Source organism: Delphinus delphis, chromosome 1 (genome assembly GCF_949987515.2).
Source record: "Delphinus delphis chromosome 1, mDelDel1.2, whole genome shotgun sequence".
NCBI lineage: Eukaryota > Metazoa > Chordata > Mammalia > Artiodactyla > Delphinidae > Delphinus > Delphinus delphis.
In genome coordinates, this window is record NC_082683.1 from 143,796,945 (window position 1) to 144,068,263 (window position 271,319).

The 271,319-nt window shown below is 37.1% G+C and overlaps 2 protein-coding genes and 1 pseudogene across 4 annotated transcripts; 2 read left to right on the forward strand and 1 right to left on the reverse strand.

Annotated features, from left to right (window-relative positions):
- Positions 1 to 10,783: 10,783 nt before the first annotated feature.
- RPS6KC1 (ribosomal protein S6 kinase C1) lies at positions 10,784 to 229,813 on the reverse strand. The gene is made up of 15 exons (XM_059994920.1): positions 229,611 to 229,813; positions 203,689 to 203,724; positions 197,202 to 197,322; positions 165,091 to 165,206; positions 152,847 to 152,940; positions 139,690 to 140,052; positions 102,877 to 102,992; positions 93,385 to 93,477; positions 60,305 to 60,352; positions 58,947 to 59,079; positions 47,715 to 49,310; positions 47,354 to 47,443; positions 29,663 to 29,745; positions 28,476 to 28,571; positions 10,784 to 13,010 (listed from the first exon to the last, which is right to left on the reverse strand). The coding sequence occupies exons 1-15, from the start codon at positions 229,713 to 229,715 to the stop codon at positions 12,900 to 12,902; spliced, it is 3,201 nt and encodes a 1,066-aa protein (XP_059850903.1). The 5' UTR covers positions 229,716 to 229,813; the 3' UTR covers positions 10,784 to 12,899.
- LOC132413148 (NADH dehydrogenase [ubiquinone] flavoprotein 2, mitochondrial-like) lies at positions 196,230 to 197,001 on the forward strand (annotated as a pseudogene).
- A 20,042-nt stretch (positions 229,814 to 249,855) lies between the features above and the next one.
- On the forward strand, positions 249,856 to 268,339 carry ANGEL2 (angel homolog 2). 3 transcript variants are annotated; one of them, XM_059994941.1, is made up of 9 exons: positions 249,856 to 250,080; positions 252,241 to 252,566; positions 257,092 to 257,348; positions 258,578 to 258,647; positions 259,851 to 260,272; positions 261,156 to 261,282; positions 261,699 to 261,756; positions 263,831 to 263,994; positions 265,615 to 268,339. In XM_059994941.1, the coding sequence occupies exons 1-9, from the start codon at positions 250,022 to 250,024 to the stop codon at positions 265,764 to 265,766; spliced, it is 1,635 nt and encodes a 544-aa protein (XP_059850924.1). In that variant the 5' UTR covers positions 249,856 to 250,021; the 3' UTR covers positions 265,767 to 268,339. The 3 variants fall into 3 exon arrangements, with proteins under 3 accessions (XP_059850924.1, XP_059850942.1, XP_059850932.1); XM_059994959.1 differs by lacking the exon at positions 249,856 to 250,080 and adding an exon at positions 250,191 to 250,246; XM_059994949.1 differs by lacking the exon at positions 249,856 to 250,080 and adding an exon at positions 250,198 to 250,347.
- The last annotated feature ends 2,980 nt before the right edge of the window (positions 268,340 to 271,319 follow it).

Here is a 271,319-nt window from a genome sequence, read left to right on the forward strand (position 1 = left end):
GAGCAATTAAGCCCATGCGCCACTACTGAGCCTGCATGTTAGAGCCCACGAGCCACAACTACTGAGCCCGTGTGCCACAACTACTGAAGCCCGCGCACCTAGAGCCCGTGCTCTGCAACAGGAGAAGCCACCGCAATGAGAAGCCTGTGCACCACAACTAAGAGTAGCCCCTGCTCACCGCAACTAGAGAAAGTCTGCATGCAGCAACGAAGACCCAATGCAGCTAAGAATTTAAAAAATAAACATAAGATAAAATAAAATTAAATTAAAATTTTTTAAATGAGCTGGGACTTCCCTGGTGGCGCAGTGGTTAAAAATCTGCCTGCCAATGCAGGGGATATGGATTCGAGCCCTGGTCCGGGAAGATCCCACATGCCATGGAGCAACTAAGCCTATGTGCCACAACTATTGAGCCTGTGCTCTAGAGCCCACAAGCCACAACTACTGAGCCCATGTGCCACAAATACTGAAGCCCAAGCGCCTAGAGCCCATGCTCCGCAACAAGAGAAGCCATCGCAATGAGAAGCCCGTGCACCGCAAGGAAGAGTAGCCCCCGCTCACCGCAACTAGAGAAAGCCTGCACGCAGCAACGAAGACCCAACACAGCCAAAAATAAATAAATAAATTTACTAAAGAAAAAAAAGAGCTATCAAACCATGAAGACATGGAGGAGCCTTAAATGCATATTACTAAGTGAAATATGCCAATCTGAAAGGCTGCATCACATATGGATTCCATCTATGACATTCTAGGAAAAGCAATGGAGACAGTAAAATGTTCAGTGGTTTCCAGATGTCAGGGGTGGGAGGAGGTAGGGAGGGATATTTACAGGCAGTTGCAGAGTATTTTGAGGGCGGTGAAAATACTCTTTACACCATAATGATGGATACGTGTCATTATACATTTGTAATGAAAGTGTGACACCAAGAGTGTGACACCCAGAGTGAACCATGAACTTGGACTTTGGGTGGTAATGATGTGTCAATGTAGGCACATCAGTTGTAATGAACGTACCGCTCTGGTGGGGGATGTTGATAATGGGGGAGGTTACATATGTGTGGGGCAAAGGGCCTTTGGGAATTCTCTGTAACTTCCCCTCAATTTTGCTGTGAACCCGAAACTGCACTAAAAGTCTGAATTAAGAAAAATTTTTTTTAATTTTCATTTTATATTTCTCTTAAGGCATTATCTGTTGTGTTTATTCACTCTTTTGGTACTCCCAGTTTAATCTTCATTTCTGAAATAACTGTTTAAGTTTTATCTCTAAGTCTTTCCTGAGATGTCACATCATTTCTGAGTTTTCTACTTATGATTTATGCTGTTCTTTCCTGTCTTGTATAATTTTCTTAATGTCTTGCAGTGCATTTTGAAATTGTAAGCTAATTTTTATCTGTTTTGTGAGAACATCTTTCCAGAATGTTTTCATTATCTGTAAGGATATTATTCTACTCCTAATTCTCTTTCGTTTCTTACAATAACTTTGTATGGGACTTGATTCTTTTCTGTTGTGTATTTTTATGTGAAATTAGTTTTCCTAAACTATGAGAATGAAGGTTAAATTTTAAAAGGCTCCAACTTCACAGAGCTCCCTCTTCTGTTGTTTTTGTGAAGTGTTTAAAAAAAAAAAAAGAAGTATGACGTCTTGGTTTCTGAAATTTCCTGGCCGCCCTTCCCTTCCTTTGAACTGGACCTTTCTCTTGTCCCTACCCTGCTCCGTTCTGATTCCATTCCCAGCAATTTCTCCTCAGTGTAGGGCCCTGTACTAGAAAGCTGTTCTGGCAGGTCAATTTTGAGAGTTCAAGGAGCCCACCCCTTTATTCTCTTGTATTGCAAGCTCTTTGCACTTTACCAGGTGTTTGAGCAGGCAAAACGCCTTCACCTTCAGCTGCTGTCCTCAACTTGGCCCACTGCGTTTCCTAATGAGTACCAGTTGGCTAGCTAGCATTCTCCTGTTCTCCAGTCCAGTCAAAAGCTACACCGTGGGCTTCCCTGGTGGCGCAGTGGTTAAGAGTCTGCCTGCCAATGCAGGGGATGTGGGTTCGTGCCCTGGTCCGGTCCGGGAAGATCCCACATGCCGTGGAGCGGCTGGGCCCGTGAGCCATGGCCACTGAGCCTGCGCAAACGGAGCCTGTGCTCCGCAATGGGAGAGGCCACAATAGTAAGAGGCCCACATACTGCAAAAAAAAAAAAAAAAAAAGCTGCACTGTTTCTTCCTTTTGTTTCCCACACGGACGTGCTTATCATACGAGTCTTGTGGTTCTTTGTATTTTGTCCCCAACTGCTCACATTCTGGGATTCCTGGTATCTTGTTACCTAGTTTTGTTGTAAATGTCCTCTATGAAAGTTTGACTTTGCTTATCTAATTGCTCTGTACATTCATACATGGGATTATGTGAGTAGTATGCTACTGCCATCATTACCACCAACCTCCCAGGATCATCACCATCTTTTAATTCAAGCTATTTTTTTGCTTTATCCTTCCTCTTGATTCCTTCCTTTAGCCTGTCACAGGAAGAACTTGGCCTCAGTTTGTAGAGTCCCAGTATTAGTGTGTGTGTGTGTGTGTGTGTGTGTGTGTGTGTGTGTGCACGCACACACGCATGAGTGTGTTGAAGTGAGATGTACGGGGACAGGGTCATGAGTGAGTAGAGGTTGCTAATTGGGGGCAGATGTGCAAAATGTTAAAGACATAGTCCCTGCCCTTAGGCGTTTATAACCTAAGAATCCAACACATATCTGCTTAGTGAAGCAGAAGTACAGCTACCCAGTTTTCAATCACAGCTCTTACTAGCTTGCCATGCCAACTGGGGTAAGGCAACTTCTCGGGACTTTAGTTCCTCCCTTTGTAAAACACAGAGCATATCACTGCCCTGTCCTGGAAGCATATGTAATCTGGGCACCAGTGGCCTGCATTCTGGGTTGGGGGAGGGCAGCAACTCTGTGATGTTCTTCATCTTTGTCTCTGCTCCTCAATGCCTCAATGTCAATGCTTGACACATTCTGAGTACTCAGTATTTGCACCTTGAAAAAAAGTACTAACAGCCCTATTATGTGATAATTAATTTAAAGAGCTCCTTGGCCACATCAATGATGACAAGAGTTAACCAACCCCTGTTTAGGGCTGGAGAGGCTAGCCTCAAAAAAGACCCTTCACATGGAAGAAATGGCCTTCACTCCAAAAGTCACCCGTCAGAAGACAGGGAAGAGCTGAGTTTTTAAAATGCATGTTTTATTATTCAGCCTTCAGCAGAAATGTCACCTTTCTAAAGCAAGCTGTTATCATGCGCTCACCGTGCCAAACAGGCGCCTCTGAGGAGCAGGATTTTATCTCAACATTTTTCGTGATTTGTGTTTCTCTTTCAAGGAGCTCCATGCCTTAAGGCACCTGAAACACTAACAGCACAAGAAGGTAAGGTTACAGGAGGAGCAGACTCCAACAACATGAAACAGGGATTTTTGCAAAACAGGTCCAGGATCAGCATCAAAGCTCTAGTCTGCAGTCACCCTGCCCAATAATTCATGTCCTCTCAGTGCAGTTCATTGTTTTCTGGTGGGCTCCTTGGTTGAAACCATATTCTCAAAGAAACCCCGTTTTGTGACAGGGCCCCCATTAGCGGGCTCAGCCACATGACAGGCCTAGAAGCAGCCAGCACAACTGCCGGCAATGCTTGCCAAGAAGCCAGATGCTGCCACACATTGGCATCTGGGTCCTGGAATCGCAACCATGCTCTCAGTCTGGCTAGGGATTCTGACCCCAGCTACGGAAGGAGACAAAGGAAGGGAAGAAAGAGACGGAGCAAGGGGAGGGAGGGCAGGCTGTGGAAGAGTCTCTTGGTAATTTCCCTACCATGGGTTTAGAGCTTCCACAACAAAAGACTCGTTGGAAAGCTGCTACCAACGCTGCCATGGGCGGGAGAGGTAGAGACGGGGAGCATTCTAAACCCAGCGAGCTATTTTGGCACCTGGGGAATGGGGGTGGCTGATTCTAAAGGAGACAGCTGCAGCGGGCAGCCACCGCTCTCCCCTCAGCTCCCTCACACCACGACAGCCCACAGAGGAAATAAGCTGCCGGACGGGGCTTCAATCTGCAGCAGAGGGATAGAGAGCGGCAACGTCAGGATGGCTGTCGCTTTCTGCTTCCTGAGTGCCAAGACTGATGAGCGTCACAAAGGCCAAAGAAATGGCCAGGGCGAGATCCAGATCGGCAATCTTCAGGGGATCCTTACAATCAAGAAATGTGTGATAGGTGGGGTGTTTTGACCACAGGAACAAGGTGCAGGCAAAAAGAAGCCCTTTGCCTTGAAGTGGCCTTTGATGCTAAGGTAATAATGAGCCTGAGTGAACTTTCAGGTCCTGCTGGAGTCAGGTTAGGTGGAGGTATGACCCAGAGGGGCGAGTTGAATGAGGAAAGTTTAGGGTTTGAAGTGAGAGGTGAGAGAATAAAAAGCAGGCAGCAGTTCTTCTTTCTCAAACTACCAAATTCTATCCAGCACCCCCTTTACCCACATCACGCTTGTCGGGAGCTGCTCAGGGCCTTACACTTGAAACACAGGTTAGAGGAGCAAGCAAATGAGAGAGTGACGACACGGTGGGAAGAGTCCGGCCTCTGCGGCCAGAGGACTGGGGGAAACAGCCCCAGAGGATGCTTACCAGCAGGAGGGTCGCTTCTCTTAGGGGCACAGGGGCTTTTTTCTGTTCACCAGATACTGTATTCCCTAACCAGAATTGCGTGGTGCGCCTCTTGCTCATAATCAGCGGGGACAAGCAGGTGTTGGGGGAACCTCTGTCTACCAGTAAAAAGAATTGTGCAAAGCATGTCCTATCAATGGCGGCTTAAGAAATAGTGTCATTTTGGGGGATAGAGAGGGTGGGAAGGAGACGCAAGAGGGAGGAGATATGGGGATGTATGTATATGTAGAGCTGATTCCCTTTGTTATACAGCAGAAACTAACACACCACTGTAAAGCAATTATACTCCAATAAAGATGATAAAATGAAATAAAATATATAACAACAAAAAAAGAGAAGGAAATAGTGTCATTTTTAAGGATAGCACATTACTATTGAGGCTGAGTCTAGGCACAGCAAGAACACAGAGACACGTGAAGCCAGTGGCAACACTGAAACCCCACCTACTGAAAACATGAAATTACCTAAACATCTTGCAGATGCTCATGAGAGGTTAATATAGATTTGGTCAAAACAGACTTTATTAATCATCTAATCTAATAAACTTGGTACCTTATAAACAAAAGAGCCTTAATTTAAAGTGAAAAATAGGAAAATAGTGGGTCACCCACATTCCCCTCACCACCCCGCCCCCTCACACACACACACAAAGCCTTCAGGGAAAATTTCATACATTTTACTTTACTCCTGTGAAGCTTGGTGCCCATTTTCAACAGGCAAAACCAAGTCTACCGAGAAAGCATCCCAAGCTAAGTCCCTCAGTTCTAGAGAGAACACTGAGCTGCTCTGCTACCCTTCAGAATGAGATGAGAACATTCTGGCATCTTTCTCAAACTTGGTTTAGATTCTTTACATTCAGATTTTGAACAACGCAGGGACTAAACACTAAATTTCCACTGTGGCTCTGCTTAAGAATGAGCAAACAACCCAGCAGTATACAACAAGTAACCAAAAGAATTATGATTATAATGCTTATCCTACTTCTAAATGGATGAGTCATTTGAATCTAGTAACTATGACGGAAGTGGCTGTGTCTCTTTGCGGGGACAGAATCACTCCCCACCATGTATGCCTCCTTTTGCCCCCTCCTCTGATGTTTCCTTTATCCAACTGGCTATTCCCCTTGCCTTTCCCCTTCCTCCTTATTGTCCTCATTATCTGTCTTCTCTGGTCATCTGTTCCCATTGAGGCAAAAACTGCTTGGGCCAGCCTTCTGGGAAATATGCTAAGTGTTGGGAAGTGTCTTCAAACTCAAAACACACACCACGGGGAAGGATGTTTATGTTCATACAAAGCAGGGGCAATAAACTGACGTTAAACTAAGGCAGTGGTTCTCAAACTTGATCATGCATCAGAATCAACTGGAAGGGCTTGCTAAATCAAACAGACTGCTGTGCCAGCCCCCAGAATTCTGATTCAGTAGATTTGGAACAGAGTTCAAGAATATGCTTTTCTAACAAGTTCCCAGGTGATGCTACTGCTGATGGTTTGGGAACCCCTTTTTTTCATTTCCCTAAAACTTTTTTGGGGGGGAGTAATTTCAAACTTAAAGCCACAAGAAAAGTGAAAATCGCTGTATTTCCTTGACCCAGATGGGAATTGTTTTTTTTTGAGGACCACTAAGCTAAGCTAAAGGTAGGTCAGAGCAGACAGCAATCACCTGACAGGACACCATCTAAGAGCAAGAGCAGAACACCATCCAAATAGAAAGCAAGACCAACTATTTAAAAGGTGGGAAGAAGTATCACAAAATGATGAAAGAAGGTGAGATGGGACCCAGGGGTTTTAAGCTCAGAATAGTAAACACCATTATCAACCAATGCGGGAGAAGTGTAGAAGCTCTCCTGGTTTGTCTCTCTGGTGATTCCTTGGGGGTGATTTTACAAACAACAAATCGGTATCTCCTAGTATAAACTGGCTTCATAAAAAAAGGAAAGCAATTATTTGATAGGGAAACTCTACACCTGAGAGACATGGATGAGAGGACAGTCATGTACCCCTCTTTTGTATTCTATCTCCTGAACTTAGGACTTTATCTCTTGCCTGAATTTCTGCAGTGACTCCTAACTGATCTCTCTGTCTCTTATCATTTTCTCTCCAATATTATTCTCCATTCTAACCCTAAAGTTACCTTTTTAACAGCAGCCTGCAATAATGTCATCTCTCTAAAGTCCCCTGCAACTTAGAGAACGAAGTCCAAATGTCCACGTGGCATTTAATCTGGCCCCAACCCACCCTTCAAATTCATATGCCTACACACCAGCCCAAACACAACACGCACAGCTTTACGTTTTTCCAGCTCCATGCCTTTGTATACAACTATTTTTTGTTCCACTGGAAACTTTCCTTCTTCCCAAACAAAATCTGGAAAAAAGAAAAGTCCTTATGTTTAAAAATACCATTCAAAGGTCAAAGTTTTGTTCCAATACAGGAAGCCTTCCTGCAGTTCCTCGGATCTCTCCTCTGTATGCTCACCATACTCTATTTGTACCCTGTAACACAACATTCTGCCCTACTTATTATTTATGCTTTATTTCCCCTGAGTTTTATAAGATCCTTGAAGACAGCACCATGTCTTTTGTTCAGTGACCAGAGAAACCCATAGGAGGCAGGGTGGGTAGATGAAGAGGCGATGAAGAGAGGAAGATGGAGAAGAATGAAAAAAGAGTAGGAGAGCATAGGGAGGGGATGTGTTCAGTTTTATAGTTTTCTTAGGCATTTAGAATGTTTTTCCTGAAGACAGATCCTTCAAATATCTAACACATTTTCTTTCCAGAACAACCCAGACTGAATAGTTGTATAGATTTTTTGTTTTGCCAACACTACACCTCCTTTTCTTCTTATTTTCTATCTATGTCACAACTGAGTCAATTTCATGTCTGTCTCCCATATGGTAAGGGCAACATCACACTGCAGTCATTATTTGGGCACTGAAACAGACTCAGATCTCTTTACATTTGTCAAATCCCCTTTGACGTTTGCCTCTTTGGGTGGGGTTGGTCAAACTCCTGCCTTGTGGATTAGCTTTAGGAGGAATTTGATCAACATTCCCAGAAGAGTCACCTTTTTGATATGAAAATTTTTTGAGACTTACAAAAGCAGGATGCCAACATCTGTAAGTGTGACTAAAAGCTGGTTCATTTGCCATTCTTCCTTACCCCATTCAATAAGAGGTTTTCCTGCCCAAAGAAATGAAAGCAGCTCTTCGTAGACACTCACCAGCTGTCTTCTGCAAGAAAGCAGAGTTAGAACCAACTCTGGATAAGCATGTCACTTAATCCTTTCCAAAAAGTTAGTTCAGCACCTTTTTTCCTGGGATAGGAGGAACAATTTCAGTTTCTGCCTAACTCTTGCTGGGGGAAGAACAAAGAATAGCACTTTAAATCTAGCTCAAAAAAACACGCTCTCTATTGCTCCAGATACCTGGGCCAACATGCCTGACGAGTACCTTGCTTCACTTTCCTAGAGTAACACTCAAGTCACTTTCTCTCTTACACCTCCACACACTTTCTCTGCCGCTGTTTCTCCCTGAGATAGATCCCTGGATCAAGGGAAGAAGTCATGTGATAGGGACAAAAAATGCAACGCTATGCCATCTGACTACATATCACCACTATTGTAAATCTTCCTAAAAAAGGAAACTTGTTCTCCGGTTTCCTATTTACTGTCCTTGAGAGAATAAGTGATGCCAAGTCACAAAAACCTGTAGTACTTTGCTTCCCATTTCCCTACGGCTACTATGTTTACAACTTTACTTAGAAAGAGCTGAATTCACAGCTTTTGCCATTTAGTAACCCTTCAACATGAGGACTTAATATGAAATCCTTAAAATGAGCTGAGTAGACATCAAATACTCAAAAGTCCAAATTACCTAGACTGGTAGAGGTTAATGTTCTACATTAAATAGGAACAGAAAGTATCAATTTTGTACTCTGATTATGCCTGCCCAAGAATTGAGTCAAATAAACACATAAAATATGATAGATGAGGGCAATGGGGGTAGGAAAACCACCACAGTTGTTGAGAAAGGTCTAAGAAGTGAATAAATGTAGGTGTGTCCTACCCTCCTTTCACCTCTGTGTACTTCTATTTGGACTTTCAACTCTCCTTTTCCAGCGTAGAGCTGACTGAGAAATAGCCTTTTAATATTTCAATCTATTTTTAATTTTTATAGCCACATAACCACTAAGGGCTATGCTACTGAGTGGGTAAATGGCAGTAACCCAAGTATCTGGGATTACTAAAAAAAAATTATAAGAAAACAGTTAAGTATCAATTTAAGATTTTCATTAACCTTCTATTTTTACAATGTTGGTTTATCAAATTAGTTCACTCTGAAAAAGAGAAAGGCCGCCGTATACTTGGGAAGCTTAGAACTCAACTACCTTTTCATTCTATAGGTGAGGGAACAGGTCTAGAATATTGTTATTTGATTAAAGTTAAAAGAAAAGGCTAGTTAGTTACAGAGACAAGACCAGATACTACTCTAAGACTTTCTATTATATTCCACAATCCTCGAAGAAAGAACTTGAAATATGAGGCTTCATTCATTACCCAGAGCATTTAGAAATACCAAACGTTAAATCAACTACTCTAAGAAGAAAAATGATGCATCTTATGCCTTGGCCTTTGCTATAAAGTAATCCCTAAGTGAGTCCAATAAAGATGCTAGAAAGGGCCCCCTGAGAGGCAAAGAACCTTTCAGTGCTATAGTCAGATTTCTCTCTATCATAAATTATGAACAAGTGAATCCAACTAAGGCATACTATGTGTAGGGCCCTAACATAATGTTACTGGTCATAGCATGAATATTATTTATAGATTTTAAATTCTTCATTAAATGCACTATATAAAAGCCAAACTCAATCTTGGTTCACAGTGACTCTGAAATAGGATAGCGTAGGAAAAGCCTGAGGGTCAAAACACAACAGGAAATACAGCTGTTTAAAAAGGTTTAAAAGGCAGGTTTAAATATGTTAACAAGAGGTCAGTTATCACAACAAGTAAGTTGAAAAGATATATGTTCCAAAAAAGTATTAACTCATATCATAGTTAAAACAAACTGCTAGAATCACGGCATTCTTTTTTACTCTTAGGAAGCTTATCTTACCCTTCTGTGAAACGGAAATGGTAGATTTTCATGCCTTGTCTGAAGATAGGTGGCATTACACCAAGTTATTGGCAACCCACTGGTAAAGCTCTCCTATAAAGAACATAGTAACATAACAGTCAAGGACACCAGTACTTTCATATAAAAGTATAAAATCAAAAGAGAGCAAGGACTCATACAGATGTTTGAACATCAGCGTTCTTAAGGACACTGTTTATGACAGTCAAAAGGTAGAAATGCCCAAATGTCCATTGACAGATGAATGGCTAAACAAAATGTGATATACACATACAATGGAATATTATTCAGCCTTAAAAAGGAATGAAATTCTGATATAGGCTACAGTATGGATGAACCTTGAAAACCTTATACCAAGTAAAATAAGCCAGACATAAAAGAACAGATATTATATGATTCCACTTCTGTGAGAGACCAAGAAGAGTCAAATTCATACAGAAAGTAGAAGAGTGGTTACTAGGGGCTGTGGGGAGGAAGAATGGGAAGTTATTGTTTAATGGGTAAAGAGTTTCAGTTTAGGATGATTAAAAAGTTCTGAAATGCATAGTGGTAATGGTTGGGAAAAAATGTGAATATACTTAATGCCACTGAATTGTATACTTAAAAGTGGTTAAAATGGTAAATTTTATGTTATGTAAAATTTACTACAATTAAAAAAAGTCAGATGAGAAAAAAATAAAAACAAGTGTAAAAAATCAAATGAGAAATACTAAGTGGTAAGTTCTTCTCTGATTTTGATATTTCTAATATACATCATCAAGTAATAATAGACGAGGGGCCTCCCTGGTGGCGTAGTGGTTGAGAGTCCACCTGCCAATGCAGAAGACATGGGTTCGAGCCCTGGTCCAGGAAGATCCCACATGCCGTGGAGCAACTGGGCCCGTGCGCCACAACTACTGAGCCTGTGCTCTCAACTAGAGAAAGCCCACGTGCAGCAATGAAAACTGCCCAGTGCAGCCAAAAATTAATTAATTAATTGTAAAAAAGGAAAAGCTTTTTTTTAAAAAAAAAAAAAAAAGTAAAAACAGACTTGGGTCCATCACCCCAAAGCTATTTATCCTGTGTGTTTATTACTAATATAATTCATGTCTACCATGATTATGAATGATGTATTTACATTAAGCATAATTCCAAACACAGAGAGAGAGAGAGAGAGAGAGAGAGAGAGGGAGAGAGAGAGAGAGAGAAACTGAAGCAGTGGAATTCTGTCAACACACTAACACAGCAACCATCTGTTAACACTGTCCTTTGAATCCAAGGGACCCAAATCATGTGGTAGGGCTGGGAGCTTCACCTTAGCTGTGAAGTCCTACTTTCATGTCATAGGGCAGTTCTGGAAGGAAGCTCTGTAATGGCCAGTTCTAACTACTTACAGATTTCCTACTAGTCCTACACAGGAAGTCATTCTTGTGTCTCACCTGCATGAGTTCCTGTTATGAGGCCAGGGGGCTGGTGAGTTGAAATCCAGTTCCAGGGAGTGATGTCATCTTGACTGAGCTATGATCCTGCTGACCTGCTCCCCATCCCAGTGTTGTTGCAGCACTTCAGCTGGGTTTCAGGTTATAAGGGGACCAAAAAGGAAAATGGGGGAGTAGGATAATAGAAAAAGCAAAAATGCTTGCACATTTCCTTTGTGTCACTAAAGCATTTTCTGCTTCCATTTAATTTGATGGGCAGACCTGGCCAATGGCAGCTGGAAGCTGTACAGATGCTCTTGGAGTAGGGATAGGCTCTCACACAGATCTCAAAAATACAAAGAATTAAAACATACAGAAAACTTTCATTATGTTGTGGTTCCTAACTTGAAAATGGTGACTTATTCTTTCTTCTTTGGATAAAATTTAAAGAACAGACATTAACTTAAAATTCTGTAAATTGTTGTAAACAATGCATGACTACAGGAGCTATCTTAGCGACAGAAGGAAATCGAATACAAATGTTTGGAGATGTATAAATACTCATGTTCTTTCTACACAACGTCAAGTAGATTTGGAGGTCAAATCTGGAAATCCTGTCAATACGTTATAAAATAGGATTGCCATTCAATCCCATTTAGAGGAGATCCTTTGGTTCTTAGGATACTAAGGCATAAAACTAAAATGAAGTCAAGCATAATAAGAAGCAGAAATTGTTAACATTCCAAAATGAAAGGAAGAGAGGCCTTTGGAAAAAAAGAAAAAAAACTTAAACAATTAAATGAAAGAGAGATTTAAATTTTTACTACGTTTATTTCACATGATTCTTTAGTTCTTATTAAGTTGATACAATTTGAGGAAATAAATACTCCCTTCCCTTTTTTGTTGCATATGTATTAATAGGGGTAGGAAGAACAGAACATGAGAGAATAGACAAAGGGTGCAGAAAGTGAAAAAATAAAGATGAAGAGAGAGAGAGCGAAAGAGAGAGTGTTCATATGAACCCTTCTGTTAGCAGTATCAACCAACAAAGTACACAGTTGACAACATGAAGTGTTTTCTTCTCACGTGGACTTCAGAAAGAATGACTATGGGACCATATTCGACATACATTAATTATATAGCATTGTGGTTCAGTTTTCCTATCAGACATGACGTGTATTTTCTTTTTTTCTCACTTTTTAAGCTCCACAGATGACATTATTCATGAAGCACTTTTAGTATATTATTCAGCAAATATTAATTTGATCATATTAAACCAATCCTGGTTAGCAGAAAGCACTGTCAGCTGCCATGTAAAGGTCCTCCTTTCAAGTAACACTTCATTCTACACTTGGAGCTTCATATCAGAGGAAGGTCTTGAAGGGCATTCCTCTTTTAGTTGGGTTTACAACTCACCTGCAACACTAAGTGCAGATAAAATAAAGATCACACCTCAATTAAAGGTTTGTACATAACAGCCCCTTGCAAATGTAGCCAATATCTTGTCCAGACAGTAACTGTAAAGGAATTGTTCTCTCTCAGGCTTTTTCTTTCTCCATTTCCTCTAAAGATCTTCATCCCAATGCTTGGTGCCCCATAACTGAGTATAAGGCAGAGCTACCTCTGTGCTGGAGACGCTTGTCATAGAGAAGATCAGAACGTGTGCAGAGAACCCTGCATTATGTTCATCTCATTAGTTCTGCCCAATCCACAGGGGTAAAAAATGGATGAGATTTGATATCTTCAACACCAGCAACTCCAGCACCAAGACGCTCCACAGGGTTGAACTGTAAGAGCTAAAAAAGAAGGATTTAGTGAATAGTGGGAATCCAACTAAAGAATCAAAGGAAAAGAAAAATATATGAAAGGAAAGAACTTCTAAATTCAACCCCAGTAACAAATGGACTTGACTGACAGCCAACTGGCTATATTTCCTTGAAAGGGAATTATGTCTATGATACCACTCTAGCTGTGTGGTGGTGGGGACTTTTCAACTGATTTGAAATATGACCTTGAGTAACTCACTTTGTTCCTCATCCTCATATAGTACAATAGGATAGTTACACCTATCAATTTCCTACTCCAAAAGTATAATTATGACATTAATTAGATATTGCACCAAATTCTGAGAGATGCAGTTACTCCTTTCATGATGAGAAAGTTTGGGAGGCGCAATAAGTCTTTCAACCCCTAGTGAATTATATATGCACCAGGTCTAAACTTTACCTAAGGTCTGAATAAGCCAATTCATATTCCAGAATTGCTTTCTTTGAAATAGCTGACTCACATGGGACAATTTGATACAATGAGTGAAATGTGTTTCTACTTCTTCACTAATAGGAATCAGGTATAAAATAAGTTAATAAATGTTACACACAATAGGATTGTTAAGTGTGGGAAAATAAAAGTGGTCATATACAATTATAGAGGACCCTGGGCATACTGAAAGAATGTGTTAAGACATTCATGTATCCCCAAATTTTTGTTTTAACAGCTTTACTGAAGGATAATTTATATAGCATAAAATTTATCTGCTGTAAGTATACAACTTAATGATTCTTAGTAAATTTAAAGAGTTGTGCAACTTTCACCACAATCCAGTTTTAGAACATTTTGATCATCCTAAAAAGTTTCCTCATCCTGTTTGCAGTTAATCCACATTTCCATCTCCAGCCCTAGGCAACCACTGATTTGTTTTATATCTCTATAAACTTGCCCTTTCTGAATAAATGAAATCATAAAAATATGTTGTCTTTTGCAGCTGCCTTCTTTCACTTAGCATAATGTTTTTGAGATTCATCCGTGTTGTAGCACGTATCAACAGTCTGTTCCTTTTTACTTCTGAACAGCATTCCACTATTTGGATATAACACATCTTGTTAATATATTCACCAGTTAATGGACATATGGACTTTCCAGGTTGCGGCTATAATTAATAGTATATATGACTTCCTGCAGACACATATTTTCATTTCTCTTAAGGACATTCCTAGGAGTGGGACTGGTGGGTCTTGTGTTAAGTATTTCTCTTAAGGACATTCCTAGGAGTGGGACTGGTGGGTCTTGTGTTAAGTTTATGTTTAGCTTTTTAAGAAACTACCAAACTTTTCTAAAGTATCTGTACCATTTTACGTTCCTGCCAGCAACGTATGAGAATTCCAGTTTCTCTACACCCTCGTCGATAATTGATACTGTCTTTTTTATTACAGCCCTTCTAGTGGGTATTAGTGGTATCTTATTATGGTTTTAATTTATATTCCCTAATGACTAGTGATGGTGAGCATCTTTTCATGTACTTCTTAGCCATTTATAAAGCCTCCTTGGTGAACCTTTGCCCATTTTTATACTGAGCTGTTTGCTTACTGAGTTAAAAGGTTCTTTACACATTCTGAAAACAAATCTTTTATCAGTTGCATGATGTGCATATATTTTGTCCCAGTCTGTGGCTTGTCTTTTCATTCTTTTACTGGTATCTTTTGAAGTGCAAAAGTTTTTAATTTTAATGAAGCCCACTTTATCATTTTTTTTCTTTTATGGATCATGTTTTGGTGTCATACCTAATAATTCTTTTCCTAACCCAAGGTCATGAAGATTTTCTCCAATATTTTTCCTACGATTTTACAGTTTTAGCTCCCACATATAGGTTTATGAGCTATTTTGAGTTAATTTTTGCATATGATATGAATTAAGGGTCTTAGTTTATTTTGGTTTTAGCATGTGAATATTTGATTTTCCCAGCACCATTTTTTTTTTAACATCCTTATTGGAGTAAAATTGCTTTACAATGGTGTGCTAGTTTCTCTTTTATAACAAAGTGAATCAGCCATACATACACATATGCTCCCATATCTCCTCCCTCCCCAGCACCATTTGTTGAAAAGATTATTTTTTCATCATCGAATTATCTTGGCACCTTTATGGAAAATCCATTGACCATAAATGTAGGAGTTTATTTCTGAACTCTCAATTCCATTCCATTGATCTATATTGCTTATCTTTGCTCTAATACCACAGTAATTAAGTAGTTACTGTAGCTTTATACTGACTGGAAATTGGGAGTGTAAGTACTCCTTCTTTGTTCTCTTTCAAAATTGTTTTGGATACTCTAGGTCCCTTGCCTTTTCATATTCTTTTTTCTTTTTTTTTTGCGGTACACGAGCCTCACACTGTTGTGGCCTTTCCCATTGCAGAGCACAGGCTCTGGACGCACAGGCTCAGCGGCCATGGCTCACGGGCCCAGCCGCTCCGCGGCATGTGGGATCTTCCCAGACCGGGGCACAAACCCATGTCCCCTGCATCGGCAGGTGGACTCTCAACCACTGCGCCACCAGGGAAGCCCTCATATTCATTTTGAAGTCACTAAAGTTTTCCCGATTTTGCTGATCTTTTCAAAGAACCAACTTGTGATTTAATTTTTCTCTTATTTTTCTCTTCTATCCAATGAAGATTTTCTCTTTCATTGATTTCTGCTTGCTTTCTTTCTTCTGCTTGCTTTGGATTTATTTTGCTTTTTACAGTTTCTTTTTCTAACTTCCTCAGTTACAAGGTGAGATTTTTATTTGAGACCATTCTTTTCCTATACAGATGTCTAAAGCCATAAATTTTCCCCAAGAACTGATGTAGCTGCATCCTATAAATTTTGATATATCATGTGTTTGTTTTCATTCCATTAAAAACAATTTCTGGTTTCTCTTGGCATTTCTTCTTTGACTCAGGTTATTTAGAAGTATGTTGTTTAATTTCCATATATCTGGTACGGATTCACCAGATCTCTTTCTGTTGATGATTTCTAATAAGAAGTTGTTATGGCCAGAGTATGCTGTATAATTTCAATCCTTTTAAATACTGAAAGTTGTTTTATGGCATAGCAAATGATCTATCATGGGGAATGTTCCATGTGCATGTGATAAGACTGTATTCTGCAATCATTTTTCTATATATGTCAGAGTTGTTTGATAATGTTGTTCAAGTCTTCTCTATATCCTTGCTGATTTTCTATTAATTATCAAGAATGGGGTATTGAAGCCTCCATTTATTATTATTGTATTATCTATTATTTCAATTCAATCAGACTTGCTTCATATGTTTTGAAGCTGTTATTAGAGCATATACATTTATAATTATTATCTCTTTCTATGTATTGATCCTCTCATCATTATACAACATCTTAGTCCCTGGTAATTCTCTTGTCTCCACATCTATTTTGTCTGATATTTAATAAAACCACTTCACCTCTCTTATGGTCACTGTTTGCATGATTTATCTTTTCCCACCCTTTTTCTTTTAACCTATTTGTGTTTTTAATTTAAGTGTGTCTCTTGCACACAGATAGTTGGATCTCTTTCTTATCCAGTTAACAATCTTTGCCTTTTGTTTGGCATGTTTAGACATTCACACTGAATGTAATTATTGACACAGTAGGTTTACGTTTGCTAATTTGCTACTTGTTTTCTACCTCTACTGTCTTTTTTCATTCCCCTTTACTGCCTTCTTCTGTGTCAAATACTTCTTACTGTACTATTTCAGTTCCTCTATTAATTTTCCTTTACTATTTTTTTTTAGTGGTTGCTGTCAAGATTATAATATGCTTCTTAATTTATCACAATCTACTTCAGATTAATTCCAGTGAAATGCAGAAATTTTGCTCCACTATAGTTCCATTCCTTCTGTCCTCCTTTGTCTTTTACTGTCATTAAATACTATATGTTACATCCATATAGGTTATAAACCTACCAGCACAGTGTTACAAGTATTGCTTCGTACAACCTTATGTCTTTTGAAAGAAGTTGAGCGGAGAAATGAGAAAAAACATATTAAGTCTTTTCTATTAACTCATATTTATCATTCCAGAACTTTTCATTTCCTCCTATGAATCTGAGTCACTATCTGGTAACTTGCAGCTGAAGGACTTCTTGTATTATTTCTTGTAAGACAACTCTGCTAAAAATGAATTCTCTGTCTTTACTTGGAAATTTCTTAATTTCATTTTCATTTTTGAAAGATAATTTTGCTGGATATAGAAATCTTGGCTGACAGTTACTTCCTTTCAACACTTTAAATATGTCACTCCACTGTCCTCTGTCTTCCTTTTTTTTTTTTTAACATCTTTATTGGAGTATAATTGCTTTACAATGGTGTGTCAGTTTCTGCTTTATAACAAAGTAAATCAGTTATACATATACAAATGTTCCCATATCTCTTCCCTTTTACGTCTCCCTCCCTCCCACCCTCCCTATCCCACCCATCTACGTGGTCACAAACCACCGAGCTGTTCTCCCTGTGCTATGTGGCTGCTTCCCACTAGCTATCTATTTTACGTTTGGTAGTATATATATGTCCACGCCACTCTCTCACTTTGTCACAGCTTACCCTTCCCCCTACCCATATCCTCAAGTCCATTCTCTAATAGGTCTGTGTCTTTATTCCTATCTTACCCCTAGGAGCTTCATGACCTTTTTTTTTTTCCCTTAGATTCCATATATATGTGTTAGCATACGGTATTTGTCTTTCTCTTTCTGACTTACTTCACTCTGTATGACAGACTCTAGGTCCATCCACCTCACTACAAATAACTCAATTTCATTTCTTTTTATGGCTGAGTAATATTCCATTGTATATATGTGCCACGTCTTCTTTATCCATTCATCTGTTGATGGACACTTAGGTTGCTTCTATGTCCTGTCTATTGTAAATAGAGCTGCAGTGAACATTTTGGTACATGATCTTTTTGAATTATGGATTTCTCAGCATATATGCCCAGTAGTGGGATTGCTGGGTCATATGGTAATTCTACTTTTAGTTTTCAAGGAACCTCCATACTGTTCTCCACAGTGGCTGTATCAATTTACATTCCCACCAACAGTGCAAGAGGGTTCCCTTTCCTCCGCACCCTCTCCAGGATTTATTGTTTGTAGATTTTTTGATGATGGCCATTCTGACCGTTGTGAGATGATATCTCATTGTAGTTTTGATTTGCATTTCTCTAATGATTAATGATGTTGAGCATTTTTTCATGTGTTTGTTGGCAATCTGTATATCTTCTTTGGAGAAATGTCTGTTTAGGTCTTCTGCCCATTTTTGGATTGGGCTGTTTGTTTTTTTGTTATGGAGCTGCTTGTAAATTTTGGAGATTAATCCTTTGTCAGTTTCTTCATGTGCAAATATTTTCTCCCATTCTGAGGGTTGTCTTTTGGTCTTGTTTATGGTTTCCTTTGCTGTGCAAAAGCTTTGAAGTTTCATTAGGTCTCATTTGTTTATTTTTGTTTTTATTTCCATTTCTCTAGGAGGTGGGTCAAAAAGGATCCTGCTGTGATTTATGTCATAGAGTGTTCCGCCTATGTTTTCCTCTAAGAGTTTGACAGTGTCTGGCCTTACATTTAGGTCTTTAATCCATTTTGAGTTTATTCTTGTGTATGGTGTTAGGGAGTGTTCTAATTTCATACTTTTCCATGTAGCTGTCCAGTTTTCCCAGCACCACTTATTGAAGAGGCTGTCTTTTCTCCATTGTATATTCTTCCCTCCTTTATCAAAGATAAGGTGACCATATGTGCATGGGTTTACCTCTGGGCTTTCTATCCTGTTCCATTGATCTATATTTCTGTTTTTGTGCCAGTACCATACTGTCTTGATTACTGTAGCTTTGTAGTATAGTCTGAAGGCCAGGAGCCTGATTCCTCCAGCTCCATTTTTCATTCTCAAGATTGCTTTGGCTATTCAGGGTCTTTTGTGTTTCCATACAAATTGTGAAATTTTTTGTTCTAGTTCTGTGAAAAATGGCAGTGGTAGTTTGAAATGGATTGCACTGAATCTGTAGATTGCTTTGGGTAGTAGAGTCATTTTCACAATGTTGATTCTTCCAATCCAAGAACAAGGTATATCTCTATATCTCTATTTCTGCAGTGTCAGTTGTTACTTCTCCTTTTTCATTTCTAATTCTATTGATTTGAGTCTTCTTCCTTTTTTTCTTGATGAGTCTGGCTAATGGTTTATCAATTTTATTTATCTTCTCAAAGAACAGCTTTTAGTTTTTTTGATCTTTGCTATCATTTCCTTCATTTCTTTTTCATTTATTTCTGATCTGATCTTGATGACTTCTTTCTTTCTGCTAACTTTGGGGGTTTTTTGTTCTTCTTTCTCTAACTGCTTTAGGTGCAAGGTTAGGTTGTTTATTCGAGATGTTTCCTGTTTCTTAAGGTAGGATTGTATTGCTATAAACTTCCCTCTTAGAACTGCTTTTGCTGCATCCCATAGGTTCTGGGTCATCGTGTTTTCATTGTCATTTGTTTCTAGGTATTTTTTGATTTCCTCTTTGATTTCTTCAGTGATCTCTTGATTATTAAGTAGTGTATTGTTTAGCCTCCATGTGTTTGTATTTTTTACAGATCTTTTCCGGTAATTGATATCTAGCCTCATAGCACTGTGGTCAGAAAAGATACATGATATGATTTCAATTTTCTTAAATTTACCAAGGCTTGACTTGTGATCCAAGATATCTATCCTGGAGAATGTTCCATGAGCACTTGAGAAAAATGTGTATTCTGTTGTTTTTGGATGGAATGTCCTATAAATATCAGTAAGTCCATCTTGTTTAATGTATCATTTAAAGCTTGTGTTCCCTTATTTATTTTCATTTTGGATGATGAGTCCATTGGTGAAGGTGGGGTGTTAAAGTCCCCTTCTATGATTGTGTTACTGTCGATTTCCCCTGTTACGGTTGTTAGTATTTGCCTTATGTATTGAGGTGCTCCTATGTTGGGTGCATAAATATTTACAACTGTTATATCTTCTTCTTGGATCAATCCCTTGATCATTATGTAGTGTCCTTCTTTGTCTCTTGTAATAGTCTTTATTTTAAAGTCTAGTTTGTCTGATATGAGAACTGCTACTCCAGCTTTCTCTTCATTTCCATTTGCATGTAATAACTTTTTCTATCCCCTCACTTTCAGTTTGTATGTGTCCCTAGGTCTCAAGTGGGTCTCCTGTAGACAGCATATACACGGGTCTTGTTTTGTATCTATTCAGCCAGTCTGTGTCTTTTGGTGGAAGCATTTAATCCATTTACATTTAAGGTAATTATCGATATGTATGTTCCTATTCCCATTTTCTTAATTATCTTGGGTTTGTTATTGTAGGTCTTTTCCTTCTCTTGTGTTTCTTGCCTAGAGAAGTTCCTTTAGCATTTGTTGTAAAGCTGGTTTGGTGGTGCTGAACTCTCTCAGCTTTTGCTTGTCTGTAAAGGTTTTAATTTCTCCATCAAATCTGAATGAGATCCTTGCTGGGAAGAGTAATCTTCGTTGTAGGTTTTTCTCCTTCATCACTTTAAACATGTCCTGCCACTCCCTTCTGGCTTGCAGTTTCTACTGAAAGATCAGCTGTTAACCTTATGGGGATTCCCTTGTGCGTTATTTGTTGTTTTCCCTTCCTGCATTTAATATGCTTTCTTTGTATTTAATTTTTGATAGTTCGATTAATATGTGTCTTGGCATGTTTCTCCTTGGATTTATCCTGTATGGGACTCTCTGTGCTTCCTGGACTTGATTAACTATTTCCTTTCCCATATTAGGGAAGTTTTCAACTATAATCTCTTCAACTATTTTCTCAGTCCCTTTCTTTTTCTCTTCTTCTTCTGGGACCCCTATAATTCAAATGTTGGTGCGTTTAATGTTGTCTCAGAGGTCTCTGAGACTGTCCTCAGTTCTTTTCATTCTTTTATCTTTGTTCTGCTCTGCAGTAGTTATTTCCACTATTTTATCTTCCAGGTCACTTATCCATTCTTCTGCCTCAGTTATTCTGCTACTGATCCCTTCTAGAGTATTTTTAATTTCATTTATTGTGTTGTTCATCATTGCTTGTTCCCTCTTTAGTTCTTCTATGTCCTTGTTAAATGTGTCTTGCATTTTCTCTATTCTATTTCCAAGATTTTGGGTCATCTTTACTATCATTATTCTGAATTCTTTTTCAGGTAGACTGCCTGTTTCCTCTTCATTTGTTAGGTCCGGTGGGTTTTTACCTCGCTCCTTCATCTGCTGTGTGTTCTCTCTTTTCATTTTGCTTATCTTACTGTGTTTGGGGTCTCCTTTTCACAAGCTGCAGGTTCGTAGTTCCCGTTGTTTTTGGTGTCTATCCCCAGTGGCTAAGGTTGGTTCAGTGGGTTGTGTAGGCTTCCTGGTGGAGGGGACTAGTGTCTGTGTTCTGGTGGGTAAGGCTGGATCTTGTCTTTCTCATGGGCAGGTCCACGTCTGGTGATGTGTTTTGGGGTGTCTGTGGCCTTATTATGATTTTATGCAGCCTGTCTGCTAATGGATGGGGCTGTGTTCCTGTCTTCGTAGTTGTTTGGCATAGGGTGTCCAGCACTGTAGCTTGCTGGTCGTTGACTGAAGCTAGGTCTTGGTGTTGAGGTGGAGATCTCTGGGAAATTTTCACCGTTTGATATTACGTGGAGCTGGGAGGTCTCTTGTGGACCAGTGTCCTGAAGTTTCCTGTCCCACCTCAGAGGCACAGCACTGACTCCTGGCTGGAGCACCAAGAGCCTTTCATCCACAGAGCTTGGAAGAAAAGAAAGAAGAAAGAAAAGAAAGAAAAGAAAGGAAAGAAAGAAAGGAAGGAAGGAAGGAAGAAAGGAAGGAAGGAAGGAAGGAAAGAAGAAAGAAAGAAAGAAAGAGGATAAAATCAAATCAAATAAAGATAAAATAAAGTTATTAAAATAAAAATAATTATTATGAAAAAAATTTTTTAAAGAAAAAAGAACGGACGGACAGAATCCTAGGACAAATGGTGAAAGCAAAGCTATACACACAAAATCTCACACAGAAGCATACACATACACACTCACAAAAAGAGGAAAAGGGGAAAAAATAATATATCTTGCTCCCAAAGTCCACCTCCTCAATTTGGGATGATTTGTTGTCTATTCAGGATTCCACAGATGCAGGGTACATCAAGTTGATTGTGGGCCTTTCATCCTCTGCTTCTGAGGCTGCTGGGAGAGATTTCCCTTTCTCTTCTTTGTTCACACAGCTCCTGGGGTTCGGATTTGGATTTGGCCCCGCCTCTGCGTATAGGTCGCCTGAGGGCGTCTGTTCTTTGCTCAGACAGGACAGGGTTAAAGGAGCAGCTGATTCAGGGGCTCTGGCTCACTCGGGCCAAGGAGGGACGGGTATGGATGCGGGGCGAGCCTGCGGCAGCAGAGGCCAGCATGACATTGCACCAGACTGAGGCACGCCGTGCATTTTCCCAGGGAAGTTGTCCCTGGATCACGGGACCCTGGCAGTGGCGGGCTGCACAGGTTCCCGGGAGGGGAGGTGTGGAGAGTGACCTGTGCGCGCACACAGGCTTCATGGTGGCGGCAGTAGCAGCCTTAGCATCCCAGGCCTGTCTCTGGGGTCCGCGTTGATAGCCACGGCTCGCGCCTGCCTCTGGAGCTCCTTTAAGCAGCGCTCTTAATCCCCCCTCCTCTCGCACCAGGAAATAAAGAGGGAAGAAAAACTCTCCGGCCTCTCCGGCAGCTTCAGACTTTTTCCCGGACTCCATCCCGGCCAGCTGTGGTGCACTAGCCCCCTTCAGGCTGTGTTCACGCAGCCAACCCTAGTCCTCTCCCTGGGCTCTGACCTCCGAAGCCCAAGCCTCAGCTCCCAGCTCCGCCCACCCCGGTGGGTGAGCAGACAAGCCTCTCGGGCTGGTGAGTGCTGGTGGCACCGATTCTCTGTGCGGGAATCTCGCCGCTCTGCCCTCCGCACCCCTGTTGATGCACTCTCCTCCGTGGCTCCGAAGCTTCCCCGCTCTGCCACCCGCAGTCTCCGCCAGCAAAGGGCCTTCCTAGTGTGTGGAAACCTTTCCTCCTTCACGGCTCCCTCCCAGAGGTGCAGGTCCCATCCCTATTCTTTTGTCTCTGTTTTTTCTTTTTTCTTTTGCCCTACCCAGGTACGTGGGGAGTTTCTTGCCTTTTGGGAGGTCTGAGGTCTTATGCCAGCGTTCAGTAGGTGTTCTATAGGAGCAGTTCCATGTGTAGATGTACTTCTGATGTACTTGTGGGGAGGAAGGTGATCTCCGCGTCTTACTCTTCCGCCATCTTCTCCTACCTCTCTTCCATTGTTTTTGATGAGAAGCCAGACATCACAATGTTCCCTTGGATACAATGAGTTGTTTTTCTTTGGCTCCTTTTCCTCTTTGTTTTTGTCTTTCAACAACTGGACTACAATATCTCTATGTGGATCTCTTTGTATTCGTCCACATAAGGTCCACTAAGCTTCTTGGATGCATCTCAATGTTCTTCATCAAATTTAGGATTTTCAGCCATTGTTTCTTAAACATTTTTTGCCGCCCCTTTCCCTATGTCCTCTTTTTGGAACTCCCATTATATGTATATTGGTATACTTAATATCATTTTACAGGTCTCTTTATCCCTGTTCATTTTTCTTCAAATTTTTAAATCTGTTTTTCAGATTGGATAATTTACTATCATGTTGAGATGCTCCAGTGAATTTTTTTTCCCCTACTTACTTCTTCACTTCAATTATTGTACTTTTCAACTTGAGAATTTCTATTTGGTTCTTTTTTTCCTTTTAATATAATTTCTATCTCCTTATTGAGAATCTCTATTTGTTGATTCATTATTGTTTTATTTTCCTTTAATTCTTTATACATGATTTCCTTTAATTCTTTGAACATATTTATAATAACTGCTTTGACGTCTTCATTAAACCCCAAATTCTGGGGACACTCAGAGTAATTTCTATTGACTGTTTTTTTCCCTGCCTATGGATCATACTATCTTGTTTCTGTGGATATCTTACAATATTTTGCTGAAAATGAGACATTTTAGATAATATATTTTAGTGACTCTGGAGTCTTATTTTTTTCTCAAGAAGGCTGTTATCAATTGCTGTTGGTTGGTTTATTCTTTGATAACTTGTTCAGCTAGATCTGTAAATCTGCTTCCCCCACCCCACTGTAACAAGCAGAAGTTGATATCTTTTCTCATTTTTTTTTCTTTTTTAAGAAAAAAGTTTTAAGTTTTCCTTTCTTAAGCTTGGTTTCCTAAGGGTCACCACTGTGTCTGCACAGCTTAGTGGTCAACCAGTGACTGAAAAGGGGTTGCATTCAAATACCTTAGCTACTAAAGCTTCCATCCTATGCCAGTGGGCAGGAGAACACATTCAAAATTTAGGCCACTTTCAAGTCTGTCCTTGTTTTTACTTTCCACTGAGATCTTTCCCTGCACATGCATACAGCCTCAGTGCTGGTCTTCATGGCCTACCTCAACCTGGGAGAACCTTCACACCTGGCCAAGCAGGGAAGAGAGAATGCAAGTAGCCCCAGGCAAGAATGCCACAGAGTCCCACAATTCTTTCCCAAAGTTCAGCTATTTTTCAAGCATAAGTACTTTCCAGATTGTTGCATCCCTCTGATCAATTTCCAGAGCACAAAGATGGTTATTTTTGCCAATTCTGTCCAACTTTATAATTTCCTTTTTTGAAGAGAATTTTCCAACTTTCTCATATGGCTACAGCCATTCAAATTTGAGAATATTCCTATAGCATACAATTTTTTCCACAGAATTTAGTCAACTGCAACTGAAATATGTGGATGATTACATTAATGGTTCTATACCTATAGGAAATCCCACTATTCAAATCAAACCTAAACTTTTATTTCTCCTTTTTCCTTTATTTCTAAATTTCTATTATTCACTAATAATTAATCATTTATATAAAAGCATCAGTTGATTTCCTATTACGTGCCAATCCACTACTTTTTAGACCTTTTCAACCTGTATCACCAGCAGTTGTGTCACTCTCATGTTAGCAGCCCTATACTATAATTCAACTATATGCTTCATCAAATTATAAATTACTACATGTTGTGAGCTTTCAATGCTGCCCTATCAACCATAATAATACAAAACATTTATGTGACGCTTACTGTGTGCCAGGCATTATTCTAATTGCTTAACACAGGTTAATTCACTGAACTCACAACAACTCTATGAATAGTTACTATAAATATCTCTGTTTTATAGATGAGAAAACAGAGACTCAGAGAAATTAAATAACTTGTTTAAGATCATATAGGTAGTAGGTAGCAAGGAGATGATCTGAATTCAGGTACTCAGTCTCCAGAATCCCTGTTGTTAATCACAACATTACACTGCTTTAAGAGTGCGTGATCTGCAAATGCCAAGAATCTATTACTTCACTTTGCTATCACCAAATCCACAAGGGGAGTGAAGCATATACTTCAAAAGACTGTACTCACAGTCTTTTCACTTGAAATTACTGTATCTAGCATTCAAAATGACTACTTTTTATTAAAGTGAACTGCTCAAAGAATTTTTATATTAGAAGTTGCTAAACTGTCTTAAGAGAAAAGCTGCTATTATAAAACAAACAGCATAAGCATATCCTAAACGTATCAAATCCATTTTCAAAATCAGACAAGTCATGTCCACTGATTGAAATGTGGAAGGCATTAAACATCTGAATATAAATCTAAAATATCAAACATTAGTAAGAATTAACTATAACTATAGCATGTTTTTTAATATTTCAGGAAACATATAAACACGTAAGTTCTTCCTTTCTTGTTAAAATTGGCTTTCCTGTCCCCATTCTTTCCAAAACATGACCTCATTATGAAATTCCAATAAAAGTTCATATTTTGACTTTTACTAAAGTCAATTTACCTTAGTTCATGGACTCTTCTATAATTTTGCAAGTGTAAATCTACAGGCAAAAGTATAATTGTTTACCCATGACTGTCTTGCTTATTCTGCCATTTTAAATACTCTCCCAGGCCTTCTGACAGATCACACAAAGATTCTATTGCTAAAAGAATGTGTCAGTCAGTGGCAAAACCAAGACAGTCACTGCCAACCTCCTTTCTCCTAAAGAATAGGCAATAAAGCTGAGCACTGGAGGCACAGAAATTTGTTTTGAAGGTCTTTTTCCTCATATAATATCTTTCAACTGACAAAGCAATTGTGTCATAAAGAACTAAAAGTACACTGGGAAGTACCAACATCCATGCTGAGGATCTGTAAATATCTTTTTTTAAAACCGCATTTAAAATGTAACTATGTTTACTTTAGCACAATTCACTTGGACTGAGATGACTAAACCATGGGTACAGGGAATTATGAAATCTAGGAAGAAAGCAAGGAGCTGAAAAGACCAAAGGGGAAAATCTCCTCAAAGTGGAATAATTCTTTCCACATAAATCATTTTGTGATTTTTTAAAGTAACCTTTATGAACCATGAGGTAGTGGAAGAGGAAAGTCAAAATGACAAATTGCTAATCATGCCAAGAGACCCCTTTTCCCTTTCCTGATGATGTTTCCTCAACATGAGTGGTAGTTTCCTTAGGCAGGCCAATGACAGAATGCTGCTTTAACTATATAAGCTATACATATCTGTATTTGGGAACTTAACATATCTTAAGCTCAGACCCCTTTACAACATAAATTCTGATAGACAGGAGTAACAGACCTTTATTAATTAATGTGGGGAATTCTATTCTCAATATTATATAATAATGACTACTTCTTTAAGAAAGAGAAACAAAAAATAGCAGTTGCTAGCCTTCCTTAAATTAATAGCCAAAAAAATACTTTGAATTTACCTTGCTGTGCCACAACAAAGGATATGAAATCAAATGAGGAGCTGTCCTTTTTGCCCATTAGAATGAAATGTTTTATGTATCTTTGCACTACCTCTTAATCCTTTTACAAAGTGCTCAGGGTACTCTCATCTCACTATTTCCAACCTGATTATGTTTCTTCAGATTTTACAGAGTCTGGGCAAATTAATCTTCCTGAAGCACGACTCTGATCCTTTCACTCTTGTGCACAAAAACTCCAAATCTCAATTTTTTACTGAATTAAATACTATCATTCTCCCCTGGTGTTCATGATAAGAGAGCCCCAACTTCTCTTTCCATTCTCATCTACTTACTATTACTCATCCCTATATTCATCCTTGTACTCTAGATAAACCAAACTTTTGATTTCCCAAATTGAGTCTTTCTGACTCCTTCCTTGCCTTTGTTCAAGCTTTTCATTCCACCCAGTTATTCTCCCACATCCAAGCTTGCAAGCCAAAATTCTGGCTAAGCCTCCGCAAAAATAACACTCACTACACAAAAACTTTCCTAATACCACCACTGCAACAATTATTACCTCTTTATCCTGATTCGCCAAAGTATTTTTTTAAACCTCTCTCATAGCCTTTATTAAATCCATCTGTGATATAATTATTTGTGAATCTCAAGTTTGTAGCTTATGACACTATGCCATACATATATTCGTTGAATGGAACAAAAATCACTGCTCAAGAGAATACTAGGTAATACTCTTCTTAATATTTTCTCCCCTCCCCTTTTCTCTTTCTTTTTTTTTTTACAAATTTTGTTTTCCCTGATTTAAAAAATAATTCATGTTTCATTAAACAAAAATTTTAGTTCTTCATCTTTTTCAAATAACTTTTCCCTTGATATTTTCCCAAAAGCATAGGAGATCACAGTCCTGACAATTCTTGCTGATTTGCTGTGAGCCTATCACACCTCAATGCTAACAACCCTCAGTGTACTCATCAAAACTTGCTCTTCAAAACCAGGTGAGCATTTTACACATGGCGAATCAATTTAAGGAGCTCACTAGAGTTCCAAGCCTACCTCTGGGATACTGAACTTTAATTATCAATAGTCTCTTTCTTCAAAGCCACCAGAAATACACCAACTGACACCAATATTCAAGTTTCATGAATGGATCTACAAGTGATCTAACTTGGCAAGATTTTCTACCACTTCTCTCCTAAGTAGCCCATTCCTACGTTTATAAATATAGCCATTCGCCATATACTATCTCGAGACTAGCTCTAAGGAATGAACTCTTTAAAAAGTTTAAAAAAAAAAAAAAGAAAAGAACATAGCCATTCACATATGGTTACAAAATGTAATAGAGCAGCTCCAGACCAGCTGAAAGCAATACTTACATCTCACACCTACACAGACATATGGAATTGACTAAACATTAGCCTGGATTTAAAATAAATAAATAAATAAATAATACCAACAAGCTTTACCTATTCTCTCTGACATCACCAATACTCAGATAATAGTAGAAGCCTAAAGATATACAGTACTAGTTCTGAATTTGTAATTAGTAAAGGGTCCTCCTTGTCTGAAACTAATTTCTTTAAGGTTTTGGAGCTGTGGGCTCTGCTAATTTGCATGGTTGATATACTTGGCCAATAGGTCAATTAAATTACCTGTTGAATGAGTGAGCGAGCCTCTTCAGAGACACATTCTGGCATGTTCAAAGTAGTGTGAGTATTTATTCCTGCTGGATGGCACTCAACCAGAGTCTGAAACAATCAATCAGGTACACTTCTTACCCCAAACAATATCATATTCTGTTCCGTCACAGGGTTTATGGACAGCAAATACAGAAAGCTCAACAACCACCTTAACTGGAGGTGCAGTAATCACCACAGTACCCTCTAAGCAGTTTAGGACAAGGGCTATGAGCCCACAGAACTCTAACTGAAATACAGGCAGTCATCAAAATCGCATCATAAGCTTAGGCCACTCACCCTTTTCCCTTAGTTATAAAGAGAGTGGCTCATAATAGAAAAACTTCCATTATACCCAAAAACTAAAATGGGACTTGATATCTCAAATTTTTTAGTGTTCTTAAAAACCTTCAAAGTTGAAAAGTTGTTAATAATAATGCTTTATATATGTATAGCACTTTATGGTTTAAATGTACGTACAGGTGACTTGTGTATTCCACAACCATGGTAGGCGCTCAGTATTAACTACATATTTAAGGTAGATGACTACTTACAAAAGTATGACTGTTCATTTCCTCTGTTTTCATCCCAGGAGGCAATCTGCACAATACTCAATTAAAATCTATTAACTATTAACCTCAAATATCTTACTTAAAAGTTATTGATCAGAGAGAGTATAAATTCTCTCTGATCAATAACTCTCCGTTAAGCCAGAACGGACAGGAAAAATTACAGTATTGAGAAAAAAGATAATATTACCTTTAATATCTACATGAATTTTCTAAAATGATAATTCCCTCCTGGTTTCAGACAGGTATTTAAAACATACAGAGAATTTAAATCCTTACATGAACCTTACAGATTTAACTCTGTTGAAACTGACTCATAGAAAAAGAAGAGAGAGTGTGTAGTCTTATATCTCGCTATGGACTAACAGTGTGACATAACAGAATTTTACCATCAATTTATTCAATGTAATAAAATTCAACTTTTTAAAAAATCTGGAATCTTGATAAACATGCATTTTTCTACCCCCCCCCCTTTTTGGTATCAAGGTTTTCTTAGTCCCTGACCTAAAAACTAAAGGCAAAGGCTAAATAGTCTCAATTTGAAATCAAGGTAGCATCTGGATAAACTTAATAAACCTCCAGGTCGCTGCTTACCTTGCCAGTGAGAAGCTCAAAGAGGACAGCACCCAAACTCCACCAGTCACAGGCTTCAGTTTCTTCCGTGATTGCTCCAACCTCTAAACACACCAAAAAAGGTTGATATTAACATTCCAAAGGTCAATTAAGCTCTCAAAATTAACATGTATTAGCAAGGTGACCTTTTTAATGCTGAGAGAGCACATACTAAATACTACTGGGTTTTCAAAATTCCTGAAAGTTACTTATCCTTTTGGTCACCTACTGTGGTTGCATTTTTTTATGCAGTCATATATTAAACTGAGACATTTGTTCTTTACTTGATAGAGGGACACCTTCAAGATGCTATACTTAAAAGTTACATGAATCTACTAGATGAACATTTTGATTAATTTTTCAAATTTGAGAATGTACAGCCAACCCTATCTCAGGGGTCATTTTTTGTTTTAGAAATAAAGACTCTAGGTTTCAGAAGGAACTTCAAAAATTATCTAAACCAGTATTAATTATCTTTTGAGTTACAGACTAGAAACCAGAGAGGTGAAATGTCTTGTCCAATGTCATATAGTAAATCAGAAGCAGAACTAGGACTTAGTTTATAGTTTGATCCCTCTCCTACGTAATCAATTGTTTTCAACTAAAGAAGGAGGATGCGAAATGCAAATTTACCCATTTTATTATTCAGAAGTACAGATAGATATGGTGTTTTAAGCCACAACTGAAACTACTGGCTAAGATGAGGGCTTTTAGAATATCTCCAAATTACAGTTTTATCTGTGTTATCCCTATCTCTCACCAGCACAAGTTCCTGAAATGTAATACGAGTTTTCAGGTGTCATCCTTCAGTTTTCTTCACAAATCAGCAATAACTCCTCATTTCACCATTTTTGAGGCTTTTAGCTCTTAAGTCATGTTTGATGTCTTCTTGTCCTTTCCTAATGACATTCAATTAGTCACTAAGCCTGAATATATCTGCCCTTTCATTTCCATTAAACTGACAAAACACACTTACTATTTGTCTGCAGGTAGCCCAAAACTCACAACAATCATGTTGAAAAGGTTTTAAGTAGTTAGGTTGGAACTTGGACAATAATAAGTGGAAGTGGTGCTCAGGCACCCCAGCCTTTTAACCAATACTTAGTGAATCTACTGTGTTGGAGAACCAAAAAAACTCATAACACAGTTCGAGTTTTAAGTCTTGAAGCAAAGGTCATATGGATAAGAAAAAGAAAAAAAGAGCCATTTCTATGCAAAATACTGAAATTACTCCACTTCAGCAACCTCCTTCCTTATCTCTGCACCTACTGTATTCTGGGCTTCACAAGGCCTATGTACAACTATACCCTTCACACCAGCTCCTACCCATCTTTCCTCCCCTTATTGTGCTACATGCCAAATCACAACCTCCATTCTCTAACTTAGCTGCTCTCAGCTAGGTGGTAAAAAGAAAACATAGATATTTAACTGACTCATATTATTGTGTGAATGACCAAAAGGCTTCCTCCGAGAGCCATCTGCATTCATAAAATAGCAGCTTGCTTGAAAAACTGAGAACTGTCTTACTATCTAACAATAGAGGTTTAATTATACATGTTTTGACACATGAATTCAATGAAATATTACTACATAAGCATTTTAAATGATGTATTCACACAAGGTTTAGGTATATAACTAAATGTCTGGATATATTAAATTTTAAAAAAACAAGCTATAAAACAATAGAATCTTAATTTTAAAAGTACATATATTTTTAAAAGACTGGTGGGAAAATGTAACAAAATGTTTTAGTGCTTTGCCTCTGGGATGGTGAGATTTTTATTTTCATTCTTATACTTATTAACCTACACGAATATCTAAGTGGTACAATTTTAAATGTATAGCAAGATGGCATGAAAACATTCAGGCTTGTTGGAGCAGGAAAGATGAAGCTATATAGGCCAGTCCTCCCTAAGAGTCTGTTTGCCTATAGTTTCCTCTACAACTTTACACTTGATCTTAGCCAAGAGGCCGAGAAGCAATCCTCTAAAACTTTAATGTATCATATATTAGAGACAGCAGTGGACTAGGAATCAGAAGTCCTGGGTTAAGAGCCTTAAGGAATTCACTTGATCTCATCCATAACACGAGGGTGAGATCTGAGGACCTCTAGGTTAAATTTAGCTCTATAATCTACGATTCTGATACTTAAGGATTCCCTAAAACAGTGATTTTCTTGAAGGACAATTCCTTGGGGGCTCTCATTCAAAGTACTTATGTTACCCCTCCCAGATTCAAATACACTGCCCCCACCCCCATTCCCAAGCTCCCCATAGAGAGCCACCATCACCTTTGGAAGTGTGCTCCAGAAACTTTAAAAAGGATGTGTGTTCTTAGAAACTTCAGAAAAGGAGAAGAAATTTACCATAGCCCTGTCATCAAATATAACCTTTTGCACATTTCCTTCCAGTCTAAGGCAGGCAATGGATTACATCACTTCCCTGTTCAAAATTCTGAAATGGCTTCTCACTGAACATTAAATAACATTCAAATGTCTTGCTTAACCAGGCATGTATATATATTCAGGTCTCTATAATGAGGTCTCAACCTATCAAGATTCATTCAAACACGTATAAGCAGTACAAACTAGGTCCCCTGCTAGGCACTATTCCTCCACAGAACACTATGTACTCACCACATTGCTAAATAAGGTGAAACTAAAATCAGTTTTCAGAGTTAATGGCTTTATTTTTAAATATCTTGCTCAAAAATTTAAGTTATGCCATTTTCTTTAATCATAAAGCAAGCAGCATATACTCCTTAGTTTTAGAAAGGTGTTACATGTTCACAACTCAAGACCCCAAATTATTGATCAGCCATCTGTTTTGAATATGCAACCTCCAAGTCTCACTTTCCGTGTCTGAGGGTTGCTAGTAGGCACATATTGTAATAATGATAGTTGCAAAAACAAAGCAGTAGCTAACATCGTTGACTGTTTACCATATGTAAGGAACTGTGTTTAACATTGTACGTGAATTATTTAAAATTTCCAAGCATCCTTACGGAGAACTTACTTGGGCAGAATGACTTTGGAGGAGAAAGAATACTATATTTGTGTGTTCAGGGAAAAGAGGAATGACTGACCCAGTCAGTTCAGAGAAAGCTGTGAAGATCAGATGGTTTTATAGGGTCTAAGAACATGCCCTGAGGAGCTGTAGACTAGAACCACACTCCAAGTCTCTGCTCACAAAGGTTTGCTGTCAGAATTGAGCAAAGGGTTATTGTGGTAAATCTATGCAATGTAATCAGTGACTAATATAATTTATAAAGGGAACTTTCAAATTCCCCTAAAGGTGCGCTGGGTGTGAAATGTGTCAGAAAGAGGAGAGGAGAGGGGAGGGGAGGGGAGGGGAGGGGAGGGGGAGGGAGAGGGAGGGGGGAGAGAGAGAGGGAGAGAGGGAGAGAGGGAGGGAGGGAGAGAGAGAGAGAGAGAGAGAGAGAGAGAGAGAGAGAGTGTGTGTGTGTGTGTGCGCGCGCACGTGTGCGCACGCAGGCGGCTGGGGGAGGGGGATCTCTGATGCTACCATAAGCACAGTGCACCCTCCTGAGTATCAAAGATTTTTGTATGTGCGGGAGATGGTAGGATGTTGTTTTATTATTAAAAGAAACACAGACCCATTATGGAACAGAATGTAAACCTTGCATGGATCTGCAAGATAAAAAGACTTCAAAGAAACTTCAGGATCATATTATTATTAGTCTCAGAGGTCCCCATTTCATATCACCTCTACAGACAGAAGTACTTGGGCAGAAAAGTTTGAGAGTCACTTCAGGAGACAGACAAGGTGTTATTCCTTTATTGGTTTCTGTGACATTGTTCAACTAAGGAGTCTAAGAACTAGGTTCACTGGTTTTTATGCTGCTTTGAAATCCCTCACAATTTTCTGCCAGAGTCCTTAACAGGTAGATAATGACCAACATACTGCTTCAAATGTGGATGCTACAGTGTCTGACGAGCACCAGTCTGAACGTCAGGCAACAAAGACAGTAGCAAGAGACCCAAGCAGGCCCTAAAGTTAATTTAATTCCCATTTTCAGTCGGCTCGCTTTCTGGCCCAGGATGCGGGATGCCCCATGTGGCACCTGATAGAACTGCTGGTGACACCCTAGCACCATCAACCTTAGTCTACTTCATTCACTCCCCATTTCTTTTCCCATCTTTCCTCGATCTTCCCCTCTTCTTTCTTCCACTGACAGCCTGCTTCTTTTCCCCTCACCTTATTCTCTTTTTCCTCCCCACTCTTGGCTGTCATTGGTTAAGCTTTCTAATGGCACTTGGGCCTAAAGAAATTACTGATCCCATCTAAGAAAAACTGCTTCTGAAAGTCTGAAGACAACTAGGCTGAATGTCATCTTTAATCTGACTGGGCTAATAAAGAAGGATAGCAACTCTGAAAAGTTAATTTTTTTCTCATGGAAATCTGGAAAAGACACTGAACAAGTTTTAAATCCATCCCCTTAACAGTGCAGCTTGAACCACTTCAAAATGACTTTATATTAAGCATTCATTAATTAATGTGAAACTGACATCATGACCAACTGTCCTTGATTTTAATAGATGACTCTGAACTACAACAAAGAGTTCTATATTTAGATAAGATACAAGGAAGAACTTCCTAACGGCTCAGGAAACTTAAATATTAGAACAACTGGAAGAAGATACTTATATAATTTCTTCTTTAGGGTTTTAAAACAGAATTTCACTTTCTTTTCTTTTCTTTTTTTTTTTTTTTTTTTTTTTTTTTTTGCGGTACGCGGGCCTCTCACTGTTGTGGCCTCTCCCGTTGCAGAGCACAGGCTCCGGACACGCAGGCTCAGTGGCCATGGCTCATGGGCCTAGCCGCTCCACGGTATGTGGGATGTTCCCGGACCGGGGCACAAACCCGTGTCCCCTGCATCGGCAGGCGTACTCTCAACCACTGTGCCACCAGGGAAGCCCTCACTTTCTTTTAATAATCAGAATGAAAGATTTTGATTGTCTTTTCAACATCCCTTATAGATCAATAATTCTTAGATTAAAATTTTAAAGATATACCTTGAAATTGCATTGCCAAAAAGAAGACTGAGGTTGTGTGGCTGTCAAAACCAATACTCTGAAACTGCTTTACTTGCAAAATCTATATAAAATTTTAAGCATAAACCAAGAGTACTGATTCATATATAAAACTACATGATAGCTACTACAAACACCAGGTGAACAGTCAGGTATGTTGTGTCAAAAGCAGAGAATATAAAGAAATATCAAATAAATTTGTGAGGGTTCTTTTAAAGTATAACATAGTAAAGCTGAGAAATCCCTTTAAACTCCCTACCTTGAATTTTTTAAATCTCTGGTGGGAAAAAAAGCAGAAAAAAATTTTAAAGGATAAATTCTGCACTGCTTTATCAATTTTCAAAATATTTTCACTATAAAACCCAATGTCTTCAGTTCCCATGCATGCCCCTTCCCCTGACACTACATTCTATATTTGCAGTTTCCAGGGTGGTAAAGCAGTAGTATCCTTACTCTCCACAAGGACAGCAGGGCTATAAGCATTAAGCAAAGGGATCAGGGGGAAAAATAAACTATTCCCTAAGAAAACAAACAAATCCTCAGATTATTCCCACAAAAACTCAAAAAGAGACAGTGATATCAAAGAATCCTGAATTTTTGTCTTTGAGTCAAAGAAATGTATTAACAGGGCTCTAGTTCTGCTACTGTTTGAGCCTGGCTGGGTATTTTAGCTTTTCTGAAAATGAGGACAGCCAGACCTCTAGCATTCTTTCTACCTGTAATTTTACAATCCTGAAAGTGTTTTCAAAAGCACTCATGAGCCTTTCTCCTAACTTCTTCTCCCTCCATTAACCTAAGATGCCCAAAGAGTGGGATTATGCTAAAATGAGCCAGCATTCCACATTCGTCCTTCTTCTCCTTTCTACACACAGCCACCCTTCCTTTCCCTAAGAGACCTGGTGGGAAGCAAAATGAATCAGTGTCACTAAACCTAACCGTTACCATCTTTTCATGTAATGGAGACACAAAATCAGCTCCAGATTAGATTTCAACTCGTCCAAAATTTTTGGAGGACATCAAATATGTGAGAATAGTTTAGTAAAATTCTAGAAATCCCACTTTAGCACTATCAATCCTCATACTCTAACACAATATAGAATTTTATGGATTCATACTAATGATTCAAACTATCATAATTCACAAGTGAATAAACAAGTTTAAATAAAATAATAAAGATACCACAACGTAAAAATGTGCCTTGCCTACCTTTGTTTTACTCATGTTTAACACCTCATAGAACACTCTTCAACAAGCCAGGACATCTCTCAGAAAAATGATGCTGCCTTAGTAACCCATATTGTCAAAGGGCTTGCTAAAACATAGACTAAGAGAGTTTTATAGTCCTATGATAGAGTTTACTAAGTCTCCCTCTTACAGCCAAAAATAATACTGTTAATCTGACCCCAAAACTGTACTATAATAAGCCTTGCTCCTGAAAAGTAAAAGAGCGAAAAAACAGAAAGCCTGGACTCAGGAAACCGTAAAATGTCTCTATCTGTATAAGAAGTGAAGGGAAAGAAGCAAAGTATACACTCTTAGACTTGAGAAAGTCTGAAAGACACTGGAGAGACCATTCGGTCCCAGAATTACTGAGATCATGACATATACTATCTACTGGCCCAGGCCCTGTCTTTTAGGGCTATATAGTTTAAGCCACATGGATGTGTCAAAGACATGACTCAGAAATAACTGTAGATAATACTAAAACTATGATGGAAATTGTACAGAGAATTTTAAAAGCTGGAAAATGCATCTCAAACTCAAGCTTTATAAATGAACACCAACCTTCCTATAAAACTTTATAAAGATGAATCACCCAGCTCGGTGCTTTGTGACCACCCAGAGGGATGGGATAGGGAGGGTGGCAGAGAGATGCAAGAGGGAGGAGATATGGGGATATATGTATATGAACAGCTGACTCACTCTGTTATAAAGCAGAAACACACCACTGTAAAAAATTATACTCCAATAATGATGTTAAAATAAAAACAAAGAAAAAAAAAAGGTGAATCACCTTGCATTTTAAGTAACTGTGAATTCCCAAATTCAGAATTTACTTTTCTTTAACAGACATTACTGTTATGGTGCTTGATAAATAAGTGAATATGATATTCTACATTTAGCTCTTTGATGGATTTGTTAAGGCACATTTTCAGACTGGTGACATCACTTGATTCTCCACTAAGGGAGACCCACACAGGTCATCACATCCTTCTTCTTACCTCTACTGATCACAACAAATAGCTACCCATCCCCATTCCAAAAATCTTTAGAGACAATTCCATGACCTCCCTCTGGCAGTTATGTTCTACTGTTGCTGTCTTCCTTTCAGGATATGATAGGAAATACAGTAAATTCAGAGTTTTCTTAGAAGAGAATTTCACATATAGAGAATTTCTATTTTAATTTAGAGCAAGTATTTAAATATTTCTCCCAAACTCTTTTCCTTAACTACACTTCTTTAAATAAATAGAATCTTAGATGCCTCATTTCTCTTCACTTTCAAAGTTATAGTAACTGTGGAACTGTTATTAAGAGGTCATATAAAACTCAGTGGAAAAGCAACAATTGTTGCAAATCATGTGTTTATATAATGGTCAAATTAAACCAACATTTAGATGTTGAAAGAAATAGTTACATAAACGATAGAGCACTTTATCCAAATATCAGAATGATGGAACAATTTTAAAGCCACAAACCTATAGAATACATTAAAATGAGAGTCAACAGTAAGTATACTTTCGGAGGGGGGGGGGCAATATAGTTTCTAAATGCACAGGGCTTTTTTTCCAAAACAATATTTTAAATTTTGACGTTAAATACCTGATCTTAAGGATTCCAACTCTCTCTTTTTGGAAAAAGAAAAAAAGTAAGAAAAATACATTAGCTTTTAGAATAAAAGAGAGCTCTTTGGTGAATAAGACAATATAAAAATTAAGCCACATTCTTATAAACCTTAAAATTAAGCACCACATACACTTTTATAGTATCAAAAAAAAATCTGTGGTGTCTAAATTTTCCATAAATTCTGTAAGTGTTCAGTAAGATTTAAAACACTATTACAATTAGTTTGTTAACTTTCTTCCAAGGGAGTCAAGACTTCATTAATGGCCTTAGATCGTTTTTTTTTTTAAGTGTTTTTTTTTAAAAATCTGATCTATCATTAGTGACATACTTGGACCAAGGGTAAAAGAACATCTTTCTTCTGCAATGAGCATTCCATGTTAGCTAGAGCATGCAAACATTAGTCCTGTGTTCCTACACAGTCTTTCCCTGCAGCATCTGTTGCTAATTGAAAGGGACTAGAATTACAAAATTCTAGTCAATTTCTCTCACCAGCTCTTGCTGTGTATAAAGATTTTCTATGCAGGGGCTGAGCATTAGTCTTCCACTACAGCTGATGACTAAAGAGCTAAGAGAAAGAAACACAGAAGAAACCATTTCTTTTTTCTTTATATATCCAACAATACATGGAACTAAACTGTGAGAAGAGGGACAGCTAAGCATATCTTATGTTAGCTTGGTAAATTACAATTCTGTAAACATAACTATTCACCTATAAAGTCTATTAATGTCCTAGTTAACCAATTGTGTATGTCTTCTGCTTGGACAGTCTCTTCTTTTTATACACATCTTCAAAAGTAACTGTCAATATTAAACCAATTATGCCTTATTTCTAGCTCCTAGGCATAGTACCTGGAACATAGAAGGCACTTAATAAATGTTTGTTGAACAACTATCTCCATCTTGTGTTTTGTAGCACAGTGCAATCAAAACACCTCCAAAGGCCTCATCACATGCATTTTAAGTCTACTGAGCACAGAGATCTACCTCAAGTCCTTCTGCACCCTTACATGTGGTAGGCCAGAAAGTTTTCAACATTATCTAAAGCATACTCTGGCTGCTGGCTGAAACGCAAGAATGGAGGTGATGATGGTGGCTTAAAATAGGGTGGTCTAGTGGACACCTTCCAGGGCTCCCCTCTGCAGAGCACAATGACTGCTACAGTTTGTCCTGGCACAGGTGGCATGCGGTAAAGAAAAGAAGCTGGAAAGCCCTGGGAGGAGGAAGACAGGACTGGGAGATAAATCAAGGTTTCCCCTGTCCCTGTTCAATGGAAGGAATCTAGACACACAATTACATGAAATGTGCTCCAATGGGTAAGCTGGTGATAACATCTGAGTAACTCTAGAGCCTGGAATCTGCATTTCCTAGCCCATCCTTTCAAATGGGCATTTTGCTCCTTTTTTCTTATTTTATATTTATATTTATATAGTTCTATTGACATTTCAGAAAATGCTGGCTGCCCAGTTATCTGTTCCACATTCCATAAAGTCCTTCAACAACGTACTCAATCAATGATTCAAATGCCTTATTGGTCGAGTAGAGAATATGAACTGTTTAAAAGTTGCTGGTATCACATTGCTCTAACTCATGAGAGTGTTATCAGGGAAGACCAGCAACAGGGGCGAGCACTTTCCAGAGGGGAGAACCTGCAGCAGCTGGGGCTCAGCGCTCCTGCGCATGCCCCCCACGGTGATGGGAGAGAGGCGGTGCTGCCCCCCTTCCACACACGTGCCTTCCGGGCTCATCCCAGTCTCTAGGCTTGCTTCCTGCTGCCACCACATGACTAATTCAGTTGGTTTTCAGGTAATCAAATTATATGAAAGCCGGGGCCTTGGGTTGTACTGCGGAGACTTGAACGTAAGTACTAATTCAGGCGAGTTTAACCAAATTCTGCTTCTCCCACTACCCAGCTTTTAATTCCTTGTTGTCGTGGTGACCTGGCAACCATGTTCTGAGCTTTCCTGCAATTATCTGCACAACTTGGGTCAAAGATCCTTCATTTAACTAGATTCAGCATTCCATAGCCAAAAATTACTTGTTCGAGGACATTTATAGCTATCGTTACTATACAGTTTTCTTGTGAGATAAACTAAGAAACAGGTAACTACCATATGACTTCTGGCTGACTGATTATAATTCTGAGCTCTATACAATCTCGCTTACTCTCACCCTGCGTTTCTGGTAGGAAAAAAACCAATAGCATGCTCCATTTTCCATTGGTCATATCACAACTCCATTCTGAATAGCCATCGGGTGTCACAGTGTTACCCAACCAAAGCCATTACAGTTGATTGATGAGAAAAAGGCTAACTGAAAATTGTGAAAATGACAGGCGCAGTTTTCTCTCTCTCCCCGCTGCTCTGTTGCTGTGTTAGGCAGGCAGAGCTACATGCACTGCTATTAACGGAGCTTCAGGAATTCTATTTGCTTTATCACCAATTTTTTAAAACCTTAGCAATTTTAAACATTTATTTGAAGGAAGTATTTATGAATAATTGTTTAGAAGGAGTCAGCCCTGGTTACTTCCTGGAGATTCAAACTGACACGATTTTACATGGTATAAAAACTGATGATTTGGTCAAAGTAGCTAGCCAATAGTTCTGGTACATAATGTTGAACTCAGTATTACATCTTCTTTGTTAAATACCACAGGTAAAAGATAGTTCACTTTCTTCTTTATAATAATATGGTGGTGAGACCAATTAACTGAACAGTTGCCAAAAATCCATTTAGACCTTAAAATTAAGAAGCATTACACTGCAGCTATTACTTAAAACATTGTAAGTGTCTAACCTTGAGTTCCTCTTCTAAAAAAAAATTTGTCCAAGATCATAAAGAAAAAGATGTAGAGTAAATAAGAAGTTAAAATTAACTTCCTTTGAATAATCTAAAGCTTGAAGTAAACCCCCTATTCCCCAATATCAGGTAGTACTAGGAAATGTACAGAGATATTGTTTTTATACAGGAGGGGTGAAATACAGTATCAATTCTTTCACCCTTATCAATTCTCTAGTTCTAACAGCTCAAGAATTTCTTCCCATGAGAGGAATTAATGTGTTATTCACTAAGGTGCCGGATAACAAGGACTGAATACTCTGCTATTACTCTGTCTCATTCTCACCACTAGAGACAAATCACATTCTGGCCTGATGAGAAGTATGGTTTCAGAATGGGTCTATTTCAACATGGAGTGACCTTAATGCAGAGGTGAAGGTGACTGGCCCATTTTTAGGGGGTTTGTGAGGACTCCAGGATACACCCTACCTAGGGATGGATCCCAAGGTTTCAGACCCTCAAACATGTATAAAGTAAGCCTTTACTCTTCTTTCCATCAGAAGGGTCTTGCCCTTCTGGACAAGGTTAAGACTTGAACCTCTTTTTGCTTAGCCTAATATACTCATGGCACAAGCTTCATCAGTATACAGGGGTGGAGTGCAGCAGGGAATTTCCGCTATTCTATGTGTAAAATTTCCGCTATTCTATGGCAAAATTGAAAAGATACTGGTTCTCTCAAAGAAGACGTACAGTTAGTTATATAACATTAGGAACTAAAGGCAAAAGATTAAAAGTACTTGCTAATCATTCGAGGAAAACATTAAAACATTTACTATGTACATGGGAGCTACTGTTGAAGTTTTGCTTAAGGGTAAATCAAACAAAACAGTTCCTGTTTGAAACATAACGTTTAAATATTAACCACAAATATTTCATTCTTTTAAAATTATTTCTATAGCTCCCTGTTGCCTTTTTCTTCCTTCTCCTTTGGCGGGGGTGGGCGGGGGGAGACTGGACCAGGGATGTAGCCATATTTCCTGGTTATAACATTATTATTTCAAAATATACATCTATATTCAGTTGCTTTCTCTAGCAACTTCATTCACATGCCTAAAATGAGTTTCCTCACGCATGGTGAAGTTACCCAGGACCCAGAAATTCTCAGATCTAAATGATTCTTTCTTCTTTTAAACAGCTTTGTTTGTTAAAAATCTTGGCATTTAAATTTCACCCTACTCAAAAGTTGTCTTGGCTTTTTTCCTGCAAATGAAAACAGTTTCCATAAATTCCTCATTTCCGTATTATATACTTTATGTGCAAACTATAAATGAGTAAAAGGAGAATACTTAGAAAGTCCTCCAAGTGAAATCATTTTTTTAACCTTACTGATGTTAGACAGGAAATCAGTATTTATTTCTCGGCAGAAAAGTTCTTGCCCTTAATAAGATGGACTTGAATTTTGACATCTGTGATCTTCTTAATATTCAACAAATCTATTTCAGACAGATATATGATAAAGCAAATATTATAGGATGTTAATTGCAGAATCTAGGTGATGGGTAAATATGGGTGTACAATTCTTCCGACTTTTCTGTATGTTTGAAATTTTTCAAAATAAAATGTTAAGAAGAAAGTTCTTAAAAATCTATTTTACTACTGGTAAATTAAGGCCTAAAAAGTCTTAAATAACTTGCCCAATGTCATGCAATGAGTTAATGGCTGATGTTAGAAAAATATTGTTTTGGTAATTCTCAATTTCATCGTAACATTCTAAATCTTAAACCTACGATGCCCTCGTGGTATTTTTAAACCATCCATGGTCTGAGTCCTAGATCTAATTATCAAATACATAACTATCACACAGAGCACCATGCTTAAAAAGCAACTAATCGTGTGTAAAGCATGCGTATGAAGAAAGGCAGGGGAGACTACGCCCCAAAAATATATTCATGGATTATTTGATAAAGTCAGGCTAGAAGAGCAAAGAGTAGTAGTAAATAAATGTTATGCTCTAAAACTGAATTTTGCAGAGAGTTATCAGCATGATTTTTCTATGTTTCACTTTTCACCGTCAGCTGTGAGCTGTTTCCAAGTGTGAAATCGCCTAAGAGAGGAAGCAAAGCTGTCATTTGACATCTGGGAGCGTGGAGATTGGGCTGCGGTAAAAAGCACTTTGGACTTCTTCAATTTACACACATATTCACCTATAAATTCTCAAGTGTGAAAAGTATTCAATGAGAAATATCAATGTAAATTTCAAGCATTTATAAAGGCTCATAATCGGGTGGAAACTAAAGGTGAAGGACACACTCATAGGACACCATATCAACTTGTTAAGACTAGAATGGGAAACTTAAGTGATTATGTTAGCATAATAACTAACATATAAACAATTTTATTCACGTGTCTTAGATTGCATATTAAACTTTCAAATCCAGTCTTTTGTGTTTTATGTGCTTAATAAGTTCTATTTTCTAGCTGCTTTTTTATGATGAGAGACGAGACTGCTAAGAAAAAAATACTGGTAAAAGAAAAAATAAATACTTTCTTGACATTTTATTTTTCCTTTATACTAGAAATACTATAAAAAATTTATTCTATATTATGATAAGTTAATAGTTCCAATGATAAAGCACATTAAATCTTCTAAATACATGTGTGTTCGTGTGTATATACAAATTGAAATAAAATCAGAGTAACTTCAAGGAAGTCCTCTGGAGAAGAATAACCAATTAATTCCAGTTATTCTATAATTCTCCAGATTATTCTATAATCTCTCATAACAAAAAAATAGAAGAATCTGTCTAAACATCTCTCAATAAAATATCTAAAACTCTCCTCATGTGGAAACTAGACAGTGTTATATTTATATCGTCAGGCTATACAATCTATTCCCACTTTGGGGACTATTTCTTTGCTCTTTCTTTCCTGAACTCCGTTCTGTGTTTCTGTGGTATGAAAGGAACCCATTTACCATGAATGATGTTTATTTAAAATAAAACCTTTCGAGAGAATCATCCTAGATAATCTAAGGATACAAAGTGAACCTAAAAGGAACGGCTTCTACTTTGAAAACAGGGCTGGGTTTCATCAGTGAATTCGTATTCTCAAGACCCTCTTGATGGGTCTGCAGCTGCAGCCATTTATTTGCTGGCTTTTTCACAGATGTAGACAGAGAAAAAGCTCCATGGTTTTTGTCTTTTTGTTGTTGGATTTATTTTCCTTAATATAAAAAAGTGGCAACTTTTTTTAAAAAGTTCTTCATTTCACTGTAGAAACTTGTGAACATCGGACATCCCTGGTAGTATACATCGTTGAAATGACTATGACTTTTAAAATCTAAGATCGCAAAGTTGGCAGAAACTACACTTAAATAACAGAAGGTGATCATTTGCATTTCAAAATTTATCTGTCTTGCTTTTCCCCTCAATTAGACCAAAACATGTTGATTCACAGGTTTCTGTGTGTGTGTTTTCTTTTTTAAACTTATTTATAGAGCAGAATAATGGCCCCCCTGCTAGTTTGGCATTTGCTCAAGTTTCTGTCCATGTAAATCGAATCTGTTACTGGAAATTTTTCTCAAAATATAAAGGCACATCATCCACAAGATAAAAAGATACACTGCTGATATTATAAAGTACAGGGCAGGTGGATAATGTTTTTAGGACAAATGTGTGATAAGGATTCCCAGGAGGGAGGCGTGGTAGGGGTAGAGGTTGCATGCTGTTCAAACAGAAGTGAATCGTTCTCATCATAATCTTGTGACAACTTTACTTTCTAACCAAACATCAGCTGCTTAACATGCTTTAGAGCTACTTGGACAAAAATACTAAGGTTAGAGTTGGGAAACAGGAGGGCAAGGGGACGTAGGAGGAGAATTACTTCAACCCTTAGTATTGCAAAGGACAGATCAAAAGATGACTTAGTACTCTATGTCCCCGTGTGTTCATTGATTTGTGATTTTTAAGCATTGAAACATTAGCTTCTTATCATTGCTCCCACCCCTTTGAGAAGAGGAGCAAAGTCTACTTGTATTTCTATCAGTAGCACTGCTATTCAGTTTTAAAACAAACAGTAATTCACAAATTTTTGTTCCAATTCCCCTTGCATTATAAGCAATGGGTAGGAGTACACACACCTAACTGAGTTCTGCAACTCTAGGTTTAAGACCATCTAAATTAGAACACCAGCATCACTTTTCAATTAAGGTCATTACTGATTGAGTTTTATACTGTTGATAAAACAAATTAATAGACCCAAGGAATGGAGAGACTTCCCACATTGTTCAATGCATGCCATAATACTAGACCACTTTTGTAACTCACAAAGCTTGAAAGTACAATTCTTTTATGCAAATAGTTAAAACAAAGCCCTTCTTCAGACTACAGCTTTTTGCAAATGTTAGTGAAGGACAGACAACCTGGACGAAGACAGCAAAAATCCATTAATGGTAGACTGCCACCTGCTGGTAAACTATGAGAATTGTGATTTCTGGGAAAAGGCTTAAAAATTAGAACTTGAAAACTGATCGCTATTAAATTCAGTACACAAAACTGTATTTCAGTACACAAAGTTGAAAGTATGTATTTGCTGATGTATGTAGTATGGTTTTATTCCACATATATTATAATTCTCAGGAGGTCACATGCTATGCAGGTTAAAGTGAACACGCCTACAGTTTGAAGAAAAATAATCTGCTAGAAAGCCGAAGTACAACCTTACAGATAGTTTTCAACAAGAAAGTAAGAAGAAAACTAGGAAAAAAAGAGTCAGTTATAAACATTAAACTGCCCCATAAACATATGGTTTTGACGTGAGGTTTATACTGCACCTGACTTCAGGATTTAACAGGTTTTACTTAAAAGAACTCCCAGATTTAATTTTGATCCTAAAACCCTGAAATTCATTATAATTAACATATATTTATTTATATACATTGGTACCTAAAATGTTACTTATAATCCAATTAGAAAGGGGAAGGGTCTGTTAAAAAATAAACCAGATAACCATAATAAAGTGATTTCATTATGAAATTTTTTTGTTATCCCATTAACTAAATCATACTAATAAGATTTCAAAAGCCAGCATAATATTATCTATTTGAGAAAGAAAAAAATGTAGGCATGCTCTATCACCCCTAGGAAGAAATAAAATCAAACAATCCTAATTTGGGGGACGAAAGAGGAAAGAAAAGAGTATAACAGTAAGAAGAAAATCTAAATCATTGTTTTCAGAAAATAGTTTTAGTATATTTGCTTTGCTGATTGAAAAACTGTGCTATTTCTCAATACAGAAATAATTCTTAACAATGAAAATGGTAACTAAAAACAATATAGCTCTTTGAATCCTAATTATAATCATTTCCCATTATGCAGGGAAACAATGTTAGCATCAATAATAATGCTGGTTTGCTAGTAAGCATTAAATACTGTATTAATCAACAACTAAGCGTATCATGTCAATACAATCAGTTTGAACCTCCTCTGAAAGCCAGAGGGTGACAAGTAAAGCAACTCTGGCCATTCAAAGAGGCTGAATGCTAGGCAAAAGGTGAACAAACTTTGGATTCAAACACAGCCCCATCTGCACTGATGACAGACAGAAACTAACTCAAATCCAATTCATATGCTTAAGAGACCTATAATTATCAGCAAAGGATCTAACACCCCCAGAAATAAATCTCTAATTTAAAAAAACAGACAATACAGTAAAAGTAAGAGAAACCTGTTGTGTCAAATATTTGGTTATTTCAAAACAAGAAGAATATGCTTCCTAAAATTTCTCAAATATGGAAAGAACTCTTTAAAATCTGCTCTAAAATGCCAGGATGGCACATCACTGAAATCACAACATTGCATTTTTTTTATTTCAAATTTTATCCATTTTTAGCCTTAGGAATTTTACTTTTTTAGTCATCTACCTCTCACATCTTAAAAATCATCCATTTACTGGGCTTCCCTAGTGGCACAGTGGTTAAGAATCCGCCTGCCAACACAGGGGACAGGGGTTCCAGCCCTGGTCTGGGAAGATCCCACATGCCGTGGAGCAACTAAGCCTCTGCGCCACAACTACTGAGGCTGTGTGCCACAATTACTGAAGCCCACCTGCCTAGTGCCCGTGCTCTGCAACAAGAGAAGCCACCACAATGAGAAGCCCATGCACCACAACGAAGAGTAGCCCCCACTCGCCGCAACTAGAGAAAGCTTGAGTGTGGCAACAAAGACCCAACTCAGACAAAAATTAAATAAGTAAGTAAGTAAGTAAGTAGACTGTCCTCTGTGACTATGAATGGATAGACAAATGGATAAAGAAGATGTGGTACATACATACAATGGAATATTACTCAGCCATAAAAAGGAACGAAATTGGGTCATTTGTAGAGACGTGGATGGATCTAGAGACTGTCATACAGAGTGAAGTAAGTCAGAAAGAGAAAAACAAATATTGTATATTAACGCATATATGTGGAATCTAGAAAAATGGTACAGATGAACCGGTTTGCAGGGCAGAAATAGAGACACAGATGTAGAGAACAAATGTATGGACACCAAGGGGGGAAAGTGGCGAGGGTGGTGGTGTGATGAATTGGGAGACTGGGATTGACATGTATACACTAATATGTATAAAATGGATAACTAATAAGAACCTGCTGTATAAAAAAATAAATAAAATTCTAAAATTAAAAAAAAAAATCATCCAATTAAAGAGGATACTTAAAGGTCCTTTTAAACACTAAGAAGTTGACATTTCTATGAATTCATGGCCAGTTCTAAGAGAAGTATAAACCCATTTAACATCATATACTAACAAATATACATACACACATATACTATGGATTCTGTAATGATTTTTATCCCCCAAATTATCTTTTGTAAAGGGTTAAAGAGATAACCAAATCCAACATATTGTCAACTGCTAGTGAAAATACAACTTCAATAAAGAAATGAGAGCTGCCAAACTACTTTTCCAAGTGAAACATTTTAGGAGATTGCTCTAACCTGGGGCACAGTACATTCTCTCTACGGCATCGCTGTCACAGGAATCTTCAACCTCACTCCACCTGCTAAAATACGTTAGCTGAATGTGTCCTAAAAACAAAACGACAGGAGAAATCAAAACATTTTTCTCTTCCATTTTCTGCAGAAGTGAACTGTAATTACTCCTTTTGTAGCTAAAAACAGTATCATTAAGAATAATGGCATCATTAAGTACTAGAAGCTATTACTGGGGGTGAATTTGCTGCACTGATAATGAAGCTCTAGACAGGAAATGAAGATACTAATTACAAGATAAAACGCCTACTCAGTTAATTGGAAGCAACAGCGAATAAAAAGAAATGCATTTGCAAAAGTTCCTGACCTCTATCATTCAATAAGATGTTGTTTGGGTTCAAATCGCGGCACACAATTCCCTCTCTATGTAAAGCATCAAGGGCTACCACCATTTCAGCTGCCCATCTTTGAATACAGCCCTCTGGGATGTAAAACCTGGAGTTTAATGCTAATTTTTTATCAAGGTCCTCAAAAATCTGGTGTATTTCCTTGTCTCCTTCTAGTGCTAACCCACTCTCTGCCTTAGTCTCAGAGTCTCTCTGAAATACAGTCGGCTCCTCTTTAGCCAAATCATCAGTTTGATCTGCAAACAGCAATACTTCTTCAGTTTTTAAAGTGTCTATATTTACGTTATATTCATTAGCACCTGAGAGTGGGTCAGAAATATGGAATAAGCTTTCTTTTGCGTTGTTTGCTGTTACTGCCGATGCAACCAAGCTAAGTCCTTGAAACTTAGGATCCGAACTGTGTAACAAAGACATGTCTCCCGCATTACTATGATCATCAGCTGCTACAAATAACATCCCAAGATCTCCCTGTGCGTAGTGTTTCTCTGTGATACTACGGGATTTAGGCCCACAGGGATCACTCAGTTCCTCTGTGCCTTTTTCTTCACGTGCTTGGCACTGTTCAGTACTAAGCCTGAGGCATAAAACATCAGGGGTTTCCAACAGTTTACTTTCTATTATGCCTATATTAGTCTGTGTGAATTTAGTAGGTCCCATTGCTGCACCATCTTTCATTGGCTCCAATTCACCAGGCAGATTTACAAGAAGATCAGGCCTTCCTTCATCAGTACCACTGACATCATCAAAAGCAGCATCTTTAAAAGAAATAACCGGGACTGAGTCATCTGAGCCCCTGCTAATGGTGTCATGAGCTATAAACTCTACCTTGCTTTCACTAGTACTAAAACTTCTGGAAGTGCTGTCTCCATCAGAAAGAGTGAAGAATGGTTTCAAAGGCTCTGACTTTAGACTATACAATTTTTCTCCAAAATCAAGTCCTAAGAGTTCACTAGTGCTATCCTTACTATCTATTCTAAAGAATTCCATGGGGCTGTTTTTAGATCTACTGAGGGAATCTGATGTTCTTGGAGAACTAACTGCTTCCAGGCCATCATCTCCAGGAAAGAACTTCAGCTCATGGGCTGTCAGCTGTGCGCTGGGGCTGTCACTGTCAGCAGCAAGGTGTGCTGGGAAGTTTTCTATAGCTTTGGTATCAACATCATTCCTTTCAGTCTTTATGAAAAGCTCCTCATTCAAAGACCCTGGTTCAATCTTTTCTTGCCCATATTCATTGCATAATGTTAAATAACTAGTAGTACATTCTTCTTCTGAACTTGAGCCAGAATCTGGCCATTTTGGAGAGCTGTCTTGCCCATCATCATCTTGGGTGCTATCATCTTGAGAGCTTGGAGTAAGACTAGTCTTCAAAGGCAGAATTTTAAGCATGGCTCCACCATCACTTTCTCTGGATTCAAAGCTGCTGCTGTCCTGAGGACTAGATGTTGGCTGTTGCAGTTGAACTTTAGCAAGTGAAGATTTTTTCACTGCTTCGATGTCAAAGCTTTCTTCAGGACTTCTGTTTAGAAACTTACTGATATATGACCAGAGTTTGCCACCTGTGAATAAGCATAACCAAAAAAAAAAATTAAGAACACCAAATTAATGGTTACTTACTGAAGCCATTAAAAAAACAAAAAGTATTCTAATAATCAATCAAAAGCAAGTCAATGATACCCATTAATGTCAAGTATGCTGTAAGAAGCAATTTAATAAAGTGCCTTCTTGAAGAATAGTCGAGCTTGGATTTGGGATTCACGACAACAAAGAGTCTAAATAAAATTTTTGCAATGAAAAGAAAACTAAATAACTAACTAAAATGCTTTCTTATTATTGCTGACTGGTGAGTACAGTTTCAAGCATATCTCCTAATATCAATTATTTTTTAAATGACAACCTATTTCTTCCTTTGAAGAGAAATTGGTTATAACAAATACTAATATGAAATTTCACAGCTAAAATTCTACTTTAATGTTAAACATAATTTACTCTAGAAACATCTATGTTCTGCTCTGTTTATTAATAATTTTTTCAAGCATGGCCACCAAAGCTCTATTGACTAGAAACAGTATTACAAAAAAAATAGTTAAATTTGATTCAGAAATCTTAAAAACAGTAATTGTGGGAGCATACTTTGTAAAGATATAACTATTGCTCCCAAAAATAGGAACTAATACATCAAAAATGAAACCCTGTACTAACAAGGAGGAAGCAATTATTTTCAGCACTTTTTTTTTTTTTGCGGTACGCGGGCCTCTCACTGTTGTGGCCCCTCCCATTGCGGAGCACAGGCTCCGGACGCGCAGGCTCAGTGGCCATGGCTCACAGGCCCAGTCGCTCCGCGGTATGTGGGATCTTCCTGGACCGGGGCACGAACCCGCGTCCCCTGCATCGGCAGGCGGATTCTCAACCACTGCACCACCAGGGAAGCCCTCAGCACATTTTTCAATGTCATCATTAAACATCATATACCAAGGGGAACTAAATCTTAGGGGAAATAATCACTGACAGTCAATTATATGTGTAAAAAGGTCAATGGAAGCATCCAAAATATCTTTCTCTCCTTGGCATTTCATTTCATTTCGAGAAACTCAATAAATACATAAAGCGCCCAATACTGTGCCCAGCAAAGAGTAATGCTATAAAGGGGAACTGCCATAATATTAATCCTAGGATACTCAGACATCTTCTTCTACCAGTGATCCAGTTAACAATCTTATCCAATTTTGATAATAATTAGTGGTATAGAACATTGGGGTGTTTAACTTCCCTCTTGCTTCTTCTTAACTAACTTTCTGTCATCACTAGGTTATGCTCGGTGTCTCATATTTCTCCATATTCAAACTAAAGTTTAAAGATTCATATATGGCTTTGAAATTCACTCACTCACACACAAAAGAAGCTATGCATCGATTCCATCTTTTTTGATTCTTTTGACAACAATAACCACATTCCTCTTATCACAAATACCTCCATTGTGGCATACTAACAGTAATGCCTGCCCTGAAGCTGGGGTTCTTGTATGCAGTCCAAATAAAATGATGTATATTGTTCAACGGTCCTACTGTGAGGACAGGACTAAGTCTTTTTCATCTTTATATATCTACTGCCTATACAGTGTGCAGGACATGATAGGCATTCACTCAATGCTTGTTAACTCAAATCATAGCTTATCAGAATGGGATATGCCATCACAAAGGAGACACTATCTATAGCTGTAAAGTTCCAGTGATCAGCAAGGAACAGTACCTAGTAGAGTTCTAAGAAAAGTTGCATTCATTCTTAGGCTAATTCAACCTGGATGAGCTGCTCAAATCTAAAATTGAATGTGCTTAAATTCTTTATTTTTGCTCTCCAAATCACTTCTTCTTTCTGACTTCAGAGCTACTGAGGCACAAAAACTTGGACTATTTTCTCTCCTTTGTTCTTCCTATATCTGACAAGTTTCCAAGTCCTATAAGATCTACCCATGTTTCCCACAGTCTTCCTCTTCTTTTAATTCCTTTGACCACTCTGTGTTTCTTGGAATAATGTTATAGCTACAACTAGACCACTACTTTCAGTCCTTCCTGTATCACTCTATCATACTAACTGCTGCCCAAGTAATCTTCCATTTTAGCACAGATCTTATCATGTCATTTCTCCAAGAACCCAAACCCTACCCCCACCCCGCCCACCTACTGAATGTTGTACCAACTCCATATAGGCATTTGGACCGTTAGTAATACAGTATCAACCCATAATTTGTTCCTCTCCCTCAACTCATCACACATTTCACCTGAATAGAATTTCTCCACATATAACCGATGCTGGGCTTTTGCTCAAACTATACCTACCACTTAGTTTCCCCAATATCTGCTTGTCAAAATCCTACCTATTCTTGAAGGTGCTTCAGAATTTGTCTTCTTTCATCAGTTTTTTTTTACATACCCTCACGTATACAACTCCTATCTTTTCAGAATCCTCTGTATCACTTCATCCCTCTTATGACATTTACAACATTCTATTTCATACTAATATTACTTTTATGCGTTCATTAGCTCTTTTACCATACTGCAGGGTTTTCATAACTGCAAGGAGAGGATTCTGTCTAGCATGTAAAATAACAGGAATTAAATATTTATTAAATTGAGTTATAAAAAGATGACATCTTTACAAATTTTTTGAAAACCTTAGGAAAAGTTTATGCAAATTAAAAATGTCATTATTTTTGGTCATGCTTTCTTCTTATTCTAAAACAGATACATGGTTTTATTATTTTCAAAAAATTTAATATAGAAAAGGACACAGAACAGCAAAGAATTCAGAATATATAAATCACCCATAAACACTATTAACCATTAGTACATTTATCTTTTGACTTTTCACAACTAACATCTTATCATAAACATTTTCTAATTTCATGAGAATATGAACTTGAAAGGCTATATAGCATATCCATGAGATACACAGATATGGTGTGTTTAAATGTTCCTCTATTGTGGAACATCTAAGTTGCTTCTAGTCTTTTACTATTAGAATTAAAATAATGTCTACTTTAGCTTACAAATACTTAACACCTCTGATTATTTCATCAGGACACAACACCAGAAATGAAAGTGCTAGGTCAGGAAGTATGAATATCTTTAATGCTTCTGATATGTGTCACTAAATTGCTTTACAGAAAAGCTGTACCAGAATCCACTCCTACAAACAACGTGTATTAGTGCCATCTTCATAGCATCTTACCTATATTGGATATTAGCAAGTTTACCAATTTGATTAATCAAACATGGCATCTTATTTAATTCCATTCTTTTCATTACTAGATTAAAAATTTTTAATGTAATTGTTGGCATTTTCTTTATGGAAATTTATTACTAGCCTAAAAAAGTACTCTAATGTGAAGTATAAAAACTGTGCATTTTCAAGAGAGAAAAAGAACTGTTTTAGTTCTTTCCATTCCTTTTTGGGGGCCAAGTTAGATTTAATGCTCAATGTGGAGCTATAGAAACAAAAATTTGGTCCTATGACATACTTTTATCAATTACAAAATCATGAAAACCACATAACTTACAAAAATACATAATTCCCATGAAGTTTCTTTCCACAGAAGCTGAGTTCTACTTTCTACAGAGTTAAGATCAGGCCTACTACACAAACTTACACAAATGTCAACATTATTATTGTAACATTAATAATATTAACCTAAAAAAAATCCTGTTATTGCTAAATCACAAAATATAAATAGAAAATATCTAAAATATTTATAGTTTTTAATACTTTAAGAATATAAATGACACTTTTCTAAGCCCTGTTGAAGCACATAAAATTGCATATATTAGCTACTTTAAGCTATGAAAATAGCAACCCATAAGGTTTAATAAAAACTCTTTTTGTCTCTCTTTAGATTTTCATCTATTGGTTTTCTGCAGGATTACAAAGAAAATCTTTTCAATTGACTTGACCCGAAGTGGAATTTAAATTTAATACATATGATAAAATATTGATGGACCCATGATCAAAAATCATCTTTTGACCCAGCAATTCTACTTCAAGAAATTTGTCTCACAAATAATTCTCAAAACAAAACAAAATTTTAAAAAAATGCACATATACAGGGACAAGTACTGGAAACAATTTAAACAACAGTAGACAGAGGACTACTTAAATCAATTATGGTAAATCTGCACAACCAAATACCTTGTATGTATTAAAAATAAACAAACAGCAATATTTGTAAACACTTAGTGTTTACCATGTACTAGGCACTATTATAAGTGCTTTACATATACCAACTATTTAATCCCCACATCTACCCTATGTAATTATTACAGTTAATTACATAATTATTATGTAATTCTTATTATCTCTGTTTTACAAATAAGGAAACAGAGGTATAGAAAGGCTAAATAATTTGCCCAAGGTCACACAACTAGTAAATTGTGAGCCAGCCTTCAAGCTAACATAGTCTGGCTCTAAGATCCTTCTTTTCGGTTTTTTTTCCCCCCTTAATTTTTATTTAATTATTTATTTATTTTGGGCTGTGTTGGGTCTTCGGTGTTGCTGTGCGTGGGCTTTCTCTAGCTGTGGCGAGCGTGGGCTACTCTTCGTTGCGGTGCGCGGGCTTCTCATTGTGGTGGCTTCTCTTGTTGCGGAGCACGGGCTCTAGGCATGCGGGCTTCAGTAGTTGTGGCTCACGGGTTTAGTTACTCTGTGGCATGTGGGATCTTCCCGGACCAGGGCTCGATCCCATATCCCCTGCATTGGCAGGCGGATTCTTAACCACTGTGCTACCAGGGAAGCCCTAAGATCCTTCTTTTTAATCAACGTACTATACCGCCTCTCTCAGTGGACACCTATATGTACTGATAAGTAAAGATGTCCGAAGTACACTGTTAGGGTGGGGGGAAAAGCAAGCTACAGACAATATGTAAAATGCATTTATGTTTTTAAAAAACAGGGACTTTCCTGGTGGCGCAGTGGATAGGACTCTGTGCTCCCAATGCAGGGGGCGCGGGTTCGATCCCTGGTCAGGGAACTATTTCCCACGTGCATGCCGCAGCTGAGGGTTCATGTGCCACAACTAAGGAGTCCACGCAACGCAACTAAGGAGCTCGCAAACTGCAACTAAGGAGCCCTGGAGCTGCTATTAAGGAGCCCGTGTGCTGCAACTAAGACCTCACACAACCAAATAAATATAAATATTTTTTTTAAAAATCAGACAGGTAGGGGGGAGAAGTATATGTTTATATACACAAGAAATTTCTGGAAACGTTCACCCTATTTCTAGAGAATAGAAATGGGCATTAAAATGAAGAATGAGGAAGAATTTTTATTTCTACTTTATATACTTCCATCTGGTATGAATTTCTTTCTATATTAGTTTTATAATGATTTTTTAAAACTAGTTAATAAAAAGAGAATCATTTCATCCCTTTGGTCCCCTCTTAACTTGAGGAGAAACTCTTTCCCATCCCCCACCTATTTGCACAGAAGCTTTTCCAATCACTTTCTTGTAACCTAGTCATTCATCTTTTCTTAGTCAGTATTGAGCAATTATACACTGAGCACCTTCTATGTACAAAGCATTCCTATAAATGCTGGGATACATATATATATATCTGGGATACATATATATATATATATATATATATATATATATAATGAATCATAATCCCTAATCTTAGGAACTTAAAGTTTTAATAACACATATAGCCTTGACTGAATACATTTGTTTCTCCCACATTTTCTTCTTCAAACAGAGTTAAAATAAGAAATCCATTAATAGGAACAATAAACATTTTAAATCTCTCTCCTAAAATCCTGTCTGGCATATCCAACTGCCTACTCAACACCACCTGGAAATTTAATAAGCATCTCAAACTCACATGTCCAACACTGAATCTCTGGTTTTTCCCTCTAAATCTACTCCTCCCACAGCTTTCCTCATCTTAGTAAATGGAAACCATTCTTTCAGTTATTTAAGCCCAAAACCATGGAGTCATACAAGGCAGAGTCACGTCAATTTTACCTTCAGAATGTGTTCAGAATCTAATAAGCATTTCTCACTACCTCCACCACTAATGCTTTGTGGAAGCCAGCGTCGATTGCACCTGGAGTGCTGCAACAACCTCCAAACTGGTCTCCCTGCTTTTTTCTTTTTTTTCTTTTTTTTGCGGTACGCGGGCCTCTCACTGCTGTGGCCTCTCCCGTTGCGGAGCACAGGCTCCGGACGTGCAGGCTCAGCAGCCATGGCTCATGGGCCCAGCTGCTCCGCGGGCATGTGGGATCCTCCCGGACCGGGGCACGAACCCGCGTCCACTGCATCGGCAGGCGGACTCTCAACCACTGCACCACCAGGGAAGCCCTGGTCTCCCCGCTTTTGAGTTTGCCCTCCTAGATTCTATTTTCCACCAAGCAACCAGAGTAATCCCTACCTTGTCACTGCTCTGCTCAATATCCCCCAGGTCTTCCTATCCATTCAGAATAAAAACTATGTTCTTAAAGTGGCCTAGAAGACCACGCCGGATCTGCCCACCTTCCTCCCCTCTTCTCTGATACCATTTCCTTCCACTCTTCCCATTCTGCTCCAGCCACACTTGACCTTGCTGTTTCTTGTACAGCAAATACACTCTTGCCTCCAGGCCTATGTACTTGTTCCCTCTTGCCAAGATACTCTTCCCTCCCATGTCCACATCTGCTCCCTCTCTCATTTCCCTCGGGTCATTGGCCAAATGTCTCCTTCTTAATAAGGTGACCACTCTCTATAAAATAACAACCCCCAACTCACCCTTCTGGCATTCCCTCATATATTTACTTATGTATTTGCTTAGTGTCTGTTCTGCCTCTATACTGCAAGCTCCATGTGGGCAGAGTCTTTATTTTGCTCACTGCCATGTTAGAGCTAAGCCTGTATCCCAGAGAGCACTCCATATATTTCTAAATGAATTAATTTAAAATGTTATGAAAATTAGTCCAAGAGACTCATGTGAATCATGAATAGTTCTGTTAAGCAAAGGGGAGTTAAAGCCCAAATCATAAATGTTCAAGGATTCATATTATGGAGAAAACAATTCTTCAGTGTTTACTTTTTCAGTAATAGCTATTCACGTATATGAAAGTGATGTTTTTATGATATATGCACAACCTCCTAATTCACAGAGGTAACAAAGAAAGTACCACTGACATGTAAAAAGATAACACACTGTCTATCAGCCAGTTCACTTGACTGCTCAATGCCAAATCCAGGAAATTATCCTAGATTCTTCTCTCCCTGACCTCAAATCCATCACAGGTCCCACTGACTACCCTCAGAGCAACTCCACAAGTATCCCAGAAGGCCATGCCATCATCATCTCTTGCCCAGACTACTTTATTACACTTCATTGCTTCTCCTCTTGCCTTTCTATAATCCATTCCACATACAACAGAGTGATTTTCTCAAATGTAGATCAGACATTGTCACTGCTTAAAATGTCCAATGGTCTCCCAATGCACCTGAATGAAAGCCAAAGCCCTTACCATGCTCCTGCCTGCTTCTCCAACAGCTTCATATACCACCACTGCCTTCACCTACCAGACTCCAACTGAATCGTCTCCTTTCTTGTTCATCAAACATTGCAAGTTTCTTTTTGCCTATTTCTTACACTGATCCCTATACCTAAATGGGTTTCCCCCTTACATCCAAACGGTTATTTCTTTTGTCATTCAGAACTCCTCTTAAATGTCACCTTCTTAGAGCGGGCTTCCTTGACTAACTAGTCTAAAGTAGTCCCCCAGTCATTCTCGATTAGAGCTCTCTGTATTAAAGATGAGTATGGTCCCTATTATTAGCCAATATTATCATGCTTTTGTTTTTCTGTTTGACTCTCCACAAGAAGAATGTAAGTTTCAAAAAGTCAGACTCTTTTCCTGCTTTGTTCACCTAAAAGAAAGCTTAATAGATAGTACATGCTCAATAAATTTGCTGAATATTAAATGAATCCAGAGTCCCTATTTACACCACAATCCAATATATTTGTATTATAAAATCTTCTTAAAATTAAACAATAAACACCTGAAATGAGTAGTCAAAAGAGATTCCTGCCCACCCCCCAAGTTTAAATAATCCAAGACAAATTCTATGGTCACGTAACCATTCAAAGTCAGGTACGGTCCACAATAAAGGAAAGAGACTTGGTAAAGATAATCTAAAACAGTGGAAAATTTGAAAGCCACATGTCTATGGCTTTAAAGCGTATTATAAACATTCTCTATAGTAACAAAGTAAAATCAGTTGAAATATCAGCTTTGGGAAGTATAAGAGAAGGTGAGAAGATGGCACGAGAAAAAATGAAGTACTGTATTTGGAGAAGGAAAAGGAAAAACAGGAAGAGGAAGCTGCAAATAGCAGAGGTACACGAGGATTAAAAATCTGCCACAGATAATCTCCAACATGAGTAATCCACACTGGGTAATAGAATATTGACTATAATTACATTCATCCTACTGACCTTGTTCTAAATTATTATGGATTATTACTACGCAAGTTATTTTGTTCCACACCAGAGGTGGCTGTATTTCGCTATCAGATGACATGACCTCTAATTCAATAATGTCTGTAATGCACTGGTATCCTCGGATAAAAGCTGTCTATAATATCTGAACAAAGGTGAATTAGTTATCCAATTCACACACGCAATTAACTCTCTTAATACCTGAGAGACCATGGAGCCCCTTCTGAATTTCCTATCAAATACTACATATGGAGGTCTTCCCTCCATCTGTAGTTATCTTGTGCTGTACTTCATAATAAACAATATTAATAGTTTATTGCCCCCGCCAAAAATCTTACATTCGTTATCATACGAGACCTCATTCCACAAAGCAATGACTCATTTTCCTGGGAAAATGCATTCAATTCAAATGCTATGCCTATTACTAAAGCACAGTAGTTCTTTATTCTCAGTAATGTTAAAATTCAAGAAATATGAAAAATAATTTTAATTCTATTATTTCAAGAACACCTCTCAAAAGCCAAAAGGCAATATTTATTTTGTGGATTAATATTTATATGCTGTGTTCATTCTACATAAAAGACTATTTATTTAAATTTAGGTGTTAAAGGGCAAAAACAAACCAAAATATAGTATTTTTTTGCCACCTTTTCCCTTTACTAAGAGCTGAAATTTCATAGTTTGAAGGCAGAGCATTGTACCTTTGCTTTGTACCCATATGTGATGCCAGTGGCTGTATTCGTAAAAACCCAGATCAGAATAACTAGGTAATGTCAAATGTTAAGCAAATACCCATGCCTTCTAAAAAAGGAGGTAATTAATTAATTCTTCAGGGGATGCTCTTCATTTTGTCATCTAACATTAGTGTATCTTCTCAGCAGAAAACAAGAGAAATCCCTAAAATAAAACTTAGTTCTCTTAGCACACATTCGCATTAAAGTTCTCATCATATTGGACCAATCCTAGGAGTGAGTAAGTAGTTAAGTATATCTAAGAATGTTACTACAGTTCAAATGAAATCTGCCTCTCGCCTGGGCTTTCATTTTCCCTCACAACTCAAACTAGGGAGGGAGAGCAGAGGAATAAGGAAACAATCTCTCACTCGTGTTTCCTATGTTTTATCCGCTCAAGTAATGACAGAAGTAAGAAGGACATTACAGAAACTAAAAAGCTAAGCAGGTTTCTTCACTCCACAAACAATTTAAACTACAAACCAACCTTCCACATGCTGCAGCACAAGAAATACCGACTCCTCAGAAATGATGTACTTGTGCAGACACACCATGTTGGGCACACAGCGGGGGATGATGGTCTTTCTGTTCCTGCTGTATTCACTGCTTTTCCTTAGACCCTGACAGAGAACAAAAAGGTCAGTTGTACCCTCAGTTGCCTTTGGAGCCTGCTGTGCTCTGTGTTTATCAACCAAACTAATCTATCCGAGTTACCCTGGGCTTCAGAGAAACCACTCATCTGCTGCTCTATGCCCCTCAGTCCCTGGAGGCTCTGCTGATGGCATCTGGCGTGAATCCAGAGAACGGAAGATGCCACAAAGCTGCCATTAAAATCAATTACGTGGGTCAGTGTTTTTATTAGAGATGCTCTCAAACTAAGTCATCAGGATGACACACAGTTATTTCTCTATGACCTTTTCTTAAGTTTTATTTTACTTATGTGTATCTTTAAAGCAGTAGACATCGTGAGATCAGTTCAAATTCCTGAGACACAAAAGGCATTCCTAGATTAAACCGGCAGTTTTAAAATTCTATTCCAAAAAAGTACAAAGATCATTTTAAGTTTTCTCCAAAGGAACAAGGTATGTGTAGTTTCTGCTGTCATATCCTGGTTTAAAAATCTGAGAAAATGCCAGTGATAAAGTATACTCATAAAAAGAAATTTATTTCAGTATATGTCATTGTGACCAACTGCCATGTTGATGAGTAAAAGAAAAAATATCAGAAAAATATAAAACTAATCCGAAATTCATTAATTCTGGATGCTGTGGAAATGCTTAAATTAGGATATTTTTAGAATATGTACTACCACAATCCACTTCAAATATGATTTTGAAATTACAAAATTGAGGGGGTTTTCTTCCTTTATTCATTTAATTACAAATTGAGTAATACAGAGAATCAAAATTGAATTTAGAAAAAAGACAGGGCCAGGGGTGTAGATAACACTTTCCCAAATACCTGTAACAAAGACTTTAAGGCAAAATTTCAGCTCTTAAGAACTATAATCATAATCAAAGGTATGACTGCGTGTGGTCTTCACATATTATGCAAAATGTACTAGAGATGTATTTAAATTATACACTATACATTTAAACAGCATAAAATGAGTCTTCAACTTATCCAAATTATTTCCTCCATACTCTATAACCTAAGCCTCTTTTTAAATGTATGCTATAGAGTATTTATCCACTGTGATGGAAGGACACAAAGTAAAATAAATACAGATCACTGCAAACATAAAAGAACATTCAAACACCCAGAAAAAAATTAAATATTTTCTTTCAGAAGTATATAATTTGAAAATAAATTTCTAAATTCATTAAACAGAAAAATTCTACTTACTTTTAGAATGAATGTCTGTTCTGTCCTTGTGTCCATTACAAGTAAAACCTACATAAAAGACATGAGTAATAACCTATTTACAATACAATGAAACATGAACTCATAACTTTTTGAAACTATACTTTAAAGGTTTGGGGGAAGTGTTGAAATTGACTCTGCCAAAATTGTTAATTTCTGAATTGATTTTTTTTTTTAAGTCGCCAAATCACAGGATTAAAACAGTCTTATCTAAAAGTGTGTTTCCTTTCTAAAAATGCCATATTTTAGAAACACTACTACATTTTCCTAGATTTATTTTTAAAATATATTTCGAAAAGGAAGAATTATTTTAGAAAAAGAACTTTTCCTCATGAAACATATATGATTTTAAAAAAGTAAAAAAAATTTTTTTTTTTACAGAAATTGAAGTCTCAGTTTTCTTCCTAAAACCTCTAATGTAGCAACTTGCTACAATGTGATCTCAATAACCCAGGCTCTAACCCAAGGCACCCTTCTGGTGCTACTTCTCCATCCTGGACTCATCCTTAACTCCTCTTTTCTCGTCAGCAAGTCCTGCCAGCTCTATCTTCAAATTGTATCCACAATCTGAACTCACCTCACCACTTCCACAGCTATTACCCTGAATGAAACAAAGATTTACCTGGATTATAACAATGGTGTCCCAACAGATTTCTCTGCTTCCATCTTTGCTGCCCTATGGTCTATTCTCAAAATAGCAGGCAGGGTTTGCTTTTAAAAACATAAGTTATATCATGTCACTTCTCATTCAGAGAAAAAGCACACATTCAAAACAATGACCTCAAAAAAAGAAAAAAAAAAAAAACAATGACCTCAAGACCCCTCGTAATCTCACACATTGCCCCCTCAAACTATCCACTCCCCCTGCACCCATCTTGGTGAAAAAAAGAGTGAACAGAGATAGGGAATTATGCTACCATATTTATAGTTTATATTTTATAAACATTTTAATATTTATATTATATATTTTATATTATGTCAATCTTATCATTTTGGAGAAACACTATAGCAGAGGTTGGCAAACTTTTCCTGTAAAGATGCAGGTAGTAAATATTTAAGGCTTTGCAGGCCCACACGGTCTCTGTTGCAGCTGTTCAACTCTGCTGTTGTAGCACAAAAGCAGCCAGAGTCCGAAATGGGCCATCGCGGGAGAATTTACACCACAGAAATCTGCAAACACTGTAAACAGGGTTTTTTTTCCCCACCCCCTCCAGAGAGTTGGAAGTCAAGGGTAAAAGAAGATATTAAGCTTAGAAAAATAAAAGAATGGTCAGAAAGAGAAAAACAAATACTATATGCTAACACATATATATAGAATCTAAAAAAAAAAAAAAAGTGTTCTGAAGAACCTAGGGTCAGGACAGGAATAAAGACACAGATGTAGAGAATGGACCTGAGGACATGGGGAGGGGGAAAGGGAAGCTGAGACAAAGTGAGAGAGTGGCATGGACATATATACACTACCAAATGTAAAATAGAGAGCTAGTAGGAAGCAGCCACATAGCACAAGGAGATCAGCTCGGTGCTTTGTGACCACCTAGAGGGGTGGGATAGGGAGGGTGCGAGGGAGACACAAGAGGGAGGGGATATGGGCATATATGTATACATATAGCTGATTCACTTCGTTATACAGCAGCAACTAACACAACAATGTAAAGCAACTATACCTCAATAATGATGTCAAATAAATAAATAACATACATACATAAATAAATAAATAAAAGAATGGTGAGAAGAAATGGGAGTTACAAAGAGGAACCCGTTTAAGACCTGATGAATTTTAAGTAATAGTGACAACTTCATCTTTGACCCCTCTTCTGAGTGCTTGACCTATATTCTTTAACTCCATTTAATTTCAATTGAATATTCCCACAGATACCTCCTAAACTCATCTCTTCCTCTTCCCAAAGCCCTGTCCCCACTAAAACTAAAACAAAATCCCGCTTCACCTCTTACCATATTGAATAACACCACCACCCATGGAACACCCCCAAATCAAAAAGCTCCCTAAGTCACCGTGAATTCTCCCCTGCCCCCCACCTTCATAACCAGTGACCAAGTCCAGTCAATTCTACCTCCTAAGTATTTCTCTCCTCCACCTTCTACTCTCTTTCGCCTACCATGTTTTAAGTGTTTAATATGTGCTATGCTTTAGTCATGTGTAATCATTGTTAATTCCTTCAATTACCCAATAAGATAGTTTTACCATTCCTACCACATGTGAAGATACTATAGCTTCATCTGTAGAAGCTATAATGGTAGATAATAATAGTATCTACCATTTGTGAGAATTTCAGTGAGATAATCCTTAAAACTGCTTGGTACAGCCAGTTATTACTATTATTGCTATCACTATTATTGCTTCTTCTCCCTGAAATGTTCACCCAGCCCCTTATCAAACAAGCACTTATCTTTCCATATTCAGCTCAAATGTCACTGACATTTTCTTCCTTTGTTCTCCCACTGCATATGGTACCAGCCTCTTCAATTTGGTTTTATTTGGTCACTTGTCTATATCCCAACCAAATTTCAAGCTTTTTATCAGCATGTTTAAGCAGAATAACAGTTGCCAAAGACACTCATATCTTAATCTCCATAACTTGTGAATATGTTATGTTACTGGCAAAAAGGACTCTGCAGATGTAATTAGGGTACAGACCTTAAAACAGATTACCCTGGATTATCTGACTTGGCTTAATCAAATCACATGACCCCTTAGAGAACTGTCTCTGTCCAGAACTGGAGAGCACAAAAATGATATGGCAGAAGGGGAAATCAGAGGGATTCGAAGTATGAGAGGGACGTGTTGTTGCTGGATACAGAGGTCCACACGTAAGTACTGGAAAGAGCCCTCTAGGAGCTCACAGTAAGCATGAGAAGGAGCAGGCAGCTTCTAGGAACAAAGACCAACCCTTGGCTGAGAGCCAGCAACCACAGTCCTACAGCCACAAAGAAAAGAATTCAGCCAACAACCTGAATGAGCTTGAAAGTGGATTTTCTCCCAGTCTCCAGTAAGGAATGCAGCCCTGCCAGCACCTTGATTTTAGCCCAAAGCAATCCATGTCAGACCTCTGACCCAAAGAACTTTGACATAATAAATTTAGTTGTTTTAAGCTGCAAAGTTTGTGGTAATTTGTAATACAGCGATAGAAAGCTAATACAGGGCAGAAATTGTATTTCCTCCAACACATAACCTATCCATCTCCCACAGTAATTGTTCAATAAACATATGTGAATGAATTTAGGTGTAAAAGTTTGGAAGGTAGACAGCAATTTGGGAATGGAGCTTAGAAAATAAGTCAGGACTAAAGATGTACCGTAACTGAGCAATCTCCATAAAAATAACAGCTAAAGACATGAGGAAGTACCGCAATGGAATGCTCACTTTATAGCAGGCACTGTGATGGGGGTTAAGGAATTAAATCACATAATTCATTTAACAATCCAATGGGGTAGGTATACTCTATTTTCTTCCTTTTTGGCCACACTACACGGCATGTGGGATCTTAGCTGCCCAACCAGGAATCAAACCCGCGCCCCTTGCAGTGGAAGCGCAGTCTTAACCACTGAACAGCCAGGGACGTTCCAAGGTAGGTATACTTTTGTTAACCAATGTTACAGAGGAGAAAACAAACATAAAACTGTTAACCTGCCCATGCTCCCAAAGCTAAGACGTGCTAGAGGTGAAATTTAAACCCAGCAATCTGGCTCCAGGGCTCTTCCTCTTTAACTGCTAAACTATACTATTTATGTCTGTGTATACATAGCTGGAATATTGAGGGTATATAATACGATAACAACCAAAAGTACAGTGAGAAATACACCAAAAACCCCAGAAAATACAGTGGTTCAGACATCAGGAAAAGAGAATGCTTAAAATGAGAGTAATCACCTGTGCCAAACAACAAAGAGAAGCCATGAAGAATGAGGACTAAGAAGGGACTACTGCCTAAGGCAGTTGGGAAGTCGCTCATAACTTTCAATACTACATCATGTAGTCAACTGGTGGGGACAGAAGCCAACTACTCTGAGTTAGTAATGGGTGATAAGAAAATGGAGGCAACATATACATGTCTTTCCAAAGAGAAGTATGTCAGAAGAAGGAAAAACACTAAAATGAAAGAGTTAGTAGGATCATCAGGTTTTGAACTATTTTCAGAGAGGGTAGACCTACTTGCCCATAATTTCCCTCGGAGCTATATTCACCACCAATCTTGAACCTCCTAGGCATGGAAGCACATTCAAAGAACTTGAACCTTGACAGTTAAATTAACATATCATGAGTGCAAAAGGGGGTACACCTCTGTAAAGGAGGGCTCAATAAACATCTACTGAGTCTGTGAAGACATTCAGTATTCCTTAAATCTCATCTGTTTTCACATCAAGTTATGACTCTTTTAAGCTATTCATCAGATTCCAATCCTAATTTAAATAACATACTTCTATGTGAAATAGAAAACGTTTCACTAGGTAAAAGGTAAGGAAGCTGTACAAAGCAAAGAACTTTTTTCTACCAGAAACTTCTTAATCGACTGAACAGAATGTACCTGCATAAATCAGGAGTGATATCTCTTTGCTGGTCTCACTTAGCCATGAAGCATGAAGTGGATCCAATAAAAAGGCCAAATTAAGATCGATCAACATGGCTGAGAAGGGCTGCTTTGTTTACATTTACTTTCTGCTCCAAGTTTGTCTGCAACTAGACAATGTTCACATTGAGGCAATAAACACAAGAACATATGTGATTTTTTTTAAATGTGCCCTTTGACTGTCAATTTCTCCCAAACAGGTGTTGGCTAAATGATTATAAATTGGCCTCTGGATACACCTCTTCAACTGAGCCGTACAGGGCTGGTGATAATATAATTAGACCTAAAAACATCAGGCTGGTGAATGCTTTCCATCTGTTTGGCAATAATGTTTAGTTAACAGTAGTCTTTAAAAGAAGCACCTTCAACTTCAGTTCTTAAAGTTATTTATAGAGCCATTCTTAACACACCAGCACTCCTGCTAACAAGAGCTTTAGCCACTTGGAAATTATTAGCCATGCGGCTGTATACAAAGAGAAACGACTGCATTTAACATCTGTATCTTTCCAAATTTACACGCTTCAACCTCATTTAGAGTCATTTCTTAATGAACAGTGCTATGGCGCTGCATTAATATTATAGTTGCATGCACAGAGATCATAAGGAGCCAAACATTTTTTTAATGCCAACAGCAGGCCAATCTGTAATGAAGCTGTCAGCATAAAGGACAAAATAATAGCTTCTTTAACCCTCAAACAGAATTCGTTCATTTGTGGACTAGAACATATCAATTTAAAAACTGCTTCATGGGTTTGCTCACCTTTATAAAGACAAAAGTCTAATTTGGTACTAAGTGATACAATTGTCTTCCCAATAAAAGACTCCTAAAACCATCTTTTGTTTCATGATAAAACAAGTACTATAACTAAACCTGTCATGAAATAATTATCTTGGATATCATACCTTTTGGAAAGAATACAAGTAATGTATTTTTCCCTTTCATTTTTCACACTTACTTATCAGCACTATATTAGCATATGGTCTAACAGGAGAGATTACTTCATCTTTGCCCGTGGTAATATATAGAATCACTGTTCCTAACTGGGAAAAAAAAAAAAAAAACAGACAACTTATGCCTTTAGGATTAGCCTCATCTGCTCCTCAATTCCACCAGCACAATGAGACTTGCCTACTCTTCTTTCGCAACAGTAGCAGGAAAAGCTCCAATTGATTATAAGTCAATTTTGTTAACTAGAATGGGGAAAGCCCAATATTTAACTAGGTACCATCTCTGGAAAGATAGGAGAGGTTGGGGAATATATCAAAAGTATCAAATGATGAGTTTTTTTTAAGCATATGAAAAATAAATTTGGAGAAAAGAAAAGAGACAAATAGCAATAAAGACACTATGATTGCGGTGAGGAATTATGGACAGTTCCCTTCAGTGAAGATGATGTGCCACCCATTTTTTAATTTTTTTAGATACTTAATTTAAAGGTTGACATTCAAAGTCTGTAAGTCTCTAAAAGTAAATTCAACTCCAATTCCTTTAAAAAGAAAGACTACCTGGGTTATCTGAGGGAATATCTATCTCTGCTTTGGTGCCAGTTACTTCACAGGACTCCAGAACAATTAATAAAAGTGTTTTTTTTAATGTTTAAGAAAAGCTTACAGAGATAGCCATACCAGACAAACAGCGTTTCCCTTAATGGTGTCACAGTACCATTCGTGTTGACAGGATGTCATCTAAATGGACTTCAATTGTGCAAGTTATACTGCTGGGAATTCACACATAAACAAACATACCAGAAAAGAACGGGATAAACATAATAAAGAAGCCAGAGAAAACAGAGAAGCCCAAGTCCACAAGTTAGAGAGTCTTTTTCAACATAGTTCCAGATAAATATGATTATACTTACTGTACTCTCTTTTTAAAAAAAGTCCACACTTAACTTGACCACTATTAGATGAGTTATTAACTAAACTCATCTTGGCAGCTTTATAGGAGCTAATAATGTTATTCTTCTGTAGAAATGGTTTTGAACAACAAACCTAAAGCACTAAACCTTTGCTCTCCCTGTCAATACCACAGGATGATAAGCAAATGTTATTTATATTTATTGCTAAAGCCCATCTCATTTTATATGCTTAGAATATTCAAAATGTATTTCTACTGTTGATTGTTAATTCCATACCTTATGCTCATGAGATAATCTTATAAAAAATTTAACTACCAGAAAACAAAGAGTACTAGGTGAACTTTAATACCAACAATTCTCCCCACTGGGGTCTAACTTTCTCTTTCTTTGACATCAGAAGGATAGCAATGTTCCCTGTACCATTGCCCAGCAACTCCAAAAGCAAAAGATACTCAGCCTGCCACTTCTGTCCATGAGAAGTTGCAGCATCAGGAGCATCAGCATGAACAGACTGTGTAGAGGAACTTCTCACCTGTTATGCCACGAAATCAATCTGTTCTTAATGGTCATGCTCACAAAAGTTGTTTCACTGATAAGAACTGAAGTATGAAAAGTAAAATTTGACACGGATACTTACAACTCTATCCTAAAGGGCATTTTCATTTACTACTCTCAAGAATCTATTTTCAGCAAAGCATAAAAGGTACCCCTGTGATGTAAAGGGAACAGAAAAAAATTATGTGGAGTCTTACCAGTGTTTTATTTGTGCTAGAACTTCCAACATAGCACAATATCATGAACTAAGTGAACAAACAATCAAAAAGCGTACTGCTGGGGCTTTCCTGGTGGCGCAGTGTTTGGGAGTCCGCCTGCCGATGCAGGGGACACAGGTTCGTGCCCCGGTCCGGGAGGATCCCACATGCCGCGGAGCGGCTGGGCCCGTGAGCCATGGCCGCTGGGCCTGTGCGTCCGGAGCCTGTGCTCCGCAACGGGAGAGGCCACAACAGTGAGAGGCCCACGTACCACAAAAAAAAAAAAAAAAAAAAAAAAGGGTACTGCTTTGTGGACTGATAGCAAAGCCAAAACATTACCAACCAACTCAGAGCAAGGAGAAATATCTTTTTGAAGCGGGCTAAGTTCTTTAGGCTTCTATATAAGCTAGAAGTATCTTCAAAGGTAGGAACCACAGAACTAATCTACTAGGATTCTATGGAAGTAGTACGTAAGATCCACATTTCTTTCCAATTATTAAATTCCAAATTACCATAAATCAAAATATACTTTACACACCATTGTAAAGCAATTATACTCCAATAAAGATGTTAAAAATAATAATAAAATAAGGAAATGTAAAATTATATATATATATACACTTTAAATGTTTATCCAAACACATTTAACTCCCAAAAACATCCCAGTTCAGTTTACATAATTCTTTTATCTGCCTTAACTACAAGCATATTGGGGCAGGGGCAGGAACCACAGTAGGACTAGCAAGCAACACAAATCTAAACTGGTAAGTAACGAATTCCTGTATAAGAAAACAACTAATTTTAGATTTCTTTAAATGCCCAGACATTTACAAAGGTTTGAGTATGCTAATTTTTTAATTAAAAGATATTTCAGCAGCGAAAGCTCTTTCATATGCACTACTGATTCTTCATCAAACGTTAACTTTCCAACTTAACACCAGTATAGCCGGTGGCAGCCTGAAGGTTCACCATCTGCTGCTACCCAAAGTCACTCTGGCCACCTTCAGAACATATGCATCAAAGCCTGGAGATAAGAGACTGAAGGAATACTGCGTAAGCCAGCATAAGGGTGATGACAAACCTAGAGGCAGGCAACAGGCAAGCTACCAGAAAATTCAGAACATCACGAACCATCAGTCACCTCTTAGAATACATACCCAAGGTCACAAGGGACTCCAGTGGCTGAACAAAAAGACAAGAGAAATACTACCTCTAATGGAATTTACTTAGGTAAATGTGATGATTTTTTCCTTTAAAAAAAGGGGAGAAGTGGCTAGTTTTTTTAAATCCCCTATAATTTTATACAAAGCAAGCATACAATAAATAAAATGAAATATAAATTGAAGGTGTGTTCAGTCTATGAAATAATAATAAAGGTATATATATATATTTTTAGGTAGTCATTAAATAAGGTACTTTGCTTTGAAAGGTTTGTTTTCTGTGTACCATCATATCCACAATCCAAATGTTACGCAAGGTAAATGCACTTTGAGATGAGGTTTTATAAAATCCACAAAATAGCAATTAAAAATTCTGATTTCTGGCTACTCAAAAATGTCATTTATTTAAGGTAATGATTATATTCACCACAATACCTCATGTAGAAACAAAATACTGTGGTTTCTTTTAAATTACTACAAACAGATAATCTCAAGAACCCAGCTATATATTCATCTTAGAAGAAATGCACTTATATGAAATTTTCTTATACATCATCTTTGATTCCTGGGTTGGTTGTTTTGGTATCTTTAATGTAGTTAGAAGAAAAGCAGTATAGAAAGTATTTTTTAGAATATATAAAGCATCTTTTAATTCTTGATTTTAAAATGGCAGAAGATACATTTAGTTTGCTTTCATTCTAATCTTAACCCTGAGTTTTAAAAATTCTTCCAAGCTTCCACAGCGAATTAGTTATAAATTAATTTAAAACTAGGGCATTATTAAACATTCATGTACCCTAAGAACTGTCATAACAAAGCCCATTTGTCCTGACCTCTATTTAAATTGAACACAACCTGTTGAGCACAACTATCTACAGTTTCTGTAATCAAATACAATACTGTTGTGTGTGTATGCTCCACAGGAACACAATTCATGCCTCTGTATACTTAGTAACTTCAATAATAATCATGATGATTTTTTAGAAGATCACAGTTTGTCACTGTGATAGCTAAAAATAGAGTAAATGTTACCAAAGTAACTTTATCTTCCAAGATGTTATGAATCATAACATTATGATTATAATGTTATGAATCATAACATTAAAAAAAGAAAATAAGCATATTTTGGTGGTGCTAAAGAGATTTGCAAATACAAGTAATTTACTCAAAATTCAAAGGCCAGTCATTCCCACATTGTTTCATTCCTCCAAGGGGCATTGAAATATGGTTGGCAAAGATTGTTTTATCAGGATCAGAAAAGATAAAAAGGATTTTAAAGATGTTCCTCGGGACTTCCCTGGTGGTCCAGTGGTTAAGACTTCACCTTCCAGTGAAGGGGGTGCAGGTTCAATCCCTGGTTGGGGAGCTGAGCTCTCACATGCCTTGTGGCCAAAAAACCAAAACATAAAAACAGAAGCGATATTGTAACAAATTCAATAAAAACTTTAAAAATGGTCCACATCAAAAAAAAAAAAAAATGTTTCTCTAAAAGTCACTTGGCCAACACCTGGATTATTTATCCTTAGGCGAATAGCTAAATCTAGTCCTGCCTTAGGGCAATGCAAAATACATGTGATTCTCCAGAAAATAATCCAGGGAGTAATTATTTCAACCACAAATATGAATTTTAAATCTCATATTCCTGTTACCCAAATGTCAATGAATGTGAGCCATTCCTCAATGATGTTTCATACTAGGATGTGAGGTTAATGATTTAGTGAACAATAAACCTATCACAGAAATGTCTTTTTTACATATATGAAAAAAGTTTTACTTTGTATAATTTTTCAAATCCTAGGCCTACACATCTATTACTTCATAAAACATGCTTCCAAAGGACATGGTGTGTCTTTGTAAGAAAATAGGATATAAATATAGCAGAAGGCAGAATATAAAAAACAGAGAAATCGAGTTTAAAACAGAAATGCTGAAGAGCTAGGAAAAACATCCACTCAGGAGGCTCTTCTCAGATCCAAATGCTTTAAAAGCTAGATCTCTACACCTTTGTCATCCTCATTTTGTTTGTCTGTTTTCTGTTTTTGCAAAGCAACTTGCCCAAGGCCACAAAGAGATTATGCTAAAGAGAGGTAAAAACTCTGAAGTTCTGGGTTTATAGGCCCAAATTCAGTTTATGTCATTCAATACCATAATGAAACCATTTGTTCTCTTTGGTTTGAATTCTGAACTTCACTTGGGATAACGACTTGACACTGTTAAATTTAGATGAAAATTAATTCAATTATAAGTATAGTCTGCTGTATTTAGCTTTAGATCCTTCTTATTTGCATTTGCTAGAAACACCTAATACTCTGGTGCTGATATAAACTATGTCCATTCATACTCTGGTTTAATATTTTCATTCTGCTGCTAAGTGTGTTCCATAAGTATGCTCAAATAAATTTATAGGTCCTGGAAACTGAAATAAGTCCCTAAAGAGCAGCAAATATGTCCACATAGTTTTCATATAGTGTTCAAAATTGGTGCAGTGTGTACTCAGTAAATGCTATCTTATAAGGATAACAGACGGACACAGAGGCTACATCTTCAAGTCAATCAATACATATCCAACTAAGTTGCCAATGTCAGAGATAGCCTGATTCCAATTCGGAAGAAAATGCTTCAAGGGCAAGAAAGCTTTAAATGTTATTATTTTTAAGTGTTTTAAATGAGTTTTGCACTTTTGTAGCAGATGGAGTTGAAATTCTGGTACTGGTCAAAATTTAACAATGTTTTAATATGACCAGAAATTTTATTTAGTAGAAGAATACAATGTGTTAATGTTCTAAAAAATTCCAAAATATTTTAAAGTGTATATGAAACACAAAGACACAACACTCATTCTCAAACTGATAATTTCATCGACTGCAACAATTTCCCTGCCAACAATCTACAGGTGTATTCTGTGAGAGAGGGTGAAAAAGGGAGGAGGATGAATGTTTTGACAGTTTTCAAAACTACTCTTCTTGCTCTGATCCTGAACGTGTAGTATATTTTGAGGTACAGACTCACAGAGTATTTGAAATCTTAAAACACATGTATCTATTTTTGTCCCCTTTATAACTATTCAGCAAGCATTTGTTAAATCCTTACTGCATGGACAGCACTGTATTTAGTTAGGCATTATCAGAGAAAATAAAGAAGGATAAGTTATAGTTTCTGCCCTCTAGGAAAGGTTAACAAGATATTTAAGGCAACTAAAGGCATACAAGCTAAAATAATACACAACTGAATGCTAAGTTGTGTTAATTCAAAGAAAGGAAAGATGAGTATTACAGTTAAGGCAGAGATAAGCTTTCAGCTAAGTCTCGAAGAATGGACTAAACATAGGTGGGCAGGAAGGAAAAAAGGAAGAATTCAAAGAGTTGAAGAAGCTAGAAGGAAAGCATGCGCTGAGTGTCCCACCATTCCTTTAGCCTGAAACTCTATTCTAGGAGCTAAATCCTACTCATTCCTCATGTCTTTGTTTTGCTTCTAAGAAGCCTCTGGAGAGCCCCAAGCTAGGCACCCCTCCTACATGTTCTCACAATGCCCTAGTGTACTTCCTTCACCCAAAGCAGTTTCACACTGTATTGTAACTGCTATTTCCCACTGAATTATAAACTCTGAGAGGGTAGAGATTAGGTGTTTTATTCACCATTGTATCTCCAGTGGCTATTATCACACTTGACATATAGCAGGAGCTCAACAAATATTTGCTGAATGAATGAATGAATAAATGAGAAAATAGAAATGGAAAAGACCTGGAGAGAAATGGTGAGGAGGCAGGCCAATTAGAATAAATGGTCCCTACCTTTTTTAAGATAATGTGAGTAAAGAGGTATCATTCATTCATTCATTCATTTTTTCCGATACATATATATTGAGTATCTGCTGTTTTTAAGTCACTATGCTAAATGTTAAAAATACAAAATTAAATAAGATATAGTCACCAAGCTGGTGTTTGACATGTTATAGAGGCTTATTCTCCAAAGACACATATCTTCTGCACAGGATTTAGACTATCTTTTCTATCTAATAGATGTCTGTGAATACTGTACAAAAATATATAAAAATGTTAATTTTTAGGAAAGAAGGAGGAAAATACTTGGTATTTGAGGCATATGAAGGCTTGTTGGAGGAGGCATAGAAATAATATCAAGAACTACCATACAATATGGATGAATGCTATGACAGATAGGTTCAAGGCATTAAAAGGACACAGCAAAAGATATTTACATTAGACCGTAGAGGTAAGTAAGCAAGGGAGCCTTCCAAAAGAAGACAATAATTAAGAATGAGACAAATTAAGTGAGGAAGGAAAGGTAAAGTCACTCCAGGTACAGGGGTGTAAAACATGACACCTTGTGTATCTTACAAGTTCCACAGGGCTGTAACCAAGACAGCATGTTGAGGTGGTCTGGGAATGGTCTTTGTAGGCTTAGCTAAGAAATGTGAACATTATCCTAAAATTCTATGTGAAGGTATTAAAGACTTTTAAGCAAGAGAGTTATTCGTTTTTGAAAAATCACTTTCCTAAAGTATCAGTTTTATGAATTATTCTGGCAACAGTGTTGATAATGAACCAGAGGAAAATGAGACTAGAGGCAAATAACAGTATGTCTTAAAAGGGGGATAAAGAGAATAGTGTATATCTTTAAACTTACAATAACTTGGGATGCCTAAATTTTGATGTGAAACAGCTGAAGGAAAGATGGCTTAGTTGTAACTAGCAGTACCCAGGAGGTATTGGGTCAACCTGAAATAATTATTCTCTAGCTATATATCATCTGCAGGATTCTTTGTCCTATTTTGTTGAAAAAAATTTGGTAACAACTTGAAAAAGGTCAACAAAGACATGCTGATCAAAATTATGGATGCCATGAAGCTGAGAGGACTGCACAATGTGTTAAATTTAACATTCTCTGAAATACAGATCACTATCCCCTAGAGAAACTGCATTAAATAACAGTAAAGAAATGTTTAAAGTTATACAATAATGACTACAAAGAAAATAAGAGAGGAGATGAGAAAAGATGGAAAAGTTTCAGAAGACAGAAAACAGAATGAATCAGATACTACAGACAGCTAAAGGAGGGATTGAAGAGTGCTACTGAAAACAGAGGCAGTATATGAAAACCTAAATGCCAAATTGATGAGGACATCAGTCCTCCTTCAACCACTGGGCTCCCAGAATGCTGGTTGGTCCAATACGAGATCCCTTGGTAAGAGATTTAAAGGTTCTTTTCTAAGAAAACCAAATAGCCTAAAAGTTAAGGCATACAAATACTGACATTATTAGGTCTCCTAATAAAACATCTGGATTATTACACAAATTGAAGGTCACCAAATGCCCAGCTCAACAAATGAAAAAAAAAAAATCCCACCAAACAAATCATTGTGAAATTTTAGAATAGGGAGAAGAGCCTATAGGCCTCCAGCAAGAGAAAGGGAGGAAGAAAAAAAATGGGTCGGGAATTGGAATGCAATATATTGGGTTGGCCAAAAAGTTTGTTTGGGTTTTTTATGGAAAAACCCAAACGAACTTTTTGGCCAACCCAACAGAAGACTGATGAAGAGAATTCCCACAGTTACAAGAAGTGGAAGTGTGGTGAGGAAAGCTATGGAGAAGGCCAAGAGAACAAACCAATCCATACGTAATCAGAACAAGGAAGGAATCCAAGAGAAAAGACTCTGAGAAAACCACTGATCTAATGTACTATTTCAGGTGTCTGACTGCATTGAGACGTTTTCAAGTTTTATCAGAGAGTTTAGTAATAAATAATGATAGGGACAGAGAAAAAAATAAGCAAATGGGGGAAAATGAGGCAATTTATTAACTCTAAGAGAAAACCAAAAATTTGTACATGGAAAGTCCAAAGATATTTCAACAGATTGAAATTTAGGCCAAATTTAAGCAAACTAAAACTAGAATAAACAAACATAAAACACTACCAATTGGAAAGACAACACACTGTGTTGAAAAAGCTAAAAACTGGTTATTGGAGAAGGGCAGTACTAAGGACTAAAGTATTTGGCTCAAGAGAAAAAAGGACTTTCTAGGAGTTTCAATTGTGTAAAATGGAATGACTGACTTTGAGACATTAAGTAGCTCTGTCTTTATTCACACTTCTTTACAGTCCCTTCCATCCTGTTTTAGAATTTACATACTGACCTATATCTCTCCTGCTAGACTAAAGAGAAGAACCATGTCTTATATAGCACCTAACACAGTGCCTGCTACATGGTGGCATTCAAAACAAGTTTGTTAAATTAATAAATAAAAGGCCCTGAAAAAAATAATAAATTAATTAATTAATTAAAGGCCCTGAAGCTGAAATACCATTCAACGGGGCACTACAGATGGGCCACAAGATCTGTAATTCAGTGGGTCAGATGACCTTAAAGTCCTTTCTAACCCTGAGATTGTATACCCCAAGCCATTAGGAGGTAAAATGAAACTTGTCCCTTTATTTTGAAATTACTTAGGTTCTCCTATTATAAAACTGACCATACAAATATATTATACATTATACAATCATACTTTGAATACAAAAAGAATTTGACTTCTTTGGAACAAAAATACTCTATTAGTCCAATATATTAACATTAATGTCACAGATAAAGGGTTTTACAAGTATAGAATTCATTTTATACTCATAATTAAGATGTGAATTTCAACAATAGAGACAGAATAAGATATTGCAACACTGAACATTATGAAACATAACTAAAACTCATGTGTGTGTGTATCAAACATGTGGTTGTCCCTTGTTTTAAAAAATCAGGTATACTAGATGTGGTTCCTTAAAGATATTATTAATTATAATCACAGCCTATTTTTATTCCTTATATAAAAACTATGGGTAAACTACATTCCCTTAAATTAAGTTTGTGGTTATTAATGTTATCTGCACAATCTAGCTCTATTGTTTACTATTCCTTATCTTCTTGAAGCAGTTTTTGGTTCACAACAAAATTAAGCAGAAAGTACAGAGTTCCCATATACCTCCTGTCCCCAAACACCCACAGCCTCCTCTACTATGATCATCTTGCACCAGTAGTACATTTGTTGAAACTGATGAACCTACACTGACACACCAAAGTCCACAATTTATATTAGAGTTCACTCGTGGTGCTGTACATTCAATGGTTTTTGACAAATGTACAACACGTACCCACCATAATAATATCATGCAAAATAGTTTCACTGCCCCCCAAAATTCTGTCTCTGCCTATTCATCCCTCCTCCCTCCTCCTAATTCCTTGCAATCACTGATCATTTTACTCTCTCCATAATTTTTTGCCTTTTCCAGAATGTCATATAGTTGCAATCACACAGTATGTACCTTTTTCAGATTGGAATCTTTCACTTAGTGACATACATTTAAGTTTCCTCCACATCTTCATGGCTTGATAGCTCATTTCTGTTAAGCGCTGAATAATTTTCCATTGTCTAGATGTACCACAGTTTATTTATCCATTCATCTCCTGAAGGACATCTTGGTTGCTTCCAAGTTTTGGAAATGATGAATAAAGCTGTTATAAATATACACATGTAGATGTTTGTGTAGATATAAGTTTTCAACTCATTTGGGTAAAAAACTAATGAGCATGACTTCTGGATTATATAGTAAAAATATGTTTAGTTTGGTAAGAAACTATCAAACTGTCTTCCAAAGTGGCTGTACCATTTTGTACTCCCAACCAGCAATGAATGAGAGTTCCTATTATTCCACATCCTCCCCAGCATTTGGTGTTGTCAGTGTTCCAGATTTTGGCCAGTCTAATAGATAGGTGGTGGTATCTCATTGTTGTTTTAGTTTGCACTTCCCTGATGACCTATGATGTGGAGCATCTTCTCATATGCTTATTTGCCATATGTATGTGTATCTTCTTTGGTGAGGTTCCTGTTAAGGTCTTTAGCCCATTTTGTAATTGGGTTGTGCATTTTCTTATTGTTAGGTTTTAAGAGCTCTTTGTATATTCCAGGTAACATTCCTTATGATATATGTCTTTTACAAATATTTTTCCCAGTCTACAACTTGTCTTCATTATCTTGACAGTGTCTTTCACAGAGCAGAAGTTTTTAATTTTAATGAAGTCCAGCTTACCAATTATTTCTTTCCTGGATCATGCCTTTGGTTATATCTAAAAAGTCACTGCCATGCCCAAGGTCATCTAGATTTTCTCCTATGTTGTCTTCCAGGAGTTTTATAACTTTGTGTTTTCATTTATGTCTATGATCCATTTTGAGTTAATTTTTTTGAATGATGTAAAGTCTGGGTCTAGGTCCCCTTTGTTCATGTGAATGTCCATTGGATGTGGTGTTCCAGTACCACTTGTTGAAGCAACTATCTTTTCTCCATGGTATTGCCTTTACTCCTTTATCAAAGACCACTAGACTATATTCATGTAGATCTATTTCTGAACTCTCTATTCTGTTCCATTGATCTGTCTGTTCTTTCACCAATCCCACACTGTCTTCATTTCTGTAGCTTTATAGTAAGTCTTGAATTCAGGTAGAATTAGTTCTCTGAGTTTGTTCTTTTCCTTCAATATTGTTAGATTTTCTGGGACTTCTGTTCCTCTGTAAAAAATTTACAGTCATTTTCTCAACATCCACAAAATAACTTGCTGTGATTTTGACTGGGATTGCACTGAAAGTATAAATCAAGCTGGGAAGAACTGACATCTTGACAATAATGAGGCATCCTATCCATGAACATGGAATATCTCTCCATTTATTTAGTTCTTCTTTAATTTTTTCATTAGAGTTTTATAGTTTTCCTCATATAATGTTGTACATATTTTGTTAGATTTCTATCTAAGTATTCCATTTTTTTGGAAGTGCTGATGTAAGTCATATTGTGTTTTTAATTTAAATTCCCCTTATTCACTGCTGGTATATAAGAAAGTGATTGGCTTTTATACGTTAACCATGTATCCTGCAGCGTTCCTATAATCGTTTATTAGTTTCAGTAGATTTTTTGTGCTTTCTTTATATAGACAATCATGTCACCTTAAACAAAGTTTTCTTTCTTCCTTTCCAATTTTCGTATTTTTATTTTCTTTTCTTGTCTTATTGCAGTAGTGAGAACTTCCAGTAGGATGTTGAAAAGGAGAGATGAGAGAGGACATCCTTGCCTTGTTCATGATCTTAGCAGGAAAATTAAAGTTTCTCACTATTAAGGATGATGCAAACTATAGGAGTTTTGTAAATGTTCTTAATCAAGTTGAGGAAGTTTTCCTCTATTCCTAATTTGCTGAGAGTTTTTAATCATGAATGGGTATTGAATTATGTCAAATGCTTTTTCAGAGTCAATTGATATGATGATGTGATTTCTTCTTTAGCCTTCTGATATGCATTAACTGACTTTCAAATGTTAAACCATCCTTACACACATGGGATAAATCTCACTTGGTCATAGTGTATAGCTCTTTCTATACATTATTAGATTCAATTGCCTAGTATTTTGATTAGGATTTTTGTATCTATGGTCATGAGAGATACTGGTCTACAGTTTTCATTTCTAGTAATATCCTTAGTTTTGGTATTAGGATAGCACTGGCCTCCGAGATTGAGTTAGGAAGAATTCCCTCCACTTCTATCTTCTGGAAGAAATTATAGAGAATTGGTACAATGTCTTCCCTAAATGTTTGGTGGAACTCACCAGTGAACCCATTTGGCCTGATGCTTTCTGTTTTAGAAGCTTATTAATTATTGGTTCAATTTCTTTAATAGATATAGGCCTGCTCAGATTGTATATTTCTTGTGTGAGTTTCAGCAGACTATGTCTTCCAAGGAATTGGTCCTTTTCATCTAGATTATCAATTTTGTGTGCACAGAGCTGTTCACAGTATTCCTTTAATACCCTTTTTATGTCCATGTGTGTAGTGATGTCCACTCTTTCATTTCTGATCTTAGAAATTTGTGTCATCTCTCTTTCTTTCTTAGTTAGCCTAGATAAAGGCTTATTGATTTTATTTATCTTTTCAAAGAATCAGCTTTCAGTTTTGTTAATTTTCTCTACTGATTTCCTGTTTTCAACTCCTATGATTTCTGCCCTAATTTTTATTCTTTTCTTCTACTTACTTTGTATTTAATTTACTCTTCTTTTCCTCATTTCCTAGGATGAAAACTTAGATGACTGATTTTAGATCTTTCTTCAATTTTACTATATGCATTCAATGCTATAACTTCCTTCTAAGCACCACTTTCACTGCATCTCACAAAGTTTGATAATTTTTTCCTTTTCATTGAGTTCAAAATATTTTGAAATTTATCTTCAGATTTTTTATTTGGCCTACGTGTTATTTAGAAGTATGTTGTATAATCTCCAAGTATTTGGGAATTTTCTAGTTATCTTTCTTTTACTGATTTCTAATTTAATTCCATGTGGTCTAAGAGCAGATATTGTAAGAATTCTACTCTTTTAAAGTTGTTAACGTGTGTTTTATGATCCAGAATGTGGTCGTGATCTACCTTGGTGAATGTTCCATGTGAGCTTGAGAAGAATATATTTTATGCTATTGTTGCATGAAGAAGTCTGTAAGTGTTGATTATGTCCAATTATGTTGATTGATAGTGCTGCTGAGTTCAACTATGTCCTTAATGATTTTCTGCCTACTGGATCTGTCCATTTCTGATGTTGAAGACTCCAACTATAATAGATTTACCTATTTCTCCTTGTAGTTCTATCAGTTTTTTGCCTCACGTATTTTGATGCTCAATTATTAGGCACGTACACATTAAGGACTGTTATATCTTCTTGGATAACTGATCCTTTTATCATTATGTAATGCTTCTGATAATTTCTAATAATTTACCTTGCTCTGAAGTCAGCACTGTCTGAAATTACTATAGTTATTCCTGCTTTCTTTTGATTTGTGTAAACATGGTAAATCTTTCCCTAACCTTTTACCTTTAATCTAATGTGTCTTTTAAAATGACTCTCTTATAGATAACATATAGTTGGGTCTTGTTTTTTAATCTACTCTGACAAGTTCTGTCTTTTAAATGATACATTTAGACCATTGATCTTTATGATTATTTACTTCTATTAATTGCCCTGCTTATTTTTCCTATTTTTCTCCTCCCACTCTTCTTCTACCATTTGTGGCTTTAATTGATCATTTTATATGATTCCATTTTTTCTCCATTTTAGCAAATAAATTATAAATCTTTTTTTACTTTAGGGCTTGCCCTAGAGTTTGCGATATACATTTACAACTAACCTAACTCCACTTTCAAATAAAATTATACTGCTTCTCAGGTAGTACAAGTACCTTATAATAGCAAAATATTCTTAATCCATCTCTCTCATCCTTGGTATCATTGTCATTCATTTCACTTATACAGAAGTACACATAAGCATATATATACATACATAACTATACATAATTGGATACATTGTTTCTATTAATATTTTGAACAAGCTGTTTTTTTCTCTTTCCAGTATTCCCATTATGCTTATATTATGCCCTTTATAGTTATACCACAGTTCTTGGGTATCCTGTTCTATTTTTTTTTTTTAGTGTTTTTTCCCTTTGCTTTTCAGTTTCAAGTTTCCATTTACATATTCTCAAGTTCAGAGATTCTTTCCTCGGACCTGTCCAGTCTACTAATGAGCCAATCAAAAGCACCCTTCATTTCTGTATAGTATTTTTTACCTCTAGTTCTCTTTCCTATTCTTTCTTAGAATAAAATTCTTTCTCTCTGCAAACATTATCCATCCGTTCTTGCATGTTGTCTACTTTTTCTATTAGAACATACAGTATATTAGTCATAGTTGTTTTTAAATTCATGACCTGATAATGCCAACATTCCTCCATATCTGAGTCTGGTTCTGATTCTTGCTCTGTCTCTTCAAACTATGGGTTTTTGCCATCTAGTATGCCTTGTAATTTTTTGTTGAAATCTGTACATGATATACTGAGTGAAAGCAACTCCAGTTAACACTTTTTTAGTAATGTGGTGGTAAGATGACAGGAGAGGGGAGGAATTCTATAGTCCTATGATTATGTCTTAGTCTTTTAGTGAGCCTGTGGCCCTGGACTATGAATTTCACAAGTGTCTATCAGCTTTTCCTCAGCCCTAGATGGAACCAGATGGCTACAGGGGACTGGAGTTGGGTATTTCCCTTCCCCTACACACAAAGCTAGAGCCAAACTGGAGTTTGGCATTTCCCTCCTGCCAAGTCAGTTAGGCTCTAATAAGAATAGAATGTTCTGGCTTATTTCAAAATGTATACTTTTCCCCTTCCCCTTTCAGGAAGACTGAAGGGATTTTTTTCCAATATTCACTGTGAGAACCTGGTAGAGCTCCAGGAGACAAAACTCACAAAAGTAAGGGTACACCCCATGGAATTTTTAACTCTCAAACTTGTCCCTATTGGATCTCTGCCAATTTGTCAGTTACAGTCCAGTTTTATACCCTGGGACTACTTCCCACAGAGGTTTATGCTGATGGGTTTCTGCTTCAGTAACCTGTGATTCTCTGTATCTGATGTCTGTCTCTCCAATGTGGGGGGCAGCTATTGGCCCTATGACTTTACTTCTCTGGTAGATGTCAGAAGAGTTCTTAGTTTTTCAGTTTGTTTAGCTTTTTACTTGTTGTTAGGATGGAGTGGTGCCTTCCAAGATCCTTTCATGGCAGACCAAAAGCAAAAAAGGACTACAGTGATTTTTAAGTATTTATAAACACAGGTTTCAATAGCGACATTATTAATACTATGCTACACACAAAACCATTGTGATGAATTACTTCATTATAAATATATCTACATCTATATATAGTACTGCTGAATATACTATAATATACTGAAACTATGATTATATTGTATTTGCAGGTTCTAATTTGAGAATTGTTACTCTATTTTTATAATATACTATATATTTGAACTATATACTAAAAATATAGTAGTAAAGTGTATTGTTGTCTTATATATGTGAAAATTACTCTACATTTACTATAAATAATATTCACAGCAGTGATTTCTTAAAGGTTGCAACAGAATAATAATAAATTTGTCAAAAACAATATGAAAGCATATTGGATTATCTCACTTTTGTCGTAATATGAAATCAATAAATTATAGCAATAATTATTAATCCTTATCTAGTTTATTAGTAGTTTTTTAAATGTCTTTATCCTATATTACCTGGATTTGTAAATAAATGAAATATGGGAAATGAATAAAGTAGGAAAAATATAATTTTGTGACTTTAAGAATGATATATAAATGGAATCATAAAACATATATTTGAGATTCATTTTTTTTATATTTGAATTTTATTTTATTTTTTTATACAGCGGGTCCTTATTAGCCATCAATTTTATACACATCAGTGTATACATGTCAATCCCAATCGCCCAATTCACCCCACAACCCCAGCCCCCATGCTTTCTCCCCTTGGTGTCCATACGTTTGTTCTCTACATCTGTGACTCAATTCTGGCCTGCAAACCAGTTCATCTGTACCATTTTTCTAGGATCCACATATATGCGCTAACATACGATATTTGTTTTTCTCTTTCTGACTTAACTTCACTCTGTATGACACTCTCTAGATCCATCCAGGTCTCTACAAATGACACAATTTCTTTCCTTTTTTTTTTTTTTTAATAATTCTTTATTTTATTTATTTCTGGCTGTGTTGGGTCTTCCTTTCTGTGCGAGGGCTTTCTCCAGTTGCGGCAAGCGGGGGTCACTCTTCATTGAGGTGTGCAGGCCTCTACACTATTGTGGCCTCTCCTGTTGCGGAGCAAAGGCTCCAGAGGCACAGGCTCAGTAGTTGTGGATCACGGGCCTAGCTGCTCCATGGCACGTGGGATCTTCCCAGACCAGGGCTCAAACCCGTGTCCCCTGCATTGGCAGGCAGATTCTCAACCACTGCGCCACCAGGGAAGCCCAACTTCTTTCCTTTTTATGGCTGAGTAATACTCCACTGTATATATGTACCACTTCTTCTTTATCCATTCAACTGTCGATGGGCATTTAGGTTGCTTCCATGACCCGGCTATTGTAAATAGTGCTGCAGTGAACATTGGGGTGCATGTGTCTTTTTCAATTACGGTTTTCTCTGGGTATATGCCCAGTAGTGGGATGGCTGGATCATATGGTAATTCTATTTTTAGTTTCTTAAGGAACCTCAATACTGTTCTCCATAGTGGCTGTATCAATTTACATTCCCACCAACAGTACAAGAGGGTTCCCTTTTCTCCACACCCTCTCCAGCATTTGTTGTTTGTAGATTTTCTGATGATGCCCATTCTAACCGGTGTGAGGTGATACCTCATTGTAGTTTTGATCTGCATTTCTCTAATAATTAGTGATGTTGAGCAGCTTTTCATGTGCTTCTTGGCCATCTGTATGTCTTCTTTGAAGAAATGTCTATTTAGGTCTTCTGCCCATTTTTGGATTGGGTTGTTTGTTTTTTTAATATTGAGCTGCATGAGCTGTTTCTATATTTTGGAGATTAATCATTTGTCCGTTGATTCCTTTGCAAATATTTTCTCCCATTCTGAGGGTTGTCTTTTCGTCTTGTTAATGGTTTCCTTTGCTGTGCACAAGCTTTTTAAGTTTCACTAGGTCCCATTTGTTTATTTTTGTTTTTATTTCCATTACTCTAGGACGTGGATCAAAAAATATCTTGCTGTGATTTATGTCAAAGAGTGTTCTTCCTATGTTTTCCTCTAAGAGTTTTATAGTGTCCAGTCTTACATTTAGGTCTTTAATCCATTTTGAGTTTATTTTTGTGTATGGTCTTTGGGAGTGTTCTAATTTCATTCTTTTACATGTAGCTGTCCAGTTTTCCCAGTAACACTTACTGAAGAGACTGTCTTTTCTCCATTGCATATCCTTGCCTCCTTTGTCATAGATTAGTTGACCAGAGGTGGGTGGGTTTATCTCAAGGCTTTCTATCTTGTTCCACTGATTTATGTTTCTGTTTTTGTGCCAATACCATCTTGTCTTGATTACTGTAGCTTTGCAGTATAGTCTGAAGTCAGGGAGTCTCATTCCTCCAGCTCCGTTTTTTTCCCTCAAGACTGCTTTGGCTATTCAAGGTCTTTTGTGCCTCCAAACAAATTTTAAGATTTTTTGTTCTAGTTCTATAAAAAATGCCATTGGTAATTTGATAGGGATTGCAATGAATCTGTAGATTGCTTTTGGGTAGTATAGTCATTTTCACAATATAGTCATTTTCTTCCAATCCAAGAACATGGTATATCTCTCCATCTGTTGGTATCATCTTTAATTTCTTTCATCAGTGTCTTATAGTTTTCTGCATACAGGTCTTTGTCTCTCTAGGTAGGTTTATTCCTAGGTATTGTATTGTTTTTGTTGCAGTGGTAAATGGGAGTGTTTCCTTAATTTCTCTTTCAGATTTTTCATCATTAGTGTATAGGAATGTAAGAGATTTCTGTGCATTAATTTTGTATCCTGCAACTTTACCAAATTCATTGATTAGCTCTAGTAGTTTTCTGGTGGCATCTTTAGGATTCTCTATGTATAGTATCATGTCATCTGCAAACAGTGACAGTTTTACTTTCTCTTTTTCAATTTGTATTCCTTTTATTTCTTTTTCTTCTCTGATTGCCATGGCTAGGACTTCCAAAACTGTGCTGAATAACAGTGGTGAAAGTGGATATCCTTGTCTTGTTCCTGATCTTAGAGGAAATGCTTTCAGTTTTTCACCATTGAGAATGATGTTTGCTGTGGGTTTGTCATATATGGTCTTTATTATGTTGAGGTAGGTTCCCTCTATGCCCACTTTCTGTAGAGTTTTTATCATAAATGGGTGTTGAATTTTGTCAAAAGCTTTTTCTGCATCTATTGAGATGGTCACGTGGTTTTTCTTCTTCAATTTGTTAATATGGTTTACCACATAGACTGATTTACGTATATTGAAGAATCCTTGCATCCCTGGGATAAATCCCACATGATCATGGTGTGTGATCCTTTTAATGTGTTGTTGGATTCTGCTTGCTAGTATTTTGTTGAGGATTTTTGCACCTAAGTTCATCCGTGATATTGGTCTGTAATTTTCTTTTTTGTAGTATCTTTGTCTGGTTTTGGTATCAGGGTGATGGTGGCCTCAAAGAATGAGTTTGGGAGTGTTCCTTCCTCCACAATGTTTTGGAAGACTTTGAGAAGGATGGGTGTTAACTCTTCTCTAAATGTTTGATAGAATTCACCTGCAAAGCCATCTGGTCCTGGACTTTTGTTTGTTGGAAAATTTTTAATCACAGTTTCAATTTCATTACTTGTGATTGGTCTGTTCATATTTTGTATTTCTTCCTGGTTCAGTCTTGGAAGGTTATACCTTTCTAAGAATTTGTCCGTTTCTTCCAGGTTGTCCATTTTATTGGCATAGAGTTGTTTGTAGTAGTCTCAAGATGATTTGTATTTCTGCGGTGTCTGTTGTAACTTCTCCTTTTTCATTTCGAATTTTATTGATTTGAGTCCTCTCCCTCTTTTTCTTGATGAGTTTGGCTAATGGTTTATCAATATTGTTTATCTTCTCAAAGAACCAGCTTTTAGTTTTATTGATCTTTACTACTGTTTTGTTTCTATTTCATTTATTTCTGCTCTGATCTTTGACTTCTTTCCTTCTGCTAACTTTGGGTTTTGTTTGTTCTTCTTTCTCTGCTTCCTCTAGGTGTAAGGTTAGATTGTTTACTTGAGATTTTTCTTGTTTCTTGAGGTAGGCTTTTATAGCTAAAAATTTCCCTCTTAGAACTGCTTTTGCTGTATCCCATAGGTTTTGCATCATCGTGTTTTCATTGTCATTTGTCTGTAGGTATTTTTTTATTTCCTCTTTGATTTCTTCAGTGATCTCTTGGTTATTTAGTAACGTATTGTTTAGCCTCCATGTGTTTGTGTTTCTTACGTTTTTTTCCCTGTAATTCACTTCTAATCTCATAGCATGGTGGTCAGAAAAGATGTTTGATATGATTTCAATTTTCTTAAATTTACTGTGGCTTGATTTGTGACCCAAGACGTGATCTATCCTGGAGAATGTTCTGTGCACACTTGAGAAGAAAGTGTAATCTTTTGTTTCTGGATGGAATGTCCTATAAATATCAATTAAATCTATCTAGTCTATTGTGTCATTTAAAGCTTCTGTTTCCTTATTTATTTTCATTTTGGATGATCTGTCCATTGGTGTAAGTGAGGTGTTGAAGTCCCCCACTATTACTGTGTTACTGTCGATTTCCTCTTTTAGAACTGTTAGCAGTTGCCTTATGTATTGAGGTGCTCCTATGCTGGTGCATACATATTTATAATTGTTATATCTTCTTCTTAGATTGATCCCTTGATCATTATGTAGTGTCCTTCCTTGTCTCTTGTAACATTCTTTATTTTAAAGTGTATTTTACCTGATATGAGTATTGCTACTCCAGCTTTCTTTTGATTTCCATTTGCATGCAATATCTTTTTCCATCCCCTCACTTTCAGTCTGTATGTGTCCCTAGGTCTGAAGTGGGTCGCTTGTAGACAGCATATATATGGGTCTTGTTTTTGTATCCATTCAGCAAGCCTGTGTCTTTTGGTTGGAGCATTTAATCCATTCACGTTTAAGGTAATTACCAATATGTATGTTCCTATGACCATTTTCTTAATTGTTTTCGGTTTGTTTTTGTAGGTCCTTTTCTTCTCTTGTGTTTCTCACTTAGAGAAGCTCCTTTAGCATTTGTTGTAGAGCTGGTTTGGTGGTGCTGAATTCTCTGAGCTTTGCCTTGTCTGTAAAGCTTCTGATTTCTCCATCGATCTGAAGGAGATCCTTGCTGGGTAGAGTAATCTTGGTTGTAGGTTCTTCCCTTTCATCACTTTAAGTATATCATGCCACTCCGTTCTGGCTTGTAGAGTTTCTGCTGAGAAATCAATTGTTAACCTTATGGGAGCTCCCTTGTATGTTATTTGTCACTTTTCCCTTGCTGCTTTCAATAATTTTTCTTTGTCTTTAACTTTTGCCAGTTTGATTACTATGTGTCTTGGCGTGTTTCTCCTTGGGTTTATCCTGTATGGGACTCGCTGCACTTCCTGGACTTGGGTGGCTATTTCCTTTCCCATGTTAGGGACGTTTTCGACTATAATCTCTTCAAGTATTTTCTCGGGTCCTTTCTCTCTCTGTACTCCTTCTGGGACCCCTATAATGCGAATGTTGTTGCATTTAATGTTGTCCCAGAGGTCTCTTAGGCTGTCTTCATTTAGTTTCATTCTTTTTTCTTTATTCTGTTCTGCAGCAGTGAATTCCACCATTCTGTCTTCCAGGTCACTTATCCGTTCTTCTGCCTCAGTTATTCTGCTATTGATTCCTTCTAGTGTAGTTTTCATTTCAGTTATTTTATTGTTCATCTCTGTTTGTTTGTTCTTTAATTCTTCTAGGTCTATGTTAAACATTTCTTGCATCTTCTCGATCTTTGCCTCCATTCTTTTTCCGAGGTCCTGGATCATTTTCACTATCATTATTCTGAATTCTTTTTCTGGAAGGTTGCATATCTCCACTTCATTTAGTTGTTTTCCTGGGGTTTTATCTTGTTCCTTCAGCTGGTACATAGCCCTCTGTGTTTTCATCTTGTCTCTCTTTCTGTGAATGTGGTTTTTGTTCCACAGGCTGCAGGATTGTAGCTCTTCTTGCTTCTGCTGTCTGCTCTCTGGTGGATGAGGCTATCTAAGAGGCTTGTGCAAGTTCCCTGATAGGAGAGACTGGTGGGGTAGACCTGACTCAAGATTGACTTTTTTATTCAGCATAATGCCCTTGAGATCCATCCCAGCTGATGTATCAGTAGTTCATTCCTTTTTATTGCTGAGTAATATTACATGTTATTGATGCACCACAGTTTAACTGTTCACTTATTGTGAGACAGTTTGGTTGTTTCCAGTTTGGGGCTAATACAAATAAAGTTTTCTAATAGGTGTATAGTGATGCCTCATCGTGATCTTATTTTGCATTTTGCTAATCACAGGTGATGTTGAACATCTTTTCATATGCTAATTTGCCGTCGTTTAATCTGGTGAAATGGCTTTTTGTATCTTTTGTTAATTTTCTGGTTGTATTGTTTGAGTTTTTTAACGCTGGCTTTCAAGAATTCTTTATAGATTCTAGATGAGTCCTTTGTCATATATGTGGTTTGCAAATAAGTTCTCCTAGTCTGTAGCTTGTCTTTTCATTCTCTTAATGGGTTTTTCACAGACCAAAAGTTTTTAATCTTGATAAAGTCAACTTATCAATTTTTCCTTTTATGAATCATGCTTTCAGTGTCACGTCTAAAACCTCTATAAACCAAGGCTTAGCTACGGAAGATTTTTTCCTCTGTTTACTTTAAGAAGTTACATAGTTTCACATTTCACATTTACATGTATGATCCATTTGGAGCTAATTTTTGTATAATGTATGAGGTATAAGTTAAGGTTCATTTTTTTGCCAATAGACATCCAACTGTTCCAGCACTATTTATTAAAAAGATGATTCTTCCTACAAGGTCTGCTTTTGTACCTTTGTTAAAAGTCAGCTGGCTGCATTTGTGGGGCTATTACTACATTCTCTATTCTACTCCATTGATTTATGTGTCTCTCCCTACACCAATACTATACTGTCTTGATTACTATATAGCTATATGGTCTTGAAATCAAGTAAATTGTACCCACTTATTCTTTTTTCAAAGCTGGTTTAGCTATTATAGTTCCTATACTTTCCCAAGTAAATTTTAAAGTAAGTTGGCCTATGTCTACAAAAAAAACTAGAATTTGACAGAAACTGTGTTAACATTGTGTATTGATTTGGGGAGAATTTACATCATTTCCATCATTTCTATGTTGAGTCTTCTGAGCCAAAAACAATGCACGTTTCTCCAATTATTTAGACCTTTGATTTTTTTCATCAGTTTTGTACTTTACAGCATAAAAGTCTTGTACATATTTTGTTATATTAACACCTAAGTAGTTCAAGATTTTTGGAGTGATTGTAAATGATATTGTATTTTTACTTCCAGTTTCTATGTGTTCACTGTTACTATATAGAAATATAACATTTTTGTAAGCTGATTTTATATCTTGCAACCTTAATGAATTCACTTATTAGTTCTAGTTTTTTGATAGATTCCATGTTTTTATATGTGTAGAACATCATGTCTCCTTCAAATAGGGTCAACTGTTTGCTTTCTTTCCAATTCATATGCCTTTTATTTCTTGATCTTGCCTAGTAGTACTATCTAGAACTTCCAGTACTATGTTTAATAGATGTGCTAAGAATATGCCTTGTTCCCAACCTTAGGGTAAAGCATTCAGTCATTCATCACTAACTATGGTATTAGCTGTGAAATTTTTATCGATATTCTTAACCAAGTTGAGGAAGTTCCACTCTATTCCTAGTTTTTAGAGAGATTATTTTTTAAATCATGAATCGGTGTTGAATTTTTCGAATGTTTTTTCTGCATCAATTGGTACACTCATACAATTTTTCCTCTTGTTCAGGCGGATGGATTACACTGATTGATTTTCAAACACTGAACCAACCTGGCATCCCTGAAATCAACCCCACTTGGTCATGGGACATAATTCCTTTTACATACTGCTGATTTCTATTTGCTAATATTTTGTTGAGGATTTCTGTATCTGTGAATATTGGCCTATAATTTTCTTTTTTGTACTGTCTTTGATTTTGGTATTAGGACAATATTAGCCTCATAAAATGAACTGGAAACTGATCCACCTTCTTCCATTATCTGAAAAGAATATAAAGAATCAGTGTCAATTTAAAATTTTGGTAGAATTCTCCAGTGAAACCAGTTGAGCCCCAAGATTTCATTTTAGGAATTTTTTTATTGTAAATTCAATTCCCTTAATAGTTATAGGGCTATTCAAATTTTCCATTTCATATTAGGTTATAGTCTACACTTTTCTACAAATTGGTGCATTTCATCTAAGTTAGTAAAATTTTTCCCAATAGCAAGCCAACCCAAGAATTCTACCTAGCAAGCATCAGATAAAGTTGGGAAGCTATCTCAATTACAAAATGCCAAGGCACTTGAAGTAATAGTTTTAGGTTTACACTATGTGGCATCTCTTATAACAGTGACTTATAAAGCATCCCACTGAAGCTGTTTTTCAAGGAGTGGCAATGTATTTGGGCAATCCAACCATACCATCCTCACTGGTTGACCTTGTAAACACCATACACACACCACATGCAGAATGACTCTCCAGCTACACACAAACCAGAAGAGTTAACTGGACATGAAGGGATCACATCTTGGTATTTTTACTCTGATGTTCAAGTCACTGTTCCTCCTAGCCTTTTTTTTTTTTTAAACTCTGTTTAAAACTCACAAGAAGTTGCAAAAATAACAGAGTCCCATGTACCGTTCACCCAGCTTCTCCTGATGGTGACATCTTATATACCTATAGCACAATATCAAAACCAGGAAACTGACATTAGTACATTACTAGATTATGGATTCCTTTATCCTTTTTATAGATAAGCTATATAATAGTGAACTTTCTCAGAAACTCTCCCAGCACTTGGGCATCTATTAGCAATCAAACTACCAATCCAAACTCCTAATTCAACTGCAAACTACCTATATATAAACAATCCTTCTACACACAAACATATACATACTCTATATATTCATACCGCACACACAGAAACTTATATGAAACTTATATGAAACAATATATGTTTGAACTTATATGAAACAAACTTATATGAAAACAATAGCAATCCCATCCTTCTTATCTGAGTACTGTATTTCACTAATTTCTACTTTCCCTAGCCATTACTACATGAAGACTATGTGTAAATGAGTCTGAGGGCTAAAAGAAACCTTTAAAAGTTATCTAACATAAAAATCCATCCAATACTTGATTCCTTGTACAACATCCTCATCAATGATCCTTCAGCCTTTACTTGAGTACTTCTAATGACAAGAAACAAATAAGATATGAAGGAATCCAATCCACCTTTGGTCAATCCTAATTCTTGAAAGGTATCTCTAATCATTAGCCCAAAACTTAAAAATCTGTACTCACTTACTTCTAGTTGTATCCTTTGGGGTATATGAACAAAAAAGGCTTATCCCTCACTGTCTTTCTCCCAGGAAAGACAGATGCCCTATTTTTCCTAAGATGTCCTAGGTTTGCATCTATTGCTCTGGCATACTTAATAACCCCTTTTACCCTCAAGATCTGAACAGAACATTATATATTCACTCTATCCTGTATAGCCCTCAAAAATATGAAGACCACACGTTTTTATTAGGTTAACCTCATTTTTCAGCTCTTCTTTGTATGATACAATTTTGAGGGCCTTCACTAGCCTTATCATTCTTGCTTCTGAATGCACACCAGCTTATTGATATTCCAAGAGCTTAAGTTCCTTGTCCCATATATATACTAATGAAAGATTTTCTAATCCCAATTAAAGAACAGAAAGTCACTTACACCCCTCTGAATTCTAGACCAAGATACAGCATTGCAATTACTGTGCCTCTGGGTAAAGACATCTGAGTGTCTTGAACCATGATACTAGGTAGCAGTCTCACATTACACCAGTAGGTGTCACTCTATATATGATATATTTAAAGTTATCTAAGTCTCAATTTCATTCATTCAACAAATGTTTATTAATCATCCATTATGTGCCAGGCATGATTCTAAGTGCTATGAGATTATACAGCTGAACAAGACACGATCTTATTTTCATGGAGCTTACAGGCTAGATATTAATGAACAAATCTGCTTTATTTACTTTATATATAAAAGTCTATAAAATTCTATTCCTAGGCAAATTTTATTTTCCTGAGCTATTAGATAATAACACTCAAAATAACTCATGAAGAACATATTAATGAAACAGAATCAGAGCGGTACAGGTGAGATTAATGTATCCAGTGTATTTTCTACCTGTTTGAATTGATATAACACTTCTCTTCCAAACTTCAAGTTTCTAAAACCCAAATTTTAGGTATCCCTCATTACAGTGGGGAGGAATTTATCTTTAAAAAAACTCAAAACACAAAATTGTAAAGCAATTATACTCCAATTTAAAAAAAATTCAAACTTTTAAAAAATCTACCTATTCATGTTTTTACAAAGGAGAGACTGGTATACAAATTTTTAAAGATTATTTGTAAAGCTTATTAATTCCCAAGTTCATATTTCCTTGTTTCTACTTAGAAAAGTTAAAATGTCCCCTTCTAAATACCAACATACTCCCCAGGTTAACAGAACAAAGACAGTAATGAATTATGCCTCAGCACAGAATTTAGGAATTCTTCTACTGTCAACATCCTTATTTGGATACATGTGAGACTCATAGCTATTATCAGGACTTAAAGGTGACTACTCATGATTAGAGCAGAGCAATGAAAGGTCATACTTTGTCAAAATAAACAGATCTAAGAGAAGGAGGAGACACTGTACATCAAAAAAGTATATTTTCCTGCACAGAAATCCAAGAACCTTTCATTAATCCAAGAACTATTTAATTGCTATTTTACTTCTCTGTATTCTCAAATAGAATGTTCTCTAAACTGGAAAGGCTAGGAAAAACATGGTTAAGGAAATATTTCAGGCTCAAAAGTCCTACTGCTTAGAATTCTTTAACTTCAAAATTCAGTCAAATAAATCTATTTGAGAAAAATGATGCTTATAAGAATTTAATAAGACCTGACAGCTTCATGTAATATCCAACCTACTGTTTATTTTGAAATACCTCAAACTCTTATTAGCTACTGTTCAAATTACCTGAAATATCCTGCATATTGTTCAATTTTAGTATGGACTCACATTCATACTTTAGAACACAAGAAGTACTCAATGAACATGAAGTTATAAACAAACACTAAGGTGCTTCATAAAACATGGTTAACATAAAAAAGATTAATTTATAACTAATATTAAGATATTTTCTTTCACTTTGAAAGGTAAAGTGGTGGTTGACCAAATATATGTAAAACACGGTTTACTGTATATGATTTTTTAATTACATTTGTAAACTCTCTGACAGGCTCAGTACTGTTAATGTCTGGCATATCTGAGATGTCACCAAATTTGGGGAAACTCAATGGCAGAGACCTCTGTTATCACAGTACTTTTATTCCAAATATAAAAATGTGTGTGTGCAAAAGGGGGTTTAGTGTATTGGAAAAAGCACAGCTTTTGGTGTCACAACGATTTACATTTGAATTTCAGTACCACCCTAAATAGCTATGTGATTTCTGGGCAAGTTACTTAAACTGTTCTAAGCATTGCTTTTACACCAACATGGGAATAACAGGTTGGATAGGATTAATACATTGTTTATGTTATATAAATGCCTAATACATGGTTTGATACATAGCAGGTACTCAAGAAATGGTACTTATTAGGAGAATGTCATTTTATTTGACCATTAGATTGACTATACCAGTTAATGTTGAACAACTACTGACTCACTAGTTTTTATAACTATAACAGGTTTATAAAACCAAACCCCTTACTAGACTGAATGCCAACAAATAAGCACCTTCTCCTTTAACACAAGTATATTTTGCATGACCTTACATGAATTGCTTAGATAAAAGCTTTTTCTCTTCTCTTTTGTTATTTTAAAGTGCAGATGCATTTGAGTCATTTTCTCCTTTTGTTTCATATCCTTAAGATCCAAAGCTTCAAAGACATAATGTCAGCATGCATCGATTTATGACTGAACTCTTGAAGAGACACTGAAGAATTACCTTGTCAATCACCCCAAGGACTCTGAAGGCCTTCAGCTCCTCGGCAGGGCTCCTTAGGTTCCAAGGGGGCCTTGAACTTAGTGATCCTGGAGGCTAATGGAAGATATCAAAGATTATACATCAATCAGGGAGGTGCTTGAAGGAAGACTGCCTGCTGAAGCAAATGTCAGGCCAAAGGAACTAAATTTATCATAAATCAGAGAATGGAAAGATGAAAGGAGGAAGTTTCTATTTGTCTGGAATGTAAAATAAAAAAATAATCATATCAAAAATGAAGAAAATAAAAATCAAGAAAATAGTCGCAAGTAAATAAGTCGTAACATTGAAAACAAAATTTTAAAAAGAAAAATTAATGAGCTGATATAGTTTCTAGAGCAACAATGCAATTCAGAACTGTGCAGCTGTAATGAAACTTTGTAACAAATGGCTAACTGAGCCAACAATCAATCACAGCCTTATATTTACCCCAGAAGGCTCAAGAGTAATTTAGAAGGAGGGGACTAAAACAAATGTAACAACAGAGGGAAGGAACGTAAGTCATTTTCTCTCATCATAAAACTATAGTCCTTTAATGTTACTTTATAAACATATACTAGGTATGTTAAGAGGGATTGGCAAATTCAAGTTCAATCAGAATTGCCAATAATGGTGAAAAATTAAGAAACTCTGTCATATAACCAATAATTATTAGAACTGAGATTGTGTAAGCCTAGAAAAGAGATGATTTACAGAAGAAAGAAAATATTTTTTAATATCTGAACATCTGTGATGTGGAAAACTTAGTCTGTTCGCCACAAAAAAAAAGTCCAAAAAAGATCAGTGAATAAGGAAGGGATATTTCAGTACCACATACAATAAAGAATAATCCTAACTTTCCACCCATTGGTCTTAGTTTTTCCCTATCAGTAAAAGTAAAACATTAGACTAGATAAACTTAAAGACATCTCCATTTGGCATTTACAACCAGAAAGCAACGCTTTATTAATCCTTATATTAAAATGGTGATGCTGCAAAGGATGATAGGACACACAAAGCCTTATTATACCCTCAAAGCAGACCTTTTTGTTGTAAAAAAATCCGTTAGAATATGTAAGAAACATTTATCATCCCCATGAGTAGACAATAAATATCCTGGTTAACCAAATGTCATGATTACCAGAGTTACTGAGTTACATTTTTGATATTTCAAGTCCTAGTGCAGCTCAGCATCACTAGACAAGAAGCTCCTTGAGAACAGGAAATATGCCTTATTCGTCTTTATATTCACAGTGCCTAGCATGTTGGTTGGAAGCAAAGAGAAAGAGCAGAAAAGAGAGAAAGGAGGAAGAGAGCAGGGTAACAAGTGAGGGAGGTTGCATAGACAAATTAGGTGTCTTTTACATGGGGAAAACAGTCACTTTGTGAAATTTCCTAAAAGCAGCAATCCTAATTGCTTTCAAAAATTTTTTTGTTTTTAGGTTTAGTAAGCAAATACTAACTTCAATATGCCTAAAGAGGTGGTATTTAATTTTTTTTTTAAAAGACAACTTTTTATTTTTTAAAGAGACAATTTGAGAACACTGGTGACAGTGGCAACTGGACAGGATGATAATAATCTTTTTTTTAAGTACATTACTCTTTTTTAATGTTTTTTTTAATTTATTTTATTTTATTTATTTATTTTTGGCTGTGTTGGGTCTTTGTTGCTGCGTGCGGGCTCCCTCTAGTTGCGGCGAGCAGGGGCTACTCTTCATTGCGGTGTGCAAGCTTCTCATTGCGGTGGCTTCTCTTGTTGCGGAGCACAGGCTCCAGGCGTGCGGGCTTCAGTAGTTGTGGCATGCGGGCTCAGTAGTTGTGGCTTGCGAGCTCTAGAGCACAGGCTCAGTAGTTGTGGTGCACGGGCTTAGTTGCTCTGCAGCATGTGGAATCTTCCTGGACAAGGACTTGAACCCGTGTCATCTGCATTGGCAGGTGGATTCTTAACCACTATGCCACGAGGGAAGCCCAATAATAATCTTTTTAAATCTATTTAATTTCTACTTCTAGGATATGTTTCCAAAAAATTCCTTTTTAATCTCACTTTATGAGGTGCTGAGCTAGATGACATAAAACACAGATACATCTCTGCCTCCCTAAAATCCAAGGGGAATTTTTAAGGATAGAAAAACATTTAGCAGAGTATTTTAGTAGACATATAACAGAAATAGTCTCTTCTCTCTTAATATATTATTTTATCTTCATACCTCACCCTGGCCTGAGTGTAGTACTTACAAGAAGTTATTATTATAATCCCCATTTTACAGATAAATAAAAGGAAGTTCAGAATGGTTGGGTGTTTACCGTCAGAAAGAGCAGTGAAAGGTCCTAGGCTAGACCCTAACTCCTTACTCTATTGCTTGCAGTCCTTCTGCTACACAACACATTCTGATAATTAAGAATTCATCTCCCCCTACTCTATTACCAAGTAAGAACAAGAAATGCTTGTGATTTTGGTGAAAGGAATGGTTAGGAAAAGTTATAGGAGGAAAAAGAATACTTTAAGTGATAACTTATCCATTACATTCATCTTTGAAAATATGGCCAAACACTTCCAACATCCCTATATCCTACTTATCCCTCTTATTCAGTAATGTCATTGGATCTTTCAGTTTCCAAAGAAACTTATCAGTTCACTTTAGCAATCTAAACAGCAAAGACAGCAAACCACAAAATCTCTACTGTGCCTTTCAATAAATTACTGTGTGCCCACTATGTGCATGATAACTGAAAGGGATATAAATCATCAAAAGACACCATCCCAGGACTTCCCTGGTGGTCCAGCAGTTAAGACTCTGCGCTCTCAATGCAGGGGGCTCGGGTTCAATCCCTGGGCAGGGAACTAGATCCCGCATGCTGCAACTAAGAGCCCACATGCCACAACTAAGAGCCCACATGTCGCAACTAAAGATCCCGTACGCCGCAACTAAAGATCCCATATGCTGCAACTAAGACATGGCACAGCCAAATAAATAAATATTAAAAAAAAAAAGACATGGTCCCTAGCTTCAAGAAGTTTACAACTTACCTGAGGAGATAAGCCAAATACATGAAAAGTTAAGTAACAATAAGACATTTTTTAAAAACATAAGACAATAGAGATAAGTCACTAGTTTATCACATGTATGATAACCTGTGGTCTCAGAAAGAAGTGGAATCAAAGGGGATTTTAAATGTTATGTAGGAATTAGGTTAGGAAAGGATATTATACATAGGATTGGGGAAAAAAGAACTCTCTTGGTGGGGAAAAAAATGTTCAAATTGTAGAACAAAGGAAAATAAAATTGCACTTTTAAGGTTGGTCAGTTTTATTGCCTTTAACAGGCCTTGAATGCCAGGGAAAAAAGTCTGGACTATGTTTTCCAGACTCTAGAAAACAAGTTTTTGTATGAGAAGCAACTCAACGAAAACAGTGATTTAGTAAGGTTACTTTTGCAAAGACAGGAATGGTGAAATTGTAATGGGGAAAGACCAAAGGCAAAGTGATCATTCAAGTTCTCTTTCTACTTTAACCATCTATAAAAGTTTAAGATCAGAGAAATGAACAAAGAAAGATCATGAAATAAAACCATCAATAAAAAATCCTGTATTTCTGATATGCAGTGCTTAAATTGGGTAGAATCCCTATAGATCTATTCCTTTTTTAGATGGCAAAAGGAAACATAAATCCACAGAATTTTAAGAAAAGAAAGAGACCGAGATCAAGTCCAAAATTTTTTTTTTCAGATGAGAAAACTGAAAAGCAGCAAGGTTAAGCAATTTGTCTAAGATGACAAAACTAGGTAATAGATAAGAGGGGATTAAATCTTATTTATAAAATAATATAACGTTGTTTAGGAAAACTTCAGCCAATGCTACTGGGGCAGGGTGGGGTGGAAATATTTCTAGGCAACAAGGCTGATTTCCTTAAAGAAAAAAGTAAAAATTTCACTTATTTGTATTAGCTACTATATCAGAAGATGCCTAGAGAAGCAAGGAGTTCAAAACTTAAATACAGAGGGTGAGGAGAAGGGAAAGGCAAGAATATATGATAATCCAACAACCTTCAAAACCAAAGATGGCAAGTATATATCACTCAACTGCTCAAGCCAATGGCAGACTCTATTAGCCCCACACTCTGTCTTGCAATACAGCCACCACCAGTGGTTAGAGTTAGCACAGTAGTAAAACCTATTTACTATTCCTGTTCAACACTGTCTAAATGGTTAAGTTAACCTTACCTTTGTTTTCATTTTTGGGGTTTTTTTAAAGCTGTTGTTTATCCTGCCCAGAGTCTCTTTCACTCGGTATTATTCCCTTTTCTCAATGAGATCTATCTCAATTCTTACCAATCTGTTAGTGAGGTACTTTTCAAACTTTAACATGCATGCACATCATCTGAGGACCTTGTAAAAATGGAGATTCGGATTCAGCAGTCTTTGGTGGAGCCTAAGATTCTGCATTTCCAAGAAGATACCAGGTGATGCTGTGCTGCTGGTCCACCAACCACATGTGGAGTAAGGTTAGCTACTCATCCTTAAATAACCTGAGAGTAAGTCAGCATTATTTGGGAGGGAACGAGCAATCAAGGACAAAAGGAAAGCTCTACAAAGAACATATCAAGAATTCCGCTCTGAACCACGAGAGCCAACTACACTAGTTTCTGAACTTGGCTTCATCTGTAGATTTTTGGCTTTGCCGAGACTTTCACTGGCAACCTATTAACCCTCAATACTCAGTTTCCTAAAAAAAGTCTCTCTTACATCACATTTCAAGCACAACTCTTAACTGCAGTCCTATTACTGATTTGGAATGCCCCTGATTTCTATCTTTGCTTTGCCCATGTTTCACTAAGGGTGATACAACACTCATTTTAAAATATTTGCTAAAGAAGCATTGAAAAATACCAATAATACCAGTAAACAAAATGCACAACAGAGAAATATTTTCAATATTACAGCAACTATACTCAAAATCCACAAAATATTCAGGAAAGCCATACATTCTACAGTTGTCCCTCAGTATACACAGGGGATTGGTTCCAGGATCCCCACGAATACCAAAATCCTCAGATGCTCAAGTCCCTTATTTAAAATGGTGTAGTATTTACATATAACCTACACACATCCTCCCATATACTTTAAATCATCTCTAAACTACCTATAATACCTAATGCAATGTAAATGCTATGTCAATAGTTGACAACAGGTGCCAAATTCAAGTTTTGTTTCTTAGAACTTTCTAGAATTTTTTTCTCCCCAAATATTTTCGATCTGCAGTTGGTTTAATCCACAAATGTGGAACCCGTGGGTACAGAGGGCCAATTGTATTTTCATTCGTACCTTGTAATTGCAAACAAAAAAAAGTATTCGTGCTTTAAAAACTACACAATCCTTTATGTCCTAAGTTTAGACCATTTACTGTCTTTTTCTAAATTTCACTGATCTTAAGTTTTAAATTCCTAGAGCTAAAAATAGCAAATAAGCTATTTCAAGTCTTTTCCAGAGAAACTCCCTCTAATACCAATTCTTAAATCATTCAAAGTCACCAACAATTAAAAAAAAAAAAAGGAAAAGAAATCCATCTCCTTTAGTTAAAACTGCACCTTTAGTTCAAATAAAGCTCATTTCCTTTTTTTCTCAGACTTGCTCCTTAAGTTTCCTCAGAGCCTTTTAGTAATGAAGTAATGAAGAAAAGAAAGAGTAGGAGAGTGCTTTTGCTCCTTTCTTTCCTTTTTTGAAAAAGATATTATCACCAACGACGGGGAAATTCGGAACTTTTTTATTTACCACATAAGAGTCTCAAATAAACTCAATAAAGCAAAAGCTTGAACTACCACAGAAAACTCAGGTAAAGTGAGTCATGACCTAGACTGCACCAAAGGGAAAAAGAGTAATCAACAAAAAATTTCAAACCCACAAAGGATTCCTTTATTTTCTTATTCAACCAGATGAGAAAGAAATATTTGCACATGTATTCAAGAAAGGAATAATATCTGCTCTACACAGAATTTAAGATTTGCTAAAAATCATTTATATCATTCTCTCATTGTGTTGGTTGAAACTATTGCCCAAAGATGGCTAAAGAAGATAAATAATAAATTCACCAAGCTCATCCAGAACCTCTAGAAGACATTTAAGTTAAATTACAAATAAAAAATAATCAAGCATATCTCTGACCTAAATAAGGGCCAGATTTAAGAGTAAAATACAAAAGTGAAAATAAAAAGAAAATCCTTACCCTAAAAGAAAAACATCTTGCTCTATCAGGAAAAACTCTTCTCTAACCTCCTTGCCTAAGAACTGAAAAAAAATGCTAGCATATCAAATCTGATTCACTAGGTACCCCTTTCTAACCCTTCCTGATACAAGTTTCCATTATTCTACATGGCTCTCACAATCCTCTCTAACTTTTGTTTCCTCAATTACGTACATATTTTGGGTCCTCAATTATGCTTTAGGGTTTGCAAGAGCAGAGACTGTGTCATATCTTTAATATAACTCCAAAGTATATCTAGTTTGATACTGTATACACGCAGAGTCATAACAGAGGCTTAATGAATTTATATAAATCTAATACAATCAGCTTTCCTATACTAGATCTCTTTTTGTTTTATTTTCATTTGAAGCTATGCTTGAAGGAAAATTCTGACTGATATACTTCATGGTTCCTTTCTCCAAGTCAAAAGCTATACAGCAGGCTTTATACATTTATTTGCCTAACAAATTATTGCTCCATAAAATGACTGTGGGGAACTGTAACAGGGGATACATCAATGGAGAGTTTGAATGAGTAAGTATAAGTAGAACATTCAAAGTTAACATTAATAGAAAGAACAGAATACTGCTGATTTTGACTCCCTAAAACTTTTAGAATATGGTTATCCCTTGAATAATACGGGGTTGGGGTGCCAAACCTCCCCACAGTTGAAAATCCTAATATAACTTATAGTAGCCCTCTGTATCCACAATTCCTCCTGTATCCATGGATTCAACCAACTTCAGACTGTGTAGTACTGCAGTATTTACTGCTGAAAGAAATCCACGTGTAAGTGAACCCGCACTGTTCAAACCCATGTTGTTCAAGGATCAATTGTATTTATATACAAGATGGATTTAGTAAAAGTTCATAGAGGCGCATCCTATTTACTACATTTATGAGTATCCCCCAAACTGGATGGAGAATATACGCATCAGGATAGCACACAGGATAGGCTGCCAACTCCACAGAAAATAAGAATCAGATTCAAAGTAATGTTTAGATAAATATTCCATTTAAAAATGATAAAATTCAGGGACGTCCCTGGTGGCGCAGTGGTTAAGAATCCGCCTGCCAATGCAGGGGACATAGGTTCGATCCCTGATCCGGGAAGATCCCACATGCCACAGAGCAACTAAGCCCGTGCGCCACAACTACTGAGCCCGCGTGCCACAACTACTGAAGCCTACGCACCTAGAGCCCGTGCTCCGCAACAAGAGAAGACACCGTGAGGAGAAGCCCGTGCACCACAACGAAAAGTAACGCGCGCTCACCGCAGCTAGAGAAAGCCCATGTGCAGCAACAAAGACCCAACACAGCCAAAAATAAATAAATAAATAATAAATAAATTTATTTTTAAAAAAGATAAAACTCAATCCTGCCATTTGCAAAATGAATGGACCTAGAGGGTATTAGGTATTAGGCCAGGTGTCAGGGAAAAACAAATATTGTATGATTCCACTTACATGGGGAATCTAAAAGACAAAACAAATGAATAAACATAACAAAACAGAAACAAACTCATAAATACAGAGAACAGACTGGTGGTTGCCAGCGCAGGGAGAGGGTGTGAGTGAAACCGGTGTGGGAGATTAAGAGGTACAAACTTCCAGTTACAAAGTAAATAAGTCAGCATAAGGAATATAGTCAATAGTATTGTAATAACTTTATATGGTAACACATGATAACTAGACTTATCATGGTGACCATTTTGTAATGTATAAAAATATTGAATCACTATGTTGTACACCTGAAACTAATATAAGTCAATTATACTTCAATAAAAATAAATAGTTTTTAATTTTAAAAATTAAAAATAAAATTCAATAGTGAAACATTAAAGGAAATAATATAATTGAAACAACGATGAAAGAAAACAGGAAAAGATTAGCAAACAGAATACAGAGAGTCACAGTAATTAACAATCTGAAAATGAGTCAGCAGCTGTCTTACTTAAATACATTCATTATGTTAGAACAAGTAACGAAAGTATATTACTTCAAAGTTGGAATATACGTTTTTGTTCTAAAAAGATTGGCCAAATGCTTAACAACAAAAATTCTTATACTAATAAGTACAGTTCTGATAACTGTATGTTTTAAAAGGGCACACAGAAAATGAAAAGGCCTCAGAAAAGCAGCAAAAAAAGTTTTAGTTGTCCAATGAACCAAGATTAAATAATGGGCTATTTTTAAACTAGAAAATTGAGACATTTTATAATTTTCAGAAAGTATAAAAAGCATTTAAAAATGTGGGAAAAGGTATATAAAACAATATATGAGGGGAGATGAAAAATAGGGCTAATGCTTATTAAGCTAGTCTAAAAGCTTGGCTTATAGGCTGGTCTTTTTATGAGGTAGGCACTTGAATGTTCACATGTGTATGTACGTGTGCATCCACATATGAGTGTTTGAACTCATTTAATCCTAACTACAACCTAGCAAGGAATTACTATTATCCTCATCATTCAGATGTAGAAACTGAAGCTAAGAGGTAGAGTTAAGTATCTTGTCCAATCTTCCATGGCTTCAAGGAACAGAGTTGAGATGTGAACAAGCCTGCCTGCCTCTTAGATCAATTAAGAAAATAAACACTTTCTCCCACCTCTAGAAGGTATAAGTCTTAAATTGCATCAGAAAAAAAAACTTAGTTTCATATAAAGTAAAAAAGAAAAAAACAGAAAAATTTCTTCCAGAAATTTGCCAAATCCAGATGGACATAACATAAAAACAGTAATGATAAACCAAAATGTTTCTAATGTTTTAAACATTCACCTGCTTTCCAGACAAGACTACGGGTAGCCCCAAATAACCTAAATATCCCTGTTAGAATTATACCTTTATAATTCTAGGTAATCTATAGCTGCTACTTGTAGGACTTATGCTTAAATAATCAGTTTTAGCATGAATCAATAAACGGTGCAGGAATAGTATAAGAATCATAACTTAACTTTAAAATTTTCAAATAAAATTCAGTATAAATTACTGTCATTCTACACATGGTGATATTAGGGATGGAGTAAAGAATAAAGGGCCGAGAAAGAGAAGGAGAAAGTGAGTCCCATTTTATTCCATTTTTGGTGGTTTGCTTTAATGCTTTTCTTCTCACCAACACCTGGTAAGAAAATCACTGATAAAATTCCAAAGACCAAAATGCTCAAACATTCTAGTTAGAAATAAAACTGAGAGACAAAACAGCAAAAATGGCTAAAGAAAATATAAAATGAAACATAAGACATACCTGAGATACATCATCAAGTTGAGGTTTCACATAAAGGCTAGAGAGACTCTCTGCTCGCATGAGATATTCTGCGGTTCTTCTCTTCACAGCTTCTCGACGAGTAGGGCTTGACTCTCCTAAAAGGAAAAAACAGAAGTCAGGACATGTGAAAAATAAATAAACTTTCTTTAATCCAAACTGAAGATTAACTTCCTTTTACCCAATTTACCACTTGTTCACATTTCTAACTGAAAAGAAGAGAGAGATCAAAATTGGAACAGACATCAAAGTTATTCATATCAGCAAGGTCTAAAGTTATTCATATCAGCAAGGTCTCTAGATGAGTTTCATTTATCTAAATTCTGAAACACCCCTGTTTAAATATGTATAGAGAACTTGATGTATTTTATAAGAGGAGCCGATATATAAAGAATGTAATGTAAAAAGCTCTGTGGACAAGAGACCAGCCTAGCCCAAACAGTATGCAATTGTCCAACTCAACAAATAGGACTAAGTGCAAGAGACATTTAATAAAAGCTGTGACATGGATGTGATATGCTATAAAAGTACCACCAAACTGGAGAATAAAATTATTTAGGGTAACTCTAAATTCACTCTGATTTTTGTAAGCATCAGGGTTTATTCATTAATAACAAATTGTCACCCACCTTACAACTGAAAACAGTGATTTAAATGTGATTAAATCCTTGTAATATATTATGTGAAAGTGAACAAGGATCATTTACCCTGTCTGGCTCTCAGTTTCCCTAAGGAAAGGGTATTCAAAGTGGCCTCTAAGAACTCAAGATCTCAAAAAGGAGGTGTTATACTCCTGGATCTCTCCTCTCGAGTGGGATGATCCTATGCTTTTACCCATTTTATATATATACTCAACTATAATATAACATTTCATTTGAAGAAAGGATTCCATGGCTGAAAGTCAAAAAGTCTGAAGCCACTGTACTATATGATGTCTAAGGTTCCTAGCATAAATAATATTCAACACTATTCATGACTCATTTTTATCAAAGCACTTAATACACAGTACTGTTTTTATAATTCACCCTATGCATCTTCTGAATGAAGTTAACCAAAATGTAAGTATCACACAGTGGACAGTACCCTGGATTATATTCCAGAAACCCTGGTTATCTGAATTCTGACTCTGTCTCTCGTTAGTCATGTGTCCGATGATAAGTCATCTCAACTCTGTGAACCTCTTCCTCATTCTCTAAAATGGAAATATATACCTCAAATGACTGTAGAGATTAAAGGAGACAACATACATAAAAGGTACTACAACAGAGCCAGTGCTATAGGAAGCAATAAGTTGTAAAGGTTTTCAATCTTGGTTTTTCTCTCAAAACCAAATCCTACATAATAATGTCACCTGGTTTCCTGAATTAGAAGTGAACTGAATTACAATAAAGCAGATATTTTTCCCCAAGAGAAAAATATTTTTCTACAGGTGGAAAAACCTCTTCTTATTTCTGCCTGGAACAACATCTTCTATTTCTTCTGGGAAATGCCCCTTTCTCCTCCCCTTCAAACTCCTCCACCTCTTCCCCCAACCACTACTAACCCTTAACAACATGGTTTGAATGAAAGCTGCTACCTTATTTCACATCTCAGTCCCTCTAGTCACTACTTGTCAGCCAAGGGTGAGCCTCCCTGTCACAGCAGGGCCAACCATAGAACCCCATTCTCTTGGCCACAGTTGGAGAAGGGAGAAATTGGCCCAACACAAACTGGACCAATCAGTCCTTCTGTGTTATTGACGCTGGAAATAAGAGAGTGGGAAGTGCCAGCAGCCATAGTTTCTGCCAAAGCAAAAAAAGAGACACAAATACAAAAGACCAAAAAAGAAAACCTAATGTGACTGGGGTCCCTGATTTCAGTTGAACCTACAATCCTGCCATTTGTTCCCTAAGGTAGTGGATTTTGTCACATGTAAACCAAAGAACCCTGAGTGAATACAGACCTCTAAGAAAAAGTACAGGGACTTCCCTGGTGGTCCAATGGCTAAGACTCTGCACTCCCAATGCAGGGGGCCCAGGTTCGATCCCTGGTCAGGAATCTAGATCCCACATGCCGCAACTAAGAGTTCGCATGCCTCAACTAAAGATCCCGCATACCACAACGAAGATCCTGCGTGCCACAACTAAGACCCAGTGCAGCCTAATAAATAAATAAATATTTTTTAAAAAGAAAAGAAAAATTGTAACAAAGTTGGGATTGCAATTTTGCTTAAATACCTTTCCTTTCACAGCTTTTATCTTACAACTCCATCTCTTCTCTCCTTTATGAGTAGTAATTCATAAATATAACTGGTCTTGTTGAGGGATGGGGATCTCTACTGCCTTTTAACTGTGGAACAATCTATATTTATTAACTCTCCAACTCCTCGAACCTCAAATAAAATGTCAGTATTGCCTCCTGCCTCTGTCCTTAAAATTTACTTAATTTCTAAACCCAAGGTTTTTATTTTTACTCGGTTGAAAAATGGATTCAATCTGTGAAAATCACCTAACTATAACATATTTTGAAGATAAAATGTGCCACATAAATAAGAAACATTCACTACTTCAACACACTGCTCATTCTTAGTTTTGAGCCTATTGCTCATAGACTCCAACTGCTACTCCCATTATCATTAGCTCTTCTCATTGCAGGTTATATACCTTTCAAGCCCTAATTTAAATCCCCATTTAGAATTTTTGGTTCTTCTTAGGCTCAATTCTAATAGAAACTATGGCAATTTAGGGTTTTTTTCTATTTAATTCAGTGTCATTAAGCTTTAATAAAACTTCAAATTTTTCTTTTTTCAAAAAAATCAACTTGAGGGCTTCCCTGGTGGCGCAGTGGTTGAGAGTCCGCCTGCTGATGCAGGGGACACGGGTTCATGCCCCGGTCCGGGAAGATCCCACATGCCACGGAGTGGCTGGGCCCGTGAGCCATGACCGCTGAGCCTGCGCGTCCGGAGCCTGTGCCCCGCAACGGGAGGGGCCACAACAGTGAGAGGCCCGCGTACCGCAAAAAAACAAAAACAAACAAAAAAAATCAACTTGAAATTCAAAAATGTCAATTATAAAACACCTAATTAAAGCTAGAGTTAAAACCATATTTTGTGGGCTTCCCTGGTGGTGCAGTAGTTGAGAGTCCGCCTGCTGATGCAGGGGACACGGGTTCGTGCCCCAGTCCGGCAAGATCCCACATGCCGTGGAGCGGCTGGGCCCATGAGCCATGGCCACTGATCCTGCGTGTCCGGAGCCTGTGCTCCGCAACGGGAGAGGCCGCGACAGTGAGAGGCCCGCGTACCGCAAAACAAAAACAAAAACAAAAAAACAACAAAAAAAACATATTTTGTAATCAAATTGCTGCTTTTTAAACTTTTTGTATTTCTGTTGCTTTCGAGGCAGTCACCATAGTAACAGAGAAACAAGAACCGGAAGCCAGCAGTTGAAATGGACTCCTGCTGATGATAGTGGTTCCGCTTCCATGGAAACAACAACGAAGTGATGTAAATACTGGAAGGCTTTTTAAATGTAACCTTAAATATACATACTATGCCTCCTTCCTTATCAGCCCCTTAAAAGTAGGTCACAAGCACTGCTGATCAATAGCGGCAGCCAAGGATGAAAACCACCTCTTGCAGATTTCTGCTGCAGGATACTTACTGAGGTTTTTGAGTACCAGAAAGAAAAGATTCATCTATCGATTTCCAGAATAACTCCAAGTAATCAACTTATTCATAAATATGACTTTAAACAGATTTTACTTGATCAAAATTTTTGACTCTAACCGTCTTAATTTCTTAATCTTCATTTTAAGACACACACGCAGCATATAATGATTATTTTTCAAGGAAACTAGGTTACCTGGAATTCAACTTTTAATCCCATATTAGGTCATGTGGCTATTATTTCTTCAGTAATATATCTAGGGAGACACTTAATAAATGCTTTTAAAAATGGATACGTATTTAACATTCTACCTAGGGACTTCCCTGGTGGTCCAGTGGTTAAGACTTCACCTTCCAATGCAGGGGGTGTAGGTTCAATCCCTGGTAGGGAAGCTAAGATCCCACATGCCTCGGGGCCAAAAGCCAAAACATAAAACAGAAGCAATATCGTAACAAACTCAATAAAGACTTTAAAAATGGTCCACATCAAAAAATCTTTTAAAAAAATAAAAATTCTACCTGAAGATAAACCAATACCTTCAATAAGTTCTCTACGTTTCTGTTAATCATTCAGACAGAACAAGAATTTCCACTGTGCTTTGGCATTCAAAAGAGAAAAACTGCTTCCATTATTTATTTACTAACCTTTATGTCAAAAAGTTCTGGTGTACCATAAAAGATGTCTTATCTTTATATATCGTGTCAACCCATATTTCTTTACCCCAGATCAAGAGAAAGAATAGAATTAGGGTGATTATAAAGTGTGATTCATGAAAGAAGAGAGTGTAGCTGAATAGAAATGAGCAATTTCAAAGCTGTCATTGAAAATTTTTGAAAACTGCTATCCAGCAGTCCAGAGCACCAACCCTGACTCAATTTACTAAGAGAAGTTATTATAGAAGGCACAATCTATAGATAATAGAATTGTGAAATTCTAATTTACCCAAGAGACCATCACCATTTGGTACTCCTTCACTATATCTAATTCATTTAATATATTACCTTCCTTTTATAACTAAGGAAATTGAGGCTCAGGGATGTGAAATGCCTTTCTCAGTCACAAAGTTAAATAAGAGCCTAAACCTAAACCAGATCTTATGCTACCACACTTCAGGTAACTGAATTTGAATTCGATTATTCTACTGTTACTGAGTAGAGCAAGAAAAATACAGAGCACAGGACAAGTACAAGCGAGTATGGGAACAAAGATGAAGAGAAAATAAAGGTAAGGAGTTGAGGCAGAAGCCTATCAGACAAGATAGAGTAGAATCAGAGAGAAGGAAAGACTGAAGAAGATAGACAGGCACACGAGAAAATCAGAGCTATGAAGAGGTACAAATTTCACACTATATAAAAGAGAATGGGCCTCTCTGAGAAAAAGTGGGCTCTCAAACATCCTTGTAACCCAAGGATTTCCTTGGAAAACAAAGGTCCTTATTCATTTACCAATTTAAAAAAAAAAAAAAAGGCATTTTTACTCACAGAAATAATGAAAATCAGTTTCACGAACTAGAATAAAAAGTTAATTCTTCCAATTCTGTTATTCTACCCTTAGTCACTAAAAAGAATATAGCTACTGCCTCATCATTGATTCAACAAAAGAAAAGCAATGTTAAAGGAAGAACTGGCCACGTCAGACTTCTTGAAAGCCAGTATGTCTACATTTGTACTTTATGGGAAATTTTAAGGGATTTTCAAGAGTATTTTGACCATACTTGATTGTCTCCACATGCACAGAATTTAATCCCCATATAAGACTCTACTTAGTCACATCTTATATTCCTATGTCTACTCCACACTCTCCAGTAGGCCCTACTGGAGGCTCTATCACTTTACTCTTGGTCAAGCATGCTTGGTTTTCATTCAGATTTATCACATTAGGAAGAACATCCAAATCAACCTGGGTTTGCTGGGATAAGTTTTTGTTTGTTGGTGCTTCCTTTTTTTTTTTTAAACAACTTCAGTCACATAAAAGAATATATGCCTGTTTGAGATGGCCTTGGTGGTTAGAGTTTTTTTTTAAGTGCTGATTTATTATATTCAATGGGTTTTTTGTTCTTTTCAGGTAAAGCCTACCATTTCTGACTTATGCTAAGTGTTCTGACAACAAAAGGCAACCTTGAGAAAAACTGTAATTTACGGTTCTACACATCACCCACAAATCTAGAGCCATCAGCCTTTCCGTGAATAACAAACCTGGTCAGTCAGGGAATCTGCTTCCCATTTGCATTTAACCAACCCCCATTAATGTTTTTTCTAAACTAAGTGTCATGTGAAACCTAGAAGTTCAAAGAGTCACCAGAGAATAGTAAAAGCAATAGTCACGATAACAGTTGTGCCCAGGCATTGCCTCAACTATAATTGCTTTCAATGTTGTTTACGCAGTTTTTCTGCCATTAAAAAAAGAAACAGGGCTTCCCTGGTGGTGCAGTGGTTGAGAGTCCGCCTGCCGATGCAGGGGACACGGGTTCGTGCCCCGGTCCGGCAAGATTACACATGCCGCGGAGCAGCTGGGCCCGTGAGCCATGGCCGCTGAGCCTGCGCGTCCGGAGCCTGTGCTCCGCAACGGGAGAGGCCACAACAGTGAAAGGCCCGCGTACCGCAAAAAAAAAGGAACAAACAGCCCAAAATGGAGCCACTAAGCCCATGTCACCAAACTTTAGAATACCTAACTTAATCGCAGTTTCAACCTTCCCCAGGACTGGAATCTTAACCAGTCAGTCTGGAACTTCCTCGTCAGCACCAGGGAGGTAACCAGCCAATAAACGTTTTTGTCTCCCAAAGGAAGGTGTATTGCTCAAAATAATCTTTTTTTGTTTATGACTTCCTTGTCCCATCCCCTCTTTGGCTTTAAAGACCTTTCCTTTTCTGGAGCTCTGTGGAGCTCCTTTCTACTTGCTAGATGGGATGCTTGCTGCCCGGTTCAGGAATCAATAAAGTCAATTAGATCTTCAAATTTACTCAGCTGGATTTTGTCTTTTAACAGATATGGTGTCAGTGTCAGGGTCCAAAGTGAACAAACTTCTGATGGCATTCGAGGACAAGACAGACAGGTGTGGTATCTGTGAACCCCTTTTTGCGTTCACTGTCTTTCTTTCAGCGGTAAGTTTCTCTCAATTCTGAGCTCCTTTCTCTTTGCATCAAGCTTCAGATATAACTGGCTTTCCTTTACAGAGCAAGACAGCTTGAGCTGGTGGACAGTTCTGCCCGGAACCCAGGTCCCTAGCTTTATCATGGACTGCAATTCCCAGGTTTTTGAGTGGAACCCCCAACCCTTAATTCTGTCCCAGGATCCCCTTAGGTACTGTTAGTGGCAATATGCAGTTCCCTATTTATGTGGGGCCCCCAGTCCACAGCCCACATTTGTTGAGATCTGCTGGTTCAATGCTTTCCCCAGTCCAAGGTCCCACATCCCACATTGGGGAACTGGTATGGTACACACAGGGCCTTTTCTTGGTTAGGACTCAGTATATACTAAGGTACACATTTTTTTGCCTTACTTTATGTAGATAAAGGCTAAATGCTAATAGGAATCTCAGAAGTCAAAACAGCCTCAAAATTGATGCATAAGGGTTGAGCATTTAAGATCTGTTAGAATACCCACCACCTAACTCAAAGACTCCCAAGTTAGGATAAGTTGGTCATAGAATGGGTTACTGACACTCAGTCACTTGCCAACCTTAAGAAAATTTCCACGCATAGAGGTACACTGTAAAACACCACATAATCCCCAACCCTATGACACACCCCTCTTAGGTATTAGTTTGGCTCCAAGAGACCCAAAGGCCTAGCTAAAAAAATAAAAACAATAATGGGATCCTTAAAATCCAAAGAGTTAAGCACACCCTTCTGGCATACCTGCTTATCTTATGTCTAACAACTACAATCCTGGAAACTGTAGATATCTACAAAAATGGCAAAATATTACTAAAAACAACCCAGAATTACAGTGGCCATTATGGGGAACATTCCAATTAGACAAGATCATTCACTTAAGAAGTGCACTTAAAAGTAAGAGTTCCCCAATTAAACAAACAGAATAGGATACATATTTTAACTGGTATGCAGTAGCTTCCAAAGGCTTCAAAATGCCAAAAGAACTTTATTGAAAGTTTCATTACAAAAAGCTAACAAAAAATTAAAGACACAAGAGGTACCTAAAACAAAGGAGTATTAAGACAGACACAGAACTTCCCTGGTGGTGCAGTGATTAAGAATCTGCCTGCCAATGCAGGGGACAAGGGTTCGAGCCCTGGTCCGGGAAGATCCCACATGCCACGGAGCAACTAAACCAGTGTGCCACAACTACTGAGCCTGCACTCTAAAGCCTGCGAGCCACAACTACTGAGCCTGCGTGCCACAACTACTGAAGCTCACGCGCCTAGAGCCCCTGCTCCGCAACAAGAGAAGCCACCACAATGAGAAGCCCGTGCACCGCAATGAAGAGTAGCCCCCGCTCAGTGCAACTAGAGAAAGCCCGTGTGCAGCAACGAAGACCCAACACGGCCAAAAATAAATAAATAATAAATAAATAAATGTATTTAAAAAAAAAAAGACAGACACAACTCCTACTGCCCCCTCTGTCTTCCTTTATCAAGTACTCATTCTAGTAATCTTCTATTTGAATTGTCTTTCCACTCTGAAGAGACTACAAGGCCATAAACAAAAGTCCGTCAAGTTAATGGCCATACAGGAACCCCTATGCCTTTGAAAGAAAGACCCTGTAAGGGTCTCTCTCAGAGGTAATGAGACTGAGGATTTTCTGGTAAATTGCTACATCATTCCCTTAAACAACCAAGGGGAAACGGAAATTAAAAATTAATTTAAAACCTTGCCAAATTCTGGTAAATATCAGAGATACATTCTCCACTTAAACCCCACTCAGAGCCTGCAGGTGGGATCCTGGAAAAACTGGCAGAAGCCAGTTGAGGGTGAGAATTATTACCAGAGTCAATTCTGGATCTCTGTCTGTAGTACCCAATAAAGAGAAAAATAAAGTATCTTTTGCACCCAATTAGGGGATACCTCTTAAGTCCAAGGGGTTGGTCAATACTGCCAGAAATATTTACTGTTTATCTAAGCTGAAAACTGACAAGATTTGTTTTTTTATTTTAAGTAGCTCTGTGGTCAAAAGTTGGCCAAACTGGAAGCTAATATACGGAGTCTGCTAATAACTGTTTTTTAAGGCCTTCTTCCCGAAACTAAAATAATGTTCCCAGCAGGAAAGAAAAAACTTCTAAAGCCCTTATAAAAGGACTTATGGGTGGATCAACCTATGATGTCATTTAAATAACAACCCAATTCCTTGTGTAACTGAGATTAACTGTCCTTATCTTACAAATCTTTGCAAAACTAGAAATGCAGCTCTAGAGGCAGTCCAAAATTCACCTATTCCTTTTTCCAATCCCCAAACCTCCTCTATTTATCTTAAAAGACTTGTAACTTGCATTCTTTTCTTGTGCCTTTGAGATGTAAATATTAAAGTACAAACTTCAGAGAGGTAGTTCTTATCAGTTAAAAAAAAAAAAAAGAGGGGGAAGGGGGACAGAGGGTAGGTCACTTGGAACTTGAGCAATTGAGAAATCCCAAGTGTACAGAAGCTATGAGGTCCCTGTTCGCATCTGTCTACATGTTCACATGTGTCTATATACATGTGTTATAGATATATTTTCTACCTCCGGATAGTATTGCCAAAATTAACTTATAGAAGAGCTCTGGGGCTTCCCTGGTGGCGCAGTGGTTGAGAGTCCGCCTGCTGATGCAGGTGACACGGGTTCGTGCCCCGGTCTGGGAAGATCCCACATGCCGCGGAGCAGCTGGGCCCGTGAGCCATGGCCGCTGAGCCTGCGCGTCCGGAGCCTGTGCTCCGCAACGGGAGAGGCCACAACAGTGAGAGGCCCGTGTACCATAAAAAAAAAAAAAAAAAAAAAAAAAAAAAAAAAATTAGAGCTCTATTTAACTGGCTTACAAAAAAAATTAAGTGCTTATATAAATCATGTATTCATAAAATTCTTAACAATATAAGAAAAGTTAACCCAATGGTTTTGAGGTTCACTCGATCTGAGATAATCTTTAGTAACTAAAAGCTCATTTTAAGTTTGTTGATTTAATTAAAACAGACACGTCTTTAAAGTTATCATACTAAAAATAATGTTGATATACACCTTTTATTCAGCCTAGGCCAACTAAAGATCAAATAAGTTCATGTTATCTCTTATAAAATTTGTCACCAAGAAAAATGGCTTGGGATGAAGACTGACATTGTCTAATGTCTAATGAAGTTTTTGTGGGCAGTCTAAACATAATTGTTAAAAACAAGTAAATGAAATAGATGTCAGTAGGATAAAAAGTTTTTAGGTGAACTTTCCAATAGTTTCTCCAAATCTTTTTGGTAACCTGAAATTTTGTTAACTTAAATTAAAGGACAGTCATTAAGTATCTAGATCACTTCCAAACAAGGTAAAGTACTGAAAGATTAATTACTGAACATAGGTTTATCTAATTTTTGCTTCTTTTTACAGAGAAATTCAAGGCATTTTGGGTCTATTAATAAGCATGTTTTATGCCACACTGAGAAACTGTCTATGACAAAACACATTTCTAGAAATTATAAGAAGTATTTATGAATCTGCCAATCCACAGAATGCTAATGTAAAAGATAGTTCATAATTGCTTACTTCCCAGTTTTCACTAGAAATTAAAGGTTTCTAAGGGTTAAAAATTCTCATGTAGGTAATTAAAACTACTAGAAATAATAAGGAAAAGGAATTTTATGTGTGATCAGGACTGGCTAAGATTAGAATGAATTTGATTAAGTTTCAATACCAAAAGTAAGCTGGTGTAAAATTAGAATTTGAGCTTCTCCCTATTAAAAGGGACAAAGTGTTCTTGGACTACTGGTCTGCTTTTAATAGTAAGAGATTATAAAAGGTTTTCCTTTACCTTTTGAACAATCTGCCAGGGCCAGGGAGGAGGTGGGGGACACAAAGATCTTGTGTCCTGTTAAAATCATCACCTATGTTCCCTGTTGTCTTTATCGGGTCTTTGATTTCTTAAACCTAGTCCTCTGGATATTAAAAAAAGTAAGTTTTGCTCAGAACTATGTAACCTATATTTGCCTGTAAAGTCTTTGTCACTTTGGTTCAATACATAAGCATTGTTTCGTAGTGTCCTATGACCCTATTTGACCAAGTGTTTTTAAACCGTTTGATATTTTTTACAAAATTCCCAAAAATCAAATTCTAAAAGAAGTCTTTCTGACCTCTAACGTTGGGATTTTTCCAGAGGGCCCCTGGCATATCTCAAAAATTTGTTCTCTCTTCTCATAAAAAGATAGATGTTAAACTAATTAGACTTATTTGATATGTTAAATTACATGTGAAGCATTGAGAAATAAAAATACTAGGCCTTCTTTATGTTCTATTTATATAGGTATATAAGTATTCTGAAAATTGTATGAAGTTCCTAGAAATCTGATATATGTTAATATCTGACAGTTATAATAAAACATTATAATACATATAATGACATTATAATAACACAATAATAAATCTGATAATGTTATCAGTCATAATTCTAGTTATTGTCTTGAAGTGTTGTGTATCACAGAAATAACCAAATTCCCTTGTCAACTGCGCTGTAATGAACTCTAGTCAGATCTTTAACCACGGGCATTTTAAGTCTTTTGACATTTACAGACGGTTATTGTTTTACTCTGATGCTTTTGCTAAAGCGTTCCTACAAAAGTGTTTCTTTTTTCAGAGAAATTTCTAGAAAGGATTCTGACAAGTACTCTAGGATACTAGTTTCTGGTAACTTTCAGATAATAACACCAACTGGTTAAGAATTTATAGAACTCTAAGGAAAAACTGGATTCATAAAACTGCTAACAAAAGATGAAGATCAAGAACTAATTACAGTGTAAAGCAACTATACTCCAATAAAAATTAATTTAAAAAAAGAAATAGTTACATAGAACTGAATGAACTGAGGAAGATGATTATAATTTTTTATGACTTTTTGTTTAAAACATTGCTGGTTCTTTTGTTTTTCCAGGTTTAAGGAAATCCTTTTATCTCTTCTTTTAAAGCTATCAGCAATTTGGTAACATAAATTTGTGAACTAAAGTGGAACATTTACTTTTTCTCCCTACTTGATCCCACCAAAATTCAGAAACTCCTGAGTATTCTCTTCATGGCAATAAAGTTCATTATTTGCATAAGTTCAATAAGAATCTGTTCTCACCGTAACAGAACACAATTGGAAACACTGGCTATATTACCAAGACTTTAACTAGAATGTCATATTTGACAGAAATGTGTATACACTCAGATATGACCAGACAGCTTTAAGGAACTGCTTGGAAAAATTGGCCTGGTGCCTTACTTACAGGGTTACCGTCAGCCTTACCAGTTGAGTATGGAAGGTTATACTTCCTGACAGGCCCAGGAAACTTGAAAAGAGAGGACTTCACTCAAACTGTAGGTATTGCAGGTAAAATCTAGTGATGATGCTTGGATTGGCTTCCTAGCCTCAAAGGCTTTTAAGAGTTCAATCTGAGATCCCTCATGAAAAGTTCCACCAAAGCAGCCTTAAAAAGAACTTATACAATCAATCACTATTCTTGCTGCACTTATGAAAATAATCAGGCCAAGTCTAATGCAAACTGATTAGTTTTACTGTAATTATCCTTAAAAAAAAAAGTGGGGATAACTGTAGGGAGAAAAATTATGTTTGCACCTTTGTCTATTTTAGAGTAACCCTGTTAACTGTCTTTGAGGTTTCGTTATACACCTATAAACTGAACTAGATCCTAAATTCTTCTAGTTTCCTCAAATATCTGGCTACAACTCTCCAAACTAACATTTCTAATTTTCTCCCACCCTTCTAATTTAAAGTCACTAAAGCCTTTGTTTTAAAGGCTGCCATTGAATCTCCTATAAGAGACTACAAGGGACTATAACCAGGTCCTCTTCCCTGCCCAGATGGCAGGGAAGTCAAACTTCAGAGACTTGAGCCTCGGATATATGTCTCACAGCTGAAGAAGGCTCCACCTGACCTCTGGTCCTGTACAGACAGTAAGGACCTCTGAATCAAATTGTCAAGGAAGAGAAGTAGCTGACATCAAGGTAGATTGCTTCTGCCCATGATGCTGGATCAAGACTTCATACTTTAACAAACATGAAACCCTTTATTCTTGTCTTTCTTTCATTTACTCTGGAATTAGCCTGGAAAAACATTTCCATATCTCCCAGTCCAATGCTAAGCAGAGTAACATCTCAGACTGCTGGAGTTGTCACCAAAGACTCCGACCTATCCATGATACTAGAGATCTCCTGGTCCTCCCTGTGACCAATTTTTCTTCTATTCCCAATGTCACTGGAAACTATGATCAACACCCCACTCACCCCCTCTTAGTAAGAAGTGTCTTACCAAGTTCAACTCTTGTGGCCAGAACACGAAATACCATTTTTTACCTTTCTCCAATTATAACTGTACTTCCCCAATGAGACATAATTACCTACATAACTTAGGTCATTTGCCCCCCCACGTTCCCATGATTATCCAGATCTGTCCCCACTCACTAAGAGATCTCATCAGCAGTACCCATCTTTGCAAGGTGGGTGACTCTTTATTTCAGGCTAAAAGATTTTCTTTCCGTATGCACTGAAATCCTAACCGACCTCTGGCTTGAACGGTAAACACAGCAATCCCTGTGAATGGTCCATTAGCAGCATCACTTTAACGGGAATGGTTTGTGCCCCAATAGGCTTTGTCTTTGTTTGTGGTGGTTATCATTCTCCTCGGACCTATGTGCGCCTAGATGGCTAGCGTACAACTGTGCAATGCCTCTTAGGTTACCCAACTGTACCCCTAACTTTCCACAAATGAACTAGTCACCTCATTGGTCAACTCCCATGGATTTACATCAGAAAGTTAGAAAAGACCTACCAGGAGATGTTCATGACTCAGAATTCACTTCCTTTGGCAAAGCCATGCTTCCCTGGTCAAAAGTAAATGTAACTGAGAATGTGATTTTAAAATTTTCCTTAATTCTTGAAGATATTCTGTTATCTGCTACTGAAACAATAGCTGCCTCCCAAAAATCCTTAGACTCTCTGGCCAAAATTTTTCCTCATAATAGTATAGCCCTTAAGTATCTTTTAGCTGAGCAGGGAGTTGTCTGTGCTGTGGTCAACACCACTTGCTATGCCTGGATCAACACTTCTGGGGAAGCTGAAACTCAATTCCATAAAATCACTGAGCAAGCCACTTGGTTAAAAAGCTGACTCCTTCAGCAGGGTTGTTCTTTGACTTATTTGATTTTGATTGGTTTGGATCTTGGGGACCATGGCTCCAAAATGCACCCCAAACATTGAGAATTATCCTGCTTTTTTATAATCATAATAATCTTTAAACTTTGATCACGTTTCTCAGTTAAGCTACGAGTTTGATCAAAAGGGGAGAATTTTAAAAAAAAAGAAAAGAAAAAGAAACAACAGGTCCAAAATGGAGTCACTTGTGCTAAGCCCATGTCACCAAACCAAGACTTAATACCTAGTCTAACTGTAATTTCAACCTTCCCCAGGATTGGAATCTTAACCAATCAATCTGGAATTTCTCAGTCAGGATCAGTGAGATAATATGCATGATAAACCCTTTTGACCCCAAAGGGAGGTGACCTTGCTCAAAATAATCCTTATTTTTATTTATGACTTCCTTTTCCCACCTGCTTTCTGCCTTTAAAAACGTCTCCTTTTCTGGAGCTCCTTAGAGCTCCCTGCTACTTGCTAGATAGGATGCTGCCCAATTCATGAATCCATTAATAATGCCAATTAGATCTTCAAATTTACTCACTTGAATTTTGTTTTTTAACACTGCTATCAGTAATACTGTGTGAAAACTAACACATCGTTAGACCATAGGGTGTTAAATGCCTACAGAGATAGCCTTCTCTTAGATTCAACAATTTCTTTCTGCTCCCTAACCTACTTTTGTTTTGCATTTTTAAAGGGGAGAACCCAAAAGATCAGTCATTCAATTCCTTCAAAACAACACTGCTTGCACAGTCTCTTTCTGACAATAAACTCTTCTAAGTAAGAAAGTAAATAAATAAACAATCCCTTAAATGTTCCTTATGATGATGATGATAATAATCCCCTAAGTGTCCCTTATGTTCTAATCAAATGGCTTCTAAAAGATTAAGATAAAAAGATTAAAAGGAGCTAGAGACATATTGAAGGAAAAAGGAATAAAGAATTAAAACCAAAGAGCTAAATTTTGTCTTATAAGATGGAATAAAAATAAGATAGGGGAAAATCTGGAAAGGGAACTCCACATAAACTTACAGTTTTTTGTCTGCCACACAGGTAAATATGGAAAGTCCCCCAAACCATACAAAAGCTTTTGCTCATTTTTCACTAGCTATAAGAGACATCTTAAGAGAAGCAGCAAATCTATGGAAGACTCAGTTCAACAACTGTTTTCTTGATGTCATGATATGGAATCACATTTCCTTTGAGAGGATGTAAAATGATCAACAGAAATACTGATTATAAGCAGTTAATTCTTCTCAATCCTGTAAGTTTCATAGACTCCATTAATGCGTCCCCACCTTAAAAATTAAATTGCCTTAGTGTATACTAGAATTAGAAAAGACTCCATCCCATCTTTCTTCAGACTGATTTAAGGTGAAAATTACATATCGCCACATTTAAACAATTCAAAGTATGTGTCAAGCACTACTGCCCGAGTATATCACATGTGAAGCCCATTTCAAGATAACAAAGAAAATCCTCCCAGCAACTGGCTTTCTTTAAGTAAGGCACAAGAGTGAAAAAGTTCTCCATACCACTTATTCCTGCCTCTCCTACCCTTTTCAGAAGGAAAGATGTCTAATAGTTACCGAACATCTATTATGTTCCAGACACATAGTCATCTCAGTGTTTATGGTCATTTCAATGTTGTCATAGGACATTACATATAGAAGACTATCAATAAAATTTTGTTAAACAAATGAATGAAAAAGTAAATGAATGATTTTTCACCAATATTACACAGTCTGATTACAATACCTTCACACCTAGAGATGATTCAATTATCTCCTTCTATACCTTAGTGCCTTTCATAATAGTCACATAAAATACATGTCAGAAAATGTGTATAATTATTGTCTTTATCATCTGTGCAGGTGAAATGCATAAAAAAGGAATATAGCATAGAAGTGGCATGGCTGGACTAAAAAGAGAATCTATATTTGGTTTAATTTTATGAAAAATTATCATTACAGTATCCGTGAGGAAAATACAACACAGATATTCTAAGTAATTATAAATCATTGTGTAAAATAAAATGAAGCCTATGAACTCTATCGTTTGACAATTATAATTTTGGAAAATGTGTGTCTTAACAGTTTGTAAAAGTATGACACAATGATCTGGTTATTTTTCAAATGAAACACACTTTGAGACCACTAAGAGAAATACAGTATAATCGTCTCAGAAAAAGCAGATTTACATTTTTAATACTTCCTAAAAGAGAATAAATAAGCTGAACTTCCATGCAATTTATAACTAGCTCAATGTTTAATTAAGATATAGCTTAAGGTGTAAATTATGTAAGAGTATGTAACTCAAGTAAAAACAAAATAATGATTAAATCCTTGCCCAAGTGCCTAACGACCTGCCAGCACTGAAATAGCAGTAGTTTTTCACTTAGGGTATTTTAGTTTTGTTTGGATTATTTTAAAATACTCATAGATATCTACATTTCTTCTGATCAGAATCAAGGTTTTTTTCAGTAATCACAGGGATTAAACCAACCCTCTCATTTTATGTTTTTAAACTGTGCTGCTAAAGATATTAAAATGTGGTGATACTGATGACAGAGACCATCTAATAAAAAAAAAAAAAAAAAACTCGAGAATCCTCATCTCTGCTTTTGCTATAGAGCAGCTGTGCCTCACACAGATTCACATGAATGAAAATATTTAGACGAGAAACCACCCACTTAGTTTATTTTCCGTATGACTTTCCTGTAATTATTTTGTAAACTGTTCACACAACAATACATAAAAACATCTGCAAAAACAGGTAATTAATGTGTCAAGCCAAACTAATGCATTTTTTATGGTGTCCATGCTTCGTCAACTGTAATTATAACTCTTTTTTAAGCAAATGATGATGTGTTTGTTGCAATGTGCAAGTGGTTATTTTAGATGCTCTGTTTACTCTTCATACAATCTGAATATAAAACTCCACAGCTACTTTACCCCACATCAATGCCTTACCTAGCTTTCTGCAGAAGCAGGAAAGTGGTTCTCTTTTCCAGGCTATAATTTCCAGTGAACACTTTTGTCATTAAAACATGAAACTCTCAAGATAAAAGTCGACACCAAAATAGCCAACAATTCAAGAAACATATGCCAGCAGATGATTCATCCAGACTTTCTTCCTTCAGTTGTAACCATGTGGGAAGGCAGCACTTTATGCCCATCGGATGCAGTACGCTGAGCCTCCTGATCATCAGAGGTTCAGAAGGTTCATTATTTTTTGAATGTATGATATTCTTTCCATCTAGACCACCAAACACATATATCTTTGACATGAGACCAACAAATGAAGAATCAAAACCTGCCCAAAGCATACTGCTTCATATTCAATTTATCCTGCTTGAGTTCTAACTACATAAAAGATCATCTTAATTACCATTATTACTATTATTATACATTAACAATATTGCATACCAATAATCATCCTCAGATGGACATTATTCTAGGCCCAAGGTATGCGATCTCTAAAGTTCTGTTTTCAGAGGTAACAAAATCTGAAATTAAGGAAGAAGCACAACCCTATAATATTCTTATAGTGTCTCTTCTCTTTTTAAAAAGGGCAACTTTTAAAACATCTATGGTGAAAACCTGTAGTATTAAAAAACTGTGGTAATAAAGAACTCTTAGGAAACAAGGTTTTTCTGTTTATTTTCACAATCAAAATTTTTAGAGATAATGTAGAATTAGCCCTTCTGGGTCCAAGCTTATATAACTCTTTATTTTGATACAAATGTTTCTCTTTTTTTTTGCGGTATGCGGGCCTCTCACTGTGTGGCCTCTCCCGTTGTGGAGCACAGGCTCCAGACGCGCAGGCCCAGCGGCCATGGCTCACGGGCCCAGTCGCTCCGCGGCATGTGGGATCCTCCCGGACCGGGGCTCGAACCCGTGTCCCCTGCATCAGCAGGCGGACTCTCAACCACTGCGCCACCAGGGAAGCCCGATACAAATATTTCTAAACTGAGTTGTTACTCCATTCTTCCCCTGATTATTAGCTACTGTGATATGCTACAGGTGTCTATTCAGCTGCTAGAATATAGTATAGGTGTTTGTCTATGCCTACCTTGTTCCCAAAAAGAACATGAGAAAAGTATTGGAGTAAATCACATGACAGTTTCCCAGCTGCCAAGTTTGCATTTTAGGTCAAATGCTAATTCTGGACAATTTGGGGTTGAGTCTAATCAAAACAGAATAGAGTCCTAGTTCCCAGGATGCTGAAATAGGAAAGACAAGACCAAGACAAGGAAAGGAACCAAAACAGAAGCTTATTTACTAAAGCTAGAAATCAAACTCAGGGTCATATTAGCAAGAAATAACATGGAGTTCCCACTACTTATATAGCTACAAATATAAATGTAATAATGCATATAATTAATGTCATTTCAAATGGCTGCATTCTACACATTGTCAAACTTTCGGGACAAATATACTGATGTCTGTGTGGAGTACTGATGTGCCTACAGGAGTCATGTTAAGCCTATTTGACATTGTCACAAGCTGCCTTAAAGCATACTGGCTATTTACTACACTTACTTTAAGATTTCACCTATTTCTCACCTCCTCCAGAAGCCTTCCCTACAAGCTTTCTCCTTCCCCCGGTCAAGTGCCCATTTATAGGTATCAATAGAATTATTCGCATTAAAAAATATTTATAGAGGATTTTCTACGGAAAAGCCACTATACTAGAAGATACAATGATGAATGAGAAAATTCCTTGCATTCAAGGACATTACAAGTAAACAGAGATATTCATTCAATAAATAATTGCATAAATAATTATTTTATTTTAAATATGATAAGTACTTGAAGCAAAACAGTGTGCAATGACAACAAGATTCAGAAATCTATTCTGGTCTTAATAGAGGTGAGGAAAGGCTTCACTGAGGAACTGTCATTGAAACTGAGACCTGATGAACAAGGGGATATCAACTGAGGCAACACAGAAAAACACTCAAACAGAGCACAGCTTATGTGAAGGTTCCAACACAGAAAAGACCTTGGTGCTTGCCAGGAGGTAAAAGGCAGCCACTGTGGCTAAAGAAGAATAACTGAAGAGGAGTGGCTCAAGATGAGCCTGGAGAGGGAGGAAGAAGCCAAATCATTCATAGCCTTGTAGACCATAATATCTTTGGATTTTATCCTCAAAGCACTGAGTTTAATGCAAGAAACTGGCATGATTAGACTATTTTTAAAAGATCACTCAGACTACTCTACTGGTAGAGAAAGAATGGATTAACATCAAGCAAGAGCAGAGCAGGAAAAAAAATTATAAAGTTGTTAGACAAGCAACGACAGGAGGTAGGACTTCCAGAATATCAGAGAGAGGAACTGGAGAAAACCTTCCCAGATAAAACTGGTCAAAATTATCAAAAACAACAACTCTGGAAATTGACTACAGACATACAAAAAATTAAGAAATATTTATGTAAGAAAAAGTACTGAACTGCAATAGAGAAGCAAGGGTGTTTTAACATGCAGCTACTCCTACCCATCCCTAGCCCAATGTCGACAGCCGATGTGAGGATCAACAGCCTTCCTGCTGCCGGCGGTGGCTAGTCTGATATCCACTGAAAAAAGGTCCACGCTATTGAAATCAACAGCAAACAGTGACAACAGACAAGCCAAAAATTTAACAGAAAAATCTGAGAAACAAGATAGCACAGTGTGCTTTGATAAGCTCCCACATATTCGTGGGGATCTTGAAAGTTATACACATGCACAGAGAAGACCACAGAGGGCCACAGCTATCCTCTCACTCTTGGTGAACAGGAGACCATGCAAAAACAGAAAGTAAAAACCAGGGAAGACTCGTAAACCGCCTGAATTTTGAATGCCCTAGCCCACACACAGACACTCTCAGCAAATGGCAGAAGCCTCACTGACTGAGGCAGTTTAAGCATAATCTCTAAAGGATCACTGGCTGACCACAAACAACAACAAACAACCCTAGAAAAATGGAGGGGAGGAGGTAGAATCTTACAGTTGCTATAATATATCATCTAAAATATCAAGTTTTCAACAAAAAATATGAGACATGTCAAGAAACAGGAAAAGTATGGCCCATAAACAGAAAAAAGCAGCAGTCAGTAAAAACTGTCTCTGAAGGGACTCATATGTAAATCTTAGTAGACAAACACTTCAAACAATTATTATAAATATGTTCAAGGAACTAAAAGAAACCATGTTTAAGGAATTAAAGAAAGCACAAAGACAATGAATCAACAAATACAGATTAACAATGAAAACACAGAAATTGTAAAAAAAGAACCAAATAGAAATCCTGGAGTTAAAAAGTACTCAACAGCACACTGAGTTAACAAAAAAGAATCGGCAAATTTGAAGATAAATGAGTAGACATTATTCAGTCTGAATAAAACTGAACAATAAAAAAAAAAAAGAGGGAGGGTGTGCGGGGAAGAACCAAATTCAGAAATAAAGCACAATAAAATAGAAATAATGCAGTCCAAAAAAAAAAGAGGGGGGGGAAACGGAAGAAAGGAATATTTTAAAGAAATAATAGGTAAGGGACTTCCCTGGTGGTCCAGCGGTTAAGACTCTGTGCTCCCAATGCAGGGAGCCCGGGTTCAATCCCTGGTCAGGGAACTAGATCCCACATGCCACAACTAAAAGAGCCCATATGCCACAACTAAATGAGCCCACATGCCACAACTAAAATATCCCGAACGCCACAACGAAGATCCCTCACGCGGCAAAGAAGATCCCGCATGCCGCAACTAAGACCCAGCACGGCCAAATAAATATATATATATTTATATATAAATATTTTTTTAAAAAAGAAAGAAAGAATAGGTGAAAAATTCCCCAAAATGATCTACACATCTAAGAAGGTCATCAAATACCAAAGATACAACAAATATTAAGAAGGATAAATGTAGAGATTCACACCCAAATATATAATAGCCAAACTGTCAAAAATCAAAACAGAAAATCTTAAAAGTAGCAAAAGATAAACATTACTTATCACATACTAGGGGATTTCAACAAAATTTAACAACTGACTTATTATCAGAAAAATGAAAACCAAAAGGCAGTGCTATGGCATATTCAATATGCTGAAAAGGAGAAAAAACAGTCAACCAAGAATCTGATATCCAGGAAAACTATCTTTCAACAATAAAGACAAAATAAACATTCTTACATAAACGTTAAGAGAATTTGTTGCTAGTAGACCTGCCTTACAAGAAGTACTGAAGCAGGGAAAAAAAAAAAAATCCACAAGAAAGACAGAAAAGGAAATGACACCAGACAGTAACTGAAATCCAAATTTAAAAAATAAATAAATAAAGCAAGGAAACTACTTAGGTAAAATTTTAAAAAGACAACATAAATATATTCTTTTCATTTCTTCCCCAAACTGGTTTAAAGACAAGTAAATTTAATCAATAATTATAAAACTGCATTGTAGGGCTTTTATATAAAGATGTAACATATATGACAATACTAGCAAAAAGTAGAAGGAAGGGAAGCAAGCTATACTGAAGCCAAGTTTCTCTTTATCACTAGAATTAAGGTAGTTTTACTCTGAAGTAGAATGTTTTAAGTTAAAATGTTTATTACTGTAATCTTCAGAAAAACCACTATGGAAAATCATAGTCAAATCAAAGTCAAAATGAGATAGCCTAGAAAAAAAAAAAACAGATAATAAAGGTACCCTAGAAAAATATCTACTTACCACAGAGGAGGCAGTAAAAACAAAGAAGAAATGAGACATATAGAAAACAAATAGTATGACTGCAGACATAAATCCAATGATATTATTAAATACATTAAATGTATATGGATTAAACATGCCAATCAAAAAGCAGAGGTTATAAGACTCATGTTTTTTTTTAAAAAAAGGATCTAACTACATCCTGTCTACAGGAAACAGACTTTGATTCAGACAAACAGGTTGAAAGTAACAGAATGGAAAAACATATATCATATAAAACGTACTGAGAGAGGTAGATAGCTATACTAACATCCAACAAAAAGATTTTAAGAAAAAAATTTTTACTAGAGACAAAAAAGATTGTAATGTTAAAAAGTTAAATTAATCAGGAAATAACAGTTATAAAACAATTATGTGGCTAATGATGGAGTCCCAAAGTTATAAAACAATTATGCGGCTAATGATGGAGTCCCAAAGTAGATGAAGCAAAAACTTAAAGAAATAAAGGGAGAAACAGACAATTCAACATTAGTCAGAGTTGTCTCAATAACTGCTAAAACAGGGCTTCCCTGGTGGCACAGTGGTTGAGAGTCCACCTGCCGATGCAGGGGACACAGGTTCGTGGCCCGGTCCGGGAAGATCCCACATGCCGCGGAGTGGCTGGGCTCGTGAGCCATGGCCGCTGAGCCTGCGCGTCTGGAGCCTGTGCTCCACAATGGGAGAGGCCACAGCAGTGAGAGGCCCGCGTACAAAAAAACTGCTAAAACAGAATAAATCAGCATTCATTTTTTAAAATATATTTTCACTGGGTACAGAATTCTCAATCGACAGGTTTTTTTTATTTCCATTACGTTAAAGACGTTAATCAGTTGTCTACTTATGTGCATTATTTATGCAGGAAATCTGATGTCGCTCTTTTCTTTGTTCTTCAGTTCGTGTTTGTTTTTTTTTCCTGCCTGCTTTTAACTTTAAGATTTTTCCTTTATCATTGGTTTTGAGCAATTTGATTATAATATGCCTTACTGTTGTTTTCATGTTTCTTATGCTTGGTGTTTGCTGGGCTTCTTGGACCAGCAGAATGTTTTAATTGAATTTGGAAAGCTTTTAGGCATTACTGAGTTTTGTTCTCGGATAGTTATGTTTCTTGGAAGCAGTTTCATTTTGGCAGGTCTTACTTCTAAAATTTGTTAGGGTGGGCCTAGAGCTAACTGTTACTCCACCCTACTGGAACAAGACTCTTCTGAATATTCTACCCAATTCCCCATGGTTGAGGTTTTCAAGACTACCTTTTAGGAACAGACACTATTCCCAGCCCTGTGTGAATGCCCAGAATGTTTCCCCTGATCCTTTCAGGGAAACTTTCCATGACCATGGATAGTTTCTCTGCATCTGTGCACTAATCTGTACTCTGCTAAATATTCCAGGGGACACTCTGTAAATCTATATACGGTCATCTCTTCTCTAGATAAAACACTAGACATCAAGTAATGGTCCTGCAAACTCTAGCTTTGGCCTTTGTGGACTCTCAGCTCCATCTCTTCAACTCAGAGGTTTGGCCATGATCCATCTGGCTTCCCTGTTCCCTGTTCCCTGTCCCTGAGCCTGGAAACTCAACACAGTAAGCTGGACAATCATAAGACTCATCACATTTATTTCCTGTACCTCAGAAAACACTGCCCTTCATTACTTAATATCCAGTGTCTTGAAAACCATTGTTACATATACTTTGTCTGGTTTTTTAGTTCCTTCATGAAGGACAGTAAATATAGTTACCCTGTTACCCATATTGGCCTGTAGTGGAAGTTCTAGTTTTAATGTGGCTAGTGGAAAAACTTAAATGTGTCTTACATTATATTTCTATTACACAGTGTTATTGTAGATAGTCTCCAAAACTATGTAATGCTGAAATCATCTAAGAAAGCAGGGTAAGAAGCTTAAGAAGGTTAACAACCAAGAATCAACAAATTTCAACAGTTAAATGTCAAATGGAAAAGAAGGAGCTGGCAAAGTAGACTTAGAAAAGGCAACCTAAGCGAGAAAATGAAGAAAAGTGTGGTGTCACTGGAAAAGTAGAAGAGAATTAGGAAAATCAGAGATTGTATGAAATACAATCACTGCAGAGTGTATACATGTGAGTTAACCAAGGAACATCAAGGATAAGTAACATTATTGAGGGCCCAGTTAAGATTAGTAACAATGAATTCATTTTGGTTAGCAACCTCTGTAAACCAGAAATACAGGAAATTCATGGATACTCCAAAACAAGTGGATAACTTAATCCATAGCCGGGGATCTGCCAGGTAAAAGTGATGTAAGGTCAAAAAGCAAGGGAGATTAAGGTACCTGCCAAAAGACTTTTTGAAATGATGGCTCATGAAAACTAAGATAAATACAGAAATAGAAACAACTGAGAGGTGCTAGAAAGAAAAAGTGGATAGGTTAGCCATCAAGAGGTACTAATAAAAGTAATTTGAAGACTAGGAAAGTACAAAGGAATGGCATTTTTTTAATTGATTGTTTGCCATTCTCTGCCCTCTAATAACTCATCTTTGCCTCTTCTCATTTTTTATTCCTTCAATTCTTGCTTCTTTTTGCTTGGATAAAGATGGGCCTTTTATTATCACTGCTAGTCAAGGCACTGTTCCCCCTCCAAGTACCAAACCAATCAATTACAACAAAAAATCCAATTGGGGGTACTTTGTTTCTAATCTCTGCTTTTATTTGTCCTGGGTACTCCAAGTTTTTGTTCTTTATTGTCCTACAGTGTATTTTTCCTTTGTAGGGGAAGGGGCTATCACTGATCTGCGTTTATTAAAGATAACTATTTTATAGCAAGATTTTACTTTATTTGTGAACTTTTCACCCACAGCCAATAAAGCAGGTAGGCCTTCACTAATCAGAGAATAACTTAAGGATATCTCAAATATCAATAGTTTCAAAAACCAATTTAATCATAAGTACCTATGACTATTACATAATGACTGATTATCAAAAATAAGGCAGAGACTACTAAAATGTAAGAAAATGTTCTACAAACATAAATACAATAGCCGTATTACAGAAAGTATCATGAAACCTTCAAATAACTGTTTGAATGTATCAAGAATCCCCATTTCTTCTCTGATTGCTGTGGCTAAAACTTCCAAAACTATATTGAATAGAAGTGGTGAGAGTGGGCAACCTTGTCTTATTCCTGATCTTAGTGGAAATGGTTTCAGTTTTTCACCATTGAGGATGATGTTGGCTGTGGGTTTGTCATATATGACCTTTATTATGTTGAGGAAAGTTCCCTCTATGCATACTTTCTGCAGGGTTTTTATCATAAATGGGTGTTGAATTTTGTCAAAAGCTTTCTCTGCATCTATTGAGATGATCATATGGTTTTTCTCCTTCAATTTGTTAATATGGTGTATCACGTTGATTGATTTGCATATATTGAAGAATCCTTGCATTCCTGGAATAAACCCCACTTAATCATGGTGTATGATCCTTTTAATGTGCTGTTGGATTCTGTTTGCTAATATTTTGTTGAGGATTTTTGCATCTATGTTCATCAGTGATATTGGCCTGTAGTCTGGAATCCAAATCGGAAAAGAAGAAGTAAAGCTGTCGCGGTTTGCAGATGACATGATACTATACATACAGAATCCTAAAGATGCTACCAGAAAACTGCTAGAGCTAATCAATGAATTTGGTAAAGTAGCAGGATACAAAATTAATGCATGAAAATCTCTGGCATTCCTATACACTAATGATGAAAAATCTGAAAGTGAAATTAAGAAAACACTCCCATTTACCACTGCAACAAAAAGAATAAAATATCTAGGAATAAACCTACCTAAGGAGACAAGAGACCTGTATGCAGAAAATTATAAGACACTGACAAAAGAAATTGAAGACGATACAAATAGATGGAGAGATATACCATGTTCTTGGACTGGAAGATTCAACATTGTGAAAATGACTCTACTACCCAAATCAATCTACAGATTCAATGCAATCCGTATCAAACTACCACTGGCATTTTTCACAGAACAAGAACAAAAAATTTCACAATTTGTATGGAAACACAAAAGACCCCGAATAGACAAAGCAATCTTGAGAATGAAAAATGGAGCAGGAGGAATCAGGCTCCCTGACTTCAGACTATACTACAAAGTTACAGTAATCAAGACAGTATGGTACTGGCACAAAAACAGAAATACAGATCAATGGAACAGGATAGAAAGCCCAGAGATAAACCCATGCACATATGGTAACCTTATCTTTGATAAAGGAGGCAAGAATATACAGTGGAGAAAAGACAGCCTCTTCAATAAGTGGTGCTGGGAAAACTGGACAGCTACATGTAAAAGTGTGAAATTAGAACACTCTCTAACACCATACACAAAAATAAACTCAAAATGGATTAAAGACCTAAATGTAAGGCCAGACACTATCAAACTCTTAGAGGAAAACATAGGCAGAACACTCTATGACATAAATCACAGCAAGATCCTTTTTGACCCATCTCCTAGAGAAATGGAAATAAAAACAAAAATAAATAAATGGGACCTAATGAAACTTCAAAACTTTTGCACAGCAAAGGAAACCATAAACAAGACCAAAAGACAACCCTGAGAATGGGAGAAAATATTTGCAAATGAAGCAACTGACAAAGGATTAATCTCCAAAATTTACAAGTAGCTCATGCAGCTCAATAACAAAAAAAAAAACAACCCAACCCAAAAATGGGCAGAAGACCTAAACAGACATTTCTCCAAAGAAGATATACAGATTGCCAACAAACACATGAAAGAATGCTCAACATCATTAACCATTAGAGAAATGCAAATCAAAACTACAATGCGATATCATCTCACACTGGTCAGAATGGCCATCATCAAAAAATCTACAAACAATAAATGCTGGAGAGGGTGTGGAGAAAAGGGAACACTCTTGCACTGTTGGTGGGAATGTAAATTGATACAGCCGCTATGGAGAACAGTATGGAGGTTCCTTAAAAACTAAAAATAGAATTACCATACGACCCAGCAATCCCACTACTGGGCATATACCCTGAGAAAACCATAATTCAAAAAGAGTCATGTACCACAATGTTCATTGCAGCTCTATTTACAATAGCCAGGACATGGAAGTAACCTAAGTGTCCAACAACAGATGAATAGATAAAGAAGATGTGGCACATATATACAATGGAATATTACTCAGCCATAAAAAGAAATGAAATTGAGTTACTTGTAGTGAGCTGGATGGGCCTAGAGTCTGTCATACAGAGTGAATTAAGTCAGAAAGAGAAAAACAAATACCGTATGCTAACACATATATATGGAATCTAAGAAAAAAAAAAAAGGTCATGAAGAACCTAGGGGTAAGACAGGAATAAAGACACAGACCTACTGGAGAATCGACTTGAGGATATGGGGAGGGGGAACGGTAAGCTGTGACAAAGTGAGAGAGTGGCATGGACATATATACACTACCAAATGTAAAATAGATAGCTACTGGGAAGCAGCCGCATAGCACAGGGAGAACAGCTCGGTGCTTTGTGACCACCTAGAGGGGTGAGATAGGGAGGGTGGGAGGGAGGGAGATGCAAGAGCGAAGAGATATGGGAACATATGTATATGAATAACTGATTCACTTTCTTATAAAGCAGAAACTAACACACCATTGTAAAGCAATTATACTCCAATAATGATGTTAAAAATAATTTTTTAAAAAAAGAATCCCCATTTCAAGGCCCTGTGCAAAAATCATTAAATAGGATGGCTTGGCCATAAAGAAAGCCTCAACAAATTTCAAAAAGTTAAAATCATTCAGACAAAGTCCACTGGACACCATGGAATTAAGTTAGAAGCCAGTAACAAAAAGATACTCAGAAAAATCTCAATTGCTGGGATATTAAATAGTATACTTATAATATACATAGAAGTATATTACTTAGAAGTAATTCGAAAGTGCAGTAGGCAGACTAATGGACCCCTAAGATGTCTGTGTCCTAACCAAGGAACCTGTGAAAATATTACTTTACTTGGCTAAAACAACTTTACAAATGTGATTAAGGTTACGAATCTTGAGACATGGCATTTTTCCTGGATTATCAGGGTGGGCCCAACCAAATCACATAGGTTCTTAAAATCATGTAACGTGTCCTTGCTAAGGATCAGAGTGAGATGTAACTATGGAAAAATGATCAGAGAGATACAAGATTGCTGGCTTTCAAGATGGAAGAAGACATGCAGGTGGCCTCTAGAAGCTAGAAAAGGCAAGGAAACCCATTCTCCCCTGGAGTCTCTGGAAGGGAACACAGTCCTGCCCACACTTTGATTTCAGCCCAGTAAGACTCATGTCAGATTTCTAACCTACAGAACCATAAAATAATAAATTTGTGTTGTAAATCTGTGGTAATTCTGCTTAACAGAATCTAACTCTCTTTCTTGATAAAACCATCCAGAAAACTAGAAATAGTAGGGAACTTCTTCAACATTATAAAGGACACCTATGAAAAACCAATTACTAATATCATATTCAATGGTAAAAAACTAAAAGCTTTCCCCCTAAGATCTGGAACAAGACAAGGATGCTGGAAAGTCCCTGGTGGCACAGTGGTTAAGAATCCGCCTGCCAATGCAGGGGACATGGGTTCGAGCCCTGGTCTGGGAAGATCCCACATCCCACGTAGCAACTAAGCCCGTGCACCACAACTACTGAGCCTGTGCTCTAGAGCCCATAAGCCACAACTACTGAGCCCACATGCCACAACTACTGAAGCCCGTGCGCCTAGAGCCTGTGCTCCGCAATGAGAGAAGCCACTGCAATGAGAAGCCCACGCACTGCAACGAAGAGTAGCCCCTGCTTGCCGCAACTAGAGGAAGCCCGCGGGCAGCAACGAAGACCCAACGCAGCCAAAAATTAATTAATTAATTAATTAAAAAAAAAAAAGACAAGGATGCCTACCTTCACAATGCTACTGAACACTGTATTGGAAGTTCTAGCCAGAGCATTAGGCAAGAAAAAGTAATAAAAGGCACCCAAATTGAAAATGAATAAATAAACTACATCTATCAGATAAAATAATCCTATATATAGAAATCCCAAGGAATCCACAAAAACCTACTAGAGCTAATAAATGAATTGGGCAAGTTGCCAGATACAAGATATACATACAAAAATCAACTGTGTTTTAATTCACCAGAAATAATCTGCAAATAAAATTAATGAAACAATTCCATTTACAATAGCATTCAAAAGAATAAATACCTAGGAACAGATTTAACCAAGGAGGCGAAAGATTCATACACTGAAAACCACAAAACACTGTTGAAAGAAATTAAAGAAGATGTAAAAAATAAGACATCTGTGTTCATAGATTGAAAGACTTAATACTGTTAAGATGGCAATACTCCCCAAATGTATTTACAGATTTAATTCAATGCCTACTAAAATTCCAACAGCCTTTTTTGCAGAAATAGAAAAGCTGATTTCTAAAAAAATTTAAATAAATTTTAAAAATAAGTATGTCAATTATACCGCAAATTTTTTAAAGGTGATTTTCAAATTTATATAGAGTCGTAAGGAGATCCCAATAGTAGAAACAACATTGAAAAAGAAGAACAAAATTCTCAAAGGGGATCATAAACATAAATCAAAAAAACTAGGAGCCAATGCATTAGAAGGCTGGATGGTCACACCACCATTGCTTATTAAAAATACAGCTTTTGGTCTTGTTAGTCTTATACTATATCATACTTTGTACTGAACTGGGCAATCCCTTAAAGAAAAAGTGGGCTAGACAATATTTTCATAATGTCTTCAGAGTTAACACCATAAACAAGTCAAATAAGTTTTATTCTTAAAGCTACATGTTTTCATTTCTGAAATTCAGCAATAAGAAATTATGTGACTTGCTTCTCTTCATCAAATGTAGACTTACTACCTTTCTCCTATATCCATCCATTCTAAAGCAAACAAGTTTATCCTTTGAGCTTCCTGATACTTGAGTAACTCTCATTCAAAGGAATAAATCAATGGTCAACACTGTTTTCTAAAGCACTTGAGTATATGGCATTATGACTGCATATGGGTCTTGACTATATGCAGTCATAATGCATATAGTCTCTGAGAGAGAGACTAGCCACATTCATAGAGCCTGGACATGTTCTAGAACCAACCCTACAATTCTGAGCTAATCAAAGAGACTCAAAGGAAACCTAGAAGTGTAGGTAGGTTTATGGTTTCTCCAGGAATTCGATTCCTCACTGTGGGAAAGAAAAATAGTCAAGACCCAATAAGAGACCCAGAATGACATATCAATAGTACCGCAGCACACTAGGTCAGCTTTTGAAATATGTCTGAACATCCCTGAGAGCCTAGCACACATAGACCCAGGTATGGGGTAAACTATAAAAAATGGTTTGGTACTGCTTATTATACCATTTACCAGGATGAAAATTGCAGAAGATGGTTTGCATCTCTCAGCTAAGTAGCAACATCATAAGTAGGTTCATAGGTCAAAAATACCAACAAGTCTGACCAAAAAATTAGATACCAGCAACATCCAGAAACTCTTTTCATTGTGATATTCATAATGTATGCAGGAGACTTAAAACAGAAACAGGAGAGGGGAGGGATGGAGAGGGGAAGGGAAGGGAGAAGAAGGGATGGGCAGAGAGGAGAGGAGGTCTCATTGTTCAATTTTATATTTTTATAAAAAACCACTGTATATTCACTATCACAGTACCTGGTACATACAAGTAGTAAAAAGCTTGTTGAATGGTCAACCGAATGATAGACGGTTGACTGAGCAAAGAAATAAATGGGTAGAAGGAAAAAGAATAAATATGCAAAGTTTAAAAATATTTGAAACTGGAGAAGACTTGTGTTTCCATTTTTAAAAGCTAATCTAATTATGTGTGAGAAGTAGCATGGCAGAGTGGAAAGAAGGCAAAATTTGAACTCAGACCTAGATTTAAAGCCTGGCTGAAACTTTTACTGGCTTGCGTTGCTGAGCAAATTGCTTACTTTATATAAGTCTTAGTTTTCTCCACCTGTAAAATGGGGATTCCAGTATCCACCTTACAAACACAATAAACCAGCAATGTTGGCACCTAGAACAAACTGAACAAAACCAGCTCTCAAATCAACTCTGTAATTCATAATGTAGCCCACAGATGGGTGTTACTAACAATGCTCGCCATCTGGTAGCTTCCTGTTTTAAATAATTATTCTTGCTAACTAGGTGCCAACCTTTTAGAATCATTATATCAAATGTCTGCACCCTCTAAGGTTTGGTGTCCTTAGACAAAGCCCAGCAAGACCAGTCATAGCTCAGCTTATAGGTTTGCTCCGAGGATTAAAAATAACGTTAAGAAAAAACCCTTGTACAGTGACAGGCATGTATTAAATAATAAATTATTTTAAATATTTCGTTAATACCTTTATGTCATCCATTTGCCACTCTACATTATCACAATTATTCCAATAAGCCCACATTAAGAATACAGATTAGTCATATCAGCCACTTGCAGAAATATATAAATAAGACAGAAATGAAAGGTTATGTACTGAAACATTCTCTTCAAAGATTCAGGTTGATTCCTTCAATCTTGACTTTTGGATTTTCCCTCTTAAATCCATAAAAATCTCTTCTGGACTTAGAAGAGTAGAGGGCACCTTAATTTCAAGAGCCATTTCTAGACTGAGGAAATAAATGTCGGATTCAAAAGGAGAATTCAAAGTTACCACTATCAGGGTATGTTTCTTCTCTGCTGGATGGGCAAATAGGACTGCTGCTACTGTGTTTTGCATCTAACCTCAGCTGTGCAAACACGAATTAAGTAAGAAAAACATCAAGCCATCTTTATCAGATCTCCAAACAACCTAGATAAATTCCTTTAAATGAATAGTGTAGTTACGATGAATAGTTAGTATGCAGAATAACAAAATTTGCAAACTCTTAAGAACCCCTGTACAAAGCACTTCTACTTAGCTCTGAAAGATTATTTCTCTGGATTATCAGATATTCAGAAATAGTTACTTTATTAGAAAGCATGCCAATCCAATCTAAGGCCACAGGTAACAATTCTCACAGCAAGAGTTAAATCAAAATGACTCATAGGTATAACTGGTTAGAGTGATGTCTCAATAACAGTTTCTCCAAGGAAACATCTCTTCTGCTCCTAAATGTCAAGTTAGCTCACAAGCTGAAGCCCCCAATTTCCCCACAAATTAAAGAATAAAGTCCATTATACTCAACATCACTCGACAGTGATAAGCTGAAACATTCTCCTCTAAGATCAGGAACAAGACAAGGATGCCCACTTTTGCACTTTATACAACATAGTACTGGAAGTCCTAGCCAGAGCAATTACACAAGAAAAAGAGAAGAAAAAAAAAAAAGCATCCAAATCAAAAGGAAGAAGTAAAACTCTCCCTTTTTGCAGATGACATGATATTAGGTATAGAAAATCCCAAAGACTCCCCCAAAAACTGTTAAACTAATAAATGAATTCAGTAAAAGTATAGGACACAAAATCAATATACAAAAATCAGTGTTTCTACACACTAACAACAAAATTTTTTTGACTTATTTATTTATTATTTATTTTTGGCTGCGTTGGGTCTCCATTGCTGCGCGCGAGCTTTCTCTAGTTGCAGTGAGCGAGGGCTACTCTTCGTTGCAGTACGTGGGCTTCAGTAGTTGTGGTTTGCAGGCTCCAGAGCACAGGCTCAGTAGTTGTGGCACACGAGCTTAGTTGCTCCGTGGCATGTGGGATCTTCCCGGACCAGGGCTCGAACCTGTGTCCCCTGCATTGGTAGGTGGATTCTTAACCACTGTGCCACCAGGGAAGTCCCACAACAAATTATTAGAAAGAGAAATTAAGAAAACAATCCCGGGCTTCCCTGGTGGTGCAGTGGTTGAGAGTCCGCCTGCCGATGCAGGGGACACGGGTTCATGCCCCGGTCCAGGAAGATCCCACATGCCGCAGAGTGGCTGGGCCCGTGAGCCATGGCCGCTGAGCCTGCGTGTCCGGAGCCTGTGCTCTGCAACGGGAGAGGCCACAACAGTGAGAGGCCCGCGTACCACACACACAAAAAAGAAAACAATACCACTTATAAATGTATAAAAAAGAATAAAATACCTAGGAATAAATTCAACCAGGAAGATGAAAGATCAGTACACTAAAACCTACAAATAACTGATGAAAGAAATTGAAGAGAAAAACAAAAGATATTCCATGCTCATGGACTGGGAGAATTAATATTGTTAAAATATCCATACTACTCAAAGTGATCCACTGATTGAAAGCAATCTCTATCAAAATTCCAATGGCATTTTTCACAGAAGTAAAAAAAAACAATTCTAAAATTTGTATGGAACCTCAAAAGACTCTGAGTAGGCAAAGCAATCTTGATTAATCTTAATTTCAAACTATAATACAATGCTACAGTAATCAAGACAGTATGATACTGGCATATGAGGGCGGTATGAGGGCCTCTCACTGCTGTGGCCTCTCCCGTTGTGGAGCACAGGCTCCGGACGCGCAGGCCCAGTGGCCATGGCTCACGGGCCCAGCCGTTCCGTGGCATGTGGGATCCTCCCGGACCGGGGCACGAATCCGCGTCCCCTGCATCGGCAGGCGGACTCTCAACCACTGCGCCACCAGGGAAGCCCCAGTTAACTAATTTTTGACAAAGGAGCCAAGAATATTCAATAGGGGAAGGATAGGCACAATAAATGGTGCTGGGAAAACTGGGCATCCACTTGCAAAGGAGTAAAACTGGACTCCTATCTTACACCATACACAAAAATCAACTCAAAATGGATTAAAGACCTTAATGTAAGACTTGAGACCACAGAACTCCTAGAAGAAAACATAGAGGGTAAGCTCCTTGATATCAGTCTTGGCAATAATTTTTTGGATTTGAAACCGAAAGCAAAGGCAACAAAAGCAAAAATAAACAAGTGGGACTACATCAAACTAAAAAGCTTCTTCTCCACAGCAAAGAAAACCATCAACAAAATGAAAAGGCAACCTACCAAATGGGAGAAATATTTGCAAATTATATATCTGATAAGAAGTTAATATCCAAAATACACACAAAATTCTCACAACTCAATAGAGGAAAAAAAATTAATCAGATTAAAAAATGGTCAGAGGAAGTGAACATTTTCCCAAAGAAGACATACAAATGCTTAAAAGGTATATGAAAAGGTACTTAACATAACTCATCATACCCAAATCAAAATCACAATGAGATATCACCTCACATCTGTCAGAATGGTTACCATCAAAAGGACAACAAATAAATGTTATCAAGGATATGGAGAAAAGTGAACTCTTGTGCACTGTTGGTGGGAATGTAGATTGTTGTAGCCACTATGGAAAACAATATGGAGGTTCCTCAAAAAATTAAAAATAGAACTACCTCATGATTGAGCAATTCCACTTCCAGGTATACATCCGAAGGAAACAAAATCACTACCTCAAAGATACATTTGCACCTCCATGTTCGTTGCAGCATTATTTACAATAGCCAAGACATGAATCAACCTAAGTGTCCATCAACAGATGGATAGATAAAGAAAATGTGGTGTATATATACAATGGAATATTATTCAACCATAAAAAAGAGAAATTTTTCAGGGTACTATGCTAAGTGAAGTGAGTCAAAGAAAGACAAATACCATATGATCTCAATTATATGTGGAATCTAAAAAGAACCAAACTCATAGAAACAGAGAACAGACTGGTGGTTGCCAGAGGCAAGGGGTGAAGGTGATCAAAAAATACAAACTTCCATTTATAAGATTAATAAATCCAGGGGATGTGACATACAACATGGTGACTATAGTTAACAACTGTATCGTGTATTTGAAAGTTGCTAACGAAATAGATCTTAAAAGTTCTCATCACCAGAAAAAAAAAATTTACAACTATGTGAGGTGATGTATGTTAACTATACTTACTGCAGTAATCACTTCACAATATTTACATATATCAAATCATTATGTTGTACCCCTTTAATACAAGGTCATATGTCAATTATATCTCAGTAGAACTGGAGAAAACATTTTTAAAAAATAATGTCCATGTGTTGTAACTGATATACTTTTAAACAGAATCCACAGACTAGAAGCACTGCCCTGACATTACATTTAACAAGTAGTTAAATGCATAACCATGGGCTTCAAACAGAAGCTATTTTACATTTTGGTTAAAATTAGAATTCTGTGATTGTGGTTCCCACAGTTTGTATGAATAAAATTGATCACATTATGAATAAACAATAGAAGGTTACAAGCAATTAGTTGATTATAAGTTTTTAGATTTGATGGCATATTAACCACAAAACCTAATCCAGGCAGAACTGGAGATTGTGGTTTCAGAGAGACAAGCGTAAGTTAAATAGGACAAATATGTTTAAATAGTAACACTCCTTAAGCTAGAGGTTTAGTAGGTTTGGTATCAAGTTCCGGTGGAGAAATAATTCAGCACCATAATCACAAAGTAACTAACTAAATTATGTACTTTTTTTGATATCTGCTGACATGCATCCCTAATTCTCATTTTGAAGCAAAGATTTTTATTTTTCTGGTGCCACCAAGTGGTAACATTATGAAGTGTTCTAAGGTTAAATGCAACTAACTTTTAGAAAAGTATCACACTGATGTGTTTGATATCAATTTTGTGTTTTAGCACAAAATTATATAGAAAGAAAAGGGCAAAATATTAGAGCCAACTGTTTGGAACTCATCCCCATTTTAAACTCCCAACCCCATATGAAATTTAAGACAAAGAAGAAAAATGAGTAGATCATTAAGACCAAAATGCTCCACTAGCAGACAAAAAAAACGCAAAAGACTATGAAACTATTTGAAAAACAAAAATTTATATCAAAATGATATATCAATCAAACCATAAGAGATGCTCCCTCCTGAAGTTCCATTAATGTGGCAGTAAAAAAAAAATTATTTTTAAGGCAAAACCCTGTAAAAACAAAGAGACTGAGAGAGAAAATAGCAGCAACAAAATTTTAGAAGGTAAAAAGTAGATGGATGAGTGGTTATTGACCTGGGCAACTCAAGGAAGCTGCTTGATTTACACAACACTTTAAATCTGTCCAAAATTTCAGGAACTAGTGGTTTTAGGTAGCTGTGGAAGTTGAGTGTGAAGGCTAAAAACAAGAGAATTCATCAAAATTCCTGGTTAAGAAGTAATTAGGACACTACTACACACACTCCCTCTTCCACTCTTTACAGCCAAGTATTCATCTTTTCACTACATTAGAAGACGGAAAGTTTATACTCTAGGAAGAGAAAACAGAAGTGTTCTAGACTATAGGACACCAGGCATAGTGAGGGTGGGAGTACTGTAGTAAAAAAGTATTAGTAATCCAGGAGACTGTGGTAATCTAAATGGTACTAACAAGTCAAAGACCACAAAACAACAATGACGATGATGATTTTCTGGACAGAAAACCACTGGAAGAAGGTCCTATCAACCTCTGATTACTGTGTCCAGAAAGTCAGGTAACGAATTGAAGTATGCTTCAATCTGCTTCCATAAAGAAAAGGCAAATGATAAAAACTGATGCTTAAAAAATAAGTAAATAAAACGCTAAGTTCTACTTACAGACATTCAGCAACATTCAGCTCTACATGTCCCATATCACCCACATTAATTAGCTGAGAATTTATCACAACTAACAAAAACAGAATAGTAGGCAAATCCAAGAACCCTTTACACTCTCAGTTTAAAAGCTCATTTCATCTTGTCTCTTCGGGCCGAGAGTCGATGGACTAAAGAGTCTCTATGAATACTCCTGAGATAGGTGAAGGCTGGTGACCATGTCAGAAAAAAACATTATTATTCATACAAAAGACTTAGAGCCTTCATTTTTTTAAAATTGTTTTTGTTGAATAATTGATCAAAGCAGAACTTAAGTATCTCTGATACTGTCCTGCATTTCATGTAACTAAAAGTATATGTCCATATTTAAGTCATTTAATCTCCAGTAATTTCTCCTTTTCAGTCTTGTTTTTACATAGGATTATACACAAGCAACAGTTATACATCACATACTTTTTCTTCCCCAGATACCAACACAAGAACATGCCAAAATACATTAATACAGATAAAACTGTACCTTGAACACCTTCTAGGAGTAAATCAACTCCCTTCCTATAAAAATCAGAAGCAGCTTCATAGTCATCTTCTTCTTCCTTTTTTAAAGCCAGCTTTATTAATTCTCCTGCTTTCTCCAAATAATCTCTCTTGCCAAGCTTGGATTTTAAACTGCCAGGAAAGAGGCCACGACTTTCCCGTTCTTCTTCTGTTTTACTCTGTTCACTGTCAGAAGCAACAGCCCCTAGTGCTGAAGAATCCGAAGAAAGACTGAGACCAAAAGTTCTAATGGGAGAATTTTGATTGGAAGCCATTCCATCATCCAACTCAGCAAGAGAATCCACATCAACAGTAAGAGATATCAGATCACTGTCACTGGAGAAGCCTAGAAATATGATCACAATAGTAAACAGATATTAAACTGAGAATCAGCCAAAAGAATACAAATCATACTGACTATTCATTTTTTCATACTACCTATGTCAATCAGGAAGGGTGTAATTTACTGATGGAAGTCAGTGTCCAGCAATTTGTTTCAGCTTAGTTCATTCATTTTTTTTAATATCTTTATTGGAATATAATTGCTTTACAATGTTGTGTTAGTTTCTGCTGTATAACAAAGTGAATCAGCTATACATATACATATATCCCCATACCCCCTCCCTCTTGTGTCTTCCTCCCACCTTCTCTATCCCACCCATCTAGGTGGTCACAAAGCACCGAGCTGATCTCCCTGTGCTATGCGGCTGCTTCCCACTAGCTCTCTATTTTACATTTGGTAGTACAGTCAATGCAACTCTCTCACTTCATCCCATCTTACCCTTCTCCTTCCCCGTGTCCTCAAGTCCATTCTCTACATCCACATCTTTATTCCTGTCCTGCCCCTAGGTTCATCAGAACCATTTTTTGTTTTAGATTCCAAATACATGTGTTACTATACGATATTTGTTTTTCTCTTTCTTAGTTCATTTTTGCACTGTCTCCCTACAGCTGTAGAAGACAGTCTCCTTGCCTTAATCATCAAACTAAAACTGAGACAAGTCTTTATCTAGCCTTGTTGTCAAAAACAGCCCTTACCACAAGATCTCGTAAACTGTTTATAGAAGGCTGATGCTTGTATACACAGCTGCTGTGAACAACAGCATTATGATAAAAGGAAGAGTAAGAGCTTTAGAGTAAGACAAAAAAGAAGCGCCTGGATCCCCACTCTTTAAAACTTACTGTGTGACCAACAGCAAGTTACTTAATAATATAACTTATCATGCAGGGCTTTAAATGAGAAAAAGAGTTAATGGATATAACAGGCTATCATTAAATTATAACTATTATAGCAATTACATAATAATTATTTTACGATAATATAATGTATCCTCAGAGGTGTGTTTTTTTTTTTTTTTTTTTTTTTTTGGCGGTACGCGGGCCTCTCACTGTTGTGGCCTCTCCCGTTGTGGAGCACAGGCTCCGGATGCGCAGGCTCAGCGGCCATGGCTCACGGGCCCAGCCGCTCCGCAGCATGTGGGATCTTCCTGGACCGGGGCACAAACCCGTGTCCCCTGCATCGGCAGGCGGACTCTCAACCACTGCGCCACCAGGGAAGCCCCAGAGGTGTGCTTTTAAGTAACCATCCATATCTGGAAAATGTATGCCACTTACGGTTTTTTTTAACTGAAGTATTTTGAAATTTACATTTCAGCCTCCTCCACAAGCTTTTGGAGGAATCTTTGGTCTGTATTTGCATCTTAGTTTTCTGACATAAAATGAATAATGGGTGCTACTGAAACATTTAAGCAATGAAAATTACTTCTTCCATTTCATATAACTGACTTCATGGTAAGTGAGCTTGAAATACAACAACAGTTATTAAACTTTCTGGTCTTAGGACCTCCCTTTACATTCTTAAAAATGATTAAGGACCTCAAAGAGCTTTTATTTATATGGATTGTATCTGTAAATATTTACCAACCTTGATATTTTAAAAACAGACTGAATTTTTTTTAAACACTAAAGCCCATTACATGTTAACATACTGTTTTTTCCTTTTTTTTTCGTTCATTCATTCTCGTGTTACAGGACCTTTCTATCATTTCAAGTTTGTTTGCTTTTTTTAATTTATTTTTGGCTGTGTTGGGTCTTCGTTGCTGCACACTAGCTTTCTCTAGTTACGCCAAGCAGGGGCTACTCTTCGTTGTGGTGCGCGGGCTTCTCATTGAGGTGCCTTCTCTTGTTGCGGAGCATGGGCTCTAGGCGTGCGGGCTTCAGTAGTTGTGGCATGCAGGCTCAGTAGTTGTGACTCGCGGGCTCTAGAGCACAGGCTCAGCAGTTGCAGCGCACAGGCTTAGCTGCTCTGTATCATGTGGGATCTTCCTGGACCAGGGCTCAAACTCGTGTCCCCTGCACTGGCAGGTGGATTCTTAACCACTATGCCACCAGGGAAGTCCCAACATAATTTTTATAAAAATAACTAAGAAGTGCCATTGTGTTACATTTTTGCAAATCTTGTTAACAGAAGATGGCTGGAGTCTCATGACTAATTCTGCACTCAGTCTGTTGTCTGATGTTTTTCTGGTTGGAAAATTTGAAGAAAATGTCACATGGGTAAGTAACTGAAAATGGGGTGAATATTTTAATAGCCTTTTCAAATAACTGTGGCTATTGTTTTTTTGATACTACCAGAAAACTTAACAAACAGTAGTTTCTTAAAGGTTAGTTTACATGTGGAATATAAATTTCTATCAATGTAATTTGTTTCTGTTACATTCAAATCCGTGGGTCTGTCTTACACACTGAATGGATCTTTTATCATGCATGAGTTTGTAACATCAAACCCTGGTCATTTTGAAAATATTAGTTCCCTGAGTTACACAGATCCTCCAAATGGTGACAAATTTCATTATTACAATATCTCCAAGAAAATCATATTTGCTACTTACCACCACCAACATCATCAGAAAATTCTTTAAGTATTGGAAACTGTCAGGCTCGAAGTGGCTGATACAGGTTCTCCAAAATTCTAATTTGGGACTGAAAACTAGAATTTTATCAGTATTTGGCAACAAATACTGTTAGCTGTTTTGCTCGAAGTGGCTAATACAGGTTCTCCAAAATTCTAATTTGGGACTGAAAACAAATTTTATCAGTATTTGGCAACAAATACTGTTAGCTGTTTTCCTTGAAGTGTCACTTCATTCATTTTCAAAAAAAAACATTTGCTAAATACCCAAGTCTGAATAATGATAGTTTGTATGTCAATCATCCTTTCAAACAAAAATGGGGTCCCAGGGAAAAAGTAGCTAGTTTATGGCTCAAATAATTGCACAAGTGCTTTCTCTCAAGGCAACCATGGTAGTTCAGCACACAAAGTGTTTTATGTATACTTCCATGTCATCACACAGAATACCAAGAAGACATGTACCCAAGGGTTGAGATTTAATAAAATTAACAGTTTTTACTGCTTTATCAAGGCTTTATTCCTAGGTGAAACTACCATTGGTATTACTGCAAGTATGTGCAACAATTACTGTTACAGTCTCGTATCACTGTCTTGATTCCTGCTCAAGTACATCAGTTTTATCCACCATTGCTTTTGGATCATCAAATGTCAGCAGAGTGGAAACAGCAAATAATTTCCTAGATTATTATGAAAATAGTTTCTGCCTTGGGCATCCCCTAAAAAACATCTCAGGAATACCCAGCAGTCTGAAGACCATACTTTGAGAGCCACTGATTTATATCATTAAATAAGACTGACAATGGGGTTAGGCAAAACTTAGGTCTGGGAACAACTATGAGATCTGCATCTCCACTGAATACTGACTGCCAAGTTTCTCATAAAGGAAAATATATTAAGAAGAAAATGATCTCCCCAGGATCATATACTAAGTCAAAATTAAAGGTGGATTTGAGTGTACAATTCTAGATCAGGGATCAGCAAACTTCTTTTCTGAGGGTCACAGGGTGACTATTTTAGGCTTTATGACCTCAGTCACAACTAATCAACACTGCTGTTGTAGCATAAAAGCAGCCACAGACAATGCCTATGTGAAAAGCGTGCCTGTGTTCCAATAAAACTTCTTATATGGATGTTGAAATTTGAATTCCATATAATTTTCACATGCCACAAAATAATATTCTTTTGAATTCTGTCAACCATTTAAAAATGTAAAAACCATTTTTAGCTTGTAGGTCATATAAAAACATGTGGTAGGTCAGACTTGGCCCATGGGCCACAGTTTGTCAACCCCTATTACAGACTCAAATTGCTTACTTCATACGGAATAAAGTTAAGTTAGGGTAAAAACATTTACTGGCAGCTAAGCTGAAATTTCAAATCAGCTTTAGACACTACTTTGGCACTCTGTCAATATATCCTGTTTTCAGGGATTCTGGGGTTTTTTTAAATCCTTAGAACGCTCATAAAGTACTAATTTTGTTCCCTAAAAGCAACAGATCTCATTAAACCCACAATATCAGATGAAATTCACTGGACCTAGTGGAAATCTTTTCAATTCTCTGACATTTCAACTGTATAGACAGCACTTAAAATCAAAATCTCTTTATAGCAATCTACAAAATTATTTATCCACTGCTCTGAGCAATATATAAACTTTACAAGAGATTTTTTTTAATAATTTTTAAATATTTTATACATTCCATACAAGTTTATTTCCTTAAATAGTTATCATTATATAACCTGGTCCATTGAAATTAATAAACAAAGAAAAAAAATGTTTATACAGCTAATCACAAAACAAAGGAAATGTTATAGATCTTTTGTCTGCTCTCTGATGTCTTGTCACTATAACCTCCACATCATCTATCACATTGCACTGTTTCATGCTTTGCCTGATTTTCCTTTCTAACAAGAAAAATAATACCAAAGGGTAAGAGGGTAAAGTTATGTGTATTCAGTTTCTTGGCTTTTGACCATAAACATCTAGTCACATAGTCATATTTCCTCTTACTTTTCCAACCTTATTTTATTAGCAAAGGAAATTATGATTAAATGAAATTAGATCAGAAAAGTAAGACCATCAAAACACCTAGGGAGAAAGTCAGATAGTAAAATAGAGTAATAAATAAATAGTCTATACAAATTGTTTCCTTTTCAAATTCTACCTAATTCTAAATGAGTGTTTCTTTTTTTTTTAACAGATCTTTATTGGAGTATAATTGCTTTACAATGCTGTGTTAGTTTCTGTTGTACAACAAAGTGAATCAGCCATATGCATACATATATCCCCATACACCCTCCCTCTCGAGCCTCCCTCCCACCCTCCCTATCCCACCCCTCTAGGTGGTCACAAAGCACCAAGCTGATCTCCCTGTGCTATGCAGCAGCTTCCCACTAGCTATCTATTTTACATTTGGTAGTGTATATATGTCACTGCTACTCTCACTTCGCCCCAGCTTCCCCCTCCCCACCCCATGTCCTCAAGTCCATTCTCTATGTCTACATCTTTATTCCTGCCCTGCCACTAGGTTCATCAGTACCATATTTTTTTTTTTAGATTCCATATATGTGCGTTAGCATATGGTATCTGTTTTTCTCTTTCTGACTTACTTCACTCTGTATGACAGACTCTAGGGCCATCCACCTATAAAGGAGGAATGTTTCAAAATAAGCAAACATAAAAACTAATAGGTTAGGTAGAGGAAATTTTTTAGCCTAAACAGGAGAAGCAAAAGAAAACAAAAAGACTTGTTCTGGTTTAACCTTTTTGGAGGACAATTTGGCAATGCATACCAGATGCAAAACATGCTGCTATCTTTTGTTCAGAAATTCAACAATTTATACCAGAAATAAACAGAGACGTGAAAAAAAGATCCATACATAAGAATATACATCACAAAAACTAGTGCAATTGGAAATAACAAATTCCTAATGATAGGAGATTATGGCACATCCTTATGATAAAATATTACAGTTACTAAAAATTATGTTATAGAAGAATATTTAATGCTAAAGTATTCATGCTCTATTAATCAAAAACAACAAACTGCAAAGCAGTATATATATACTATAATTCTAGTTTAAAACCACAAACACAGAAAAAAAGTCTAGGAAGGTACACTAAACATTAACAGTACTTTTCTCTGTATGCTGGGACTACAGGTGACTCTTATCATATTTGCTGTATGTGTATGACAAGTCCTTAAGGCTCTGTATGTGAAGTATATCAAAGAAGATATAGCAAGAGCTAAAACTGGGAATTTGTTTGTAAATAAAGAGATGTTATACAGACATAATTTATAAAATGTATGAATCATGGCCAGCAGCCAGTGCCGAGAAACATCTAACTTAAGAGAGAAGACAGACATGACTATAAAGACAGATCTGTATACAGCAGACTAACCCCTGACACTTCTTCCTTGCTTATTTTTTTCCTTCAATTCTCCTCTTAAGATGCACCCTAATATACCTGAAAAACCTAACCCTATCATATTTCCTCAACCATACACTGCAGCTAATCTAGTATTATCTGATATGTTTCTCTTCCATACTGAAGCAATTTCTACCTTCCCTTCTTCTCAATGAAGGGAATTCCCCAACCAGCTCAAGAAGAACACTCCCCATCTACCACCTCAGCAATGAATATAAAAATATAGATAGAGGTATGCAAATACTCAGTACCTAGTTTATTCATCTTATATCCTTAATAAATCTACTTAATACAGTGCTTGCTCAACTCCTTGACATCACAGTCCTGTCATTTAATCTGTTTTTTACAAAGCTACACATATAAATATCACATGAAATGGACACTAGCTCCCTGAAACTCAGAAAGTTAACAAGTAAGATAAAGAGAGCTGCAAGCAAGAAAGAGGTTCTCAGTTAAGGTGAGTAGGAAGAACACTGTGGATAAGGCAGGGCAACAACTGACAATACAGAGACTGTTTGTCAAAAGTTAAACCAACTTGAAGTCAATCCATGTTTAAAGGGGCCCTCTGGGCCATCATGAGAGTAAAAGGTGCATCCTTTACCAACACCATCAAGTCAAAAACCTAAGCCTTTTTTGGAAAGGGTGGGGGGTGGAGGGGAGTCAAAGGTTCTATGAAAGCGTTCTGCCTCCAGGTTCATATCACAGAGATTCAAGTCTCAGGGCTATTAGAGGGCCCCAGGCGACTGGTTAAAAAGCAGCTGCAACAGTTCACCTACCTACCCTCACCTTCTGTGCTTTGAACCGCTCAGAGTAGGGCAGTGTAGTGTAATCTGTCTAGGATACCGTCTCTGAAAGACAGGCACCAGGGGAAAAGGTTGAGTTGCCATAGAATAAATCTTTATACTATAAGCTATCAGAAATCTGTATTTGAAGACCATCTGCAAAAAAGAGATCAGTTTCCTTTAGAACAACAGGTGGTCTCTCATGGCCAACTATATATAAAATACATGGTCTCATTATTATTAGCTGATAGCTTTCACTGAGCCCTGAAGTTCAAATATTGCCATAGTCAATGAAAGGGAATTTCTACTCTTCCTAGTAGCAATGACTCAAGCTTCACACACAAAGCAAGATTTCTAGCGAGCAGAACAAAGGTCACCCTGAGGTAGAAGACATACATATCAATCTCCATTAAGAAACGAGCCCTTATAAATATGATTTTAAGTGAATACCTAAACCTAAAAGTTGATGTTAGTCAAGATTCCTGTACCTGAATAAAGATGCAGACGTAGAGAATGATCTTGAGTACACCAGGAGGGGGAAGGGTAAGCTGGGACGAAGTGAGAGAGTGGCATGGACTTATATATACTACCAAATGTAAAACAGATAGCTAGTGGGAAGCAGCTGCATAGCACAGGGAGATCAGCTCAGTGCTTTGTGACCACCTAGAGGGGTGGGATAGGGAGGGTGGGAGGGGGATATATGTATATGTATAGCTGATTCACTTTGTTATACAGCAGAAACTACCACACCATTATAAAGCAATTATACTCCAATAAAGATGTAAAAATAAATAAATAAATAAATAAATAAATAAATATTTAAAAAATAAAAACACCCACAAAAAAAAAGTCTGTACTTGATTACCAACTCATCATTCAATAATAGCTATTGTTACTAAAAAGAACCATTCCTTTGACGTTTCACATTTTTATAATGTCTTCGATACATGTCTTTGCTTCACCATTGAAATTTTATAAAAAGAACATCAGAATATCTACTGCATATTTGCTTGAAAAAAAGAGTAAACTCATAAAACAATAAATCAATCACAATTACAACCCTAATTGTTACTTTACTGTTGTGACCCTACTGTTACCTTATCATGAACAACAAAGATCTATGAGTTCCCTTCCACTTCTACCTAATGAACTTTTTTTGCTGCTACTCTCCATAATCTACTCTGCAAATCAAACCTGTTACCAGCACGTAAGTAACTCACACTGAGCTTTCTATATCAAATATGTATTCTCACTGCCTTCCCCTACATAAAATTAAATCTCATTTCAAAATAGAGTTCTGTGATTGCTATTAAATATCTGGAGTGCTGTGACTGCCTTAGACACCTGGCTTAATTTCTCTGAAATTCCAATATTTAATTGTAAGATAAGAGATTTACCTATATCATTCCCAATGTTCCTTCTATTCTAAAACCTATTCCCACAACATATTAATATCATGAATTTTTTATTTGCCCCACCCGACTGCTAAACTCTTAATATCCAACGTTATCCTCAATAGCCCTAGAGTTGTTAAGGGTCAATACTTATAATTTGTGTCATTTGTTTTATATGCACACATAACCACAATGACACATTCTCATTTGTGCTTATCTTGAGAATAATAACTTATTCTTTTTTTTCCTATTTATTTTAAACTTCTCCACCAAAGGAAATTCAGCTAATAATGGACAGTGAATAAGAGTTAAGTAGATAAGCACTTAAGAGAAAAAGGAACTTCAAACTGAATAAGCACACTCGAAAGTAATAGAGGAGGGCCTAGAATTAGCCCAGTAACAAGATTTACAGTTCTCATGGTGCCACCTAGCGGACATTTGCACTAAATTCTACTTTAGATTTAAATTACTTTTAATTAGGCTTTCTATATTTTGTCATCTTTGTGCTTACCTACATAATAGAAAGAATTATTACCCTGCCACCAAATAAATACACAAATCTTGAACTGAAAGTGATTTTAAGAGGTCCCTTACATAGACTAGCAATAGATGCTATTCTCAAAATATACATCTCATTTACTCTAAAAATAGTTAATTCAAGACCGCTTAACAGATCCTTTCTTGTGTCTACAATTGTTACAATGAGCACTTAGGGAGTTCTTACTCCACAACTTACAGGCAAAAAGAAAAAAAAAAGGTAAATTTGATTACTCCAGGAGACATTTAAGAATATTTATTCTTAAAGATATGCTACATATAAAAAGCGGATCTCTCCATTTGTATTTGTGGTTATGATCACCTAATTATTTTCTCTTATTCGCTGCATACACCTGGAAAATGTCCCTCCCAAAACTGCAAAAGAAGTCAAGTAATGTACTAGGAAGAGGAAATGACACAGCTTACCAGATGAGCTTATACCGACATCAAAGGCTCCAATACCAAGGCCAACATGGCAGTAAAGCAACCTACATCCTTCCAACAGGCCAACAGATGAGAGAAACATATCAAGACGCTCAATTCCCAGGCACCCAGGAAACCCAGGCCAGGTTTCCACTAATGTCACAGTAACTTTATAGCTAAGTTTAAGTCAACAGAAAGATGGAATTTTATAAAGGAAATAAGATGTTAACAATCAATTAAATCTTCTTTCATCTTTGAGAAAATATAGTTTAATTTCACTGAACAAAGGAGATAAAGAGCAACCAGCATTTCATTTTAAAAACATAAAACAACATTAACGTTTTATCTAAAAACCTACTGAATTTTATAATTTTCAATTTCATATTAGATAAAATACATTTAGCAGTTAATCACCAAATTATTGGTTTTATGAAACCTTAAAGAGGTTTCCTCTATCATACTATACTATAAAATAATGAAATTTTTTTTAAATCCACTAACCCAATTCTTTACGTTTTCCTTAGAAAACTTTCTTTCAAGGTAAATTAAGTAAGACCTGTTGATTGCATTTTATGGTACTAATAAAAATGATCATCACTTAGCCTCTACATATGTTCTCTGTCACTCTAACTGAAGGACCTTGGCACAGCAGACTATATATTAAGATTTGCCCTTCTGGCCCATTCCACTGGCAAACTAAATCACAAGTATGAAAAATGAATCCACCTTCAAAACACCATTTAAAATACTACACTCAGAGGAGCTGTTACGGGGTAAATCACCTCCTCACATTTTGGCTCTGAATTCAAATCTCAAGCATTTGCCACCACAATCCCTCTACAACCTTCCATTTCACTGCATACCTGTGGGGCTTGGCTGGCTGCCAGGTTTCCCCTCTCTTTTCCTACTAGAGGCCCTCTCCCTTGTTTGTCTCTGTGGTTTGCAGACCTTTTGGTGTGAAAGTAAATCTTCCACTTGGCTAGTATGCCAGACAATCTCATGATATTTAAAAGTCATTTTTCCTCTCAAATAACAATGAATTTGCAAGTTGTCTGACACTCTGAGCTGTATTTGTCAACAGGTATCTTTCAGCAGGATTAATTAGCGAGGCATAGAATAGAGGCTTTTAAAGGGAGGGGGTAAAAAACATAAACATTAACAGCATTTCCAGTTCCATGTTTTTCATTCTTCAAGGATCACAGTGTGTTTCAGAGATGGTAATATAGTTAGAAAACTAAACTATGCACTGAAAGGATAAAATTTCAGTATTACTTTTAGGTACCATTAAGTCTTTTTCTGTGTTTTTAACAGAAATGTTGCCCCCAATTTCCCTCATAAAAGCATATTCCTAAATGATAACTGCTTCCAAGGAAAACTCAGCTTTTTGAAATGTCAAAGATAAACCCTGAAACAAATATACTCTACCTCTGCTGTAGGTAAGGTGGCCCATTCACCCTGTTTGCCCAGTTTGTTGGTTTATGCTTGTTGTCTTGGCATACAATAAGTACAGTAGCATCTTCTTTAATTCTCAGAAGTGTCTCAGTTTGGACAATAAATTATAAGCTCACCATAGCTTATAAAGTTAGAGCTATAATCTACCTTAGGTTATATCTCCTTTAATATCAATACCTTTTTATTCCGAACAGCTTCCACATTTTACAACACCATCCCAAGGAAAGTTATCCTAATAATAATGCTCCTCCCCTTCTCTCCTAAACTAAGGCAAAAGACCTCTGCACCACTCCCATCCCTGATTACCTTATACTCAAACAGGCTTCTGGGACACCCTTCTCTCACCATGGTTGACTCCTACCTAGGTAATAAAGACTTATCAAAGATATCAAAGAATATAACCATCCCCAAATCAAATACCCTTCAATTTCTGCATCAAGAAACAAAGAGAGGGCTTCCCTGGTGGTGCAGTGGTTGAGAGTCCACCTGCCGATGCAGGGGACACAGGTTCGTGCCCCGGTCCAGGAGGATCCCACATGCCGTGGAGCGGCTGGGCCCGTGAGCCATGGCCACTGAGCCTGAGTATCCGGAGCCTGTGCTCCGCAACAGGAGAGGCCACAACAGTGAGAGGCCCGCGTACCGCAAAAAAAAAAAAAAAAAAAAACAAAGAGAAAAGAAACATTCTGTAATTTTCAAGAACTGTACTCCTCACTGAATACTCTCCCACAAATCTTTCTAACTCTCCTACTGTCCTCTCTTGGACATCACCAAATCAGCACATTTACAGGCAGAAAATGCCCTCTCCCTCTTTCTCAGGAGTAGGAGTGTATCTCTGAGGCAACACCCAGATCAGGTTATCCCAGAAAAGTCACCCTCCAAGGAAACTAGTTCTAGAAACAAAGTCACCTTAGCATCTCAAGCAGTGATTAGATTTTCCAAAGCCTAGCAAGTATCTCAGATCAAAATAGGTCGTGGAGAATAGATTTTTTTTTTCCCAACAAACCTGATGGACTATAAAATAAAATTACTATCCACAATGTTTTTCTATGACCTTAGCTGATTCAGGATGGAGTCAAAGATATTCAGGACCCAAGGGAGACCCCTGGGCCCAAGGACCCCATACATTTCACAGAACAGTAGGTGTAAGTTAATGGACTGTGCTTTTAAGTCAATGAGAGCCATCATGAAAAATAAGAAAAGCTAATCACTTCTCAATGTGGTACCACCAAAAGAAAAATAAATTTTAAGTGCATAAGCCCACACAATGGATGGGAACTTGTTGTTCCTACCAAAACATGATGGGAATTACTGCAATAGATCTATGTCAATGTGTCTGTCACTGTATGACATCAGTACACATCCCCATAAAAACATCACTACAATGAGATCATGGCTACCTCCCATGTTAGAGTCATACACCATTCTCCTCTACCATAAATTCTTACTCATGAAAGAGATCAAGAAATATTATCTAGTCTATGATTTTTCTTTTATATAAACCAAACCTAAGCCACCTCAAACAAATCTAATTACTTATTTTTAAAGATTCCCCACCCTGTCCCCAGGTCTCTCTCTTTTTTAATTCCAAAATATTTTCTGGAAGAAAACTAGCTAAGGAAATTCAAAGACCAAAATATGTATTTTAAATCTTCATAAAAATTCAAAGATGGCTTAACAGAGGAATAAAACAAGAGATTAAGCATTCTTGAATTAAAGTGATTAAAAGTACAAAAATTGCTTTGGTTTAGACTCATGTTATTACAAAATATGTCAAAAACACTAAAACTGCCTTAGATTTATTCTTTCTGGTACATGACTAAACTTTTAAAGCCAGTCTTGAAATTAATTGTCTGATAGTCAGATGCTGCTAAATAAACTTTAGCAAGGCATTCTTATACTAGACAACACAAATTCTGAACACTCATTATACCACATTTCATCAAATCTAAGAAGCCATTAATTGTAGGACAAATCATTATTTTATACATCACTGAGAAAGAAAAAAGCTGTCTATTAAATGTAAGATATCATCAACTCAGTATTATGTACTCAATATCAGTGATGTTAAAACATGAGGGAAAAAAAGTATCTTAGAATTACTGAAATACTCTCAAATTCCTATATCCACCTAATTTTGGCAATGTAGCTATGATTTATAGTCTGTCACAATCAAAACCACTGAAATGAAAAAAAAAAATTTAAATCTCTTACCTTCTGTAGTACATTCAGGAAAGCTATCAATGAGGGAATCCGAATAAGCTTCAACGGGACCAATCAATTCAGAACCATCGTTGATTATTCCACCCTAAAAAGACCAAAGTAACTGTGCTTCATTGTCGATATGAGTATTTAAAAAAAATCAGTAATGAGAACAATGGTTATCTCATCTATGTACAAGAATTACAAAAATGTTCATCTATTAAACTAGATTACAACTGCTTTTAAAAAATCAATAGGAATATCAATATTGGTTCATCAAATGTAACAAATGTACCACACCAAGGAAAGATGTTAATAATAGGGGAAACTGTGAGGGAGAAAGGGAAATCTATGGGAAAACTCTATACTTTCTGCATAATTTTTCTGTAAACCTAAACTGTTCTAAAACATAGCCTATTATTTAAAAATTCAACAAGAATTTTACAATGTTTTTAATAATATGTGGCTTTTTATAAAAGCATGTTATTTTAAATCTACCAAAAGTACTCATTAAAAAAAATGCAGAGGGCTTTCCTGGTGGCACAGTGGTTGAGAGTCTGCCTGCCGATACAGGGGACATGGGTTCGTGCTCCGGTCTGGGAGGATCCCACATGCCGCGGAGCAGCTGGGCCCGTGAGCCATGGCCGCTGGGCCTGCGCGTCCAGAGCCTGTGCTCCGCAACGGGAGAGGCCACAGCAGTGAGAGGCCCGCATACCGCAAAAAAAAAAAAAAAAAAAAAAAAATGCAGAAAAAGAAAAAGCCCACCAGCTAAAGTGGTGGGTATTACTCAGTATCCTTAGTAGTCATTAGTCTTTCTAATTAATGATAAATGATGGACTCTATTAGGAAGTCATTTAATTTTACCAAATTAAAAACTACAACATACAACACAGTACCTCAAGTGATCCGAGAAGTGCCTTATATTCGAGAATCATTTGAATGCAATGTACATAAGACTAAATAAATTTAAGATATTTTATTAAAGAGATACATTTTTAATAAATATAAAACTGATTTATCCATGTGACCATCATTTTAATTCCATATTTAAGTTTGAAAATTCAGGCCTGAAAAGATTATTTCCTCTTACTCTGTGTGCAACTAGAGAATGCTCTAGCAGGCAAGAGATGTGGTGTGATTTTGTGCTGTGGCTTTATGGACTGAATGCTCCAATCACATATATAAAGGTTTATAACCCTTAAATAACTATAACTAATTAAAATAATAGCTCTTCAGCTCTTTAACATATTTCCTTTTACCTTCTACCCACAGTTCTATACCCCCAAACACTATTACCAGGATAGCAAAACCCAAGAGAAATACAAGACCCCTATTTCCTCTCTGTGTCAGCACAAAGAACTCAACAACTATCCTTCCCCTGCCCCTAACAACTATCTTTACCTAATCAAGTCTCCCTGCCAGTTCATCTTTAAGGAAGAGAAATTTGAAATGGTCCCTCTCAAATTAACAAATTTTACTTCCCTGAGTTTTAAGTGAACTGAAACTTTGAAAACGATTATTTTTAGAATTTTTATCACACTATTCTATTTTTTAATTAAAATATTCAAATCACAGATTGTAACTGAATTTTTCTCCAAAAAGAAGAGTATCTATTCTAGACTAAGCCATCCTTTAAACAATATCCAAACCAAACCCTAAGAAAATGTAAAAGTATTCCTGAGAATTTTAATAGGCAAATTTGATTTTAGGTATAATCTCACATAGTAGAAAGTGCCTTTCAACTATTAACTACCTCTTCCACTACCAGGTATGTGACTTTAAGTTACCTACCTATAAAAATGGAAATAATATCTACATCACTAACTCAAAGAGTTGTTAGGACTAAAAGATTTCACAGATGCAAAGTGTTTAGAACAATGTAATAAGCACTCAAATTTTTATTTGTTATTACGAGCTGATATAAGATTTGCTCATAAGATAAAAACAAAATACTGAAGAATGCAAGAAATGTTTTAGCTCATAATCCTACAGAAATTTTACTTACCTAATTTAATAAACAATATTACACAAAATAGATAATAAAGAATAAATCTTTAATGAAACAAAATAATAAAAACTGTTCTAGAGGAACTTAAGGGAAGTAGTAGGAAAATACGCCACAATTCTACTTTAAATCCCTAGTTCAAAAACATTAACCTTTTACTGTTTCTGAGTATGCAGTAAAAAGAAACTCTTATTATACAGCATCTCAAAGGTTTTGATTAATGAAGAGTCAGTCTGGGGGGGAAGGAGTTCAGATATGCTGGAACATCCAAATATGGTGGTAAATCAGCAAGTGCTCCCCAAAAGGCAATGATGAAACTAGAGAAAACTGTCAAAACAATTTTACATTTAAGAGCTCTGGAAATTAACCAAAAAACATAAAGCAAATGAATAAGTGGCTATTCATAAAACCACAGAAGCCCCGGTGAGAACTGTGGGGGTCTGTGACATTCTTGCCTGAGGTTGTTCACATATTCCCTCCCAGCTGGGTTGCCATGGTAATTATACAAGGGAAGACAAGCCTTAAAAACAAGTAGATCACCTGCAGAAGAGGCTGGCATGATTTAGACTTAAGCACAGAAAAAAGTTCCCCCCCCCACAAAAAACAGTGTTACCAATAATAGTAGCAATCTTAGTGCCAAAGAAATGGCAAGAACAGTGGCTCAGCAAGCATGAAGTTGTAGTAAGCAAAGGACCAGCACATTAGCCAGACATTTAGCAGGAAGATCCAGAAAATAACATGGCCATAAGGGTTATTAATAAGTTCTCTACCTATCCATGCAGGAAAAACCAGAGACGGATCAAGCTATCTGCAAATCCCTGGCAAACCATGAGAGGGTGCACATGCAGAGAAATGCAAGAGATCCCAAAGGAAAACAAAAGCCAGGGCAAACTTTAAAACTGCTTGAACCTTGAAAACACACAAAGAATCATCAGCATAAGGGAGAAGCATATAATGAAACAAAGTGTACAAGCAAAGGCAAATCACTGGCTGACCCAAGCTATGCTTATACAAGGCACCTAGCCAGGTTTAAAAATACAATAAAGATTTTAAGCTGAGCAGAGATATTAGCAGTCACACACCGTACATCGAACAGACTATACAGATTTAGTACAGACATGTTACTGAACACACTAATAAAACAATGGCAACAACCCTCAGGGGAAAAAAATTAGAACACAGAGTTACTATAATATATTATCCAAATTTTTCAGTGTTCAACAACAAACTTATGAGACATACAAAGAAAGAGTAAAGTGTGATGATGAATGGATACACAGAATGTGGTATATTCATATCCACTTAATGGAATATTATTCAGCCATCAAAAGGACTTAAGCACTGATACATGTTACAACACAGATGAACCTTGAAAACATTAAGCTATGTGAAACAAGTCAGATGCAAAAGGCCACATACTGTATGATTCCATTCATGTCCAGAATAGGCAAATCCATCAAAACAGAAAGTAAATTAGTGTTTGCTAGGGGTTGGGGCAAGTGGGGTAGGAGGGGTGAATGCTAACGGGTATAACGTTTCTTTTGGGGTGATAAAAATGTTCTGAAATTAGAGAGTAATAATGGTTTCATGACCTTGTGAACAAACTAAAAAACACTGAACTGTATGCCTTAATTGGTGCATTTTATGTAATGTGAATTAATCTCAATTTTAAGAAAAAAAGAACCAGATGAAAATGCTAGAGTTGAAAAGTATAGTAACAAAATTTTAAATTCACTAGAGAAGTTCAACAATACATTTGAGAAAGAAGAATAACCAATGAACTTGAAGATCAACAGAAACTATCCAATATGAACATCATAAGAAAAAAACTGAATAATAACAGAGAACCAGGGAGAGCTGTGGGATAATATCAAGCATACCAACTTACATGTAATAGGAGTACCACACATGAGAGAGGAAAAAGGGCTGAAAAAGAATATTTGAAGAGGTGAGGGCATAAAACTTCCAAAATTTGACAAAAATATTAATCTACAAACACAAGAAGATAAATTAAACCCAAAATAAAATAAACAGAAACAGATCAACAGCTAGTCACTGTTGAAAGACAAAGGCTAAATTCAGAAAGAAGCAACAGAAAAAGACTTATACACTGGAACTACAGTATAATTAACAGCTGACTTCACATAAAAAAACAATAAAGGGAGCTTCCCTGGTGGCGCAGTGGTTGAGAGTCCGCCTGCCGATGCAGGGGACACGGGTTCGTGCCCCGGTCCGGGAAGATCCCATATGCCACAGAGCGGCTGGGCCCGTGAGCCATGGTCGCTGAGCCTGCGCGTCCGGAGCCTGTGCTCCGCAACGGGAGAGGCCACAACAGTGAGAGGCCCGCATACCACACACACAAAAAAAAACAATAAAGGACAAAAGACAGAGGAATGATAAATTCAAACTGTTAAAAAGAACAGTCAATCAATAATTCTATACATCCAGCAAACTATTCTTTTGAAATGATGAGTAAATAAAAACATTTCCAGACAAGGACTGGGAGACTCTATTGCTAGCAAACCTGCCTTGCACAGAAGAAGAAACTACAATCCTTCAAGATGAAAGGAAATGACAACATATGGTAATTCAAATCTACCTGAACAAATAACACCTAAAAAAGGAAATATGAGGGTAAATAAAAAGACTACATAAATATATGTTCTTCTCTCTTCCTCCCTTAACTCTTTGAAAAGGCATCATAACACTGTATTGTTCAGTTTACATTTGAGGTATACGATAATATAACAAAAAAGGAGGAGTAAATAGAGCTCTATGGAGCGAACTTTCTATATTTTACTGGAATAATGTTAGTATTCTTCTCAAGTAAATTGTCATAAGTTAAAGTGCATATTTTAATCCCTAGAGCAAACAGTAAGAATATAACTTTTAAAAACACACACCTAAAAAAAAAGAGTTTAAGTGGTATAATAAACAATACCTATTTAATACAAAAGGTGGTATAAAGTAGAAAAACAAAAGAACAAAAAATATGAGACATATAACAAATAGCAAAATGGCAGACAAAAGTTCAATCTCATCAATAATTAAATATAAAAGGACTAAATACCACAATTAACAACAGCAATTTGCCTACTGAATAAAAAAAACTATATATAGTTTTTTTAAACTATATATAGTGCACGTAAGAGTACCCTTTAGATTCAATAATACAGACAGAAAGCAAAAGAATAAAAGAAAAGTACCATGCAACTGTAAGAAACCTAGAGTGCCTATATTAAAATCACACAAAACAGACTAAGACAATAAATATTACTAGAAAGAGGGGCATTTCATAAGGTTGAGAAAATCAATTCATCAGGAAGATATAACCATTCTATGCCAAAAAAGCCCCAAAATAAAGTAAAAATTAACATAACTGAAAAGAAAAATAGAAAATTCAACAATAATTAGAGACTTCAATACTTCAATCTCAATAATTGCTAGAACAACTAGACAGAAAATAAGCAAGGATAAAGATGACAACACTATCAAGTAACTTGAATTAACAGATATTTACATAAAACTCCACCTGACAACAAAATATATGCTCCTTTCAACGTTGCTAGGAAATAAATCAGGTCTCAGTAAATTTTAAAGGGATGAAATCATACAATGTATATTTTCTTTTTTTTTCTTTTTATAAATTTATTTATTTATTTTTGGCTGTGTTGAGTCTTCACTGTTACGCGTGGGCTTTCTCTAGTTGTGGCAAGTGGGGGCTACTCTTCATTGCGGTGCACATACTTCTCATTGAGGTGGCTTCTCTTGGTGTGGAGCACGGGCTCTAGGCACGCGGGCTTCAGTAGTTGTGGCATGTGGGCTCAGTAGTTGTGGCTCGTGTGCTCTAGAGTGCAGGCTCAGTAGTTGTGGCACACGGGCTTGGTTGCTCCGTGGCATGTGGGATCTTCCCAGACCAGAGCTCAAACCCGTGTCCCTTGCATTGGCAGGCAGATTCTTAACCACTGAGCTACCAGGGAAGTCCACAATGTATATTTTCTGACCACAACCACAAGAAAACAAAATTAGAAATCAACAACAGATGAAACTTTAAGAAATGCACAAATATTTGGAAATTAAAGAACATGTTTCCAAATAACCAATGGGTCAACAGAAAAATCATAAAAGTAATCAGAAAATACTTTGAACTGAATAAAAGTGAAAATAAAACAAAAATTTATGGGATGAGGCTCAAACAATGCTAAGAAGAAAATTTATAGCTGTAAATGCCTGTTAGACAAGAAGAACCATCTCAAATCAATAACTTAAGCTTCAGATTTAAGGAATTAAAGAATTAGATAAAGAGCAAAGTAAACCCAAAGCATGCGAAAGGAAGGAAACAGAGTTTAGAACAGAAATCAGTGAAATGAAATAGAAAAATAGAGAAAAAAATTAATGAAACCAAGTTAATCCTTTGTAAAGATCAACAAAAATATCAAACTTTTAGCTAGACAGGTCAAGAAAAAATAGATAAGACACAAATTACCAAAATCATGAATGAAAGAGGGGACATCACTACCATACCTATAGAAATTTAAAACACTGGAAGGAACACTATGAACAAATTATAGAATTTAGATGAAAACTCCTAGGAAGATACAAGTTAACAAGCTGATTCAAGAAGAAAGAGAAAATTAGAATAGACCTACAACAAGAAAATGAACTGAATTAGAAATTTAAAATCTTCCCACATCAATTCCACTACTAGGTATATAACTAAGAGAAATGAAAAAATATGTCCACACAAAAACTTATATGCCAGTATTCATAACAGCATCATTCATAATAGTCAAAAGGAGAAGACAATCTATATGTACAACTGATGAATGGATAAACTAAATTTGGTATATCCATGGATCCATACAAAGGAATATTATAAGAAGTATAAAAAAAGGAATGAAGTATGGATACTGGCTATAACATGGATAAACCTTTAAAGTATAATGCTAAATGAAGAAATACAATTCCATTCATAATAGCAACAAAAGAATAAAATATTTAGTAATAAATTTAACAAAAGAAATGCCAGACTTATACCTGAAAATGGCAAAACATTGCTGAGACAAATTAAAGAACACAAATAAATGGTGAGTTATTTCATGTTCATAGATTAGAAGACAATATTGTTAAGATAACAATCCTCCCCAAACTGAACTACAGATTTAATAAAATTCCAATCAAAATTTCATCGGAATTTTCTGTTGATATGGACAAGCTGATACTAAAACATTTTATGAAAATTCAAAGGAATCAAAATTGCCGTAACATCTTTGAAAAATACAAATAAAGTGGGAAAACTTACACTTTCTGATTTCAAAACATATTATAAAGCTACAGTAATCAAGAGAGTACGTACTGGTAAAAGAACAGGCACATAGATCAACAGAAGATGTCAAAAGTCCAGAAATAAAGCGTTACATGTATAGTCAATTCTTTTTCAGCAACAGTGCCAACATACTTCAATAGGGAAAGGATAGTCTTTTCAACAAACAGTACTGAGACTATTTGATATTCAAGTGCCAAAAGATTAATTTAGACTGTTACTTCACACTATACACAAAAATTAACTGAAAATGGATCACAGACTTCCAGAAAGGAATGTAGGAGAAAATTCTCTTGACTTTGAGTTAATCAAAGAGGTCTTAGATATGACAACAAAAGCATGATTCAGAAAAGAAAAAAAATGGTAAATTATACTTCATCAAAACTAAAAACTTTTGCACATCAAATGACACCATTAAGAAAATGAAAAGACAAGCCATACACTCGGAGAAAATATTTGCAAATCACATATCTAATAAAGAACATGTATCCAGATTACATTTGGAACTCTGCCTGCCAATGCAGGGGACACGGGTTTGATCCCTGCTCCGGGAAGATCCCACATGCCACGGAGCAACTAAGCCTGGGTGCCACAACTACTGAAGCCCGCGGGCCCTAGAGCCCACGCATCACAACGAAGAGTAGCCCCCGCTCGCCGCAACTAGAGAAAGCCTGCACCTAGCAACGGAGACCCAACACAGCCAAAAGTAAATTAAAGAAGAAAAAAAAATCATACAATACCAAGTGCTGGTGAGGTTACGAAATTGAAATTAATACTACAGTGAGACACCATTATACACATAGTTATATTTTTTAAAGCACACGATACCAAGTGCTGGTGAGGTTGTAAAAGAACTAGAGCCTTCATACATTGCTGGGGAATGGTGAAGTCACTTTGGAAAACAGTTTGGCAGTTTCTTAAAAACATAAACTTACCATAAGACTCAGCAATTCCACTGCTCAATATCTATCTGATATATGTTTTCTATATGAAATGAAATTAGAACATTTTCTCACACTATATACAGAAATAAACTCAAAATGGATTAAAGACTTAAATGTTAGACTGGAAACTATAAAACTCCTAGAAGAATACACAGGTGGAACATTCTTTGACATAAATCATAGCAATATTTTTTTGGATCCATTTCCAAAGGCAAAGGAAACAAAAGCAAAAATAAACAAACGGAACCTAATTAAACTAAAAAGCTTTTGAATAGCAAAGCAAACCATCAACAAAATGAGAAGACAACCTACTGACTGGGAGAAAACACTTGCAAATGATATGACCAATAAGGGGTTAATATCCAAAATACATAAAGAGCTCATACAACTCAACATCAAAAAAACAGTCAACCCAATTAAAAAGTGGGCAGAAGACCTGAATAGACATTTTTCCAAAGACATACAGATGGCCAACAGGCACATGAAAAGATGCTTAACATCATTAATCATGAGAGAAATGCAAATCAAAACCACAATGAGACATCACCTCACCCTGTCAGAATGGCTATCATCAAAAAGACCACAAATAATAAATGTTAGTTAGCAAGGATGTGGAAAAAAGGGAACCCTGTGCACTGCTGATGGGAATGTAAATTGGTGTTGCAACTGAAGAAAACAGTGTGGAGGTTTCTCGAAAAACTAAAAACAGAACTACCATATGACCCAGCAGTTCCAATACATCCAAAAAAAACAAAAACATAATTCAAAAAGATATATGATTTATGTCATAGAGTGTTCTGCCTATGTTTTCCTCTAAGAGTTTTATAGTCTCTGGCCTTACATTTAGGTCTTTAATCCATTTTGAGTTTATTTTTGTGTATGGTATTAGGGAGTGTTCTAATTTCATTCTTTTCCATGTAGCTATCCAGTTTTCCCAGCACCACTTATTGAAGAGGCTGTCTTTTCTCCATTGTATACTCTTGCCTCCTTTATCAAAGATAAGGTGACCATATGTGTGTGGGTTTATCTCTGGGCTTTCTATCCTGTTCCATTGATCTATATTTCTGTTTTTGTGCTGGTACCATACTGTCTTGATCTATAGTGAGGTGGATGGACCTAGAGTCTGTCATACAGAGTGAAGTAAGTCAGAAAGAGAACAAATACCATACGCTAACACACACATATATATATACAATCTAAAAAAAAATGGTTCTGATGAACCTAGGGGCAGGACAGGAATAAAGACACAGACATAGAGAACGGACTTGAGGACACAGGGAGGGGGAAGGGGAAGCTGGGATGAAGTGAGAGAGTGGCATGGACATATACACACTACCAAATGTAATATATATAGCTAGTGGGAAGCAGCTGCACGGCACAGGGAGATCAGCTCAGTGCTTTGTGACCATCTAGAGGGGTGGGATAGGGAGGGAGGGAGGGAGACGCAGAGGGAGGGGATATGGGGGTATAAGTATGCATATAGCTGATTCACTTTGTTGTACAGCAGAAACTAACACAACACCGTAAAGCAATTATACTCCAACAAAGATGTTTAAAAAAAAAGATATATGCACCCCAATGTTCAGAGTAGCATTATTTACAATGGGCAAGATATAGAAGCAACCTAAGTGTCCAACAACAGATGAACAGATAAAGAAGATGTGGTGTACATATACAATAGAATACTACTCAGCCATAAAAAAGGATGAAATTTTGCCATTTGCAACAACATGGATGGACTCGGAGGGTGTTATGTTTAGTGAAATAACTCAGAAAGAGAAAGAAAAATTACAGTATGATATCATTTATATGTGAAATCTAAAAAATAAAACAAACTGATGAATATAACAAAAAAGAAACAGACTCAGATAGAGAGAAACAGTGATTATGACTGGGGAGAGGAAAAGGGGGAGGAGCAAAATAGGAGTAGGGGATTCAGAGGTACAAACTACTATGTATAAAATAAATAAGCTACCAGGATATACTGTACAACACAGGGAATGTAGCCAATATTTTATAATGATTATAAATGGAGTAAAACCTTTAAAAATTGTGAATCACTATGTTGTACACCTGAAACTTATATAATGTTGTAAATCAACTATACCTGAATTTAAAAATATATATATATGTGGAAAAAGAAACTTTGTTGTATGAGACAAATAAACCCTTTTCTTGTTTAAGATAATATGGTGAGTTTTGCTGTTGTTATTGTTTACCTGCAGCTAAATAACCTTCAAAGACCATATTTACTGATCTCTACGTAAAGAAACTAAGCATCACTGTTGTGATATTACCAAATCAGTATCTCTCTTCTGCCAAGCACACTGCTTAAGATATTTCCAAATATTTTCCAAGACTAGCTTGACTTCTCTTAAACTGCCCGATTTTTTCTTCCTTTCGTTTCTCATTCCACAAAGACTAAAAATAAGTGTCTTCCAGCAACAGTTACAATTAGGAATTCCCAGACCCAAAAGAAATAGAATGAGCAGCTAGCTTTCATTTAAATTGTTCAGTCTATGATCTGACCTCTATATCCCTTTTTTAGCCCTTGGCATGTGTTAATTTCCAAGACTGCCTTTCACAATTTCTATAGAGCAATATTCTTCTTGCTTACTAATGCTGCCATGGGATTTCCCTGGTGGCACAGTGGTTAAAAACCCACCTGCCAACGCAGGGACACAGGTTCGAGCCCTGGTCCGGGAAGATCCCACATGCCACAGAGCAACTAAGCCTGTGTACCACAACTACTGAGCCTGCGCACTAGAGTCCGGGAGCCGCAACTACTGAGCCCGCGTGCTACAACTACTGAGCCTGCGTGCTACAACTACTGAAGCCTGCGTGCCTAGAGCCCGTGCTCCACAGCAAGAGAAGCCACCACGATGAGAAGCCCGCACACCACAATGAAGAGCAGCCCCCACTCGCCACAACTAGAGAAAGCCCATGTGCAGCAACGAAGACCCAACGCAGCCTTTTATCCTAAATATCTGCATTAGGTCATGAGCAGAAGCCAAATTTATCATCTCAGCCACGTTTGCAGAGTAATGAAAAATTAAGCAATTAAGTCAGTCAGCAAGAATCTTATTGTTACTACAAACTTTTCTACTACTCTAAGTCGTAAGTTTATAATATCTTTCAAAAGATCAACTTCCTTCAGTAAACGAAAATAGGTCATAAAAAATAAATTCCTTTTGTAGATCCTTTGCTATATCCTTTTGTAAGATCCTCATATACCTTGCTGCCTATATGGTTTAAGAAATGACATATATACAATTGAGTAGATTTTTAGTTAAAGAAGGGAAAAAATAATTATGGCACAATCATCTAGTTTTTTTCTAGAGAGCTAAATGAAATAGGAAAAGACATTAACATTATAAATAAAGACATTGATATTAACCGACAACTAGCACAGTTTCAATACAAAATAAGCTAGAAAATTATTATTTAAAATGATAATGAACGCAGAATGAAGGCATTACATGTCAAGAAACTTAAAACACTACTATCCAAACATCTGTGGCAATACAACTTGTACTAGTCTACCTCTTTAAGTTGTACGGTGACTATTTTTGTTCTATCTTTACATAGCTTAGTCTAATTAGAACAAATTTAATATAGACTAACAGAAAAGAAGCCTACTACTGAAAGACACCTCAAAAAGTGAAGATAACTACTGGAGTTTCATCATATTTAAACATTTTAATGTATTTCAATTATGATGGAGTAAATTAGATAACCTCTAAACCCTCAGCATCAATTTTTTTAAATCTGTGAATCGAAAATTATATACAGTTCTACATGAGAAACAGAAGACATGCCATAGACATTGTTATTTAGCTATTAACTTCCACTTATTTTAGTGAATTATGAAATTCAAAAGTAAATGACATTTTGTTTTAAAAACAACTTGAATTTTGCTTTACTACAAATTAGAAAACAAAGACATTTAATAAAATACAAAATATTCCAGAAAGAACACCAAACCTTGAAAAAATCTTCAAGTTGTTTACTGTTATAAAGAGCAGGAATATTGGCAGAGAACTGTAGCAGATCTTCAGCACACTGTCTCCTCTCTTCAATAACAGTTTCATCAAATCGTCCTAGAATTAAATAAGAATCAACACTTAAGGAAAGAAAGATCAAACACTGATTTATGTTAGTTTATGTTCACAATTTAGAAAGCAGCAGCAGGCCTATCATTGCCTATTTGCTCTGCTTATCAGGCAACCTTCTGAAGTCAAATCTAGTCTCTACAATTGGAATCAGTAGTGCTCCCACCAGAAAAGAAAATAATGTTTCTGATAAAACAAGAGGCAGAGGTGTCAACTAGTAAATAAATAATGCAGTGATAATCTAAAGCCTGTCAATATAAAAAACTTACCATTTAAGAAGCTGGTAATCTGAAACTAAAGTTGAAAGCAGAATTAATAAAGAACTCAAATGCTTTTCTATAGTAATTTAATACTGTAATTACTCATATAATTTTCACTTTCCCACTCTTTTTTGATTTATAAACGGAGCTGAAGACAGAAAATTACGAGAACATCTGTATGTCAGTGGGGTCAAAAACCTCAGCTTGAAGCAAAAAGCTTTCAAGCCAAATTCCATGTGTGATGCTGTCAGTGTACATGAAAGCACACTTGTGAGAAAAAAAAGAACACACACAGCACAGTGAGCTCTGGTTTGCAAGGTGATCGAAAGGTGGTTTTCAAAGAATTTTTTTAATGATATATACAGTTTGAATGCTGATAAGATATTTTCAAATATGACCATTTTGTACTACTCTCAGATAAGATTACTGGTTGGCATTTGTCATATGCCATGTATCATACTGATTGCAATTTAGGTTCAAAAAAATACAAAGTCAAAAGAGTAACACATCCCGTACTTAAGTGGCTTTGCAAAATGTTAATAGAAAACTGAGGTATAAAGAGATTCCTAGTTATAGGCACCACAACTTATTGGAAATAAGTCAACTTCTTTGCAGTTATCACTACAAAGAAGCAAATGAAAGAAAGGGAGGAAAAAAAGAAACAGAAGGATTAAAACAGAGCCCTCACTTGCTTTAGTCAAAGCATTAAACTACATCTGAGAGTACAAAGAGAAAAGAAGGTACTTTTGCAGTGCCATACTTCCTGCAGTAGCTCAACAAGTATTTAATATAACTATAAAGTAAGGAAATTTATTTTTTACTTTTTAAAATATCACCTCTATTTTCCACCCACTCAGAAACACAATTAATGATTAAATTTTGGTGTGCTAACTAAATTTGTGCCAACTCTCTACTCTCCCTTGTTTATGGGGAAATCTGTTTCAAAATGCTCAACTATATTGTAAAAACACATAATTACAAAAAAGATGTTCTAAACTAGTAAATGTCACATCTAATCCAACACACTTTAATTTAAAACCAGCCCTTATGTGTAAGATTATACTATATCCCAGCTAAAAAACTGGACATAATAAGTAGACTTTGTGGAAAAATAACAGATTGAGGTTCAAGCATTTTGATTTTAATCATGTTATCACCTTAAAATGGTTAACAATGTTTTATACAAAGTGAACAGGTTTTTTTCTATGGAATGTAAATAAGCAAGGTAGCATGATCACATTAAAAATGTTTGTCAACCTAAAGATAAAAGAGAGAGAGAGAGAGAGAGATTCCTAGTTATACTACCCACAGCAAGAATTTGAAACTGAACCACTAAATACCTCAGCTCAATGTGTCTCATGCTTATGGTGAAATGTCTACTTCATGGTAACTAAAAGAAATGGTTATAGAGTTAGACCTGGGTTCAAACTACTTGCTCTATCATTCACTAGCTATAAAATCTTAGGCAGATTATTTCCTAATTTACAAAATGGAGAAAATGAGCAATGTACTTAAAATGAGCAGTTCCATACCAGGCACATAGTAAGCACTTAATACTTAATAAACCAATCATGGTGTCTGTAAATCTTCAAATAAAAAAAAAAAAAAAATCTTCAAATACCATCATAGTGTCTGGCATATAGAACATGCTAATATATTTTTGTTGACTGTATGACTGAATAATAAAAGCATAGAAATACTTTCTAACACAAAGAACTATCTTACGGTGGAACATTCTATCCTAGAAGATAGTCATCTTTCACTGATAAGAAATTTTAGGGACTTCCCTGGTGGTCCAGTGGTAAAGAATCCACCTTCCAATCAATCCCGGGTCGGGGAACTAAGATCCCACGTGCTGCAGGGAAACTAAGCCGTGCACCACAACTATTGAGCATGCATGCCACAACTAGAGAGCACACGTGCCACAAACTACAGAGCACATGCGCTCTGGAACACGCATGCCACAACTACAGAGCCCATGCACTCTGGAGCCTGCGCGCCACAACCAGAGAAGAGAAAACCTGCACACCACAACTAGAGAGAAGACTACGTGCCGCAACGAAGATCCCACGTGCCGCCAGACCCGACACAGACAAAAAAAGAAAGAAAGAAAAAGAAATTTTAACAGTGGGTCCATAAACAACTCCCTATGCTTAATGGATGGGTTACAACAATCCTACAAAACTCCACACATATGTCCACAGATACATTTTTCTAGGGAAAAGATCTGTAACTTGTATCAGCATCCTCAAAGAGCCCAGGCCCAGTAAAGGTTAGCAGGCAAGTGGCAATCAATTAGAGGATTCCTAACATTCAGTATGCTACTTCATTTACTTTGGGATAGCCAGCTGCTATCCCCATATCTGTTCTCGCCTTCTTTCTAAGTAAAATAATCCCCAATTTCTAACTAGGTACATGGTGGCCCAGGGAAAAAAAAAAACAACTATAATTTCCATCTTGCCTTGCAGTTACATGTGGACACGGACTAAATTCTGGCCAATAACATATAAACAATGGTTATTCTGCAGATTACCAGAAATCTCTTTAAGAGACAATTGATATACACCCTCACCTCCCCACCTCCCGCTTTTTCTTCTATCTCCTTTTCCCTTTCCAAGAAGGACTATGATGTGGGAGGTTAAAATGACATAGCAACAAGGCAGGAGCTTGGATTCCTGATTACTTTGGAGCTGCCCTGCCTCCTATGCTGCCCTGCATAGCCTACCTCCAGAGCTTATGCCATGAGAAAAAAATTGACGTCTATCTGGTTTTAAGTTTTGTCACAAGTAACCAAACCTAATATAATCCATTATGCTAAATCTACTTTCCTATTAGTTCCCAGTTCATACGCAACAATTACATTAAATTAAGTTCTTCCAATGACAAAAAACACATCTAAAATGACGCTGCTAGCATTCCGATCAATAATATTATCTGGAAACAAACTTCTAAGAGCCCTAACATGTAGAGCAAATTCTGTGGCCTGAAAACAATCTAAGATATTCAATCTTGGGAAAAAAACCGCAGGCCAAACAGGTTAAAATGACAGCTAAATGTCCGTTATTCCTTGTTTTGCCTAAATAATAAATTAAGTATGCATCGGTGCTTATGATTATTGTCCAACATATTTGTCCTGTAAACAAAAAAGTAAACTGCAGTACCTGTAAATTAGTATTTATGTGAGCATCTGCAATCTCAGAACAGAAATCCAGAAAATGCACATATTATATTATGCTTCAACCCACAAGACCACCTGATATTATCTTTAAATGAACTAACAACTTGTTGAAAAATTTTAATGAAAAACTTCCTAATATTTGATGACATCCTAAAAAAGTCTCATTTACTGGCTGAAACAAATACATAAAAAATTAGCTGCTTTAATCCTAGTGTGATCAATGACTCATCCCACCTCCCTATTAAACTAGATTTAAATGCTTAAGCAACAAGCATATCACTTCTAAATAGAATAAACATGTCAAAAGTGTGTCTTTGTTATATTTCTATTGATCTATGCATTTCTATTCCACTAAACTTGGACAAGCAGAGATGAATTAGAACATTTTTCAGAATGGAATAAAACCAAAATTAAAGGCTAATGCATTAAAAGGTTCAATTACACTGAATCCTATCATCAGAACTAATATGATGAAAGAACATGCTCACTTCTTTGTTCCTAAGATATTTCAAAATAACAACAACAAAAAACAGTATTGGCAGCACGAAGATAAGCAGATGAATTTTAATGCAGTAACTACTGGCCCTAATATATGTTACAAAGCCACCTAATTTGAAAATTAGATTAAGAGTTAGCAAGATTCTAATGGTAGACAACACACTAATGGCTATTCTCAAATTGTTAATCTTTTAATATCATCAACCTCCCTTAAAAGGCAACAACAAAGCGAAATTAATAAACAGGTGCTTCTCTTAACAGTGCTTTAAATTTCCATTCACAGGAATGGAAATTTTTTTATTTTCCTGTGAACAGAGTAGAAAATTTATACGTAATTGTGATAGAAAATGTAAAACAAATTTTTCCTGAGGTTTATTATACAATATTACATATTACATACTATATTATTTGTGTGTGAGTATGTACATATTATCTTTAAGCCACTCCACCACCTCCAAATTACTGAACAGTGGTCTGCTATTAAAAGCTGCAAAAGGAAAATTAAACCAAAACCTTCTAACAAAGCTGGTAAAGCATCGGAAATAAAGTCTCTCTCTTTGATTTATAAGCTACCTTTGAGATTTTCTCTATGTTTTTTAATTACATAGAACACCTCCTGAAAGCAGCGTTCACTTTTTTTAAATGCAAATGCCGGTGACCAAAAACTGATTATAAAAAACTAAAAGTTATCCTTGACCAGTAAGAAACTAGCCAGAAAAGCTTGGTGCTAATTCTTAACTGTATTAAAAATTCATTCACAGAGTAAAAAGAAAAAGAGGGAGGCCAACGTTCTCAGGTGTGAATTCCCTCTAGTCAACAGCACCAAGAACATACTTCTAGTTAAACAAGCTGGATTTAAGACTCGGAGAAAGTATACTATGGAGAACCCTGAGGCATTTCACTAAGAGGGTGTTATAAAGGACTTAAGGATTTGAGCCTGTGTTAGGTGCTTTGGGGAAAGATTCAAAGAAGTGGGGCTTTGTTTGCCCTGGCTTGGATGCTGTCAGGAAGTAGAAGTAATTCTATGATTCTGTTAATTCTATCTAATTCTATGATTCTATGATTTTAATAAATCTTACTATGAGGCAAGAAGAATGAACAGAGGCTAAGGCTGTGATTTATAAGAAAAAAGCTGTAGTCATCACGATAGCCAGGATGAAGATTGCTTGATCATTTTTGTGATTTGAAAAATGTTTTTGTCTGTGTTCAGACATGATTACAGAGTGGTCTCGTTTTAGTCTTGATCCAAGGACACAGAGTGGCCTTGTCTAATGTTCCTGTTCTGTGAAACTGCTTACATTCAACAGAAGAACAGCACAGCCAGGCCAACTTTAAGAAACACCAAAGTCAACCAAATAGGTAGTGTCGGGCCAGTTCTTTCTTAGATCTGTCAGGAACTGCTTTGCCTTTCTCATAGGAAATCATAGTGTGACGAGAGATGGAACAAAGCAAACAAAAAACAATGATCTAATCATGAGAAAACAATCAGATCAAGATGGTGAAACCTACAAAACAACTGTCTCATACTCTTTAAAAATGTCAATGTCATGAAAGACCAAAAAAAATGCATAAGGAATAGTCTAGATTAAAGAAACAAACCTAGAGGCATAATCCTGGATCCAAAAAAGAAAAAAATCTAAAAAAAACATTTTTAGAATAACTGGAAAAATCTGAATATTGACTACATATTTGATAATAGTATTATATCAATGCTAAATTCCTTGACTGCTAAATTCCTTGAATAATATGGTATTGTGACTATAGGGGAAATATGGGAAGTAGGGATGAAATGTCACAATATCTCCAACTTATTCTCAAGTGCTTCAGTAAAAAAATGATACACACACACAGAGATACAGGAAAATGTGGCAAAATGTTCATCAGTGAACTTGGACAAAAGGTATATAAGTGTTCACTACACTGTTCTTTAGGGTCTTTTGGTAAATTTGAAAATTCTACAAGTTAAAAAAAATTGGAGAAAAATAAAATGAGTTAAGTGTCATATTGGTGAGATGTAGAACCACAAGGGGAAAACAACTAACTCAGCCTAAAGGAAACAGAACTTCCTAGAAGATGAGACAGCTAAAAATCTTAAAGGCTAACCAGAACGTTCTCAGTGGAACAGTGCAACACTGAAGAAGGAGACAGAGAAAGTGCAGTATATTAGAGGAAAGGCAGACCGAGCAACAGATGAGCGCTAACAGTAGCTGACGTTGTGTCGAGCACTGAGCTATACACACTACAGATATGATCCTCAGAACAGGAAGCTATAATCCCTAACTCACCAATAACAAAATAGGCTCAGACGTTAATTTGTACAAGATCACACCGTTAAGTAAATAATGGAGAGAAGATTTGGGCCTAAATCTATCTGACTCCAAAAGGCATGTTCTTTTCACTGTAACACTAGAAGAGTAACTACATATCCAATGGTTCTGTAAATTACAATAGGACTCTCTTTTGCAGCTGAGGCTTATGTACTAAAAATGTGAGAATAGCTAAAAGACAGATGATTAACCAACACTTCCCTCCATACAACCACAGCTGCTGCCTGCAAGGTTCACTGCAACTATAAGTATTACAAATGGACTGTACCATTTATTGAAAGAGATAAATTGCTCACTTACTAAGATTAATAAGAAAATTTCACTCTTTAATATATAAGGATGTGGAGAAAAGCTGAAAATAATCCACTAGCAACGACAATAATAGCTAAGAACCTCAACCAATTCAGAAGCCACTCCCTTTCACCCAGTGACACGCTTATTGTTTAAGAAGCCGGGCTGTACATCTCCCAACAGCTACTTGGGTGTTACAAGTTACAGTTACAGCTACTTGGGTGCAGTTGACTTCCACAGTACAGAACATATAAGGCAGAAAGTAAAAATATCCCTCCACCCACATCATCACAGGTTATACACATTAGGTATGACTTCACACAAATATGTATGTCTATTTAAACACAGATGGGATCTTACAAAACATATTGCTATGCAACATTTGTTTTCTGTATCTTAAAAATATATATTGGACATCTTTCTATATCAGTCTATCTCAAATAGCTGCAGAATTCTATTTATTGGCTAAATTATGGCACATCCATAGAATCACACAGTGAGAAAATTCAATGTCAGTATTGAAAATGCTTCAAGGAAACCCATGTGTATATACATATATGTGTGTTCATATATGTGCTGTGTGTTCTCAAAGTTTGGTCCACAGACAGCTGGGGGTCCCCCCGAGGGCCTTTTAAGGGATCAACAAGGTCAAAACCATTTTCATAATAATACCAAGACAGAAGTTGCATTTTTCACCACATTGACATTTGCACTGATAATCTAAAAGCAATGGCAGTAAAACTGCTGACCTCTTGGCATGAATCAAGACAATGACACCAAACTATACTTACTAGTAATCATATTCCTTATTGCCACTCACTCATATTAAATTTTTTTAAATGCCAGTTTCACGTGAGAATGTCCTTGATGAAGCAGTAAAAATTATTAACTTTATTAAACCTCAATCCTTGAGACCATTTTTATTTTTTTTTCTTTATTTTTGGCTGCGTCGGGTCTTAGTTGCAGCGTGCAGGCTCTTTGTTGTGGTGCGCGGGCTTCTCTCTAGTTGTGGCGTGCAGGTTTTCTCTTATGTAGTTGTGACGTGCAGGTTCCAGAGGGCTCTGTAGTCTGTGGCATGTGGGCTCTAGGTGAGACATGAGAGCTCAGTAGTTGTGGCACACGGGCTTAGTTGCCTGTTCCAGTTCCCTGACCAGGGATCGAACCTGTGTCCCCTGCATTGCAAGGTGGATTCTTTACCACTGGACCACCAGGGAAGTCCCTGAGACCATTTCTTTTTAAAAGTCTATGGGTAAAAAAAAACTATAACTACTCAGACTTGGATATTTGACAAATATTCTCTCAAAAATAAACTGAGCCTAACACTTCAAGTAAAACAACCAATGGCATTGTTTTCAGTGATGAAATTCAAGCTGTCAATTCACTATAAGCTTGACAGCTTCGTAATACTTAAAAAATTTCCTTTAGAGATCTGTGATGATATTAACAATTTTTGATATATAATGAAATGGGTCAACATTTTCAAGATCTGCATAACTCAAGGAACCAATCTTTTTCAAATGATCAATGCATGATGTTACAAGCTCATGCATAAGTAAAATATCCATTCAAATCTAAGACAGACCAGATGGTTTTTTCTTTAATTTTTTACGTTTGTTTTTTTTTTGCCTGTATTGGGTCTTCGTTGCTGCACATGGGCTTTCTCTAGTTGTGGTGAGTGGGGGCTACTCTTCATTGAGATGTGCGGGCTTCTCATTGTGGTGGCTTCTCTTGCTGAGAATCACGGGCTCTAGGAGTGCGGGCTTCAGCAGCTGCAGCATGCAGGCTCCGTAGTTGCTGCATGCAGGTCCTACAGCGCATGGGCTTCAGTAATTGCAGCACGTGGGCTTAGCAGTTGGAGAGCACGGGCTCTAGGGCGTGTGGGCTTCAGTAGTTGTGGTGCATGTGCTCAGTAGTTGTGGCTCACAGGCTCTAGAGCACAGACTCAGTAGTTGTGGCCCATGGGCTTAGTTGCTCTGCAGCATATGGGATCTTCCCGGACCAGGGATCGAACCCATGTCCCTGCATTGGCAGGCAGATTCTTAACCACTGCACCACCAGGGAAGTCCCCAGACTAATGGATTTTAATATAACGAAGTACCAAAGGTTCATTGACAGGGTTTCAGATTCCATAATGCAATTAAACCTTTAAGAAATTACTGCTGTGGGGGGCGGTGTCAAGATGGCAGAGTGGGAGGACGCAGAGTTTGCATCCCCCCACAACTAGGGCACCTAACCAAATGCTGGTGGGGGACCTAAACACCCAAGGGGACAGGAGGAACCCCCAAGTGATAAGGTAGGACGTAGGGGGGAGCAAGGGGGGAGGAGAAGTAGAGGCCAAATGGGAACAGCACCCCTGAGGGGTGGCTGGGGGAGGGAAGGGGTTCCCAAGCCTTCAGAGACCCTTGGGGGTTCAGAGGATCAGAGGGGAAAGCGGCTAGCGTTTCCCCTGCCCAATCGGGCCCTGGGAAGCCTGCTGGGGTCCCAGGCCAGGTTCTCTGCCCTCCAAGGCCACTTCTGGCCATGTGGGTCCTGGGGGCGTGGGAGGGATGGTGGGGAAAGAAGAGGAGAGGCGAACGGGGAGGGACCCTCAGGGATCAGAGGATCAGGGAGGTAACGCAGCTTGCATTTCCCCCACCTAGGCAGGCCCCGGGAGGCCTGCTGGGCTCCCCGGCCTGGTCCTCTACCTTGCAGGGCACCCTCCAACCGTGTGAGCCGTAGGGGCATGGGAGCAAGGTGGTGGGGGGAAAGGAGAGAGGAAGACAAGGGACCCTCCAGGAATGGAGGATCGGGGGGAACGTGCCTAGCGTTTCCCCTGCCCACTTGGGCCCGGGGAGCCTGCTGGGGTCCCAGGCCTGGTCCTCGATCATCCAAGATCCCCTCCAGCCATGTGGGTCCTAGGGGCGTGGCAGGGGGAGGGGGGGAGAAGAGTAGAGGCGAACGGGGAGGGACACTCTGGGATGGGAGGATCAGCGGGGAGAAGCGCGGCTAACATTTCCCCAACCAATCCGACCCTGGGGACCCTGCTGAGGTCCTGGACCTCATCATCCACACTCTGAGGCCAGAGGCACTCCAGGGCCCCTCTGGCTGCACTGAGCCTATGCCCTGCCCCCATCCTCCCAGGGCTGTGGGTCCTAAACCTAGACCCCATCCCCACTTAATCCAAACCGCTGCCTAAGCCCCACCCCCTACAGCCAAGGCCTTTTCTGCTTGTTTTTCTTTTCCCTCTTTCTTGCTACTGTGGATCTGTCTTATCTTGTTATTGTTTCATCTATATTTTTATTTTTTATAACATATCTGTTAGTTTTCTAATCTTATTTATATTTTACTCTTTGTTATTGTCTCCTCCCTTTTTTTTTCTTTGCCACCCCGCGTGGCTTGCGGGATCTTGGTTCACGGGCTAGGGGTTGGGCCTGAGCCCCTGTGCTAGGAGCTCTGAGTCCGAACCACCGGACTAACAGAGAACCTCAGACCCCAAGGAATATTAATCAGACTGAGGTCTCCTGGAGGTCCTCATCTCACCACCAACGCCTGGCTCTACCCAACAGCATACAAACTCCAGTGCTGGAAGCCTCAGGCCAAACAACCAGTAAGACAGGAACACAGTCCCACCCATAAAAAAAAAAAAAAAAAATGAGACAACAAAAAACCATGTTACAGATAAAGGAGCAAAGTAAAAACCTACGACCCAATAAATGAAGAGGAAATAAGCAACCTACCTGAAAAAGAATTCAGAGTAATGATAGTACAAATGATCCAAAATCTCAGAAACAGAATGGAGGCACAGATCAAGAAAATACAAGAAATATTTAAGAAAGACCTAGAAGAACTAAAGAACAAACAGAGGTGAACAACACAATAAATGAAATTAAAAATACACTAGCAGGAATCAACAGCAGAATAACTGAGGCAGAAGAATGAATGAGCTGGAAGACAGAATGGTGGAAATAACTGCCGAAGAGCAGAATAAAGACAAAAGAATGAAAAGAATTGAAGACAATCTCAGAGACCTCTGGGACAACACTAAACGCACCAACATTCGAATTATAGGGGTCCCAGAAGAACAGAAAAAGGAAGGGTCTGAGAAAATATTCGAAGAGATTATAGTCAAAAACTTCCCTAATGTGGAAAAGGAAATAGCCACCCAAGTCCAAGAAGCACAAAGAGTCCCATACAGGATAAACCCTAGGAGAAACACACCAACACACATATTAATCAAACTATCAAAAATTAAATTCAAAGAAAAAAAATATTTAAAGCAGCAAGGGAAAAGCAAAAAATAACATACAAGGGAATCCCCATGAGGTTATCAGCTGGTTTTTCAGCAGAAACTCTGCAGGCCAGAAGGGAGTGGCAGGGTATACCTTAAGTAATGAAAGAGGAAAACTTACAACCAAGATTACTCTACCCAGCAAGGATCTCATTCAGATTTGATGGAGAAATTAAAACCTTTACAGACAAGCAAAAGTTAAGAGAATTTGGCACCACCAAACCAGCTTTACAACAAATGCTAGAGGAACTTCTCTAGGTGAAGAAAAAGACCCACAGAAACAAACCTAAAATAATTAAGAAAATGGTAATAGGAACATACATATCGATAAATACCTTAAATGTAAATGGATTAAATGCCCCAACCAAAAGACACAGACTGGCTGAATGGATACAAAAACATGACCTGTATATATATGCTGTCTACAAGAGACCTACTTCAGACATAGGGACACATACAGACTGAAAGTGAGGTGACGGAAAAAGATATTCCATGCAAATGGAAATCAAAAGAAACCTGGAGTAACAACAGTCATATCAGATAAAATAGACTTTAAAATAAAGACTGTTACAAGTGATAAGGAAAGACACTACATGATGATCAAGGGAGCAATCCAAAAAGAAGATATAACAATTATAAATATTTATACACCCAACATAGGAGCACTTCAATATATAAGGCAAATGCTAACCATAAAAGGAGAAATCAACAGTAACACAATAATTGTAGGGGATTTTAACACCCCACTTACAGCAACGGACAGATCATCCAAACAGAAAATAAATAAGGAAACACAAGCTTTAAATGACACAATAGACCAAATAGATTTAATTGATATTTATAGGAGAGTCCACCCGAAAGTGGCAGAATACACTTTCTTCTCAGTGCACACAGAAGATTCTCCAGGATAGATACATCTTGGGTCACAAATCAAGCCTTGGAAAGCTTAAGAAAACTGAAATCGTATCAAGCATCTTTTCCAACAACAAGGCTATGAGATTAGAAATCAATTACAGAAAAACAACTGAAAAAAATCACAGGGCTTCCCTGGTGGCGCAGTGGTTTAGAGTCCACCTGCCGATGCAGGGGACGCGGGTTCGTGCCCCGGTCCGGGAGGATCCCACATGCCGCAGAGCAGCTGGGCCCGTGAGCCATGGCCGCTGAGCCTGCGCGTCCGGAGCCTGTGCTCCGCAACGGGAGAGGCCCGCGTACAGCAAAAAAAAAAAAAAAAAAATCACAAATACATGGAGGCTAAACAGCGTGCTACTAAATAACCAAGAGATCACTGAAGACACCAAAGAGGAAATTAAAAATACCTAGAAACAAATGACAATGAAAACACGACGACCCAAAACCTATGGGACACAGCAAAAGCAGTTCTAAGAGGGAAGTTTATAGCAATTCAACCTCACCTCAAGAAACAAGAAAAATCTCAAATAAACAATCTAACCTTACACTTAAAGCAACTAGGGAAAGAAGAACAAAGAAAACCCAAAGTCAGTAGAAGGAAAGAATTCATAAATATCAGAGCAGAAATAAATAAAACAGAAACAAAGGAAACAATAGCAAAGATCAATAAAAGTAAAAGTTGGTTCTCTGAGAAGATAAACAAAATTGATAAACCTTTAGCCAGATTCATCAAGAAAAAAAGGGAGAGGGTGCAAATCAAAAAACTTAGAAATGAAATAGGAGAAATCACAACTGACACCACAGAAATACAAAGGATTATAAGAGACTACTACAAACAACTATATGCCATTAAAATGGACAACCTCAAAGAAATGGACAAATTCTTGGAGAGGTACAATTTTCCAAGCATGAACCAGGAAGAAATAGAAAATAAAAACAGACCAATCACAAGCACTTTAGTTGAAACTGTGATTAAAAATCTTCCAACAAACAAAAGCCCAGGACCAGATGGCTTCACAGGCGAATTCTACCAAACATTTAAAGAAGAGCTAACACCTATCCTTCTTAAACGCTTCAAAAAAATTGCCGAGGAAGGAACACTCCCAAATTTGTTCTATGAGGCCACCATCACCCTGATACCAAAACCAGAAAAAGATATCACAAAAAAAGAAAATCACAGATCAATATCACTGATGAACACAGACACAAAAATCCTCAACAAAATACTAGCAAACAGAATCCAACAACACTTTAAAAGGATCATACATCATGATCAAGTGGGATTTGTCCCAGGAATGAAAGTATTCTTCAATACATGCAAATAAATCAATGTGATACACCATATTAACAAATTAAGGAATAAAAACCATATGATCATCTCAGTAGGTACAGAAAAAGCTTTTGACAAAATTCAACACCCATTTATGATAAAAACTCTCCAGAAAATGTGCACAGACGGAACCTACTGCAACATAATAAAGGTCATATATGACAAACCCACACCAAACATCATTGGTGATAAACTGAAAGCATTTCCACTAAGACCAGGAGCAAGACAAGGATGTCCACTGTTGCCACTCATTCAACATAGTTTTGGAAGTCCTAGCCATGGCAATAGAGAAGAAAAAGAAATGAAACGAATACAAATTGGAAAAGAAGTAAAACTGTCACTGTTTGCCGATGACATATTATACATTAAAAATCCTAAAGATGCCACCAGAAAACTACTAGAACTAATCAATGAACTTGGTAAAGTTGCAGGATACAAAATTAATGCACAGAAATCTCTTGCATTCCTACACACTAACAACGAAAGATCAAAAAGAGAAATTAAAGAAACAATCCAATTTACCATCGCAACAAAAAGAATAAAATACCTAAGAATACACTTATCTAAGGAGACAAAAGACCTGTACTCAGAAAACTATAAAACACTGATGAAAGAAATCAAAGATGACATAAACAGATAGAAGAAATATACCATGTTCTTGGATTGGAAGAATCAGATTTGTGAAAATGATTATACTACCCAAAGCAATCTACAGTTTCAATGCAATCCCTATCAAATTACCAGTGGCATTCTTCACAGAATTAGAACAAAAAATTTTAAAATTTGTATGGAAACACAAAAGACCCTGAATAGCCAAAGCAATCTTGAGGGAAAAAAACATGGAGCTGGAGGAATCAGGCTCCCCAACTTCAAGCTATACTACAAAGCTACAGTAACCAAGACAGCATGGTACTGGCACAAAAACAGAAATATAGATCAGTGGTACAGGATAGAAAGCTCAGAGATAAACCCACACACATATAGTCACCTACTTTATGACAAATAAGGCAAGAACATATAATGGAGAAAAGACAGCCTCATCAATAAGTGGTGCTGGGAAAACTGGACAGCTACATGTAAAAGAATGAAATTAGAACACTCCCTAACACCATACACAAAAATAAACTCAAAATGGATTAAAGACATAAATGTAAGACCGGACACTACAAAACTTTTGAGGAAAACAAAGGAAAAACACTCTGACATAAACCACAGCAAGATCTTTTTTGACCCACCTCCTAGAGTAATGAAAATAAAACCAAAAATAAACAAATGGGACCTAATGAAACTTAAAAGCTTTTGCACAGCAATGGAAACAATAAACAAGATGAAAAGACAACCCTCAGAATGGGAGAAAATATTTGCAAACGAAGCAACAAAGGATTAATCTCCAAAATATACAAACAGCTCATGGAGCTCAATATCAAAAAAACAAACAACCCAGTCAAAAAATGGGTGGAAAACCTAAATAGACATTTCACCAAAGATGACATACAGATGGCCAAGAGGCACATGACAAGATGCTCAACATCACTAATTATTAGAGAAATGCAAATCAAAACTACAATGAGGTATCACCTCACACTGGTCAAAGTGGCCATCATCAAAACATTTATAAACAGTAAATGCTGGAGAGGGTGTGGAGAAAAGGGAACCCTCTTGCACTGCTGGTAGGAATGTAAATTGGTACAGCCACTATGGAGAACAGTATGGAGGTTCTTTAAAAAACTAAAAACAGAACTACCATATTACCCAGCAATCCTACTACTGGGCATATACCCTGAGAAAACCATAATTCAAAAGGACACATGTACCCCAATGTTCATTGCAGCACTATTTACAATAGCCAGAACATGGAAACAACCTAAATGTCCAATGACAGATGAACGGATAAAGAAGATGTGGCACATATATACAATGGAATATTACTCAGCCATAAAAAGGAACGAAATTGGGTCATCTGTAGAGATGTGGATGGACCTAGAGTCTGTCAGTCTGAATGAAGTAAGCCAGAAAGAGAAAAACAAATATCATATAGTAACACATATATGTGGAATATAGAAAAATGGTAGAGAAGAACCTATTTGCAGGGCAGGAATAGAGATGTAGATGTACAGAACAGACATGTGGACCCAGGGGGTGATGGGGAAGGTGGGCCGAATTGGGAGACTACGATTGACATATATACACTACCATGCGTAAAACTGATAGCTAGTAGGAACATGCTATAAAGCACAGAAAGCTCAGTTTGGTGCTCTGTGACGACTGAGATGGGTGGGATGGGGGGGCGGGGGAGGGAGGTCCACAGGGTAGGAGATATAGGTAGACATACAGCTGATTCACTTCATTCTACAGCAGAAACTAACACAACATTCTAAAGCAATTATACTCCAATTAAAAAAAATGTTAATAAAAGAATAAGAAATTACCGCTGTCTACTCAGTCATAGAAAAGAATAAATTTTGCCATATGTAACAACATGGATGTACCTGGAAAGTATTATGCTTAGTGAAATAAGGCAGAGAAAGACAAATACTGTATATTTTCACTTACATGTAGAATCTAAAAAATAAAACAAATGAGTATGACAAAACAGAAACAGACACACAGATACATAGAACAAACTAATGGTTACTAGTGGAGACAAGGTTGAGGGGAGGGGCAATATAGGGGTAGGGAATTAAGAGGTACAAACTACTAGGCATAAAATAAATAAGATACAAGGATGTAATGTACAGCACAGAGAATATAGCCAACATTTTATAACTTCAAATAGAGTATAATTTTTAAAAATATCAAAGCACTATGTTGTACACCTGAAACTAACATAATATTGTAAATCAGCTAGACTTCAATAACAGAAAAAAGGAGGAATTTACCACTGTCAAGCTCTATGTATCAAAGAATATCTTCAATTATCTGAAGAGCTATTAAAATACTCCTCCCTTTTTCAACTACATCATCTGTGTGACCCTAAATTTTCGTCATATACTTCAACCAAAACCACCACCACAGACTGAATCCAGAAGCAGATACAAGAATCAGCTGTTGGGACTTCCCTGGTGGGGCAGTGGTTAAGAATCCGCCTGCCAAGGTAGGGGACATGGGTTTGAGCCCTGGTCCGGGGAGATCCCACATGCCACAGAGCAACTAAGCCCACGCACCACAACTACTGAACCTGCGCTCTAGAGCCCGCAAGCCACAACTACTGAAACCCTAAAGCGCGCCTAAAGCCCGTGCTCCGCAGCAAGAGTAGCCACCGCGATGAGAAGCCCACACACCGCAACGAAGAGTAGCCCCTGCTCGCCGCAACTAGAGAAAGCCCGCACAGCAAAGAAGACCCAACGCACCAAAAATAAATAAATAAAATAAATAAATTTATTAAAAAAAAATAATCAGCTGTCTTCTTTTAATACAGGCATTGGAGGTTCGCAAAAGTAAACTAATAGTACTCCTCTAGTTTTTTTGCTTTGGAAAAATCATTTTTCATAAAAATATTAACATGTTAAGTGTGTTTTTATTCTTAATTTAGTACAATAATATTTCTAAACTTCTAGTATGGTAAATATTGAGAGATATAACCAAATACAATCTTCAAGCTTCAATAATTTTTAAGAGTGTAAAGCAGACTTCTGAAGCCAAAGCGTCTAATAATCTGATAAATATCTCCTGTGTAGACATGAGAATAGACGTGTAGTAAAATTTACCAAAAACGGGAAAAGGTATATTCCAAATTGTCCTCCCCAACCTGGTCAAAATTCTACTCTTCCTGTATCTATTTCCCCATAGTACCTATAATCAAACTTTTAAATTTCTGCCATGAGACTGACTTTTTTTTGGGGGGGGGGGGGCTGCATTGGGTCTTTGCTGCTGTGTGCGGGCTTTCTCTAGTTGCGGCGAGCAGGGGATACTCTTCGTTGTGGTGTGCGGGCTTCTCATCGCAGTGACTTCTCTTGTTGCAGAGCACGGGCTCTAGGTGCGAGGGCTTCAGTAATTGTAGCACACAGGCTCAGTAGTTGTGGCTCGCGGGCTTAGCACACAGGCTCAGTAGTTGTGGCTCGCGGGCTCTAGAGCGTAGGCTCAGTAGTTGTGGCTCATGGGCTTAGTTGCTCCACTGCATGTGGGATCTTACCACACCAGGGCTCAAACCTGTGTCCCCTGCCATTGGCAGACGGATTCTTAACCACTATGCCACCAGGGAAGCCCGTGACTGCCTTTTAATATCATTGCCTATAACTACTCCAATTCTTAAATCTTCACTCATTTTCTTTTTGCTATATTTATTTTTCAAGCATTTATATGTTAGGCATGGTCCTACATGCTGAAGATATATCCATAAGTAAGAATAAAGCAGTCTCTAAACAACACAGCTTAGAGTTGAAAGGGGGAGGAAAAGACAGTTAAGTACAACATGAGGGAGGTTTCTTTACTTTCAGAATACAAAAGAAAAAAAACTTTTTGATGTGGATTTAGAAGTATGATTCTTAAAACTCCTCAGATTAGTCTATTTTTAAATTATTTGCATCTTCATAATAAAAGTAGAGTGTCACAAGATTTAAAAACTTGACAGTAAGAATGCCACATCCTAAAGCACTTTTGGATCATGATGCTCACTTCAACTATGAGACTCTAAGTTTCTTAGAAGACAGAGATTGAGTCATTGTATCCACAGTGCTTATTTCTAAAATGTTTCTTGAATTAAATGTGCCCATAAAATTTCCAGATAATTAAGAGCTAAACTGAAATTTATCAGAGAAGACTCTATTAATAACAGATTTGTGGCATGTAACCAGCTGCAACTTTAATCAGGACAGGTGTCAAGAAAAAACGTAGGGAACCATAGATCTTGGATAGTAACTATGAACAAAAGGCAACAGAAATGTGGAGCACCAACGGAATGTCTGGACTCAAAGGCCAAAAGCAAGCAGTCAAAGGTTAATAGCCTATGATAACAAAGAGTCTGTGGATCCTCCTAATGCTTAATAGGAGAACGGAATGAATGGATGGACCCATCAGGACTAATGGTTCTATTGCTAGTGACCAGCTGCCCACATCCCTCAATTGTTTTTCACCTTTTTAATTATGCATCCAAGATACTTCTTGCTATTACTTATATTTCAAAATATCACTATATATCATAAATTGTTAATATTTAGTATTTATTAAAATTAAATAATTGTAGCAAGAAGCTTTCGATGACCACTTTATCCTGGCATAAATGCCACTGATGTTGCTATACTATATAAGATTCTCTGCATCTTGTGCCCAGATCTCAAGGAGCTGTTAAAACGTGCTGAATATCCTGAGGAAGCAGGTGTGAAGCTCAGTTAGTACTGTGGTCCTGCAATCAAATCAGAACGAAGAAATCCCTGTGCCACGTGGACTCTTAGCCAATGGAGACAAGATAACATCAGATCATCCAGAATTCTTCTAAAATGAAAGACAGACAGTAGGGTTCAGTCAAGAGATCAAAACCACACAGTAATTGGAACAGGAAAAGTTTAATATAAAGAATTATTAACCATGACAATGGAAAAATGAAACTCTAAAGTGAAAAGAGAACTCTAAAGAATACCCCAGGGTACCCAAGGAAGAAAAAAATTGGAAGGGGAAAGCCCTCCCCAAGGTTAGGACTCAGATCTTCTTGGAAAAGGTATGGTTAGAGCCACTGGATGGGGGAGACATTCGCTGGGTTTCCCGGGCCAGAACTGGTCCACAGTTGCCAGGAAAGACCCCTGCAGACTTCAGAAGGGACAAGTCTGGCGGGTGGGCAACGAGAGAGTCACAGTGCTGGGAGCCCACTCACAAGCAAGGCAATGCAAGGCCTGGGAGACACAGTGGCAGTGTCGGGAAGGCCACAGGAAATGACTTTCTGAAGTAATAAAGGCAGGCCAAAGCTGTCAGACATGCATGGAGAAGGAGAGGGGCATCAAGAATCTGTTCACCTGCAGGGCAACAAGGCCTTAGGTCTACAGTGTCCCTGTCAGGAGGGGTACAGGGTGCTAGCAGGCTGAAGCTGAGAGGCAGGTACACAGAGGAAGTCAGAGAGTCTGAAGCCCATTCTCCAATAGGTCTGGGGGACCTTGGTGTGCTTAGCTAGATGGCCATCAATTGGCTGGGGCTGCAAGCTTATCAGAAGCCTGAGCTCTAGGTATACAGCTGAGGCAGATGCCTCTGGCAACGGTGCAGCAAAAGCAAAATGAAAAACAAAGCCCATAGAACACTGGAAAGAAGAAGAAAAGACCTCACCCTCCCACAATGCCCCTCCCGTGTCCTCTACTGTGAAGCTTAACTGCATACTCACTGTAAAGGAAAATGCTTACAGAGTCCAACCCATTAATGCAGAACGGGAAATGAAAGAAGGGACCTGAAGGGGAACTCCCTGGAGGTCCAGTGGTAAGGACTCTGCGCTTTTACTGCCGAGGGCATGGGTTCAAACCCTGGTTGGGGAACTAAAAACCTGCAAGCCTCGCAGCATGGCCAAAAAAAAAAAAAAAAAAAAAAGAAGGGACCTGAAGCTAAGAGGCAATAAATGGATAATTGGCACGGCTTCTTAAAACCAAGAAGCACCAACGTAAGAGCCCCAGGAATTCCAGGGTGATCCTGAAAGGCAGCAATTTCCCCAATGTTGATGAGAAATATAGTTGGTATCAGAACATACTCTCTAAAGCCATTATACGAAGATCAACATGGTATAGAAACAGGAATTAATGTAAGAATAGACAAATAAATGCCACAAAAGAAGAAAACCTTTAATTCATGGCAACACATATGAAAAGTATAACAAAGATTTCACTAGGAAAAATATGGATTATTTAATAAATGATCTTAGACACCTAACCATCTGAAAGAACAGTAAAATGGAGTATCATCTGATATCCCATTCAAATATAAATTCCACATGGATATTAAAAAGAACTTTTTAAGCTATAAAAATCATCTTACAAGCAAATGTAGGTATGGGAGACCTTTCTAATCAGGACCAAAACTGCAAAATCTTGGCAGGGAGGTTAGTGGAGGGGCATGCAAGAATAGAACTGAAGGGCTTCCCTGGTGGTGCAGTGGTTGAGAGTCCACCTGCCGATGCAAGGGACACGGGTTCGTGCCCCAGTCGGGAGGATCCCACATGCCGCGGAGAGGCTAGGCCCATGAGCCATGGCCGCTGAGCCTGCGCGTCCGGAGCCTGTGCTCCGCAATGGGAGAGGCCACGACAGTGAGAGGCCTGTGTACCGCAAAAAAAAAAAAAAAAAAAAAAGAATAGAACTGAACATGTAAAAATTTGTTTGGCAAAAGCTATCATAAACAACTCTGAAATATGTATATGTACGTGAATATAAAAATATATGTGTACATATACATGTATATATGCAGGTTTGTATATGAATGGAAGTATGTATTATGTATGCATTGTAATATGTATGTACATAAATGCATTGTGTTTCCCAACTATAGCAGCTGAAAGAGCCTAAAAGCAAGCTACCATGAGCTTATCTACTGCCCAGGCAGTTGTCTCTTTCGTCTCTGTGGCAGCCAGAGTCCAGCCAAAAAATGGAATCCACACAACAATTTGAACAGGAAAAGTCTTACAAAGAATTATTAACTATTTACACAAGATTAACTACTAAGAAGGAATAAAAGAGAACTATAAGGAATATCCTAGGGTGGAGAGAGAAAACCAAAGGCAGTACTTGTAAGGGGCGCCTCGTCCCCAAGGCTGGACTTCAGATCTCATGGAGACTGTGGCTGCAGCACACTGGGTAAGAGGAGTTAGCTGGGCTGCCCGAGCCACACCTGTTCCATAGTAGGAGGGCCAAAGTCGGTGCGCAAGAACTGCAGGCTGGAACTGACAAACAAGAAATTTTGCTGTGGTGTCAGCAGGCCAAGGGTGGAAGGCAGGAAGCCCCAGATAGGAACTGGCAACAAAATTTGCTAGAGGATGAGCACACTGGGCAGCCCACACACGCACATGCCACTGGCAACACAGCAAGCAGGAATAGAAGTACACCCAAACCCTATCTCCCGCAGGGTCCCTCCAACACCCTCTGCAGATTAAGTTTATACATGCCAGTTGGAACAGTAGGTCCAATAAGGCAATAAAAGGTTGATTTGGAGCTAAAATGCAATAAATTGATAACTAACATAGTTTCTAAAATCATTCCCCACAAAAAGCAACCAGGGCTCTGTGAAAAGACGGCTGATTCCAGGGCTGGAGCATAATAAATTCAAGATGAGCAATGAACATCTTCTTATGCCTAAAAGTAAGAAGTACTTTAAAAGAAAAAATTTGATAGGAAGAAGTTACAAGGACAGAAAAGCCAGAGTAAAAGGTCTCCTACTGGTCAAAACTAGGACAATTTGAGCATCAAAATAATTAAGTACATTAATGAATTCTAAACTATTAGGGGAAAAAAATAGGTATATGTGTCCAAATAAATAATGGATAGATGGATAAATATACAGACAGATACAATACACAGACATATAGCTGTATAGACAGATAAACAGATACAAGTAAAAAGAAGAATAGTTAACAAAGATACACAGATAAAGTGAGAAGGGAGGATAATCATTAATGTGGAAGGGGTGCTGGAACTGGAAAAATCATTATTTTGTAGCCATCATGCAAACATTGGTTCATGCAAGAATCAATGGATGCTAAATCTAAGAGGCAATTTTGTAGAAGAGCAGGATATATTCATGATCTTAAAAGTTTTGGAAGAAAGGAAAGAAGAAGGAAGGGAGAGAGGGATGGAGACATGGAGGGAGGGAGGAAGGTGAATATATGCGATAGTCTAAAAAATGACCCCAAAGATACCAGGTCCAAATTCCTGGAACTTGTAGATGATATGTTATTTGGACAAAGAGTCTTTGCACTTTTGATTAAGGATCTTGAGATTATCCTGAATTATCAGGGTGGGCACTAAATGCCATCACAAATGTTCTTATAAGAGAGAAACAGAGAGAGATTTCACAGAGAAGGCAATATGAAGATGAAGCAGACAGAGGTTTGAAGATGAGGGCTTTGAAGACTGACATGATGCTGGCACAAGCCAAGGAACACACCCAGTCACCAAAAACTGAAAGAGGCAAGGAACATATTCTTCCCTAGAGGCTCTAGGCCCTGCTGACGCCTTGATTTCTGCCCAAAGATACTTATTTCAGACTTCTGGCCCCCAGAACTGCAAGAAAATAAAGTTCTATTGTTTTAAGCCACCACAAAAACAATCCTTCCTTTAATTTCTCTCTCCTCTCACATTTTACTAAAAGCAGCAAGAAGAAACCACACCATACTTATAAACACTCTGGTTGGAAATCTCCTTAGCTACATTACCCTCTTCTTTGGTACATTTTCTACTTTCCAAATAACTGTATGCAACCATGTGGCTAGACTTTCTGCAACTACATAAGAAGGATCCACTACCTTCCTCTAATTTCCAGTAACAGTTACCTGATTTTCCTGCAAACCCTCACCTGCAGTCTTATCAACGACCGTGAGGCTTCTATGAATAGCTTCTTCGGGACACTTCAGGCCCTCACACTCTCCTCAAAGCCCATGGCTCATTCCAAAGCCACTCTCCAGATTTTTTGGTTTTTGTCATAACAGCACTCTACTTACAGGTTAAAAAAAAAAAAATCTATTAAGTAGTCATTGCTATGTAACAAACTACCCCCAAACTTAGCAGCCTACAACAATAAACATTAGTATCTCACACAACCTCTGATAGTTAGGAATCCAAAAGTGGCTTGGCTGGATGGTTCTAGCTCAAGGTCTCTCATGAGGCTGCAGTCAAGCTGTCAGTCAGTGTTGCAATCATCTCAAAGTTCTACAGGAACTGGAGAATCTGCATCTAAGTTCATTCACATGGTTGTGCCAGGTGTCAGATGCCTGCAGGGTGTTGGCTGTTGCCCCCTGTTCCTCTCCATGGGGGCCTCGTCATAGGCTGCATGAGTGTCCTTACAATATGAAAGCTGGTAAACCTCAGAGCAAGTAATGAGAGAGAGGGAGGGAACATCCCCAAGAGAGAAGCCATGGCCTTTACAACCTAATCTCAGAAATGACATACTGTCACTTTTCCTTATGCTACTGGTCCCAAAGACCAATCCCTGGGAAGAGAAGACACCAATGTGTAACTAGCAGGAGAGGAGGATTACAGGTGGCCATCTTGGAGACTGTCTACCACAAAAGGCACGGTCCAAATATTTAGCAAACTAGCATGCAGCATGAATTTGACTTACCTATGTAGTATAAGAAAAAAAGACTCTATTAAAACTACATTGTCCTAAATGTAAGGCCAGACACTATCAAACTCTTAGAGGAAAACACAGGAAGAACACTCTTTGACATAAATCACAGTAAGATCCTTTTTGACCCACCTCCTAGAGAAATGGAAATAAAAACAAACAAATGGGACTTAATGAAACTTAAAAGCTTTTGCACAGCAAAGGAAACCATAAACAAGACCAAAAGACAACCCTCAGAATGGGAGAAAATATTTGTAAATGAAGCAACGACAAAGGATTAATCTCCAGAATATACAAGCAGCTCATGCAGCTCAATAACAAAAAAACAAACAACCCAATCCAAAAATGGGCAGAAGACCTAAATAGACATTTCTCCAAAGAAGATATACAGACTGCCAACAAACACATGAAAGAATGCTCAACATCATTAATCATTAGAGAAATGTAAATCAAAACTACAATGAGATATCATCTCACACCAGTCAGAATGGCCATCATCAAAAAATCTAGAAACAATAAATGCTCGAGAGGGTGTGGAGAAAAGGGAACTCTCCAACACTTTTGATAATCACCATTCTAATGAGCATGAGGGGGTACCTAACTGTGATTTTGATTTGCATTTCCCTAATAATTAGTGATGTTGAACATCTTTTATGTTCCTGTTGGACATCTGTATGTCTTTGGAAAAAGATCTATTCAGACTTTCTGCCCATTTTTTAATCAGGGTGTTTGGTTTTCTTTGTTGTTGAGTTGTATGAGTTCTTTATATATTTTGGATATTAACCCTTTATCAGATATACGATTCGCAAGTACCTTCTCCCACTCAGTAAGTTGTATTTTCATTCTGTTAATGGTTTCATTTGCTGTGCTGAAGCTTTTTAGTTTGATGTCATCCCATTTATTTTTGCCTTTATTTCCTTTGCCTGAGGAGACATATCCAAAAAGTTATTGCTAAGACTAATATCAAAGAGAGTACTGCCTATGCTTTCTTCTAGGAATTTTATGCTTTCAGATCTGACATTCAAATCTTTAATCCATTTTGAGTTAATTTCTGTATATGGTATAAAGTAGTGGTCTAGTTTCATTCTTTTGCATGTGTCTATCTACTTTTCCCAACACCATTTATTGAAGCGACTTTCCTTTCTCCACTGTACTTTCTTGGCTACTTCGTTGTAATTAGTTATCCATATATGTCTGGGTTTATTTCTGGGCTCTCAATTCTGTCCCATTGATCTGTGTGCCTGTTTTCTGCCAATAACATGCTATTTTGATTAGTACAGCTTTGTAGTATAATTTGAAATCAGGGAGTGTGATATCTCCAGCTTTGTTCATTTTTCTCAGGATTATTTTGGCTGTTCTGGGTCTTTTGTGATTCCATACAAATTTTAGGATTTTTTGTTCAATTTCTGTGAAAAATGTTGAGATTTTGACAGTGATCGCATTGAATCTGTAGATTGCTTTAGGTAATATGGACACTTTAACAATGTTAATTCTTCCAATCCATGAACATGGGATACCTTTCCATTACTTTGTGTCTTCTTCAATTTCTTTCAACAATGCCTTACAGTTCTCAGCGTACAAATCTGTCACCTCCTTGGTTAAGTTTATTCCTAGGTATTTTATTCTTTTTGTTGGGATTACAAATGGGACTGTTTTCTTAATTTCTCTTTCTGCTAGTTAATTGTTAGGGTATAAAAATGCAACAGAGTTTTGTACTTTTATTCCCTACCCTGCAAATTTACTATATTCGTTTAATATTTCTAATAGTTTTTTGGTGAAATCTTTAGGGGTTTCTATATATAAAATCATGTCATCTGCAAATAGTGACAGTTTTACTTCCTCCTTTCCCATTTGGATGGCTTTTATTTCTTTTTCTTGCCTAACTGCTCTGGGTAGGACTTCCAATACTATGTTGAATAAGAGTGGCAACAGCAGGCATCCTGATCCCACTGATAGAAGAATACCTTTCAGTTTTTCACCACTGAATATGATGGTAGCTATGAGTTTGTCATATATGGCCTTTATTATGTTTAGATACGTTTATGTTTAGGTACATTTCTTCTGTACCCATTTTATTTTATTGAAAGTTTTTATCATAAATGGATATTGAAAACTGTCAAATGCTTTTTCTGCATCTATCGAAATGATCATATGATTTTTATCCTTCATTTCATTAATGTGGTGTAGAACGTTAATTGATTTGCAGACACTGAACCATCCTTGCATCCCTGGAAGGAATGTCACTTGATCTTGGTGTATTATCCTTTTAATGTATTGTTGTATTCAATTTGTTTAATATTTTGTTGAAGATTTTTGCATCTATGCTCATCAGAGATACTGGCCTGTAATTTTCTCTTTTGTGTGTTGTCCTTATCTGGCTTTGGTATCAGGGTAATGTTGGCCTCATAAAATGTGTTAAGAACCATTCCCTTGTTTTCAATATATTTGGAAGGGTTTGAGAAGGACAGGTATTAAATCTTCTTCGAATGTTTCACAGAATTCACCAGTGAAGCCATCTGGTCCTGGACTTCTGTTTTTTTGGGGAGGTTTTTGGTTACTGTTTCAATCTCTTTACTAGTAATCAGTCTATTCAGATTTTATATTTCTTCATGTTTCAGACTTGAAAACTTGTATCTAAGAACTTATCCAATTCTTACAGGCTGTCCAATTTGCTGGCATATTTGTTCATATCAGTCTCTTATATAATCCTTTGTATTTCAGTGTAACTTCACCTCTTTCATTTCCGATTTTATTTATTTGAGCCTTCTCTTTTTTCTTAGTGAGTCTAGCTAAAGGTTTGTCAATTTTGTTTACCTTTTCAAAGAACCAGCTCTTAGTTTCACTGATCTTTTCTTTCATTTAATTCTTTATTTCATTTATTTCCACTCTGATTTTTATTACATTCTTCCTTCTACTGACTTTGTGCTTCATTTGTTCTTTTCTTCTAGTTCCTTTAGCTGTAAGGTTAGATTATTTGAGATCTTCTTGTTTCCTGAAGTAGGCCTATACTGCTATAAACTTCTGTTTTAGAACTGCTTTTGCTGCATCCCACAGATTCTGGTACATCTTATTTTCATGTCTTTTTTTGATTCCTTCATTGACCAATAGCTGTTCAGCAGCATGTTGTTTAGTCTCCATATATTTGTGACCTTTTCCAGCCTTCTTGTAGTTGATCAGTCTTCTTAAAGAGACTTGATATTTGTCCCAACATATGGTCTATCCTTGAGAACACTCCATGTGCACTTGAGAAAAATGTGTATTCTGTTGCTTTTGGATGGAATGTTCTGTATATGTCTATTTAATAAGTCTAGTCTAATGTTTCATTTAAGGCCAATGTTTCCTTGTTGACTTTCTGTCTGGATGATCTATCCATTGATGTAAGTGGGGTGTTAAAGTCCCCTACTATTATTATGTTGCTGTCAGTTTCTCCCTTTACGACTGTTATATAATTGCTTTATATATTTTGGTGCTATGTTAGATGTATATATTATTAGTAAATGTCATGTCTTCTTGACAGACTGTTCCCTTTACCATTATATAATGACCATCTTTGTCTCGTTAGTTTTTTGACTTGAAGTCTATTTTTGTCTAAGTATGGCTACACCTGCTTTCTTTTGGCTGCCATTTGCTTGGAGTATCATCTTCCGTCTCTTTACAGTGAGCCTGTATTTGTCTTTAGAGCTGAGTATCCCAGAGGCCACAAATAGTTGGGTCTTATTTTTTAATCCATCTGGTCACTGTTTCTTTTGATTGAATTCAATCCATTTACATTTTGGATGATTAGTGACATATGAGGACTTAGTACTGCCATTTATTTATCATTTTCTGGTTGCTCTCTATCTTCATTGTTTTTTTTTCTTGTGTTTGTGTCTGCCATTTTAGTTTGGTGTTCTTGGGGGGGGGGGTTTAAGATTTTTTTATTTTTAATATTTATTTATTTGGTTGCAGCTCACCGGCTCCTTAGTTGTGGCATGAATGTGGGATCTAGTTCCCTGACCAGGGATCGAACCCAGGCCCCATGCATTGGGAGTGCAGAATCTTATCCACTGCAACACCAGAGCAGTCCCAGTTTGGTGTTTTTCTGTGATGTTTTGCTCAGTTTTCTCTTTTTTATGTTTCATGTTTCTGCTCTAGATTTTTTGTTTTGTGGTTATCATAAGGTTTGTATAAAACATCTCATAGATAAGATAGTCCTTTTTATGCTGATAGTATCATATCTTCATTTGCCTATACAGTTCCATCCTTTCCCTCTTCCCGTTTTATGTTTCTTTTTTCCCCTTTTATGTTTTTGTTGTCACATATTATCCATTATGTTGTGAGTTAATTACCAAGTTGAAGTAGCTAGTTATTTTTAATGCTTTTTTTCCCTTTAATCTTTATGTCACAATTGTGTTTAACAACCTATTCTGCCACAGAGCTGTACTTTCTGATTCTATCTATTTATCACCTTACTCGAAGTTTTGTGTACTTTTGCCTTTCCATTTCAGGTAGAAGAGCTCCTTTCAACATTTCTTATAAGACAGGTATAATGGTGATAAATTGCCTTAGCTTTTGTTTGTGTGGGCAAGCCTTTATTTCTCCTTCATATGAAGGATGACTTTGCCAGATAGACTATTCTTGGCTGACATTTTTTATCTTTCAGTATTCTGAGTATGTCATCACACTCTCTCCCAGACAATAGAGTTTCTGATAAGAAATCTGCTGAAAGCCCAATGGGGGGGTACCTTTGCAGGTTACTATCTTTTTTCCCTTGGCTGCCTTTAAAATTCTTTCCTTATCATTGACTTTTGACAGTGCATCAGCGGGATCACATGCCCTGCTGCATGGTCCCCTGTGGCTGCAGGTGCCATTGCAGCTGGAAGGCCAGAGTCATGTGCGCTGCCTCCACTGCTGTTACCGCATTCTCTGGGGCTGTGGACTCAGTCACCATGGCCAGGGGCTGGAGTTGCAGGTACCACCTCCACTGTTCCCCTGGTTCCACCTCCTCTATGTGCTCAGTCCAGTCACCTTCAGATGTAAAAATGTGTGGATCTCTTCAGCATCCTGTTCTGTTAGGCAAAGGAAACTTTGTTGAGTTGTTTTACTAGTTATAGACTGAAGGGGAAAGAAGGGATCATCTCATGCTACCATGATCCTGACGCTGCTCTCCAGGAAACTACTGCTTTTTATTGAACATTCTTCTATTAGCTTTGTTTTGTGCTTTGTTTTTCAATTTTCTTAGGTATACCTGCATTACTTTGACTTCTAAAGTTATTCCAATGTATAAAGAATACTGATGTTAAAATTATTTGAAAACAATAATGCAATATGCAACAAAAGTCACAGAAATATGCATACCCTTTGACCAAGCAATTTTGCTCCCAGGAATTTATCCTAATTAAATAATTGCACATCTGCATTACAGTGTACAAGTAAGAATATTAAGCAGTGTTGTTTATAATACCAAAAAGCTAAAAATAATATATGAGTAAAAGGTTGGTTAATAAATCATGGTATATACAAAAACTGAAATACTATGCATCTATTAAAATTAATAATGTAGATTCTTTTATTGATACGAAAAGACAATCACAATATACCACTGTATGAAAAAGAGGTTTCAAGACTACATTTAGCAAGACTTCAATTTTGAAGTTTAAATGTACAGAAAGGTAAAGAAGCATGTGCATACTCATATGTACACACAAGCACAAGCGCACACACACACACACACACACACAGAGTCTAAAAATTATGCTAAAATGTTATACCATCTAGGAAATGGTATTAAGGTTGAATTTTTATTTTAAGTAGTTTTCTGTATCATCTGAGTTATTTGCATATGGTACTTTATAACCTGAAAAAAAAAACTGTCTAGTTTGAAAAATAACGTCCATATACTTTGACTCTACAACTCCACATGCAGAAATTGATTTTTAAAAAATAACAGGATGGGACTTCCCTGGTGGCGCAGTGGCTAAGAATCTGCCCGCCAATGCAGGGGACATGGGTTCGAGCCCTGGTCCAGGAAGATCCCACATGCCATGAAGCAACTAAGCCCATGCTCCACAACTACTAAGCCTGCGCTCTAGAACCTGTGAGCCACAACTATTGAGCCCACATGCCACAACTACTGAAGCCTGCATGCCTAGAGCCTGTGCTCCGCAACAAGAGAAGACGCCACAATGAGAACACGTGCACTGCAACAAACAGTAGCCCCCACTCGCCACAACTAGAGAAAGCCAGCACGCAGCAATGAAGACTCAACACAGCCAAAAATTAATTAATTTTAAAATAAATAACAGGATGAATATAAAGCTGTCCATACAAGAAAATTTATGGTAAAGTTATAGAAAAAACAAGAAATAACATTCTGTACTCTGTTGGTCAAGGTCCAGTCAAGGGATTAAAAAACATATCAATTGGGCTTCCCTGGTGGCGCAGTGGTTGAGAGTCTGCCTGCCGATGCAGGGGACATGGGTTCGTGCCCCGGTCCAGGAAGATCCCATATGCCGCGGAGCGGCTGGGCCGGTGAGCCATGGCCGGAGCCTGTGCTCCGCAACGGGAGAGGCCACAACAGTGAGAGGCCCGCGTACCGCAAAAAAAAAAAAAAAAAAAAAAAATCAATTATTTTAACAAAGAGAATTTTTTTAACAAAGAGAATTTAATATAAAAAAAAGTAAACTAAGGGCTTTCCTGGTGGCGCAGTGGTTGAGAGTCCGCCTGCCGATGCAGGGGACACGGGTTCGTGCCCTGGAGCGGCTGGGCCCGTGAGCCATGGTCGCTGAGCCTGCACGTCCAGAGCCTGTGCTCCGCAATGGAAGAGGCCACAACAGTGAGAGGCCCGTGTACCGCAAAAAATAAAAGAAAAAGAAAAAGTAAACTAAGTAAGTGAAAATGAAGGCAAAAAAAGGAACACCAAAGTATCAAAATAACAGAAAATAACAAGTGTTGGCAAGGAGGAAGAGAAACTGGAACCGTTATGCACAGCTAGTGGAAATGTAAAATAGAGCAGCCACTAAGGAAAACAATATGATGGTTCCTCAGAAAATTAAAAATAAAATTACCATATGATCCAGTAATTCCACTTTCGGTATATACCCAAAAGAATTAAAAGCAGGAATTGAACTGATATGTGTACACCCATGTTCACAGCAGCATTATTTTTAATAGCCAAAGGGTAAAAGCAATCAAAGTGTTCACTGATGAATGAAAAAATAAACAAAATGGTGTCTACACACACAATGGACTATATTCAGACACAAGAAGGAAATTTTGACACATGCTATTGATACAACATAGGTGAATCTTGAGAAATTATGCTAAGTGAAATGAGCCAGTCACAAAAGGACAAATACTGTATGATTTCACTTATATGAGGTGTCGATCCACAGTTGGTTGAATCCATAGATGCAGAACCTGCAGATCCAGAGGGCTGACTACACAACACCATTTTATATAAGCGACTTGAGCATCCACAGATTCTGGTATCCACAGGGCGTCCTGGAACCAATCCCCCACAGACACCAAGGGACAACTGTATAAGAATAATTCAATGTCACCTCATGTTCCTACAGGGTTTTTCTATTTGCTTCATCGGTTAGAGTTTGAGTTGTTGTTCTGGTGCTGTTTTCTCATGAAAGAAAGGAGTAAATGCATTCTGAGTTAACAAAACCACAGCAAGAACATGAAAAAACAGGTGACCTGAAAGGTCTGCAGTTTGGCCTGCCATGTTCCTCTCCATGGCACTCGGGCCCACGCGGCCTGCCTCACTGCCCAGTGGGGAAGACATATAAGGAATTTGCATAAGACAACTGTGCAGAATGGAGCTGGAGGAGCCTTATTTGTGCAGAGAGATACTCCTGAGAATAACCCAGATACTCCATTTGATTTCACACCAGAAAACTATAAGAGGATAGAGGCCATTGTAAAAAACTACCCAGAAGGGCATAAAGCAGCAGCTGTGCTTCCAGTCCTGGATTTAGCCCAAAGACAGAATGGATGGCTGCCCATCTCTGCTATGAACAAGGCTGCAAAAGTTTTATAAATACCTCCAATGAGAGTATATGAAATAGCAACTTTTTATACAATGTATAATAGAGGGCCAGTTGAAAGTATCATATTCAAGTCTGCACTACTATACCTTGCATGCTTTGAAATTCTGACAGCATACTGGAGACTACTCAGAAAAAGCTTGGAATAAAGGTTGGGGAGACTACACCTGACAAACTTTTCACTCTTATAGAAGTGGAATGTTTAGGGGCCTGTGTAAATGCACCAATGATTCAAATAAATGACAACTACTATGAGGATCTGACACTTAAGGATACTGAAGAAATTACTGATGAATCCAAAGCTGGCAAAATCCCAAAATCTGGGCCAAGGAGTGGACGATTCTCATGTGAACCAGCCAGAGGTCTTACCTCTTTGATTGAACCACCTAAAGGCCTTGGCTTTGGTGTGCAAGCAGGCCTTTAATTTATATTCAATAGCAAATATGTCACTGGAGAAATAAAATAGGAATCTCCTATCTTAAAAAAAAAAAAGAACATGAAAAAACAACTTCAATTGCTTGAGGCATGATAGGAATTATCTTAATAAGGGGCTTCTGACTTCATGGTACAGTGTTTCAGTGTTCAGTATATATACATAATTAGCTAATCATCACTTTTCAAAATCACAATTTCAAAATAATCACTTACCAAACACTATTCCTTTAGCAAATGGAGGAAACAATTCTGAACGTCGGAATAAGTTTTTGTGAATTTGCCATAGTTCTTTGTGTAGTTTCTTAAAGTCACTGTATCTCTTCCATACAATTATCTAAAGAGAGAAGATAATTAAATGTGTAACTCACAGTGAAACCATAGATATCTGAAAAACAAATAATCTTTTTATTCAAGTGCTCAAAATTGTCATGCAAAGGCAAACATATACATTCTAACCAATATGGTTAACTGTCTAAAATTAACTAATAATATTTTATTTAAAAATATAAAGCAGCAATTCTTCCTCAAACTGTTCTGTTTGGGTTTTTAAATTTCATTTTAAACAAGTACTATTTTCTTCATACTAGAAAAATATCAACCTGGTACAAAAAAGGTTTACACTACATAAAATGTCACTTAACCTCTTCAAACATTAATTACTATTACCCTGGAAACGAGTTAGATGTCAAAATATACATTCATCTCAAAAACAGCATGTTTATAAACACAAAGTAGTTTAGACAATTTTTAAACATAAAAAACATACTCAGCACTTGCCTAAAAGAATAATCTGAAAAACACTGAAAAAAAATGGCTTTGTAGCAAATAGTTAACCTAAACTTTTGCATTTCATAAACCTCAATAAAAATAGTAACAAGATTTCTGGAGGCAAGGTAAATCCTGATCAGAATATCACTAAAATTAGGATATTTCAAAAAAACAAAATAACAATCATTTAGATTATACAACATGTAAAAGTTTACTTTCATTAGTTTAAATTATTGTCTAAACTTATTTAGATTAAATTAGAAAGAAAAAAACACTTAATAAAAAGAATTTGACACAGGGCCTTGATGTCGCTGATTCAGCCCCTCAGTTGCCACAAAATAGGGTAAAACTGAGTTTTTAATTCCATTACCTGGTATATTGGGGCCTTTACTTCTGAAAAACCTAATTATTTCACTTCTAACAAACTCAATAGTGTAATGCTAATAAGCAAATCTTAGGCCAAAGAGGTAACCAAGTGTGATTTAAGAGACTTGTCAAAAAATCTACTCCTGTATATAAGAAATTCTTCACTAAACTCTGCCATACTATCAAAAATTCTACCATGATTACTAAGTGTCTTGCTTTAATATAGGAGACTTGCTTTTAATCCTAGGAGACTAGTCAGACTATAATATGAATTAATTTAAACAAACTGCTTCCTCCTTATCCTTCCTTTTATTCATTTACTTGACAACAAAAATAGTCATCAAAACAAATATTTTCATGAGCCTACTTTATGCTAGGCACTGTGTTGGCACAAAGGATGAAGAAATGAGAAACAAAGTCCCTCCTTTAAAGAGTTCCCTGTCAAATTAGGAAGAATAAGCCAACACAATAACTACATCACAAGACAGCATGATAAATGCTTAAAACAGTAGCCCAAGCGTATTATGGAAGGAGCACCTACACAAAGTACTGACTTAGGTGGGCACACTGAAGGGACATAACAGCTAGAACAACAACAACAAAAAAAGACAGAGAGAGAGAAGTGGTTGGGAATGAAGTATTTAAAAGGAGAGTGAGATGTCAAATATAATTATTAAAATTTTGGCTTTTGCAAGTAGATAAATAGTAGTGTTATTCCCTAAGGTAAAGAGCAAAGGAGAAAACGCTGTTTTGAGATAAGAACGAAGTTCAATTTTAGACATATTTTATTTAGGTGCATGTGAGGCATTTAATTGGAGTTGTCCAATAGAAAAGACAGGTTTGGAGTTCAAGAGCAAAAACTAAACAAGAGGTATTAACTGGGGAGTCATCGGGAGAGAGGTGGTAATCACTCAGAAAACATTTCTCAGCATTTCTAACAAGATGAGGAATCTAACAACTGAATGACGGGGGTCAGGCAGAAGTAAAGAAGAAACCAAGCACAAAGTAAGTATTTAAGAAGCTCAGCTATGCCATGACACATGACACCTGGATGGAAGAAGAGCTTTTATTTTAAATGGAAGTAAACAAGACAAATGCTGACAGCAGAAAATCAACAGTTCCAGTAAAAGACAGAGTAAGAGGAACTAACTGAGAGAGCCAAACCAACACTCGAAAAGTAAAAGGTCTCAGGACAGTGAGATTACAAGTGATTTTAATTTTCTTATCTTGCTTCTCTGTAGTTTCTAATTTTGATACATTAACATAATTTTGTCACGGGAAAATAGTGTTATTTTTATATTTTTTAAATAGATCAAATTATGGTCCTACCACACTTGCCAAGGGCTTAAGGGGGAAATGGGTGGTGGGCTCATGACAGTAATTTTTTTTTTTTTTTGGTCTGTGTTAGGTCTTTGTTGCCACGCGGGGGCTTTCTCTAGTTGTGGCGAGTGGGGACTACCCTTCGTTGCGGTGCGCGGGCTTCTCACTGAGGTGGCTTCTCTTGTTGCGGAGCACGGGCTCTAGGTGCACGGGCTTCAGTAGTTGTAGCACGCAGGCTCAGTAGTTGTGGCACGCAGGCTCAGTAGTTGTGGCTCGCGGACTCTAGAGCGCAGGCTCAGTAGTTGTGGCACACGGGCTTAGTTGCTCTGTGGCACGTGGGATCTTCCCGGACCAGGGCTCGAACCCGTGCCTACGCTGGCAGGTGGATTCTTAACCACTGCGCCACCAGCGAAGTCCTCATGACAGTAATCTTACATAAGGGAAATGCAATCCTTAAAGCCATTATAAATGAGACATGAGAACTATTCAAAAGACTGAAGCTCATGGAAAGAATTAAATCTGCAGATAAAATTTATATTCTAGAGTCCGCCTGCCGATGCAGGGGATACGGGTTCGTGCCCCGGTCTGGGAAGATCCCACATACCACGGAGCGGCTGGGCCCGTGAGCCATGGCTGCTGAGCCTGCACGTCCAGAGCCTGTACTCCGCAACAGGAGAGGCCACAACAGTGAGAGGCCCGCGTACCGCAAAAAAAAATTTATATTCTAGTTAGGGTCATTTTCAGATAAAGTCAGAGTAACTTAAAGGGCAAAAGTCAACAATTGAATCACAATAATAATAATAATACCATGGCATATAAACCAGCAGATAGTCTGTCATAGCAAAAATTAGAGAATCTGTGTTTCTTCACCATGCCCTAATTTATTCACTCATATATTCCTTATTCTGGACTCTAAGACTGTAGAAGTGAAATACCTAAGAGCAAATATAAACCCTCAAAAAAGGCAGGAAATCAAAGCATCCCCAAAATGTCACCATCTACTGCCTCCTTTTCTTCTTACTCCTTTTGAGCTTGGACATTTCTAGAAATCTTCAAAATGTAAATGTGAACAAAAGCACATGTCCATTACATCAGCAAGTATGGATGCCTATAACTGGACTATACAAAGTCCCAAAAGATACATGCAAAACATATTTTTTCTAATAATCAATTCTTTCCTATCAGGAAAAAAAAAAGTTATATTAACAGCTATTACTCTGCAGAACCAACCCTGCAGAAATTTCCTATTTATTATAGTTACTCTGAATAAAATTCCTCAATTAAATATTAGTTCAGTGACAATCATAATAGACTACAAATTTAATAAAAGCTTAATTTTCATTAAAAACACTGCCTTAAATACTTTTTACATAAAACAAATGCTTTCTTTTCAGATAATTTCTCTTAACAATACCAAAAAAACTTTAGATCTTTTACAAAACCACTCAATTCAATTAACTTTGTCCTTTTTACTCTCATATAATATTTAAAACTAGCTGGATCATCTTTTCCTATAACATCACTACCATACTATCTGCTTACAGATTTTCTTTCCTTCCCTTTTGAAGAGCTTTTTCTTTCCCTTGACACATTTCCAAATGTGCTCAAATAGCTTTTCTAAAACTATTTTATTTATGAAATGACTTTAACGTTAGAGATTTCTGACATGATACATAGAAAGTTCTATTTTGATTCTCCCTTCCCACATTTCCCCAGTGAAATTTACTACCTAGAGAAAAACAGAGCTATAGGTTACTTTTTTTTTTAAAGGTGGGGGGAGGAGGGCACAACATCTCCATCTTTTTCTTTACCTTCTGCAAGTGTTCAGAGCAGTGGTCCCCAACCTTTTCGGCACCAGGGACCAGTTTCGTGGAAGACACTTTTTCCACGGACTGGGGGGGGAGGGAGGGGGAGGCATGGGGGGGGGGTTCATGCAGTAACTCGAGCAATGGGGAGCGGCAGATGAAGCTTTGCTCGCTCACCTGCCACTCACCTCCTGCTGTGCGGCCCAGTTCCTAACAGACCACGGATCAGTACCAGTCCGTGGCCCGGGGCATTGGGGACCCCTGCTCTAGAGAATCTACTGAACAAGAAGCCACATTAACTATTGCTGTCCCCCTTAAGATTCACCCATGCTGCTCTTAAATAAAAATTTAGAGGGAATTTTTAAAAGATAAAAAGAAAAAACTATCCTGGATAATTTTAAATTATTTACTCCATATGAGTGTTTTGGCATCCTTAGGAAGAAAACAGAGCTATCTGGTAGCATGCACCAAGGGGGGTGTGTGTGTGTGTATAAAAGAGCCAAATTTCTCCACTTTTATAAGGATACCATATTATTAGCCCTATACTTGCTTAGACAAGCAGTACATCTACTGATCTTCAATAGCACTTGTGAAGCATGACTAAATTCTAAGCAATAACTAAATGAATCTGTTAACAGAGAAAGAAAGTGAAAAAAAAGGAAATAGAAACAAATTCTAGGTGGTAAAATTCCTCTCCTAAATAAGAATTCCAATATTTAAATGAAATACGTGGGAAACCAAAAAATGTTGCTATAACTTCAAGGTTATTTATACTTCAAGAAGCAAGCTAGACAGAAGACATTCTTTTCAAAATTGTATTCCATTTCTAACAAAGGACCATGCAATCATCTAACTAAAGGACACTTACAAGAGTTTTCTGATGAATGGTTCACCAACAGTTGTTATTATAAAAGAGATTTCCCCAAAAAAGGATTAAGGAAATGGCAGAGAGTATGTTCATGGATAGGTTGGTTCAGGATTCTCCCTGGAAAAGGGGAACATCAAGCTACAAACTACAGCACAGCAATCACAAACTACAGCACAGCAATCACTACAGCACAGAAACACAACCCATTTTCAATTCTAACAGAGTTGTAAATTTTCAAAAGCAGAATAGCCTGGTATTGACTATTAATTCAACATAATTAATAGAATTCTAAGGAATAGTTCATACTAATCAACTGACACTTAAGTAAAAACAGTACTTTATCAATCAAAGGTACAAGTTATTTTCACTGCCATTTTGAAAGGATAGAGATATATAGATACAGATCTAGACATAGATATAGATATAGCCTTTTCTTCCTAAATAACAATATTACAATATTCTCTTCCTGGCTATAGGTGGGGGGTGGGGTGAGATATCTTAAAACCCCTAAGGAAAAAGTATTAAATCATTTTAAAATGTGTCTTTTATTGAACTCTTTTTAAGAACAGGACAAAAACAAATATCAGATCAGATATAGCAAGTAACGGTAATATATAAAAGTTAAAATATTATCTAAATATGTGTCACAAATTCAAACCAACCGGCAGCAAACAATCAACTTAAATCTATGAATCAAGCTAGGTATGTACAGTAAGGAGTAGTGGGGCTTGTGGCTAAATAGATAGCATATAGCCCACCTGAAGACATTAAAATGCAATTAAAAAAATAACTTGCAGAATCAAGACTGCGAATTTACAACATCTGTTTTAAACACTTTAGTAGGAAGAAAAAAAAAAATATATATATATATGCTCTTCTAATCCTACTGTAAATAAGCAAGGACCAAAATGAAAGTAAATTTTAAAATGTTAAAAAAAAAAGCTAACTCCTCACAGTTAGGATTCCTAAAGGATATATAACAAGGATAAAGTAATTATAGAGAATTCCACAGTTTTAAGCAAAAATATAACAAGCTGTTATTTCAGAAAGAGGGAAATAGTCTGTAAAAGAACTACAAAATTTTAAAAAGAAACATCTACACCCAAAGCAGTTTTCTAACATGCCAACTCAGTATAAAAATGAAAGTAAACGGAAACACATAATTTATTATTATGATCTTTAAAATTAGTACTAGTTACCAAATACTTTCTTTTTTTTTTTTTTTTTTTTTTAACCAAACAGGCATCATGATTTTGAAATAGGTGAAGAGGGGCCCTTAACTGATACTGAAATCTTATGAGTGGTAGTTATCAGAAAAATTATCACATTATTAAACGGCACTATAATTCCTGAAATTCTTATTTATATAACTTAACACCTACTGAAACTTAACATGTATTTAATAGGTCTGAAATAAGATACTTCAGCTATTGTTTAATGAATTGCAGACAATCTCCAGATAAACATACAAATACAAAAACTGACATACAAATAATTGTTTCCTCAATAAAGCATTTAATTAAATTTTTGTCAAATACATAAAATAAAATTTTCATATGGATAAACATGTTACCTCCTGGACATCCTCTGGATTTCTTCGTGAAACAACCTAAAACAAAGCATACACATAAATCATTTCATTACTTTCAACAGAATTTGTATGAAAAATTCAATTTGCTTAAAGAAAAAGAAATACTATATCATATCACTTACACAGAAGTCAGTTATATAATAACTTCGGTATCTGAAACACATACTAAAAAATTAAGCAAAAAGGCAACTAAAATAAAGTCCACATGCTAAAGTTCATGTATTATTACATTCACAAGAGAATGCCTCATGCTTTCCCTCTTACTTGACATAATTCTAACAGCTTGTCTATCCCCCTTTCCAGCCTACATATAAATCAGAAGCATAAAAAGCAGCTGCACCTGGACAAAGTATACAAAAGGATAGCACTGCTTTTTTTCTTTTTTCTTTTTTTTAATTTTTCATTTTTTGTCTTTTTTTCTGTATTATTTCTTACAACTGTATATGAATCTACAATTAGCTCAATAAAAATTTCAAGTTAAAAAAAAAAACAGCAACCACAATGCTCCCATACACCACTATCTGTTAGAAGTAATCACTGACCTCCTACTGGTGAAGAAGAAAACAAAAGTAACCCATAAAAAATTATATACATCATCCTCATCCTTAAGGAGCTCCTGGCTGAAGGCATAAAACAGTAAACATGATAAGATGGCCATTCTGTAAGTACAGACTGAGATAGGAACAGGGATGCGGGTGCAAATAAAACAGACAGAAAAGGTCAGGGAAAACATCAAAGATGAAGGATGAGGGGGAGGAGAGGATTCCAGACACAAGAGAAGGAATGCTGGACAAGCTGGAATGCAAGGAGCTTTAGGGTCGCTTGTGAGCTGCATTTTACAGTTAAATTCAAATTTAAATTCCTAAGACTGACTGCATATTGGCCTTTAAGGTGTGATTGGCACCTGGCATCATCCCTTACTATCCTGCAAGGCCCTAGGACCTAACCACATTACCTCTTGGACCCCCACCCCATCTTTCCACCCACACAGATCTCTTTTCCAGGAGGTCAAATTTATCAAGTGCATCCCCACCCCTACCTGAGGGCTACCATGCTCACTGTTCCCTTTGCCTGAAATGCTTTTCCCCTCAGTATTTTCATGGGTTGTTCCTTCATCTCTTTCAAATCTTTACCCAAATGTCAATTTCTCAGCAAGGACTTTTCTGTCCTTCCTATTTAAAATACAGCTCTACTCACACCTGGCATTCTCTATCCTTTTCCCCTGATTTATGGTTCTCAAAATATTATGCTATGTATTTTACTTGTTATCTATTTTGTAACCTGTGTGTAGGCAAGGACTTTTGTCTGTTTTGTTCACTGCTATACTCCCCTGGCCAGTAGTTGACTTGTGGTAAATATTCAGTAAATATTCAAGGATTAAATTTTAAGAATTATATACATCATTCGGGGACAAATAATCCTATCAATATTCCCTGAGCAAGCCAAAAAGTCTAACACCATTTACAAAAAGCCAAAAAGTCTAACAACATTTACAAAGAATTCCTCACAAAATTTACAAAAAAGAAGAAGGCTGGGTACTTAAATCATCAAACAGCATTGTAGAGTAGGAAAATCTCACATTAGATACATAATACCCTCTACGCAAATGTAAAAATCATGAATTTGATGCTACAGTATGTATTCTGCAGAAACAAACAAAAAGATACATCAAACATATTAAAATGGTTGCCTGTGGATGAGAGGGAAAAAGTCCTTGATGACTGGTGACAATGAACTGGGAGATTACGATCAACTCAACACTACTCCTGAGGTCCAAAACAAAAAGTATGCTATTTAAAGTCAGACAAACCTGGGTTCAAATTATAGTTGCTCCACTTACAGGTTTGGTCTCCTCTGTAAAATGAGGATAATACTCCCTAGGTTTGATCTCCTCTGTAAAATGGGGATAATAGTCCCAGCCTGGCCTGGCTGTAATTGACATCAAATACGAACAGAGCAAGAACTCCATAATTAAAAAGTCATCTCCCTCTCTCTCTTACTAGAGAATTTAACACAAGAATGCTAACAGAGGGACTTCCCTGGTGGCAGAGTGGTTAAGAATCTGCCTGACAATGCAGGGGACACGGATTCGAACCCTGGTCTGGGAAGATCCCACATGCCACGAAGCAACTAAGCCCGTACGCCCCAACTACTGAGCCTGCGCTCTAGAGCCTGTGAGCTGCAAATATTGAGCCTGCGTGCCACAACTACTGAAGCCCACACGCCTAGAGCCCGTGCTCCACAAGAAAAGCCACCACAATGAGAAGCCCACGCACCGCAACAAAGAGTACCCCCATTCGCTGCAACAAGAGAAACCCCGTGCGCAGCAATGAAGACCCAACACAGCCAAAAATAAATAAATAAATAAATTTATAAATAAATAAATTAAAAAAAAGAATGCCAACAGAAAAGGTTTTCAATTTCTTGCCACTCTATTCTCCAATTTTCAGGATATAAAATTTGGTGAAATCTCTTAGCAATTTTCATTAATTTAGAACAGTGCTGTCCAATAGTACTTTGTCTGATGATGGAAGGAAATGTTCCCTATCTGCACTGTTCAACACAGTAGCCTCTGGCCACATGCTTCTGTGTGGCTACTGAGCACTTGAAATATGGCTACTGCAACTGAAGAACTTAATTTTTAATTTTATTTCATTTAAATTAAATTTAAATAAAAGTAGCCACATACGGCTAATGGCTACCATACTAAACAACACAGATTTAAAGTAAGAGGTTAGAAAGGTAACTAACAACCATATATTATTCAAATACTGGATTTTAGCTATTACTTTCAAATTCCAACCCTCCCCGAAAAAACTTTCCAAAAGTTTTTGGAAACACACACACCTTTCCAAAAGTATGGTGTGTTTCACATAATTAAATGATTTAATTTTGCCTCCTATAATTTTTTCTTATATTTTTGTAAAATGTGGTAACGAGAAGAAAGTTAGAGATAATCAATCCACTAATATCCACCCACCAAAAATAATCAACATATGATCACTGGCAATAAGATTTATTCAGCTGTTCCTTACATTCTAAGATGTACCTTTCTGAAAATTTACTAATTTCCTTAATTTACAACTCAATCATTTTATAAATATACTAAAGTACCTTGCTATTTTAAATAATCTTTTTTTACACATGCAAATGATCTTTTTGTGACAAAAGAAATTATTTCCTGGTTTGGTATATGTATCAGAAGTATCACATTTTAGATTTTCCTCAAGTAAGCCATTCCAGAAATCAAATATATGTGTACTGCAATAAGCAAAAATACATTAGTAATCCCCTAATGATATCCACAATTTTAAAACCATTTCATCAGAAATAACCAATCTGATTATGATTCCTCACCCACACTCTTACTGGCTCACATACTTCTGCTGTGTGCTAGGGCTACGATGGTGAGCAAAAGAAAAGTCCCTGCCTTCACACCTCCCAGAGCTCACAGTCTGGTGGTGCGCAAGACTGTAGTGTGCTAAGCAACAGAGTAAGAAGTGCTTCATCCTAGGTGCTTCCCATGATACTGAATGCTCGCTGAATTCTCCTTGTCCAGACCACAGTGGCATCCCAGAAGCAGAGAAGAACAGTTTAGTGACTTAAGACCTTCAATGTTTTCACAGTAAGTTACTCATGGTTATTACAGAAAATCAAAGCCTAAGTACTCAAACTACCTAAGTGAAGGTCTTAAATTATTTTTTAATATTTATTTATTTATTTACTTTATTTTTGGCTGTGTTGGGTCTTAGTTACAGCACATGGGATCTTTGTTGCAACATACGGGATCTTTCACTGTGGCATGAAGGCTCTTCATTGCAGTGCAGGGGCTTTTCTCTAGTGGCACGCCGGCTCAGGTGTGGCACATGGGCTCCAGAGCACGTGGGCTCTGTAACTGTGGCACATGCGCTATCTAGTCGTGGCTCACATGCTCAGTAGTTGCAGCATGCGGGCTTAGTTGCCCCGTGGCATGTGGGATCTTAGTTCCCCGACCAGGGATCGAACCTGCATCCCCTGCACTGGAAGGCGGATTCTTAACCACTGGACCACCAGGGAAGTCCCAAAGGTCTTTAATTTTTAAGCTCCCAAATGGAACTTCTCTTCACCCTCACATACTTCTCATATTAAAGGGGGAAAATTTACTTAGGCATAGTTCAGAAAATTAAGTCAAAAGCTATTTCCTGAGCATTAATTATCCTTTTCCCAAACAACATAAACAAAGCTTAGTGAAAATCATGTCTGGAAAGTAGAGGGCCTGATTCTCCTCTTTCCTCTTTGGTTTTTTTGCTTCTCTTTTGTAGGTTCTTCTTCCTCCTTCTACCCTCAACACTCTGTAATCACTCCAAGAATCAGTCCTAACTCTGCTTCTTAGCCTCCTTTTTAGTATTAAGAGAGAAAGTCCATATCCATGCTAATACTGTTCAAGGCACTGTGCTAGGCATGTGGCGGGGCGGGGTGGGGGGGGGAACCTTGACTTTGTACATTTGCATTTGCAAAGCATTTTATTGATATATCAGTGTTTCATGTTACTCTCTCAGCAACCTATGAATTAGGCAGAAGTGGTTATTATGAGTCCTCCTTTTACCCAACAAGGAAGAGATCCAGAAACTTGTGCAAGGTCACATGGCTATTCACCTTCAGATTGGAATGAGAACTCGAGAGTCTGACTCCTGGTTCAGTGCTCTTTCTGTGGTACTCTACTGCATCCGTCCGTTCATCTGCAGTATTTTTAGCAATAACTAACTTTACTTACTTCCACAACACCCTTCACTATTAGGTTTTATTTATTCTTTCTCTTACTCATTCAACAAATATCAGTGCCTATTCTGCTGCTAGGTACTGAAGCACAGTGGTGAAAACACTGGGTCTGACTCCTACATCACATTATAAAAATATAATCACTTGCCAAATACATTACCAAGTTCAACCACTTGGTATCCCACTATAAGGATTCGGTATTCCCACGTGTGTAATCTCACTTAAATGAGTTAACAATGTGTCCTCTGAAATGAAAACCAAAAACACAAATGTATTAGGATAACATGAGTTAAGCCCAAATGTCCTTTAGTAGTAACTCTTTCTACCTAAATAATTCTCTTCAGCGGGACTGCCAAATTGACAAAAAATAAGAATATCAAATCAGAATCTGAAGAAAAATATCATCATACTGAAAATGAACAAAACTGAGCCCTCAGACCAAGATTTCTATAACTTTTAAAACTATATTAGCAATTATCTCAACAAGTAATATCAATTCCAAAACAAAAATACTGTAATTTCACCCTGATATAGGTTGCTAGCATTTAGTAATTTTTTTCTGGGAGAATTTCAATGTTTTGTCATAGAATTCAGCCTATAATTTCACAAAAGTTAGAATTTAAAGCAGTGATTGTTTTCATTTAAAGTTCATAAATTTCCACTGCAAGCATTAGCTACCACTGGCTCAGTAAGTACTATACATATCTTGAAGAGCCTTTTGCTATAGAGAATTATATCACCAAGTCATCCTGCAAATTACTGTGCTAAAGCTGTGCTTCAAAAGCCTATCCCACGGAATACGGATATTCTTTAATAATCGGTGCTCTCAAAGGAGGCTTAATGGTCAACTCAGTTTACCTTTGTTTTAAAAAAAAAATTTTTTTTTTTTACAGCAGAATTTCTCAAGGCCTGTAACACACTATTATGCCTAGTAAATCTCTAAAAGTAAAATATATAGTATTCCCCAAGGTCATTTATCCACTCAACTTTTTATTTTTATCATAGGTTGTTTTTTTATTATTATTTGATTTATTTAGTGCGACACCTACAGAAATTTGAAACACAGTTGGGAAATGTTACTGCAACATTTGTAGTCCATCTGCCTCGGTTAATGCCAATGACAAGTTCTGAATTTAGGAAAACAAATAAGGGCTCACATTGAAGGTTAACTCTCTGTGCTAAGAAATTAAATACTTTATTTCATTCGATCAACAAGACAATCTTGTCTGGCACAATGAGATAACCAAGGACCAAAAGCATATATTAGCATACTAATACTAAGCAGATTAATCAGTAACAGACAGGACTGGATCTCACAACTCTGTGATTCCCAACGAAGTGCTCTTTCCAGGACATAACAGATCTACCCTCCTAGAGATTAAAATTCCAAGTAATACTCCTAATGCCTGTTAGGTAAACCCATTTGTCTTTCACAAAGAAATGCAAGTAAACCAAAAAATAGACATTGAAGAAGCACTTTGGCAGATCAGAAGGATCGAAAAAGAGAGTCTGAATACCAGCTCTGGCACTAGCTATAAACTGCTTTCTTGCCAGTTGAGTAATAAACCAAAGAAAAGCGACCTTAAGATAAGTCTTCTTGCCCATCTTTAAAAAAAAAAAAAAAAGAATGAATGTTGTGGCTTGGCCTAACTAAGGCCCATAATAAACAACAAACCATGCTGTCATTAGGTCCTCTAAATCCTTTCCAGTGCTAACTTACTTTATCTACTTCTTAATAAGTTTTACCTAGTTTCCTTAAAAGTCAAGTGAAAGACACTCTTTTATCTAATTATTATCGTAATAACTCATAAGAATGATTTGAAATCAACCTCTTAATTCAGACATACACAAAAGAATTGTCTTCTTCATAAGATTAAGAGATAGCAACTGAAAAATAAAACTACAAAATTTATTCAAATCTAGCTATTGTATTTCCTACCAAAAATGATCACAAAATAAGTCCCTTTAGAAACAAATGGAAATCAGTTAAATATAAATTTTAAAAAGCTACTTTTATGAGCAATCTATTATAATCAAGTCTTCTGATGGCCACTTCACTATTACTATTCAGCTGCTAGTTTAGGGTAATAGCAGATCTAAGAGGATAAAATATTAACAAAAGTAACATATTGAAAAAAAAACCGAAGTGTCAAGATACAAATAATCAAACACAACGAAAAAAGAGAGACATGCCCACTCTTTTCATTTCTCAAAGATATAACTTTTCACACCTAGGAATAAACCTGACCAAGGCGGTAAAAGACATACTTGAGAACTATAAAACATTAATGAAGGAAATTAAAGAGGATTCAAAGAAATGGAAAGATATCCAATGCTTTTGGATTGGAAAAATTAATATTGTTAAAATGGCAATGCTACCCAAAGCAATCTACAGATTTAATATGATCCCTATCAAAATACCCAAGACATTTTTCACAGAACTAGAACAAATAATCCAAAAATTTATATGGAACCATAGAAGACCCAGAATTGCCAAAGCAATCCTGAGGAAAAAAATAAACAAAGCAGGAGGCATAACTCTTCCAGACTTCAGACAATACTACAAAGCTACAGTAATCAAAATAGTGTGGTACTGGTACAAAAACAGACATATGGATCAATGGAAAAAAATAGACAGCCCAGAAATAAACCCACACACCTATGGCCAATTAATCTTCGACAAAGGAGGCAAGAATATAAAATGGGAAAAAGACGCTCTCTTCAGCAAGTGGTGCTGGGAAAGTTGGCCAGCTGCATGTAAATCAATGAAGTCAGAACATGCACAACATAAACCAAAATAAACCTCACACCATGCAAAAAACAAACTCAAAATGGCTTGAAGATTTAAACATAAGACCTGACACCATAGAACTCCTAGAAGAGAGCACAGGCAAAACATTCTCTGACATAAATTGTACCAATGTTTTCTTAGGTCAGTCTCCCAAGGCAATAAAAATAAAAACAAAATTAAACAAATGGGACCTAATCAAACTTTTGCACAGCAAAAGAAACCATGAAAAAAATTAAAAGTCAACCTACAGAATGGGGGAAAATATTTGCAAATGATGCGACAGACAAGGGCTTAATCTCCAAAATATACAAACAGCTCATACAACTCAACAACAAAAAGAACAAACAACCCAATCGAAAAATGGGCAAAAAGACCTTAATAGACATTTCTCCAAAGAGGACATACAAATGGCCAGTGGGCATGTGAAAAGATGCTCAACATCATTAATTATTAGAGGAATGCAAATCAGAACTATAATGAGGTACCACCTCACACCAGTCAGAATGTCCATCAGTAAAAAGTCTACAAATAACAAATGCTGGAGAGGGTACACAGAAAATGAAACCCTCTTACCATGTTGGTGGGAATGTAAATTGATACAGCCACTGTGGAGAACAATATAGAGGATACTTAAAAATATAAAAATAGAGGACACTTCCACAAGCCTCTTAGATAGCCTCATTGACCAGAGGGCAAACAGCAGAAGCAAGAAAAACTACAATCCTGCAGCCTGTGGAACAAAAACCGCATTCACAGAAAGACAGATAAGATGAAAACGCAAAGGGCTATGTACCAGATGAAGGAACAAGAAAAAACCCCAGAAAAACAACTAAATGAAGTAGAGATAGGCAATCTTCCAGAAAAAGAATTCAGAATAATGAGTGAAGATGATCTAGGACCTCGGAAAAAGAATGGAGGCAAAGATGGAGAAGATACAAAAAATGTTTAACAAAGACCTAGAATAATTAAAGAACAAACAAACAGAGATGAACAATAAAATAACTGAAATGAAAAATACACTGGAAGGAATTAATACCAGAATAACTGAGGCAGAAGAACGGATAAGTGACCTGGAAGACACAATGGTGGAATTCACTGCTGAGGAACAGAATAAAGAAAAAAGAATGAAAAGAAATGAAGACAGCCTAAGAGACCTCTGGGACAACATTAAATGCAACAACATTCGCATTATAGGATTCCCAGAAGGAGTACAGAGAGAGAAAGAACCTGAGAAAATATCTGAAGAGATTATACTTGAAAACTTCCCTAACATGGGAAAGGAAATATGCACCCAAGTCCAGGAAGCACAGAGAGTCCCATACAGAATAAACCCAAGGAGAAACAAGCCAAGACACATAGTAATCAAATTGGCAAAAAGTAAAGACAAAGAAAAATTATTGAAAGCAGCAAGGGAAAAACGACAAATAACATATAAGGGAACTCCCATAAGGTTAACAGCTGATTTCTCAACAGAAACTCCACAAGCCAGAAGGGAATGGCATAATAAAGTGATGAAAAGGAAGAAACTACAACCAAGATTACTCTACCTAGCAAGGATCTCATTCAGGTTCGATGGAGAAATCAAAAGCTTTACAGACAAGCAACAGCTAAGAGAATTCAGCACCACCAAACCAGCTCTAAAATAAATGCTAAAGGAACTTCTCTAAGTGAGAAACACAAGAGAAGAAAAGGACCTACAAAAACAAACCCAAAACACTTAAGAAAATGGTCATAGGAACATACATATCGTTAATTACCTTAAATGTGAATGGATTAAATGCTCCAACCAAAAGACACAAGCTTGCTGAATGGATACAAAAACAAGCCCCATATATATGCTATCTACAAGAGACCCACTTCAGACCTAGGGACACATACAGACTGAAAGTGAGGGGATGAAAAAAGACATTCAATGCAAATGAAAATCAAAAGAAGGCTGGAGTAGCAATACTCATATGAGATAAAATACACTTTAAAATAAAGAATGTCACACGAGCCAGAAAGGACACTACGTAATGATCAAGGGATCAATCCAAGAAGAAAATAAAACAATTATAAATATATATGCACCCAACATAGGAGCACCTCAATACATAAGGCAACTGCTAACAGCTCTAAAAGAGGAAATGGACAGTAACACAAGAATAGTGGGGGACTTGAACACCTCACTTACACCAATGGACAGCTCATCCAAACAGAAAATAAATAAGGAAACACAAGCTTTAAAAGACACAATAGACCAGATAGATTTAATTGATATTTATAGGAGATTCCAAAAACAGATTACACTTTCCTCTCAAGTGCAAATGGAACATTCTCCAGGATAGATCACATCATGGGTCACAAATCAAGCCTCAGTAAATTTAGGAAAACTGAAATCGTATCAAGCATCTTTTCTGACCGCAATGCTATGAGATTAGAAATGAATTACAGGGGAAAAAACATTAAGAACACAAACACATGGAGGCTAAACAATACGTTACTAAATAACCAAGCGATCACTGAAGAAATCAAAGAGGAAATCAGAAAATTCCTAGAGACAAATGACAATGAAAACATGATCATCCAAAACCTATGGGATGCAGCAAAACCAGTTCTAAGAGGGAAGTTTATAGCTATACAAGCCTACCTCAATAAACAAGAAAAATCTCAAATAAACAATCTAACCTTACAACTAAAGGAACTAGAGAAAGAAGAACAAACAAAACCCAAAGTTAGCAGAAAGAAAGAAATCATAAAGATCAGAGCAGAAATAAATGAAACAGAAACAAAGAAAACAATAGCAAAGACCAATAAAACTAAAAGCAGCTTCTTTGATAAGATAAACAATATTGATAAACCATTAGCGAGACTCATCAAGAAAAAGAGGGAGAGCACTCAAATCAATAAAATTAGAAATGAAAAAGGAGAAGTTACAACAGACACAGCAGAAATACAAAGCATCATAAGAGACTATTACAAGCAACTCTATGCCAATAAAATGAACAACCTGGAAGAAATGGACAAATTCTTAGAAAGGTATAACCTTCCAAGACTGAACCAGGAAGAAACAGAATATATGAACAGACCAATCACAAGTAATGAAATTGAAACTGTGATTAAAAATCTTCCAAAAAAGAAAAGTCCAGGACCAGATGGCTTCACAGGTGAATTCTATCAAACATTTAGAGAAGAGCTAACACCCATCCTTCTCAAACTCTTCCAAAGAACTGCAGAGGAAGGAAAACTCCCAAACTCATTCTATGAGGCCACCATCACCCTGACACAAAAACCAGACAAAGATACTACAAAGAAAGATAATTACAGAACAATATCACTGATGAATATTGATGCAAAAATCCTCGACAAGGGCTTCCCTGGTGGCGCAGTGGTTGAGAGTCCACCTGCCGATGCAGGGCACACGGGTTCCTTCCCCGGTCCGGGAAGATCCCACATGCCACGGGGCGGCTAGGCCCGTGAGCCATGGCCACTGGGCCTGCATGTCCAGAGCCTGTGCTCCGCAATGGGAGAGGTCACAACAGTGAGAGGCCCGTGTATCTACCGCAAAAAAAAAAAAAAAAAAAACAGAATCCAGCAACACATTAAAAGGCTCATACACCATGATCAAATGGGATTTATCCCAGAGATGCAAGGATTCTTCAATATACACAAATCACTCAGTGTGATACACCATATTAACAAACTGAAGAATAAAAACCATATGATCATCTCAACAGACGCAGAAAAAGCTTTTGACAAAATTCAACACCCACTTATGATAAAAACTCTCCAGAAAATGGGCATAGAGGGAACTTGCCGCAACATAATAAAGGCCATATATGACAAACCCACAGTAAACATCATTCTCAATGGTGAAAAACTAAAAGCATTTCCTCTAAAAGCAGGAACAAGAAAAGGACCACTCTCACCACTATTATTCAACATAGTTTTGGAAGTCCTAGCCATGGCAATCAGAGAAGAGAAAGAAATAAAAGGAAAACAAATTGAAAAAGAAAAAGTAAAACTGTCACTGTTTGCAGACGACATGATAGTATACATAGAGAATCCTAAAGATGCCACCAGGAAACTACTAGAGCTAATCAATGAATTTGGTAAAGTTGCAGGATACAAAATTAATGCACAGAAATCTCTTGCACTCCTATACACTAATGATGAAAAATCTGAAAGAGAAATTAAGGAAACACTCCCATTTACCACTGCAACAAAAACAATACAATACCTAGGAATAAACCTACTTAGGGAAACAAAAGACCTGTATGCAGAAAACTATAAGACACTGATGAAAATTAAAGATGATACCAACAGATGGAGAGATATACCATGTTCTTGGATGGGAAGAATCAATATTGTGAAAATGACTATACTACCCAAAGCAATCTACAGATTCAATGCAATCCCTATCAAATTATCAATGGCATTTTTTACAGAACTACAACAAAAAATCTTAATATTTGTATGGAGACACGAAAGACCCCGAATAGCCAAAGCAGTCTTGAGGGAAAAAAACGGAGCTGGAGGAATCAGACTCCCTGACTTCAGACTATACTACAAAGCTACAGTAATCAAGACAATATGGTACTGGCACAAAAACAGAAATACAGATCAATGGAACAGGATAGAAAGCCCAGAGATAAACCCACATACCTATGGTCAACTATGCTATGACAAAGGAAGCAAGGATATACAATGGAGAAAAGACAGTCTCTTCAATAAGTGCTGCTGGGAAAACTGGACAGCTACATGTCAAAGAATGAAATTAGAACACTCCCTACCACCATACACAAAAATAAACTCAAAATGTATTAGAGACATAAATGTAAGACTGGGCACTATAAAAGTCTTAGAGGAAAACATAGGCAGAACACTCTTTGACATAAATCACATCAAGATCTTTTTTGATCCACCTCCTAGAGTAATGGAAATAAAAACAAAAATAAACAAGTGGGACCTAATGAAACTTCAAAGCTTTTGCACAGCAAAGGAAACCATAAACAACATGAAAAGACAACCCTCAGAATAGGAGAAAATACTTGCAAATGAATCAACGGACAAAGGATTAATCTCCAAAATATATAAACAGCTCATGCAGCTCAGTACTAAAGAAACAAACAATCCAATCGAAAAATGGGCAGAAGACCTAAATAGACATTTCTCCGTAGAAGACATACAGATGGCCAAGAAGCAGATAAAAAGCTGCTCAACATCACTAATTATTAGAGAAATGCAGATCAAAACTACAATGAGGTATCACCTCACACCAGTTAGAATGGGCATCATCAGAAAATCTACAAACAACAAATGCTGGAGAGGGTGTGGAGAAAAGGGAACCCTCTTGCACTGTTGGTGGGAATATAAATTGATATAGCCACTATGAAGAACAGTATGGAGGTTCCTTAAAAAACTAAAAATAGAATTACCATATGACCCAGCAGTCCCACTAGTGGGCATATACCCAGAGAAAACCATAATTCCAAAAGACACATGCACCCCAACGTTCACTGCAGCACTATTTACAATAGCCAGGTCATGGAAGCAACCTAAATGCCCATCGACAGACAAATGGATAAAGAAGTTGTGGTACATATATACAATGGAATACTACTCAGCCATAAAAAGGAACAAAACTGGGTCATTTGTAGAGATGTGGATGCATCTAGAGACTGTCATACAGAGTGAAGTAAGTCATAAAGAGAAAAACAAATATCGTATATTAACGCATATATGTGGAACCTAGAAAATGGTACAGATGAACTGGTTTGCAGAGCAGAAACTGAGACACAGAAGTAGAGAACGTATGGACACCAAGGGGGAAGCAGCGGGGGTGGGGGTTGTGGTGGGGTGAATTGGGAGATTGGGATTGACATATATACACTAATATGTATAAAATGGATGACTAATAAGAAAAAAATAAACATTAAAAAAAAAAGAAAACTAAAAATAGAACTAGCATATGATCCAGCAATCCCATTCCTGGGCATATACCCAGAGAAAACCATAATTCAAAAAGATACATGCACCCCAATGTTCACTGCAGCACTATTTACAACAGCCAGGACATGGAAGCAACCTAAATGTCCACCAACAGAGGAATGGATAAAGAAGATGTGGTATATATATACAATGGAATATTACTCAGCCATAAAAAAGAACAAAACAATGCCAGTTGCAGCAACATGGATGCAACTGGAGATTATCATACTAAATAAAGTAAGTCAGAAAGAGAAAGACAAATACCATGTGATATCACTTATATATGGAATCTAAAATATGGCACACAAACGAACCTATCTACAAAACAGAAACAGACTCACAGACAGAGAGAACACACTTGTGGTTGCCAAGGGCGAGGGAGGTGAGGGAGAGAAGGACTGGGAGTCTAGGATTAGCAGATGCAAACTAGTACATATAGGATGCATAAACAAAAAGGTCCTACTGTATATTATAGGGAACTATATTCAATATCCTGTGATAAGCCATAATGGAAAAGAATATTTTAAAAAGCATGTCAAGAAAAAAAGAGACTTTCCAAATGTGAAAGAGAAAAAATAAGATATACAGAAATGTAAGGCTACACTATACTGAACATTTCCCACTGTGGTGATTAGGTTAACCAAATGGTACATCCATCAGTGTAATGCATGCAATCCTGACTTTCAGACATTTCACCTTCATAAAATCCATACTTTCATATAAGTATACTGACACCTTTAAACTGCATTTCATATACACACACAAACTCTGGCAAGAAGAAGAGGTATCTCAAAGCGTCCAGCTCACATAGGCAAGCATCCACTTACCAAACTCAACCTCCCTCCCACTCTATCACCTGCATCTCAGCTCCTCTCTGTCTTCTCCCTGCAGAGCTGCAGGGGTCACTGGTTGGCAGGAATATTTGGGCTAGTTAATCACTTGCCAGCCAGGTAGTCAGGACCCAAGAAGCAGCACCTGCACAAACCATAATTAGATATTTTACAACATTTTTTTAGTACTCTGGAGTAAAAGAACTCCAGATAAGATAGATAAGTCAATGGGAAAAATTTTAGACATTCAACTTTCTAATAAGTTCTTATGAAAGTAATATGTTGAAAGTAAGAAATACTTTCTACATTATTAAAATCTCAAAATCTAAAGGAGAATAAAAGAAACTATCACAGCAAGTTACCTTTGTATACTCAATAAATGTTTCCTAAAGTTGCTTTTCTCACTTCAAATTTTACCAATTATTATAGCACTACTCTCCGGTAAACTATTTTCCAATCAAAGTTCAAGGAAAGTAAAAATCCTTAATGTTAAAGTTAATGTAAAAATCCTTAATATTAAAATCTTCATAACTGAGCATGTAAGTTGTCAATAAACAAGATGAAAACAGGAAAGGTTTACAGTTTTTAAAACCTGATGTCAATAAAGAGATTTTAGATATGACACTAAAAGCCCATTTTTCTTCCATAAAAGAAAAATATGATAAACTAGACTTCACCAAAATTATCAATAAAAATTTTTCCTTTGTGAAAGACACTGTTAAGAGAATGAAAAGATAAGCTACACACTGGGAGAAAATATTTACAAACCACATATCTGACAAAGAATTATACTCAGAACAAAAGAAGAACTCTCAAAACTCAACAGTGAGAAAACAAACTACCCACTGAAAAAATGGGCAAAAGATGGTCTCAGTAGGTTAAATACTCTATGATTCTCTTTATAAGACATTCTCAAAAAGACAAAATTATAGTGGTAGAGAGTGGATCAGTGGACTAAGGGGTGCCAGGGACTAAGGCGTGGGGAGAAGAGTGTAAAACAGGGAAAGCAGAGGGAGTTTTTGAGGCTGATGGAACTGTTATGTTTCCTGATTATGGTAGAGAATATATGAATCTATTCATGTGTAAAGATTCATAGACTTATACAATAAAAATGTCAATTCTACTGTTTGTTAACTTAAAAAGTAACACAAAGGAAAATATTGCCTCTTTCCAGCCTTCTCTCAAATCCCTACTATAGTGCAGGCTCTGTGCTAGGCACCAAGAACACAAAGTTAAAAAGACAAGAGTTTGCCCTCAGAGGGGGAGGCAAAAAAGCACAATATGATACAGGCTTTAATGGAGGAATATACAATACACACAGAGTTCCACACTTAAGAAAGGCTTCCTGTAGAAATCAAAAGCTTTACAGACAAGCAAAAGCTAAGAGAATTCAGCACCACCAAACCAGCTCTACAGCAAATGCTAAAGGAACTTCTCTAAGTGGGAAACACAAGAGAAGAAAAGGATCTACAAAAACAAACCCAAAACAATTAAGAAAACAGTCATAGAAACATACATAACGATAATTACCTTAAACGTGAATGGATTAAATGCTCCAACCAAAAGACACAGGCTCACTGAATGGATACAAAAACAAGACCCATATATATGCTTTCTACAAGAGACCCACTTCAGACCTAGTGACACATACAGACTGAAAGTGAGGGGATGGAAAAAGATATTCCACGCAAATGGAAATCAAAAGAAAGCTGGAGTAGCTATACTCATATCAGATAAAATAGAATTTAAAATAAAGATCGTTACAAGAGACAAGGAAGGACTATACATAATGATCATGGGATCAAACCAAGAAGAAGATATAACAATTATACATATATATGCACCCAACATAAGAGCACCTCAATACACAAGGCGACTGCTAACAGCTATAAAAGAGGAAATCGACAGTAACACAAGAATAGTGGGAGACTTTAACACCTCACTTACACCAATGGACAGATCATCCAAAATGAAAATTAATAAGGAAACAGAAGCTGTAAATGACACAACAGACCAGATAGATTTAATTGATATTTATAGGACATTCCATCCAAAAACAGCTGATTACACTTTCTTCTCAAGTGCGCACTGAATATTCTCCAAGATAGATCACACCTTGGGTCACAGATCAACCCACAGTAAATTTAAGAAAACTGAAATCATATCAAGCATCTTTTCTGACCGCAATGCTATGAGATTAGAAATGAATTACAGGGAAAAAAAACATAAAAAACACAAACACATGGAGGCTAAACAATACGTTACTAAATAACCAAGAGATCACTGAAGAAATCAAAGAGGAAATCAAAAAATACCTAGAGACAAATGACAATGAAAACGTGATGATCCAAAACCTGTGGGATGCACCAAAAGCAATTCTAAGACAGAAGTTTATAGCTATGCAAGCCTACCTAAAGAAACAAGAAAAATCTCAAGTAAACAATCTAACCTTACACCTACAGGAACTAGAGAAAGAAAAACAAACAAAACCCAAAGTTAGCAGAAGGAAAACAATCATAAAGATTGGAGCAGAAATAAATGAAATAGAAACAAAGAAAACAATAGCAAACATCAATAAAACTAAAAGCTGGTTCTTTGAGAAGATAAACAAAATTGATAAATCATTAGCCAGACTCATCAAAAAAAAAAAAAGGGAGAGGACTCAAATCAATAAAATTAGAAATGAAAAAGGAGAAGTTACAACAGACACCGCAGAAATACGAAGCATCAAAAAAAAAAAAAAAAACGAAGCATCCTAAGAGACTACTACAAGCAACTCTATGCCAATAAAATGGACAACGTGGAAGAAATGGATAGATTCTTAGAAAGGTATAACCTTCCAAGACTGAACCAGGAAGAAACAGAAAATATGAACAGACCAATCACAAGTAATGAAATTGAAACTGTGTTTAAAAATCTTCCAACAAAGAAAAGTCCAGGACCAGATGGCTTACCAGGAGAATTCTATCAAACATTTAGAGAAGGGCTAACACCCATCCTTCTCAAACTCATCCAAAGAACTGCAGAGGAACGAATACTCCCAAACTCATTCTGTGAGGCCACCATCACCCTGATACCAAACCAGAGAAAGATACTACAAAAAAACAGAATCACAGAACAATATCACTGATGAATATACATGCAAAAATCCTCAACAAAATAATAGCAAACAGAATCCAACAATACATTAAAAGAATCATACACCATGACCAAGTGGGATTTATACCAGGGATGCAAGGATTCTTCAATATATGCACATCAATGTGATACACCATATTAACAAATTGAAGTATAAAAACCATATGATAATCTCAATAGATGTAGAAAAAGCTTTTCACAAAATTCAACACCCATTTATGATAAAAACTCTCCAGAAAGTGGGAATAGAGGGAACCTACCTCAACATAATAAAGGCCATATACGACAAACCCACAGTAAACAACATTCTCAATGGTGAAAAACTGAAAGCATTTCCTCTAAGATCAGGAACGAGACAAGAATGTCCACTCTCACCACTATTATTCAACATAGTTTTGGAAGTCCTAGCCACAGCATCAGAGAAGAAAGAGAAATAAAAGGAATACAACTTAGAAAAGAAGAAGTAAAACTGTCACTGTTTGCAGGTGACATGATACTATACATAGAGAATCCTAAAGATGCCACCAGGAAACTACTAGAGCTAATCAATGAATTTGGTAAAGTTGCAGGATACAAAATTAATGCACAGAAATCTCTCGCATTCCTATACACTAATGATGAAAAATCTGAAAGAGAAATTAAGGAAACACTCCCATTTACCACTGCAACAAAAACAATACAATACCTAGGAATAAACCTACTTAGGGAAACAAAAGACCTGTATGCAGAAAACTATAAGACACTGATGAAAGAAATTAAAGATGATACCAACAGATGGAGAGATATACCATGTTCTTGGATGGGAAGAATCAATATTGTGAAAATGACTATACTACCCAAAGCAATCTACAGATTCAATGCAATCTCTATCAAATTACCAATGGCATTTTTTACAGAACTAGAACAAGTCATCTTAATATTTGTATGGAGACACGACAGACCCCGAATAGCCAAAGCAGTCTTGAGGGAAAAAAACGGAGCTGGAGGAATCAGACTCCCTGACTTCAGACTATACTACAAAGCTACAATAATCAAGACAATATGGTACTGGCACAAAAACAGAAACAGAGATCAATGGAACAAGATAGAAAGCACAGCAATAAACCCACGCACCTATGGTCAACTAATCTATGACAAAGAAGGCAAAGATATACAATGGAGAAAAGACAGCCTCTTCAATAAGTGGTGCTGGGAGAACTGGACAGCTACATGTAAAAGAATGAAATAGAACACTCCCTACCACCATACACAAAAATAAATTCAATATGGATTAGAGACCTAAATGTAAGGCTGGACACTATAAAACTCTTAGAGGAAAGCATAGGCAGAACACTCTTTGACATAAATCACATCAAGATCTTTTTTGATCCACCTCCTAGAATAATGGAAATAAAAATAAACAAGTGGGACCTAATGAAACTTCAAAGCTTTTGCACAGCAAAGGAAACCATAAACAAGACGAAAAGACAAACCTCAGAATGGGAGAAAATATTTGCAAAGGAATCAACGGACAAAGGATTAATCTCCAAAATATATAAACAGCTCATGCAGCTCAATACTAAAGAAACACACAACCCAATCCAAAAATGGGCAGAAGACCTAAATAGACATTTCTCCGTAGAAGACATACAGATGGCCAAGAAGCACATGAAAAGCTGCTCAACATCACTAATTATTAGAGAAATGCAGATCAAAACTACAATGAGGTATCACCTCACACCGGTTAGAATGGGCATCATCAGAAAATCTACAAACAACAAATGCTGGAGAGGGTGTGGAGAAAAGGGAACCCTCTTGTACTGTTGGTGGGAATATAAATTGATACAGCCACTATGAAGAACAGTATGGAGGTTCCTTAAAAAACTAAAAATAGAATTACCATATGACCCAGCAATCCCACTACTGTGCATATACCCAGAGAAAAGCAGAATTCAAAAAGACACATGCACCCCAATGTTCATTGCAGCACTATTTACAATAGCCAGGTCATGGAAGCAACCTAAATGCCCATCGACAGACAAATGGATAAAGAAGTTGTGGTACATATATACAATGGAATACTACTCAGCCATAAAAATGAACGAAATTGAGTCATTTGTTGAGACGTGGATGCATCTAGAGACTGTCATACACAGTGAAGTAAGTCAGAAAGAGAAAAACAAATATCGTATATTAATGCAGGTATATGGAACCTAGAAAAATGGTAAAGATGAACCAATTTGCAGGGCAGAAGTTGAGACACAGATGTAGAGAACAAACGTATGGACACCATGGGGGTAAAACCGCGGTGGGGTGGGGATGGTGGTGTACTGAATTGGGCGATTGGTATTGACATGTATACACTGATGTGTATAAAACTGATGACTAATAAGAACCTGCGATATAAAAAAACAAACAAACAACTAATACTAAACTTTCTTTGGGTTATTTGTATGGAAATATGTTAATATAAATGTTTCAGACATTACATGAAATTTCTAAAAATCTTATATGTTCTGGTATAATGTTATAAGTCATAATTCTAGTTATTACTTTAAAATGTATATCTCAGAAATAACTAAATTTCCTTGTCAATTGCATTATTATGAACTTTCATCAAATCTTTAACCATGGTCATTTTTAAGTCTTTTGTCATTTACAGACTGTTCTGGATGTACTCTGATGCTTTCCCCAAAATTTTCCTATAAAAGGGTTTCATCTTCAAGGAATTCATGGAAAAGACTCTAACAAGTACAGGTTTCTGGTAACTAACTATACTGCTTAACTGAATGAATAAGCATTTTCAGAACTCTAATGGAAAACTAATGAATTAATAAAAGTGCTAACAAAAGATCAAGAGGAAAAAAAATTAATTACATGGGGCTGAGTGAACTGATGAGGATGATTATAATTTTTGTGACTTTTTGTTTGAATAAAAAAAAAAAGCCACCCGGACTCAGAGGCAAAAAGTATACAAATCAGTTTTCACTGCAAAGTAAAGGAACTGTTACAGTGGAGGATTACTGGACGGAATGTCAATGTTATGACATAGTATGAGTGTGTCTCGTGTTTGGTAATTGCAATCATTGTTGCTTTTGTTGTGGTCATCCATTTACAATGCTTGGTGTCAGTTTATTTATCTCTTGTAAAAATAAAATACAGTGTGTGTGTGTGAGTTGTGGGAAAAAAAAAAGGAAACGTTTAAATTCCTGATTCTGGTTTTGTACAACTGTATAATTAATGGTGATGATCATATTATAAGGGCAGATTTATATGTGTGGGGGAGGTGGTGGTGATGGGGAGGCCCAAATAGAAATTACAAATAAAGGAAATAAAATTCAAAAAGGCTTCCTGTAGAACACAAGGCAGGAGCTAACACCAGATGAACAGGGACTGCCAAGACAAAAGGAAAGAGCATTCCAGACAGAGGAAACAGCATCTAACAGAGAGGTATTTAAGAATGCAGGGTACCAGCATACTTAGAAAACTACAAATAATTATCTTCCCAAGCACAAGCAGGCCATACAAGAATGTGCTCAGGAATTGAAAGCAGGTTCCCTCTAAGCAATACAAATAGTGCCTGAATATGAAGCTTTGGAAATAGCAGCTTTCAGATTCGAGTCAAGCTGAGTACTTCTATTCATTCCTTGCTCCCCTTTGTTCACATCATCCTAATCACTGTAGTACACTTGCATCTATCACTTTTGCCAAGCTACAGTACAGCCACAGCCTCTAACGAAATATGTTTAGGTATTCAGCACAGCACTGGGATTAAAAACCCAGTCTACCAGGGTTCAAATCTAGACTCCATAATTTGCTAGTTGTGTGACCCTAGGCAAGTTACTTAACCTGTCTGTGCTTCAATTTTCTCACAATAAAGTGAGAATAATAATTGCAGCTGCTCATCAGGCTGCTATGAAAAATGTACTAATTTATATAAAGTGCTTAGAATAGAGCTTGACTCATAGAAAGCACCACAGAAGTGTCTGCTATTAATACTCAGTAAACATTAGCTATGTAAAATAAAGACATGTAATTCTCACAGTTTGAAAACAAACCCAAATTGCTTTAAGTATGTGCAAGACCTGCACACTGAAAACTAGAAAATATGGTTCAAATTAAAGAGCTAAATACATGGAAGATGTGCGCTCATGGATCAGAAGATTCAATACTGTTTAAAGATATCAATTCTTCTGAAATTGATCTACATTCTCAATGTAATCCCAATCAAAATCTGGGTAGGCATGTTTGTAGAACTTGACAAGCTGTCTCCAAACTTTTTATGAAAATGCAAACAATCTAGAATAGCCAAAACAATTTTGAGAAAGAAAAAGAAAGAAGACTAAGACTACCAGATTTCAACTTAGTATAAAGGTATAGTAAACAAGGCTGTGTGCTATTAAGAGAAATAAAAGCCCACATTTGTACAGAGACTTGTATATACATGTTCACAATAGCTGTATTAACAGCCAAAAACTGGAAACAACCCAAATGTCCATCAACAGGTGGATGGATTAATTGTAGTATAACCATACAAGGGAATACTGGTCAGCAATAAAAGAGAATAAAAATACACAACATACGGGACTTCCCTGATGCCGGAGTGATTAAGAATCTGCCTGCCAAGGCACGGGACACGGGTTCGAGCCCTGGTCCGGGAAGATCCCACATGCCACGGAGCAACTAAGCCCGTGCGCCACTACTGAGCCTGTGCTCTAGAGCCCGCAAGCCACAACTACTGAAGCCTGCGCACCTAGAGCCCGTGCTCTGCAGCAAGAGAAGCCACGGCAATGAGAAGCCTGCGCACCGCAACAAAGAGTAGCCCCGGCTCGCCGCAACTAGAGAAAGCCCGCAGCAACAAAGACCCAACGCAGCCAAAAGTAAATAAATAAAAAATAAATTTATTAAAAAAAATACACAACATAGATGAATCTCAAGTAATCATACTGAGTTAAAGAAGTTGGATCCCTCCCCCCAAAAAAGCACTGTATATGATTCCTTTTATATAACATTCTAGAAAATACAGCCTAATCTACAACGACAGAAAACTGACTAGTGGTTGCCTAGGGACAGGGGGTGGGGAGAGCGGACTGACTGCAAAGGAGCATGAGGGAACTCCTGCAGTGATGTCTGTGGTGGTTACACAATTATAGACATTTGTCAAAACTAAACAAACTATATACACTTAAAATTGGTGAATTTTACCGTATATAAATTACATCTCAATATAAACAACATAAAGTCATAAGGCAAACCATCTTTTAAAAATAAAAACATACCTTTTTCTTTCTATATTCATGGAAAGAATACAGGCAAGAATTACCATTCACTTAATACTGTTGAGAAATCTATATTACATTATGAGAATTTTGTAACCTTAGCATGATGATACAACCAAAAACACTGCTAATGGTTCTTCATATCTGTGTCTCCTTTAACTAAAGACTCAATGGAATTCTACAAGAGAATTTTCCAATCCTGAACAGAAGTACTTATTCTAGTTGAAAATTAATAAGCAACACAGAGTTTAACTAGGAAATCCATTAGCAAGCTTGTAACTGGCCATAAGGTTATCTAAGCCTGACAGGTTCCAGAGAATTGAGGGGAAAAAAAAAAAGTGTAAAGGAGATTTAAGAACATGAAACAGCTCTTATGCTACTCAAAATTTAGCAATGCTACTCCGCATGATTCTAATTCTACTCCTACATAAAGAACCCTGCAAGGATCAAGAATACAGAGATTGTTCCTTAAAGCTAGAAGTCAGTCAGTAATAGGAAACATAAAGAAGACATTTTTATCTTATGAAGTTCTCTCAGGGGAGCACTACTTACCTGATTAATTCTCCTGAGTTAAGCTGTTTTTCTCCTTAAGTCTCAAAAAATAACAAATATTTTGCTTATTTTATAATACTGTGGTTGTCTTTTAAGTATATATCAGTATTAACCCTCAATCCTTAAAATTAGAAAACAAAATCTGTACAATAAGTAATAAATGACGTAAATATTTACAAGGAGATAAAAAGGCAGTGTAAGCAATTTCCAGTTAAACAACCAAAGCAATACGTAGCATGCATATTATATGGATTTGGTTAGAACAGGCAATGTGCTACTTTATCTTCTAATTTATGCTGTCATATAAGTTAGTTCACAGCTTAAGATATTTAAGATCTCAATTAGGTTAACCTTTCCTTTTGTAAATTAAGAATACAAGTAATAATCATACTCAGTGCTTCCTATTCAAGTTCCACACACATTCACACCTTCAGGCCTTAATGGGCTCTATTCCTTCTACCTACCCTTCTACCTACGATGCCCACCTCCATTTATCCCACCCATCTAGATCCTTCCCATCTCTCACCACCTACCTTAATTGGTACATGTTCCCTTGTCCCTTGGGCCAGAAGCAATCTCTGTCTTCTAAAATCCCATAGCCCTTTTCTGTAGTCTCTTATGGCATTTAACACTTTCTACCCTGTACTATACTTCTTTAAGTCCAGTAAACCCTTTTCTACTAGGAGTATCCTTGAAAGGAAGGTCCACACTTTATTCAGCCTTGTATCCCTAGAAGCACGTAGTGCCTGAAACTAAACATTTATTGGGTGTGTTTAGAGAAGAAATAGAGAGGAAAACGTTCAACAATATTTTTTTAGGCATTCTGTGCCCCACTGCCTTAGGAGATATAAAAGGAAACAAATATCAATGATAGAGACCTGCTCTAAATCTACTAAGAGACATAGACATGTAAAAAGATTAATACAATATAACTGTGGTAAGTGTTATAATAAGAGATAAACAGGGTGCTGTGAGGGGAACATTACGTATGTTGAAGACTGTTCTAATTCCACAAACTATGTTAGGAAACCAAGTCTAGATTTTTGAAGGTCCCAAAGACTAGAAAGGTTTCAAGAGTGGTATAATAAGAGCCCCCTTAATCTTAAAATTTTTTCTTAACCTGAAACTAACACTCCACCTATATAGCAACCTTACTTGCAAACAGGGAGTAACAAATTTCTCTCTATTCTTGGTACAGCCCTCTGCAATAACCAGGCCTGGTCTTTTTATATTTACACAAATTTGCTCATCTCATCCTCTCACACTTGTCTGAATTGTGCACCATTTCCATAAGGCATGTGCCATTCCCATGCCCCAAACTCTGCTTATCTAAATCTATTTAACCTTTAAGGTTCTTCTGAAAGCCCACTTCCTAAGCTATCACCCAATATTACTACATCCCCCAAATGTATATTGTACCATTACTGCTATCTATACCTCTTTTTTTTTTTTTTTTTTTATGGTACGCGGGCCTCCCACCGCCGCGGCCTCTACCGCCGCGGAGCACAGGCTCCGGACGCACAGGCCCAGCGGCCACGGTTCACAGGCCCAGCCGCTCCGCAGCACGCGGGATCCTCCCGGACCGGAGCACGAACCCGTTTTAACAATTAATGATAATGATAAAGTTAATTCTTAACATTTTATACAACTTGGAGTTAAACAGAACTGATCTCAAACCCCATTTGTGCTACCACCTTGCAACGTGAAGCTGGGCAAGCCACAACACTCTTTTGAACCTTAGTTTCCTCATTATTAAAATTAGTATTAAATTGGGTGATGTGTACAACATGCCTAATATACATATACATTCCTACTACATACATGTATATAGATATTTAATTTTAATATTCTTATTTTATATTTAATACTCACATTTAACGTTATTACTATTATTTTCCAAGAAGGGAGATGCAAACTCTCTCTAAAACTCAAGGCAAGAGCAATGAAACATGAACAAAGTGGGTACTAAAAACTGGATCAATTAGTTGATGTAAAGGAGCCTCACAACTTTTAAATGTGCCCTCAAGACAACTCACACAAGACACCATCAGCAGAATTTCTCATGTCTTCTACTGAAAACCATGAAAAACTCTGAGGCAGAAAGACATAGATAGAGGTCTTACGATGGTGGCCCTACCACTTACATACTTCCCAAGAGTTTATCTTCCTCAGTGCAACCCTGAAGCTGTATAAAAGGTCAAAGGAAGAAATATCTTCTTTTACGTAAATCAAATAGTACATAAATTTAACATTTTTTTTAACCTGCATTATCCCTCGGAGGCAAGCAAAACCACTTCTGCAAATTTCAGCCTCAGAAGAGAAAGTCCAAGTGGGATGGGGCTGAATCATCAATTTAAAATGACCAACGTTTGCCCCACCCTGGAATGGGGACACTACCGCGACCGTTTCCAGCGTTGTCCGGGACATCCCACGCTCTGCCCCCACCCCATCCTTCCTTAAGCCCTCACCTCGGACGCTTGTCCCGGCACTAGGCGCAGCCAGTCCCACCCTGGGCTCTGACCCGACGTCAGGCATCCCCACACCAGGGTCCACACCCGTCTCTCGTCCCAATTCAGACTCTTACCCCACCCAGACAACTGCACTCACCCGGGCGGTGACCTTATACACCGTGTAGCCCCTCGGGTGTCGCTGGGGCTCGGTGACAGTGTAGAAACGGGCCAGGTCGGCACCCCGCTCTCGGGGAGAGGTCATCCTCCCGCCGCCTCTGCCGCCGCCGCTTGCCGGGGACCATCAGTGCAACCCGACACCGCCGCGGCCCGGATTTTCTAAGTATTGGCCAGGCGGCGAGGGGGCGGTAGCTCGGCTGCGGCGCCTCCGCCGCAGCGCTCTGCTTCCGGGTTGGCGGGAAAGCTTCCGGGTCAGGCCGGGGCGCCAATTCTGGGGAAGAAGTGGTTTCACCTGAGATACGGACCCTAATTAGGGCCTGACCCTGGCAAATGGGCTGGAATCAGGGAGTAGAACTGCCTGTAACGGGATGGAGGGATACCCGAGCCTAGCATCTTCTTTCCTTCCCTACTGACGACCCATCGGTTTAAATACCCACAACACCTGAACTCTCTGCCTGACATAACTCTTCCTTCTAAGACAAATCCCGTAAACCTGTGCATATGTCTTTATACCACCACAGCAAGCTCCCAAATGTTAAAAAAAAAAAAATAGAGCCTGCCTGTTAGAGTTTTACAAGGATTAAGTTGCGACCCACTGCAGTAGCCCACTGACAGTAGGCCCTGCGGGGAATTCAAGCTGGGGAAAATTAGGACGTATTCCCTGCTTTGGGTATACTAACCCTTAGATAGTTAAGATGCATATCCAAGGGAAATTTTCACAGGTTCTTGCACCTTTCCATACATAGAAAAGCACTAAAATCATTAACTTGAGATAGCTGTTCTGTGTGATTAGCAGTAATCTTTTGATGCTTGACTTCATGTTTTTCCCAGCAAAAAAAAAAAATCATATATAACCTGGCTCCTCCCTTACCTCTTTGGAGCAGTTTCTCAGAGCTATCTGAGAGACTGTCTCCTGAGCTATAGTACTCAAAGCAGTCCCTGAATAAAACTGAAACTCATTATTCTCACATTGTGCGTATTTTTTAGTTGACACAGCCCTATATCAGTTTTAAACGTCATCCCTTCATGTTCTAAAAGCTGGAATCTGTGTCTGGCTGGGGAGGTCGGGTTGGGGAGTGGGTGGGAATCACCTGACCTCAGAAAGCTACTAGGAAGATAGAGTTTCCTATCTCAATTCCTTGCTATCCACTGCTTGGCAATTATTCTACCTTACTTTGATCAAGATTTTCTCTTTCCCCCATAACATTCATTCCAAGCATTTGCCATTCTCCTCAACTCTCTATTCCTCTACGTCTTGCCTCCCTACCCTTTGGCCCCTCCTGTTTACAGGAGGAAAAAAGTTCTTAGTACCAACCCCTCCATCTTGACACATTTCTATACAGACATATCCCTACCTCGTTTTTCAGGACTAATCACTCTTCCTGTGCCCTGATATCCATCCTCATTGGCAGACCTAAAGACATTGTTCCATCGATGACATCCCAACTCTGCTCTCTGTACCTTTAATCTATTCCTTATCACTGGCTCCTTCTTCTCATCCCATGTATGCCTAAATCTATCATTCATTCATTAAACCTGAATTCACCACCTACTATATGCCAGACATCATGCTAATTAGGCATTGGAGTTACAAAGTCCCTGCTCTTAAGAACCATCTAGTAAGAAAAAACAGAGAACAATTAAACTATATTGTTGTAAATAGTATAACAGATGTATATATGGAGTGCTACAGAGCACATCTAATTAATATTGGAAGATTAGCTAAGGTTTTTCTGATACAGGGGAAACTATGGCTGAATCTTGAAAGAGAGATAGGAATTAGCCAGGCAGAGAAGAGAATAAAGGACATCATTCATGTTGTCTTTTCCCCTGCTTCTTTCTTTCTCCTTCCCCTCTTTGTCAAAGTTGTTTAAGTTGTTTTCAAAGTAATCTGCATCAATAGTCGAATATTCATCACACATTCATACATTCATGAATATCATACATTCATTCCCATATTCACTTCACTACTACACTGCTACTGTGAAACTGCTTTGAAAAAAGTTTCTAATGACCTTATCTTACCCAGTATTTCCAGACTTTGAACGTTTCTGATCATTTCCACCTTTTCAAAACTCTTCTATGTCCTTAGTATAGGAGTCAGCATTCTCTTGCTTTTTCCTTTTACACTCTGAGTCATTCACTCCTTTTCAATCTCCTTTGTTAATTTCTCCTCCTTCTGGGAAACTTTAATGTCCTTGTTCCTCAGAATTTTGCCTTTGATCCTTTGTTCTTTATTCCCATTGACTTACAAATCTATATCTCAAGGAGTATCTCTTTTCTAGGATTTGACACATATTCTGCACATCTTTACCTATATATCCAAATACCACTAAAAAAAAAAGATTAAAATCTGAGCTTTTTTCCCTCAAAAGCCTGTTCCTATCTCAATGACTGACTTTATTCTCCATTTATTTACATTAGCCAGGAATCTAGAAATCACCCTTAGCAACTTCCTCTCCCACTTTCTCCAAATTTGTTTAATTCAGCAACTGTCATTGGTTAAAACTAAAAGAATGGAAAAAGATATATCATGAAAGCACTACACAGAAGACTTTAGAAGAAGACACATTACCAGGTATAAGGAAGAACAAAACTTAATGATAAAGGGTTCAATTTGTAAAGGAAAAAAAAAAGTTGCCTGCCATTCCAGTTCTACAAGAAACAAGCCATTTGCCACTGCAGTTGCCCACTGACAGTGCACCCTGAGGGGAACTCAGGATAGAGAAAAACTGGAAACATTCAACAGTGCTTTGGATATACAGGCCCTTAGATAGTTAAGATGCATATCTATGGAAAGTTTCAAATGATCCCAGATTCTTACATCTTCCCATACATAAAAAAACACTAAAATCATTAACTTGAGATGTTTATTCTTTGTGATTAGCAGTAACCTTTTGATGTGTGACATCATGTTTTTCCCAGCAAAAGAAACTCATGTATATCCTGGCTCCTCTGTTACCTCTTTGGAGCAGTTCCTCACAGGTATCCTAGAGGTTCTCTCCCAGTCAATAGTCCTCAGTAAGGTCCTGAATAAAACTTAACTCACAAGTTTTATGTTGTGCATTTTTCTTTCAGTCAACAAATTCATCAAGAAGGCATGACGATTTTAAATGTGCATGTGCCTAATCAAAGAACTTAAAAATGTATAAAGCAAAAACCTGTAGAACTAAAAGAAGAAAAGAACAAATCCATGATAGTAGTTAAGACATTAACACTCCTCTGTCAGTAACTGATAAAACAGGTGGACAATAAATGATACTTTTAATTTAAATTTTTTTTTTTTTGGCCATGCTTGGGATCTTAGTTCCCTGACCAGAGATCAAATCTGTGCCCCTCACAGTGGAAGCATGGAGTCTTAACCACTGGACCACCAGGAAAGTCCCAAATCAGTTTTTTTTAATCTCCAGGCATATAAGAAAATCTCTGTCCAGTCATTAGCTGACCACTAAGCTAACAGAACAGAGACTTCAGTGGCCACACACAACAACTAATAGACTTTACAAAACAGTTCAGAAAATGTACTAAACAACAACTACTACAAGCAGTAATGATGAACTCTGAGGAGGGAAGAGAATCTGGTTTTCAGAGTTGTCACATTATGATACTCAAAATGTCCAGTTTTCAACAAAAAATTATGAGGCATCCTAAAAAATAAGAAAGTATGGCCCCTACACAGTGAAAACAGAAATCAATAAAAACCAAGTCCATGAGGAAGCCCAAATGTAAATAAACTATTTTAAATATGTTCAAAGAGCTAAAAAACAAAACAAAAAATGTCCAACCAAAACTGGCTCAAGAAGCAACAGAAAATGTGAATAGACACATAATGAATAAAAATATTGAATCAGTAATTTTAAAGCTTGAACAAGTAAAAAGCCCAGGATCAGATGGCTTCACTGGTGAATTCTACCAAATATTTAAAGAAAAATTAACAACAATCTTTCTCAAATTCTTCCAAAAAAAATAGATGAGAAAACAATGACTCATTTTATGAAGCCAGTATTAACTGAGTATCAAAGCCAGACAAAGACATACCAAAATAAGAAAACTGCAGTCCAAAATCTCTTATGAATATATGGAAACATCTTCAACTAAATATTAGCAAACCAAATCCCACAGTATATTAAAAGGATTAAATAACATGGTAAGTGGGATTTATCCCAAAAATGCAAGGTTCGTTCAACATATGAAAATAAATGAATGTAATACACCATATTAATGAAATAAAGGGGGAAAACACATGATTATCTCAATAGATATATACAGAAAAAGCATTTGACAAAATCCAACACCCTTTCGTGATAAACACAAAACAAAGTAGGAATAAAATAGAATTTCCTCAACCTGATAAATGGTACTGATGAAAAAATCACAGCTAACATCATACTCAGTGGTGAAAAACTGAAAGTTTTCTCCCTAAGATCAGCAACAAGACAAAGAGGTACACTCTTTCCACATCTATTCAACATTGTACTGGAAGTTCTAGCCAAGACAATGAGACAAGAAATATAAAGCATCCAGAGTAGAAAAGCAGGAGTAAAACTTTTTTTTTGCGGGTGACATGATCTCATATACAGAAAACTCTAAACACACACAAGTGCAGTAAAACTGTAATTTCAGGAGATAAGATCAGCACAGAAAAATCAATTTTATTTCTATACACTAGCAATAAACAATCTGAAAATAAAATTAAGAAAATAATTCCATTTACAGTACCATCAAAACAATAAAATATTTGAGAATAAACTTAAACAAGGAAATGTAAGACTTGTACACTGAAAACTCTAAAAACCTCGTAGAGAGAAATTAAAGCATACCTAAATAAGTAGAAAGTCATCCCATGTTCACGGATTAGAATATTGTTAAGATGGCAATACTCCACAAATTTATCTACAGATTCAGTGTAATCCCCATTAAGAATCTGACTGCTTGGTTTTTGTTTTTTGTTTTCTTTTTTCGGAAATGGTCAAACTGTTCCTAAAATTCATTTGGAAATGCAAGGGACGCTGAATGGCCAAAACAATCTTGAAAAAAAAAAAAGGATTCACTTCCTGATTTCAAATTTTACTACAAAGCTACAGTAATCAAAAGAGTGTGGTCATGGCATAAGGGTAAACATATAGACAAATGGCATGGATTTGAGAGTTCAGAAATACGGGTTCGTGCCCCGGTCCGGAAAGATCCCACATGCTGCGGAGCACCTGGGCCTGTGAGCCATGGCCGCTAAGCCTGCGCGTCCGGAGCCTGTGCTCCGCAACGGGAGAGGCCACAGCGGTGAGAGGCCCACGTACTGCAAAAAAAAAAGAGCTATGGCATTATGTCACTCCTCTGTAAAATTCTTCAGTGGGTCTTACTGTCATAATTTCTCTGTCATAGATTTTTAGGATCGATCATGTCTGGTCCCTGCTCACCTGTCAGTTTCATTTCTCTGGGTTTCAACCAAATCCTTTGCAATTTCACACCTCCAGATCTGCAAACCATTTGTTTCTCTTGAGATCCCCACCACTCCCAACCAGCCTTCAGGAATTAGCTCACTCAAGGACTAATGATTTTCTGAAGCCCTATTTCACAGTAACGATCTTCCCTTTCAAGGAGTAGTAGGTGCTCCTTCTTCTTTGCTAAAACATCTCTATTCTTCATCTGTACTACACAGCTTTTGCAGGGTAGTGATATGTTGTGTGGGTTAATTTAGGGCTGACATGTTTTTATCCCACTACACCGTGAACTCCTTAAAGGCAGTCTTCTTTACATTTCCTATTACTGACTGACTTCTAGCTTTAAGGAACGATCTCTATATTCTTGATCCTTGCAGGGTTCGTTATTAGGAGTAGAATTAGAATCATGTGGAGTAGCATTGCTAAATTTTGAGTAGCATAAGAGCTGTTTCATGTTCTTAAATCTCCTTTATACTTTTTTTTTTCCCTTCAATTCTCTGGAACCTGTCAGGCTTAGATAACCTTATGGCCAGCTACAAACTTGCTAATGGATTTCCTAGTTAAACTCTGTGTTGCTTATTAATTTTCAACTAGAATAAGTACTTCTGTTCAGGATTGGAAAATTCTCTTGTAGAATTCCATTGAGTCTTTAGTTAAAGGAGACACAGATATGAAAGAACCATTAGCAGTGTTTTTGGTTGTGTCATCATGCTAAATTTACAAAATTCTCATAATGTAATATAGACTTCTCAACAATATTAAATTAATGGTAATTCTTGCCTGTATTCTTTCCATGAATATAGAAAGAAAAAGGTATGTTTTTATTTTTAAAAGACAGTGTTGCCTTATGACTTTATGTTGTTTCTATTGAGACATAATTTATATACAGCAAAATTCACCAATTTTAAGTGTATAGTTTGTTTAGTTTTGACAAATGTCTATAATTGTGTAACCACCACCACAGACATCACTGCAGGAGTTCCCTCATGCTCCTTAAAGGCAGGGGCTGTTCTTCCTTTGTATTGTATTTGTACCCGGGTATTTGTTGCAGTGGCTGGAAGATAAGAGCTTCAGAGTTAAGCTAGAAGATAAGAGCTTCTGAGTGCTTTAACTCCCGGGCTCTAAAGATTTTTTCCTGCCAATCCAATTAAATATATTAAGTTATAATTATTTATCTTCTTGCCAAAATCATCCACTTATACTGATCTGAGCATCTGACCAGAATGTAATAAAAAATGTACCCATAGGAGCACCTCAATACATGAGGCAAATGCTTACAGCCATGAAAGGAGAAATCGACAATAACACAATAATAGTAGGGGACTTTAACACCCCACTTACACCAGTGGACAGATCATCCAAACAGAAAATAAATAAGGGAACACAAGCTTTAAATGACACAATAGACCAGATAGATTTAATTGGTATTTATAGAACATTCCGCCCAAAAGTGGCAGAATACACTTTATTCTCAAGTGCACATGGAACATCCTCCAGGATAGATCACATCTTGGGTCACAAATCAAGCCTCGGAAAATTTAAGAAAATTGAAATCATATCAAGCATCTTTTCTGACCAGAACACTATGAGATTGGAAATCAGTTACAGGAAAAAAAACTGTAAAAAACACAAACACATGGAGGCTAAACAGTGCGCTACTAAATAACTAAGAGATCACTGAAGAAATCAAAGAAGAAATAAAAAAATACATAGAAACGAATGACTATGAGAACACGACGACCCAAAACCTATGGTATGCAGCAAAAAGACTTTTAAGAGGGAGGTTTATAGCAATTCAATCTCACCTCAAGAAACAAGAAAAATCTCAAATAAACAATCTAACCCTACACTTTAAACAACTAGAGAGGGCTTCCCTGGTGGTGCAGTAGTTAAGAATCCACCTGCCAATGCAGGGGACATGGGTTCAAGCCCTGGTCCGGGAAGATCCCACATGCCACGGAGCAACTAAGCCCATGTGCCACAACTACTGAGACTGCACTCTAGAGCCCACATGCCACAACTACTGAAGCTTGCGTGCCTAGAGCCCGTGCTCTGCAACAAGAGAAGCCACCACAATGAGAAGCTGGCGCACCACAAGGAAGAGTAGACTCTGCTCACCGAAACTAGAGAAAGCCCCCATGCAGCAACGAAGACCCAATGCAGCCAAAAATAAATAAATTAAATAAATTAATTAAAAGAAAAATTAATTAAAAGAAAAGACCCAATGCAGCCAAAAATAAATAAATTAAATAAATTAATTAAAAAAAAAAGAAAAACAAAGAAAACCCAAAGTCAGAAGGAAAGAACTCATAAAGATCAGAGCAGAAATCAATGAAATAGAAACAAAGAAAACAGTAGCAAGGATCAATAAAACTAAAAGCTGGTTCTTTGAGAAGATAAACAAAATTGATAAACCCTTAGCCAGACTCATCAAGAAAAAAAGGGAGAGGATGCAAAACAATAAAATTAGAAATGAAACAGGAGAAATCACAACTTATACTGCAGAAATACAAAGGGTAATAAGACACTACTATGAAAAACTGTATGCTAATAAAATGGACAACCACGAAGAAATGGACAAATTCTTGGAAAGGTACAATTTTCCAAGCATGAACCAGGAAGAAGTAGAAAATATAAACAGACCAATCACAGGCACTGAAGTTGAAACTGTGATTAAAAATCTTCCAACAAACAAAAGCCCAGGACCAGATGGCTTCACATGAGAATTGTATCAAACATTTAGAGAAGAGCTAACACTTATCCTTCTCAAACTCCTCCAAAAAATTGCAGAGGGAGAAACACTCCCAAATTTGTTCTATGAGGCCACCATCACCCTGATACCAAAACCAGAAATGGATATCACAAAAAAAGAAAATTACAGACCAATATCACTGATGAACATAGACGCAAAAATCCTGAACAAAATACCAGCAAACAGAATCCAACAACACATTAAAAGGCTCATACACCATGATCAAGTGGGATTTATACCAGGGATGCAAGGATTCCTCAATACATGCAAATCAATCAATGTGAGATACCACATTAACAAATTAAGGAATAAAAACCATATGATCATCTCAATAGATGTAGAAAAAGCTTTTCACAAAATTCAACACCCATTTATGATAAAAACTCTCCAGAAAGTGGGCATAAAGGGAACCTTCCTCAACATAATAAGGGCCATATATGGTAAACCCACAGCAAACATCATTCTCAATGGTGAAAAACTGAAAGCATTTCCACTAAGATCAGGAACAACACAAGGATGTCCACTCTTGCCACTCTTATTCAACATAGTTTTGGAAGTCCTAACCATGGTAATCAGAGAAGAAAAAGAAATAAAAGGAATACAAATTGGAAAAGAAGAAGTCAAACTGTTACTGTTTGCAGATGACATGATACTATACATAGAAAATCCTAAAGATGCCACCAGAAAACTACTAGAACTAATCAATGAATTTGGTAAGGTTGCAGGATACAAAATTAATGCACAGAAATCTCTGGCATTCCTATACACCAAAAACGAAAAATCAGAAAGAGAAATAAAGGAAACACTCGCATTTACCATTGCAACAAAAAGAATAAAATACCTAGGAATAAACCTACCTAAGGAGACAAGAGACCAGTATGCAGAAAACTATAAGACACTGATGAAAGAAATTAAAGATGATACAAAGAGATGGAGAGATATACCATGTTCTTGTATTGGAAGAGTCAACATTGTGAAAATGACTATACTACCCAAAGCAATCTACAGATTCAGTGCAATCCCTATCAAATTACCAATGGCATTTTTCACAGAAGTAGAACAAAAAAAATTACAGTTTGTATGGAAACACAAAAGACCCTGAATAACCAAAGAAATCTTCAGAAAGAAAAACGGAGTTGGAGGAATCAGGCTCCCTGACTTCAAACTATACCACAAAGCTACAGTAATCAAGGCAGTATGGTACTGGAACAAAAACAGAAATATAGATTAATGATACCAGATAGAATGCCCAGAGATAAATCCACACATTTATGGGCACCTAATTTATGACAAAGGAGGCAAGAACATACAATGGAGAAAAGACAGCCTCTTCTATAAGTGGTGCTGGGAAAACTGGACAGCTACATGTAAAGGAATGAAATTAGAACACTACCTAACACCATACACAAAAATAAACTCAAAATGGACTAAAGACTTAAATGTAAGACCAGACACTATAAAACTCTTAGAGGAAAACATAGGAGAAACACTGTTTGACATAAACCATGTCAAGATCTTTTTTGACCCACCTCCTAGAGTAACAGAAATAAAAACAAAAACAAATGGGACCTAATGAAACTTAAAAGATTTTGCACAGCAAAGGAAACCATAAACAAGACAAAAAGACAACCCTCAGAATGGGAGAAAATATTTGCAAATGAATCAACAGACAAAGGATTAATCTCCAAAATATACAAACAGCTCATGGAGCTCAATATAAAAAAAAACAACCAATCCAGTTAAAAAATGGGCAGAAGACCTAAATAAACATTTCACCAAGGAAGACATACAGATGGCCAAGAGGTACATGAAAAGATGCTCAACATCACTAATTATTAGAGAAATGCAAATCAAAACTACAATGAGGTATCACCTCACACCAGTCAGAATGGTCATTATCAAAAAATCTAGAAGGAATAAATGCTGGAAAGGGTGTAGTGAAAAGGGAACCCTCCTGCACTGTTGGTGTGAATGTAAATTGATACAACCAATATGGAAAAAAGTATGGAGGTTCCTTAAAAAACTAAAAATAGAACTACCATATGACCCAGCAATCCCACTACTGGGCATATACCCTGAGAAAACAATAATTCAAAAAGAGTCATGTACCACAATGTTCATTGCAGCTCTATTTACAATAGCCAGGACATGGAACCAACCTAAATGGCCATCAACAGATGAATGGATAATGAAGATGTGGCACATATATACAATGGAATATTACTCAGCCATAAAAAGAAACTAAATTGAGTTATTTGTAGTGAAGTGGATGGACATAGAGTCTGTCATACAGAGTGAAGTAAGTCAGAAAGAGAAAAACAAATACCATATGCTAACACATATATATGGAATCTAAAAAAAAAAAATGGTACTGATGAACCTAGTTGCAGGGCAGGAATAAAGACGTAGACATAGAGAATAGACTTGAGGACATGGCAGGGGAGGGGGAAGCTGGGGCGAAGTGAGAGTAGCATCGACATATATACTCTACCGAATGTAAAAAAGATAGCTAGTGGGAAGCAGCTGCATAGCACAGGGAGATCACCCCGGTGCTTTGCGATGACATAGAGGGGTGGGATAGGGAGGCTTGGAGGGAGGCTCAAGAGGGAGGGGGTATGGGGACATATGTATGCATATGGCTGAGTCAGTTTTTTGTACAACAGAAACTAACACTAACACTAAAAGAAACTTGAGTTTTTGGCAAAGCTTTGCTACCTTGTTGTAGACTTTTCTTCAGTTTCTATTAGATTTTTCAAAATATTGTAATAAATCAAAGATTCTCTTAAATATTTTTGACCTCTAGGATCCCAAATCTCCCAAGTTTAGATAACTATGAACTGAAGATTAATTAAAGAGAATAATGTGAAACAACTTACACCTTGACGTTAGCCTTCATTAAAGGTACATACTGCTTACAGCTAAATATCTAGTTTGGGCATGGCAGAGTCAAAATACTTGGTAAAATACCATAAAATATCCATTTATTTACTCATTATTTAGACAAACAAAAGACACGGCTTCTGTCCTCAAATGGGTATCAGACAGCCACAAAGAGCATTTTTACTTTTTCTTACATGTAGCTTCCTCATGCTCTCCTCTGCTGTTCCATTTCCCAGCCTCTTCCTTCTTCTCTGTGTCCAAGGAACCCCTGCTGAGATCTGTCCTTGTTCTTTCATAGCTTCCCAGAAAGATAGCTGTAGGAGCCCAAAAACAGACCAAGCCAGGCAGCAAGGTCATCTGTCAGAGCTAAGTTCAATTCCATAACATTCACAAGTATCTGTACTATAGGGACTCACAAACCTGCAAAGGCCTCATTCTGGGACTGGGGGATCAGAATAGGAAAGGGTTTGGGGGTAGAGCAAAAAGATGAGCTAACATGAGTTTTATATCCTGACTACCAAATTTCTATCATTGTGCCTCTGTTTTGAAAGCCTGAACATCAAGAGTTCTTAATTTAATCAGCCCATTTACAGGTTAGGAAAGAATTGAGAAATTCTAGCAAGGGCTGAATGCTGTAAAGTTTTCATCAAGGATCACTGCAGAACATATCGTTATGGAGAATTCCATCAGCTTTGCAGTCCAATTTCCTGGATATTGTGAGACCATTTGTGAAACCTGGCCTGCTCCAAATTAAATCTTTAATATGCCACCACTCTGGCAGGTCAGATATAACTTAGGCTGGAAAAAATTAGAAACGGCATGAAAAAAAGAAAGGTAAGATTTCATAACCATAAAGAGTTAGGAAGCCACTGTACCAGACTACTAGGTTCTGCAGGGGAGAGAATTATGTCACCATGACAACCCGAGATATTTTTATTAAAAGAGTTGGTAGGCTATACTGAAACATGTTCCAGAATTTGGAGGTTGAATGTGAAGTATAAGAACATGTGTGGGAGTTGAAAGACAAATTTCAACTTTATTTGGATTTTCATCTTTATTTTTTAGCTTTTCCTTGCAATCCACATATTGCCAAATCTTGTTTTTTAAGCACAAAAGGGCAAAAATAATTTTTATACCCCATATTAATATATAGATGTTATGTACATGTATGTATATATGACTATGTAACTTCACGAATTGGGAGGGTTTTTTTAACAAAGGATACAAGGTTTCTTGAAGAATTGGACACATTTATATCATCAATAGTTCAAAATAGGTTATAATAAAAAAAATTTATAATTAATTTATTTTTATTATTTACTTATTTATTTTTGGCTGTGTTGGGTCTTCGTTGCTGTGCGCAGGCTTTCTCCAGTTGTGGAGAGTAGGGGCTACTCTTCGTTGTGGTGTGAGGGCTTCTCGTTGCAGTGGCTTCTCTTGTTGCAGAGCTTGGGCTCTAGGCGCACAGGCTTCAGTAGTTGTGGCATGCGGGCTCAGTCGTTGTGGCATGTGGGCTCAGTAGTTGTGGCTTGCAGGGTCTAGAGCACTGGCTCAGTAGTTGTGGTGCACAGGTTTGTGCTCTGTGGCATGTGGGATCTTCCCAGATCAGGGGTCGAACCCGTGTCCCCTGCATTGGCAGGCGGATTCTTAAACACTGGACCACAAGGGAAGTCCCAAAATAGGTTATTATACATTAGTATACCCATCCTTGTCTTAAAAAACCTGAGAGGATCAGGTGGATATCTTATGTATTGAATTTATACCGTATTACTTTTCATTTGACTCTATAACATTTTAATCTTCTGTGTTTAATTTCCTCTGTACTGTTTCCCGAAGTGCCTGCATAAACCTCTGTTATATGTGTATTATCTACTCAGTATATGTAGTTTATTTAACCAAGTTTATGTTCCAGTTTGTTTTGCATACAAAGTTGATGCAAAATGAACATTTCTGCCTGTGTCTTATAACAGATACTTCACACCTATCATTTTATTTAATCCTCACACTATTTCATAAGTATTATTATCCCCTTTTAGAGGTGAGCTAACTGTAATCAAAGAGGTGATACATTTGCCCCATGCCACATCTGGAAGTGTCAGGTCTGTTAAATCCCAGGTTTATTTGACACTTACAAGTCTTTCCATTTCCTGTGCTACACTGATTATCAATGTCCTCATGATTCTGGAGGCATATACTTTGAGCTTATAAAGAAATTGTTTCTGATATTACATAAAACAATATGTTTGTACTTCCAGCTAAGATATAAGTTCTTGCATTGAAATGTCCTCTGCTCCAACACATAGCAATGAGAGATAAAATATAAAAACAGAAATTAACAAACAAAACAAAGCCAAGAAACAAACAAATAAACTACCATGCTTGGAACCAATATAAACCTCTCTGAGGCCCAGAAACACCAAAGTTGAGGCCTACAGCGTTCTCCATCTAAGAATTCTGTTCCTGCTTGTTAACATGGACCAAAAGTCCTCCCTTGAAAGACAAGAGATGGATGCAGTCTCACTGCTGAAACTAGGGGCTTCTGCACCTATGAAAAAAAGGTTGAAAAGCGCTGCAATGACTGCTTCCAGAGCCGTGACAGTGGCTAGGAGGTAGGCAGGAGAAAGGTGACAGTTTCATATCCCAGACCTGGTCAAGTGGTCCACTAGCTCAAAGCCTGGATCTGCAGTGTTTCTTAATAGCATAGCTAGATAAGCTTAAACCACCAATATAAGACCTGATTCTGGTCTGGGATTACTTGGGGAGAAATGGAGGCAAATAAAACATAGCTTGGTAACTGTCACTCACAGAGAAACCAAAAATGAAGATATTATCAGTGACACAAAAACAAAAAGATTTTATCACCCACAGACATTTGCTAAAAAGAGAAACAATGTGTAAAAAATGACACAACGGGCCCAAAATGGATTCGTTTGTGCTAAGCACCACATCAGCAAATCAAGACTTAATACCTAACCTAACTGCAGTTTCAGCCTCTCCCAGGAATGTAAACTTTAACCAGTCAATCTGAAATTACCTGGTCAGCACTAGCAAGGTAGTCTGCGCAATAGAACCCTTCTGTCCCCCGAAGGCAGGTGACCTTGCCTGAAACAACACACTCTTTGCTAGAAACTTCCTTTTCTCAATCCTTTCTGCCTCCAAAAGCCTTCCATTTCGTACAGCTCCTCAGAACTCCTTTCTGTCTGTTTGATGGGATGCTGCCTGATTCATGAATCCTCGAATAAAGCCAGTTAGATCTTCAAATTTCCTCAGTTGAATTTTGATTTTTAACAATAACAAAGAGGCAAAGAAGTTGTTATAAATATGTTGGTGTTACGATTCAAAAACTAGTGTTGAGGGAACAAAAAAAAAAATCAAGAAATATGGGCAGCAGTGTTTAATGAAAAAGTCTGCTAAAGTTCTTGTCTTAATCATGAAAAGGATAGAGATAACAAAATTCTTATTAGAAATTTTGTTAGGAATACAAATGAAATTAGTATTTGGAGCAATAGAAATTTTTATACATGCCAAGTGAAAGTACAACCACTTTGGAGAGCAATTTGTCAATATGTAGTGAAGATGAGGATGTATTTCCTACCATCAGCACAATTCCACCCCTGGGAACATGTAAAGAAACATCACAGATGTGACCAGGGAGACATATAAGAACATTTATTAGTAATTATAGCATTAGTAATAATAGCAAAAACAGTAAACAACATAAATGTATATCAACAGAATAGAAGATTAGTAAATTGTGACTTGTAGTTGGAATAATGTACAGTATTGAAAAATGAATGAACCAGAATTAGAGGGATAAACATGGGTAAATCTTAAAATATAATGTTGAGTTTTAAAAGCAAGTTGCAGACAGAGTGTGCCATTTACATATAGTTTTAAAATATGTTACATAAAACATTATATAATGTTTGGAATACTTATTATACAGAAAAATATAACAGCATATATGGGAATGGAAATCAGGACAGTAGTTATATCTGGGGAGATGAAGGACTTGTGGGTGAAGTGCCAAGAGGCTTCAACCACATTTTTAATACTTTATTTCTTAAGCTGGGTGTTGGGATAAATGAAAAAATGAAAGAGTGAATGAACTTTAACTGCAAATGTCATTGGAGTCCACCTGGTATAGGGATATAACAATAAGAATATCTGGAAAGATTATTTAAATTGGAACTTAACAAACTAGAAGTGCTACACTCTTGTTATGGTGTTAACTTGAGGTATGATTGACAAATAAAAATTGTACATATTAAGGTGTGCAACATGTCTTGATATATATAAACATTTTGAAACGATTATCACAAGTTAATTAACATATCCTATCCATCTCCTCACTTAGTTACCATTTTGTGTGTGTGTGTAGGGTGAGAATACTTATCTTAGTAAATTTCAGGTATACATTTTTATTAACTATAGTCACTATGCTACACTTTAGGCCTCAGAATTTATTCATCTTATAACCGAAAGTTTGTACTTTTTGACCAATGTGGTGTAAATTTCTGATTCCTCCTGTCCTCTAGAAACTAGTGAAGGTCTTCTCCAGATGTGTAATGTTTCTCTTTCAGTCTGTTCTGGATTTTTCTTCTCTCATAATCCTGGCTCTGCCTTGTTTGCTGATCCAGTCTAGACATCCCAGACTAGACAGCTGAAATGGTCAAGCCCCTGCTCAGAATTATCTGAAAATTGTTTTCAAATCCCTAAGTCTCTTTGCTATTGTTCAAAACTCATATTTTTAAAAACATTTTTATTAGCATATAGTTGATTTATAATGCTGTTAGTTTCTGTACAGCAAAGTGAATCAGTTATATATATATCTCCAATCTTTTTCAGATTCTTTTCCCATATAGGTCATTACAGAGTATTGAATAGAGTTCCCTGTGCTATACAGTAGGGCCTTATTAGTTATCTATTTTATATATAGTAGTGTGTATATATCAATTCCAATCTCCCAATTTATCCCCTCCCCCCTGGTAACCATAAGATTGTTTTCTACAGCTGTGACTCTGTTTCTGTTTTGTAAATAAGTTCATTCGTACCATTTTTTTAGATTCCACATATAAGTGATATCATATGATATTTGTCTTTGTCTGACTTACTTCACTTAGTATGACAATCTCTAGGTCCATCCATATTGCTGCAAATGGCATTACAAAATTCATATTTTTGAGTATTATTTTGTCTTCTGCCACATTTCCATAGCTCTAGTCATCTCTATGTCTAGTTGTAGAGCCCTTAATTCCTTAATGAGGTTCTCTGTACCTCTGTCACACTCTGAAAAGTGCCTCCACTAGTGACTTATTCCTTGAGAGGAGAGACAGTCACTGACTTCATGCCACTGCACCTCTCCATCCTCCTCTCTGCTCCATAATCAGCCCTGGCAGTTCTGTGGAAGGGAGAGGGAGTCTTACCTACTTTAGTTTCTGGCAGCAAGAACAACTTCCATGGTTCAAGAATAAACACAGAGGGCTTCCCTGGTGGCGCAGTGGTTGAGAGTCCGCCTGCTGATGCAGGGGACACGGGTTTGTGCCCCGGTCCGGGAAGATCCCACATGCTGCAGAGCGGCTGGGCCCGTGAGCCATGGCCGCTGAGCCTGTGCGTCCGGAGCCTGTGCCCCGCAACAGGAGTGAGAAGCCCGTGTACCGCAAAAAAAAAAAAAAAAAAAAAAAAGAGTAAACACAGAAACTCACCCGTCCAGTTATTACAGAGCTGTTCTCCTTCCCAGTGGGCAATGAATTCTTGAGAATCCTCATATCATAGAATGTGGACTCTGAAGCACTTCCCTTTTCTTTCAAACATCAGAGCCTCTGGGAGAGGTTTAACTCACACTTATTGCCATATTAACTACTCACACCTCCGCCCAACTGATTCAAGTTCCTAAGCTTTTAAGCAGTCCCCTTAGCAGCAGATGAATCTCTGTATGCTTGCCCGAAATATTTCGTTTCCCTTTAGTAGAGACCTTGAACGCTGAGGCATTCCTGACCATTCTTCTTCACTGCCTCAGCCCCTGGCTATCTATGCAATTATGATGGAATGGTATTTTGAGATATCAATCAGTGTCTCACCCCACCCATTTCTTATTACCATCAAACTATTTCAAAAAAGAAACCACCTGTTCACTAGAGATTGACCTTAATTATTTGAACTTGGATTCTTAAAACATTTCTGAGTTTCTGTAAGAATAATATATTTTTATTTTAAGCATATCACATTAAAGTATTTCTATGTCTGTTTTCAGATAATGTAAGAAGTTAAATTTATATGTGTTTATTTACCTTTATAAGCCAATCAGAACAGAGCTCCTTTAATAAACTTTATAATTTAATTTATGAGTACTATCCTGATGTAAGACATCTCATACTCACAAAATGAGAGGTAAAGTCCTTTAGAAATAACAGACACATAGACACACAGGCATATGGAGAGTTTATGGCTTTTATTTTACAATTTCAGCCATGGGTCAAGAGTAAACATAGAAACGTTAAAACATAAAAATTCACTATTCTAGATATCAAAGAGTTATTCTTCCCAGTAGACACAGAATTCTTGAACTGAAAATAGACAAATGAAAAAACAAACAAAGCCAACAAACCAGATTCTCTGTTGTCTCTCACTCAACAGAAAATAAATCTCTATAAATCATTAATCCTTTTACAGAGCCCACCAATGTGGTCAGACCATACAACCGAATTCCTGATCTTTGCTGCCATGAAGGGGAAATGATTTATTGGCCACATATAAGCCCCCAAAAATTGGTGGAGGAGAAAATTTACGTGAGGAAAACAGAGACCTAAAGAATTCTATTGTGCTTCAGATTCACCTCTGGGAGCAAGAAAAGAAGTACCTGGATTTAGCAACCCATGAGGTGTACTTGTCTGGTGGTGAAGTTCAACTGGTTGTCAGATGAATACATTGGGCATCTCAGTGGGAACTGCAAAACTGTTACAGGATAATTCTCAAAAAAAAAAAAAAAAAAAAAGTAAAATCATGCTGTTACCCACCACGGTTCTTGCCCTCCCTAATCAATAGAAATTGATAAGAGGCCAGACAAGAAATTCAGGCAAGGCTTTATTGGGGCTCCTGGTGCAGCACAAGGGAAAAACAAGGAAAAACAGGTGACAGGTTCCCTTGCTTGTTCCCCGAGTAGGGGAGGCGAGCTGGTTCCTTATACAGGGTGAGGGTAGGGGTGGGTCCAGGGCTTGGGCCCGAGGGCTGGCTTAGGTGGTGTGTCCACCCACTTAGTGGTGGACAATCATTTGTCCACCATCAATACTTGCAGTGCTTTTGCAGTCATTCATGGACATGTGCAGAGTGGCAAAAATTTGGTTGCCTAACGTGCATGTTCCCAGCAGAGGTCTAGGGAAGCAAAGTGCTGCCTTCTTGTTTCAGCTCTCACATCATAAACAAGTGTCCTCTTCATGGTCTATTTAGTGCCACACTTTTCACATTTTTGTGCCTTTTTTCTTAGGGATTTTCTTGTTTAAAATGGCCCCCAGGGAATTCCCTGGCAGTACAGTAGTTAGGACTCCGCATTTTCACTGCCAGGTCCTGGGGTTCAATCCCTGGTTCAGGAAATAAGATCCCACAGCTGTGGGGTGCAGCCAAGAAAATGAAATGAAATGAAATAAAAGAAATAAAATAAAATATGTTAAAAATGGCCCCCAAAGGTAGTGCTGAAATGCTGTCTATTGTTCCTAGAGTCCTTGATGTGCCTTATGGAGAAAATACATGTGTTATATATGCTTCACTCAGGTATAAATTCGTGCTATTGGTCATGAATTCAATGTTACTGAATCAAAAATATATAGTAAATAAAGTGTCTTTAAACAAACACATATAAAACAAGGTTATGTATTGATTTAGTGACTAAAATGTGACCAGTGGCTTGGGGGAACCTAACTGTATTTACCTTAGGAGCAATGGTTCAGTAGTTATTAATTCAGTGTTGGCAGTAACTTTGAGACAGGCTGGGACCTGGGACACTTTGCTGCCGTGCTTGCACCTGGACAAACATCTCCTTGAGCAACAAAATACAAAGAAACTCTAAAGGACTAATAATAACTGTGTGCATGCTTGAGCAGTTGGGGCAAATTATGGACATGATACAAAAAGACCGAAAAAACCCAACTACCACTTCTGAAGAGCGGGGAGCAAAAAAGGTGCACTGCACATGCATGCTGCACTCAACACCACCAAAAGGGTGGGCAAACAACCTAAGCCCCTCCAGCCCGACCACTGCACAGACTCCTACCCTCACCCCACAAAAGGAATCAGGTCACCACCGACCTTGGGGAGCAAACAAGGGAAACTGTTACTTGTTTTCGCTCCCCCCTACTGCAGCAGGGGCCCCAATAAAGCCTTGCCTGAATTCCTTATCTGGCCTCTTATCAATTTCTATTGATTGGGGGAAGGCCAAGAACCCTGGCTGGTATCAACTTTATAGAACATAACTACCACAAATAACGGAAATCAACTATATGTATACGGAGGGAAAAAGTGTTTTTCAAATGCATCTGATTTTCTTATTAACACAAGTGGGGGGGAAAAAAAGCCTTCCCAAGAAATCGCTCCACTACTCTCCCGAACAGCCTATAAAAGCGGTCATCAGGCCTTTCCCCCTCCACTATTCCTTTCCCCCTCCACTTTATTCTTCCTCAGTTCTCTCTCTGTGTGTCTCTTGAACGGGCTCTCTACCTAAGTAATGTTTTCCGAGAATCTAGAGTCCTATACTAAATTTGATAGCGACAGACACAGACGACGCACACGTACGTTCAAAAGTGAGCTCTGCGGCCGTGTTCCCACAAAATTAATTGAAAATAACCCGTGGTACAACAATTCTGTCAGAACTCAGAGAAGGGCATTTCCCCACTTTGGGCATCCATCTTTGGAAATTCCCAAGGACATCATATAAATACACTAAATTTTTTTTTTCTTTTCTTTTTAACAGTAACTGCAGTGAACCCTCCCACAAGCCTTAATAAACCTTCGGCTCTTAGTTTATTTCCTCTGTTTCTTTAAGACGTAAGTCGGGTGTTTTGCCCGGTGCAGAAATGGCTGCCCCTGCTTCACACGCTTTGCGCAGGGTTCTTGAACAGAATTTGGCGTAGAGGCAACTCAGTGACTTACGCGGCGCAAGATGGGGACTTGGCGGCGGGCAACACTGAACCTCCCAGCATGCTTTGCGGCCTGGCGGAGAGGCCCGACGCTTAGTGATGGGGAGCCTTCGATGCTCTACGCCGCCAAATCGGCTGTAGCGGTTGAGGTTGAGCCCGGGGCCTGGGAATTGGACGCTCGCAGAGGGGGAAAATGGAAGCGTGGCGCTGTGTGAGGAGAGGCTACGGCCGCTGTGTGGTGGGGAGAGGCAGGTCAGTAGGGCTGGGTGGCGGGAGGGAGGAGGGAGGGGCGGGCGGCCTGGGGGCGGGCGGCCAGGGTTAACCGGGGCGGGGCGGGGTGGGGAGTGGGGGTTGGACGAGGAAGAGGGCCCGGGCCGCGGTACCGTCAGGACGGACCTCCGGAGACCCTGAGGGATAGGTAAACCCGGCGCGCAGCCGGAGGGGCGCTCGGCCCACGGGGTCCAGGGCCCGGGCGCGGAGCGCGTCGGCCATGGGCCGGGTTCGTGCTTTCCGGACCAGGTTGGCCTCAGAGTCCCGACCCTTTTCCCCCAACCCAACCTCCTAGCCAGCCTGAGCCTCCGGGTCCCGGGCCTCCTTCCCCAACCCTGCAGCCCCCTCCGGGAGCTGCAGGTCTGCAGGGAGGGGCTGGTTTGTTGTTGTGTTGGTGCCTCTCGAACTTTAGTTACTGGGATCCCAACCTTTACGATTATTACCAAATTCTCTTTCCACATCTATATTACTTAATGGATATTTTTCTTGAAATTGACTCACTTTTTAAAAAAGCACTTCAATAGATGCTGCGCACGTTAGAGTCTCCGTAAGCAGTATCCATGGGATCTTGGGTTTGGTATACTGATTTTTTTTCCTAATACATTTTGAAATGGATACTTAGATATAAAAAAATTTTAAGTTTAAATGTGTACCACGCGAAACCGACTGGCGTACCACACGTGGGAAGCACAGCACTCTATTAGTTTTTACATAAGTTACGGGGATCTGGTTTTAACTCCTGTAGTCTTGGGACTTGACAGTCGTCAACAATGTTTCCTGAGTACCAGCTGTGTGTCAGGCACTGTGCTAGGCACTTGGGAAGAGCCCCAGATTAAAATGAATAAGAAGGCTCTGGCCGTGAAGGAGCTCATCATTTTAAGAGAAAAAAAAAGTCTGTATAAGTAACTACAGATATAGAGAATGTTTTGTAGTACAAGTATTATATTTCAGTACGGTAGCTTATTAAGATAGAAAATGTATGGGCAAGCTCCAAATCTCTATGGCTTTCAGAGTTGTCACAAAGCAGGATACACTACCCTTGTCATGTCTTTAAAGATTTACAATTACATTGAGTTTAGAGAACCGTTTGAAAATGTGTAAACTGCTCAATAAATTTATGTAACAGTTAAAAATTTAAATGCTGTTAAAATGAAACAAATGTAACATATAAAAGTCAAATAACATTTAAATACAATTTAAGCAAAATTCTTTTGGTGATAAAAGTGGACATTATTGATGCTATCTTGGAAATGTACCTTTAATGAATTCTGGAGGAAAGGATAGAAGTTTTTCTCAGAATCCTAGCATTTTGCCAGAATAGTGTAGTAGAAAGAAGGTGGTGCTTGAGTTGCGTTGTTTCTTAGGAGAGCCTGAGAGCAATATATCTATTCAAAATAATAATAACACTACTTTGGAGACATTTTTCATGCTATAACCTATCATATAATTGGTATCAGATAATTGATGCTGTTGGGTTTGGAGTGTTGCTGAATTTCTAGTAAGTAATTCTCTTTCATTTCCCTCAAGGAGAAGCGTGCTTTAAATTAAAAGAAAAAAAAAGAGAGTAGCATGAAACAATAAATTATCTCCCTACTGATTAGCAAGAGAGGTACTTTTATGAAGTAGTGATAGTCTTTTGTTAGCTATAAAGATGTTTGGAAAATATAACCTTGGTATAAAAAACATGTTCAGAAGCATGTTTTTACTCCAAACCCAGGTTGGAGAGATTCACTTTAATTGTAGTCACCTTATGTGTTCTATATTTGATTTAAGTATTATGTTTGCTGTGGATTTTATTTGTCCATTGAGTTTTATTAGATGCTAGAAAGCTACTCTGAATACAGTTTGGTGATTGATTCAACACAGTTGAATTGTGTGGACTTTTAGAAGTGCATCTGGTGTTTCGGGAGGTTGGTGGATTCTATGTTAAGTGTTTAGAATACCGTTCATAGTTGTTTAGGAAGAGTATTGAGATACTGCCACTAGTAGTTAAGTAATGGCTGCTTTTTCCCCCATCCTTCACAGATTTAGAAGTCAGATTTTAAATATTAGACATTACCTTCCCTTGAGGAAACATTTAGATTTTGTGTGCTACAGCTGAACGAAAAGTGGTGCCTCAAGGAGTGTATTTATTTCTTTTAGATACCCCATGTTACCCCATCACCAGAAGAGTCTCGGCAGAGACTGGACTGCACCGTGGGAGAATCTGCAAAGGTGTTGCTGGAACAGACATATTTCTAGTTGTATGAGGTGGCCTGGACATTATTCTCGTGCTCCTTACCCATACTTCAGTAGTAGGCATTTTTCACTAAATTGGAGACCACCTTGTTTGTTTGAGTCTAGAACTCAGTTTCAGTACTGGAACTGGAGACCTGACAACCTGAGCCAGACATCTTTGATTCATCTCTCTAGTTACATCATGAACTCTGAGGGAGATGAGCCTTCATCAAAACGAAGAAAACACCAAGGTAAAGGTGACATTTATCTTGGTGGAGAAATAGACATAAGCCATAGAGTAATTGAAACTTTCATATTTAATCCTTAAGAAAACCTGCAGGTTTTAGAGGTGTTGGTGTTTATTTTTAGCCAGTAGTTTTCTGTTATGAAAAAGGAAATTCTTTTTTAAAATTAAGACTTTTAAAAAGAAATTTTCAATTAATTGTGTATTTCTGGCAGTAAAAATAGAAGTGACTCTACATATAGACTAAAGTTGGAAAACAAATGGAGGACTAGATTAAAACATTAAGTTTAATTTAAGAATAATTTTCAAATTCAGTGTTTTTGAAACAAAGGTCCTTAGACTTCTTAGAAATTGGTGGATGTATGCTTGGGAGTCCACAGAGCTATTTTAAAAGATCATGTTTTCATTTTTAATGTTAGCTTCATTATATAAGACAAAAGAAATTCCTTAAATAGAAACAATCATAAATGAAAGCTATTTTCTTACAGAATCAGATTTTAGCTTATTAAATTTATATTTCTCATACTGGGGTCTGTAGACATAATCTCGAGAGTCTGTGAGAAGTTTTATCTTTTAACCACATCTTATTCAACTTTGAGACACTTTTTTCTAGATACTTTGATTATTTCTATTTTTCTCATATTCTTTTTACCCTAAACAATTCACTAGGCTCTCTGTGCTGCCAGCCAAGCCCTACCTCCAAAGTATACATGAGTTGTCTAAGTAAATTTGGAATTGTCTTTCTTACTGAGCTGTGGTTTTCAGTGAAGATCATTCCTACTGAAGATACGAAAATAGGCTGTGTGAGTGTTAAAGTGTAGGAAGCTGACCTAAGTTTGTCAAAGGATGGCATTCACAGTGTCTCACCTGGAAGTCAGAGCTAGATTACTTAGTGCTCTTTCAAGTAGAACTTCTACTACACATTTAAGTAGAAATTCTAAGCACTCAAAAGTGAAAATTTATTTGTATAGCACTTAACCACCACATATGTTTATAAACAAAGCTTTGTTTGAATGATTAAAAGGTGTATTTAGAGACATTAAAATTAGGTTCCTAAGGACAACGCATACTTTATAAATCTAGGGCTGTATGATGACATGAGATAGCTTCTCATTCACGTATTCATTGTTCATCAGGACGACACACTCCTCTTCTGTTTAGCCTTTTGTTATAAATCAGGTGTGCTCTCAGATGGAGCGGTGGTGTAGTGACACAAGCATGGGCTTAGGAACTGCTCCCTGCTCTCATTCTGCTCCACCACTAATTGTGTGGGTTTGGACAGGTCACTGAACCTCTCTGCTCCTTGGTTTCCCAGTATAAAATAATGCCTACTTTGAAAGCCTGTGGAGGCATGAAGTGAGATATGTCAAAGTGCCTAACACACTGTTGGCTTCATAGTAGGTACTCAGAAAATCCTGGTGTTGTTGTTTTCCCTTTAATGGATGGGGAATTACATTTACATACTGATAAACTTTGATTGCAACCTGACTCTTTATATGTCCGTTCTTCCTAGGTATTGTGAATAAGGAAAATGCTCTTCGTTAAGCCATATTTGTGACTTCTGATATTTCACTAATACTACTTTTCAATCAAGAGAACAGCATTGCTAACTTGCCTATCACTTTAAAGTGGTATTTGAAGGATTTGTGTGACACAATTATGACCTTTTAATTAGGCACCCTAAAAACCCGATCAGGCCTATTGCTTACTTTCTTTGATTCATCTGTCTTCTCTGCTGTGATCACCTTGTTGCTCCTGACATGGAAGGTATATAAGCTTTTGTAGTGTGAATTTATGTTGTGAAGTATGTGAAGGCCAGAGACTATCCACTCTCTCAGTAGTTTTCAAACTGTCTTCCAGGGAACCCTAGCATTCAAATACATTTCTGTATGTTTATTAAAAGCAAATGTGGTCAGGATAAAATGTGTTTACCCCATCATCCCAGCTCCAGTCCCAACATACCAGGGACTGATGGTCATGACATTAAAAGTAATGCCAAAGTGTTACACAAGCTGTAGAAGTCTGAAAGCCACTGTATTAATTTGATAATCTGATGGTCTCAGTTATTTAAAAAATGGAATTGCAAAAAGACTTGGTTACAAACTCTTAATTGCCAGGACTATACAAATCTTAATGCTTTTATATGCCTTTATATATACATATTCTACAAGAAAGTATGGATGAATTTTTTAGACTTCCATCTTTCATATTTTAATGCAGTGGTGTCATGAGGGTAGTGCTGTAAGTTTGTGATGGTAGCTTGCATTTTGTTTGTATGACTAGAGCCTTTTCCATCTCATATACATATAAAGACTTAATGATTTGTGGCTAAAACCATAGACAGTCCCCAGTTTATGAATGAATTGTGTTCTAGATAATCAGTTCTTAAGAATCAGTTCTGTTTTCCTCATAGAAGCTATGTTATAAATCTCAGGGTAGTTGTGTGGAGTCAGTATAATTTGCTTTAGTTGTGGCCTTTAGCGGTAGGATTCTCCATTTTCAGTGAAGGATAAGGAAGGGGATAGTTTCCTTCTCTTTAGCTCTAGGCTAAATTATGTAATAGTTGAATGCTTTGTTTAGTTTGGTTTTCTTTCCTTCCACCATTTTTTCTTAGCCTTTTTCCTCAGGCTCCTAGTACCTTCATGGTATCATAATTCCAACTCCCCTGTTCCACCCAGACCTCACTATTCATAAAAATTACCTTCCTCTTCTGTCCTCTGGTCAAAATGCCTATTCCCTCAGTGCAGCAGATATCAGCATTTAGATTTTGAGGGAAGAAACCTGATTAAAGTCAATTTGCCAGAGTATATTTTAAAATTTTTACTTCACTGGCATTTTTATAGAGTGTACTGACGCTTTTTTTCTTCCAGTTTTATTGAGATATAATTGACATACCAGCCCTGTATAAGCTCAAGTTGTACAGCATAATGATTTGACTTACATACATCATGAAATGATTATCACAATAAGTTTTGTGAACATTCGTCATTCCACAGAGACACAAAAGTAAAGAAATATTCTTCCCTGTGATGAGGACGCTTAGGATTTACTCTCTTAACAGATTTCCTATAGAACACACCACAGTGCTCATTACATTGATCATGTTGTACATCACATCCCTAGTATTTATTCATCTTATAACTGGAGGCTTGTACCTTTTGACTGCCCTCAACCAGTTCCCCCTCCCCACTAGAGTGTGTTTATATTCTGACTGTAAATATACCGTCATTGTAGAAGATTTGGAAAAATCTACCACAATCCTTCCTCTCAGAGACAATTACTCTTAAAAACAGTGGTATGTTTCCCTTTAGTCTTTTTTCCCCCATAGATAAAATATTTTTCTTCAATTTAATTTTTAATTGGTGAAATTTTAGGGATTGTCATCCAGTGAAGTGAAAACCTTCTTTCAGGAAAAGGGAGATATTCTAGGGCTCAGATTTTTTTCATATCATCTAATCATTCTCAAAAGTCCATCTTCAAATCTTTTTGTTTCCCAAGTTCATCCCATTTCTTGTTTTTCCCTTCTTTTGAGCATATAGATTCTCTAAAATGTTCCACATTTTTTTTTCATGGCTTCCATGGCATTAAGAGTGTCCTCTTTAATGGTGGGGTGAGGAAGACAAGATCAAAGGGGGTGTGTGTGTGTCTGTGTATATATACATATATATAAACATATATACTTAGTGGTGTGTGTCTGTATCTATAGTGATACACATATATATATATATTTATTTTTAGTAGGCATTTCTAAGTCAAAGACTGCCTATAATTGCAAAATCTCATGCTATTTAATCCTCTTCTCATCACTTTATCAGGGTACATGGTGTCTTTGCAGAATATAAACTATCACACATTCCTGGTTGCTGCATGCTAGGTTTGTCAGTCAGGCATCATCATTTACTAGCATTCTGTAGCTGCGTTACATTTAACTTTTGCTTTGGTGTGCATTAAAAATATTTCTTTTGCTTATTTTGTTTGCATTCTTCCAGTAAGTACTACTTCCATTTATTGTCATTATATACCCTTCATTCATGTCTAAACCAGATTTCTCAGATGAATTGTTTCTGGAACTTAGTTAAGCATTTGATGATCTTATCATACTAATAGGTGATAAAATACAATGTGAAATCACCTTATTGAAAGGCCAGCTGTGACATACAAATATATTATCATGGTTATGAAGTTGCTGAGCATGTCCGCGGCAGAGCCACTTCGTAACCACGGGGAAGTGAGAAACCGTGACCCCAATATAGTCAGTTTTATTAACACACACTCTCAGCCTCCAAAATGACTTGCTAGACCCTTTTAAACTGTTTTGTACCTCTTGGTCAGTCAGTGTATCATTTTACTGCCTTTGTAATCAATTTGATGACAACTTCTAGTTATTAAGTACTACACTGCCATTTCCTAGGGAAAAACATTCTGTTCATTGCCTATAGGAATGTTTAAAAGGCAAGAAAATACTTATATACAGGAAAAATATGATCCATTTTTTATTAATTCTTTGTATTTTATCTAATATATTTTAACAGGCACAATAAAACGGGATTGGGAATATATATGTAACCATAATAAAGAAAAAACGAAGATCCTAGGAGACAAAAATGATGACCCCATATGTGAAGACAGTGAGAACAAGTTTGACTTTTCAGTGATGTCCTATAATATACTTTCTCAAGATTTATTGGAAGACAATTCACACCTTTATAAACACTGCCAGCGGCCAGTATTACACTGGAGTTTTAGGTTTCCCAATATTCTGAAAGAAATTAAACACTATGATGCAGATGTAAGTACAAAATATCATCAAAATTCTTCACATAAGGAAGAGGTGGATTCATTTCTGAACTAAATGGTTTTATCCCTTTTGTTTGTAGGGTAAGAAGGGAAGACATTAAATATAGTGATGAGGGAACTCTCTGGCAGTCCAGTGGTTAGGACTCTGCACTTTCACTGCCAAGGGCCTGGTCGGGGAACTAAGATCCCACAAGCCACAGCGTGGCCCAAAAATAAATAATAAATAAATATAGTGATGGAACAGTTTTTAACAAGGTATCATAACTTTGGAGGAATAACTTGCTAATGGTTGTTGATATAAATAATTATATAATGTTTCAAATAAGATCCAAAAAGTTTTAAGCATCGATCAGTTTTGAGACAGGGATTGGCACCATATTAAGTATTCAGTAAATATTTCCTTTGATTCAAAATTTAAATAATTCGTGCAAAAATTTATTTAGATGATAGCATTCAAAAAATTATCTCTTAAGAAAGGACTAGGGGCTTCCCTGGTGGCGAATCCGCCTGCCAGTGGATTAAGAATCCGCCTGCCAATGCAGGAGACACAGGTTCGAGCCCTGGCCTGGGAAGATCCCACATGCCGTGGAGCAACTAAGCCCGTGGCCACAACTACTGAGCCTGCGCTCTAGAGCCTGTGCGCCACAACTACTGAGCCTGCGCTCTAGAGCCCGCGAGTCACAACTACTGAGCCCACATGCCACAACTATTGAGCCCATGTGCCACAACTACTGAAGCCTGCCCACCTAGAACCCATGCTCCACAACAAAAGAAGCCACAGCAATAAGCCCATGCACCACAACGAAGAGTAGCCCCTGCTTGCCACAACTAGAGAAGAGCCTGCGTGCAGCAGTGAAGACCCAGTGTAGCCAAAAATAAATAAAATAAAATAAATTTTTTTTAAAAAATGGTGATTTAGTACTAATGAACATGTAAATTCAGGAAAAATATTCCAACATATAAATTATAAATATTTCCTTTGGTAAATACCAGTTTTGGATAATAAGAGGGCTTCATGTGATTAAAGGTCAGGGTTTTGGGGGCTGATCAGATTTGGAGACATTAATTTGATAGACCTATACATTACAGGAAAAAAAATTTTTTATTTCAGCTTTCATCAGGTTTTTAGAATTTTAGAAACCTATTTTTAAAGACAAAAGCACCAGAAAATTCATATTTGCATATTTTTGTTTTAATTCAAGCCATTTTTTTTCTTTTAAGGTACTTTGTTTGCAAGAAGTGCAAGAAGATCATTATGGAACAGAGATCAGGCCAAGTTTGGAATCATTGGGTACAGTGTAACTTTTACTTTAGCCAGATTTACTTAATGGGTTGTTAAAGTATAACTTGCTAATAACAAAGATGTGTGGTGTATTTGGACCTAAAATCTTAATTTTGAAAAAACTTAATATGCATTTCAAAAGGTCAGGAAAAGATTGAGGTATATCAAATGGGACCTTTTGTGTTAATACATAATTTTAATTCGGGTGGAAAGGTATGCAAGAATCCCTTAACAGCTTCCTTTCCAGGAGTTGCTTTGCCTACTCCCAGAGCCCTAAGATTCTGAGTTCCATGAGATCAGGGACCATCGTGTCTAGTTCATCATCATATAATACCAGTGTCTACCGTGTGTAATGGATAGAAGCTGAAAATCTGGTGAGTGAATACCTCTAGAAACAGGTTGTCTGTCTGAGAAATGCTGCCTACTTCGCATTCATCCATGCAGCAAATATTGATATTTTTTGAGTGCCTACTGTACACCATGCACTGTTCTAGGCAGTGGGAATACAGCAGTGAGCAAAACAGACAACAACCTCTGCCCTTGGGGAGCACACATTCTAGTGGAGAAAGACCAAGAATAAACTGAACAAACAAGTAAATAGTGCCTTAGGTAATGGTAGTTTTCTGGAGAAAAGCAAATGGGTCAGGTTTCAGTTTTAAACAAAATGATCAGAGAAGGTAACATTTGAGTAAAGACAAAGGAGGTGAAGGAACAAGCCATGGCTAGAGTTTTCCAGGTAGTGGAGATAGCAAAGGAAAGGCGCTGAAGTTGGAGTGCCTTAAGGCAAGTGAAGCTGCTGTGTGTGGAGTGGAGCAAGCGGGGAAGAATTAGAGGCAAAAAGGTGAGAGATATGGGGTTGGGGGCGGTGAGGGGGCAGATTACTATAAGGCCTCACTGTCTTTGTCATGAGTCTGACTTTTGTTAGGATGGAAATGAGAATGGTGATAATGTACACGTATGTAACCCTGAAGTCTGCCAGTAAAAAAATCTATTTGACCCAGTCTCAGACTTTTTTGATTCTAACACTTATTAACATCCTACATTACTAATGTTTTGCAGAATACACTTTGGTAAACATTGTTCAAAAAATTAGGAGAACTGTGTTTTGCTATATATATAATTTTTTGTGTGTGTGGCAAAACACAGTTCTTCTAATACTTACATATATAAAAAACCAGCCATCTTCATTTAAAATTTTTTTCTTTCCTCTAGGTTATCACTGTGAATACAAGATGCGGACAGGAAGGAAACCTGATGGCTGTGCCATTTGCTTCAAACATTCCAAATTTTCTCTCTTATCAGTGAACCCAGTGGAATTCTACCGCCGTGATGTTCCTCTATTGGACAGAGACAATGTTGGATTAGTGTTACTCTTGCAGCCCAAAATCCCAAGTGCTGCCTCCCCTGCGATCTGTGTGGCTAACACACATCTGTTGTATAACCCAAGGCGAGGTGATATTAAACTGACCCAACTGGCAATGCTTCTGGCAGAGATTTCCAGTGTTGCCCATCAGAAAGATGGCAGCTTCTGCCCCATTGTTATGTGTGGTGACTTTAATTCTGTTCCTGGTTCTCCACTGTATAGTTTTATAAAGGAAGGGAAATTGAATTATGAAGGACTTGCCATAGGAAAGGTACGTGCTTGCTTCCTCATTATTAGGAGGTGGACTTAGTCTCTCTCTTCATTGTAAAATGAGGGTAGTCATCACAGGGCTATTTGAAAACCTTGATGAGTCAGTACCCTCACTTTACCAACCTGTGATGATGAGCTACAGCTACTGATAAGTAATTATATTTACTTGAGTGAATTTCACCTATTGAATTTCCATCTATTTGTGGCAACATTTTGCTTGGAGGAATTGACAGGCAGTAAAAAATTCAGAATGGGGGAGGAGAAGAAAAATGAAAGCATTGACAGACATGAGTACTGCATAAATAAGGAACTACTTACAAGGTGGCAGAATAGAATTTTGAATGCTGGATGTGGCCAATATAGTTGGCAAAACAGTAATTTAGTATTTATTTATTATATAAGCTTCCCTTTATACAGTGATAAATATTTTAATTCTTTGAGTGTAATTTATCCCATGTTTTTATTTTAATTGTACTTCCTTTTGCTTACTTTAGATTATTTCATCTTCGGTATATTTAACCAAAATAAACTCTCCACCACTGAGTTTTGAATGATAGTTTAAAATATTATAAGAGTTGATCTCTCTTAGTATTTTATGTAGCAGGAAATATATTGCAGGTAGTAAAAAAGTCCAAAACTATAGATCGTTTAGATTTCCAAATTAGACAAAAACATGCATAGGAAAAGATTTCCATTTACATGTAAATAATAAGTGCTTTCTGAACTCTATTTGAACAAGATTTTATAAGCACAAATAATTAATGTAATGAATAAAGGATAATATTTACCATTCTTGGATTCCCTTTTATCTAAGAAATGAACTTTTCAGTACACAAACTATTTAAAATCTATTCACCTAAGATACCTGTTGAAATTTTGTTTAGGTATCTGGCCAGGAACAGTCTTCACGGGGACAAAGAATTTTATCTATTCCAATTTGGCCCCCAAACCTAGGTATCTCACAGAACTGTGTGTATGAGGTACAGCAGGTACCAAAAGTAGAAAAGACAGGTAAGTGTTTGCAATACATTTTGGCAGTCTTCTTGATAATAGTGTTCCATTTGAAGACAGAAAACTAAATTTTTTAAAGGGATAACATCTCAGTGATGAATATTCATATATAAAAGCATATAGTTGTTTGCTTATTCCTTTTTTTTAAGAGCTCTAAATTTACCTTTTTAAAATTCAGCTTCCAAAATTATCTTTGCGTGAATTACTTGCATGTTGCTTTGGAAATGTTTGTGTTTTATTTTTGCTAATTCTGGAGATCATCAAAACATAGATACCAGAATGAACCATTTTACTAGGCATCTATCTAAACTAGATATGTCTTAAATGTTGTTCCTAGAGTAAAAGGACTATACTAAGGCAAGCTAGAACAAAACAATACATTGATAGTATAAATATATTTCTCTTTGTTCTTCCAGACAGTGATCTGACACAAACACAGCTGGACAAAACAGAGGTCCTAGTAACAGCTGAAAAGTGAGTTTTGGAAAGCAACAATAGACATTTGCTGACTTTAGTTGAGTAAAGAAATCACTTGGATGAAAAATGAAGTTGATGATATTTTATGCTGGTGAAGAATGCTGGCTCTTAAGTCAAATAGACCTGAGTTCCAACCTTGACTTTGCTACTTTTTAGCTGTGTGATTTTTGAGCAAGAAATTTAACATCTCTAAGGTTCAGTTTCTTTATCTATAATTTGGGTTGTTGTGAAGATTAGATGAGACAAAGCATGTAAAGCTCAGTGTTTGACATACAATAGTAAGTGCTTAAACACTGCTGTTTATAGAAGCAGCTTGTCGATGAACCTGAACAGGCTAGTAAATTTATTATCTTTGAAATTTATTGCTATTACATATTTAAACAAAGGTCAAGATCACAGAAAAATATCTTTCAGATTTCAAGAGGACCTTTAGCCTCCTTTGACTTACTGGATCTTGAAACAAATCTATAGGAGAATTGATCCAAAAAAGAATATGTCTGTAGAAAAGACAATTACTTATACGTATCTCTTAAACTACAGGAAAAGGTCATCAGAGGTAGCTGGGTGAAGATGCCTGGATTTCTTTTTATTAAAGAATCATGAATGTTTAGGGCTGTGGTTGAGAAACAGATGTATATTAATACAACAGGATGGAGACTTAAATCTTGTCCCTTGGGAGATTCTTGAAATGTCTTGATTGTTTCATATTGTGCTCTTTTATAGCTTTGACTTTCGTTTAACATTTAAGTTTTCTCATTCTTTTTATCTGCTTTCTCTTCAGTCTTATTATATTTTGTATATCTTGTTTTGGGAAAATATCTCATATATAAGAATTAGTAAGAAAGCAATTTTTTTGAATTTTTGAAAAAGAATATATAAAAATCTGTGATTAAAATTTTCAAAGTAAAAACTTCCCTGAGTAAGATTAATAAAAAGGTTACTCTTACTAACAACTACTTAGTTTTGAGTAATTCTAAAATCTTTTTATAACAAAATGGGGTATAAGAAAAGATACTTTTAAGTATCTATATAAATACAGTGTGTGTATACGCATAGCTTTTATCTGTAAACTGAAATGTTGGTAGTAAGATAACAGTTTGCAGGAGACCTATTTTACATTTAAAAATATTGTAAATATAAGTCCTTAGACATAAAAAGTTGCTAAAACTTGGAAGTAGAGCATCTTGAAGCAATTACCTTCGCTTATTGACATATGAGCTCTTTAAAAGCAGAGCAACATCTTTATTTGTGTATTCTCAGCGCATAAGATGAGATAGTGCCTGGGACTTAGTACGTGCTTGGTAAATGTTTGTTGGGTGAATTTAAAAAAAGGTTTTTTAAAATTTTGTTTTCTTTTGTGACATAAAAGATCCTTAAAATTCATGATGTGTTAGTAGGAAATGATTTTTAAACCTTTCACCCATAACATTATGTGTATTTGTAGTGTGGGGTAAATGTAAACCATTATAGAATCTGTTTTAAGATACAGTATGAGGGAATTCCCTGGCGGTCCAGTGGTTAGGACTTCATGCTCTCAGAGGGCCCAGGTTCAATCCCTGGTCAGGGAACTAAGATCCCACAAGCTGTGCAGTGCAGCCAAAAAAAAAAAAAAGATGCAGTACAAAATTATCTCATATACCATACCAAGAACAGTAATGGTAAAATATAAGCCCTCTGACATCAGAAGTCTGTTAGTTCTAAATAGCATTCCTAAAGGCCACTTTAATTTTCCTTCTTAAAAACAACAAAAAACTTATAAATTGTTTAAGAATATGTGTTCATTCGCAAGTGAATCTCTCAAATATGTTATAATTAATTTTAAAAGTCACATTATTCGGTTAAGTATTGAGCTCCCCACTCACACCCCACCCCATGTATCACAGCTCTGTTAATGGGTTTTGGATATCACTGCATGAATAAAGGAATGCAAAATTGTGATATGGTCTATTTAAATAAAGATTGTCCTAATGTCTGGTTTTGTCTGGAAATTAAGTGAAAAAGTGGTTTAAATAGGAGGAATTATAAAAATCATGAAGAACTTGATGCCAAATAATTTTTCTTTTCAATTTAGATTATCTTCAAAGTTACAGCACCATTTCAGCTTGTCATCTGTTTATTCACATTATTTTCCTGACACTGGAATTCCAGAAGTGACCACCTGTCATTCCCGAAGTGCCATAACTGTGGATTATATTTTCTATTCTGCTGAAAAGGAAGGTGTTGCTGGGCAGCCAGGTAAAGAATGCGTGTAATCTTAAATTCTGCTTGAGAACACAGTAACTAAAACTTAAGGGCTAAAGTTGAGAAAGCTAGCTAAACATCTAGATGTTTAGATTTAGAAATTAAAAATATTTTTAAATTGGTAATATATTTGGCAGATTGGTGATATATTTGAGTAAATCAGTTTATCACCTGCAAAAGTTGGAGGCAGTGGAACACCTCAAAGCAAATTATTACCCAAGAATTATATCCACAGCTCTACCCTCCAGTCCCAGTCGGCTTCTGAGGTAGAGTACAGATCTTTCATATTGCCCTTTGGTTTCACTCTCCATACATTTATGTTTTTCTTGTGACAGCAACATCATACAGTTTTGTACTTAAATTTTACTGAAGTATGCTGCCTTCATTGTAGGGCCTTGCTTGTACTGCCAACAATTGACAGTTTTGTCATGTTGAGCCTGGAATATTGGTTCTTCCTGGAAAGAGAAGTCTATAATATATGTGTTTTCAAAAAGCAAAGGTGATAACACACTCTTCCTTGTATGATTCAATGAAAACAAGATTTTTTTTTTTTTTTTTTTTTTTTTTTGCGGTACACGGGCCTCACTGTTGCGGCGTCTCCCATTGCGGAGCACAGGCTCCGGACGCGCAGGCTCAGCAGCCATGGCTCACGGGCCCAGCCGCTCCGCGGCATGTGGGATCTTCCCAGACTGGGGCACGAACCCGTGTCCCCTGCATCGGCAGGCGGACTCTCAACCACTGCGCCACCAGGGAAGCCCAAGATTTTAAATACTAATCAAAGGACTTAACATGGAGAATAAAGTGCCATTTAAAGTAATTGGAAGTCAAAAATATATTCAGAAAACTGAAAATCCTAAATGTGGACAGCTATTTTGTTTTTCCTGATTTTCCCTTTTTCTTTTCCTTTTTCTTTTTTCAGTGCTACTTTTCTTTTCCCATCTGTTTGTTTGTTTTCTCCTTCACAAGGATAACCTTACTAGTAACATTCAGGAGGGGGTTTACTCCTCTCTGCTAAATCAACTCTGCAAAATAAGCTTGCTCTGAATTTGTAATAAGGTTCTGGTAGTTGTCATACTGAAGAACACTCACTAGGTGGCGGAAGTGTGCCATGGGCCAGCATCGCTACTTTTAACATTAAGAGCACATCCTCTTTTACTCTTTTTCCATGGGTACTGAGTGTCTGGGACCAAACTATACTAATTTATTCTGCAGTCACCTCATAAACGTCCTACTCAGATGTGTCTTGGTCTGTCTGATTTTATACAACTACAGAAAGGTTGATGGGTGAATTTCTTAGGTAGTTGTCAATCTCAAATTATTCTTAACATCTTATGTGTTGCATTGATATTTTCTTCTAAAGATTATTTGCAGAAGTTGAAATGGAAAAAAATCTGAAATAGAAAAAAACAAGCATCTGAAACGTCTGTTTGTTAGAGAATTATAATTAGGTTATATCGCAATAAAAATTTAACCATATTCTAAAAACTGTTTCATATTAGACTTCCAGAAGGGTGTCAAGCTATATATCATTGTTGTTCTAAAAGAAAAAAAAGATTTGTATGATTTACAGTAACCTGTTGTTTCACTAAATATGTATATGTTTCTTTAATATAGGAGCCGAAGTTGCTTTGGTTGGTGGCTTGAAACTTCTAGCTAGACTGTCACTTCTTACAGAACAAGACTTATGGACTGTTAATGGACTTCCAAACGAAAATAACTCTTCGGATCATCTGCCTTTATTGGCTAAATTCAGACTTGAGCTCTGACTCCTTTGTTTTTTTGTTTTTTTTTTGTTTTTGGTACGCGGGCCTCTCACTGTTGTGGCATCTCTCGTTGCAAAGCACAGGCTCCAGACGTGCAGCCCAGCGGCCATGGCTCACGGGCCTAGCCGCTCCGCGGCATGTGGGATCTTCCGGGACCGGGACACGAACCCATGTCCCCTGCATCGGCAGGCGGACTCTCAACCCCTGCGCCACCAGGAAAGCCCCTTACTCTTCTTTGATTACATATATACTGTGCTTTCCCATTTATGTTCTTTTTCAAAGAATGTAAAGTTGTTCTTAAGAGTTTGCATGTTACTTATTTTTACGCTATGGAATTTCTGAAGAGGTTATGTTAAATGCTTGAAACAGGTAGCAGAAGAAACAAGTTTACAATTTTCTTTTTTTGATAATGAAAAAATATTTTCCTGACAAGTGAGATCTAAACGCTCTTTATTGTAAAAGAGTTGTAAATATTTATTATAAATTCCAGTAAAATTGACAGTGATTTTTAAATATAGTGCAGTTTCTTTAGTCCTCTTAGTAAAGAATTTCATGTTTTTGGCAAGCTTTACAGTGGATCCAAAATATCTTTGAGTTCTTACAAACCACAACTCATTTCCCTTGCAGAGGCCCGATTTCATCATGAGGATCATATGTTTGTTGAGTCCTAAGTAGTTCATCTCAGAAATCATCGGGTTCACAAGTGTCCAGCCAACCATTGTAGTTTGTTTTTGAGGGGGCTCAGTAATGCTTTTCAAAATTGTACAGATTCCTTAATCCATCTTCTTACTATCCTGAGCCATGTAATATGCCTGCATTTTATTGGGGAAATATAGGTCACCATAACTAGTAGGATGAAGTGCTTTACACAAGCCCACTTTCCATCCTGTCATAGACCATTGCAGGATACCTAGGAGAGGCAGAGATTGGGGTTATGCCTTGTGTTTCCCTAGTAATTTTTTTTTTTTTTTATATTCAGTTTCAAGAAAAGATCCCTGGATTGGGAAAGATATTTTACTTAACTAATCCTGTAGAAATTTATTTTATTAGGAAACATATTTGGAACAAAGTGGCAGCTATGAGGTTATTTTTATTTTGCCTTAGAAATAAGAGGAAGCCAGCAAAACTCTAGAGAGATATCAACTTGGAGACCTAATGCTCGTAAGTAGTAACTTTAACTGTTTTGTTTTGTTGTGGTTTAACTGTTGTGGTTTTGTTTCTAAAATGTTTTATCATGATGCAGCAGTGTGAGATGATGCTGATTTTTTTTATAAAGTGGTGAAGATCAGGCCTAAAATATCCTGTAGTTGGCTCTGCATAAGTGTTTGAATCAAAAATTTTTAAACATAATTGAAAATTTCCTTTTTTAGACATTGGGATCAAAGAATTATGTACATTTTTACTAAGTAGTAATTTTATATTGAATTATACTGAATTATACAATGGGTTTTACAGTGGGTTTTTTTTTACAGTGGGTTTTCTTAATAGAATACTTCATCTTAAATTAGAAAGCAGCAGCTACTTTATAGTCTTGGACTTTAAAAGTTTTTCTACTAAAGTATTTACTACAATTTTTAAAAAATAAACCAGATAAATACCCCCAAAAGGCATGTGGGTTACAAGGATTTGCCTAGTAAAAATTATAGCGGTAAGCAAGTACTTTTAACTGTTTAATGTCTTTCTCTCACAGTATTAACTATAGGTCTAGGATTTTTCATTTCGTAGTAAGTTTTCAGAAAATTGTATGTTCTAATTAGCAGATATTGTCGTCATCAAATAATAACAGCACATAGTCTATTTATCCCCTTTTAGTATTGGGGAAAGAAAAATGAAGATTCATTGATCACTACTTTGTGTTGTGTGAATTTGTTAACTAACTTTATATATAGGTATTGTTGATAAACATCCCTGAAAACCTCTATGAAAACTTAATTTTTTGTATCCTGATTAATATATTGTGATTTTAGGCCCTTTTCATGTGCTTCACTTCAATAGAGTTAATCCATAAAATTGCTTTCTACTTTAGCTTATAGAATGAAGTATTATTTTGTGTACTGGAGGCCAAAGGGTCCATGTAACATCATAGCTTTTTAAAGCTCCACTAGGGACTTCTCTGGTGGTGCAGTAGTTAAGAATCCACCTGCCAATGCAGGCGACATGGGTTCAGTCCCTGGTCTGGGAAGAACACACATGCCGCGGAGCACCTAAGCCTGTGTTCCACAACTACTGAGCGTGCAAGCCACAACTACTGAAGCCTGTGCGCCTAGAGCCCGTGCTCTGCAACGAGAAGCCACTGCAGTGAGAAGCCTGCGCACTGCAACGAAGAGTAGCCCCCACTTGCTGCAACTAGAGAAAGCCTGTGCACAGCAATGAAGACCCAGTGCAGCCAAAAATAAATTTATATAGAAAAAAAAAGCTCCACTAAAATTAACGTCCATTTTCTTTACTTTTTTTGGTCCAAGGAGTTAATAACTCTGTTGGATCCTTGTATTTATCTGCCAAAATTAAATTAATTTAAATTTGGTTAATTGCTGAAACCAAATCTCCCAGTCTCAAGCGCTATGCTATCCAAGTGTGTGTGGGGGGCGGGGGGGGGGTTTTTTTTTTTCTTTGGCTGCACCCTGCGACTTGTGGGATCTTAGTTCCCTGACCAGGGATTGAACCTGGGCCATGGCAGTGAAAGCAGAGTCCTAACCCCTGGACCTCCAGGGAATTCCCTATGCTATTTAAATGGAAAGGGATATATTATGGAGTAATGAAATGCTTTACTGTATGTAGCCTTTGCTATCAGTATGCGTGTTTGAAATCATCTTTTTTGGAATTTAACAGCGATCTGCTTTTAACCCTTTGCTTTCATAAAAAAACTAAGATCCAGAGAATTCAAGGGGTTGGAGAAACATTCACGTCAAGTCATTTGCACTTTTTCCCTGTAAGTTACCTAATATATTATTGTACTAGTACATCTGTGCCTGAAGATTTTGTGGTAGATGTACTAAGCTGTGTAACTGACTTGTTGCCTCTTCTAAATTGTTTCATTACCCTTTTCAGCCTTTATTACTTAGGGTGATACCAAAATATAAGTGAATTAAGATACACCAAAATAGAGTGATGTTTAACACAGAGTCTGAAAATTGTGGATGACAACAAGGGTGAGAGAGTGATAAATTAGTTTACCAACAAGGGTGAGAGAGTGATAAATTAGTTTACTAGGACAAGTATGTAGTAAGAGGAATAAGAAAAAAATCACACCATTTATATTTTTAGAAGGAAAACAATCCTTGAGTTTCCAGGATGGTTTTATTAAAGTCCCATGCTGTGTATAAACATACAAGTGATGAGAAAAACATTAACTTGAAACATGCACTTATCTGGCATTCTCTAAAATACCATTATACAAGTTTTCATTTACTTAGAAAAATACCCACTAAAACAATCACAGTTTTTCTTAAAAGATTTTTAAAAAATGTGTTGGCCAGAACAAAGTTCAGAGAATAAACAAGATTCTGAATTGCATGTCAAAAAAACTGTACAAGGTTGTACATAAAACTATAGCTTACAAAAGCCTCGGGTATAGTAAGAATACTGAATTAAGATTTCCAAAGTTCTATTTACCAATATCTATTAAAATCCTTATGAAATAATTGACTTAGAAAAAGTGAAATGCTCATGATTTCAGAGTGTATAGAAAACACTAAATACCACTTTCTGAAATAAAGTGTACTCAAAACAGCACAACATGTAGTCTAGAATCAAAATTTCTGTCATTCATTTAAACTTTGCATGTATTGCCATAATGGCTTAAGCATAAAATTTCTCTTGCATTAATAACTTTAAAAACTAGATTTCAGATCACTTCATAGTTTTGTTTTTTATCTTTTGAATTATAGCCAGTTTTAAAATCAGTTCTAGGGGGTAAATCATGTCTTTTTTTTTTTTTCTTGCCTTATCAATTAAATTACTTCACTAGAATGTAGGAGTTTGTTGCCTTTCTCATATCTCTTAGAAATTAACATACTCCATAGGCAATAAAAATAGAATAACAACCAAGAACATTTTAAATTAATTTTCATGTTTCTGTGACTAACTCTTGCTTTGGGGAAATGAATCTTAAAATCAAGAAATGAGTGTGGAATAAATCAGGTTACTAATTGAATCATCAAGCCAGTTGGCAGTTTTAAGGCTTATACATCAGCATATTAGAAACAGGCTGTATTCCTATTCCTTTCCCCTTTTCTGTGGGAAACAAGAGGCTATGCAACTCTTGACATTCCATATTTTAGATTGGACAGTACTTAATACTTGGAAAATCCTATTCCAAGCTCTTAGAATGATTGCAATGTTATAAGTAGTCTACTTATTGGATATAGTATTTTCAGATTGATAAACAGATGATGGTATTTCATCTAGAGAGAGAGCTAGGTCAGTATTGTTTTAGAATGAGAATGAAATGATTCACTGGCGACTGCAAACATCTAAATACAAGCAGCCATGAGGCTGCAGATGGGTTCATCTTGTGAAGATTAAGGATAACTCATTTTAAATTCTGCTAACTGATAGTACTATTCTTGAGGAAAGTGGTTAAGTTCCGAATTTTTAACTTATGCTGTATTTTAAACTAACTGAGATGTACACTTCAGTCAAAGAAAACCAGAGGGGGAAGTACTGAGACTGAAATAACACTTTTGTTGACTAGCAGACTTCACTTAAATATGCCTTTTGGTCTCATGAGTTGGCATGGTTGCTAAGATCAAACAAATGAAACGGAAGCTGTACTCTTGATAACATACAGACTTGGTATGCTGTTAGAGTTATTCTGTGTGGTCTGCAGCCAGAAGTTACACTGTAACTACCATATGCAGGCCGGATATTCATACTGTGCTCCGTGGACTAAATCACACTATAAGGTGTAACACTGTACCTGAAGACTTTTCCATTAAAACTAAGGTTCTGCTTCTCTAATTCATTGTATTTTCCAATACCAGTTCCTAAGCATCCTGAAGTGGTACCTAAAAGCAATGTACTGGAAAATAATCACATCGTGTTGTATTTGGTCTTAATATAAGACATCAGAACACATCTCTAACAACAGTGAGTCCTTCAGAATCGAGGCCTGACTTAGAGTTTCGAAATCAGGTGAAATGGGATCAGCAAGGTTAGCTGGTTCTCAAGACCTACTGATTCACTCCTGGCCTGTGCCTTTGAGTGTGTTACTGTCAGAGGTAATTGCAATACTGCTAAATTTGTGTAACAGTTCATGACCCTGTGTGCTTTTTGCTGGACTCTGCAAAGTTTAAATGTTAGTGACAGAACATAGACTAGCTTCTGAACGTGCTTTTCTTTTGTTTTGAAAGAACAAAAACTGCTGTCAGTGAATGCTTTAAGAAAGATTTAAGAAAGAAGTAACTCCAAGGTCCGGAAAATGGTTTCCCGTATTGCCAGAAGAATTTCAGTGCTTTTCTAGTAAAACACTTGCATATATAATACCTTAAATTTCATCACATGTGTGCACCAGGAAAAAAATTCCAGACCTTGTGGAGATCCCCATGGAAAATATTG

Excerpts from the sequence above, each read along its gene's own strand:
- RPS6KC1 (XM_059994920.1), bottom strand. The coding sequence starts at position 229,715 with ATGACCTCTCCCCGAGAGCGGGGTGCCGACCTGGCCCGTTTCTACACT. Across the intron at positions 152,941-165,090 it reads AACTTGAAGATTTTTTCAAG|GGTGGAATAATCAACGATGG; the intron begins GTTTGGTGTTCT and ends TGGTCTTTTTAG. Across the intron at positions 102,993-139,689 it reads ACTCCTAGAAGGTGTTCAAG|GAGAGTCAAGCCCTACTCGT; the intron begins GTACAGTTTTAT and ends TTTTCCTTTTAG.
- ANGEL2 (XM_059994941.1), top strand. The coding sequence starts at position 250,022 with ATGGAAGCGTGGCGCTGTGTGAGGAGAGGCTACGGCCGCTGTGTGGTG. Across the intron at positions 257,349-258,577 it reads TTAAACACTATGATGCAGAT|GTACTTTGTTTGCAAGAAGT; the intron begins GTAAGTACAAAA and ends TTTTCTTTTAAG. Across the intron at positions 258,648-259,850 it reads GCCAAGTTTGGAATCATTGG|GTTATCACTGTGAATACAAG; the intron begins GTACAGTGTAAC and ends TCTTTCCTCTAG.